The 270,060-nt window shown below is 36.7% G+C and overlaps 1 protein-coding gene across 1 annotated transcript; it reads left to right on the top strand.

The window, feature by feature from the left end:
* The first annotated feature begins 132,809 nt into the window (after window positions 1–132,809).
* On the top strand, window positions 132,810–247,995 carry LOC150092654 (uncharacterized). Its single transcript, XM_090414600.1, has 5 exons — window positions 132,810–132,879; window positions 159,760–160,282; window positions 187,950–188,043; window positions 200,541–200,660; window positions 245,180–247,995. Exons 2-5 carry the CDS (start codon window positions 159,766–159,768, stop codon window positions 245,436–245,438), a joined length of 990 nt encoding a protein of 329 aa, XP_090270726.1. The 5' UTR covers window positions 132,810–132,879; window positions 159,760–159,765; the 3' UTR covers window positions 245,439–247,995.
* The last annotated feature ends 22,065 nt before the right edge of the window (window positions 247,996–270,060 follow it).

Here is a 270,060-nt window from a genome sequence, read left to right as displayed (position 1 = left end):
TTGCCTGTTTTTGTCTTCTTCGTTTCAGTAACATCCATTATATCATCTTATAATTATCCAATTCTTCTACCAGTTCCATTTCTTTTCCATTGATGCTTCTTATTCGGAAGGTGCCAATTTTGATCTCCACTGGAGTTGAGTTGGGTTTGATACAGTAGCTGACTTTTTGCTGTTCATCTCTGTTCACTAAAAACAGGGAACTCCTTGGTTAAACCAAGCAATGCCCTGCCTGACATGAAATTTCATCATGTGGTACCGTAATTTTATTTTGGTTTACGTCAATAAGAATACAATTTGGATGACTAAATTCCAAATTGCCAGCTTATCCTCATTTGCTTATACAGGTAGAAACCTACTGACAGGTACACCATAAGAAAGTGAGGATCAGACATTAAGTATGAAGTATTGGTTCATACTTAATGGAGGTTCATAAAAGGAGGAATCATGCCAGTTATCCATCTAAGATCCTTAAACTGACCCCCATAGATAATCATTATACATAAATTTTAATTGTCTTCCAGCAATTACAATGATCTGATGTGTCTTGATCTCCACTGGAGTTGAGTTGGGTTTGATACAGTAGCTGACTTTTTGCTGTTCATCTCTGTTCACTAAAAACAGGGAACTCCTTGGTTAAACCAAGCAATGCCCTGCCTGACATGAAATTTCATCATGTGGTACCGTAATTTTATTTTGGTTTACGTCAATAAGAATACAATTTGGATGACTAAATTCCAAATTGCCAGCTTATCCTCATTTGCTTATACAGGTAGAAACCTACTGACAGGTACACCATAAGAAAGTGAGGATCAGACATTAAGTATGAAGTATTGGTTCATACTTAATGGAGGTTCATAAAAGGAGGAATCATGCCAGTTATCCATCTAAGATCCTTAAACTGACCCCCATAGATAATCATTATACATAAATTTTAATTGTCTTCCAGCAATTACAATGATCTGATGTGTCTTAAAGTCACATAAATTCACCTCTTCTATAACCCACTAATATTAGACACCATTCCACACATTTTCTATTTTTTAACAGTAAAATTAGCTTTTTATATTTGTTTGAGCTCTCTTCTTCATCTAGCCAAATGCAACAACTGCTCCTTATCATATATAGTGTATACTTTGAGTTGACTTAGACTTCAATTAAATCTTCTCTCCATCTCCTGTTAGATAAATTCATGAAATTATAACTAATTAATAGATTCTCATAACTATCACAATACAATTCCTCTTAACTCTTCTTTGACTATCCTTGATTTAATTGACATCAGTTAAAAATCTTGGAGAGCAAAGCTGACAGCAATAATCCAACAGTGACCTGATGGAAGATCATGTCGTGATTAATTCTATTTAAGTCTTGTCAATAATGATACCTCCAGAGATTTATTTAACGTACAAAAATATACAATGAATTTTGAACAGGAAGTAATTATCAACCTTCCAACAAAATAAAGATGAGTATCATACATTTTATAACATTGTAACTTTTTATTGTTTGCTGGTTCATGGACTGTTGTATTCTACTGGTAAGTACGTGCATGTCATAATGAATTAACGAAGACCACACACACCTGATGTAAAATCATCCCTTGTTTTTTTTTTTTGTTGTTGCACTGTAACAGATGTTTTATCATTTCAGCTGATTCTTGGAACACTCTTGAGAAAAATCTAATCTATGTGGAGCACTTATGCTTGTTGCCATAGTACTTGACTGGACTGAAAGCACATATAACTGAAACAAAACATCACTGCTCCACATAAATTACAGATTTTTCACAACAGCATTCAAAGAATCAACTGAAATGATGAAACATCTGCTACAATGCAACAAAAAACAAGGGATGATTTAAATCAGGTGTGTGTGGTCTTCACTAATTCATCATGACACAGACATAGTTACCAGTAGAATACAGCTGTCCACAAACAAGCAAACAATGTTACAAAGGGTGATCTGAAAAGTTCTTGGCCTAATAATAAAAAAAGAATTTATAATTTCAAAATTATTTTTATTTTCAACATAATCTCCCTTAAGACTTAAGACATTTATTCCAGCAATGCTCCAGTGCCATTATCCCATCCCTGTAGTGGTTCTCAGTAAGATCTGCAAAACACCCCTCTACAGCTGCAATCACCTCTTGGTTCGAAGAAAAACGCTGACCAGCGAGGAAGAGTTTTAGTTTTGGGAAGAGATAGAAGTCAGAGGGAGCCAAATCTGGGGAACAGGGTGGATGTTCAGACAGTTCATAGCGCAGATCCCTTAATTTTCCCATTGCCTCCCAACAAAGGTGCATTGTTCTGATGAAAGATGATTTCTTTCTTCTGCAAACCGGATCTTTTCTCACGAAGTTTTTTGTCTAGTCTGGTTAAAAGATCAGAATAATATTCACCAGTTATTGTTTTACCCTTTTCAAGATAATTAATAAACAAAATGCCTTTAGCATCCCAAAACACCGATGCCATGACCTTTCCTGCTGATGGAACCGACTTTGTCTTCTTTGGCACTGAACAACTGGCTTCTGTCCACTGTTTTCACTGATGTTTGGATTCTGGTGTGTAGTAGTGAATCCAAATCTCATCCATAGTAATAAATCAATGCACAAAATCAGTTTTATTCTTGTTAAAATGCTCCAAGCACTGTTCAGAGATTTTCATGTGAGGACATTTTTGATCTGTTGTGAACAAGCGCAGCACCCATATTGCGCAAAGCTTTTTCATTTGCAATTCTTCATGCAAAATATATCCTACACGTTCTTTTGATATGCCTATAGTCTCAGCAATTTCATGCACTTTGACTTGCCGGTCATCCAATACCATATTGTGCACTTCACAATGATTTCTGGTGTTGTTACACTTTGTGGATGTCCTTCACGTGGATCATTTTCAAGGCTGGTACGGCTACGTTTAAACTTGGCAGCCCATTTCTTAATTGTTGAAAACAAAGGGGAAGAGTGCCCATAAACGTTTATGAACTTCAAATGAATTTCTTTTGGTGTTAAACCTTCTTTTACAAAGAATTTTATAACCATATGATACTCATGTTGAAAGTTTATTTTTCACTTGGTTAAAGTATAATAAATTTAGTTTAATCCTTTATCCAAGTGTGAGCAAACAAAGTTTGTGCCTGAAAGTATCTTCAGGACTGGGTTAAGGTGGTACAACACCAGGGCAACTCGTTGCAAAGGTGGAGCAAGATACCAACCCTCCTATCTCAGTATCTCCTATAATGCAAAATGTGAGTGAAAAATAAACTTTCAACATATTTCTCTAAATCCAGAGTAAATTATTAAAAAAGGGTGGCACACCAATTGGCAATTCCTATAGGTGGAGATGACTTGCTAATGCTTCTGCCTGATATCTCCACTTGGGCCTGGCTCCCACTGAAGAGACCTCAATAAAGGTCGAAACTAGTCTGGGTAGTGGCCCTTCCCTTAATGCATAACATTGGACATATCCGCAAGGAGATGTGTTTTGCATTATAGGAGATACTGAGATAGGAGGGTTGGTATCTTGCTCCACCTTTGCAACGAGTTGCCCTGGTGTTGTACCACCTTAACCCAGTCCTGAAGATACTTTCAGGCGCAAACTTTGTTTGCTCACACTTGGATAAAGGATTAAACTAAATTTATCATATGATACTCAATTTTATCCATTTCAAGGGATACAGACAACACTTTTGCTTCAGACAGCTATATAAAACAAACTACTTGATAGAATGACTTGCAATTTCACATGGATGTTTATAACAGATGTACCAACTTAGAAAAAAAAATTGTGCCATTAGTGTTGCCATGTATGGTCGAGGTTGAAAACTTTTTATACCACCCACATATAGCAAAGGTGGGTTTTTCATTGTTACTCATGTTCAAATATATTTATTACGTATGTTAACTGTTAGTGTCTTTTTTTTTTGGTTTATTCAAATAATTATCATGATAACATGAAACAAATGATTTCCACGAAAACTAGTTTGAGAAATCAATAAAAATAGTTTCTTATTTCTACCTGATCTTAAATTGTGGAAAAATACCAAAAAAAAAATCCTAGAAAGGTCAAAAAACATTCAAAAAGAGTGCAAGAAGGACATCAATATTTGAGGCAGAAAAACCATGAGAAACCAGAATGTAGAAAGATTGCAAGAGCATTGACATCTGACATTAAGTGTGGTAGCATAAAAATTGCACCAACACCTCCATAGCATAGTCAGCATACACAAAGTCCTTTGTTTGATAGACCTGGGTTCAAATCCCATCTAGGATGCAAAGACCCTTTATCAGGGCTTTTCAACTGAAGGTAAGTTAGCTAGTCTTATATGAAGGTGGAGGGTTTTTCCTCCTGAAAACTCAGGTATTTCATCTGTCAAAACAGGCAAATCCCCAATAACTGCACTAGACTCTCATTCTAATTTAGAAATTGAGAAAATAAAACAATGTGGGAATTAGCAAGGAATCTCTCTCTACGACATGCTTAAGAAGAGGAGTAGAAAAGAATGTTGAAGACAAACATGGAGAGCTATAAGCTGGGTTCAAGCCAAGCAGATATTAGGCTCACATTTTTACTCACAATAAATAGGCAAAAGATTATGGGAATGTTATGAGGATCAGCATTTAAATTTTGGAGATTTGGAAAAGCCATATAATAAGGTGCAAAAACATAAGCTCTTCAAAAGACTAAAATTATACAGTGTAACAGAACATTATATAGAGCAATATATTTTTTCATCAATTTTCTGATATATCCCCAATAGGTGTTCAGGGTACTATGACAGCACTACACGATTAAGTTTAGTAGGGTTGTTTGATTAAGTCATGCAAAAATGAAGAAAACAATTTTTTTGGGACAAACATTTTTTATTTTTCAACATAGTCTCCTTTGAGGTCTATACACTTAGTACAACAATGCTCAAGTTTTTCGATCCTGTCCATATAGTATGATTTGTTCAACTCTTCAAAATAGGCAGTTTTTTGGCTATCATCTCATCGTTTGATGAAAATCTCTTTCCTGCCAGCCATTTTTTCATGTTTAGAAACAGAGAGTAGTCCGAGAGAGCCAAATTAGAAGAGTAGGAGAGATGCGAAAGGACTTTGTAGCATAAATCTAACAATTTTGTGGTCACAATTGCAGAAGAGTGAGCGGATGTGTTGTCGTGGTGAAAAAAGAATCTTCTTTTTCGCCAAGTGTGGTCATTTTTCCTTTATTTCATTATTTAAATGATGCAGCAAAGATGCATAATGCACTCTGGTAATTGTTTTGCCCTTTTCCAAGAAGTCTATGAAGATTATGCCACAAGCTTCCCAGAAGACAGCAGCCACTTTCTTTGGTGCAGATTCCCTGCTTGCAACACATTGTTTTGACTGTTTCTTGGTCTCAGGCTGGTAATGATGAATTCATGTTTTCATGTAACATTGAATTCATGCTACACAACAATGCACAAATTCCTCTGGATTCTGTTGAAACAGCTTCAAGCTGTCCTTGCAACAGTTCACACATTGACGCTTTGGATGCAGTGTGAGCAAACGTGGCACCCACCTTGCGGATAGTTTTCTCATATGTAAATATTCATATGAGACTGTGTACATAATATTTTATGTACACAGTCATTTGAGATGCCCACAGCCTTAGCAATTTCACGCACCTTCACTCTTCTATCATCCATCACCATATCATGAATTTTTTCAATAATTTCTGGAGTAGTGACCTCAACAGGGTGTCCAGAACATTCAGCATCACTTGTGCTCATATGGCCACTTTGAAAGTTACTAAACCACTTATAAACCGTTCTAATCTAAGGTGCAGACTCATCATAATGTTTATCAAGCTTAGCATTGGTTTTCTGAGCTGTTTTGCCTTTCAAAAAGTAATGTTTAATCACTACACAAAATTCTTTTTCATTCATTTTTCACAAATCACGATACTTGATCGATTCAAATGAACGTCAAACACAGAGTAATAGATCTATCTGACTGAAACTTAGTGTGTGATCCTCCAACAGTTGCCAGCAACTAAAAATAACCTCGATATGTACTGGTGCTGTCATCTCTTTGACTTTGCACAGATTTATCGAACAGTCCCCGTACATTATTATTAATCTACTATCCACACTTTCCTCCAAATTAGTCTATTACTTGTAAGCACTCCAATATTGTCATATCTAACATTTCGTTCTTCTAAGGTAGTTCTGACTGAATCAATCCACTTACTCTTCCTCTGGGTCTCTTTCCTGCTAAACAATGGCAGGAAAGAGATCCAGAGGAAGTTGCTAACCTTTTCTTGCCCATTCTATTTAAGTGGCTATGCCACCTTTGATTAGCTCCGTTGACACATTCTTGAATGCTAATAAAGTCTAGTTCCTTTCTAATATCTTCATTTTTAATATGATTCTGCCATTGATTCATTCCTTTAATTTTCCTCAGAATTCGTATATATGTGGTCTCTAGTTTTTGATCAAATGCTTTATTTCTAACCCAACTCTCATTATCAATAATTTTAAATTGGTTTGAATATACCGCTAATTTGGTGTTTTGGCTAATTTCTCTCTTATTCCGTATAAATTTATTCAGCTGGCTATCCACCATACCAGCTTTGCTTATTCTGTTGTCTATTTCCAGATTTAACCTGCCATCTTCACTAAAAACTGTGCCTAAATAGGTGAAATATTTTACTTGTTCTATATGATCTTCATTCAGAATGCAGCTGAAGTTTTCTATGTTCCTGCCTATTTTCATAGTTTTGGTCTTTTTTATGGCTGATTTTCATTCAAAATTTGTTACAGCTGTTATTCAACTTAGCAAGTCCTGGAGACTTGCACTAGATGTTGTATAGGAGTACAACATCATCTGCATAAAGCAAAGAGCTAAGATTGACATCTCCAATTTTAAAATCAGGCCTAATGCAACTTTCTTTCATAATGTGATCCATATAGATGATGAATAAGAGTGGAGATAATGTGCAACCTTGTCTTACCCCTGATTTTACATCACCTCCTAGATGAGTCTTTGACTCCATGAGGTCTTGTTTAATAATAATAATAATAATAATAAACTATCTTCCTGTATTTCCTTCAATGCAGTGCAGCTATAGCAGGGCAGAAATTTCCCAAAACAAGTTCTAGAAAACGAGGTGTGAGGTATATAATGACTTTCATTCAGATGCACTACATTTTATTTTATCCTTTTTTTAAAAAAAATTAGGTGACTTATGTATTATGCAATCTTAAAAAAAATGGAAAAATTCGGATAATTACAACTATTTCATTTCTTTTTCCCCCATTTATTTCAATGTAATATAGTTTATTTTAACATACGTGAAATTTAATTTATTGTTATAATTAAATCACTTGTCTTTGCTTCCATAAAAAGAATAAAAATTTATTTGAATATATCAGAAGTTTTGAGGCAGTAAGGTGTCAGGTGGAGGTGAACAGGATGAAATATTTAGTTGGGTGTTGCTGGTAACATGGGGGGTAATGAGAAGCAAATGTATAGGTAAAATAGGCTAGCAAGAAATGAGTGATCACTGTGGGTGACTTATAATATAGACTGGAATCAAGAGACTGCATCTGGAGGCAAAGAAAATGAGACAATGACCTTAGACAGTATGTAACAGAGGGCACACAAGGATCAAAGGTATTGGATTTGATCATCTCATCAAATATTATAAATGGAGTGTCAAATCTTCCAGCAGTTGGTGAGAGTCACCATGAGGTGATCAAATGCAGGGTGACAGTCATTGGAGGACGTCTGTTAGAAAAAGATAAATGTGGAATTATAAGACTGGTAATTAAGAAAAGCTCAGGAAACAGCTTGCAGCAATAAATTGGAAAGAGGAACTGGAAGGAAAGGATATCAATGCTGCTTGGGCACTACTTAAGAACTATTTGGTGGAGGCAATATCAGAATGTATTTCAAAGGTCAAGAGGGTAAATAGAGCAGGTGTAAAATGGATGAATCAAGAGATAAGGTATGCAATCTGGAAAAAGAAGATATAATGGAAGAAGCACAGGAGAAGTGGTTATAACAACCAGTTGCATGAGAAGTACAAAGAGCAGGCAAAGAAGGTGACTTGCTTATTAAGGTTAGCAAAAGTGCAGTATGAGAGCAGTTAGGTAATGCTAAAAAAATCATAGGAAATTTTTTCGATATGAGACCAGTAGAAGAAAGAATGATTATGGAAGGGCAGCACTGATTTGTCAAAATGGAGGAATGATGACCTCTGCAGAGGATAGTTGAAGCATTTAATGGGCAATTTATAAAGATATTTCATTCTTGTGAATGTGACATCATGCAGAACTTGAATGGAGTGGGGGAGGAGGAGGAACTATTAGTAAGTCAGCGAGAGGTATATGAGGAATTGAATAAACTTGATGTAAATTAGGATGCAGGACTTCATGCTATTTCACCACATATTTTGAGGGAATTATTAATTATATGAAGAGCCAACGGCTTCAATTCGGCGACATAAACTTATTTAAGTTAAGGGATATTACATCCCATATTGTTTCATAGCCGAATAAGAAACTCAAAAGAGTTTCATACCGAATATAGTAAATATATAAAGTTCAGCGAGTCCAAGTGTAAGCAAATACCTGGATAGTGTTTGGAAGCCTTTAGGGAGTGTAACACTGAGGCAACTCATGGTAAGGATGGAGCAAGTTCCGATCACTATTCTTGATATTTCCCCATAATGTGAAAACCAGCTCCTAGGAGCTGTATTACTGTTCTACATTATGAGTGAGAGAAGGTCACTACCCAGACCGGTTTCAACCTTCATTGAGGTCTCATCAGTGAGTAGGTAGACCTAGAAATACCAAGTTTGTAGCAAACAGAACTTACATATACCCTACTATGAGAATTGCCAAGAAGGTGTCCTAATAAATTATTAATTATATGAAGAGCCAAAGGCTTCAATCCAGCGATATAAACTTATTTCAGTTAAGGGATATTACATCCCATATTGTTTCATAGCCGAATAAGAAACTCAAAAGAGTTTCATGCCGAATATAGTAAATATATAAAGTTCAGCGAGTCCAAGTGTAAGCAAATACCTGGATAGTGTTTGGAAGCCTTTAGGGAGTGTAACACTGAGGCACCTCATGGTAAGGGTGGAGCAAGTTCCGATCACTATTCTCTCACTCATAATGTAGAACAGTAATACAGCTCCTAGGAGCTGGTTTTCACAGTATGGGGAAATATCAAGAATAGTGATCGGAACTTGCTCCACCCTTACCATGAGTTGCCACAGTGTTGCACTCCCTAAAGGGTCAGTAGTAACACTATCCAGGTGTTTGCTTACGCTTGGACTCGCCGAGCTTTATATATTTACTATATTCGGCATGAAACTCTTTTGAGTTTCTTTTGAGGGAATGTTTCAGAGAATTAACAACAGCTTTTATGTATCTTTTTAACATGAGTCTTGCACTGGCCCAAGTTCCAAAGGAGTGGAGAGAGGATAAAACTGTTCTGATTCATAAGGGAGATGATAAAATTAGGGCTTTGAATTATAGGCCAGTCTGTTTATCTGGAGTCGTGGTTAAAGTGTTAGAGAGATTAGTCAGGACCAAGATTCAGAAATGGATTGACAACAGAAAAATACCCTTTGATGGTTAGCAAAGATTAGTTCAAGTAAGACTGTGTTTTAGCAATCTGCTTACTTTTTATAATAAAATGACAAATGTATTAGATAAGTGTGTTGCCTACACAGTGGTATATTTAGATTTTTCAAAGGGCTTTGATAAATTGCCACATAATAATTAAATTAGAATCAATGGGGCTGAATATATAGGTATTAGTGAGGTGTCTATGTAGGGGTGATATCGCAGAAGAGGAAAGTTACGAGTGGTGTACCCTAAGGGTCTGTTTTGGGTCTATTGCTGTTTAATTTGTATGTAAATGATATTGGGAGAGGGTCTGAATGGTGACATGCAGTTATTTGCATATGATGTGAAGTTGGGGAGAACTATCAGGAGTAGAGCAGATGATGTGGCTCTGCAAGAGAACTTGAATAAATTGGCTGAATGGGTAAATGAGTGGGGATATTAATTCAATGTTGCAAAGTGTAAAATTTTGAAATTTGAGAAGCAGAGATGGGATGTAGAGTACACAATCAGTGGAAATATCTTGGATGAGGTACAGGAGATGAGAAATCTGGGAGTGATTGTGGACAAGGACCCAAAATTTCAGGGACATGTTGCTAAAATTGTGAGGCCAGCACAGCAGATAATGGGAATTATGCAGAGGGCAATGACTTGTAGAAGTAAGGATGTTATGGTTCCCTTGTAAAAGACCTTGATCAGGTGACACATGGATTACTGTGCACAGATTTGGTTACCTGGTTTCAGAAAGATGAAGATGAATTAGAAAAAGTCCAGAGACAATTGTGGTTTCTAAGGTGGTTTCTGGTCTCTGGAATGTTGAGTATGAACACAAACTGAGAAAATGCAATTTGCAGAAATTGGTGGATAGGAGGAGGAGGAGGAGAGGGGATATGATTGAGACATGTAAGATCTTAAAAGGTTATTATCAGATTAACATCGAGGATGTTTTGAATAGAATGGGTGAAGATAGGGAGACAACAAGAGATCATGCCTAGAAGATGTATAAAGAGAGTGTGAGCAAGAGGGTGAGGAGCAGGTTTTTTGCATGGAGAGTGGTGAGTGATTGGAATGCATTGCCCGAGAGTGTGGTGAGCACAGAGAAGTGAACATATTTAAGGCATGGTATATAAACTGTGTGTGTGTGTAACAGTGGGACCTCCTGGGATGAGTCTTTTGACTCCATGGAGGTTTTATAATAATAATATCATTTTATAAAATGTGATTGTTATTAAAACAGTCTGTAACATTAGTTTATGTTATAATGTATGTATCAGTAAACTTTGGCAGCATTTTGTAATGACAACAGAGTCAACATGGAGTTGACAGCTTTCAAGCTCAAGAATTGCACTACATTTTGTTCAGCAGTATCAAGAAACTCAATCTATTAACATAAAATAATGATAAAGTATAATATAACTGCATTTCTTACCTCACAGTTTATTATTATTATTATTATTATTATTTGACACCTCCAGGGAGTAAAGGACTCATCGAGGGAGGGCACCTGCTCTACCACTCTGTTTCCACTGCTCAATCCACCAACTGACAGCAACTACACCAACGCCATCTACAGCCAACCACCACCACTAGTATTTCCACAGACACTAACAAACATCCATGCCCATAGCGGGATTCGAACCTGCAGCCTTTTGGCTGGAGAGCGGATACCCTAACCGCTTGGCCAGCCAGGCCAGCAAAAAAAATATTATTTGACACCTCCAGGGAGTCCAAGGACTCATCAAGGGAGGGCACCTACACCACAACTTCGTCTCCACCATTCAATCACCAACTGACTGCAAGTACATCAATGCCATCTACCACCGGCCACCACTGGTATTTCCACAGACAATCACAAACATCAATGCTCACGGCGGTATTCGAACCTACAGCCTTTGGGCTGGAGAGTGGATATGCTATCCACTCGGCCAACCAGGCCAGCATTATTTTGCACATTGTTTTGTCCTACTATATGCAATGAGTGCTGATAAGTTTTAGACCAATAAGTTTTAATCAGTAATTTTAAATGAATATGTGCATGCATGCACAGCTAAGCAAATGCTATTGTTTGGATTGTTATGGAGATAGGAAAGAGAGTATGGGTTTCTTTTAAAGAGAAGAGAGTTAAAAGTTGAGGGAACAGAATCAAAGATATAGATTTATCTGAAAGTAAATTCTTTTAAATGGTGTAAGATCGCCAGAAAATAAAAATCTAAATGAAGGTCTCTAATCATTCTTTTTTTTTTTTTAAAAAAAAAAGGATAAACAGCAGCTCATGTTTTAATGGAGCAATTCCAGTACTAGTTCTGGTCTAGTGTTTGTTTATTTAACCCTGTGTTTGTTCCTGTCAACAGATGAAACTGAAGAGAGACCAGTTTGTTTCAAGTAAAAAAAAAACTGTTTTCTTCTAAACAGTATTCTTCGTGATAGTGTGTGTGTTACAAAATACTGAAGACAAGACAAGAACTATATTCAAACAAAAGAAAAGAAATCAGTTAGCAATGAAAGGACTGCTTAGAGAACTGTAAAGCCATGGTTTAAGTATTTTCACTCCATGGATAATTTTTCTGAAGTAGAGTAATTTTTCTGATATCTTTTTACGCTGAAGTCTACTGGGGTAGAACAAGATTCTTTAATTGGAAAGAACGTAGCCTTTGAATAAGTGAGATGGCTGTTATTTTGGAAATTGAATGATTGATTATATTGGAAGGCCCAGTTGTTAAATTCTAGATATGATTAACAAAAGGATTTGTTTCTTTGCTTTGTTGTTATGGGGGGGGGGGTGGGGGGGGGGGGGGGTGGGGGGGGGGGGGGGTGGGGGGGGGGGGGGGTGGGGGGGGGGGGGGGTGGGGGGGGGGGGGGGTGGGGGGGGGGGGGGGTGGGGGGGGGGGGGGGTGGGGGGGGGGGGGGGTGGGGGGGGGGGGGGGTGGGGGGGGGGGGGGGTGGGGGGGGGGGGGGGTGGGGGGGGGGGGGGGTGGGGGGGGGGGGGGGTGGGGGGGGGGGGGGGTGGGGGGGGGGGGGGGTGGGGGGGGGGGGGGGTGGGGGGGGGGGGGGGTGGGGGGGGGGGGGGGTGGGGGGGGGGGGGGGTGGGGGGGGGGGGGGGTGGGGGGGGGGGGGGGTGGGGGGGGGGGGGGGTGGGGGGGGGGGGGGGTGGGGGGGGGGGGGGGTGGGGGGGGGGGGGGGTGGGGGGGGGGGGGGGTGGGGGGGGGGGGGGGTGGGGGGGGGGGGGGGTGGGGGGGGGGGGGGGTGGGGGGGGGGGGGGGTGGGGGGGATGTCCACCAGACTCTGCAAGTCGAGAACTGACCAATGTTTTTGACCTAATGTCCAATCTTACCTTTCCATGATGCATCCTGTTAGTAGGCCACAGACACTGAATGAGTGAGGATTGGCTGGTGATATGGGACTTAAGCCACTAGATATCAAGCATAAGAAGATCATCACTGTAAGAGGTGCAGCAGGATAATGTTATTTATTGTGTGACTGTATTGTTTAGTTTTAGAATGAGGTTGCAATGTGATAGTTGCAATTAGCATATGCAGTGTGTGGATAAATTTTTAGATCAGTGTATTATTTTAAATTCTTTGTTCCTTATGTAGCACTGTGGGACAAAATGGCAGTGAGAGAAAGACCCTTACAATGTGAAAGACAAAATAAATGGCATAAAATTTTTGAGAACGGTATGGCTCTGTGAATGACATATGTATGAGTGGGTAAATATTGTGGATATTTATGTGGAGATGTTGAATAGAAGAGATGACCATGTGTAGGTATTTAGGAAGTTTATTTAGCGTTGATATAGCTCTGTTTATGTCGGCTAGGGAACCGCGTGTAGCTGTAATTTTCTCCCGAAGTAATGCCTGGCTAGCGCGGTTGTAAATACGGAGAGCTTTCTGTGAGATGAAGCGGTGTTTAAATTTAACACAGTTCGGGATGACATGATTATCCCGGCAGCGTTTTAGGAATGCCAGACGGTTAAGTTGTCTGGATAATTTCAGCTTCAGTTTGCCGTAATGGCGGGCCTTGCGTGCGAAGAGATCTCCGTGGATGATCATTATTATTGTTGAGAGGCTTATATGCTGGTTAAACATGATAACTAATATTTAAGGAATTGACTGCGTATACTAGAAATATAGATTAAATAAACTTTAATATATACTTTCCGATATTTAGGCGAACGTCACATTGCCATCTTCTTGGGAACTTACTACAAAGACACGTGCACACAAGTACTAATAACAGCAAATGAGACTGAAGCTAGGAAGCTAGCGGTTTCCTAAAGTCCTGATGGTGCCCCCAGAGCTATATCAATGCTAGAAAATGAGCTTTCACTTACGCTGAATCACGAGCTTTGGTCGGTCCTACATGACGTCTCGTGTACGGCAGCTAAAAAAGAATTTGAACGAGTACGAAGCCGACATATCAACAAGTTTGATAAATTAACAAAGAACTCGGCGTCCAAACCTAAACAACAAACCAACACTGTTGTTAACCTATCTTCAGCTACCTTAAAGCCAGAAGCACTCCATGCTCTGTCAGGTGGTCACAACTTCACCATTGCTCCTAGGAAATTACCGGCCGAGGAATTAATGATTCAAACTGAACGCGGGATTCACCAACTTCCAAATCACATCGCCAACGACATTAGATTGGATGTAGCCTGTGTTCTCAATAAAGCAAAACCTCCAAAATCCAACATATCCATTAGTGAATACAAGGCACTACAAGAATTGAAGAGAAACAAAAAAATAGTGATCACCAAAGCGGATAAGGGGAACGCCACTGTGGTACTCAATCTTAAAGACTACGCAGGTAAGCTCAAGGCTTTATTATTAGATCGTTCCACTTACCTCCCCATTGATTACAATCCCACCAACTCACAAATTAGAAAACTCCATAGGCTCCTTAAGAAGGTCACTTCTTGGCCTGTAAAGATTACCAACAGACTAAAACCCTATAACTCTAGACCCCCCCCCCCCCCGCATATATGGGCTCCCAAAAATACACAAAGAAAATGTGCCATTACGTCCCATAGTGGATGGCATTGATTCCCCCACTTACAAACTAGCCAAGCATTTAGCCAAAGTGCTCTCACACTATACTGGCATTTCACCATCACACATAAAAAACTCAGCCCACTTCAAAGCCAGCATAGAAAACCTTACACTCCAACATAATGACATAATGGTCAGTTTTGATGTCTCCTCCCTATTCACGAATGTCCCCCTCAAAGAAACCTTAGAGCTAATCCAAGCTAAATTTCCTCCCGATATCTCAGCCCTATTTCAGTTTACAATGAACTCGGGCTATTTCGTTTGGCAGGAAAAATTCTACAAACAGATAGAGGGGACAGCCATGGGTTCACCACTTTCCCCACCCTTGGCCAACCTCTTCATGGAGATGTTTGAAGAGAAAGCCTTAAACTCAGCCCCACAAAAACCTACCATATGGCTTTGCTACGTTGATGATGTTTTCGCTATTTGGCCACATGGCCCGGATTCACTCCTCTCCTTCCTAACACACTTAAACAACCAACACCCTAGAATCAAATTCACCCTGGAAAAAGAGGAAAACAATAACCTCCCCTTCCTAGACACACTAGTCACCCGCCAACCTGATGGAACCTTGGTTTTCTCAGTTTATAGAAAACCCACCCATACAGGCAGATACATCCACCAACAATCCCCCCCCCCTTACAACAATATGGAGTTATTAAAACATTATTCAACAGGGCAAAAATAATCTGTTCTAATGATCACGCCCTAACCACTGAACTAAATCACATCCGTGACACTTTCTCAGCCAACGCTACCCCCTCCAAAAAATCCAAAAAATACTTAACCCAGTTATCCACAACCCACCACCCCCTCCCCTTCACAAAAAAGATTACTCTAAATCCATCACTATTCCCTACATCAGAGGCACCTCGGAAAAAATCAATAAAATCTTAAAAAACATGACTTGACCACTTGTTACAGACCATATAGAAAACTGGCATCCCTTATCCGCTCCACCAAAGACCAACCACTTCCCCTAGACCTACCTGGTGTATACCAGGTCCCTTGCAGCTGTAAACTGTCCTACTTTGGCCAAACAGGCAGGACAGCAAATATCAGAATCTCAGAACACAACGATTACATCCGATTTCACCAGTACAGCCACTCTGGGCTTGCAGACCACGCTCTGGATACTCGCCACAGAATAAAATGGAAGAAAGCCACAGTAATACACCGCAGCAAGTTCAAGTATGAAAGACTATTCATGGAATCAGCCTCTGCCCTTAGGAACATGCCAAACCTCAACAAATTTGGATGCATGAAACTGCCCCAAATTTGGGAAACTTTTATCAGAAGAACTTCAGCCCAAAGGCCAAGAACTACCAATATAGCCCGCCAGGGGGCACCATCAGGACTTTAGGAAAACGCTAGCTTCAGTCTCATTTGCTGTTATTAGTACTTGTGTGCACGTGTCTTTGTAGTAAGCTCCCAAGAAGATGGCAACGTGACGTTCACCGAAATATCGGAAAGTATATATTAAAGTTTATTTAATCTACATTTCTAGTATATGCTGTCAATTCCTTAAATATTAGTTATCATGTTTAACCAGCGTATAAGCCTCTCAACAAGAAGAAGAAGAACAGAAGAGCAAGGATAAAGATATCGAAGGAATGCTTATGAGTGGGAAAATGAGTAGTATGATTAAGAAGAATAAGAGAAGGTGCAACATAGTAAGAGAAACAGAAGCAGCTAGAATGAACAGGGGAACACAACATGAGATAGGTCAATGCTTGAAAAGGAAATAAACACATGAGTAGACAAGAAAGAAATGGGATAATCTGAGATGTGTGTATGTGTGTCGACATTTGGGTCTGAAAAGGGTTCTGAATGGGTAACAAAAAAAAGGAGAAATGGCTGAGGGAGAGCATGCAGGAGTCACATCTCAGAAGTGGAATCAGTAGAATTTGTTATACACCCAGAAATGAACTGAATGTTCACAGTTGACTATCTGAAATAAAGAAAATTAAATTAAATTGTCCTATTGAGTTGATTTCACCCAAAAATTGCTGAAATAAATAATACATGGTTCAATGAGAAAAACATCCTGGCAAGAATATAGATGGATGGGTATGATGTTTTTCATGAAGACAGGAAAAGCAAAAAAAGAAACGTTAAGTGCTGTTGATGATAGAAAATGAGATGTGACACTGCAAGGTGAAATAATGGTAGTGGTTCTGAGCAAATATGATGTAAGGTAGAGGTGGATAGAAGAGAATAGAATATTTAAATGGATGTTGCTACAGACCTGGAATTGTAAAAGGCAGTTGCAATGAAATGCATAAGCAAATTAGACAGGCAAATAGGGAAAATGTGATCATTATTGGAAGATTTTCATTATGGTAATTTGGTAATTATAGATTGAGATGATGAGATAAGATCTAAAAAAGTAAAGAAAATTAATCTCTTGGGTTTTTGAGGGATGGTATCCTTAGGCAGTATGTAAAAGAGAGGATACAAGAATCAGATGTGATCATCACATCAGAGGATGACATTATAAATGAGGTGTCGAATCTCCCTCCAGTTGGTGGGAGTGGCTATGAAGTGATTACTTAAGTAATTGCTTCATGGTCACTGGGATGAATAAATGCACCTGGTGACAGACATGACTTGCAAGACCCCCAGAAGATGGTTATCTAGCTTGGTCTGATGTGGACAATATATATGACATAAGGGGAAAGCCTTTCAAAATCCTTGTTGTTGAAAGAGTCACTTATGAAGCTATAAAAAATTTTAAAGACTGGATCATGGAATGTCTGGTAATTAGTTTACGGAATTAACAACGCAAATGAAGTATATTAATTAAAGGTAACTTTAATGAATCACTTCTATATTTCGGCAATGTCACATTGCCGAAATACATCCGGTTTCACCAGTACAGCCGCTCTGGGCTGGCAGACCATGCCTTAGATACCCACCATAAAATTCGTTGGAAAAAAAACAAAAATAATTCATCGCAGCAAGTTTAAATACGAAAGATTATTCAAAGAATCTTCAGCAGCTCTAAAAAACGTTCCTAACCTCAACAAATTTGGATGCATGAAACTACCCCAAATTTGGGAGACTTACATTATGAGAACTTCAGCCCAACAGCCAAGACTACCAAATTCGCCCGCAAGAGGGCACCATCAGGACTTTAGGAACAATATTAGTTTCTTGCTTTCTTCCTCATTTGCTTTGTGTTAGTGCTTGCGTGCACATACCATATCTTTATGTTCCTGAAGATGGCAATGTGACGTTGCCGAAATATAGAAGTGATTCATTAAAGTTACCTTTAATTAATATACTTCATTTGCGTTGTTAATTCCGTAAACTAATTACCAGTTATGTCTAACCAACGTATAAGCCTTGCTACTAGAATCATGGAATGTCACAGCACTATACCAGGTAGGAAAAACTAGGCAAGTAACAAATGAAATGGACAATTAAAAGTTAGACATTTCAGGCATCAGTGAACTCGAATGGACTGGTTTGGTAAACTTATAACTAAAGACAACAAAGGTAATATTGTACTCCGAATCAGAGGAGAAGCATGAAAATGGAGTTGCTCTGATACTGAATCCAAAAGTAACCAAAAGCCTGATGGAATGGTAACCAGTAAACGAGAGAATTAAAAAGCCAGATTCAATTCCAAATTTATCAAACTTTCTGTTGTGCAGGTTTAAGCACCTACTAATGATGCAGATGAAGAAATAAAAGAATGCTTTTATGAACAATTCCAAAAGGTAATAAAGTCTATTCCAAAACACAATATGATAATACTCATTGGCAATCTTAATGCAAAAGTGGGTAAAAGGTCATGTGCAGAAGAAAACTCCTTAAGTTTCAAGACTTGTGGAGACCGAAACAAAAATAGCATGATGTTTGTATCTTTTTGTGAAATGAACAACTTTGTCAGAGGAGGAAGTAAATTTAAGCATAAAGAAATACATAAATTGATTTGGACCTCGCGAGACAGCAAGAAACCAAATTGACAATGTTGCTATCAATAGCAAATTCGTAAGATCCATGCTTGATGTGAGAGTCAAACATGGTGCAGATGTTGGTTTGACCACGTCTTGTTAGTGATGAAGTTGAAATTAAAACTTCAAGTGTATTAAGAAAGAAAAAAAGTTCAAGAACTGTATTTGATATTGAAAAAATAAAAATTAAAGAAACAAGAGAAAAGTTTGCTTTGGAGATAAAGAACAGATATAATATATTAGACATAGAGGAAAATGAAGATGTAACAGCAGAAAATGACAAAGTAGAAGAATATTGGAAAAACCTCAGGAATACCTACAATGAAGTTGCTGAAGATGTAATTGGTAAATGAAGAAAAAGGAAAAATAAAGAATGGTTAACTGCAGAACCTTGGAAGATCATTGAAGAGAGAAAAAAAGATTAAATCATTAATGAACAGTACAAATTCAGAACGATTATATAAAATAATGCTTTTATGAATGCATATGAATGCACCCAGAGATTGTCGGAATAAGTGAGACATGAACCAAAGAAAGATGAATGACAGTAAAAGTGAGAAGAATGATAGCGAAAGTTGGACGCATGTTAGTCCGAAAGTAGTGAAACAAAGAAAGATATGTGAGAGTGAAAGTGAGAAGAATGATAGTGAAATTTGGACGTGTGTTGGACCGAAAGTACGGAAACAAAGAAGGATGAATGAGAGGGAAAGTGAGAAGAGGGGGTCGAGAGTTAGAAAGTTAGAAAGATTTAATGATAGAGAGAATGTGTCGCAAGGTTCGGAAGGTGAATTGGATTGGATGAAGCAAGAAATGAAATGGATGCTGAATGAAATTAAGAGAATTCAGGTCAAAACTATTAAAATAAATCATGATGGCATGAAAGAGTTAACAAAAGATGAGCGAGTGGCGTTGTATGGCGACTTCATTATTAAAGGCGTGCTAGAGGATAAAATGCACAAGGTTTTCCAGGTGGTAAAATGAGTAGAGTGATTGAGGCATTGAATACGAGGTGGGAACGAGCAAAAGAGTTGATTGTATTAATTGGTACAAATGATTTGAGAGAGAACAAAGAGCATGTCAAAATGAATGTCAGGAGACTGCTAGGAAAGATAAAGGAGAATAGTGTGACAGGAAGGGTAGTCAGTGTGTTGCCTAGGTATGATTGTGGTGAAATGAGGCGGAGAGCAAGGATTATGAATGATATTCTGGCTGAAATGTGTGAGGAGATGGGAGTACAGTTTGTTAATGTGTGGAATGAGTTTGAGAGACAAAGTGAGCTGTATGGGAGCGATGGACTGCATTTGAGTGGTTATGGTGTGAGTCGCTTGGAGAGACTGCTGCTGGAAAGTGGAGAAGTGAATAGAGAGAATGAATCAGATCGAGAGGGGAGTGAAGGGCAGGAAGAGCAGGAGAGTAAGATAGGAGAAATTGAAGAAGTGGAAATGAATGGGGAAGTGAGTGGTATGAGTATAGAAAATGAGAGAATGGGTGTGCAAGAGGAGCAGGGAAACGGGGAGGCTCAGGATGGACAGGGATACCAGCATGAGAAAGGTGGATGCTCCGAGAGGAGGTGAGAGCATGTGCAGGCAGGAAAGTAATGGGATGATCAGGAATCAAAAGGAAACAGATGGAATTGCAAAGGGTTCTAAAATGAAGAAGCAGAAAGGGAAATGGCCCCAGTCCAGCATGGAGAGATCACATCGAGTGAGTGGTATCAGTGGAACTAGCTGTAGATCCAGAAATGAGTTGTTGTGTTTGTATACCAATGCTAGAAATATAAGAAACAAGGCGGATGAAATGGTTGCACTAATTGTGCCTGTGCACCCAGAGATTGTCGGAATAAGTGAGACATAGTTAGATGAGGATGACATCCTGACAGGAATAGAAATGGAAAGGCATGATGTGTTTCGTGAGGATAGAAGGGGTAAAAAGGGAGGGGGAGTGCTATTGATGATAGAGAAAGAGTTATGTCCATACAAGGTAGAGATGCAAGAGGGAAATGGGGCAAGTGGTTTTGAGGCAGTATGGTGTGAGATAGAGGTGAATAGAATCAAATACTTGGTGGGATATAGACCTGGAAATGTGGATGGTGGTGATATTGAAATGTATAGTCAAATAAGCCAAGCAAATAAGAAAAGGGTGATCATTATGGGTGATTTTAATTATGGCAATATAGACTGGAATGAAGAGATAGCAACTGGAAGTAAAGAAAATGGGTTTCTTGAATTTTTGAGGGATAACTACCTCAGACAGTATGTAACAGAGGGCACAAGAGGATTAAGGGTCTTGGATTTGGTCATCTCATCGGAGGATGTAATTATCGATGAGGTATCAAATCATCTACCAATTGGTGAAAGTGACCATGAGGTGATTACTTGGGTGGTTGCCAGCAGTGCAAGGACCCCTGTGAAAAAAGGGTATATGTGGAACTACAAGGGGGGTGATTATGAAGAGCTCAGGAGACAGCTTGCGGGTGTAGCATGGAATGAGGAGTTAGCTGGAAAAGAGATCAATGCAGCTTGGGGGATTTTCAAAAAATATTTAGTAGATGCAATGTCTAAATGTATACCATGGGTGAAAAGGTTAAATAAGGTAGGTGTGAGATGGATGAATAAAGAGATTAAGCATGCAATACAGAGAAAAAGGGCATTGTGGAGGCAGCATAAGAGAAGTGGAAGTAACCAATTTCATGAGGTCTACAAAGACCAGGCAAGGAGGGTGACTTGGTTGGTGAGAGTAGCTAAAGAGAGGTATGAGCAGCAGTTAGCTAATGAAGCTAAAAAGAATCCTAGGGAGTTCATTCGCTATGTAGCCAGCAAAAGAAAGAATGATTATGGAAGGATGACATTGATTGGAGGAAATGGTATAAACACAGCTGTTGCAGAATGTGTGGTGGAGATACTTAATGAGCTGTTCATAAAGATCTTTCAATCTTGTGAATGTGACTTCATGGAGAGATTAAGAGCAGTTGATGATGGGGAGGAGAGACTGTCTGTAAGTGAGCAAGGAGTGTTTGGGGAGTTGAGTAAACTAGATGTAAATAAGGCTGTGGGACTTGATAATATATCACCGCGTATTCTGAAGGAATGTGCCAGAGAGTTGACACCTGCCTTGACATATTTTTTTAATACGAGTCTTGCACTCGGTCAAGTACCTAAAGAGTGGAAGGAGGGCAAGATTGTGCCACTTCAAAAAGGAGGTGATCGAACTCAAGCATCAAACTATAGGCCTATCTGTGTGTCAGGTGTTGTGGTTAAGTTGTTGGAGAAGCTTGTGAGAACTAGGATCCAGAGTTGAGTTGACAACAATGGTATAATCTTTGATGGACAGCATGGATTTGCTAAAGGGAGGTCGTGTTTTAGTAATCTACTTACTTATTAGAATAAAGTGACTGCTTCCTTGGACAGAGGAGAAGGATACACAGTAATATACTTGGATTTCACAAAAGCTTTTGATAGAGTACCTCATGATAAGTTGACAGTCAAACTAGAGCAGATAGGGTTGGATATTAGATTAGTGCATTGGATTGGAGACTGGCTATCTGATAGGTATCAACAAGTTGTGTATGGGGGTGTAATATCCAGGAAAAGGAAAGTCACTAGTGGAGTGCCTCAGGGATCTGTTTTAGGGCCATTACTATTTAACTTGTATATTAATGATATTGGCAAAGATTTCGATGGAGATATTCAGTTGTTTGCAGATGATGCAAAGTTGGGACAAACCATAAAGAGTAGTGAAGATGTTGTGGCCTTACAAGAAGACTTGAATAAATTGAGTGATTGGGCAAGCAAATGGGGATGTGAGTTCAATGTTGCAAAATGTAAGGTTTTAAAATTTGGAAAACAAAGATGGGATGCAGAATTTATGCTTGGTGAGAATATATTGTTGGAAGTAGAGGAAATAAGAGATCTGGGGGTGATAGTGGATAAGGATCTAAAATTTAGGGGACACATCGCCAAAATTGTGAAGACAACACAAAGACTTCTGGGAATGATGCGGAAGACATTGACGAGTAGAAGTAGGGAGATTCTTGTTCCATTGTATAAGTCTTTGATTAGGCCACACATGGACTATTGTGCCCAGATTTGGTCACCTGGTTTTCAGAAGGATGAAGAGATGTTGGAAAGGGTCCAAAGGCGACTGACTAAGGAAATTTCTGACCTCTGGAATGTCGAGTATGAGGAAAGATTGAAAAGATGTAATTTGCAGAGTCTAGTGGAGATATGATAGAGACCTACCAGTTGGTAAGGGATTGTCATAGGATCAATGGTGGAGAAGTTCTACAGAGAATAGTGGGAGATCAGGGGAGAACCAGAGGTCATCCCTGGAAACTGTATAAAGAGGATGTGAGTAGGGGAGTGAGAGGCAGGTTTTTTTCGTGCAGTTTTGAGTGATTGGAATGCCTTGCCTGAAAGTGTGGTGTTTGCAAGGAGTTTGAATGTGTTTAAGACGCGGTATGATGAGATGTGTGTGAGATAAAAGGACCTCCTTGATGAGTCTTTGACTCCATGAGGTCTTGTTTAATAATAATAATAATATAGCAGTTGTTATAATGAACTAAATCAAAGTATAAAGAACAGCAAGAGCCGACAAAAGAAAATATATTGATGAATTAGCAAAAGAAGCACAACATACTGCAGAAAATGGACAAATTAGACAACTTTATCAGATTATAAAATGAATCAGTGGTAGACGATTGACTTCGAAATCGAAGCAAGGTAGAGAGAATATTTTGATGAAACCTTGAATGAAGGTAGATACAGGGTCTCAAATGAGTGCAAAATATTACAACTAATGTAATACCCACTTTAGACATTTCCAAAGATGAGATGTCGTTGAGCAAAGTCAAAGATGCCCTGAGGGCAGTAAAGTGTAACAAAGCATGTGGAAATGATAATATCGATGACAAAAGGTTAAAAGTTGATCTTAACAAACTACTACTACCAAATTATAAAGGTTATATAAATTAAATATGGAAGCATAAAAAATTCCTCAACAATGGAAAGAAGCAGTAATTACAAAAATCCCCCCCCCCCCCCAAAAAAATAGGAGATTTGAACAAGCACGAAAATTGAAGAGGTATTAAGTTTGCTTTCAATTCCTGCAAAAGTTTTTACAAAAATTTTAATTAATAGATTAAAAAAGGAAATCGAAGATTTATTAAGAAAAGAACATGAAGGTTTCCAAACTGATTGGAATCATCCAACAAATATTCACTCTTAAAAATATAATCGAACAATGTATAGAATTTCAAGTCTCACTTTACCTAAACTTCATTGATTTTAGTAAAGCATTTGACTCAGTAGATAAAAACTTTGGAAAATACTAGAAGAATATGGAATACCTTATAAATTTCTCAACATTATCAAGAATATTACTATTATTATTATTATTACCCCAAGACCTCATGGAGTCAAAGACTCATCTGGGAGGTCCTTTTATCACATACACATCTCATCATACCATGTCTTAAACACACTCAAACTCCTTACAGATGCCACAAAGAGTTTGAGTGCGTCTTGAGTGGAAGTACATGGAAATCTTACAGACTTTTTTATCATTGAAACTGGAGTTAGGCAGGGTTGTGTTCTATCTGGTCTGTTATTTATAATTTTGATTGACTGGATTAAGAAAACGTCAATTAATCACCAAAAAAAAGGAATGTGTCGGGACTTTACATCCACACTGAAAGTCCTTCATTTTGCTGACATAGTGCTCCTGTCCTCCAAGTTAAATGACCTAAGCTAAAAATTAACGACTTTACTAGTTATGTAGAAACTGTGCTTCTTCATATAAACAAGAAGGAAAACAAAGTCATGCAAATAAATGAAAAATCAAATAAAGAAATTAAATTAAAAAATTAAACAATTGAAGATGTTGATACTTTTACATACCTTAGATCAATAATAAATAAATAAGGTGGCACTTAAGAAGATGTTTTACAAAGAATTGATGAAGCACAAAATTGTTTCAAGTCATTAAATAAATTATGGAAAACATCAAATATTACCATTAAAGTAAAAATTAATATCTATAAATCTATTGTGTAAGCAGTATTGCTATATGACTCTGTAACTTAGAAATTTATCAAGGCACAAAGTAATAAATTGGACATTTTCAAAATAAGAAGAATTTTAAAAATCTTTTAGCCAAATACAATCACTAACCATCATCATCATCATCAAATTCCTGCCATGTACCCTCAAGGGGGTGTACAGGATATGATAGTACCACATGAAAAAATTACATCATTACTAACTTCCTATCTATAATTTTCATCCAAATCAGTCTGTTCTTTGTCAAGACTCCAACATTATCAGATCTTATATTTCTATCGTCTAAGGCACTTTGTACCATATCAATCCACCTATATCTTGGTCCTCCTCTGGGTTGTTTTCCTGCCAACTTGGCAAAGAACACTTGTTTTGCTAATCTTTCCTCTCCCATTCTATTTAAGGGACCATACAACCTGAGATTAGCTCTGCTAACGCATTCCTGGATGCTGACAATGTCAAGTTCTCTCCTAATATCCTCGTTTTTAATATGATATTGCCATTGATGATATCTGTTCATGCCTCTAATCTTTCTCAGGACTCTCATATATGTGGTCTCTAGTCTTTGGTCAAGTGTTTTACTTCTGACCCAGATCTCAGATCCATAAGTTAAAACTGGTTTGAACACTGTCTTGTATATAGCAAATTTAGTGTTCCGACTAATTTCTCTCTTATTCCATATGAATTTATTCAATTGACTTCCTACCATACCAGCTTTGTTTATTCTGTTGTCTATTTCCATATTTAATTTACCATCTTCACTAAAAATCGTGCCTAAATAGTTGAAATGTTTTACTTGTTCCACAGGTTCTCCATTCACAACACAGATGACATTTTCAATGATTCTGCTTATTTTCATTGTCTTCATCTTTTTATTGATGACCTTCACACCATATCTATTAAAACAGTTATTCGATTTAGTCAGAGAATCTTGTAGACTTGTAGCGGATTTATTTAGAAGTATAACATCGTCCGCATAAAGCAAAGTGCTGACATTAACATATTCAATTCTGATATCATGTTTAATACCACTTTCCTTCATAACGTGATCCATATAGATAATGAATAACAGAGGGGATAATGTACATCCTTGTCTCACATCAGATTTAACATTAAACCATCTTCCTGTACTTTCTTCAATTCTAACTGCTGACTTACAACTCAAATAAAGACTAAGTATTGCTTGATATAATGCCCCATTGACACCATATAACTGTAGCGTATTGAATAGCTTCTCTCTTGGCACCTTGTCATATGCCCTTTTCCAAATCAACAAAACTCAAATAGAGATCTTTGTTATATTCCAATGATTTCTCCACTATTTGTCGTAAAGTGAAGATCTGATCCTGACAGCCTCTATTTGGCGGGAATCCAACTTGTTCTTCACCCAGCTTTTCTTCCACAATTCTTCTCAATCATTTCTCGAGTATACTTGCATAGATCTTGCCAGGAACACTTAGTAGGGAAATACCTCTGTAATTCTCACATTCAGTTTTATTTCCCGTTTTATATATGGGTACTATGAGAGCTCTACTCCAATCATCGGGAATTCGTCACTCTGTCAGACTTTCTGAACAATGCAGTGTAGCCACTGTAAGACTTTTATACCACCATACTTCAGCATTTCTCGTTGAATATCATCTACTCCTGCTGCCTTTCCACATTTTAAGCCTTTGATGGCTTTTTCTACTTCAAGTATGGATATGTATTCCTGACTGCATACCTGGTCAGTGTTTTTTACTACTATGCTATTATAACTGCTTGTTTCACTTAGCAGTTTTTCAAAGTAATTACTCCATACTTCAAGGATATCTTTTCCTTCCGTTTTCATGTCACCTTTATCATCTCTAACTCCTTTTACAGCACTCTTTCCTCCATTCTTAAGCTTCTTCAACCTCCAGAATATTTTGCCACCTTCTTGATATTTATTTTCTATATTCTTGCCAAAGTCCTCCCATGACTTTTGTTTAGTTAGTTTTAAACAGTGTTTAGCATTCTTGCATTTGTCTCTGTATTCTCTAAGAGCACAAGCTGACTTATTTGCCAGGAACTTTTGATATGCTTTCTTCTTTTCCTTCACTGCCTGTTTAACTTCCTGTGTCCACCATGGAGTTCTAATTTTTCTATCCTTGCACACAACTTCACCACATGCCTCTCTAGCTGAATCAATCAGGGCTAGAATTCTTCAAGGCTTGCCACTGAATCTCCAAGGTTTGATTCCTGTTCTCAAACTCTTTCATTTTTTCTTCAATAATATTTGTGTATTTTAGTCTACAGTTCACATCTGAGAGCTGCTCAACTTTTATTTGCTTTAAAACTTTCTTACATGTTATTCTTTTCAATATGAAATTCAATTTTATCCTGCTCAAGACTAAATAGTGATCACTTCCAATTTCAAATCCTCTGTACACTCTGGTGCCCTGGACCAGGGAGAAAATATCACTATCAACAATAACATAGTCAATGAGACTTTTCTTATTCCTTGCCTCTTCTCTCCATGTGAATTTGTGCACATTTTTATGTTGGAACATGGTGTTAGTAATAACCAGTCCATGTCCTGAGCAGAAATCCAATAGGTATTTGCCATTATTATTAACTTTGCTCTTTTCTCCAAATTTTCCCAAAATATTTTTGTATGTCTCACAATCATTTCCTACTCTGCTATTTAGATCCCCAACAAGGACCAACTTTTCCTTTTTCATTCTGTCAGTTGCTTTTTCTAAAGCATCAAAAAATTCCTCCACTTCTACCTTAGTAGAACCTTCTGTGGGACCATACGCACAAATAAGTCTCATTGTCCAGTTCCCTATTCTCATATTTGCCCACATTACTCTACTTGAGACTGCCTGTCATTCAAGACGATTAGCCTCGTATTTTGTATTGAATACTATTGCTACTCCTTCTTTTCCTTGATTGTCATTGCCTGGCTCAGAAAGATCTCATCAGTTTTTGTCTTTTTTGTTTCAGTCACCCCTATTATGTCGATCTGGTACTTATCTAATTCCTCAGCTAGCTCCATTTCTTTGCCATTCAGGCTTCTTATGTTGATAGTACCAATCTTTAACTCTGGTGATGTTGAGTTGGGATGTGTTTTCAGATTTGTTCCAGTAGCTGACTTTTCGCTGTTCGCCCTGGTTTCCTGGCAAAAACAATGGGGGCCTTGTTTAACCGGGCAACGCCCCAGCCGGCATGAAATTTTGTGATGTTGTACGATCATTTTTTATTTTGGTTTAACCAATAAGAATACAATTTGGTTGGCTAAGTCCCAAATTGCCAGCCTATCCTTATTCATTCAGTATCCAAGTAGATACCCAACAGGGTACACCACGAGAAGGTGAGGATTGGACATTAGGTCAGAAGCCCTGGTCGGTTCTCCAAATTCCTTTAAAGGCTATGTGGAGGTCTCCTCTCAGTTATACAGCTTTGACCCTTAAGCACCAATCACTAACCATTAATTTTTAAAGAAAACATTTTCCAAGTCGATGAAGAGATTCAGCTAAGAAGATGGAAATGGACTGGACATGTTCTTCACATGGGGATAAACTTTGGCCGGTCTGGTTGACCGAGTAGTTAGCGTAGCCGCTCTCCAACCAAAAGGCTGCAGGTTCGAATCCCACCATGGGCATGGTTGTGATTGTCTATGAAAATAGTAATGGTTGTCGACAATAGGTGGCGATGGTGTAGATGATGATGATGGTAGTTGCAGTTTGTTGTAGTTGGTGGAATGAGTGGTGGAGACAAAGAGTTGTAGACAGTAGGTGCCCTCACTTGATGAGTCTTTGGACTCCCTGGAGGTGTTACATAATAATAATAATAATAACAATAATAATAAAACTGAATTGGACTCCAGAAGGAAGACGCTCTAGAGGTTGCCCAAAATTAACTTGCAGAAGAATGATGGAATTCAAAATCAAGGAAGCAGGATGGGCAGAAGCAAGAGCAGCTGTGAGAGACAGATGGAAAACCAGCATTGTAGCCTTATGTTATTATTATTATTATTATTATTCAGGCCTCCATGGAGTCAAAAGACTCATTGCGGGTGGTCCTTCCTAGGATACACAAAGTCTATCAAGACTTATCGTGGGAGGTCCCTCCTAGGAAACATAAAGTCTATCATACCACTTCTTAAACTCATTGACTGTTCTCACTCTCACCACTCTATCAGACAATGCATTCCACCGTTCAACCACCCTCCATGCAAAGAAACCACTACTCACCCTCTTGCTCACAGCTTCAGTTCGTAACTTCCAGAGATGACCCCTTGTCATCACTCCTTTCTGCTGTTCAACCAAACGAAAGAACTCCCCAGTGTCAACCCTGTAACCACCTCTCAATGTGCCAGTAGGCACTGAAAGATTCGATAATGATCTTCTTCTCCTGTCATGAATCTAGTGTAAATGAATTTAAGGGAAGGTATGATAGCTGGGTTGGGTAATTTACAGCCTCCCTTGATGAGTCCTTGACTCCCTGGAGGTCTAAGATAATTTTTTTTTTTTTTTTATTGTTCTTTCAAATATTTACATATGTACAATGATCATCTATTTAGTATATTATTTTACATGGTTCAGCACTTTGTGCTACATATAATGAGATTTAAATTGTAATGATGATAACAGTTTTTTTTTATATAACAATCATAATAATAATTTACAATTATATTGTTCAGAGTTACATAAGTTGTATAATATTACATGTTGTGGTTTACTATTTTTTTTCCAAGTTTGAAAAGGTGTGATTATACAACAGTATTTACACATATGCAATCTGAATATTATGTGTCCTTATTTTCACAAACATACGGTATAAACTCATGATTTACTTTTAAGATAATTTTTTTTTTTACATTGCATACATTTGTTACAGTTATTATATACATTACATACATTTGTTACAATTATTATATACATTACATTCATTTGTTTACATATGATACATTACTTTACATTTGTTTACATGTGATATTTACATTACGTACATTGGTTTACATATAATACATACATTGGTTTTCTTGTGATACATACATTACATGCATTTCATTACATATGATACATCTTGGATGAGAACTAATTTTTTTTCCTTTCATCCTCGAAGCTTAAATGTAAGCTTAATCTTTGATGGACAGCATGGATTTGCTAAAAGGAGGTGGTGTTTTAGTAATCTACTTACTTATTACAATAAAGTGACTGCTTCCTTGGACAGAGGAGAAGGATACACAGTAATATACTTGGATTTCGCAAAAGCTTTTGATAGAGTACCTCATGATAAGTTGACAGTCAAACTAGAGCAGATGGGGTTGGATATTAGATTAGTGCATTGGATTGGAGACTGGCTATCTGATAGGTATCAAAAAGTTGTGTATGGGGGTGCAATATCCAGGAAAAGGAAAGTCACTAGTGGAGTGCCTCAGGGATCTGTTTTAGGGCAATTACTATTTAACTTGTATGTTAATGATATTGGCGAAGATTTCGATGGAGATATTCAGTTGTTTGCAGATGATGCAAAGTTGGGACAAACCATAAAGAGTAGTGAAGATGTTGTGTCCTTGCAAGAAGACTTGAATAAATTGAGTGATTGGGCAAGCAAATGGGGATGTGAGTTCAATGTTGCAAAATGTAAGGTTTTAAAATTTGGAAATCAAAGATGGGATGCAGAATTTATGCTTGGTGAGAATATATTGTTGGAAGTAGAGGAAATAAGAGATCTGGGGGTGATAGTGGATAAGGATCTAAAATTTAGGGGACACATCGCCAAAATTGTGAAGACAACACAAACACTTCTGGGAATGATTCGGAAGACATTGACGTGTAGAAGTAGGGAGATTCTTTTTCCATTGTATAAGGCTTTGATTAGGCCACACATGGACTATTGTGCCCAGATTTGGTCATCTGGTTTTCAGAAGGATGAAGAGATGTTGGAAAGGGTCCAAAGGAGACTGACTAAGGTAGTTTCTGACCTCTGGAATGTCGAGTATGAGGAAAGATTGAAAAGATGTAATTTGCAGAGTCTAGTGGAGATATGATAGAGACCTACAAGTTGGTAAGGGGTTGTTATAGGATCAGTGGTGGAGAAGTTCTACAGAGAATAGTGGGAGATCAGGGGAGAACCAGAGGTCATCCCTGAAAACTGTATAAAGAGGGTGTGAGTAGGGGAGTGAGAGGCAGGTTTTTTTCGTGCAGAGTTGTGAATGATTAGAATGCCTTGCCTGAGAGTGTGGTGTCTGCAAGGAGTTTGAATGTGTTTAAGACGCGGTATGATGAGATGTGTGTGAGATAAAAGGACCTCCTAGATGAGTCTTTGACTCCATGAGGTCTTGTTTAATAATAATAATAATAATAATCTGGGCCAGATGGCCTGTTTCAGTCTCAATACCCAACGTTTCATTTATCTGCCTCTGTTTCTATAACCTCCAATGATGAATCTCTGACTCCATAGTAGTCAGATGTTAATAATAATTATTTGATTCACTTTGGAGAATTTGTTAATTTTATCAGAAATGTCTAAATCTTGATTGCAACTTAACTTATAACCTAAATAATTACAATTTTGACTCATTAAATTATTTTATTCTCTATTACTATTTTAGTTTGGATGGGCATTTTTTCTTCAAATGCCATAATTTTTACTTTTTTCTTGAAAGATTGGCAATATTATATTGTTTTATTATTAAATTAAGTTTATATACAGCTTTTTTTTAATATCCTCAGTTGTTCCAAATATCACTTGGTTGTCTGCAAAGAGTATCTAAGATGAAATTATTTCATATATGAATTCCTTATTAAGTTCAGTTTATATACAGCTTGGTTGTCAGCAAAGAGTAAGGCATCTGAGATGAAATTATTTTCTATGTGAATTCCTTCTTTGTTGGTTAACCAACATTCTTTATTTCATTCACATAGAGTATATTCCAAATGCTATTGTAGAAAAGGGACACTCTTGTCTAATTGCCTATTACTTCCAATGTTTTGAGTTATCTTCTTCTTTTTGTGCTTATTGTTTTCTCATATCGACTGTAGAGTGGTTTTAATAAATTTACAGGCATGTGATTTTTTAGTATATCAAAGAGTTTATATCTGATTATCTTGTCAAAAGCTTTTTTATGATCTATGAATGCTAGATGAGTTTCTAAGTTAACTTTTTTTCTTTTCTCAATTAGTAGTTTGAAGCTGAATATAGGATCATGCAGGATTTTCCTTTTCTAAAATCATTCTTTTTTTCAATTATAATTTTTTCTAGTATAGGGTTGATTCTGTTCTTCAGTATTTTAGTATATAACTTATAACCTGTGTTTAATAAACTTATTCCTATGTAGTTGTCAATTACTCTTGATTCCTTTTTTAAAGATGGGAATCAAAGTTGTATTGGTTATTTGGTCAGTGGTATTCTTCCAGTGTTAAATTGTATACCTGTTTGTTAAAGTAAGAAATCGTTGGTGAAATTTATTTCCTATATAAATTTATAAGTTCTACTAGGATTTATCTTCTCTGGGTGATTTTCCAGTTTTTGATTCTCTTAATGCTTCATTTAATTCTTCTGATGTAATGTTATTTGGGAGATTATTTTCAGTTACATTTACTAAAATTCTTTTAATTCTGACTGCTGATTCCTTTCCAGAGTTTATAATAATAATCTATCCACTGTTGGTCATATCTCTCTCTCTCTCTCCAATATCTGTTGTTTCTTTCTAAAAGAACTTCACTGCTTTATAGATTTTGGGGTGCAGTTTATATATTTCTATTAAGGTAATTGATACACTTGGATAAAGAATGAAACTGAGAATATAATTTCTGGGCATCTCTAATTTATCATATAATCAAGTGAAAAAACTTTCAAAGAGTTTATATCTGATTATCTTGTTAAAAAAGCTTTTTTATGATCTATGAATGCTAGATGAGTTTCTTCAGTATTATTGTCACACCTTATTATTATTTTAATAATAAGGTGTGACACCTTTTGACTACTTTTACATGGAAATATAACTTCTGCATTACTTCAACATTGGTTTGGTATCACTTCTGGGTCTGGCTCCCACTGATGACATCTCATATTTTGGCAAGATAAGTTTAATTTTGGTTTTCTTTCCTTTGTTTTTCACTTTGATTTTATTTTACTATGGTTTACATCTCACTAGCACTGGTATTTTTAAAAGCAAATATTAAGATTACTGGTAGTGCAGTTAATATCTGATTACTTTTGATGGTATCACAGCCATTGGTTCTATATCACGGTTTATTAAATTTTCAGTCTTACAACTGAAAGTTTTTTTTCTCTTAATCAAATGCAGAGGTTTTAGACTCCCCCCTCCCAAGATAATGGTACCAATTCTTTCAAGGGTGCAAATTCTAGGAATTGAAATTCCAGGATGTGAAGAAGTGAGACAGGTGACTAAGATTTTAAAAGAGATAGTCGGGGCTAGTAAGATTTATTCTTCCATGCCATACGGTGGGGGGGAATATTTACCTGTGTTAAAGATGTGGAAACAGGGGAATTAGAGGGTTTTACATTTGAAGGTAGCACAGTAATTCCTGTAATGGTGGGAAGTCAAGTTAAAACAGTAAACATCGAAAGATTTTCAATGGAATATATAGAGAACAGTAATGATCTTACACAGACATTCTCAAAATGGGATAAAATCAGTAACATACAAAAAAGTGGTGTATCAGGTGAAGATCCAAACTCATTTTCTGGTGAGATTGCCTTCACAATGGATATGAAGAAGCCTGTACCAAATTTTGTCAACATCGGTACAACCCGAGTTGTGATAAACTATCCCAGAGTACAGAGGCAGTGTCTGCATTGTGGTTCATAAAATCACTTGAGTGTCAACTGCCTTGAAGCTAAATATTTCAACTACATGGAGATTGGACATATCACTAATCAGTGTCTCAAACCATGAAATATCACTAATCAGCGTCTCAAATCAAAAATGTAAAAGTTCTGAACACCATGTTAACATCTGTCCTTTCAGAACTTTCACTGAAAGAGTGGAAGCACACACTGGTAGAGCCAATTAGAACAGTGTATATGTATATATATATATATATATATATATATATATATATATATATATATATATATCAGAGGGGCATAAAAAAGAGTTCCCCAATCTTTCAATTCAGTCTAGTAAAGATGGCGTCCAACAAGAAACGTACATCAGTGGCACGCAGGTCTTCTACTTCTACACGAAAGGCTGGCTCAGCGTTAGATTTTTCGTAATGGATGCGTTGCGGAAACTGCTACATGTATGCGCCAAAGAATGTGAAGGATCTGTGGTCGGTCTGGCTAAATGAGAAGAACGAAAATGTCGATGTATGTGAGAAGTGTCGGGATAGGCTGGAGCGTTTAGGAATGGAAGCTGACATTGTGACCGTAGCAGAACTTCGGCGGGAGTTTATGAAAATGAAAAATTACTTTCATCTTCTTCATGAGGAAGTGCTTGGTAAGGAGATACTGGAAGTTAAAGCTGATTTTAATGTGTTAAACAGAGAAATTAGGACTATAGAGGTTACTTTAGCTGAAGTAACTAGAACAGGATTACATATGGGCGAGTCTTTGGTGAATGATGCAGTAATAAATAGTAGGGAGTGATTGGGAGTCAACAAAATAAAGCCACAAGTGGCCTAGAAGAAACGAGATGTCGTGAGAGTGGGGGGGGGGGAGTAAGTATTAGAGCATTGAGTAATGAAGCTGGGGGAGTCATGCTGGATAGCGTAGAGAATGAGTCCATGAGTGTGGACTTGAATGAAGTTAAGAGTGGTAAGATATATGGTGATTCTATGATTAAGGGTATGGAGAGTGGTATGCATGAGGAGTGCTTGGCTGGTGGGACAACAGAAAGAGTGGCTTTAGCAATAAAGAGAGGGCATGAAGCAGACAAGATGATAGTTATGGTAGGTATGAATGACCTGAGAGGTAGTATAAATCGGGTAGGGAAAGATTTAAGAACATTATTAGATATTGTGAAGAGGAAAAGTGTCAATGGGAGGATAGTGTGTGTGCTGCCTCGTTTTGACAATTATGAGTTAAGTAGACGAGCAATGATAATGAATGATATGATTGCAAAAATGTGCAAAAAAAAGGTCTGGAATTTGTTGATGTTTGGAGTGTATTTGAAAGAAAAAGGCAGTTGTATGCTAGAGATGGACTGCATCTTAACATGGAAGGACATAAGCGATTGAAGAAGTTACTGTTTTCTGAACAAGTTGAAGTTATTGGCCAGGGAAACTAATATTGAAAAGGTTGAGTGTAAGAGAAAGAAACTTTAGCACTGATTGTATATTTATCGATCCTTATATGTAGAATAAATTGCAGAAGAGAGGGGATAAAAATCGGCACGGGACTACGGAAGTTAGTGACTTATATATCAGTTCTAAAGCCGGTACAAGATCTAGAGGGAATCTGCAATTTTTGTATACCAATGCTAGAAGCATTCGAAATAAGAGAGAAGAATTTTTGGCATTAGTCAGTGCAATCTCAACAAAAGTTGTAGGTATTAGTGAAACTTGGCTGTCGGCAGAAGATGTGGTCACTGGAATTGAATGTGATGGGTACAGTATTTTCAGGGAGGATAGAGAAGATAGAACAGGGGGAGGAGTACTATTGATGATAGCTGATGTGTTGCAGCCAAAGAAAGTAGTATATCAAGATGATAGATATGTGAATAAGAGTTCATTTGAGGCAGTCTGGTGAGAAATAGTGACCAATGCAACCAAATATACATTGGATGCTGCTATAGGCCAGGAAGTACAGGTGGAGATATTGAATTCATGCATCAGCAAATTAGTGCAATGAGTGAAGGCTTAGTGATTATTATGGGGGATTTTAATTATGGTGATATCAATTGGAAGGAGGAAATATCCGTAGCAAAAAGGAAAATGAATTCATACATCTTCTACGAGATAATTACTTGAAACAGAACATAACTGAAGAGGCACATGGTGTAAGAGTGTTAGACCTGGTTATTGGTTCAGAGGTTATATGCATAAGTAAGGTGTCCTTGTTACCTCCAATTGGTGAAAGCGATCATGTGGTATTGACTTGGGAGGTTGCAAAATCTGTGGATTTTTCTGTTAAGAAGGGGTATATACGGAACTACAGGTTAGGCAATTATAACAAGCTAGCTTCGGAGTGAGCTTGCAGCCATCCCATGGCAGAACATATTGCAAGGGAAAGATGTTAGCAGTGCATGGGATAAAATCAGCGGGTATCTGAGGAAAGCAATATCAGATTGTGTCCCCATGGTCAGGAGGTCAAACAAGGCAGGCGTTAAATGGATGAGCAGTAGTATCAAGCTTGATCTACAAAAAAAGAAAAGGTTATGGAGAATTTACAAGGAGAAAGGTGACCAGTACACCTATGAGCAGTACAAGGCTCAAGCTTGGAAGGTTACCAGCATAGTAAGAAAAGCGAAATCAGATTATGAGAAGACCTTAGCCAAAGAGATCAAGGGTAATCCCAAAGAGTTCTTCCGCTGTGGCAAGTAAGAGGAAGAATGACTTCGGAAGGATAACTTTAGTGGGTGCCGATGGTAGTGAGGTGACAAAATCAGATGTAATAGTCGAGTTACTGAGTGATCACTTTTCAAAAGTCTATCACCCAAGTCAGGATATCTCTATACCTGTAGCAATACCTAATGTGAGAATTGAAGCTAAAGAATCAGAGGTATTAAATATATTGCAAAATTTAAATGCAAACACTGCTGTAGGCTTAGATGGAATATCAGCTCGAGTGTTGCGTGAATGTGGAAATGAATTGTCAATCCCTCTTACTTGGATATTTAATTTAAGTTTGAACTCTGGTATGGTCCCTAGGGAGTGGAAGTTAGGCAAAGTGGTTCCTTTGCATATGGGTGGTTATAAAACTGCGGTAGTTAATTACAGACCTATCACCATCTCAGGAGTAGTGGTAAAAGTATTGGAAAAGTTGGTTAAAGACAAAATTCAAGAATGGGTGGATCAGGATATGATACTCTATAGAGGCCAACATGGTTTTGCTAAAGGTAGATCCTGCCTTAGCAATCTATTAACTATTCATAATAGAATAACATCTGAGTTGGACAAAGGAGCAGGCTACACAGTGGTACTTCTGGATTTTGCTAAGGCTTTTGACAGGATACCCCATAGAACATTACGCAAATTGGAGCAGATGGGAATGGATATTAAATTGGTGATATGGATAGGAGAATGGCTCAGGGAGAGATACCATAAGGTGGTGTATGGAGGAGCCGAGTCCAGAATGAGGCAGGTGACCAGTGGTGTGCCTCAGGGCTCTGTGCTTGGGCCAATGTTGTTTAATTTGTATATAAATGATATAGGAAATTGCTTAAAGTGAGATATTCAGTTGTTTGCTGATGATGCAAAGTTGTGTAATGCAATAAAAAATCAAGCTGATGTTGAAAGTTTACAGGATGATTTAAATAAGCTGGTAAAATGGGTAAAAGATAATGGATGTCAGTTCAATGTGGAAAAGTGTAAAGTCATGCATTTTGGGATTAAAAGATTACCAGCTGTGTACTACATTGATGGAAAGGTACTCCAAGAGATTGATGAGGCTAGGGACTTAATGGTGTTGGTAGATAGGGAGATGGAGTTCAGAGGACACATTGCTAAGGTGTCCAAGATTGCACATAGGATTACTTGGTTGTTGAGGAACACACTGACATCCAGAGATAAAGAAGTTATTATTCCCCTTTATAAAGCATTGATACTTCCACATTTGGATTACTGTGCTCAGGTCTGGTCACCTGGATTCCTTGGAGATGAGGAGGCTGTGGAGAGGGTTCAGAGAAGAGTGACCAAGTTGGTGAGTGATATAAAAAATGCCCCCTACATTAATAGATTGAGAGCTTGTGGATTGCAGAGATTGGTTGATAGGCAAAGAAGAGGGGATATGATAGAAACATTTAAATTACTGAAAGGTTTTTATAGGATTGATGGAGGGGAAATGTTTCAGCTGTGTGATAGTGATGGAAGAACAAGAGGTCATCTCTGGAAATTAAATAAGAGTGTGGTTAACAAAGGTGTCAGAACAAGGTTTTTTGCCTGGAGGGTGGTGATCAAGTGGAATTCATTGCCTGACTTAGTTGTGAGCTCTTCGTCTGTAAATGAATTCAAGAAGAGATATGACAGATATTGTTTTGCTAGTTTGGGTCTCCCACGATGAGTCTACTGACTCCATGGAGATACTGATAATAATAATAATAATAAAAAAGATGGTGCTTTTAAACAAACTATACTTGGTAAAATCACAAAAAGTGCATGACTAATTCAGCCAGAAATTAGCCCTAAAATTTCACAACTGCAGGAGCCACTTTTCCAGCCAAATATGGATGGAACATCAGTTGAAATTACCAATAATGAACCTAGTATAACAACTGAATAGATACAATATGATCTTCTCTGGTTTCTTCTTGTAGAACAAACAGAAAAGCAAGTAAGCAATTGAAATAACTTAATATGCAGACAAGATCATCAAAAAAATAAAAGAATTATTAAAAGAAGATTTGAGCATAAACCAAAAAAATTAAAAGATGTGTTAAAAAATGAACTAAATCTAAATGAAGCAGAAATAATAAAAAAATGAAAAGTTGGAGAAAGTTGCAGATCGTCAAATGAAGAATTCAAGCTCAGAGTTTATGACTATGAAGAACCATCTCATGCTAATAAAGGGAAAGCAAGAGATGCAATTAAAGAAAAAATAATAAAGTTTACGGATTCAAAGTTTTCTCAGTATGATTATCATCTACATGAGAAAAAAATAACTAACTTCCAAATCAAGAATGATAAGCATGAAATTGAAATGATTGAAAGCAACGTAAAAAACAGTTTTTGCTGACCTGGTTGGTCGAGCAGTTAGTGTATTCCCTCTCCAGCCAAAAGGTTGCAGGTTCAAATTCCACCATGGGCATGGATGTTTATGATTGTCTGTGGAAATACTAGTGGTAGTGGCAGGCAGTAGATGGCATTGGTGTAGTTGCAGTTAGTGGATTGAATGATGGAAACAGAGAGCTGTACAGTATGTCCTCCCTCGATGAGTCTTTGGACTCTTTGGGGGTGCCACATAATAATAATAATAATAAAATAAAAAACTGGAAAACACTTTAAAAAAAGCAGGCTATACAACTGCTCCTTCACGGATGGAAGACCTCATCAGGTTCATCCAAAATCTAGAAGTTCAAAACTTACCAGTGGCACTTCACTAACCATATCATCTTTCTGTATTGCCACATTAAATGTACGAGGATTCCACAGTCAAGGTAAACAAGAAGCTATACGGAAATTTACGCTATACCATATCAGGTTTTTGTTTCTCCACAAAACATGCTTCTGCTGATATAAAGATATAAAAACTTTAACAGATAGATATCAACTTCTTCCTAATTGGAGCTTTGGAAGATTTGACAGGGTTGGAGTAGGAGTTCTTGTTCTTGTCCCTCTCCTTGTGTCATTCTATAATATCCAAAGGGATGCAGAAGGAAGAATCTTGACAATAGACTGGCAATACTGTGGATGTGTAATAAGGTTTATAAATGATTATGCTCCATCCAATAGAACAGCTAGATGAAAATGCTTCTAGGAATTGCAGTCATATTTATATGGAGCCCACTACATTATACCAGCTGGAGATTGAAATTGTATTGAAAACCCCACATTAGACAAAATAGGAGGACATCCCAGGAGTGGAAAAGTGAGATAATATTATTATTATTAATATTTGAAAGAGGTGGTAATGTATCCTTTATTGATGATAGGAAAGAAGACAGTTCTGAGCTAGTTCGAAGGAAGCATATAGACTGCATTTATGAAGAATCTTTGTTATTTGTTCCGAGGTTCCTTTAAGGTAGGGTTTTGAAATTCTTTTCACACCAAACTGTAGTCTGTTAGAAGGATGATCTTTTTCTTCTTCTCCCTTCTATATAGAAGGATGATAATTATCGATGATTTTTTGAATAGCAGTTTTGTTGTATCTGCTTTGGCTAAATGTTTGGTTAATTCTTGTTTAGCCAAAGTGCTCACATACTATACTGGCAATCACACAATCACACATAAAAAACTCAGCCCACTTCAAAGCCAGTATAGAAAACCTCTCACTCCAACACACTGACAGTTTTGACATCGCCTCCCTATTCACAAATGTCCCACTCAAGGATACCTTAGCCTCATCCAAGCCAAATTTCTTCCCACTATCTCAGCCCTATTTCAGTTCACAAAGAACTCAGGCTATTTTGTTTCGCAAGGAAAATTTAACAAACAGATGGAGGGGACAGCCATGGGTTCGCCACTCTCCCTACCCCTGACCAACTTCTTTATAGAGACTTTTGAAGAAAAAGCCTTAAACTCAGCCCCACAAAAACCCACTGTGTGGCAATGCTATGTTGATGATGTGTTCACCAGTGGCGACTTGTGGCTTAAAATCGTGGGGGGAGGGGGTGCTGCAACTTTCGAAATATACATACACACTGTAAATACAGTGTATACATGTTTGGATAAAATATCAAAATTATAGTAAAACTTAAAAAAAAATTAAACATGAAAAAATATTGTTTATTATCGATAAAATTATACAGTTTGGTATAATTGAAAATTACTTAAAAATAAAATATATTCTTCTTGTTTTGTTTCATGAAAAAATATTGTTCATTATCGATAAAATTATACACAGGGCCGGCAGAAGTGTGCATGCAGGCGGGGGCATCGCCACCAGCGAGCGGTTCGTAAGTTAATTTTTAAGAAACAAAATTTTTATTATAAAAACAAAAATTTCTTAGAATGATCAATAATCTTGGAAACGTGATGGGAAAGTAAAATTAATGCAATCTGCCCTCTATGATATCAGTTAGGAGAAATTTATGATGCACTTTTTGAAATTTTAAATAATGAAAATTTTAATAAAGAAACTCAGCATGAAGCACAAACATTATGTGCTAAAATAAAGGACTACAAATTTATTTGCTCTCTTATAACTTGGCATGATTTACATAACAGAATAAACCCTGTGAGTAAAATGCTTCAAGACAAAAATATGAACATTACACTTGCTTTAGAATCTATTGAAAATTTAAAAAAACTTTAATAATAAAATCGATACAAGAGTATCGATCAGATACAAATTTTTAAGTTCTAAAAACGGCAAAATAACTGAGTGAAGAGGTGGATGGAGAACAAGAATTTAAAACTGGTACGGAAGTTTGATGATGAAAGAAGACACCATAATTTGACTACGAGCATCATGATGAAACGCCACAATCGCCAAAAGATAAATTTAGTGAATGTGTTTTATACACTTATAGACGTTGCAATGTGTTCGTTAATAAAACGTTTTGAACAACTAAAAACATATTATGATAATTTCAATTTCTTGTATAGATTATTACAAATTAATAACGAAGATTTACGAAAAAATTTTGACGATTTAGAGAGTCTCTTGAAGGATTGTGACAATAAAGACGTAAATACATTAGAACTATATGATGAGTTATGTGCTTTCTGGGATATTTTTCGGAAGGATAATTTAAATATTCAAAAGCCCTTTCGATATTCTTAATTTTATTGTGTCCAACAATTTATCTTTCCCTAACTTTTCAATTGCTTTAAGATTACTATTAACCTTACCTGTTAGTGTAGCGAGCGGTGAACGTTCCCTTTCCAAGTTGAAATTGATTAAAACCTACTTAAGAACAAGTATGTAACAAAAAAGGCTTGTTAGTTTGGCGTTAATAGCTATTGAAAATGTGCAGAATTAGATGTTAAGACCATTATTTCTAATTTTGTGAATATGAAATCAAAAACCTTGAAATTTTAATAAAAACATTTGAAGTATATTTATGTAATTTAATTTATTTTCTGTTATTCTGTAAGATGTCATTTTTTGAATACTTATATTAAATGTTCTAATTATTTCTGAATTCTTATCTATTTTGAGTTTCTTTTATTTTTCTAAAAGATAGTTCCACTTATAAAAATTATTAAAAAAATTTTACAAGTTATTAAGAATTTAGTAACTTGTAAAATGCAAGAATTTTTTAAACTTTAGTTCAAATAAATTTTAACTTTAATTAAAATTCATTTTAAATTTGTTAGCGATTCGGGTCAGTGAGAAGGCTATAATCCCTATATTATTATATTCAACAATTAAAGTGAAGTGGCTTTATCAAAATTTGCTTTAACTTTTGAGAATTTTTTGAATATTCTGGTTTTTAATGATTATCCAGCCTAGTCAACACCCCCGGTTCGTTACATTTAGCGAACCAACGTGTGGCTGTTCCGTCAAAATTTATTTAAGAAATTTTAAATAATTAAAATTTTTATTATCATAAAAGAATCACACTCTCCTGGATCGTGCGGGCGCCAAAGACCTTAGCACCAGCTCTGATTATACAGTTTAGTATAATTCAAAATTACTTAAAAATAAAATCCATTCTTTTTGCTTTGTTTCGAGCAAAAAGGTCAATAACTTTTTCCTTGATGTTTGTGTGATTGTTGAAGAATTTTTTCTCCTTTGATATCATCGGAAATGCATTTAACCTATCCTGATTCACAGTGCTCCTCAGAAATATTTTTATTCTCTTTAATGTTGAAAAACAGTGTTCAGGCTCTGATGTAGCCATAGGAATTGTCAAGAGAATTTTTATCAATACAGTAATTTCACTAAGAACACAATCTAAATTATTTTCTGCTATAAATTTTAACTTCAGTGGTCAATTTTATTTCTTCTGTAGACAATTTATTCTTAAAATTAGCTAATTTATCCTTCTTAAATAATTTAGCAGCTACTAAATGTTTAGTGAAAGAATACCTTTCCTCCATATCAACACATATGCAGTCACATACTTCTTTTATAATATAAGAGAAGTTTATAAATATATAAAACACATTTACAAAAGAATATTATATTTTAATTTGCCAAATATTTCAGTCTGAAATTAACAGACTATCTTCAGTGGCTACATAGGAACAGTTTTTTAAAAAGGTGGAATACCAACAATTGATTATTAAAGAAGAACGAGCTGTGTGATGTTATATCACTATGTATTAAAGAGAGGAAAACATTTTTTTAATCAGAATAATGATTAAATTAAAGATATTAATTCAAAAATTCATATAATAATCTTAATTTATAAATAACATTAGACTAATGTAAGAATTAAAGTCTTAATTTAAATATATATATATATATACTAATGTGTTATCCTGATTAAACTTTGCCATATTTTTGATAAAGATATACAGTCATTTCGATTCAAGTTAGGGCATTGAAGGTGCCTTGGCACTTTCTTTAAATAAACATTCGAATTTATAGCAACATCTGTGTAGGAGGCGAGTCTTGGACCAGAGGTTGTTGTGGCTTGTCTTTATTCCGTGCTGAGCCAATCCAGACTTATCAGATTTGTTGTGCTGAATGTATGATTGATGTTCCTGAATTCTTTTTTCTATAGAGCATACCGTTTTTCCAAAGTAGGACAGATTGCGGTTACAAGGAATTTGATACACACTAGGCAGAGACATAGTTGAGTGTTTATCTTCAGAAGAGGGGAAATAGGTGGATATTTGGTTAATAGATATATAAGTGACTGTTAAATCATATTTCTCCAGAATTCTTGAAATTGGTTCTGAAATCCTGGAAATATAAGGAATTGGAACTCGACGTACTGAATCTGTGTTGTTTTGGATTGGCTTGTAAGAATCGAACAGATGTTGTGTACTCTTTTCAGAGAAGTATAATGAAAAATTTATGTTCTGTGTGGAGCTTTTTCATCAGATAATGCCTCATGTTGAAGTAATTTACAATCAAATGCAATCTCGTGAAATTGATGTATTCAAAGTACATGAATATATAGCAAATTTTAAAACTGCTATTTTGGCAATAAGAAATTCAAAGTACTGCCTGGTGTGCATCAAATTCCTTGTAACTGCAATCTGTCCTACTTTGGACAAACGGGATGCTCTATAGAAAAAAGAATTCAGGAATCAATCATACATTCAGCACAACAAATCTGATAAGTCTGGATTGGCTCAGCACAGAATAGAGACAAGCCACAACATCCTCTGGTCCAAAACTTGCCTCCTACACAGATGTTGCTATAAATTCGAATGTTTATTTAAAGAAAGTGCCAAGGCCTTACTTCAATGCCCTAACTTGAATCGAAATGACTGTATATCTTTATCAAAAATATGGGAAAGTTTAATCAGGATAACACATTAATATATATATTTAAATTAAGACTTTAATTCTTACATTAGTCTAATGTTATTTATAAATTAAGATTATATAAATTTTTGAATTAATATCTTTAATTTAATCATTACTCTGATAAAAAAAAATGTTTTCCTCTCTTTAATACATAGCGATATAACATCACGTCGCTCGTTCTACTTTTGAATGATCAATTGTTGGTATGCCACCTTGTTTAAAAAACTGTTCCTATGTAGCCACTGAAGATAGTCTGTTATTTTCAGACTGAAATATTTGGCAAATTAAAAAATATAATATTCTTGTGTAAACGTGTCTATATATTATAATCTTAATGTCACAAGTTTCTCTAAAGAATCACATACTTCCTTTGATTCAGCAGTGAGCGTCTTTGAAATATTCTCACAGTACTTTGAATTTCTTATTGCCAAGATAGCAGTTTTAAAATTTGCTATGTATTCATGTACTTTGAATATATCAATTTCACGAGATTGCATTTGATTGTAAATTGCTTCAACATGAGGCATTATCTGATGAAAAAGCTCCAACCAGAACATAATCTGCATTTGCATATTCATAATCGGCAGTTTGATCTGCATTTGATGTTGACTGAATTTCAGCAAGGCAGCTTTTTAACGGTTGCAAATTTTCATAAACTTTGTTCACAGTGCATATGTTAAAGTTCTTGTAGTAGATGGGTGTGGAATGGCGGCGTTTATATGCTTATGAAGAATTGTTAGACATTGTGGTGATCTCGAGAAAAATGTTCATATAGCCATAATTGGAAGAAAAAATTCTTGAGTTCTGCATAACACTTGCTGCATTTTTCATTATAAGATTCAGTTGGTGAGCATAACAATGAGTGAAATGTGCTTTATTATAAAATTCTTTAACTTTTGCTTGAACGCCCCCTTTTTTACTCTTCATGGCATATGCACCATCAAATGTCTGAGCTTTTAGTTTTTGTCTATTACCTTGAAGGATAATATCTAACTGCTCAAGAATACATTTGGATAAGCCATCTGCAGTTTGATTCTCTGAAATAAAGAATCCCTAAAAGCATTCAAATATTTCTTCATTCAATAAGTACCAAAAAACAATAACCTCATCTGAGAGTGTTCTGAAACATCCATTGTGTCATCAGCAATGACAGCTATAAATGAAGCTTCTTCAATATCCTTATTTACTTCATTTTGATATATTTGAAAAATACAATCGAGTATCTCATTCTGAATAGTCTTAGAAACACCTTTAAAGACTGTACTGGGTTCTAAATGATTTAATAAATCTGGATCTAATTTAGATGCAAAATTCACTAATTAGATCAGGATTTGCCGAATCATCTTTTTTGTCATGTTCATGTAAAGGAATTTCAAAATTTCCACAAAATAACATAGTCAATTATCTTGGATAAAATTTCATGGTTTTAGTAACCTTTTTGTTACGCTCATTAATTGAAATTCTGTAGGCCTCACTAAGGTTTTGTTTAATATCTACAGTTCCTAAAAACGACAAAGAAACTGCATTTTCAATATGTTTTTTTGACGGTGGATGTTAGCAGATCTCCTAGTTTGGCCATAATATGATAAGCTGGAGGAATAAGGAACTTTGTAAACACTTGGAACAGTGTGTGGGGGAATTGGATCTTTAGGAGAGCTGTAAAGGAGAAGCCAGCTTCAAATATCATCTCTGCACCAGCTTGACAGCGGTGCAGAGATTATATTTCTTTAATGTTCCTTTATTTTTTCTGAAGTGTGACATTTATCCTTCAGCTATATAAATGGGATTTTTTTTTTTCTCCCAGAAATTTGGGTTCCTTCATCCTACAAAATGGGAAAATTAATCAAAACAACACATGCAACTAGAGCCTTAATCACATTGAGCATTTTTCACAAAAAAAAAAAAAATCCAAATGTGATAAGTTATTTTAATGATTTTTAGGAATAATTGTCCTTATCCAGCCTGTGCTATATAGTTTATGCTTTAATCCAGTCTGCAAAGCCAAACAAGTTTGACATCTCTGAGCTGCATAGCAGATTAGCTGTTGATTGCGAATGGCGGAATCCGTACTGGTGGTTGCTAATTATTTGGTGGGCCTCTAAGCCGTGGAGGAGTTCGCTACAATGCCTTTCTCCAGTATTTTGGAGAGAACAAAGGTGATGGCAATTGGTTGGTAGTTTGATGGTAAAGTTTTATTGCCCTTTTTTTTGGAAAAGGATGGATATGAGATTGCTTCCATTCATTGGGAAGTACCAGATATGTATAATAAATTAGAGTGATGCAGGATGAGGGTTAGCTCTGAATCAATGTTAGTTACGAGTATTTGCTAGTTTTCTGATTTTTTTTTTTTTTTTTTTTTTTTGTCTAAAAAGTATAGGAGGCATACAGTATTTGGTTTCCAGTATAGAAAGGTATTTCCCTTGGTCAGCTATGCAGGAGTTCAAGAAAAAGTCAGGAGGTAAGTTTTATTTCTGGGTGAAGTAATAGTGGTACCATCAGGATAAAAGAGAGATGGAAGTGCATGTGAGCAGAAGTTGTGCCCAATGGCCTTAGCAAGAGATCAGAAGGCATGGCTTCCATTTGGACAGGAGGCAACATATTTAAGAAAATATGTTGCCTCCTTGCCTTCATACCCTGTCTATGCTTTAGTATAGACAGGGTATGAAGTTGAAATTCCATGATGTGAGCCACATGCATTAAGCTGAATATTTTTTCTTTGACTGCTTTAATACATTTTCAGTTGAACCAGGGATTGGAAAGCAGAGGAGGTTTATGGGTTGAATAAGAGATGAAGACCTTCACACAAGTGAGAATAATTTCTGTGACTCATTCACAAAACGTTTTAGGGTGAGATGAGTGGAAGCAATAGTCAGACCAGGAAAAGGAGAAGTAGAAATTCTGGAGGCCATCCCAATTAGCTCCTTTTAGTGCCAGAGGATGCAAGTGGTTGGAGCACGGTTGACTTGTGCCAGATAGTGTGCTGAGTTACAAGAGAGGTAACCTCTCTGGAGGGAGAACTAGTCAAAATGAAATCCAGAGTATTTGGAAAGCGAAGAGTGTTTTCAGCTATTCAAGTATGTAGATGTACGATTTATGTTAGGTCATTACTTATAGGAAAAACCTTTTGTTGGTGGTTTTGGAGTAGGAGAAGGTAGCCCATGAAGATGACCTCACTATTCGGGTAGCTGGATTGTAGGTGGTAGGTTTCATGGAAAGGAATGTGAAGAGATATATGTGGTTTTCAGTGTTTGGAGACTGGTAAATGCTACAAATGAATGTTACTAAATGGGGCAAGGAAATGTTGATTAGCCATCTTCAGTAGGATATGTCAGATGTCACAAAGGTACAAGTGCCACTTGTGAAAATAATTAGGAAGTATGTAGTTTGGGCAGTGCAGGTGGGCAGTTGCAAAAGGTGGTTGCGATCTGGGTTTCTGTCAGGAATAAGATGTCTGGTCTGGATGACTGCAAATGTTGGTGAACATCATTTATGTTAATGCCAGAGATGTTAGTAAAGTGGATGTGAAAGTGCATTTTTAGTGAAGAGATTCTGGCATAGTTTATGTTGATTTCTTGCGATGTGATGGAATAAGTTTATGAAAGAGATCTGCGTTTGTCACACAGTTATTGTTTGTGAGTCTATAAGTTTGATTAAATGGAAAGATAAATAGCGGGAACATGCAGTGAGAGAGATAATCTTGGACATGACACAAGTACAGAGAGGAACCAATCTCCGTGTCATGACGTGACATCACACTTTTGGAACTTCTTTAGGAGTCGATGTGAACTTATTATCAATAACTTTAACCCAAAGAAGCCACGAGTGCATTAAGTCAGGGACACAATTTTGTCGTTACTCCTAAAGAAGTTCCAAAAGCCAATAGAATGGCGTCCATTGAACGTGGGATATATACAACCTGCCTCCAGCAATAGCCAATAATATTCAGTTAGACGTGGCCAACATCCTAATCCATTCTAAGCCTCCCAAAAATAATATTCCACATAAAGAAATCATGGCTCTAAAAGAGCTACGCAATAATATCCACATTACCATAACCAAATCAGACAAAGGAAATGCAACTGTAGTGATGGATATAACAGAATATGAAAGCAAAATGCATGCACTTCTCCACGACCAGTCAACATATCAAATTATAGATCAAGATCCAACCAACTCACAAAAGAATAAGGTGTGCAAAGTTATTGAACAGTCACTTCCTGGCCAAAAGAAACAATAAAACAAACTCAAACAAACGCAAAGTTTTCTAAAGAGTATTTTAGAAAACCACACCTTAAAACGTTCAGACCTTAATGGTGAGTTTTTGATATCACCTCATTATTCGCGAATGTACCATTAACTGAAACTCTTAACTTACTAAATTCACATTTCCCCCTGATATATTTCAGCTATTTAAATTCACAGTGCAGGCGGTTTAATTTACACCGAATGGGAAAATATACATACAAACAATTAGATGGGAGAGTTATGTGATCCCACCCCCTTTCTCCCCTCTTAGCTAACAAACTTCTACATAGAACATCTGGAAAAATAAGCTATCAACACAGCCACTCTCAAACCTAGTCTATGGCTATGCTATGTTGATGATGTGTTTGCTTTGGCCACATTGAATACATTTTTAGTGCAACTAAATAGCCAGCACCCTAAAATCCACTTTACAATGGAACTAGAAGCCAATGACTTTCTCAATGGCTCTGTCCTTCCTGGAACACACGATTCACACGTCTTCCAGAAGGTTCCTTATCATTCTCGGTTTATAGAAAACCCACACATACAAGGAGATATTTACACAAAAAATCACACCATCACCCTTCTCAACAATATGGTATCTTAAAAAAACACTCATAGAGCTAGAGCAATTTGTTCCAAAAACACTGCTCTCACTACTTAACTTTCTCACCTGCATCACACCTTCCTGCACAATGGTTATAATTCCCATAAGATAGATAAAATACTAAATGCTCCCTAAAAATTCCCCCCACAATCTACCACAGAAGACTACAACAAAACTATCACCATCCCATACATTATTAAAGGTACATCTGAAAAGATGTGCCTTTAATATTCTATTAAGCACCGTATTTAAACCTTATGTGAAATTGGCAACTCTCATCTGTTCACCTAAGGACAGATTCTCTCCTTTATCACATCCAGGAGTCCATGAAATGCCCTGTTCATGTCACCGAGCCTACTACGGACAGACAGGAAGAACTGTGGAATTCTGCCTCAGTGAAAACCAAAAATATATCCGGCACTTTCGCTATGGCACGTCGGGTCTGGCAGACCATGCTTTGGACACTCCTGCACACAGGATCAATTGGAAAAAAACAAAAGTACTGCATAGAAGATTTTGCAAGTCAGAGAGGTTGTTTCTAGAATCAACAGAAGCCTTGAAACATACTCCAAACCCCAACAAGTATGACAGTATAAATCGACCAAAGATTTGGGAGACAGTCATCCTAAGACAAATTAACATCTGCTTTTTTTTTTTTTTAAACTTAGATGGCTGCTAATTAGGACTTTAGTCTTTGTGTTGCATGCTACTCTTCTTCTTCTACAGCTTCTCCCACTTAAGTGGGGTCACTGTTTGTTATGAGTCTCCTCCACACGTTCCTGTCTTGGGCTGTCACCACATCCAAGTTCTTCATCTTCAAGTCCTCTTCTACCAGCTCCCTCCATCTCTTCTTTGGCCGCCCACGCTTCCGCCTTCCTTGCACATCCATCTGCATGACCCTTCTTCCCACATATTCGTCCTCCCTCCTCATCACATGACCAAACCATCTCGACCTTGCCTCCTGTATTTTCGCTCCTAAGTTCGTAACTTTCACTGTTCCCCTGACATAGTCATTTCTCAGATTTAGAAGTGGTAACAACAGCTCACAAATTGACTACATTTTGACTAGAAGAAAACATCTTAAGGTTGTGACAAATTGTAAAGTAATTCCAACAGATCAAGTAGCACAACAACACTGACTGCTGTGCGCATACTTTAAAATAAGATCGAAGATAAGAACTTCTGGTTGTCATGGGATGAAGACAATTAAGTGGTTTCGCTTAAAAGAGGAGAGTGTGAGGAATCGTTTTAGGGAGAGAGTGTTAGAGAGGATTTCGGATGGACTGGAAAGTGTACAAGATTGGTGGAAACATAATTTAAAAGTAATCCTGAGCTGTGCAATCGAGGTGCTTGGTGAGACATCTGGAAAGATTAGAGAGCAGAAGGAGGGTTGGTGGTGGAATAATGATGTACAAGTGGCAGTGACAGCTAAGACGAAGGCAAAGCAGAAGTGGGATGAGTCAAGAGTGGAAGAGGACAGAGAGGTGTACAAAGAGAGAAAGCAAGAAGCCATGAGAGTTGTGGCACAGGCGAAGGCCATGGCATATCAAGATCTGTATGATCAATTAGAAACAAAGGAAGGACAGAGAAAAATTTACCAACTAGCGAAATGTAGAAATAAAGCAGCTAAGGACATCTTACATGTGAGGCAGATCAAAGATGCTGAAGGAAGAGTATTATGGAGGGATGTGGACATAAGAAACAGATGGAAAATATACTTTGAGGGACTTTTGAATGAGGAAAATGCCAGGACTCACAGAGGAGATGGGCAGCCTTCTGAGGGGATGGTGCAGAACATCAGTAGAATGGAAGTGATGGAGGCCATGAAGAGGATGAAGAATGGAAGAGCAGTAGGCCCCGACAGAATTCCAGTGGAGGCATGGAAGGCACTGGGGGAAGAGGGAATTGACCTGCTGTGGGACCTGTTCACGAAAGTTTGCCAACAGGAAAATATACCCGAGGAATGGAGGGAGAGTACTCTTGTTCCCATTTACAAGGGTAAAGGGGATGCACAAGACTGTAAAAATTACAGAGGAATAAAATTGATGTCCCACACAATGAAGATCCTAGAAATGGTTCTTGATGGTAGATTGAGGGAGGAGGTGGAGATTGCAAAGGAACAATTTGGCTTCATGCCTGGTAGATCAACAACAGATGCTATCTTTGGGTTACGACAGATGATGGAAAAATATCGAGAGAAACAAAGGGAGCTACATCTGGTATTTATTGATCTGGAGAAAGCATACGATAGAGTGCCAAGGCAAGAAGTCTGGAGGTGTCTGAGGGAGAAGAAGGTGCCGGAGAAATATGTCAGGTTGGTGCGGGAAATGTACAGAAATGTGAAGACAAGTGTTCGGACCTATTTGGGACAGACAGAAAGTTTTCAAGTAACAGTTGGCTTACATCAAGGGTCAGCATTAAGTCCGTTTCTGTTTAATATTGTGATGGAGGTGGTAACAGAGGAGGTGAGAGAAGATGCACCTTGGACAATGTTATATGCAGATGACATCTTGCTGTGTGTAGATTTAAGAGAAGAAGCGGAAACTAAACTGGAAAGATGGAGAAAAGTACTGGAAGAGAGAGGTATGAGACTGAGCAGAAGTAAGACAGAGTATATGTGTTGCGCAGTGGGCGGTGGCCAGGAGACAGATCTGGAGCTGGAAGGAAATGTCATCAGGAAGGTGAGAGACTTTAGATACTTAGGTTCAACAGTGGAAGAAGATGAAGGAGCTGAGAAGGAAGTGGGATGCAGGATACAAGCGGGTTGGAGGAACTGGAGGGATATGGCTGGAGTGTTATGCAATAAGAGGGTGCCGATCAATCTGAAAGGCAAAATTTATAGGACAGTAGTGAGGCCAGCTATGACATATGCTATAGAAACTGTGGCCCTGAGGAAAAATAACATCAGCAGGATGGAAGTAGCAGAGATGAGAATGCTTAGGTGGATGTGCGGTGTAACCAGAAAGGATCTACAATTACTGATACTAGTCCCACTGTTATGCTGGATATAATACCAGCGAAATATTAGCATTTAAGTTAATAGTTATTTTCTTATCAATGTGTTTGCATCTATACCGTTAAAATCCAATCAACATCTGATAAGCCAGGCTGTGATATTTCATCTAGTGTCTAGTTGCCATTTCCTCCAACTAAGATGGTATCCCTTTGTAATAGCAATACTTGCTGGTTTCGCCAGAGCATCTTTTGTGGAAACAGGCCAGACTGCAAGGAGGTAGGGTTGATAATAAGGAGAGATTGTATATTGTGCATCCCTACATACCTATTAGTGGCTCCACAAACAAACAATTGGATTTTGATTTATTAACTTTTATCAACTTATTACTTTAAAGTAATAAGCTGCATAACCTTCAGAATGAGTTGCTTTACTATCGTATACTACTTAAGACTTCAAATGTACATAGACAGCTAACTCTCACTATAATCATCAGAAGTCCAAACCAAAGGACTTCCATAGCCACATATTCTTTCTTTAAAAAAAAAAGATTCACTAGAGAAAACTATTATCATTTCGTGACACCTGAAAGGAGTCCAAAGACTCATCGAAGGAATCTTTGGTTGTCATTAGCTATGGGAAAGGTACAAGGAATGGAAGGAAGGTAAGTTAGTGGCATTGTATAAAGGCTGGAGCAGGTCCAAACCAAAGGGCCTCCATAGCCACACATGCTATCTTATAAAAAAAAAGATTTACTAGAGAAAACTATTATCATTTCGTGACACCTCCAAGGAGTCAGACTCTTTGAGGGAGGGCACCTATTCTACAGCTCTCAATCTCCACCACTTCCATCTCTATCATCTACACCAAAGCCATCTACTGCCCACTGCCACATTTTTTTGTTTGTTTGTTTGTTTGTTTTTTTGTCTGTAACCCACTTGGTATTTATTATGCAGATATCTTCATGAAGTCAAAAGACTCATCACGGGAGATCCACAATAACAATTATTCACATAACATCACGAGAGGAAGTGCTATAGAAAGATCTTGAGAATAAGCTGGATACAGAAAGTGAACAATGAGGAAATCTACAGACCAATACAACCAAAAGAAAACCTGATCCAGAAAATAATCAATAGAATTGAATGAGAGAAAATTAAAAACGTTGCTGTTTGGAATGATTGAAGGAAAGAACAAAAGAGGAAGACCAAACAGAGAATGGGGCAATGATATCGTCAAATGGTGCAGAAACTCTATACACAGATTGAGTCATCTTGCACAAAACTGAATGCAATGGAAGATCATATCAAGAGGGCAGCAGACACCTATGGGCTTTGGACCCATGGTTGTTGATGATGATCATCATCATACCTCTACTTAAACTCATTCAGTGTCAGGATGGCATCCACAACTTAAAATGGTTATCCCTAGTTCTTTCTACTTATATTGAAAAATTTTGTGTGTTAATCTTAGTTATGGTGTGAGGTAGAGATGGGCAACAGGGTATTTAGTGAGGGTGTTGCTACAAGCCAAGGAGTACAGACGGTGGGGAGCAGGACATGCTTAGGCAGTTGAGCTTAGCAAGTGTAAGAAGAATGATTGTTATGGGAGATTTTAACTACAGCAGTATAAGTTGAGAAGAGAAAAATGCATGCAGTAATAAGGGAATGGAATTTCTAGAATTCTTGAGGGACAAATGTCTTAAGCAACATGTAATAGAGGGAACAAGGGGTTCAAGGGTTTTTGAATTTGGTCATAGCATCAGAAGAGCTGATGATAACTCAGATAACATCTCTCCTCCCAGTTGGAGAGCATGACCATGTGGTTTTGGCTTGGATGATGAAGAGACATGCAGGAGTATCAAAAGAAATGGAACGTATGTGGAATTATAAAGCAGGTGATTATAATAACCTCAGATATCAACTTGGGGCAGTTCCATGGAGGGAGGAATTGGAAGGCTGGGATATCATTAATGCTTGGGAAATAGTGAAGGAATATTTGTTAGCTGCAGTAGTAAGCTGTATTCCATGAGTGAAGAAGAGACACAATTTGTATGTAAAGTGGATAACAATATCAAACAGGAACTGCAGGTAAAAAAAGGTTATGGAAGAGAGATAAGGAGAGGGGGTGGAGAGCAGATGCAAGAGTCTTATAAGACTCAGACCAGAGGAGTGACTAATATGGTAAGGAAGGCAAAACTGGAATATGAGAAGAGATTGGCACTAAAATCCAAAGAAAATCCTAGGGAATTTTTTAGCTATGTGGCCAGTAGGAGGAGAAATGATTGTGGAAGAATGACATTGTGGCCAAACAGAGGACATAGTGGAGTTGTTCAATGAACACTTTATTGGAGTATGTCATCGTGGAGAAGTAAGTTTTAATACTAGAGGGACAGGGCATTTTCGAGGTTTACATGTGCAAGAGGAGTGTGTTCCAAATACTGAGCTCTGGATATCAGTAAAGCTATGGGACTGGATGGAATTTCACTACGGGTTTTGAGCGAATGTGCTAAAGAACTGACAGCTCCACTGACCTGGCTTTTCAATGAAATTCTGGCTATGGGAAAGGTACGAAGGAATGGAAGGAAGGTGCCATTGTATAAGGGCTGCAGCAGACTGGATATGTCTAATTATAGACCAGTTTGTTTTTCATCATTAGTTAAAATCTTGGAGAAATTAGTGAGGGACTATATATATAGCGTTAGACAGATGAGGGTAATATTATCTGTGAGAGTCAACATGGATTGTTAAGGACATTCTTGCTTTAGTAATAAGATTGCCTTTTATAATAAAGTGACAATGGCAGTTGATGAGGGAAAGACATATATACTGCCATTTTTCTGGATTTTGCAAAGCCATTCGATAGGGTAGGTCCGCGCGGTTAGCCTAGTGGCTTTGCGCTTCGCAACCATATGCCTGGGGAAGGAGTGTCCTAGGTTCGATTCCCGTCAGAGACGTGAGGAGCTGAAGGATCTTCCTCAGCCATAGCCAAGTTAGCCGGTCTTGGGCGCGGGCAGCAGGGTTTTTTCCGCCAGTTTATCTGGTGTTTTTCATCCCGCAAGCAGGCAAACCGGCCCTTGAACACACAGGGATACAGCCAAGAATACCTTGAGGCATAGGAGTGACCATTCTATCCTCGTATTTCGGTTACGAAATCCAAGCATGCTTGGAAGGTTGTGGGCCTTAAAGGCCTGTTAAAGCCATTGGGATAGATAGATAGATTCGATAGGGTACCACATGATAAGCTGATATTTAAGTTGCAGCACATGTGTTTGGATATCAGGATTGACTGTCTGATAGGTATCAGAGAGTTTTGTATGGTGTGGTAATATCAAGGAGACAGAAGTTTATAAGTGGTGTTCCACAGGGCTCAGTACTGGGACCTGTATTGTTTAACCTTTACATCTCAATGTCATTTTCAATGGATTGCAGGAGGATATTCAGTTGTTTGCAGATGATGTGAAGCTAGGAAAGGTTATTAGTAATAGTGCAGATGTGGCAGCCCTGCAAGAGGAAAGAGGATTTGAATAAACTAGACAGATGGGTAAATGAATGGGGTTGTCGGTTTAATGCAGCATAATGTCAAGTCTTGAAGTTTGGGATCCATTGATGGAAGGCTGCACTTACTTGATTGGAGGAGCTGTACTGGAGAAAGCAGGGGAGACAAGAGATCTGAGGGTGATGATTGATAGAAAACTGAAATTCAGGGAGCATATTGCAAAGGTGGTGAAGGTAACCCAAAGGATTGCTGCAATACTGAGAAGGATGCTGACCTGCAGAGATAAGAGTTATCATTTCAGTTGTATAAGACCCTGATCAGACCACACTTAGATTAGTCTTTGTTCTCAAATTTGGTGCCCAGTATTTGAAGGAAATAAATTAAATGTGGAAGGGGTACAGAGGCAGATAACAAAGATGGTTTCAGGACTGTACAATGTTAGTTATGAGGATCGGCTGAGGGAATGTGAGCTACAGGGTTTGGTGAATAGAAAGAGGAGGTGCGATGACAAGGGGGCTATCCCTGGAAGTTACGAAAGGACGCTGTGAGAAAGAGTATGAGGAGTGGTTTCTTTGCATGGAGGGTGGTTGAACTGTGGAATGTTTTGCCTGATAGTGGCAAGAGCAAGAATGGTCAATGAGTGAAATGATACTTTGTTTCCTAAGAAGGACCTCCCATGATGAGTCTTTTGATTCCATGAAGGCCTGAATAATAAAAATCTTATAGAATCCCCTTTTGTTCATGAGTGATAAATCCCTAGCATTGTCAATTTCCTGCAATCCAGTATTATTAATATAGTATACAGCATATAATCGTGCCATACTGACATTATGCAACATCAAATTGATGACTATCATCCTTTACCTACATTGCAATTTATTTAAATTATTTTGTAGGATGTCAACATCATCTTTATTAACTCCTTAATGTACCAATTAAAAATCAGAAAGTGGTCATATTTCTGCCAATTTTTTGGGCAAGAGTGATTTGCTGAATTTGTGCAAATGCAAACGAAAAATAGCGATACACGTCATTGGCAACTTTTCTCAGCTGAAAGGAAATAGGCACAAGATTGTCTAGTGTCTATATTCGGTTGTATTTATATGTGAAACCAAAATTCAAAATCAATTTTGGTGCAATAAACAAAAGACGTGTCACAGACGTCTTTGTATGTTAAGGGGTTAACTACTGCCCTGCCTAGTTTTGCATAATCAGCAAACAACTTTATATCCCCCTCCCTTAAGTCATTCCCTATATCATAAAATACAAACTGAACAGTATCAGCCTCCATTACAAAGCCTTGAGGCACTCCATTAGTTGCCCTCATTCCTCGGGATTCTGCTCCACCATATCCTACTCACTAGTGTCTATCAGCCATCCCTTCCCCCATCCATTCCCACTTGCTTCTACTTATGCAATAGTTTCTGTGTAGTATGTTAAATGTATTTACAAACTCCAACAGCATCATGGTGTACTTGTGTAACTTATCAAATTTTGGAATCACTATTATAAAATGTAAATTATTTAGGCACAACCTACCCTTTAAAAGAATCATGCTATTCTCTATAGATTAATCTTATTTCTGTCTATCCATTCCTGAATTCTATCTGGAACTCGGGGGTTTGGCACCGTAGGTTGGAACGCTCCCTTTTGAGTCTTCAAAATTCGAGTCATCAGAATTCAAGGAGAACTGGCCTACCAGTCCAGAACATTTGGGCACTGTAGACACCAGGGGGGGGGGGCATAGCCCCCCTAGTAAGAATATAATTTTTTGTCAAATATAACATACATTGTTACCAAGTGGAAAAACTTGCCGCAAACTCTTGACTGTTGATAGTAGTATAATTTTTAGTTGCTGAAGTAATATTCCGATTCGATAAAGCATAGACATGCCAAGAAATTATATTCTTGTTTAATGCTTTATCCAAATGCAAGCAAATAGTTTGCATGTGAATTACCTTCATGACTAGGTTACTCGCATATAGAGGTTGTTTACGTCACATCAGTTAATTGCCTTCGCATCCCATAATGCAAAGCACACTTCCTTTTAGATGTGTATACTGCTATGCATTATGGGGGGTGTCATTGCCCAGACCAATTTCAACCTTTATTGAGATCTTCACGGTGGGAACTAGACTAAGGAAGAAACTGTAATTAAATCAATATATATATATATCATACATATATCATTATAAAGTTCTAATGCAGTTTTAAATGTTCATAACTTCCATTCTATGCATGATAAAATCAATCTGTAAAAAACATTAGAAATGGAATTTAGAGTAGTTTAGTATGTACTAAGAGTAATTCATCTATTTGATTGTAGTTTAGCAAAAAAAAAAATTTTTTTTTGGCAGAATTAGGATTGACCAAATAACTTCAATAGAAGAAAAAATAAATGTGTGCTGTGGTTGACTGGATGAATAACTTTAATGAACAGGTTCCGTCAATGATAAACCACAATTTGGAAAGCAATGTGTAAGTGAGGAAAGTGTATACTGATCTCTTGGCAACCGCATTCATCAATCACTCTTTAGACCAGGGGTCGGCAACCAACAACCCACGCATGCATTTTTAGTGGCCCATAAAAGGTTAACCATACTTACATGGCACATGGCCCATATGCCAAATTATTTAAATAACACAATTTATAATAAGAATAATAAATTAAAAATAATTTTATACCTACACTTCATGATATTGCCGTGCAAATAGTCACGAGTCAACCGTGCGAGTCATTATGTGTGGGGATAACGAGACATCTTCATCCAAAGAAACCGAGATTTCGACGCACTTTTTCAGTCGCGTTCCCTGGTCCGTATTTTAATATAATTCAATAACATCAACTATTATTTTCGGAGGATATATATTTCTTAAAAATAATTTCAAAAAACACATAAAATTGCAGATGATGAAAGAAGGTTTAATGGTGAATGGAACAGCAAGCACTTCTTTATTGAAAATGAGGATAATCCCCTTTGTCTTATTTATCATAAAACTGTTGTTGTTTTAAAAGAATATAATATCAGGCATGATTATGAGAATATCGTACTTTATCTCGTAATCTCAAACTTTAAATATTTCTGTGTTTTTTAAGATATAAAAAATTGATAACTTAAAAAGTATTTTTTTTCACTCACTATTTTCTCTTAATTAAACGCTTGCAGCCCAATTATTAAAAATAAAAGTTGAATGTGGCCCGTGAGTCTGAAAAGGTTGCTGACTCCTGCTTTAGACAATCTCCAGACCAGGATAATTAATATGATTCAGGGTATTACTGAAAATCAACTGCAAAATATATTTGTAGATCTTCAGAATCATATCACAGTTTATATATGTAATGATAGGGAATATGTTAAGAATTAATAATCCCAAAAATAAATGTATGTAAAACTGATGTAATAATTTTTTCACTTACTCCTGTTTTCAGATTGATTTTATCGTGCACAGAATAAAAGTTATGAAACTTTAAAATTGTATAAGAACTTTATAACTTCATTGAAGTTCTTATGCAATTTTAAATTTTCATAACTTTTATTCTGTACATGATAAAATCAATCTGAAAACAGGAGTAAGTGAAAGAATTATTACAGTTTTACATACACTACTTGTATATTTTTCATATATAAGTAGAAGACTCGTCAATAAGATTCTCTTCTCTAACATACCACAAAGACAACGTGATGTCACCCAATATAACACCACTATAGCTATTCCATACGTTGGTACCATTTCCAAAAAACTGACTCTCCTCCTAAAACCACACAATATTAGAGTGACCTTCAAGCCAGTTGAAACTATTCAGAAATTTCTAAGATCACCGAAAGACTTCCATCCTTTCTACAAGAATGCTGGAGTTTACAATATCCCTTGTTCCTATGGGCTTAGTTACATTGGTCAGACGTCTAGAAGCTTCGAAATGACACAAAGGGAACACATCGGTTATGTAAGAAATAACAGACAAGATATATCTGGCCTTTCTTCACACTTCTCTACAACCAACCACATTATTGAATGGAATAAAAGTTATATGCCTTATATAGAAGAAAACTACCATTCCAGAATCTTCAAAGAAGCAGCTACAGTCGCCTGTTCCACAAAAAAACCTCAATAGGAATCAAGGTTTAATCCTACCTGATATATGGAAGACCTTAATCAGATCACTAAACACACATGAAATGTACTTCAGCACCAACTACAAAATGTTTTTCAACAAGTAAATCATGTATCCATGACAAGTGTATTGTTTCACGCTAAGTACTATTTTGTTATTGAATTAGAATTGTCAGTTAACGTCTAGCTTCTAATTTACTTTGCCTACCTTATTTGTACCCTGAAGATGCCGACAGCAATAGCCAGCAAAACTAGTTGGCTATTAAATAGTTTATTAACACTTGACCAATGCTTTAAAATAAGAGTTGGTTATTCATTAATCTCTGTGGTCAAGAATTATAACAATTTCAAATATGAACAGAATCGATGAGATTACAAAACAGAAGGTATGCCATCTTGAACTTTTAAAATGTAAAAAGGCTAAGTGTTTAAATCAACTCACTTTCTTAAAAAGATATCGAGAAAACAACATTATCCCCAAATTTCTGCATCTCAGACAACTTTTTAATTCTAGACAAGCTAAACGTATTTATCATAAAACATCACTCTCCCTTCTACAATGTATCACCATATTTTTTAAATATTCTGAATCAGAGATAGTTGTAGAAAGCTTTTTTTTTCCCACTCTGAATCATATCACAGTTTATATATGTAATGATTTTGATAGACAAGAAGTTATATTCTTGTTTGAATCATATGCCCAATTAGGACTCCAGAAATATAACTTAAATCTACTGGCCAGACAAAAAGTTTACTCACCCAAGGTATCAATCTACTTTATATAAGTATTGTTATAGGTGATGTTTAAAACAAAAAGTTACGCTGCCAAAACAAAGTAATATATTCTTTAATTCTCACTATAGATTACACATAATTATGCAGAAATACTTTAAGGTGGGTTTTAAAACTCAGTTTGTGTTTTCTTTCATTTATTATTCACCATGAAGGGTGAATTTATATAAATTATTCATGAAAAATAAATTAACAGAGAAGACAAATAATGAAATTCAAGAAAACAACGTATGTAGCACTTGATGTGGAGCCAGACTCACTTTTCGCAATGCACCCAGCCACATGATACTGTCAATGACTTTCCTTCACAAGATCAATCATGTAAGTTGTGTAACGTGTCCTCCCACACAGAGTCCTTGGACTTCTTGGAGGTGTCACATAGATAATAATAGTATAATAGCATATTAATATATTTACTAAAATAAAGAGCCAAAAGGCTTCATTCAGTTTGGCGATGCAAAATTATATAAGTCAAGTGGATATTAGATCGAGCATTATTTCAAAGCAAACATAGAAACTATAAAAGTTTAGTTAAAATAAGTTGACTAGAGGGCTTACGGGAATACACTCAGTGGCATTTATGAGTTGCCTTATTGCCCTACGCAGTGCCTATGTCTTCTAAGTAGACCGCACACAACTTGTGAATGCCAGTGGGTGTATTACTGTAAGCTCTGGTCAACTTATTTTAATGAAACTTTCATATTTCTACATTCGGCTTTGAAATAATGCTGGATCTAATTATCCACTTGACTTATATAATTTAGCATATTTATATATATATATTTTTTAAATATTCGTATTTAATAAATTTATTCAGTGTGGCAAACAAATAGTTTTTTCATTTAAATCTTAATGAAACCTCACTGTGATTACATCAATTACAATATATGAAACCAAGGACCATTATCTATATGGTTATTACCTTATTTATTAATTAAAGTTATTACTGTGGACTTACGTGTTGTTTTTAATAATTATACTATGCCACAGGTCCCTCTAAAAATAAAAATTATCTATATAGATCATTATCGAAAATATGTTATCTATATGGATCGTTATCTACATGGATCACATTATGAAGGAAAGTGGTATTAAACCTGATATCAAAATTGGAGATGTTAACCTCAGCTCTCTGCTTTATGTGGATGATGTTATACTTCTAAATAAATCTGTTACAAGTCTGCAAGATTCCCTGACTAAATTGAATAACTGTTGTAATAGATATGGTATGAAGGTCAGCATTAAAAAGGCAATGAAAATAGGCAGAAACATTGAAAATATCAACTGCATTGTGAATGGAGAACCTCTAGAACAAGTAAAACATTTCAACTACTTAGGCACGATTTTTAGTGAAGATGGTAAATTATATATGGAAATAGACAACAGAATCTACAAAGCTGGTATGGTAGGAAGTGAACCGAATAAATTTATATGGAATAAAGAAATTAGCCAAAACACTAAATTAGCTGTATAATACCTGTACAAGACGGTGTTCAACCCAATTTTAACTTATGGATCTGAGAGCTAGGTCAGAAGCAAAACACTTGACCAAAGACTAGAGACTGCAGATATGAGAGTCCTGAGAAAGATTAGGGGCATGAACAGATGGCTTCAATGGCAATATCATATTAAAAACGAGGATATTAGGAAAGAATTTGACATTGTCAGCATCCAGGAATGTGTTAGCAGAACTAATCTGAGGTGGTGGTATGGTCACTTAAATAGAATGGGAGAGGAAAGATTAGCAAAACAAGTGTTCTTGGCTAGGTTGGCAGGAAAAAGACCCAGAGGAAGACCAAGATTATAGGTGGACTGATAGTAAAAAGTGCCTTAGAAATATAAGATCTGATAAGTCTTGACAGGTAACAGACTGATTTGGAGGAAAATTGTAGATAGGAAGTTAGTAATGATGTAAATTTTTCATGTAGTACTATCATATCCTGTACACCCCCTGAGAGTATATACCAGGAATTTGATGATGAAACCAAAGACTGGAAGAAACAAACAATTTTACTGAATGTCTTGTATGAGAAGACATTGTTCATCAATTATGGCAAAGGAAATACTCATGGTGATTGCTACATCTACATTATATTACAGTAAAAGTAATGTGTAAGAAGCTCTCAGCAGTAAACATAAAATCTGTGGTCATCTTATACAGCAAGTATAGCACAAAATAAATTCTGATAAGTGATTTTGGGAACTGCCTTATATGCTAGCATATACATCGTTACTAATCACAGAAAGAAGACTTGATCTTAATGCATTGACCATTAGTAGAGTAGAAAATTTGTTAATTAACTGTTTTTCTATGGTAGTAGGTCTCATCTATAACAATATTTCTTCATGAATTCTATAATAGCTAAGTTAACTATATCAGCATGCTTTAAGAAAGCATAATGGCCACCACCTTCGAAGTCCAATACCTTTAAGTATTCCTTGTCAATACCTAAAATAAAATAACGAATTATTTTAATAATATTAAAGTTGAAACTTATTAAGTATTATTAAGTCAAGTCACTCATTGATACCTTCATTATTAATGCAGTTCTGCCATTGAATACTATCTATTTATTACTAATTTTCATCATGACTAATCAGTGACATGCAGTCTTTTTCTTATTTCTATCATAGCTCTCAAATCGACAAGTTAAAACTGGTTGAAATAATATGATATTATCCTGTTGGAACAATATGATGTTATGGTGTTCTAATTTCCCCCTTTTCTCATAAATCGATTCAGATAGATGTCCACTACAAATAGAAAGAGCCTTACATCTTCTGTTTACCCTAACTAAAACGTGTTACTCATTCTATAAGTCAATTTCCTTGCTATCTGATGAGTTTTTGAGATAATTTTCTTGCAAAATATTTTTAAAGTGTCTGGTAACAACACCCAAGATAGAGACAACATATGTAAGTGGTCAAAACTAGTATGTTGTCTACATATTTTGATGAATTGTATTTTTGAGGAACTGTCTTTCGATTAATTGCTTTTTGATTAACTGTTTTCAATAAATTGTCTTTCAGTATTGTTTTCAACAAATTTCTTGCACACTGATTTTACATCAAACTATCTTCCTTTCTTGTAGATAAGCTTATAAGATAAGTCAAGTCATTCATTGATACCTTCATTATTAATGCAGTTGTTCAATGAACTGTTTTCAATAAACTGTCTTTCAGTATTGTTTTTAGTGAATTTCCTGCAAACTGATTTTACATCAAACTATCTTCCTTTCTTGTAGATAAACTTATACGTTGGTTATACATAGCTTTTAACTTTTCAGGAAATGGAAACATATACTAGAATATTAATTAAAATCTCTAATCAATACCTTTCTATATTTTGGCAATGTTATATTGCTGCCTTCAGGGATCACAAAACAATGATATGTGCACACAGCCACTCACACTAAGCAAATGAGGCTGAAGAAAAGCAACAGAAGTCAGTCCAAGAGTTCTAAAGGTAACCCCTAGCAGGCTAAATTGGGTTGTCTTTGCCATTGGGCTGATGAATCCTAGAATGTACGTTTCTCAAATTTGGGGCAGTCTCATTCATCCAAATTTATTGAGGTTTGAGAAGTTTTTCAGAGCTGAGGCTGATTCAAGGAACAATCTTTCGTACTTGTACTTGCTGCAGTGTAATAAAGTGGCCTTCTTCCAGCATATTCTGCGACGGGTATCCAATGCATGGCCAGCAAGATCTGAGTGGCTGTATTGGTGAAACTGGATGTAGTCCTTGTCAGATGTCCTGATACTGGCTGTCCTGCCTGTTTTGCTGTAGTACAAGGGTGGTCTGAAAATTTCTCGGCCTCAACCATAGATGGCAACACTATCGGCACGATTTTTTTTTTTTTCCCTAAGTTGGTACATCTGTCATAAACATCCATGTGAAATTGCAAGTCATTCTATCACGTAGTTTGTTTTATATAGCTATCTGAAGCAAAAGTGTTGTCTGTATCCCTTGAAATGGATAAAATTGAGTATCGTGCAGCTATAAAATTCTTTGTAAAAGGAAAATCTCTGAACAGTGCTTGGAGCATTCTAACAAGAATAAAACTGATTTTGTGCATCAATTTATTACTATGAATGAAGCCTGGATTCACCATTACACACCAAAATCCAAACAGCAGTCAAAAAAGTGGACAGAAGCCTGTTGTTCTGTGCCAAAGAAGAAAGTCAGCAAAAGAAATTCATTTGAAGTTCATAAAAGTTTATAGACACTCTTCACCTTCATTTTCAACAATTAAGAAATGTGCTGCCTAATTCAAATGTGGCCGTACCAGCCTTGAAGATGATCCATGTGAAGGACATCCATAAAGTGTAACAACACCAGAAATCATTGATCAAGTGCACAATATGGTATTGGATGACCAGCGAGTCAATGTGCATGAAATTGCTGAGGCTATTGGCATTTCAAAAGAACGTGTAGGATATATTTTGCATGAAGAATTGCAGATATATTTTGCATGAAGAATTGCAAATAAAAAAGCTATGTGCATGATGGGTGCCAAGTTTGCTTACAGCAGATCAAAAACGTACACACATGAAAATCTCTGAACAGTGCTTCGTGCATTTTAACAAGAATAAAACTGGTTTTGTGTGTCGATTTATTACTATGGATGAGACATGGATTCACCATTACACACCAGAATCCAAACAGTAGATAGAAGCTGGTTGTTCTGCACCAAAGAAGAAACTCGGTTCCATCAGCAGAAAAGGTCATGGCATCAGTGTTTTGGGATGCATTTTGTTTATTAATTATCCTGAAAAGGGTAAAACAATAACCAGGGAATATTATTATAATCTTTTAACCAGATTAGATGAAAAAATTTGTGAAAAAAGATCTGGTTTGCAGAAGAAAAAAATCATCTTTCATCAGGACAATGCACCTGCACACAAAGGTGGTTTGGCAATGGGAAAATTAAGGGATCTGAACTATGAATTGTTGGAACATCCGCCCTGGTCAGCTTTTTTTTTTCTTCCTCGCTGGTCAGTGTTTTTCTTTGAATCAAGAAGTGATTGCAGCTGTAGAGGGGTATTTTGCAGATCTTGCTGAGAACCACTATAGGAATGGGATAATGGTGCTGGAGCATTGCTGGAATAAATGTATTAGCCTTAAGAGAGAATATGTTGAAAAATAAAAATAATTTTGAAATGATAAATTCGTTTTTTCATTGTTAGGCCAAGAACTTTTTAGACCACCCTCGTCAGACAGTTTGCAACTGCAAGAGACCAGGTATACTCCAGGTAGGTCTAGGGGAAGTGGCTGGTTTTTGGTGGAGCAGATAAGAGATGCCGATTTCTTATGTGGTTTCTGAATTCTCATAAAGTGAAAATTTGATTTTGTCAACTTCTATTTAGCCTGAACTCAACTTGTTCTTCTCCAAACTTCTCTTCCACAATTTTTCTCAATGCTTTTCATGTCTGTTTGCATAAATCTTACCTAGAACACGTAGTAAAGACATTTTTTTATAATTCTCGCAGATAATTTTATTCCTCTTTTTTTTTTTTTTTTTTTTACAGATGGGAATTATGCTCTACTGAAATTCAATCTCCTCATCCCCTTTGAATTATGCAGTGTAGCCACTGCAAAACTTTTATACTTCCATATTTATGATTTATGATTGAATATCATCTATTCCAATTTCCCTTTTCTAGCCCAAATACTGATATGTACTCCCACTCACATTTCTCTTGAAACATTTCCTCTACTACTGTTCTGTCACTGCTTGTTTCGACTAACAGTATTTCAAAGTAATTATTCAAGACATCTAGGATATCCATATCCTCCATTTTCATGGCACCTTTATCATAATATGATTACTTTTATAGTACTCTTTCCCCATTTCTAAGGTTTTTCAATAGCCTCCAGAAATATTTTGCCACCTTTCTGATATTTACTTATATATTCTTACCAAAGTCTTCACACGACTTTTGTTTAGCTACTTTTACACATAGCTTAGGTCTCTTACGTTTTTCTATTATTTTAGAGCATCTGCCAACTTATTTGCTAGAAACTTTCAGTATGCCCTTTTCTTGTTCAGACTGTTTCTTAAACATCTTGTCCACCATAGTTTTCTTATTTTTCTATCCTTGCAGACAACTTCACCAAATACTTCCCTAGGTGAGTCAATCAATGTTTTCTTCAGGGCTTGCCACAGAGACTCCAAGGTTTGATTCTTGTTTTCGAACTATTTCATTTTTTATTCAATAATGTTTGTAAACTTGAGTCTGCAGTTTACCTGTAAAAGCGGCTCAACTTTTATTCTTGTTAAAACTTTCTTAGATACCATTCATTTTAATGTGATATTCATTTTTATCCTACTTAGAACTAAGTGATGGTCACTTTCAATTTCAATCCTCTGTATGCCTTATATTTTGAACCAGTGTGAATATATTACTATCGACAATGATCTAATCAATGAGGCTTTTCTTCTTTCATCTTCTCTCTCTCTACATGAACTCATGCACATCTTTATGTTGGAACATTGTGTTAATAATTACTCGTCTATAGCCTGAGCAGAAATCCAGAAGATACTTACCATTATTATTAGCTGTGCCTTTCTGTATAACTGAGAGGAGACCTCCACATAGCCTTTAAAGGAATACGGAGAACCGACCAGGGCTTCTGACCTAATGTCCAATCCTCACCTTCTCGTGGTGTACCCTGTTGGGTATCTACTTTGATACTGAACGAACGACGATGGGCTGGCAATTTGGGATTTAGCTGAACAAATTGTATTCTTATTGGTTAAACCAAAATAAAAAATGATGGTACAACATGACAAAATTTCATGCCAGCTGGGGCATCGCCCGGTTAAACAAAGCCCCCATTGTTTTTGCCAGGGAACCAGGGCAAACAGCGAAAAATCAGCTACTGGAACAAATCTGAAAACAAACCCCAACTCAACATCACCAGAGTTAAAGATCGGTACTATCAACGTAAGAAGCCTGAATGGCAAAGAAATGCAGCTAGCTGAGGAATCAGATAAGTACCAGATTGACATAATAGGGGTGACTGAAACAAAAAAGACCAAAACTGGTGAGATCTTTCTGAGCAATAAATACAAAATGTTATATTCAGGCAATGACAATCGAGCAAAAGAAGGAGTAGCCTTAGTATTCAACACTAAATATGAGGCTAATCTTCTTGAATGGCAGTCAGTCTGTAGTAGAGTAATCACAGTAGAGTAATGTGGGCAAATATGAGAATGGGGAACTGGACAATGAGACTTATTTGTGCCTATGGTCCCACAGAAGGTTCTACTAAGGTAGAAGTGGAGGAATTTTTTGAAGCTTTAGAAAAAGCAACTGACACAATGAAAAAGGAAAAGTTGGTCCTTGTTGGGGATCTAAATGGCAGAGTAGGAAATGATTGTGAGACATGCAAAAATATTTTGGGAAAATTTGGAGAAAAGAGCAAAGCTAATAATAATGGCAAATATCTGTTGGATTTCTGCTCAGGACATGGACTGGTTATTACTAACACCATGTTCCAACATAAAAATGTGCACAAATTCACATGGAGAGAAGAGGCAAGGAATAAGAAAAGTCTCATTAACTATGTTATTGTTGATAGTGATGTTTTCTCTCTGGTGCAGGACACCAGAGTGTACAGAGGATTTGAAATTGGAAGTGATCACTATTTAGTCTTGAGCAGGATAAAATTGAATTTCATATTGAAAAGAATAACATGTAAGAAAGTTTTAAAGCGAATAAAAGTTGAGCAGCTCTCAGATGTGAACTGTAGACTAAAATACAGAAAGATTATTGAAAAGAAAATTAAAAAGTTTGAGAACAGGAATCAAACCTTGGAGATTCAGTGGCAAACTCTGAAGAAAACATTGATTGATTCTGCAGAGAGGCTGTGGTGATGTTGTGTGCAAGGATAAAAAAATCAGAACTCCCTGGTGAACACAGGAAGTTAAAGAGGCAGTGAAGGAAAAGAAGAAAGCATATCAAAAGTTCCTGGCAAATAAGTCAGCTTTTACTCTTACAGAATACAGAGACAAATGTAAGAAAGCTAAACAGTGTGTAAAACTAGCTAAACAAAAGTCATGGGAGTACTTTGGCAAGAAGGTGGCAAAATATTCTGGAGGTTGTTGAAGAAGCTTAGGAATAGAGGAAAGATTGCTGTAAAAGGAGTTAAAGATGATAAAGGTGACATGAAAACAGGAGACAAAGATATCCTTGAAGTATGGAGTAATTACTTTGAAAAACTGCTAAATGAAACAAGCAGTGATGACAGCACAGTGATAAAAAACACTGACCAGGCATGAGGTCAGGAATACATATCCATGCTTAAAGTAGAAAAAGCCATCAAAGATTTGAAATGTGGAAAGGCAGCAGGATTAGATGATATTCGACCAGAAATGCTGAAGTATGGTGGTATAAATGTCTTACAGTGGCTGAACTGCATAGTTCAGAAAGCCTGGACAGAGGGACGAATTCCCGATGATTGGAGTAGCGCTCTCATAGTACCCATATACAAAAAGGGAAATAAAACTGAATGTGAGAATTACAGCGGTATTTCCCTACTGAGTGTTCCTAGCAAGATCTATGCAAGTATACTTGAGAAACGGTTGAGAAGAATTGTGGAAGAAAAGCTTGGTGAAGAACAAGCTGGATTCAGGCCAAATAGAGGCTGTCAGGATCAGATCTTCACTTTACGACAAATAGTCGAGAAAGCATGGGAACATAACAAACATCTGTATTTAAGTTTTATCGATTTGGAAAAGGCATATGACAAGGTGCCAAGAGAGAAGCTATTCAATACGCTGCAGTTATATGGTGTCAATGGGGCATTATATCAAGCAATACTTAGTCTTTATTTGAGTTGTAAGTCAGCAGTTAGAATTGAAGGAAGTACAGGAAGATGGTTTAATGTTAAATCTGGTGTGAGACAAGGATGTACATTATCTCCTCTGTTATTCATTATCTATATAGATTACATTATGAAGGAAAGTTGCATTAAACCTGATATCAAAATTGGAGATGTTAATGTCAGCTCTTTGCTTTATGTGGATGATGTTATACTTCTAAATAAATCTGCTACAAGTCTGCAAGATTCTCTGACTAAATTCAATTGCTGTTGTAATAGATATGGTATGAAGGTCAGCAATAAAAAGACAAAGACAATGAAAATAGGCAGAATCATTGAAAATGTCAACTGTGTTGTGAATGGAGAACCTGTGGAACAAGTAAAACATTTCAGCTATTTAGGCACAATTTTTACTGAAGATGGTAAATTAAATATAGAAATAGACAACAGAATCAGCAAAGCTGGTATGGTGGGAAGTCAACTGAATAAATTCATATGGAATAAGAGAGAAATTAGTCGGAACACTAAATTAGCTGTATACAAGACAGTGTTCAAACCAGTTTTAACTTATAGATCTGAGAGCTGGGTCAGAAGTAAAACACTTCACCAAAGACTAGAGACCACAGATATGAGAGTCCTGAGAACGATTATAGGCGTGAACAGATGGCATCAATGGCAATATCATATTAAAAATGAGGATATTAGGAAAGAACTTGACATTGTCAGCATCCAGGAATGCGTTAGCAGAGCTAATCTCAGGTGGTATGGTCACTTAAATAGAACGGGAGAGGAAAGATTAGCAAAACAAGTGTTCTCTGCCAGGTTGGCAGGAAAACGACCCAGAGGAAGACCAAGATATAGGTGGTTTGATACAGTACAAAGTGCCTTAGACGATAGAAATATAAGATCTGATAATGTTGGAGTCTTGACAAGTAACAGACTGATTTGGAGGAAAATTGTAGATAGGAAGTTAGTAATGATGTAATTTTTTTCATGTAGTACTTTCATATCCTGTACACCCCTTGAGGGTACATGGCAGGAATTTGATGATGATGATGATGTGCCTTTTCCTCAAAATTTTCCCAAAACGTTCCTATATTATTATAATTCCGGCTATTTTGCCTGCTTCATATATGCCTGGTAGGATTCATTACCTATATTCATTACCCGTTCCTATATGCCTGGTAGGATTCATGACCTGTTCTGTTTACATTTCTAACAAGGACCACTTTTTCCATTTTCTTTGTCAGCTGTTCTGCTCTAATGACCTGAAATATTCTTCCACTTCTTTCTTAGAGGGAACAGTCTGTAGGACTATAGGCACAAATATTTTTCATTGTCCATTTTTCCCATTTCGAAGTTTGCCCACATAACTACTTGAAACTGCCTTCCAATCAACAAGTTTATCTTCATGTTTGGTGTGGAATGCTATTGCTACTCCTTCATTTCTTGATTGTTACTGGGTGAATATAATCTTCTATACATATTATTTAGTAAGAGCTCACCTGTTTTTATATCTTTGTTGTCTCAGTAATGCCATTTATTTCTGCATGGTACTTTTCCATTCTGCAAGTTTGATTTCCTTTCCATTAATATTCCTTATATTGATTGTTCCTGTCTCAGTGCTTCTGATGCTAGATTTATTTATTTGTTTTGTTCTAGATGAGTCAGTTTGTTCCAGTAGCTGACTTTTCACTTTATGCCCTGATTTCCTAATGAAAACAGCAGAGGAGTGGGGTCTTGTTTAACCAGGAAATGCCCCAGCTGGCATGAAATCTCAGAATATTGTACAATTTGATTGGCTAATTTCCTAATTGCCAGTCCATCCTTGTGCCTTCAATACTCAGTGGATACCTATTAATGAGGTGCATTGGTGGGGGGGGGGGGGGGTGGGGGGGGGGGGGGGTGGGGGGGGGGGGGGGTGGGGGGGGGGGGGGGTGGGGGGGGGGGGGGGTGGGGGGGGGGGGGGGTGGGGGGGGGGGGGGGTGGGGGGGGGGGGGGGTGGGGGGGGGGGGGGGTGGGGGGGGGGGGGGGTGGGGGGGGGGGGGGGTGGGGGGGGGGGGGGGTGGGGGGGGGGGGGGGTGGGGGGGGGGGGGGGTGGGGGGGGGGGGGGGTGGGGGGGGGGGGGGGTGGGGGGGGGGGGGGGTGGGGGGGGGGGGGGGTGGGGGGGGGGGGGGGTGGGGGGGGGGGGGGGTGGGGGGGGGGGGGGGTGGGGGGGGGGGGGGGTGGGGGGGGGGGGGGGTGGGGGGGGGGGGGGGTGGGGGGGGGGGGGGGTGGGGGGGGGGGGGGGTGGGGGGGGGGGGGGGTGGGGGGGGGGGGGGGTGGGGGGGGGGGGGGGTGGGGGGGGGGGGGGGTGGGGGGGGGGGGGGGTGCCAGGATTCTTATATAATCTTGATGTTCTTGTATTCTAATTATAACAGAATGGCCAGTCTGTCCAAGATTACCCCACAATCTTAATCTTGATTGAACAGATTGTATGCCTACCTGTAAGCCTTGGGAAGTCATCATCATCATCATGCATATCAAGGATTTAGGCCTAGCATGGCCTGTTCCAGCCTTAGAAGTCATCGTTGAATCATTTAAGAGGACATTCGGTTTTCTTTTTCCTAATGGCTTGTACTTTAAGGCTTGTTTTGGTAATCTTTCTGTTTTCATTCTTTGAATGTGTTCCATCCATTTGTTTATATTTTTTAATTTTTTCTATTACTGGTTCTTGGTTTAATTCTTTCATAATTTCTTCGTTTCTTTTGTGATCAAATACGGTATACTTTGCAGTTTTTCTCATCACCTTCATTTCTGCTGTTGTTAATCTTTGTTTGTCCTTTTGTTTTATTGTCCAGATTTCGCCTCCATATATATTAAGACTGGTAGGGCTAATGTATTGTATACTTTTAGCCTGGTTTGTTTTTGAACTAGGCTTGGTTTAAATATAGAGTTAATTACTCCTGTTATTTTTAAATATTTTGCAATTTTTACGTTTATATCTTTTTCATTTTCACATGTGATCATACATCTTAGGTAGTTAAATGAATTCACCTGTTCTAAGATCTTATCTATTACTATTTTAGTTCTTGCTGGATCTTATCCTTTAAAGGTCATAGTTTTTGATTTTTCTTTTGATATTATCATAACATAATCTTTGGATATCTCATTTAGATCTAAAATAGCTTTCTGTAAGTTATCTTCAGAATTTGTAATTATTATTTGGTCGTCGGCAAAGAGGAGAGTGTTTAAGTTAACTGTAGGAGAAAGTTTAATTCCTTGATGTAAATTTTTATTCCATTTTATTATTATTTCCCTGTCGGACCCCTTGGTTTATCTCTCTCATATATGATAGCTCATGATTTAATCTTATTTGTATTTGATCATTTTCATATATACTTGTGATAGCTTTTAGGATATTATTTGGTATTTGTCTTTCTTTTAATATGTTAAATAATATGTTTCTTTTAACTTTGTCAAATGCTTTTTCAAAGTTAATAAATGCAATATGTGTTTTTAAATTGTATTCTCTTCTTTTCTCTATTATTAATTTTAGGCAAAAGGTCGGGTCTATACATGATCGTCCTTTTCTAAATCTGCGTGGATAGGCTTATGTGTTCGTCAGACATGCTGTAATAGGTTTCACGGTATAATAAGAACACAGATGGTTAAGAAAATAACTATTTATTAACTTAAAAGCTATTATTTTGCTGGTATTATATCCAGCATCTTCAGAGCACACAACACAAAGTTTGTTACAAAGGCAAGACAACCACAATCCGGTTAACAGTGGGGCTAGAAAAAGTGCAACACAAAACTAAAGTCCTAATATGGCACCATCTACGTAAAAAAAAAAAAAAAAATCAAAGATTTGAAATAGTAGTCCTAGATAGTCTTAAAAAGTTTGAAAAGTATAAATTAAAAAATAAAAGTAATAAATATTAATTTGGTCTTAGGATGACTGTCTCCCAAATCTTTGTCTCCCACATCCAGGTGTCTATGAAGTACCCTGTTCTTGCCATCAAGCCTACTATGGACAGACAGGAAGAAATGTGGACATCCGCCTCAGTGAACACAAAAAATATATCTGACACTTTTGCTATAGTAAATCGGGTCTGGCAGACCATGCTTTGGATACCCCCTGCACACAGGATCAATTGGAAAGAAACAAAAGTTTCTACAAGTCAGAGAGGTTATTCCTGGAATCAACAGAAGCCTTAAAACATACTCCAAACCTTAACAAGTATGGCTGTATAAATCTACCAAAGATTTGGGAGACAGTCATCCTAAGACCAAATTAATATTTATTACTTTTATTTTTTAATTTATACTTTTCAAACTTTTTAAGACTATCATTTGGACTACTATTTCAAAACTTTGAATTTTTTTTTTTTTAACCTAGATGGCGCCATATTAGGACTTTAGTCTTGTGTTGCATGCTGTAATCACTTTTACTAGTCCCACTGTTACACCGGATTGTGGTTGTCTTGCCTTTGTAAGAAACTTTGTGCTGTGTGCTCTGAAGATGCTGGATATAATACCAGCGAAATATTAGCTTTTAAGTTAATAAATAATTATTTTCTTAACCATCTGTGTTCTTATTATACCGTGAAACCTATTACAACTTTTCTAAATCCATTCTGTACATCTAGAATAAAGTTTTCGGAATATTTCATTTGTTTGTTATTTAAGATTCTGCTATATATTTTGTAACAGGAATTTAGTATACTGATACCTCTATAGTTTTTAGGGTCATCTCTGTTACCTTTTTTAAAGATAGGAATCACAATTGCTTTTTTCCATTCTATTAGAGGTAGAATGGAAAAAAGTTCTAAAATAATGAGTCTTTCTTTGGATCTTGTTCCTGCATATTTATATAGTTCTGAATATAGCTTATCTTCTCCAGGTGATTTTCCGTTTCTTGTTTCTTTCAGGCTGATTTCTAGTTCTTTAGTTATTTCCTTTTCATTTTCGTTAATTGTTTGCCATTTGTCTTTTTTAAAATATTTGTCTGTCCCCAGTTCTGTGTAGTAATTTAGAAATTATTCTAATTTCAATTCAGTGTTTAATTTTATGTTTTTTTTGGTATCTGCATTTAAGTGTTTCAAAATCTTATATACATTGGGATTATTTTATATAAATCATGTTCTAAATTAGAAACAAATTTATTCCATGATTCTCTGTCTTTTTCTGATTTCTCTTTTAGCTATGGCTCTTATTCTTTTATATCCTATTACATCTAATTTTTTACTGCTTAACCATTTGTGATAGGCTTCTTTTTTCTTTTTGATTATTTCTTTGATTGTATCATCCCAGATCTTCAGTTTTTTTCTTTTATTGAAGTTTTTGGTCTTTCCTAAGCTTTCATTTGCTGCTGTATTTAGTATCCTTTTTATATTAAGCTATTCTATTTCTATTTCTTCATTTTGTTTTATTTTATCTAGATATTGGTTAATTCTTTGTTCACATAGCCATTGTACATTTATGTCATTCATTAGTCTAGTTTTATAAAGAAATGTTTCAATTTTTCTTTCTGTTCTTGTTACTTGTAGCCATTTAGGTGGTAATCTTAATTTTATTTTAACAAGGAAATGGTCACTGCTTATTTCATATCCTCTGTGAACTCTAACATCTAGAGAAAATTTTGATGTCTTTTCATTTAATATGAAGTAATCTAATATTGATTTCCATCCTCTTGCTGCCCAAGTATATTTATGTATGTCTTTATGTTTATAGAAGGAATTCATTATTTTTAAGTTATTATAAACTACAATGTCAATCAATTTTTTACCATTCCTGTTTAGAGTATGTTCTCCATGTATTCCTATATTATTATTAATTTTCGTGTTTCCAATTCTTGCATTTAAGTCTCCTGCTAAAATTATGTAATCATTTTTATTTATTTTATTATATATGTTTTGTAGCTGATTATAAAAATCAATATTATCATGTTCTCTTCCTTCTTCTGGGGCATATAAACCAATTATTGTTAAATAGCCTCTATCTATTTTTATTCTAGCTTCTATTATTCTTTCATTCCATAATTTATAATGTTTTAACTGTTTTGAAAGGGAGTTATGAATCCAAATCATGACTCCTGCTTGTGCTCTTTGGTCTCTATCGACTCCACTGTATATCACATTAAAATTTTCGGTTCTCATAGTTCCTTTTAATTTCTTTTTTGTTTCAGGGATTACTGCTATTTTAAAGTTTCTTTCATTTAATAACTGGTCTAATTCTATTTCTTTATATGCTATTTTTATTCCTCTTACATTCCAGTTTGCTATGTGTATTATATTTTGTCGTTTCCATTTTTGTTTTACCTTTTGCATTCCAGGGTCGTTTCCCATAGATTCAATCCAATTATCTTTTTTTCTGTCAGCTTACAAGTAGGATTATGTTCTCCATGTCAGGGAACTAGCATGGCGATGGAATAGTTCAGTGGTAGGGCTGCTACCTTAAGGCTTCTGAACTAGCCTTCTTCCGAATTTAAACCCATAGGAGGAATGGAATAGGGTATATTGAAGGGGAAAGAGTAGATTATAGAAGAATTATCGTAAGGTTTATAGAGAGGGCATAGTTGTAAGGCCAGAAATGAAAAGACCCCATGGCCCTCGAGTACTCTAATAGCATAAGGGTCATAAAATAAGAAGACTTGGGTGATAAGGCCTTATAGGAAAGATTAAAGTAAGTGGATCTTCCTCAAAGTAGAAGACGGAGAGGATAGATTCAGCTAGGGGTCCATGGGAGTGCCGCTTCCCTTACAATCAAGATGATTGCCCCTTATGGTGATTTTATTAATTGTTTATTTTATTTATTTAATTATACAACTATACTTACTTCTCTGGAACTCTAATAGTGTTTCCTCCTACTGCAACATAGCTGCAACAGAAACATGTGGAAGTATAGTCATTCTGTGTGTGACTTGTTCTTTTTCATAATTTAAATGTTGTAGCTAGTTCCTTTACCATCTTCCTGAATGAAGCTCATGACACATTGAGCGAAATATATCATCATCATCAAATTCCTGACATTTACCTTCAAGGGGTATACAGGATATGATAGTACTACATGAAAAATTTACATCATTACTAACTTCCTACCTACAATTTTCTGCCAAATCAATCTGTTACCTTTCAAAGCTACAACACTATCAGATCTTATATTTATATATCTATCTTCTAAGGCACTTTTTACCATATCAATCCACCTATATCTTGGTCTTCCTCTGGGTTTTTTTCCTGCCAACCTGGCAGAGAACACTTGTTGGGCTAATCTTTCCTCACCCATTCTGTTTAAGTAACCATACCACCTGAGATTAGCTCTGCTAACACATTCCTGGATGCTAATGATGTCAAGTTCTTTCCTAATATCCTCGTTTTTAATATGATATTGCCATTGATGCCATCTGTTCTTGCCCCTAATCTTTCTTTGGAATCTCATATCTGTGGTCTCTAGTCTTTGGTCAAGTGTTTTACTTCTGACCCAGCTCTAAGATCCATAACTGTCTTGTATACAACTAATTTAGTATTTTGACTAATTTCTCTCTTATTCCATATAAATTTATTCAGTTGACTTCCTACCATACCAGCTTTGTTGATTCTATTGTCTATCTCCATATTTAATTTACAATCTTCACTAAAAATCGTGCCTAAGTAGCTGAAATGTTTTACTTGTTCTATATGTTCTCCATTCACAATGCAGCTGTATTTTCAATGCTTCTACCTTTCATTTTCATTATCTTTGTCATGTTATTGCTGACCTTCATACCATAGCTATCACAACAGTTATTCATTTTAGTCAGGGAATCTTGCAGACATGTAGCCGATTTATTTAGAAGTATAACATCGTCCACATAAAGCAAAGAGCTGACATTAACATATTCAATTTTGTTATCATGTTTAATACCACTTTCCTTCATAATGTGATCCATATAGATAATGAATAACAAAGGGGATAATGTCACCAAATTTAGCATTAAACCACCTTCCTGTATTTCCTTCAATTCTAACTACTGACTTACAATTCAAATAAAGACTAAGTATTGCTTGATATAATGATCCACTGACACCATACAACTGCAGCATTTTGAATAGCTTCTGTCTTGTCATATGCCTTTTCCAGAGCTACAAAACTTAAATACAGATCTATGTTATATTCCCATGCTTTCTCGACTATTTGTCGTAAAGTGAAGATCTGATCCTGACAGCCTCTATTTGGCCTGAATCCAGCTTGTTCCTCACCAAACTTCTCTTCCACAATCCTTCTCAACCATTTCTCAAGTATACTGGCATAAATCTTACCAGGAACACTCAGTAGAGAAATACCTCTGTAATTCTCACAATCAGTTTTATTTCCCTTTTTATATATGGGTACTATGAGCTCTACTCCAATCATCTGGAATTCGTCCTTCTGTCCAGGCCCTCTGAACTATGCAGTGTAGCCACCGTAAAACTTTTATACCTCCATACTTGAGCATTTCTGGTCTAATATCATCGACTCCAGCTGCCTTTCCACATTTCAGACTTTTGATGGCTTTTTCTATTTCAAGCATGGATGTGTATTCCTGATTGCATGCCTGGTCAATGTTTTTTTTATCACTGTGCTGTCATCACTGCTTGTTTCATTTAGCAATTTTTCGAAGTAATTACTCCATACTTCAAGGTTATCTTTTTCTCTAGTTTTCATATCACCTTTATTATCTCTAATTCATTTTACAGTACTCTTTCCTCCATTTCTGAGCAACAACCTCCAGAATATCTTGCCACCTTCTTGATATTTATTTTCTATGTTCTTACCAAAGTCTTCCCATGACTTTTGTTTAGCTAGGTTTCACAGTGTTTAGCTTTCTTACATTTGTCTCTCTATTCTCTAAGAGCACAAGCTGACTTATTTGCCAGGAACTTTTGATATACTTTCTTCTTTTCCTTCACTGCCTCTTTAACTTTCTGTATCCACCAGGGAGTTCTGAATTTTCTATCTTTGCAGACAACCTCACCACATGCCTCTTTGGCAGAATCAATCAATGTTTTCTTCAGAGCTTGCTGCTGAATATCCATGGTTTGATTCCTGTTCTCAAACTCTCATTTTTTCTTGAATAATGTTTGTATATTTTAGTCTACAGTTCACATCTGAGAGCTGCTCAACTTTTATTCATTTCAAAACTTTCTTACATGTTCTTCTTTTCAATATGAAATTCAATTTTATCCTGCTTAAGACTAAATGGTGATCACTTCCAATTTCAAATCCTCTGTAGACTCCAGTGTCCTGCACCCGAGCAGAAACATCACTGTCAACAATAATATAGGCAATGACATTTTTCTTATTCCTTGCCTCTTCTCTCTATGTGAATTTGTGCACATTTTTATGTTGGAACATAGTGTTAGTAATAACCAGTCCATGTCCTGAGCAGAAATCCAACAGGTATTTGCCATTATTATCAGCTTTGCTCTTTTCTCCAAATTTTCCCAAAATATTTTTGTGTGTCTGACAATCATTTCCTACTCTGCTATTTAGATCCCCAACAAGGACCAACGTTTCATTTTTCATTGTGTCAGTTGCTTTTTCTAAAGCCTCAAAAAATTCCTCCTCTTCTACCTTAGGAGAACCTTCTATGGGACCATAGGCACAAATAAGTCTCATTGTCCAGTTCCCCATTCTGATATTTCCTCACATCATGAAAGCAAAATATATAGGAATAAGAAATTCTATTTAGTCTTCTCTTGCATATGTGAAGATGTTATTTAAAATATATTAATTCATCTGCAGCTACCTCTATCCCTGATCACTTTTTTTAAGAATAAATTAACATGTATTTATTATTTAGAAGTATTTCACATGTCCAGGGCTGCAGTCTGGGCTCCTGATGATAAATATGCTACGAGGACTCATATTAACATTTTGCAACTCATTATCAACGGTACTCAAAGAAAAATGGATGAACTTAATACACGCTTTACTAAAACAATATCCATATAGCTTGTCTACAAGAAACAAAATTAAACAAAAATCTGAACTTCAGCATCAAAGGATACACAGTTCCTAGGAAGGATAGAGAGGAAAGAGCAGGTTGCGGGCTTGCTATCCTTTTGAAAACCCCAGAAATCAAATTCAAAGAAATCACCCTAAATCAATATTTAAATAATAACAGTTCGACAGAGCTCAAGCTGTTGAAATACATCTACCAAACCATCCTGATAATGCAAATATTGATACAGACATCATTGAAAAGCTAAGTGAATCTCCAACTGATGCAACCATTATACTTGCTGACCTAAATGCAAAAAGCCCAATGTGGGGCTTCCCTGATTTAGAACATAAAGGTCAACAATTGGAAGACCTCTTTACAGATTTGCAACTCACAACAATTAACAATGGACAGAGCACCTATCTCTCTAAAACTACTATGGGAACTGAATCTGCTATTGACATCACAGCTATTAATTATAGTATTGCATCAAGTGTACAATGGAAAATTTTGGGAAATGCCATCAGTGACCACAGATCCATAATAACAATGCTAAATTTCAAGATTGATCAAGAACAGCAAATCAAAAGGACAAGGAACTTCAGAAAAGCTGACTGGACAAGGTTTACTCAAACCTTGGAGAGCCTCTGTCAAGATGAACCTGTCTCTGGAAACCTTCACAGAAAATTATAAATCCTTACTTCACACATCTGTGAAGCTGCCAAAGCAATAATACCAAGAGGGAAGTGGAAAAATACCTGGATACCATACTGGAAAGATCACAATATTGATTCAATGATTACAGAAAGAGACAATATCAATGAACATTCAGAATTAATAAAACTGATGAATACAGAAAGAAATTATTGGAGATAATACACAAAATAGAGCAGGAAATTTGGAAGTGCAAACAAGAGAAATGGGCAGAGCTTTGCAATAGCTTGGATCCAAGAAAAGACAGCCAACACTGGAACATTATTAGAATCCTAGACAACAATATCAAAATAGAGAACCAACAGAAAACAAACTTCATCATAAATGCTGGGAAACAAGCTATTACAGATCAAGAAATTGCAAACACACTGGCAAAAACCTATTCAAACAACTCCAAACTTCAGTATAACAGAGAGAGGACAAGACCCTCAATAAACTTACAAGTAAAATACTAAAACAAGCAAGAACATACCAAACTAATGACATCTTCTCCAAAGAAAATACACTAAGTGAACTAAATTCATAAATCGAGAAAACTGCACCTAATAAATCTCTTGGTAATGATCTTATCTTTGGTCATATGGTCAAACACCTTAGCAAAAATGCCAAAAACAACTTCTGGACATTCTCAATACCTGTTGCCGAACAGGCAAACTTCCAAAAGAATGGAAAAAATCAGTTATTGTACCTATCCTGAAACCTGACAGAAATGCTGCAGAATGTCAAAGTTATAGACCTATCGCATTAACTAGCATACTTTGTAAAATTACTGAAAGCATCATACACTCCGTACTTATCCACTAGCTGACAAAAAATAAGAAAATCAACTACTACCAAACTGCCTATAGAACCTGTCATTCGACAACAGATCAATTATTCCACTTCTGCCAAACAAAAATAGACTAATTTCAGGAAAAAACAACAAAAAAGACAACTGCCATATGACTGCTGCTTTCGATTGTGTTTGGATCAAAAAATTAACACAAACAGTATATGATATTGGAATTAAAGGAAACACTTTAATCTGGATTGCTGATTTCATTAGAGGAAGAAAGATCAAAGTCAGAATCAATGCAGCAATATCAAAAGAGTGGAGAACCTGGGCTGGTGTTTCCCAGGGCTCAGTACTTGGTCCCTTACTATTCCTTCTATATGTCAATAACATGCATCCCTACCTTACAGAAGACACAAAAGTAACTTGTATGCAGATGATATAGCTATCTGGCACACTAGTGCTAAAATCAAAGAATCAGAGGAGATTCTAAACAAATCCATGAGAGGATTAGAAAAATTGTCAGATGAACTTAAACTCAAAATCAACCCAGACAAAACAAAACTAAGCACCTTTAGTATGGACAGGAAAAATAGATATTCCGACAATCCCAAAGTCGTGATCAACAACAAGCTAATTGAAAAAGTCACAAATCCAAAATACTGTGGTATAACTCCTGATCAAGCATAATACCATGGCACTTTGCACATCACATCTCTAACACTTCCAACAGAGCTCTAAAAAAATTAAATATACTTAAAAGGCTTTGTGGAACAAATTGGGGTGAAAAGCCAAAAATCCTCAAAACTACTTACACTACACTAATAAGGCCAATAATGGAATATGCAGCACCTATCTGGTCACCTTTGGCCTCATCGGTAAAGAAAAAATTAGACAAAATACAAGCAAAAGCATCCATGATTATCATTGGTGCAGTCTCATTCAATAACAACATCAGAACCCAACAATAATGTGGGCTTGACCTTCTGGAGAACAGACGAAAATTTGCTACCATAAAATTCATAAATAATATCGGAATCTACCAAAGCGATCATATCTCCCTAAAAATATGAACATTGGAACCAAAAATGCAGACTTGACATATCTTCAACTTTAAAATATGATGACGCTATCAGGAAAGAAATAGGTCTTGATCAGCTAAATGCCCACATAAACAAAAAATCTCTATTTTCCAGTCCTTTACCTTCAAATAGCTCCATAAATCTAAACCTTACCATACTCTATACAAAAAAAAAGAACCAAAAGAAATGCTCAAAGAAAAAGGCCTAAATACTATCAACCTTTTTACATTCTCCAAACAGGTTATTTGGTATACTGATTGATCGTCAGACACCAATATGATTAATGGAGGTGCTGGTGTTCTCCTTCTACTCCCGAAAGGTGTAAAACTTTCAATAAAAGTTGGATCTGGGAGAATCGCTTCCAATTTTACCAGTGAACTCTATGCAATAAATAAAGCACTAGAAGCCTACTTAAAACTATCATCATCTCAACAATCTGAAGGAATTATAATTTACAGTGACTCAAGATCAGCTATGGAGGCAATCAAAAATGGCAGTACCAAGCTCACACAAGACATTCATAAACTCTTAAATCAACTAAAGTGTTTAGGAAAAACTTGCATTTTACAATGGATTCCTGCTCATAGGCATTGATTACAATGAAGTAGCTGATAAATTACCAGAGAACTCAACCAAGAAACTCACATGATAACTCTTGCTGATGCCAATGCACTAGCAAAAGCTAAACTAATTCCACTGAAATCGGTGATACAACATCAAATTTCCGAAATCAGTGCTGACAGAAAGACCTCCACCACGATAGCAAAACTACGAACAGGACATTATAGAGGAATGAAGATCGATACAGATGATACGAGAACATATAGAAACTGCAACAACTGCCCTAATACTGAACTGAGACCCACTTACATCTTTACCTGTCCAGCAATTACAGCAGCCTTGCAAGAATCATCATCATCAAATTCCTGCCATGTACCCACAAGGGGTGTACAGGATATGATAGTACTACATGAAAAAATTATATCATTACTAACTTCCTATCTACAATTTTCCTCCAAATCAGTCTGTTACTTGTCAAGACTCCAACATTCTCAGATCTTATATTTCTATCGTCTAAGGCACTTTGTACCATATCAATCCACCTATATCTTGGTCTTCCTCTGGGTCGTTTTGCTGCCAACCTGGCAGAGAACACTTGTTTTGCTAGTCTTTCTTCGCCCATTCTGTTTAAGTGACCATACCACTTGAGATTAGCTCTACTAACGCATTCCTGGATGCTGACAATGTCAAGATCTTTCATAATATCCTCGTTTTGAATATGATATTGCCATTGATGCCATCTGTTCACAACTATAATCTTTCTCAGGACTCTCATATCTGCAGTCTCTAGTCTTTGGTCAAGTGATTTACTTCTGACCCAGCTCTCAGATCCATAAGTTAACACTGGTTTGAACACTCTCTTGTATACAGCTAATTTAGTGTTCCGACTAATTTCTCTCTTATTCCATATGAATTTATTCAGTTGACTTCCCACCATACCAGCTTTGCTGATTCTGTTGTCTATTTCTATATTTAATTTACCATCTTCAGTAAAAAGCGTGCCTAAGTAGCTGAAATGTTTTACTTGTTCCACAGGCTCTCCATTCACAACACAGTTGACATTTTCAATGATTCTGCCTATTTTCATTGTCTTTGTCTTTTTATTGCTGACGTTCATACCATATCTATTACAACAGCTATTCAATTTAGTCAGAGAATCTTGCAGACTTGTAGCAGATTTATTTAGAAGTATAACATCATCTGCATAAAGCAAAGAGCTGACATTAACATCTCCAATTTGCAAAAAATAGATCCTAATCCTAAACAACAGCTCTATACAAACAAAATCATCGACATAGCCAAAGGAGCACATGGAAACATCTACGACTCTTCAAAAGACAGGACAACAACAACTTCTCATTTCAAATATATTCTAATATACCAAACCAATCCAAAGATATCACTATCAATAAGAATTTTATTTCTTGTGTGTTATCTTCATAATCTACTCATAGTCCACATTTGTCAATAGAACAGGGATCCTGAATTATCTAATTCTTTCATCCATAATAATAAACGTACTGCAGGTTTAAAATGTTCATGACTCACAAAATAATAATAATAATTTGTGCACATCTTTAGGATATAAGATGGTATTAGCAATGGACAGACTATTGTTGTGTCCTGAATAAACTAAGAAAGAAGATTTAACATGAATTATTCAGGAACAACTTTATTTAAATATAGGCAGAGAATGTGGTGTGTTGGCTATATACTGGAAAGGTAAATTTTTGTATATAACACTAAATTAGGAGTAAGAAATTGTATAACAAATGAAAGAAAATTGTAAGACCTAACCTGTTGTACATAAGGGTCAGATAAAGAAATTAATTAAAGTGTTAAATTTAATTAAGAACCTCATTTCATGTGTTATAAGGTAGCAAAACCTGCAAGCCAGAGTCCAAGGGTCACCTTTTGACTGTCCAGTGTTACGTATACCGGGGGGAAAGAAGTTATGAGAAAGAGAAACCAGAGTGCTTTCCAAGAAAAACACAACAAGTGCACGTGCGATGTAATAGAGGGAGCTGGATGCCGTGATGTAAACCCACGTGACCGCGTTGGCAGGCATCGCGATAGCCGAGAAGAGAAAGAAAACAAAAGGGTCAAGCAAACCCCCACTCGAGGCTTTTTGGTTCTGGTTTCCTGATCGCTTGGACGTTGGTCCAGTCCGTACCTACGGAGAAGTTCCAGATGGTCGTGGGAGGTATGAGGCATCTGTCGTAGCGTACCAAGTAGGGCTATCTATTTCCTTGGAATAGGATAGCTGTGTTATGTCGTGCGATGGAAGAACCAAGTAGATGCCGTCCCTTCTGGCTAAGCTCCTGAGCCATATCGTCCTTCCCACGGAGAATCCGGCCATACAGTTTGTAGTAGGTGACTAGACGGATAGCAGATTGAGGAGTAGCCTTGATGTTCTAGACAAGGCAGAAGAAAGCATCGAGTGTCATACCAGGGACGGTAATGTAGACTCTTGTGGTATATTTTTCATTTGAGAAATTGTGTGCTTTCTAGAGAACAATTTTGTGTAGTGGGCTTATTTCATGGAACTTTAAGATACTGTCTACAACTTGGCATAGGCCCATTTTGTTTGAGAACTGTCTGCCTAGAAATTACTTGAGATATTACTTGAGAATGATTCAGATTACTTAGTAGTAATGCTTACTTGTATAATTTCTTTTATTAATAAATATGTTTCTTAATACCTGCCTGATCTGCTTTAGTATATGAATTCAAACAGCCACTCATAAAATTACTATCGAACTTAACGGGAAGAACCCACGGGTATGATTAAACAAAGCGGACTATGACTGCATGTAAGAATTTAGTGAACAGAGATTAGATTTTATTATAGTTTAATTATTGTGTATCATTCTGAGAGAACCATCCTGGATAAGAGTCACATCTATCCTCAGCATTGGCTGGCGCAGTTAAAAAAAATAAATTTGTCATTGCTTATCGGGTGGACAGTCTCAGATGATATGTTAATCGTCACATCCCATACAAGGACAAAGCCCTAAACAATAAGTAACTTACATGTGGTTAAGCTATAGAGAGGCCAAAGAACTGCTTGTTTAAAAAGGGGAGAGATTTAAGTAAAAGAAACGAAATAAGTATAGAATAAAGTTTAAAAGGAAAGATAGACAAGAATAAAAGATTAAATAAAATAAGAATTAAGGATAAAAAAAATAAATTAGAAGAAGAAGTTATATAATATGTGGTGCAGTTGATGGGATATATTTAGCAAGAGATATAACAAAAAACGATATAACACCATGTCCTGAACAAAAATCCAGTATGTACCTTATTAACTTGTCTTTTTTACCCACATTTTTGCAGAATATTTCTATAGGCTTCCAATTTATTTATTATACTGCTATTTAGAATTCCAACAAGAATGAGATTTGTCTTTATTTTTTTTTTCAGCAGAAGAATTCTTCCAAATTATTTTCATCCCACTAACATAGTTAATGCAGACATATCTCTCCAGTTCTTCTGCCAGGTCTACTACTTTTCCCATTAATGCTTACCTTTAAGATGTCTGTCTCTTCAATAGTTGATTTTGAGGTTTCTTTTCATTGTAAGTTGACACAGTATTCGACACTAAACAGAAGGATAAACTTCTTGAATAGCTTGTTTTTCAGATAGGATTATGGGTGGTGCAAATTTAAAAATGGAAAATTTGAAAGTGGGATTTATTTCTACCTTTAGTCTCAATGAACATGCTAGTATTGAAGAAGTGAAGGAATTCTTTGAATCATTGGAGATGATTGCTGAAAAAAAAAGTAAATATGATTCTTGTTGGAGTTCTAAAAAGCAGTATAATAAATAAATTGGAAGCCTATAGAAATATTCTGCAAAAATGCGAGTAAAAAAAGACAAGATAATAAGGTATATATTGGATTTTTGTTCAGGACATGGTCTGTCCATTGCTAATACCATCTTTCATCCTAAAGATGTGCATAAATTATTATTATTATTTTGTGAGTCATGAACATTTTAAACCTGTAGTACATTATTATTATGGATGAAAGAATTAGATAATTCAGGATCCCTGTTCTATTGACAAAATCTGGACTATGAGTAGATTATGAAGATAACACACAAGAAATAAAATTCTTATCGATCAGGTTATTATTGTTGATAGTGTTGTCTTTGGATTGGTATAAGAATTGATATAAGAATATATTTGAAATGAGAAGTAATCACCATTTACTTTTCAGCAGAATGAAAATATCACATTAAAAGAAAAAACGTGAACCAAAGTTTTAAAAAAGAATTACAGTCAAGTAGTTCTTAAAATGAGAATTTCTGAACTTTTATACTCTCCCTCCCCATATTTATTTATTTGAGTTTACAGTTTGCATGGGATCTAAACCTTGGGGGCAAATTCTGAAGAAAACATTTGTTGACTCAGTCAGTGAAACACTACTGCATGGTAAAGTTGTCTGCAAAGATAGAAGAATTAGAACTTTGTGGTAAGAAAAGAAAAAAGTGTATAAAAATTCCTAGTTGTTAAATCAGAATATGCCCTTGGAAAATATAAATAAAAATGAAAGAAAGCTCAGTTATGTTAAAAAAAAAAAAAAAAATAAAAATAAAAAATAGCTGAACAAAAGTCAGGAAAAGTATGGAAGATAAATATGAACATGATATTGTTTTGAAAGGTTACCAAGAAAGCTTAGAAATGGCAAAAAAAACAAAGTTTGCACATGAAGTAACTTCATGACTGGGCAACTCGTATAAAAAGAGTTGCCCGTGGAAAAACTTTTAACATTAATATTCTGAATGTCTATAGTAATTGATGGTTTTTCAGTGAAGCAACCAGAAACAGAACTTGATAGAAAATGTCCAAGGGGAATGCAGTCATGATATATTTCAGTATAGGAGATGATGGAAGGAAATAAATAAAATAAAGTGCAGAAAGCAGGATGGTAGATTTTGTTTGATGAAAATTCTTGAAATGTGCTAGTATAAAATTTAATCAATAGTTAAACTATAAGAGCCTAAACAAGACTAGTAAGAAGGTTGCATTCCAAATAATTAAAGTAGACTTCTCATAGGCCCATCTATAAAAAAGTCAGAATTACAGAGAAATTTCTCTCCTAAATATTCAGTATAAAATTTATATAAATATACTTGAGAAGTAGCTTTTTTCTTTAAGGCAAATAGTTGAGAAATAATGAAATATAAGAAGGATATGTACTTTAGTTTTGTAGACCTCAAAAAAAAGACATTGTGATATTGAAGAGTGTTAACTACAGATGACAAGAACAAGGTAAACACCAGGCAAGGATAGGGCTGATAATGTATCTTTGATGGCAGGCTACTCTGAAGGTGGTATACAAATTATATCTGTGAAATGTCCTTGCTGTTTGTTCAGATGTTCTTTTAAGATAGGATACAGTGATCTTTTAACATGATTGCGGTCTGGAACACAGATGATAATTATGATATATTTTCTGTATCAATTAAGTAATAGAGTTGGGGGGGGGGGTGGGGGGGGGGGGGGGTGGGGGGGGGGGGGGGTGGGGGGGGGGGGGGGTGGGGGGGGGGGGGGGTGGGGGGGGGGGGGGGTGGGGGGGGGGGGGGGTGGGGGGGGGGGGGGGTGGGGGGGGGGGGGGGTGGGGGGGGGGGGGGGTGGGGGGGGGGGGGGGTGGGGGGGGGGGGGGGTGGGGGGGGGGGGGGGTGGGGGGGGGGGGGGGTGGGGGGGGGGGGGGGTGGGGGGGGGGGGGGGTGGGGGGGGGGGGGGGTGGGGGGGGGGGGGGGTGGGGGGGGGGGGGGGTGGGGGGGGGGGGGGGTGGGGGGGGGGGGGGGTGGGGGGGGGGGGGGGTGGGGGGGGGGGGGGGTGGGGGGGGGGGGGGGTGGGGGGGGGGGGGGGTGGGGGGGGGGGGGGGTGGGGGGGGGGGGGGGTGGGGGGGGGGGGGGGTGGGGGGGGGGGGGGGTGGGGGGGGGGGGGGGTGGGGGGGGGGGGGGGTGGGGGGGACAATGTTCCAACATAAAGATGTGCATGAGTTCATGTAGAGAGAGAGAAGATGAAAGAAGAAAAGCCTCATTGATTAGATCATTGTCGATAGTAATATATTCACATTGGTTCAAAATATAAGGTATACAGAGGATTGAAATTGAAAGTGACCATCACTTAGTTCTAAGTAGGATAAAAATGAATATCACATTAAAATGAATGGTATCTAAGAAAGTTTTAACAAGAATAAAAGTTGAGCAGCTTTTACAGGTAAACTGCAGACTCAAGTGTACAAACATTATCGAATAAAAAATGAAATAGTTCGAAAACAAGAATCAAACCTTGGAGTCTCAGTGGCAAGCCCTGAAGAAAACATTGATTGACTCACCTAGGGAAGTATTTGGTGAAGTTGTCTGCAAGGATAAAAAAATAAGAAAACTATGGTGGACACAAGATGTTTAAGAAACAGTCTGAACAAGAAAAGGGCATACTGAAAGTTTTATGCAAATAAGTTGGCAGATGCTCTAAAATAATAGAAAAACGTAAGAGACCTAAGCTATGTGTAAAAGTAGCTAAACAAAATTCTTGTGAAGACTTTGGTAAGAATATAGAAGTAAATATCAGAAAGGTGGCAAAATATTTCTGGAGGCTATTGAAAAACCTTAGAAATGGGGAAAGAGTACTATAAAAGTAATCATATTATGATAAAGGTGCCATGAAAATGGAGGATATGGATATCCTAGATGTCTTGAGTAATTACTTTGAAATACTATTAGTCGAAACAAGCAGTGACAGAACAGTAGTAGAGGAAATTTTTCAAGAGAAATGTGAGTGGGAGTACGTATCAGTATTTGGGGTAGAAAAGGGAAATTGGAATAGATGATATTCAATCAGAAATCTTAAATATGGAGGTATAAAAGTTTTGCAGTGGCTACACTGCATAATTCAAAGGGGATGAGAAGATTGAATTTCAGTAGAGTTCACATAATTCCCATCTGTAAAAAAAAAGAGGAATAAAATTATCTACAAGAATTATAAAAAAATGTCTTTACTACGTGTTCTAGGTAAGATTTATGCAAGCAGACATGAAAAGCATTGAGAAAAATTGTGGAAGAGAAGTTTGGAGAAGAACAAGTTGAGTTCAGGCTAAATAGAAGTTGACAAGATCAAATTTTCACTTTATGAGAATTCAAAAACCACATAAGAAATCGGCATCTCTTATCTGCTCCACCAAAAACCAGCCACTTCCCCTAGACCTACCTGGAGTATACCTGGTCTCTTGCAGTTGCAAACTGTCCGACGAGGGTGGTCTAAAAAGTTCTTGGCCTAACAATGAAAAAACGAATTTATCATTTCAGAATTATTTTTATTTTTCAACATATTCTCTCTTAAGGCTAATACATTTATTCCAGCAATGCTCCAGCACCATTATCTCATTCCTGTAGTGGTTCTCAGCAAGATCTGCAAAATACCCCTCTACAGCTGCAATCACTTCTTGATTCAAAGAAAAACACTGACCAGTGAGGAAGAAAAAAAACGCTGACCAGGCGGATGTTCCAAAAATTCATAGTTCAGATCCCTTAATTTTCCCATTGCCAAACCACCTTTGTGTGCATGTGCATTGTCCTGATGAAAGATGGTTTTTTTCTTCTGCAAACCAGATCTATTTTCACAAATTTTTTCGTCTAGTCTGGTTGAAAGATTATAATAATATTCCCTGGTTATTGTTTTACCCTTTTCAAGATAATTAATAAACAAAATGCCTTTAGCATCCCAAAACACTGATGCCATGACCTTTCCTGCTGATGGAACCGACTTTCTTCTTTGGCGCAGAACAACCAGCTTCTATCTACTGTTTGGATTCTGCTGTGTAATGGTGAATCCAAGTCTCATCCATAATAATAAATCGACACACAAAATCAGTTTTATTCTTGTTAAAATGCTCCAAGCACTGTTCAGAGATTTTCATGTGTGTGCGTTTTTGATCTGCTGTAAGCAAACTTGGCACCCATCATGCGCATAGCTTTTTTATTTGCAATTCTTCATGCAAAATATATCCTACACGTTCTTTTGAAATGCCAATAGCCTCAGCAATTTCATGCACATTGACTCGCTGGTCATCCAATACCATATTGTGCACTTGATCAATGATTTCTGGTGTTGTTACACTTTATGATGAAAATTAGGAATAAATAGATAGTATTTAATGGCAGAACTGCATTAATAATGAAGGTATCAATGAGTGACTTGATTTAATAATACTTAATAAGTTTCAACTTTAATATTATTAAAATAATTCATTATTTTATTTTAGGTATTGACAAGGAATACTTAAAGGTATTGGACTTCAAAGGTGGTGGCCATTATGCTTTCTTAAAGCATGCTGATATAGTTAACTTAGCTATTATAGAATTCATGAAGAAATATTGTTATAGATGAGACCTACTACCATAGAAAAACAGTTAATTAACAAATTTTCTACTCTACTAATGGTCAATGCATTAAGATCACGTCTTCTTTCTGTGATTAGTAACGATGTATATGCTAGCATATAAGGCAGTTCCCAAAATCACTTATCAGAATTTATTTTGTGCTATACTTGCTGTATAAGATGACCACAGATTTTATATTTACTGCTGAGAGCTTCTTACACATTACTTTTACTGTAATATAATGTAGATGTAGCAACCACCATGAGTATTTCCTTTGCCATAATTGATGAACAATGTCTTCTCATACAAGACATTCAGTAAAATTGTTTGTTTCTTCCAGTCTTTGGTTTCATCATCAAATTCCTGGTATATACTCTCAGGGGGTGTACAGGATATGATAGTACTACATGAAAAATTTACATCATTACTAACTTCCTATCTACAATTTTCCTCCAAATCAGTCTGTTACCTGTCAAGACTTATCAGAGCTTATATTTCTAAGGCACTTTTTACTATCAGTCCACCTATAATCTTGGTCTTCCTCTGGGTCTTTTTCCTGCCAACCTAGCCAAGAACACTTGTTTTGCTAATCTTTCCTCTCCCATTCTATTTAAGTGACCATACCACCACCTCAGATTAGTTCTGCTAACACATTCCTGGATGTTGACAATGTCAAATTCTTTCCTAATATCCTCGTTTTTAATATGATATTGCCATTGAAGCCATCTGTTCATGCCCCTAATCTTTCTCAGGACTCTCATATCTGCAGTCTTTGGTCAAGTGTTTTGCTTCTGACCTAGCTCTCGGATCCATAAGTTAAAATTGGGTTGAACACCGTCTTGTACAGGTATTATACAGCTAATTTAGTGTTTTGGCTAATTTCTCTCTTATTCCATATAAATTTATTCGGTTCACTTCCTACCATACCAGCTTTGTAGATTCTGTTGTCTATTTCCATATATAATTTACCATCTTCACTAAAAATCATGCCTAAGTAGTTGAAATGTTTTACTTGTTCTAGAGGTTCTCCATTCACAATGAAGTTGATATTTTCAATGTTTCTGCCTATTTTCATTGCCTTTTTAATGCTGACCTTCATACCATATCTATTACAACAGTTATTCAATTTAGTCAGGGAATCTTGCAGACTTGTAACAGATTTATTTAGAAGTATAACATCATCCACATAAAGCAGAGAGCTGAGGTTAACATCTCCAATTTTGATATCAGGTTTAATACCACTTTCCTTCATAATGTGATCCATGTAGATAATGGTCCATATAGATAACATATTTTCGATAATGATCCATGTAGATAACATATTTTCAATAATGATCCATATAGATAATTTTTATTTTTAGAGGGACCTGTGGCATAGTATAATTATTAAAAACAACACGTAAGTCCACAGTAATAACTTTAATTAATAAATAAGGTAATAACCATATAGATAATGGTCCTTGGTTTCATATATTGTAATTGATGTAATCACCAGGGATATTGTAAACTCCAGCATACTTGTAGAAAGGATGGAAGTCTTTCGGTGATCTTAGAAATTTCTGAATAATTTCGACTAGCTTGAAGGTCACTCTAATATTGTGTGGTTTTAGGAGGAGAGTCAGTTTTTTGGAAATGGCACCAACGTATGGAATAGCTATGGTGGTGATATATTGGGTGACATCATGTTGTCTTTGTGGTATGTTAGAGAAGAGAATCTTATTGACGAGTCTTCTACTTATGTATGAAAAATATACAAGTAGTGTATAAATGTATGTAAAACTGTTATAATTCTTTCACTTACTCCTGTTTTCAGATTGATTTTATCATGTACAGAATAAAAGTTTCATAACTTTTATTCTGTGCATGATAAAATCAATCTGAAAACAGGAGTAAGTGAAAAAATTATTACATCAGTTTTACATACATTTATTTTTGGGATTATTAATTCTTAACATATTCCCTATCATTACATATATAAACTGTGATATGATTCTGAAGATCTACAAATATATTTTGCAGTTGATTTTCAGTAATACCCTGAATCATATTAATTATCCTGGTCTGGAGATTGTCTAAAGCAGGGGTCAGCAACCTTTTCAGACTCACGGGCCACATTCAACTTTTATTTTTAATAATCGGGTTGCAAGCGTTTAATTAAGAGAAAATAGTGAGTGAAAAAAAATACTTTTTAAGTTATCAATTTTTTATATCTTAAAAAACACAGAAATATTTAAAGTTTGAGATTACGAGATAAAGTACGATATTCTCATAATCATGCCTGATATTATATTCTTTTAAAACAACAACAGTTTTATGATAAATAAGACAAAGGGGATTATCCTCATTTTCAATAAAGAAGTGCTTGCTGTTCCATTCATCATTAAACCTTCTTTCTTCATCTGCAATTTTATGTATTTTTTGAAATTATTTTTAAGAAATATATATCCTCCGAAAATAATAGTTGATGTTATTGAATTATATTAAAATACGGACCAGGGAACGTGACTGAAAAAGTGCGTCGAAATCTCGGGTTTCGTTGGATGAAGATGCCTCGTTATCTCCACACATAATGACTCACACAGTTGACTCGTGCCAATTTGCACGGCAATATTACAAAGTATAGGTATAAAATTATTTTTAATTTATTATTCATATTATAAATTGTGTTATTTAAATAATTTGGCATATGGGCCACGTGCCATCTAAGTATGGTTAACCTTTTATGGGCCACTAAAAATGCATGCGTGGGTTGTTGGTTGCCGACCCCTGGTCTAAAGAGTGAGGTCTTGTTGAATAAATTTAAGATGTACCCATTGAAAAAAAATTCCACTGAGCTCAAATCTGATGAATGTGGTTACCAAGAGATCAGTACACACTTTCCTCACTTACACTTTGCTTTCCAAATTGTGGTTTATTATTGACGGAACCTGTTCATTAAAGTTATTCATCCAGTCAACCACAGCACACATTTATTTTTTCTTCTATTGAAGTTATTTGGTCAATCCTAATTCTGCCAAAAAAAAAAATTTTTTTTTTTGCTAAACTACAATCAAATAGATGAATTACTCTTAGTACATACTAAACTACTCTAAATTCCATTTCTGATGTTTTTTACAGATTGATTTTATCATGCATAGAATGGAAATTATAAACATTTAAAACTGCATTAGAACTTTATGATGATATATGTATGATATATATATATATTGATTTAATTACAGTTTCTTCCTTGGTTAATTCCCACCGTGAAGACCTCAATAAAGGTTGAAACTGGTCTGGGCAATGACACCCCCCCCCCATAACGCATAGCAGTATGCACATCTAAAAGGAAGTGTGCTTTGCATTATGGGATGTGAAGGCAATTAACTGATGTGACGTAAACAACCTCTATATGCGAGTAACCTGGTCATGAAGGTAATTCACATGCAAACTATTTGCTTGCATTTGGATAAAGCATTAAACAAGAATATAATTTCTTGGCATGTCTATGCTTTATCGAATCGGAATATTACTTCAGCAACTAAAAATTATACTACTATCAACAGTCAAGAGTTTGCGGCAAGTTTTTCCACTTGGTAACAATGTATGTTATATTTGACAAAAAATTATATTCTTACTAGGGGGGCTATGCCCCCCCCCTGGTGTCTACAGTGCCCAAATGTTCTGGACTGGTAGGCCAGTTCTCCTTGAATTCTGATGACTCGAATTTTGAAGACTCAAAAGGGAGCGTTCCAACCTACGGTGCCAAACCCCCCGAGTTCCAGATAGAATTCAGGAATGGATAGACAGAAATAAGATTAATCTATGGAGGATAGCATGATTCTTTTAAAGGGTAGGTTGTGCCTAAATAATTTACATTTTATAATAGTGATTCCAAAATTTGATAAGTTACACAAGTACACCATGATGCTGTTGGAGTTTGTAAATACATTTAACATACTACACAGAAACTATTGCATAAGTTGAAGCAAGTGGGAATGGATGGGGGAAGGGATGGCTGATAGACACCAGTGAGTAGTATATGGTGGAGCAGAATCCAGAGGAATGAGGGCAACTAATGGAGTGCCTCAAGGCTTTGTAATGGAGGCTGATACTGTTCAGTTTGTATTTTATGATATAGGGAATAACTTAAGGGGGGGGGAGATATAAAGTTGTTTGCTGATTAGGCAAAACTAGGCAGGGCAGTAGTTAACCCCTTAACATACAAAGACGTCTGTGACATGTCTTTTGCTTATTGCACCAAAATTGATTTTGAATTTTGGTTTCACATATAAATACAACCGAATATAGACGCTAGACAATCTTGTGCCTATTTCCTTTCAGCTGAGAAAAGTTGCCAATGACGTGTATCGCTATTTTTCGTTTGCGTTTGCACAAATTCAGCAAATCGCCCTCACCTAAAAAATTGGCAGAAAAATGACCACTTTCTGATTTTTAATTGGTACATTAAGGGGTTAATAAAGGTGATGTTGACATCCTACAAAATAATTTAAATAAATTGCAATGTAGGTGAAGGATAATAGTCATCAATTTGATGTTGCATAATGTCAGTATGGCACAATTATATAAACTGTGTACTATATTAATAGTACTGAATTGCAGGAAATTGACAAGGCTAGGGTTTTATCACTCATGAACAAAAGGGGATTCTATAAGATTTTTATTATTCAGGCCTTCATGGAATCAAAAGACTCATCATGGGAGGTCCTTCCTAGGAAACAAAGTATCGTACCACTCATTGATCATTCTTGCTCTTGCCACTCTATCAGGCAAAACATTCCGCAGTTCAACCACCCTCCATGCAAAGAAATTACTCCTCATCCTCTTTCTCACAGCGTACTTTCGTAACTTCCAGGGATAGCCCCCTTGTCATCGCACCTTCCTGCTGTTCCACCAAGTGAAAGAACTCCCCAATGTTCACCCTGTAACTGACTCTCAACAGTTTAAAAGTCTCGATCATGTAACCTCTCCTCTTTCTATTCACCGAACTCTGCAGCTCGCATTCCATCAGCCGATCCTCATAACTAACATTGTACAGTCCTGAAACCATCTTTGTTATCTGCCTCTGTACCCCTTCCACAGTTAATTTATTTCCTTCAAATACTGGGCACCAAATTTGAAAACAGTAGTCTAAGTGTGGTCTGATCAGGGTCTTATACAACTGAATGATAACTCTTATCTCTGCAGGTCAGCATCCTTCTCAGTATTGCAGCAATCCTTTGGGTTACCTTCACCACCTTTGCAATATGCTCCCTGAATTTCAGTTTTCTATCAATCATCACCCTCAGATCTCTTGTCTCCCCTGCTTTCTCCAGTACAGCTCCTCCAATCAAGTAAGTGCAGCCTCCCATCAATGGATCCCAAACTTCAAGACTTGACATTATGCTGCATTAAACCGACAACCCCATTCATTTACCCATCTGTCTAGTTTATTCAAATCCTCTTTCCTCTTGCAGGGCTGCCACATCTGCACTATTACTAATAACCTTTCCTAGCTTCACGACATCTGCAAACAACTGAATATCCTCCTGCAATCCATTGACAATGACATTGAGATGTAAAGGTTAAACAATACAGGTCCCAGTACTGAGCCCTGTGGAACACCACTTATATACTTCTGCCTCCTTGATATTGCCACACCATACAAAACTCTCTGATACCTATCAGACAGCCAATCCTGATATCCAAACACATGTGCTGCAACTTAAATATCAGCTTATCATGTGGTACCCTATCGAATGGCTTTGCAAAATCCAGAAAAATGGCAGTATATATGTCTTTCCCTGATCAACTGCCATTGTCACTTTATTATAAAAGGCAATCATATTACTAAAGCAAGAACATCCTTAACAATCCATGTTGACTCTCACAGATAATATTACCCTCATCTGTCCAACGCTATATATGTAGTCCCTCACTAATTTCTCCAAGATTTTAACTAATAATGATAAACAAACTGGCCTATAATTAGACATATCCAGTCTGCTGCAGCCTTTATACAATGGCACCTTCCTTCCATTCCTTCGCACCTTTCCCATAGCCAGAATTTCATTGAAAAGCCAGGTCAGCGGAGCTGTCAGTTCTTTAGCACATTCGCTCAAAACCTGTAGTGAAATTCCATCCAGTCCCATAGCTTTACTGATATCCAGAGCTCAGTATTTGGAACACACTCCTCTTGCACATGTAAACCTCGAAAATGCCCTGTCCCTCTAGTATTAAAACTTACTTCTCCACGATGAAATACTCCAATAAAGTGTTCATTGAACAACTCCACTATGTCCTCTGTTTGGCCCACAATGTTATTCTTCCACAATCATTTCTCCTCCTACTGGCCACATAGCTAAAAAATTCCCTACGATTTTCTTTGGATTTTAGTGCCAATCTCTTCTCATATTCCAGTTTTGCCTTCTTAACCATATTAGTCACTCTTCTGGACTGAGTCTTATAAGACTCATGCATCTGCTCTCCACCCCCTCTCCTTATCTCTCTTCAATAACCTCTTTTTCACCTGCAGTTCCTGTTTGATATTGTTATCCACTTTACATCCAAATTGTGTTCTCATCTTCACTCATGGAATACAGCTTACTATTGCTGCTAACAAATATTCCTTCACAATTTCCCAAGCACTAATGATATCCCAGCCTTCCAATTCCTCCCTCCATGGAACTGCCCCAAGTTGATATCTGACGTTATTATAATCACCTGCCTTATAATTCCACATACGTTCCATTTCTTTTGATACTCCTGCATGTCTATTCATCTTCCAAGCCAAAACCACATGGTCATGCTCTCCAACTGGGAGGAGAGATGTTATCTGAGTTATCATCAGCTCCTCTGATGCTATGACCAAATCCAAAAACCCTTGAACCCCTTGTTCCCTCTATTACATGTTGCCTAAGACATTTGTCCCTCAAGAATTCTAGAAATTCCATTCCCTTATTACTGCATGCATTTTTCTCCTCTCAACTTATACTGCTGTAGTTAAAATCTCCCATAACAATTATTCTTCTTACACTTGCCAAGCTCAACTGCCTAAGTATGTCCTGCTCTCCACCCTCTGTACTCCTTGGCTTGTAGCAACACCCCCACTAAATATCCTGTTGCCCATCTCTACTTCACACCATAACTAAGATTAACATGCAAAACTTTTCAATATGACAAGTAGAAAGAACTAGGGATAACCATTTTAAGTTGCGGATGCCATCCTGACACTGAATGAGTTTAAGTAGAGGTATGGTGATCATCATCAACAACCATAGGTCCAAAGCCCATAGGTGTCTGCTGCCATCTTGATATGATTCTTCCATTGCATTCTGTTTTGTGCAAGATGACTCAATCTGTGTATAGAGTTTCTGCACCATTTGACGATGTCATTGCCCCATTCTCTGTTTGGTCTTACTCTTTTGTTCTTTCCTTCAATCATTCCAAACAGCAACGTATTTAATTTTCTCTCATTCATTTTATGCATATGGCCAAATAAATGTAGTCTCCTTTTGATTATTTTCTGGATCAGGTTTTCTTTTGGTTGTATTGGTCTGTAGATTTCCTCATTGTTCACGTTCTGTATCCAGCTTATTCTCAAGATCTTTCTATAGCACTTCATCTCGTGATGTTATGTGAATAATTGTTATTGTGGATCTCCCGTGATGAGTCTTCTGACTTCATGAAGATACCTGCATAATAAATACCAAGTGAGTTACAGGCAAAAAAAAAAAAAAACAACAACGTGGTAGCAGTGGGAAGTACATGACATTGGTGTAGCTGATAGAGATGGAAGTGGTGGAGATCGAGAGCTGTAGAATAGGTGCCCTCCCTCAAAGAGTCTGACTCCTTGGAGGTGTGATGAAATGATAATAGTTTTCTCTAGTGAATCTTTTTTTTTTTAAGATAGAATGTGTAGCTATGGAGGCCCTTTGGTTTGGACCCGCTACAGCCTTTATACAATGCCACTATCTTACCTTCCTTCCATTCCTTGTACCTTTCCCATAGCCATTGACAATCAAAGATTCCCTCGATGAGTCTTTGGACTCCTTGGAGGTGTCACGAAATGATAATAGTTTTCTCTAGTGAATCTTTTTTTTAAAGATAGCATATGTGGCTATGGAAGTCCTTTGGTTTGGACTTCTGATGATTATAGTGAGAGTTAACTCTCTATGGACATTTGAAGTCTTAAGTAGTATACGATAGCAAAGCAACTCATTCTGAAGGTTATGCAGCTTATTACTTTAAAGTCATAAGTTGATAAAAGTCAATAAATCAAAATCCAATGGTTTGTTTGTGGAGCCACTAATAGGTATGTAGGGATGCACAATATACAGTCTCTCCTTATTGTCAACCCTACCTTCTTGCAGTCTGGCCTGTTTCCACAAAAGATGCTCTGGCAAAACCAGCAAGTATTGCCAATACAAAGAGATACCATCTTAGTTGGAGGAAATGGCAACTAGACACTAGGTGAAATATCACAGCCTGGCTTATCAGATGTTGATTGGATTTTAACGGTATAGATGCAAACACACATTGATAAGAAAATAACTATTAATTTAAATGCTAATATTTCGCTGGTATGATATCCAGCATAACAGTGGGACTAGTATGAGTAATTGTAGCATGCAACACAAAGATTAAGTCCTAATTAGCCACCATCTAAGTTAAAAAAAAAAAAAAAAGCAGATATTAATTTGGTCTTGGGATGACTGTCTCCCAAATCTTTGGTCGATTTATACTGCCATACTTGTTGAGGTTTGGAGTATGTTTCAAGGCTTCTGTTGATTCCAGGAACAACCTCTCTGACTTGCAAAATCTTCTGTGCAGTACTTTTGTTTTTTTCCAATTGATCCTGTGTGCAGGAGTATCCAAAGCATGGTGTGCCAGACCCGACGTGCCATAGCGAAAGTGCTGGATATATTTTTTGTTTTCACTGAGGCGGAAAACTCCACAGTTCTTCCTGTCTGTCCATAGTAGGCTCGGAGACATGAACAGGGCATTTCATGGACTCTTGGATGTGATAAAGGAGAGAATCTGTCCTTAGGTGAACAGATGAGAGTTGTCAATTTCACATAAGGTTTAAATACAGTGCATAATACAATATTAAAGGCACATCTTTTCAGATGTACCTTTAATAATGTATGGGATGGTGATAGTTTTGTTGTAGTCTTCTGTGGTAGATTGTGGGGGGGAATTTTTGGGGAGCATTTAGTATTTTATCTATCTTATGGGAATTATAACTATTGGGCAGGAAGGTGTGATGCAGGTGAGAAAGTTCAGTAGTGAGAGCAGTGTTTTTGGAACAAATTGCTCTAACTCTATGGGTGTTTTTTAAGATACCATATTGTTGAGAAGGGTGATGGTGTGATTTTTTGTTTAAATATCTCCCTGTATGTGTGGGTTTTCTATAAACCGAGAATGATAAGGAACCTTCTGGAAGATGTGTGATTAGTGTGTTCCAGGAAGGAGAGAGTCATTGAGAAAGTCATTGGCTTCTAGTTCCATTGTAAAGTGGATTTTAGGGTGCTGGCTATTTAGATGCACTAAAAATGTATTCAATGTGGCCAAAGCAAACACATCATCAACATAGCATAGCCATAGACTAGGTTTGAGAGTGGCTGTGTTGATAGCTTACTTTTCCAGATGTTCTATGTAGAAGTTAGTTAGCTAAGAGGGGAGAAAGGGGGAGAGCCCATAACTCTCCCATCTAATTGATTGTATGTATATTTTCCCTTTCTGTGTAAATTAAACCGCCTGCACTGTGAATTTAAATAGCTGAAATATATCGGAAAAATGTGAATTTAGTAAGGTAAGAGTTTCAGTTAATGGTACATTCGTGAATAATGAGGTGATATTAAAGACTCACCATTAAGGTCTGAACGTTTTAAGGTCTGAATTTCTAAAATACTCTTTAGGTGGGTAGAATTTTTAACGAAAGAGGGAGAATTGTTTGTGCAAGTGGCTAGTAGTTTGGCTAAATATTTAGCAAATTTATATGTTGGACTGTTTATTCTCTCTACAATAGGGCATAAAGGTGTACCTTGTTTGTAAATTTTTGGAGCTCCATATATCCTGGGTGTTTTAACGTGGAGGGGATTGAGTTTGTTTTATTATTTCTTTTGGCCAGGAAGTGACTGTTCAATAACTTGCACACCTTATTCTTTTGTGAGTTGGTTGGATCTTGATCTATAATTTGATATGTTGACTGGTCTAGGAGAAGTGCATGCATTTTGCTTTCATATTCTGTTATATCCGTCACTACAGTTGTGTTTCCTTTGTCTGATTTGGTTATGGTAATGTGAATATTATTGCGTAGCTCTTTTAGAGCCATGATTTCTTTATGTGGGATATTATTTTTGGGAGGCTTAGAATGGATTAGGATGTTGGCCACGTTTAACCGAATATTATTGGTTATTGCTGTAGGCAGGTCGTATATCCCACATTCAACGGACGCCATTGTTTTGGCTTTTGGAACTTCTTTAGGAGTAACGACAAAATTGTGTCCCTGACTTAACGCACTCGTGGCTTCTTTGGGTTAAGGTTATCGATGATAAGTTCACATCGACTCCTAAAGAAGTTCCAAAACTGCAATGTCACGTCATGACACGGAGATTGGTTCGTCTCTGTACTTGTGTCATGTCCAAGAGTATCTCTCTCACTGCATGTTCCCGCTATTTATCCTTCCATTTAATCAAACTTATAGACTCACAAACAATAACTGTGTGACAAACGCAGATCTCTTTCATGAACTTATTCCATCAAAAAGTCACATCACAAGAAATCAACATACAAACTATGCCAGAATCTCTTCACTAAAAATGCACTTTCACATCCACTTTACTAACATCTGTGGCATTAACATAAATGATGTTCACCAACACTTGCAGTCATCCAGACCAGACATCTTATTCCTGACAGAAACCCAGATCGCAACCACCTTTACAACTGCCCACCTACACTGCCCAAACTATATGCCTCCTAATTATTTCCACAAGTGGCACTTGTACCTTTGTGACATCTGACATAGCCTGCTGAAGAATGGCTAATGAACATTTCCTTGCCCCATTTAGTAACATTCATTTGTAGCATTCACCAGTCTCCAAACACTGAAAACCACTCATATTTCTTCACATTTCTTTCCATGAAACTCTACCACCTACAATCCAGCTACCTGAATAGCGAGGTCATCTTCCTGGGCTACCTCAACATTCACTTGTCCAGCTGGTTCCCCTTCTTCAAAACCACCAACAAAAGTTTTTTCCTATAAGTAATGACCTAACATAAATCGTACATCTACATACTGGAATAGCTGATAACACTCTTCGCTTTCCAAATACTCTGGATCTCGTTTTGACTAGTTCTCCCTCCAGAGAGGTTACCTCTCTTGTAACTCAGCCCACTATCTGGCACAAGTCAACCCTGCTCCAACGACTCACATCCTCTGGCACTAAAAGAAGCTAATTGGAATGGCCTCCAGAATTTCTACTTCTCCTTTTCTTGGTCTGACTATTGCTTCCACTCATCTCACCCTAAAACGTTTTGTGAATGAGTCACAGAAATTATTCTCACTGGTGTGAAGGTCTTCATCTCTTATTCAACCCATAATCCTCCTCTGCTTTCCACTCCCTGGCTCAACTGAAAATGTATTAAAGCAGTCAAAGAAAAAATATTCAGCTTAATGCATGTGGCTCACATCTAGAATTTCAACTTCATACCCTGTCTATACTAGAGCATGCAATATATTTTCTTAAATATGTTGCATACTTTACAAATATGTTGCCTCCTGTCCAAATAGAAGCCATGCTTTCTGATCTCTTCCTAAGGCCATTGGGCACAACTTCTGCTCACATGCACTTCCATCTCTGTTTTATCCTGATGTTATCACTATTACTTCACCCAGAAATAAAACTTATCTCCTGACTTTTTCTTGAACTCCTGCATAGCTGACCAAGGGAAATCACCTCCTATACTGGAAACCAAATACTGTATGCCTCCTATACTTTTTAGACAAAAAAAAAAAAAAAAATCAGAAAACTAGCAAATACTCTTAACTAACATTGATTCAGAGCTAACCCTCATCCTGCATCATCTCTAATTTATTATACATATCTGGTACTTCCCAATGAATGGAAGCAATCTCATATCCATCCTTTAACAAAAAAAAGGGCAATAAAACTTTACCATCAAACTACCAACCAATTGCCATCACCTTTGATCTCTCCAAAATACTGGAGAAAGGCATTGTAGCGAACTCCTCCACAGCTTAGAGGCCCACCAAATAATTAGCAACCACCAGTATGGATTCCGCCATTCGCGATCTACAGCTAATCTCCTATGCAGCTCAGAGGTGTCAGCCTTGTTTGGCTTTGCAGACTGGATTAAAGCATAAACTATATCGCATAGGCTGGATAAGGACAATTATTCCTAAAAATCATTAAAATAACTTATCCGTTTTGGATTTTTTTTTTTTTTTGTGAAAAATGCTCAAAAGGCTCTAGTTGCATGTGTTCTTTTGATTAATTATCCCATTTTTTAGGATGAAGGAACCCAAATTTCTGGGAGAAAAAAAAAAATCCCGTTTATATAGCTGAAGGATAAATGTCACACTTCAGAAAAAATAAAGGAACATTAAAGAAATATAATCTCTGCACCGCTTTCAAGCTGGTGCAGAGATTATATTTGAAACTGGCTTCCCCTTTACAGCTCTCCTAAAGATCCAATTCCACCACACACCTGTTCCAGGTGTTTACAAAGTTCCTTATTCCTCCAGCTTATCATATTATGGCCAAACTAGATCTGCTAACATCCACCTAGATGAACACAAAAAATTGATCTGCTGCGACACTATTGGTCAGTCAGGTCTAGCTGACTATGCCTTGGATACCTTGGCCAGATGGAATAAAAGTATTATTCTTCATCAAAGTGAAAACAAACCTGACAGACTTTTTAAAATCAGCTTAAAAATAATAAATATGGGTTTGTTAAACTTCTCAAGATTTCTTCTTCTTTTCAGCCATTTTTGGTCCACTGCTGGATGAAGGCCTTCTCCAGTTCTTTCCACCTTTCTCTGTTCTTGGCAATGGTTGACCAACCTTTCCCAACAAAATTTGGCAGTTCTTCACTCCACCTTCTTTTAGAACGTCCTCGGCCTCGTTTCCCTTCTTTTGCAATCCAGTTCGTTAGTATGGTGGTCCATCACTCATCTTCTCTTCTGGATAGATGTCTGGCCCATTTCCATTTTAGTCACTTATGGAGAAAAATGATGTCAGTGATATGAGTCTGGCTTCTTATCCAGGTGTTTCGCTTCTTATCTTTTAATGTGATGCCTAGCATCAACCTTTCCATTTTCCTTTGAGTTGTTAGTTTATTTGCTAGTGCTTTTGCTAGCGACCAAGTTACACAACCATATATGAAGACTGGAAGTGTACACTGGTTAAATGTCTTCCTTTTTAAACAGAGTGGGACATCATTGTTTTGAAAAACCTTTTCAATTTTCTGGATGCATCCCAGGCAAGTTGAACTCTCCTATTTATTTCCTTTTGGAGTCCACAGTTTAGATCAATGAGATCACCTAAATATATATGTGAAGACTCTTTCCAAGAAACTGTTTTCTATTATTATGTTTTTTGGTGTTACAAAATGATTAAACATGATTTTAGTTTTTTCTCTGTTTATTTTTAGACTGACTTTTCTGCTTTCATAATATAGGTCTTCTATCATTATATTGAAGTCTTCTGGAGTGTTTCCAAAAATTATGATATCATGTGTTAAGTTTCTGTTATTAATTTTTATATCAAGGTTTGTCCAGTTTATATTAATAAATATTCCTTGAAGGACTGCTGTAAAGATTCTGGGTGATAGAGAGTCTTCTTGTCAACCATCTTTTTCAATTGATATTTTATTGCTACTTGTGTGAAGTTGGATTGTTGGGATTGTTGCTGTTACAGTGTGCTGTATTTTCTGGAGGAGGTCCATATATTCTCCAGGAACTCCCTGATTCTGGAGTGCTTTGATTATTGCATTAGTTTTGATGTAATCAAATTCTTTTTCATAATCAATAAAGGCTAAATAGAGAGGCAATTGGTTTTCCTATGCTTTTTCTATTATTTGTTTTACTGCATGAAATATGATCAATTGTGTTAAAGCCTTTACGGAATCCTGCATGTTCTACTGGTTGATTGAGTCTAGAAGAGGGGTTAACCTTTTTGTTATTACTTTTGTGAGAATTTTGTAGAGATTGGAGCGAATACTAATTGGTCTATAGTTCTTGACTTCTTCTTTGTCCCCTTTTTTAAATAACAGTATCAGAGTAGCATTTTTCCAGTTTTCTGGTATCTTCCTCTTCTAGGCATAGATTTAGTAGGTTTGTGACATGGTGAATTATACTGTTTCCTCCCCATTTAATTAATTCTATGTGAATTAGGTCTTCACCAGGACATTTTCCATTTTTCATTTGTTTTAATGCTTGTTTTATTTCATCTGAAGTGAATGGGGATGAATTCTATATGTGATGGAGAAGAGTTATTTATATTTGATTCATCTATTGAAGGATCACTATAGAGTTCTTTATAAAATTCTTCTAGCCTGCTCAGGTTTTGTTCTTGGTTCCTTATTATAGTTCCATTCTTATCTTTTATTGCAGTTATTTGACTTTTGCCAACTTATAAATGTTTTCTTCGTATCTTCATATTTTTATTGCTTTCAATTGTTTCTTTTAATTTTTTAGTGTTATAAGATCTTATTTCATTTCTTATCTTTTTTCCTTATTGTGTTTTGCATAGTCCGTATTCTATTTTAGAAGTTAAGATAGTTCATATTTCATCTCTCTTTTTTAGTAGTTGTAAAGTTTCCTCTGAAAGTTTATGGAGTTTTTTTTTTTTGTTGTTGTTGTTTGTTGCTTTTGAATTCGTTGACTGCTGAGATTATTGCTTCCGTTAGGTTTCTGCTTATTTTATTTATGTCTTCTTCTTCAAATATATTTTAAGTCTAGTTGTTGATTGAGTTTTTTCTTCATAATCCTTGTTTTCAATAGGTTTTAAGTCAAAACTCTTGATTTTTTCTTGTTTAGCCATTTTATTCTTTCCAATTTGGGGTTTATTTTAAATTTGGCTCTCACCAGTCGGTGGTCACTTCCTGTTTTTACTGATTTAGTACTGAGGTATCTTGAACTATTTCTTTATTATAAAAATAATGTATTCATAATGTAAAGTTTGTTACCGATAGAGAATTCTGTAAGAGCCATTGCTGAGTTGCTGCTTGTACCATATACATATGGTCCTATTGTGTCTATTTGGTGAATGGGATGACCTACTTTGGCTTTAAAATCGCCCATTACGATAGTAATGTTTTGATTGCTATTTCTTTTTTTTTTTGTCTAGAGTGTGCTGCAGTGAGTCATAAAATGCTGCTATCTCTTCATCAGTGTGGGATGAGGTGCCAGCATATATTTGGACGATTCTGATTTTAATTTTGGAGTTTATTTTAACTGTGATTTCTATTATTCTTTCATCTGTATAATTAAATTCTTCTATAATGTGTGCAGTTGTTTTCTTAATTAGAAATACAACTCCGTATTATCCTTTAGGTTTCCCATAATAGTATAAATAGTCTTCATTTTTTAGTTTTATTAAATGTTCATCTTGCCTGCAAACTTCACTTAAACCTATGATGTCCCATTTAATGTTTTAGTTCTTGCTGTGAGATGGTAAGGTCTTCCTCTTCTTTATGTGTTCGACAATTAAATGTTCTTATATAGAGGAAAAGAGGATTGTATTGATTACTGTTATATTTACGAATTCTTTGGGCTATTCCAGTATTGCTTATCATTTGGGAAAGCTTCCCCACTGCATCGTGCTCTTGTCTCCATAAATGGTTTCGATCAGAGTAGTCATATAGTTGGGGAAATTTAGTCACATCCAGTGTTTGCCCATTCTGGCCATAGGCTTTATGGCCTTTTTTTCTTCTTCTTGGCATTGTATTGGAGGGGTTGTGGCGTAATCTCCCACGCTGGCCACATAACGTCTTGGGAGTTGCATTTTATAGCTTTCTGCCACCCAGTGGCGTAGTTAGAGCTTTTGCCGCCCCTCTCAATACACACGAAAAATATTACAAAAAGTCAAAACAAAGTAGGGAAAGAAATTAAAACACTATGTTTATGTTTATTTTAGTTGTAAGTATAGTTGTTGAAAACTAATTATTAATTAAGCAATAAAATTACTAAGTTAACATGAATAGAAGAATCGTTGAAAAATTAAATTGTGTCTCAGGCGAAAAGTGCCGCCCGGGGTGTACCTCCCCTTCTGCACCCCCCCCCCAGCTACGCCACTGCTGCCACCTCTTTGCTCAGTATCAACTTTGCCTTGGCTCATTACGACACCATGTTTCCTGGGTGGATCCATGTGGAGGCATGATACTAAGACTTCCTGGGTATAGCCCTCCGGACTTCACCAAATATTGGCACTGTCATCTATATCAGTTCCATCAGGGTTTTTGACCGGGTTGTAGGTTGCTAGCCCACCACGGAAATCCATCCCAGGCTTAACTGTGCTCAACATGCTACAAGCATGACTGATGGCTAGTCAGCCAAGATCCTGGTAGGAGAACACAGCTAATCTTCCTCGGAGGATTTTGCCCAACAGCTAAAACTAGCCCATAGTGGATGTCGCTCATAGGACTTTAGGCTATAGATAGGTCTAATTTCTTCCACTTATTGTTTTGTGTGTTATTACAATTTGAATACTGTATTCCTGAAAACGTCTCTGCGACAGAAACGAAATATTGGAATGATTAAACCTGCTGTTTATTTCTCTTTATGCTGTATTTATTCCAATAAATTTTTCACTATGAGTGTAAACCAGCATTAAGCTCAAATAACTAACATGTTTGCTAATTCTGCATGGAGATGATAATTGCATGCAAATCTAAAACAGTATACTAAGTGAAAGCCATGTTGATTTAGGGAACTGAATCAGCTAACCTTCCTCAAAATATGTAAGGATACTGGAATTATACCTGTCTGTGTCAAGTTTAAAATAAAATTTCATTCGCCTAAAGTTCTCCACATCTACAGATGTGCTGGCTTTGCTTTGTGAGCAAATCACTACCACTGTTGCTAAATTACCTACCATTAACGTAGCCATTAGCTGTTTCAAAGCTGAACTCTCTTCTGTTCTCAACCCAGAACTTTGGAGTATTCTCTTTGATATTTCTGATAAATCTGCCTGAAACGAATTACAGAAAATAAAGGATAAACATTAAAATATATATATATATATATATATATATATATATATATATATATATATATATATATATATATATATATATATATAGTAATCTTCGCAGTTCCTTCTTCTTGGCTGCAGATTTAACCTCTAGAAGGCGTCACTAACCTTTTGTCAAAAACAGTTAGGGGTGTCTTTAACGAGAATAAATACAAAAATATATCGGTGATATTGCTGCTGAAAGGTGAAAAAAGATGGCGGCTCGTGTATTAGTGTTTGCTGTCGTGTATTTTTGATGATGATTTATGAATCGGTTTGCTATGTTTTTAGCGATTTATAGTTATGCTTATGCATTAGTGATAGTAGTTAATTGCTCGCTACCATAAACAGTTACTTTATTTTCCATTGTGCTTTATCCAAGGAAGTCATTTGTAATTACTAGCGCGATTCACTTTTTAGATGCTGCAGTCTTTTTAGATGCTGCAAAGGCTTTTGATAAGGTGTGGCACCAAGGTCTTCTCTACAAGCTTATCGCATTCAATATACCTATTCAGCTAGTTAAAATAATTCATTCTTACCTCAGAGACAGATACATGCAAGTCAAAATAAATGAAACTGTATCAACCAGACGCAAGGTTCTGGCAGGAGTACCGCATTGCTCACTCTTGGCCCCCTTGCTGTTTTCTATCTATATTGCTGATATCCCTCAAAACCCAAGCTCAACAATCACTGCATTATATGCTGATGACACTGCATTATTAGCCAGATCTCTCAGCCCAAAACTGGCTATCAAGGGACTCCAAAGCAGCATTCACACACTGGAAAGATGGCTAATGGACTGGAGAATTCAAGCCAATCCACAGAAGAGCTCAGCCATACTGTTCACCAGAAAAAAGCCTCAAATCAAGGAAGATATACATTTACTAGGTGTTAAAGTCCCATGGCAGAATACAGTTAAATATCTTGGAGTAATTCTGGATAAAAAACTACAATTCACCAACCATATAGAACACATAAGTTCAAAGGCGTCTAAAGCAATAGCGCAGCTCTACCCTATGATCAACAGAAAAAGTAAATTAGATACTCAGAACAAACTGCTCATATACAAGATGGTAATACGCCCAGTCATAACTTATGCATCTCCTGCGTGGAGTCACACTTCGAAGGGAAATATTTAGAAGCTGCAGAGATTGCAAAACAAATGTCTGAGAATGAGTTTAGATGCTCAATGGTTTATCAGAAACTCCCAAATTCACATTCCCTACATCACAACTCTTCTTCATGACCTAGCTTAAAAGTTCTTCAATAAGACGATTAATCATCCGAACCCACTGATCAAACAAGCATCAGACTACAACGAAGCAGATTTCTACAAATACAAGAGACCCAAGTCAATTCTATGCTCGGCTGAAAACAGTTAATCTCGCTGCCCTTTCAGGGCAAGCTTAAAGCTCAATAATTTTCCACCCCAAAGAACTTTCTTTTTCAGATGAAGGGGAATATGAAAAGCATTTATGCTTCACCCATCAAATCAGTACCGTTATGCGTTATGCGATATTGCTGCTCGGTTGTTGAGCACTGCACACCTAGCATAGTATACCCTGAATATTCGCCACTGATATATATATATATATTATATATATATATATATATAGAGAGAGAGAGATATTATTATATATTATGTAATGTATACATTGACCGTAACATATATACAATTAAAGAAAAAGTAGCAAAGTTTTCTGATAATAGAGCTGCTCCTGTGTTCCAACTTAAGGATAAAATTAACTTCTAATTAAAATTTTATTTATATGTTAAAAGAGTATTAAAAAAAGGCATAACCTTTTTGAAGGAAGTTTCCAAATTATCTGGCTCTTAGTTCATGTATAAAATTAATGTGCTATAAACTAATGTACCATGTATATAATTAACAGTAAAAAAGATATAAAACATATATAGTTTTAAATTTTAATGAAAGTTTCATGCTGTATCAGTGCTGTGCGGTAAGCACTATAGGCGGAAAGATGAACCAAGAGTAGAAGTTGAAAAAGGAAGACAAGAAATTTGAAGATGATATATACAGGGTGTTCGGGATAAATTTGACATATTTATAATTAATTATATTTTTCCGTAAGTTACATGTATTAACACACACTTCTCTTCATTTAAAAGTTTGGACCCTTCTTCATTCATATACAAGATGTCAGAAAGGATGGATAGCTGGAACCCACCTGAATCATGGAAGAGAATAACTTGTATCATGATGATTCGTGCCCGCCATCAAAATAAGGATATTACGACTGCTGCCCAATGCTCCCTGAATACAGTAAAAACAATCAGGCATGAACTAGAGACTTGCAATGGTGACTACGAGGATGTAGCAAGAAGAAAGATCCCTAGCAGACGATCTGATTGCGTTCGTACAGCAGAATTCCTCGCAAATCTGCAGGAACAGGTGTTGAAGAACCCTGGCATTGGAATTCGGGCTTTGTTCGTGGAGTTGCTAACTGTAGTCAAGCCCTGGATAACAAGGGTAGCTAATGGTAGGCCGTATGTATGGCAGCAGGATTCGGCCCCTTGCCACACCTCTGGGAAAAGTCAAAAATGGTTGTCTGAAAATTTCTACGACTTCACCAGTCCAAATGTTTGGCCTCCAAACTCCCCAGACCTTAACCCCATGGATTATTTTGTATGGGGCGCAGTTGAAAAAGACACCAATCGCACTTCCAGTAATACAAAAGCCCAGTTAATGGATAAAATTAAAACAGTTTTTGCGGCCCTTCCCAGGGAGACTGTAGCATCAGCTTGTTCGAGGTTCCGAAGCAGAATTGAAGCTGTGATCGATGCTAATGGTGGTTATTTTGAGTAAATCTTGTTGATAGTATTGTAATTAACTCTGCCTGTAATGTTTTTTTGTCAATTCATTAAATTTAATAGATACAAAGAAGATTTTCTTTTTCCTTACGAAACTGTCAAATTTATCCCGAACACCCTGTATATATATATGTATATTATTATTATGAGTCGCACACACAAGGTGATATTGATGTTCATGCCACAGCACGTTCATGCCATGTGTGGGCAGTTGAATGGATATTGACTAGCAGCTGAATGTATTTTATATGCTTACAAGAAAATGGAGGAAGAACAGAGGCCAGTGTGTGTGAGAGAAGACAGACGTTATTTTTGTGCTTTTGCGACAAATAAAATTACAAAATGGTAATTATTTTTAATTTTTAGATTAAAAAAAATAGTACCTAATAAATAGCGGTATCTGCTAATAAATTTATAAATGCATTTAATTCATTTCCTTCTCCCTTCATTAAAAAGTATAAACTAAACCTTATGAATCCAGATTTGAATGTGGCTCAAAGTACGAAATAGTGGCTGAGCATTTATTTTAAGGCACAGTTTTTAGAACTGGAAAAATAGTTTAGAGACAAGGGGATTTTCTAGTGGTATTACTGTATTTATAATCATTATTTTTGTATTCAGTTACCAGACTTCACGGTCAAAGAGTACGAGAACTTTTAACAACACAATCAAATCTTTGACTGGCAGATGTCTCCAATTCGGGATTTATTCAAATACTAAGAATTGACTAGATATTATCTTAAAATGTGAGATTCCGTCATAGTGTCGTTTTCTGGATTTGAGATGGTGTTATATCTGTGAGACTTATTTTTTCTATTTATTTCATATATTCGCTTAGTATTGCTCCAAAGATTCTCCTTAGTTCATTCGGTTACGACGGTGTCCTTTGCATCTCCACAACCTATAATGATGGAAAAGGCATCGTCGAAGGTTCATTGCATTAGACGAATCCCATCTATGATACAATGAAATTTTAGTATCTCATCTGAAGGTGAATTAGCTGGACACTTAGAGTTTGAAGGATTTTTTCTCCCAGAAACTTTTTTTTAAGATATCCCGCAATATATGAAAACTATCTCCAAGAAAATACGTAAAATACAGGAGACTATAATAAGGATTAAACAACCTATTCTATCGGATCCGATTCGAAAGTCTGAGTGGTATGGAGTGCTGTCTACCCCTAAGATAAAGAAGGGAGGGAGAAAGAGAGAAATGCTCCCATGACATGGAACTGTTGCTGCTGTTTTTTCCAAATTCGTTGAATTTCAATCCTCATATTTTTTCAAATTTGATACAATTTTTATTCTCTGTTGTCCCCTGGCATTATCATGTCAATAAATCAGACATGTTGATGTTGTTCAACTGCAGTGCTGTCTGGCATATTTTCCGAATGTCTGCCAGTCTGAAAACTCATAACATCTTCAAATGTTCAATACTCCAAACCCCCCCCCCCCTTTTTTTTTTCAATTAAATTATATGTAAGAGGTTTTGCAAGCCGGGAAATAACATTTCCTGCACAAGTTCCATCGTGTAGTTTTTTTCAACCCAGATCATGCGTACATCTTTTGTCTGTATGAGAAATCTTGTTGGATTACTTATTACAAGAACTAATCATATGGTATATTATTTCTTCCTTCCAAGTGGAAGCAAGGAATGAATCATTGTCATTAATTTTCGTGTTTTTTTTTATCAACTGCGTCTTAATCGGCTTGCTTCCAGTCAATTATCCCTACTGTGTGTCGGATTAAAGAGATGACCCATATATGGATATTGCTGTTACCATGTTGCTTCTGCTGAGTTTGAAATTCAGAACTTTTCTTATTCTTTTCAGATATTCAGATCCTGTTTCACTGTGACTTTTGAATAAAATGAGATCATCTTCAAGAATTTCTAGTTATTTGTAGGATTCATTCTGTAACATGATTTTAATTCTCCTTCCATCTGCTAATTTCATTCTTTGCTGCCTGTTATTTGGACTCGAAAACCATAGAGGTATTGCACATTCATCACGTCAAATGCCATTCAAATATCTACACTGAAAATCCTGAGTGTATTAAGATGTCACTCGATTTTTCTAAATGATTTTGCATATAGGTTCTGATCAAACAGGCAAGCCGGAAAAAATTTGATATTTTTTCCGGCTTGCCTGTGATGGTTCTAATTCGAAGCAAGTTTTCTTTAGAACTAATGTTAGAGGAATCAGTGTTATTTGGAACTGCTTCGATGTTTTCTGTTGAACGACTTGTTGAAGGACGGGCAGAATCTATAAGATCACTAATTGATCCAGTTTCCTTGTTGATGAAGTTAAATCACTATACCGACCATATTTTGTACGAAAATTGCGAACTGTAGCTGCCAAACCTTCATTATTTTTAAAATATTGCTCAACAATGAAAATGCGTTGTTCTTTCGTGTAGCGCTCCATTTTTAATAACCCTGAACTGTCAGCTGTCACGCTGTCTTTTTTTTTTCTCGTTGGCAACACTTTACCGCACAAATTGCGCTAAATTTAAATCTTGCGTGAATTGTGGGACACCCTGTATAAGTTGATGGTCTTCTTAGTGTAAGAGAATCCATGCTATCACAAAGCTTCTAAAAGGCGCTTCTATTTCATGTTTCTTCGAATTTTTGCCGGTCCATGTGTTCATATGAAAAACATTTTCTGTGCAAGTTCCCAGTCTACATAAATATTACGTTTATGTAATGTTTCTCATATTAACATGACCTTTTTTTCGTCTAGCTGTAACTGCAAAATTGCTACTCTAATTTAATTCGCTAAAATCCTCCTAACTACAAAAATCCATCATCGTTTGAACGAATTCAAGTGACTGTATTGTCTGTGGACAGTAGACACTAAACAAATAGGCTCGACAACAGGGGTCTTCAACGTTTCAGACAGTGCGGGCAGCATTAAAAATTTCAATGAAGCCACCAAGCTATACTGCGGTATTTAGAATTGTAAGATGCTTTCCAGATTCACAAGGAACGCTGTGCATTTGATACTTTACATAAAATCCTATAAAAATAAACAAACTCAGCTTTGAAAGCGTAGATAGGGGTCGGGTTCATGATAAGTAAATACAATCAATACTTGAAAAAAGATAATTTAATGAAGAAAACATTCATTTTTTACAATGTCAATGGGCAATGTTTTTCCTTGACCAGCTTGTCGATGTTGGCATCAATGTTGGAAGTCGCTATGCGTAGAGTGTTTTCGAGATGTTGGTCAGTAATCTGAGTTATTGTCTTGGACTTCACATGCTTCATTATGGAGAAGAACTGCTCACATAAGTATGTGCTTCCTAACAAAGCGCACATCTTCAAAGCATGCCGGAGAAGGTTAGGGAATGCGTCCTCAGAAATGTAGTCTTTTTAAAATGCAAGCAAGGGCATATTGAATAATTTTTTTCTCAAAGAAGAGTTTTGGAGTTCAAGCAACTCCATTACTGAGCCTGGCATTTCGACAGCATTGACACTGAATGGCATTGAAAATAAATCTAAAAAAGACTTGCTTACGAAAATTACTAAATCTCTCTTCGAACTCACTTCGCAACACGGCTAATTTTTTAGCGCTTTCATCAAGAGACGAACATTTGGACTCAGCGAGAAGCTGAAAATGAGGTAAGTCTTTTTTTGCGAGTTGTACCTCCTAAAGTTTGAGTTTGGCCACAAAAGTTTTGATGAGATCAAACAGAGTGTGCAACAGTTGATCTCTGGATTTTAGCGTCGTATTTAGTTCATTCATATGCAACGAGATGTCGGTCACAAAGGCAAAGTCTGTCATTCACTTCGGATCGTTAAATTCCGCAATTGGATTACCTTCGGTTTGCATGAACTGCTGTATTTCGCTCCTTAAGTCAAAGACTCTTTTAAGAACCTTCCCTCTGCTCAAAGAACGCACATCACTATAATAAACCACATCGCCGTGATCCGCTTCGCACTCTTGGGTCAAAAACTCTTGGAATTGAAGATGATTCAATCATCTTGCCCTAATAATGTTGACGAAAGTCACAGTGCCTTTCATAACATTCTCAAATCCAATAGTTTTCGCGCACAAATTCTTCTGGTGGATTAAACAGTGGTAATAAACGAAATCTTTTCCTTCTAGTTCCGATTCTTTCCGTAGCAGCGCAACAAACCCTTCGTTCTTTTCCTCCATAGTAGGGGCACTATCAGTTACCACACCCTCGAGGTTTGTTACGCTGAGGTCGAAACGCTGGAGCGTTTTCTTGGCGGCTTCAAGAATATCAGTTCCTTTCGTCGTGCCCTTCATAAGTACGAGCGCTAGCAGTTCTTTTGTCACACTGAATTGTTGATCAATGCCACGGACAAAGATAGCCAGTTGTGCTGTATCCTTCGCATCTGTGCTCTCATCTAAAGCAAGTGAATATGACGTAAATTCGGACGACCGTTTTTTTAAAGTTCCTTCAATGTCATTGGTAAGTACTCCGACACGTCGTGCTACAGTTAACCCATAGAAACTCGGTTTTTTAAACTTCCTTATTATTTGGGCACAGACTATCCCCAGCAACGATGAGACGCTCTTTCACAAACTCGCCGTCTAAGAAGACTTTGATGTTGTAGCAATATTTTCAGCTATTACATAACTTACTTTGACGCACTCTTCGCTCTCTCTGGACTCTGCCTCTTAAACGTACCCCGCTGGCATTTTAAGTCTATTTGGAGACGGTTCGCTCACCTTCAAGGGCAGCCTCACGAAGCCGCCCTTGAAGGTGATCGAAATTGAACGCATGTTTTGCTCATAGTGTCGTTTTATATTGTATTCTGTTGATACTGACACTGACTCACGACAAATTAAACACACTGGTTTATCGTTGATTGGCACAAAAAAGTACAAATTGTTCCACTTTTCATTAAAAACCCGACAAAAATCACTTGATTTACGCTGTTTACTCGTAGACGCCATAGTGATGGAAGGTGAGCCCGAAAAATGATCCAAAATGGCTGTGTAATGGTTATTATCCACTGAATATGTCTCACACTAATGAAAAAAAGTCTGGCAATATGAAACCACAATAGGCTATGTCTGACACAACGAAACGAACCTGTGTGCGCTTATGCACGAATACCACACCGTTCACGACTGACTGACTGACTGTGGATGAGATCCTCTTGTATTTATATGAAAATAACGAAGTATCGAGAACCTTCGAGATATATCTGGAAGGCACTAGACAGCGGACTCGAACGAACTACTGCTTCAGCCATGGACCTGCGACGTTAGTACTAGTACTTAAGTACCGCTTCGCGCTGGTAGATGGCTGAAGAAGCATGTCTGTTTAATATTTATTTTATGTCCAGTATCAAATGCATAGCGTTCCTTGTGAATCTGGAAAGCATCTTACAATTATAAATACCGCAGTATAGCTTAGTGGTTCGCGGGCTTCATTGAATTTTTTTTTATTTAATCACGTTTTAATGTTAGGTAGTTATTGTTTTAAAATGGCCGGCGGGCCATGCGTTGAAGATCTCTGCTCTACAACTTACCTTGTCAGCGTCGGTTCACACACACACACACACACACACAGTGGAGGCTAAAAATAACTAACTAGAGTGTATTAAGTTGTAATAGGTGACAGTAATATTGGAATGGAAACATTGGTGAAATGACTAAATAAAGTAAGCGACAAGTATAATTTATCATATACAGTAATTCGTTTGTATATTACGTTCAAATATTATTGACTGTAAATTAGAAATTCTAAAAGCAAAAATTTTGTCTGTGCGGTTACAATCTTGTGTGCTCTCTTTTAGAGCAGTGTAAGCGGACATACGCTCAGCTTGGAGGAATCATCGCTTGTATTCAGTTCTGTCAAAAGCATTTTCTTGATCAAGAAAAAATTACTAAATAATCATTCTTCCACAATCATTTCTCCTCCTACTGGCCACATAGCTAAAAAGTTCCCTACGATTTTCTTTGGATTTTAGTGCCAATCTCTTCTCATATTCCAGTTTTGCCTTCCTTACCATATTAGTCACTCTTCTGGTCTGAGTCTTTAAGACTCATGCATCTGCTCTCCACCCCCTCTCCTTATCTCTCTTCCATAACCTCTTTTTCACCTGCAGTTCCTGTTTGATATTATTATCCACTTTACATCCAAATTGTGTCCTCATCTTCACTCTTGGAATACAGCTTACTATTGCTGCCAACAAATATTCCTTCACAATTTCCCAAGCACTAATGATATCCCAGCCTTCCAATTCCTCCCTCGATGGAACTGCCCCAAGTTGATATCTGAGGTTATTATAATCACCTGCCTTATAATTCCACATACGTTCCATTTCTTTTGATACTCCTGCATGTCTATTCATCATCCAAGCCAAAACCACATGGTCATGCTCTCCAACTGGGAGGAGAGATGTTATCTGAGTTATCATCAGCTCCTCTGATGCTATGACCAAATCCAAAAACCCTTGAACCCCTTGTTCCCTCTATTACATGTTGCCTAAGACATTTGTCCCTCAAGAATTCGAGAAATTGCATTCCCTTATTACTACATGCATTTTTCTCTTCTCAACTTATACTGCTGTAGTTAAAATCTCCCATAACAATCATTCTTCTTACACTTGCTAAGCTCAACTGCCAAAGCATGTCCTGCTCTCCACCCTCTGTACTCCTTGGCTTGTAGCAACACCCCACTAAATATCTTGTCTTGCCCCATCTCTACCTCACACCATAACTAAGATTAATATGCAAAATTTTTCAATATGACAAGTAGAAAGAACTAGGGATAACCATTTTAAGTTGTGGATGCCATCCTGACACTGAATGAGTTTAAGTAGAGGTATGGTGATCATCATCAACAACCATAGGTCCAAAGCCCATAGGTGTCTGCTGCCATCTTGATATGATTCTTCCATTGCATTCTGTTTTGTGCAAGATGACTCAATTTGTGTATAGAGTTTCTGCACCATTTGACGATGTCATCACCCCATTCTCTGTTTGGTCTTCCTCTTTTGTTCTTTCCTTTAATCATTCCAAACAGCAACGTATTTAATTTTCTCTCATTCATTTTACGCATATGGCCAAATAAATGTAGTCTCCTTTTGATTATTTTCTGGATCAGGTTTTCTTTTGGTTGTATTGGTCTATAGATTTCCTCATTGTTCACTTTCTGTATCCAGCTTATTCTCAAGATCTTTCTATAGCGCTTCCTCTCAAATGTCAATATCCTCCTTTCAGATTTTCAGAGGTATGATAGATGATGTTATGTGAATAATTGTTATTGTGGATCTCCCGTGATGAGTCTTCTGACTTCCTGAAGATACCTGCATAATAAATACCAAGTGGGTTACAGCAAAATAAAAAAAAAAAAAAACGTGGTAGCAGAGGGCAGTAGATGGCGTTGGTGTAGATGATAGAGATGGAAGTGGTGGAGATCGAGAGCGGTAGAATAGGTGCCCTCCCTCAAAGAGTCTGACTCCTTGGAGGTGTGACGAAATTATAATTGTTTTCTCTAGTGAATCTTTTTTTTTTTTAAGATAGCATGTGTGGCTATGGAAGCCCTTTGGTTTGGACCTGCTACAGCCTTTATACAATGCCACTATCTCACCTTCCTTCCATTCCCTGTACCTTTCCCATAGCCAGTGATAACCAAAGATTCCCTCGATGAGTCTTTGGACTCCTTGGCGGTGTCACGAAATGATAATAGTTTTCTCTAGTGAATATTTTTTTTAAAGATAGCATATGTGGCTACGGAAGTCCTTTGGTTTGGACTTCTGATGATTATAGTGAGAATTAACTATCTATGGACATTTGAAGTCTTAAGTAGTATACGATAGCAAAGCAACTCATAATTGATAAAAGTTAATAAATCAAAATCCAATTGTTTGTTTGTGGAGCCACTAATAGGTATGTAGTGATGCACAATGTACAGCCTCTCCCTGTTGCAACCCTACCTTCCTGCACTCTGGCCTGTTTCCACAAAAGATGCTCTGGTGAAACCAGCAAGTATTCCCATTACAAAGGGATACCATCTTAGTTGGTGGAAATGGCAACTAGACACTAGGTGAAAAATCACAGCCTGGCTTATCAGATGTTGATTGGATTTTAACGGTATAGATGCAAACACACATTGATAAGAAAATAACTATTAACGTAAAGGCTAATATTTCGCTAGTATTATATCCAGCATAACAGTGGGACTAGTATGAGTAATTGTAGCGTGCAACACAAAGACTAAAGTCCTAATTAGCCGCCATCTAAGTTAAAAAAAAAGCAGATATTAATTTGGTCTTAGGATGACCGTCTCCCAAATCTTTGGTCGATTTATACTGTCATACTTGTTGAGGTTTGGAGTATGTTTCAAGGCTTCTGTTGATTCCACCTCTCTGACTTTCAAAATCTTCTGTGTAGTACTTTTGTTTTTTTCCAACTGATCCTGTGTGCAGGAGTATCCAAAGCATGGTCTGCCAGACCCGACTTGCCACAGCGAAAGTGCCGGATATATTTTTTGTGTTCACTGAGGCAGATCTCCACAGTTCTTCCTGTCTGTCCATAGTAGGCTCAGTGACATGAACAGGGCATTTCATGGACTCCTGGATGTGATAAAGGAGAGAACCTAACCTTAGGTGAACGGATGAGAGTTGCCAATTTCACATAAGGTTTAAATACAGTGTGTAGTTGGTGTTTGTTAAGTACCCTAGATATCTTTTCAGATGTACCTTTAATAATGTATGGGATGTTGATAGTTTTGTTGTAGTCTTCTGTTGTAGATAGTGGGGGGGAATTTTTGGGGAGCATTTTATGTATCTTATGGGGATTATAACCATTGGGCAGGAAGGTGTGACGCAGGTGAGAAGTACAGTAGTGTCTTTGGAACAAATTGCTCTAGCTCTATGGGTTAGTTTTTTTAAGATTCCATATTGTTGAGAAGGGTGATGGTGTGATTTTTTGTATAAATATCTCCCTGTATGTGTGGGTTTTCTATAAACCGAGAATGATAAGGAACCTTCTGAAAGACGTGTGATTAGTGTGTTCCAGGAAGGGCAGACAGTCATTTGCTTCTAGTTCCATTGTGAAGTGGATTTTAGGGTGCTGGCTATTTAGATGCACTAAAAAAAATTGTGTTCAATGTGGCCAAAGCAAACACATCATCAACATTGCATAGCCATAGACTAGGTTTGAGAGTGGCTGTGTTGATAGCTTGCTTTTCCAGATGTTCTATATAGAAGTTAGTTAGCTAAGAGGGGAGAAGGGGGGGATCCCATAACTCTCCCATCTAATTGATTGTATGTATATTTTCCCTTTCTGTTTAAATGAAACCGCCTGCACTGTGAATTTAAATAGCTGAAATATATCGGAAAAATGTGAATTTAGTAAGTTAAGAGTTTCAGTTAATGGTACATTCGTGAATAATGAGGTGATATTGTTGGACTCTTTATTCTCTCTAAAATATGGCATAAAGGTGTACCTTGTTTGTGAATTTTTGAAACTCCATATATCCTGGGTGTTTTAACGTGGAGGCGGTTAAGTTTGTTTTATTGTTTCTTTTGGCCAGGAAGTGACTCTTCAATAACTTGCACACCTTATTCTTTTGTGAGTTAGTGGAATCTTATTCTATAATTTGATATGTTGACTGGCCTTGGAGAAGTGCATGCATTTTGCTTTCATATTCTGTTGTATCTGTCACAACAGTTGCGTTTCCTTTGTCTGATTTGGTTATGGTAATGTGAATATTATTGCGTAGCTCTTTTAGAGCCATTATTTCTTTATGTGGGATATTATTTTTGGGAGGCTTAGAATGGATTAGGATGTTGGCCACGTTTAACCGAATATTATTGGCTATTGCTATAGGCAAGTCGTATACCCCACGTTCAACGGACGCCATTGTTTTGGCTTTTGGAACTTCTTTAGGAGTAACGACAAAATTGTGTCCCTGACTTAACGCACTCGTGGCTTCTTTGGGTTAAGGTTATCGATGATAAGTTCACATCGACTCCTAAAGAAGTTCCAAAACTGTAATGTCACGTCATGACACGGAGATTGGTTCGTCTCTGTGCTTGTGTCATGTCCAAGAGTATCTCTCTCACTGCATGTTCCCGCTATTTATCCTTCCATTTAATCAAACTTATAGACTCACAAACAATAACTGTGTGACAAACGCAGATCTCTTTCATAAACTTATTCCATCAAAAAGTCACATCACAAGAAATCAACATGCAAACTATGCCAGAATCTCTTCACTAAAAATGCACTTTCACATCCACTTTACTAACATCTGTGGCATTAACATAAATGATGTTCACCAACACTTGCAGTCATCCAGACCAGACATCTTATTCCTGACAGAAACCCAGATCGCAGCCACCTTTACAACTGCCCACCTGCACTGCCCAAACTACATGCCTCCTAATTATTTTCACAAGTGGCACTTGTACCTTTGCGAAATATGACATAGCCTGCCAGAGAATGGCTAATCAACATTTCCTTGCCCCGTTTAGTAACATTCATTTGTAGCATTAACCAGTCTCCAAACACTGAAAACTTCTCATATCTCTTCCCATTCCTTTCCATGAAACTCTACCACCTACAATCCAGCTACTTGAGTAGTGAGGTCATCTTCCTGGGCTACCTCAATATCCGCAATTCCAGCTGGTTCCTCTACTCCACATCCACCAACCAAACGTCTTTGCTATAAATAATGACCTAACATAAATCGTACATCTACATTCTTGAATAGCGGATAACACTCTTCACTTTCCAAGTATCTGGATCTGGTTTTTACTAGTTCTCCGTCCAGAGAGGTTACCTCTCTTGTAACAGCCCACCATCTGGCACAAATGAACCTTGCTCCAACAATTCACATCCTCTGGCACTAAAAGGAGCTAATTGGGATGGCCTCCAGAATTTCTACTTCTCCTTTTCTTGGTCTGAACTATTGCTTCCACTCATGTCACCCTAAAACGTTTTGTGAATGAGTCACAGAAATTATTCTCACTGGTGTGAAGGTCTTCATCTCTTATTCAACCCATAATCCTCCTCTGCTTTCCAATCCCTGGCTCAACTGAAAATGGATTAAGGCAGTCAAAGAAAAAATATTCAGCTTAATGCATGTGGCTCACATCTAGAATTTCAACTTCATATCCTGTCTATACTAAAGCATGCAACATATTTTCTTAAATATGTACCCTCCTGTCTAAATGGAAGCCATGCCTCTGGTCTCTTGCTAAGGGCATTGGGCACAACTTCTGCTCACCTGCACTTCCATCTCTCTGTTATCCTGATGGTACCACTATTACTTCACCCAGAAATAAAACATACCTCTTGACTTTTTCTTGAACTCCTGCATAGCTGACCAATGGAAATCACCTCCTATACTGGAAACCAAATACCGTATGCCTCCTATACTTTTTAGACAAAAAAAAACAAAAACAGAATACTAGCAAATACTTGTAACTAACATTGATTCAAAGCTAACCCTCATCCTGCATCATCTCTAATTTATTATACATATATGGTACTTCCCAATGAATGGAAGCAATCTCATATCCATCCTTTTCCAAAAAAAAAAAAAAAAAAAAAAAGGGCAATAAAACTTTACCATCAAACTACAAACCAGTTGCCATCACCTTTGTTCTCTCCAAAATACTGGAGGAAGGCATTGTAGCGAACTGCTCCACTGCTTAGAGGCCCACCAAATAATTATCAACCACCGGTATGGATTCCGCCATTCGCGATGTACAGCTAATCTCCTACGTACCTCAGAGGTGTCAAACTTGTTTGGCTTTGCAGGCTGGATTAAAGCATAAACTATATCGCGCAGGCTCAATAAGAACAATTATTCCTAAAAATCATTATAGTAACTTATCCCATTTTGATTTTTTTGTGAAAAAATGCTCAATATGATTAAGGCTCTAGTTGCGTGTGTTGTTTTGATTGATTTTCCAATTTTGTGGGATAAAGGAATCCAAATTTCTGGGAGATAAAATATCCCGTTTATATAGCTGAAGGATAAATGTCACACTTCAGAAAAAAAAAAGGAACATTAAGGAAATATAATCTCTGCACCGCTTTCAAGCTGGTGCAGAGATTTTATTTGAAGCTGGCTTCCCTTTTCAGCTCTCCTAAAGATCCAATTCCCTCCCCCCACACACTGTTCCAGGTGTTTACAAAGTTCCTTATTCCTCCAGCTCATCATATTATGGTCGAACTAGGAGATCTGCTAACATCCACCTAGATGAACACAAAAAATTGATCTGCTGCCACGCTATTGGTCAGTCAGGTCTAGCTGACTATGCATTGGATACCTTGGTCAGATGGAATAAAAGTATTATTCTTCATCCCAGTGAATACAAACATGACAAACTTTAAAATTAGCTTAAAAATAATAAATATGGTTTTCTTAAACATTTCAAGATTTCTTCTTTTCAGCCATTTCCGGTCCACTGCTGGACGATGGCCTCCTCCAGTTCTTTCCACCTTTCTCTGTTCTTGGCAATGGTTGACCAATCTTTCCCAACAAAATTTGGCAGTTCTTCACTCCACCTTCTTTTAGAACGTCCTCGGCCTCGTTTCCCTTCTTTTGCAATCCAGTTCGTTCTGGCCCATTTCCATTTTAGTCACTTATGGAGAAGAATGATGTCAGTGATATGAGTCTGGCTTCTTATCCAGGTGTTTCGCTTCTTATCTTTTAATGTGATGCCTAGCATCAACCTTTCCATTTTTCTATGAATTGTTAGTTTATTTGCTAGTGCTTTTGCTAGCGACCATGTTACACAATCATATATGATGACTGGAAGTGTACACTAAATCTTCCTTTTTAAACAGAGTGGGACGTCATTGTTTTGAAAAACCTTTTCAGTTTTCTGGATGCACCCCAAGCAAGTTGAACTCTCCTATTTATTTCCTTTTGGAGTCCACAGTTTAGATCAATGAGATCGCCTAAATATGTATATGAAAACTCTTTCCAAGAAATTGTTTTCTATTATTATGTTTTTTGGTGTTACAAAATGATTAAGCATGATTTTAGTTTTTTCTCTGTTTATTTTTAGACCGACTTTTCTGCTTTCATAATATTAGTCTTCTATCATTATATTGAAGTCTTCTGGAGTGTTTCCAAAAATTATGATATCATGTGTTAAGTTTCTGTTATTAATTTTTATACCAAGGTTTGTCCCGTTTATATTAATAAATATTCCTTGAAGGACTGCTGTAAAGATTTTGGGTGATAGAGAGTCTCCTTTTCAGACACCTTTTTCAATTGATATTTTATTGCTACTTGTGTGAAGTTGGATTTTTGCTGGTACAGTGTGGTGTATTTTCTGGAGGAGGTCCATATATTCTCCAGGAACTCCCTGATTCTGGAGTGCTTTGATTATTGCATTAGTTTTGATGGAATCAAATTCTTCTTCATAATCAATAAAGACTAGAGGCCATTATTTGTTTTACTGCATGAAATATGATCAATTGTGTTAAAGCCTTTACGGAATCCTGCTTGTTCTACTGGTTGATTTGAGTCTAGAAGAGGGGTTAACCTTTTTGTTATTACTTTTGTGAGAATTTTGTAGAGATTGGAGCGAATACTAATTGGTCTATAGTTCTTGACTTCTTCTTTGTCCCCTTTTTTAAATAACAGTATCAGAGTAGCATTTTTCCAGTTTTCTGGTATCTTCCTCTTCTAGGCATAGATTTAGTAGGTTTGTGACATGGTGAATTATACTGTTTCCTCCCCATTTAATTAATTCTATGTGAATTAGGTCTTCACCAGGACATTTTCCATTTTTCATTTGTTTTAATGCTTGTTTTATTTCATCTGAAGTGAATGGGGATGAATTCTATATGTGATGGAGAAGAGATATTTATATTTGATTCATCTATTGAAGGATCACTATAGAGTTCTTTATAAAATTCTTCTAGCCTGCTCAGGATTTGTTCTTGGTTCCTTATTATAGTTCCATTCTTATCTTTTATTGCAGTTATTTGACTTTTGCCAACTGATAAATGTTTTCTTCGTATTTTCATTTTTTTATTGCTTTCAGTTGTTTCTTTTATTTTTTTTTAGTGTTATAAGATCTTATTTCATTTCTTATCTTTTTACCTTATTGTTTTGCATAGTCCTGCATATTCTATTTTAGAAATTAAGTTTTTGCCTTGTTTCATATTTCGTCTCTTTTTTAATAGTTGTAAAGTTTCCTCTGAAAGTTTATGGGTTATTTTTTGTTGTTGTTGTTGTTGTTGTTTGTTGCTTTTGAATTCGTTGACTGCTGAGATTATTGCTTCCGTTAGGTTTCTGCTTATTTTATTTATGTCTTCTTCTTCTTCAAATATATTTTAAGTCTAGTTGTTGATTGAGTTTTTCTTCGTAATCCTTCTTGTTTTTAACAAGTTTTAAGTCAAAACTTCTTGATTTTTTGTTGTTTAGTCATTTTATTCTTTCCAATTTAGGGTTTATTTTAAATTTGGCTCTCACCAGTCAGTGGTCACTTCCTGTTTTTACTTGATTTAGTACTGAGGTATCTTGAACTATTTCTTTATTATAAAAAAAAAATGTATTCATAATGTAAAGTTTGTTACCGATAGAGAATTCTGTAAGAGCCATTCCTGAGTTGCTGCTTGTACCATATACGTATGGTCCTATTGTGTCTATTTGATGAATGAGATGACCTGCTTTACTATCGTAATGGACGTTAAAATCGCCCATTACGATAGTAAAGTTTTGATTGCTATTTCTTTTTTTATTGTCTAGAGTGTGCTGCAGTGAGTCTTAAAATGCTGCTATCTCTTCATCAGTGTGGGATGAGGCGCCAGCATATATTTGGATGATTCTGATTTTAAATTTAGAGTTTATTTTAATTGTGATTTCTATTATTCTTTCATCTGTATAATTAAATTCTTCTATAAGGCGTGCAGTTATTTTCTTAATTAGAAATCCAACTCCATATTGTCCTTTAGGTTTCCCATAATAGTATAAATAATCTTCATTTTTTAATTTTATTAAATGTTCATTTGCCTGCGAACTTCACTTAAACCTATGATGTCCCATTTAATGTTTTAGTTCTTGCTGTAAGATGGTAAGGTCTTCCTCTTCATTAAGTGTTCGACAATTAAATGTTCCTATATAGAGGAAAAGAGAATTGTATTGATTACTGTTATATTTACGAATTCTTTGGGCTATTCCAGTATTGCTTATTATTTGGGAAAGCTTCCCCACTGCATCGTGATGGTTTCGATCAGTGTAGTCATATAGTTGGGGAAATTTAGTGACATCTAGTGTTTGCCCATTCTGGCCATAGGCTTTATGGCCTTTCTTTCTTTTTCTTGGTACTGTATTGGAGGGGTTGTGGCCTAATCTCCCACGCTGGCCACATAACGTCTTGGGAGATGCATTTTATAGCTTTCTGCCACCCAGTGGCGTAGCTAGAGCTTTTGACGCCCGGGGCGGTCCCTGACTTTGCCGCCCCTCTCAATACACACCAAAAATATTACAAAAAGTCAAAACGAAGTAGGGAAAGAAATTAAAACACTACATTTATGTTTATTTTAGTTGTAAGTATAGTTGTTGAAAACTAATTATTAATTAAGCAATAAAATTACTAAGTTAACATGAATAGAAGAATCGTCGAAAAATAAAATTGTGTCTCAGGCGAAATGTGCCGTCCGGGGCAGACCCCCCCTCCCCCAGCTACGCCACTGCTGCCACCTCTTTGCTCAGTATCAACTTTGCCTTGGCTCATTACGACACCATGTTTCCTGGATGGATCCATGTAATGGCATGATACTAAGACTTCCTGGGTATGGCCCTCCGGACTTCATCGAAATATTGGCACTGTCTTCTATATCAGTTCCATCAGGGTTTTTGACCGGGTTGTAGGTTGCTAGCCCACCACGGAAATCCATCTCAGGCTTAACTGTGCTCAACATGCTACAAGCATGACTGATGGCTAGTCAGCCAAGATCCTGGTAGGAGAACACAGCTAATCTTCCCCGGAGGATTTTGCCCAACAGCTAAAACTAGCCCATAGTTAATGTCACTCATAGGACTTTAGGCTATAGATAGGTCTAATTTCTTCCACTTATTGTTTTGTGTGTTATTACAATTTGAATACTGTATTCCTGAAAACGTCTCTGCGACAGAAACGAATAAAATATGAGTGTAAACCAGCACTAAGCTCAAATATCTAACATGTTTGCTAATTCTGCATGGAGATGATAATTGCATGCAAATCTAAAACAGTATACTAAGTGAAAGCCATGTTGATATAGGGAACTGAATCAGCTAACCTTCCTCAAAATATGTAAGGATACTGGAATTATACATATCTGTGTCAAGTTTAAAATAAAATTTCATTCGCCTAAAGTTCTCCACAGCTACAGATGTGCTGGCTTTGCTTTGTGAGCAAATCACTACCACTGTTGCTAAATTACCTACCATTAATGTAGCCATTAGCTGTTTCAAAGCTGAACTCTCTTCTGTTCTCAACCCAGAACTTTGGAGTATTCTCTTTGATATTTCTGATAAATCTGCCTGAAACGAATTACAGAAAATAAAGGATAAACATTAAAAAAAAAAAAATATATATATATATATATAGTAATCTTCGCAGTTCCTTCTTTTTGGCTGTTGATTTAACCTCTAGAAGGCGTCACTAACCTTTTGTCAAAAACAGTTAGGGGCGTTTTTAACGGGAATAAATACAAAAATATATCGGTGATATTGCTGGTCGGTTGTTGAGCACTGCACACTTAGCATAGTATACCCTGAATATTTGCCCCTGATATATATATATATATATATATATATATATATATATATATATATATATATATATATATATATATATATATATATATATATTATTGTATATTATGTAATGTATATAATACATACATTGACCGTAACAGATATACAATTAAAGAAAAAGTAGCAAAGTTTTGTGATAATAGAGCTGCTCCTGTGTTCCAACTTAAGGATAAAATTAACTTCTAATTAAATTTTTATTTATATGTTAAAAGTGTATTAAAAAAGGCATAACCTCGGTGTATATATATTTTTAAAGGAAGTGATCATACGGTTTTTGAAGTTATCGGTGTCATAACTTTCTTTTGAAGGAAATAATGACAACACCAGTAACCACACTCTCATCATGACATTTGTTTTTCATCCACTGACATCAAAAAATTATGTAATCACTTTCTTTTTTGAAGGAAGTGATGGCACGGTTTTTTTGTTGTTATGTTGAGAAATAAGAGCAAATGTAGAAATATATATCCAGTAACCTAAATTAGAGAGAGGAGTAGAACTAATAAGAAAGAAGATAATCAATTAAATGGACCATGGATTTCTAAAGTTAATTTCATTGAGACGGAATTTTATATTTTTGTCTCAATCAATTCTGCACGTAATATAGTGTCATTCCTTCAAAAATATATGCTTGAGTAAGTTTTAATACTCTATCGATATATACAAATTTTAATTCGTTAACTTAATTTTAGCCTTAGGTTAGAATACGGGAGCAGCTCTATTACCATAAAAGGTTTGCTATTTATTTATTTATTATTATGTTTTTATTAATTAGGTAAAATAGGAGCTACAAGAAGAAAATCATAAGAATTTATGTATATACATTTAATTTACATTAGTATTTATGGTGTAATTCAAAATCAGGAATTATTTTCAGCCTATTTTTGTACACAAATTAGCCATGGACGTTTATTCGCAGAAATTCCGAGTTAGTTTGCTTAATTATATTGATATCTAATATCGATCTTTGGTTTCTATAGTTTTCTCAACCTGTTATATCTTGTTTAAACATAACACTTTCGGTATAGATGTAAATATCTTTAGGTACTCGGTGAATTTCATTGCTCAAAATATTTTGAAAAAATTAATGATTGATCCTCTAGTATTGTCATTTTTCATCCTCTGACATCAAAAAAGTCATGTAATAATTTTGTTTTTGAAGGAAGTTTCCAAATTATCTGGCTCTTAGTTCATGTATAAAATTAATGTGCTATAAACTAATGTACCGTGTATATAATTAACAGTAAAAAAGATATAAAACATATGTAGTTTTAAATTTTAATGAAAGTTTCATGCTGTATCAGTGCTGTGCGGTAAGCACTATAGGCGGAAAGATGAACCAAGAGTAGGAGTTGAAAAAGGAAGACAAGAAATTTGAAGATGATATATATATATATATATATTATTATTATTATGAGTCTAACACACAAGGTGATATTGCTGTTCATGCTACAGCACGTTAATGCCATGTGTGGGCAGTTGAATGGGTATTGACTAGCAGCTGAATGTATTTTACATGCTTACAAGAAAATGGAGGAAGAACAGAGGCCAGTGTGTGTGAGAGAAGACAGACGTTATTTTTGTGCTTTTGCAACAAATAAAATTACAAAATGGTAATTATTTTTAATTTTTAGATTAAAAAAATAGTACCTAATAAATAGCGGTATCTGCTAATAAATTTATAAATGCATTTAATTCATTTCCTTCCCCCTTCATTAACAAGTATAAACTAAACCTTATGAATCCAGATTTGAATGTGGCTCAAAGTACGAAATAGTGGCTGATCATTTATTTTAAGGCACAGTTTTTAGAACTGGAAAAATAGTTTAGAGAGAAAGGGATTTTCAAGTAGTATTACGGTATTTATACTCATTATTTTTGTATTCAGTTACCAGACTTCACGGTCAAAGAGTACAAGAAACTTTTAACAACACAATCAAATCTTTGACTGGCAGATGTCTCCAATTCGGGATTTATTCAAATACCTAAGAATTGACTAGATATTATCTTAAAATGTGAGATTCCGTCATAGTGTCGTTTTCTGGATTTGAGATGGTGTTATATCTGTGAGACTTAGTTTTTCTATTTATTTCATATATTCGCTTAGTATTGCTCCAAGGATTCTCCTTAGTTCATTCGGTTACGACGGTGTCCTTTGCATCGTCACAACCTATAATGATGGAAAAGGCATCGTCGAAGGTTCATTGCATTAGATGATCTATGATCCAATGAAATTTTAGTATCTCATCTGAAGGTGAATTAGCTGGACACTTACACAGTTTGAAGGATTTTTCCTCCCAGAAACTTTTTTTTTAAGATATCCCGCGACATATGAAAACTATCTCTAAGAAAATACGCAATATACAGGAGACTATAATAAGGATTAACCAACCTGTTCTATCGGATCCGATTCGAAAGTCTGAGTGGTATGGAGTGCGGTCTACCCCTAAGATAAAGAAGAGAGAACGAGAAAGAGAGAAATGCTCCCATGACATGGAACTGTTGCTGCTGTTTTTTCCAAATTCGTTGAATTTCAATCCTCATATATATATATTTTCAAATTTGATACAATTTTTATTCTCTGTTGTCCCCTGGCATTATCATGTCAATAAATCAGACATGTTGATGTTGTTCAACTGCAGTGCTGTCTGGCATATTTTCCGAATGTCTGCCAGTCTGAAAACTCATAACATCTTCAAATTTTCAATACTCCACCTCCGCCCTTTTTTTCCAATTAAATTATATGTAAGAGGTTTTGCAAGCCGGGAAATAACATTTCCTGCACAAGTTCCAGCGTGTAGTTTTTGCAACCAGATCATGCGTACATCTTTTGTCTGTATGAGAAATCTTGCTGGATTACTTAATACAAGAACTAATCATATGGTATATTATTTCTTCCTTATCTCTGCACAGCTCGCATTTGCTCTCATTACGGATTATTCCTCCACAATCATTTTCACCTTTATTGCATTAATTTGTAATGCTATTATTGTTAATGGACATTTGTCCATTAACAATAATAGCAAATATCTAACCTATCTCTTTCTTAATCGTGCCTTGCCCAAGCTAACGTCAAGCGATTTTTAACTTTTTTTGCAATGTCCTTGAAATATTGACTTCAGTGCAGTGTTTTTTTGCCGTTTATTTTCCTTTATGCTGCGTTATTTGAATTTTAATCTACTGCATTCACTACTCTTTTTTTTTTTGCAAGCTTCCATTAGTATCTTTGCTGTGCTTACATTGAGCTAATCATTCAGCGCTAGCTTTTCTTATATTATTTCATTGACTTGTGAAAGCATCCTCTACTTTTCTTTAGTAGGATCTACATCACCAAGTGGAAGCAAGGAATGAATCATTGTCATTAATTTTCGTGTTTTTTTTTATCAACTGGGTCTTAATCGGCTTGCTTCCAGTCAATTATCCTTACTTGTGTCCGATTACAGAGATGACCCATATATGGATATTGCTGTTACCATGTTGCTTCTGCTGAGTTTGAAATTCAGAACTTTTCTTATTCTTTTCAGATATTCAGATCCTGTTTTACTGTGACTTCTGAATAAAATGCGTTAATCTTCAAGAATTTCTAGGTATTTATAGGATTTATTCTGTAACATGATTTTAATTCTCCTTCCATCTGCTAATTTGATTCTTTGCTGCCTATTATTTGGACTCGAAAACCATAGAGGTATTGCACATTTATCACGTCCAAATGCCATTCAAATATCTACACTGAAAATTCTGAGTGTATTAAGATGTGACTTGATTCTTCTAAATGATTTTTCACATAGGTTCTGCTCAAACAGGCAAGCTGGAAAAAATTGATATTTTTTCCGGCTTGCCTGTGATGTTTCTAATTCGAAGCACGTTTTCTTTAGATCTAATGTTAGAGGAATTAGTGTTAAGATGAACGATATAGATGAAAATGAATTGCTTGGAAAATTGCTCTCTTGATATTCACTGCACGTAGCTTGGCTACATTGTCAATTATTTGAGTTTTCCACCTGGTCATAACTGTTGCTAGTACTAGGATTATTCTCGAAAATTTTCCAGACGTTTTTTTAATCGAAATATTATGGAAAGGAGTTAAATGCTTGCTTAAAGTCAATAACGTATATTTGGCACTCCATACCAAATATCAGTTATTTTTTTCTTTTCGAGGTTTTCAAAATCATTTTGTCCATTAACAGTTGGTCATTTTTTCCCCTACGAACTTTTTACAGTGCTCATTTTGTTCAATAGCCTGAAACTGATGTTGCTATAGATGATGACTAATCAAACATTCTCTAAGGCTAGTGAATAATTTAAATTTTGTTGTCGGTAGGGCAAGTTATTCGACTGTTTAATCACTTGGAACAGTTTTTTTTTTTTTTAAGTTTGTTTTTGCAAACTAAGGTGAAGAGAACTGACACACTCCAGTTCTTTACTGTCTTTGGTTGGGTTGAGGCAAAGACAGTAAAGAACTGGCGTGTGTCATTATTATTCATCTGAGAAATTCTGGTGTTCTACCCGAGTGTTCTTCAATTGTTTCCAACACTTTTTATCGAGTTAGCATTTTTATTATGTTCTTTTATTATCCCAAATATGCCTCAAATACTTCATTGTTTCTTCTCCAACTCTGTCTGAGGATTTCTAATGAATAGCCTGAATGTTAGTATGTTAGTTAGTCTTGAACTAAATGTTTTGCCTATAACTCACTATTCTGCTTTCACAGACAATGATCTTTTTTTTGCCGTCGCAACAATTCTTTCTTTTAATTCTTCTGATACTTTGGTGATGGATTTTGTTTCAAGGTTGCGTTGCTTAATAAGACTGCTCTTTATCTTTTCCTACTTAAGTTACTTTCTTTTAAATTATTTAAATTACTAGCATTTGACGAATACTTATTATTATTATTTTATTACAGACGCATTTTCCACTTTGAGATTTGTCTTGATAATTCATCTTTTTTTTATTCATTTTTTATTTTATTCATCTTTTTTATTTTCATTCATTTTTTATTATTACTCTTTTTTTATTTTCATTCATTTTTTTATTTCTACTCTTTTTTTCCCCATTCATCTTTTTGTTGTCTATCAAAGTTGTTTTGTAATACTGTACAAAAAATCAGACGATATATAGTTACTTACATCGCCTGATTTGTTGTTCCAATTTCTGTAGAAAGTGATTCTACTGCCAAGTTTGTATTGCTTAATACTAAATCCTGTATTTGGTATTATTTCAGTGTGTATTTTTACAGACTATAATTTTATGAATGTTGAAATCATACTTTTGTGTTGTTGGTAGTGAACTCGTAAAATTAGGTGAACTTTCTAAGATAAAATCTCAAAGCGGAAAATGCGTCTGTAATAAAATAATAATAATTATAATAATAATAATAATAATAATAATAAGTATTCATCAAATGCTAGTAATTTAAATAATTTAAAAGAAATTATCTTAAGTAGGAAAAGATAAAGAGCAGTCTTATTAAGCAACTCAGCCTTGAAACAAAATCCATCACGAAAGGAACTTTCGTTTCCTCCAAATATGTAATCCTATTCTCATGCAATGACGTCATTTATTAAGTGTAAGATTCCGTGCCTTTGGATTGACTGAAGCAATTTCATTCTGTTTGTACTTTTAGTGAGTCATATTAGTTTCGCGTAATAGCGTTATATAATCCGAAAAAGAACTTCGTATTGAAAAGGTAGGTTTACGATGTTAATATTTTTACAGTACTACATTGAAAACCTTTCGGATTTTCATTTGTTTTTGATATATATATATATGTATATATATATATAACTCAAAAAGTCTGCTGTTCAGTTTTCTTTAGGCTCCACTTGAAGTTTTTCCTTGATTAAATGAGTGATGGATAATCCTTGTTTCTTGCGTGATTTAGGAGGAATCTGTAGATGATGGTTTTTGCAGTTATGAAGAGTGAGCTGCATAATCTGTGTCTGTTGCGGTCTGTGCAGAGTAAATGCCAATAATCCAGGGCATATCTGATCATATTTGTATTGGCAGGACAGATGAGATATGCGTGTTCCAGTGTTTCAGATACATTACACTAAGTTTAGAGATCTGAATCGATGAGAGTGAATCTGCGCAGCTTTACCGTCCAACTTCCAGTGGAAGTTGGACGGTAAATATGGTTGTGTTGTGGAGAGGTGAATGCAGGCAGGATGGCTGGATCCAGTGAAATCAGCGCGCATAAATTTTCCTGTAGCTGACGGGTATGAGAGAAAGAGGGATTGCCCAATGATGTGGGTTGCAAGGTAAGCATAGATATTTGTGAATTAATGGTGGGATTTGGATATATCGGACTGTTATGATTTTCGGATAGGCTTTTATGACTGTCTACTGATTTTGCTTTGTGATTTGTTATTTGCAGCGAATGGAGGGTTCCCACTTTAAATTTCTAGTTAGAAGATCCCCAATTGTTCTCATTTCTGCCCAATTTTAAATGGGAAGAAATGAGAATGTGCAGTTGTGAGGTCTAGGATGCGTCTCTTTGTGAACAGGGCTTATACGAGCACAGGTGGCAGCGATGATCCTTTTAACATGCGTGATACAGTTCTTGGCCTTTCCAGTGCTGGAGAATATCTCGAAAAAAAGCTTAACTGTTTTGAGAGGTATCGGTGCGTGGGCCATTCCGAGGAGTGTTGGACAGCTGGAGATCTGGTAGCTTTTGATGAATATACTCTAGAGTAGGTGTATCATCTGCAAGTTCTTGGGGAAAAAGATGATTCTAATAGAAGTGATATTGGTTTCAATTTAGACTAAACCCTGACCACGTACGTGGAGTGCATTGCAGTGCTGAGTAGAATTTCTGGTTTGCTTTGTTCCATAGGAAACATGTAATTGATAATTTAGTATCATGGAGGAAGTTTTCATGTTCTGTTAGAATTTTGAGTGTGCCAGAGAATGCTGGCTTCCATCTGGTTTATAAATATCACTTGTCCTCTGAGTTAGGAGGCTGCTTGTACGATTTTCCCAGAACTTTCTTGAAGTGGTTTTGCAGTTCTGTCCGTTTCAGTATATTATAGGTTTCGGTGTTGCCTAGGTACTCTCCTGGGTATTTTTGTCCTTGATCTGACCAGTTGTATTTAATTGGTGAGTCAGTTTGGAATTTCCAGTTCCCTCCATAGGCCATTACGTTTTCCTGTATTTGATTTTTCACCCAAGGTTTCATGCGTACATTTTATATGTTTTTTAAGCGAATGACTAATTTCTTCCTATTTTGTTATCGTAATTGTGACGTTATTAGCGTATGATGAGAGTGTGATATTCCAGCGAGGGCACAGGACTTCTCTGGATAATAGGCTGTTTGAAATTTAACTAGGAGGGATCCTTTAGCTAATGTGTACAATATTCCTGACCGAACATTCCTTGTTTTATCCGTTTTATAAGTAGGATAAGGTGTAAATGAGGTGTCTATACCTTCAAGGAGAACTGTGCTTCTTTGTATAAGTTGGTTGTCTGTTTAGTGTAAAGAGACATATCCATGCTATCTAAAAGCTTCTAAAAGGCGCTTGTATTTCATGTTTCTTCGAATTTTTTCCGGCCCATGTGCGCATATGAAAAACATTTTCTGCGCAAGTTTCCAGTCTCAGAATTAATGTGCACGTTTATGTAATTTTTAATCATATTAATATGGTCTTTTTACGTCTAGCTTTAACTATAAAATTGCGAGCGCTAAATTAATTCGCTTAAATCTTCCTAACTACAGAAATCCATTATCGTTTGAACGAATTCAAGTGTCTGTACTGTAGACACTAAACAAATAGCCTCGACAACAGGGTTCTTCAACCTTTCAGACAGTGCGGACAGCATTAAAAATTTCAATGAAGCCCCACTGGCCCCCAAGCTATACTGCGGTATTTAGAATTGTAAGATGCTTTCCAGATTCACAAGGATCGCTGTGCATTTGTAACTTTACATAAAACCTATAAAAATAAGCAAACTCAGCTTTAAGAGCGTAGATAGGGGTCGGGTTCATGATAAGTAAATACAATCAATACCTGAAAAAAGATAATTTAATGAAGAAAACATTCATTTTTTACAATGTCAATGGGCAACTTGGAATTGTTTTTCCTTGACCAGCTTGTCGATATTGGCATCAATGTCGGAAGTCGCTATGTGCAGAATGTTCTCGAGATGTTGGTCAGTAATCTGAGTTATTGTCTTAGACTTCACATGCTTCATTCTGGAGAAGAAATGCTCACATAAGTATGTGCTTCCTAACAAAGCGCACATCTTCAAAGCATGCCGGCGAAAGTTAGGGAATGCGTCATCAGAAATGTAGACTTTGTAAAATGCAAGCAAGGGCACGTTGAATAATTTTTTTCTCAAAGAAGAGTTGTTTTGGAGTTCAAGCAGCTCCATTTGTACTGAGTCTGGCATTTCGGCAGCATTGTCACTGAATGGCATTGAAAATAAATCTAAAGAAGACTTGGTTACGAAAATTACTAAATCTCTGTTACAACTCACTTCGCAACACGGCTAATTTTATAGCGCATTCATCAAGAGACGAACAGTTGGAATCAACGAGAAGCTGAAAATGAGTTAAGTCTTTTTTTGCAAGTTGTACCTCCTGAAGTTTGAGTTTGGCTACAAAAGCTTTGATGTGATCATACAGAGTGTGCACCAGTTGATCTCTGGACGTATTTAGGTCATTCATATGCAAAGAGATGTCGGTCACAAAGGCAAAGTCTGTCATTCACTTCAAATCGTTAAATTCCGCAATTGAATTCCCCATGGTTTTCATGAATTGCTGTATTTCGCTCCTTAAGTCGGAGACTCTTAAGAACCTTCCCTCTGCTCAAACAACGCACATCACTATAATAAACCACATCGCCCTGATCCGCTTCGCACTCTTAGGTCAAAAACGCTTGGAATTGACGATGATTCAATCATCTTGCCCTAATAATGTTGACGACAGTCACAGTGCCTTTCATAACATTCTCAAATCCAATAGTTTTCGCGAACAGATTCTTCTGGTGGATTAAACAGTGGTAATAAACGAAATCTTTTCCTTCTAGTTCTAGTTCTTTTCATAGCAGCGCAACAAACCTCTCGTTCATTTCCGCCATACCAGGGTCACCATCAGTTGCCACACCCTCGAGGTTGGTTAAGCTGAGGTCGAAACGCTGGAGAATTTTCTTGGCGGCTGCAAGAATATCAGTGCCTTTCGTCGTGCCCTTCATAGGTACGAACGCTAACATTTCTTTTGTTCACATTGAATTGTTGATCAATGCCACGGATAAAGATAGCCAGTTATGCTGTATCCTTCGCATCTGTGCTCTCATCTAAATCAAGTGAATATGACATAAATTCGGACGACCGTTTTTTTAAAGTTCCTTCGATGTCATTGGCAAGTTCTTCGACACTTTGTGCTACAGTTACCCTAGACAAAGTCGGTTTTCTAAATACTTCCTTATTATTTGGGCACAGACTATCCACAGCAACGATGAGACACTCTTTCACAAACTCGGCGTCCAAGAAGGCTTTGATTTTTGATCAATATTTTCAGCTATTACATAACTTACTTTGACGCACTCTTCGCTCCCTCTTGACTCTGCCTTTTAAACGTACCATGCTGGCATTTTAAGTCTATTTGGAGACGGTTCGCTGACACGACGAAACGAACCTGCGTGCGATTATACACGAATATCACACCGTTCACGACTGACTGACTGACTGTGGATGAGATCCTCTTGTATTTATATGAAAATAACGAAGTATCGAGAACCTTCGAGATGTATCTGGAAGGCACCAGACAGCGCACTCGAACGAACTGCTGCTTCAGCCATCCACCTGCGACGTTAGTACTAGTACTTAAGTATCGCTTGGCGCTGGTAGATGGCTAAATAAGCATGTCTGTTTAATATTTATTTTATGTCCAGTATCAAATGCACAGCGTTCCTTGTGAATCTGGAAAGCATCTTACAATTTTAAACACCGCAGTATAGCTTAGTGGTCTGCGGACATCATCGAATTTGTTTTTATTTAATGACGTTTTAAAATATTGACTTAGTGCAGTATTTTTTTTTTCAAACTTCCGGTCTTTTTGCGGTTTCTTTTTCCTTTATGCTGCGTTATTTGAATTTGAATCTACTGCATTCACTACTCTTTTTTTTTGCGAGCTTCCATTAGTATCTTTGCTGTGCTTACATTGATCTAATCATTCAGCTAGCTTTTCTTATATTATTTCATTGACTTGTGAAAGCATCCTCTACTTTTTTTCAGTAGGATCTACATCAGAATTTCTAGTTTGCTTTTTTCCATAGGAAACACGTAATTGATAATTTAGTATCATGGAGGAAGTTTTCATGTTCTGTTAGAATTTTGAGTGTGTCAGAGAATGCTGGCTTCCGTCTGGTTTATAAATATCGCTTGTCCTCTGAGTTAGGAGGCTGCTTGTACATTGTACGATTTTCCCCGAACTTTCTTGAAGTGGTTTTGTAGTTCTGTCCGTTTCAGTATATTATCGGTTTGGGTGTTGCCTAAGTAAACTCCTGGGTATTTTTGTCCTTGACCTGACCAGTTGTATTTAATTAGAGAGTCAGTTTGGGATTTCCAGTTCCCTCCATAGGCCATTACTTTTTCCTGTATTTTGCACCCAAGGTTTCATGCGTACATTTTGTATGTTTTTTACGCCAATGACTAATTTCGTCCTATTTTGTTATCGTAATTGTGACGTTATTAGCTTATGATGAGAGTGTGATATTCCAGCGAGGGCACAGGACTTGTCTGGATAATAGGCTGTTTGTAATTTTACTAGGAGGGATCCTTTAGCTAATATGTGCAATATTCCTGACCGAACAGTCCTTGTTTTATCCGTTTTATAAGTAGGGTAAGGTCCAAATAACGTGCCTATACCTTCAAGGAGAACTGTGTTTCTTTGTACTGTATAAGTTGATTGTCTGCTTAGTGTAAAGAGACATATCCATGCTATCACAAAGCTTCTAAAAGGTGCTTGTATTTCATGTTTCTTCGAATTTTTGCCGGCCCATGTGCGCATATGAAAAACATTTTCTGCGCAAGTTTCCAGTCTACATAAATATTGCGTTTATGTAATATTTCTCATATTAACATCACCTTTTTTTTTTTTCGTCTGGCTGTAACTGTAAAATTGCGAGCGCTAAATTAATTCGCTTAAATCCTCGTAACTACAAAAATCCATCATCGTTTGAACGAATTCAAGTGACTGTACTGTCTGTGGACAGTAGACACTAAACAAATAGCCTTTACAACAGGGGTCTTCAACTTTTCCGACAGTGCGGGCAGCATTAAAAATTTCAATGAAGCCACCAAGCTATACTGCGGTATTTAGAATTGTAAGATGCTTTCCAGATTCACAAGGAACGCTGTGCATTTGATACTTTACATAAAATCCTATAAAAATAAACAAACTCAGCTTTAAAAGCGTAGGTAGGGGTAGGGTTCATGATAAGTAAATACAATCAATACTTGAGAATAGATAATTTAATGAAGAAAACATTCATTTTTTATAATGTCAATGGGCAACTTGGCAATGTTTTTCCTTGACTAGCCTGTCGATGTTGGCATCAATGTTGGAAGTCGCTATGCGCAGCGTGTTTTCGAGATGTTGGTCAGTAATCTGAGTTATTGTCTTAGACCTCACATGCTTCATTCTGAAGAAGAAATGCTCGTATAAGTATGTGCTTCCTAACAAAGCGCACATCTTCAAAGCATGCCGGAGAAGGTTAGGGAATGCGTCCTCGGAAATGTATTTTTTGTAAAATGCAAGCAAGGGCACATTGAATAATTTTTTTCTCAAAGAAGAGTTGTTTTGGAGTTCAAGCAGCTCCATTTGTACTGAGCCTGGCATTTCGGCAGCATTGACACTGAATGTCATTGAAAATAAATCTAAAAAAGACTTGGTTACGAAAATTACTAAATCTCTCTTCGAACTCACTTCGCAACATGTCTAATTTTATAGCGCTTTCATCAAGAGACGAACAGTTGGACTCAGCGAGAAGCTGAAAATGGGGTAAGCTTTTTTTGCAAGTTGTTCCGCCTAAACTTTGCGTTTGGCCACAAAAGCTTTCATGTGATCATATCGAGTGTGCACCAGTTGATCTTTGGATTGTAGCTGCGTATTTAGGTCATTCATATGCAACGAGATGTCGGTGAGAAAAGCAAAGTCTGTCATTTACCTTTGTGACCTTCACTCTGCTCAAACAACGCACATCACTATAATAAACCACATCGCCGTGATCCGCTTCGCACTCTTGGGTCAAAAACGCTTGGAATTGACAATGATTCAATCCTTTTGCCCGATAATGTTGACGACAGTCACAATAACTTTTATGACATTCTCAAATCCAATAGTTTTCGCGCACAAATTCTTATGGTGGATTAAGCTGTGGTAATTAACGAAATCTTTTCCTTCTAGTTCCGGTTCTTTCCGTAGCAGCGCAACAAACCCTTCGTTCTTTTCCACCATAGTAGGGGCACTATCATTTACCACACCCTCGAATTTGGTTAAGCTGAAGTCGAAACGCTGGAGCGTTTTCTTGGCGGTTTCAAGAATATCAGTTCTTTTGTCACTTTGAATTGTTGATCAATGCCACGGACAAAGATAGCCAGTTATGCTGTATCCTTCGCATCTGTGCTCTCATCTAAAGCATGTGAATATGACGTAAATTCGGACGACCGTTTTTTTAAAGTTCCTTCGATATCATTGGCAAGTTCTTCGACACGTTGTGCTACAGTTACCCTAGACAAAGTCGGTTTTTTAAATACTTCCTTATTATTTGGGCACAGACTATCCCCAGCAACGATGAGACACTCTTTCACAAACTCGCCGTCCAAGAAGGCTTTGATTTTTTATCAATATTTTCAGCTATTACATAACTTACTTTGACGCACTCTTGGCTCTCTTGACACTGCCTTTTAAACGTACAATGCTGGCATTTTAAGTCTATTTGGAGACGGTTCGCTCACCTTCAAGGGCAGCCTCACGAAGCCGCCCTTGAAGGTGATCGAAATTGAACGCATGTTTTACTCATAGTGTCGTTTTATATTGAATTCTTTTGATACTGACACTGACTCACGACAAATTAAACACACTGGTTTATCGTCGATCGGCACAAAAAAGTACAAATTGTTCCACTTTTCATTAAAAACCCGACAAGAATCACTTGATTTACGGTTTTTACTCGTAGACGCCATAGTGATGGAAGGTGAGCCCAAAAAATGACCCAAAATGGCCGTGTAATGGTTATTATCCACTGAATATGTCTCACACTAATGAAAAAAGTCTGGCAATATAAAACCACAATAATCTGTGGCTGACATATAACTCATATAAAGTCTGGCAATATATAAAACCACAATAATCTATGGCTGACATGACGAAACGAACCTGCGTGCGCTTATACACGAATATTACATCGTTCACGACTGACTGACTGACTGTGGATGAGATCCTCTTGTATTTATATGAAAATAACGAAGTATCGAGAACCTTCGAGATGATGTATCTGGAAGGCACTAGACAGCGCACTCGAACGAACTGCTGCTTCAGCCATCTACCTGCGGCGTTAGTACTAGAACTTAAGTACCGCTTGGCGCTGGTAGATGGCTGAAGAAGCATGTGTATTTAATATTTATTTTATGTCAAATACCAAATGCACAGCGTTCCTTGTGAATCTGGAAAGCATCTTACAATTTTAAATACCGCAGTATAGCTTAGTGGTCTGCGGGCTTCATCGATTTTTTTTATTTAATATCGTTTTAATGCTAAGCAGTTATTTTTTCAAAATGGCTGGCGGGCCACGGCAAAAAGCTCCGCAGGCCATGCGTTGAAGATCCCTGCTATACAACTTACTTTGTCAGCGTCGGTTCACACACACACACACACACACACACACACACACACACACACACACACACACACACACACACACACACACACACACACACACACACACACACACACACACACACACACACACACACACACACACACACACACACACACACACACACACACACACACACACACACACACACAGTGCAGGCTAAAAATAACTAACTAGAGTGTATTAAGTTGGAATAGGTGAGAGTAATGTTGGACTGGAGACATTAGAGAAATGAGTAATTAAAGTAAGCGACAAGTATAATTTATCATATAATTCGTTTGTATAGTACGTTCAAAAATTATTGACTGTAAATTAGAAATTCTAAATGCAAAAAGTTTGTCTGTGCAGTTACAAGCTTGTGTGCTCTCTTTTAGAACAGTGTAAGCGGACATACGCACAGCTTGGAGGAATCATCGCTTGTATTCAGTTCTGTCAAAAGCATTTTGTTGATCAAGAAAAGATTAGTAATGGGGATAAAGTTCCTGATTAAGTGTAAGTTCTTGTGCATTGAGCACAAGAATAGATTTTGCTGTGGCCATTATCATCAGGCGGAGTTGGTTTCAGTCGGTTTGCTATATCATTTTGCAGTGAATAATGATTAGGGATATACTCTACTTGGAAAGAAGTCAACGGACACCATCGTGTGAGGAAAAAACAGCCACGGTATTCCTCTTAATAAGATGTAGGACTTTCGCTGCGATTACTGCAGCAATCTTACTGGACATACTTTCCACAAACTCACGATAGCAATTAATGTAAAATTTGGGTCATTCTTCCTGTAGGCATGTAATGAGGTCTTGGACTATTGTGGGAATGATGTCCTTTGACCTCACCCGACGCTCCAGTTTATCCCGCAATGTTCATTAGGATTGGGAACAGGGCTCTGTGGACGTCACTCAAGTCTGATAACGTTCACGTCCATAAACCACGCTGTTACGACAGCAGCTTTATGACACTGTGCATTACCTTACTGAAAGAGAAAGTCATTTCCGTAGAAACGCCACAAAGTAGGAAGTATTGCATTGTCCAGAATGTTCTTGATATCTCTCGGGGTTCAATGTTCGTGCCAGAAACAGAGGTACGAGGCCAATCCAGGAAAAACAGAACGATATCATCACACTGCAACCTCTGAATTTCATAATTAATGTTAGGCACTCTCGTAAGAGACGTTCACCCGTCTATCTGCTCGGTAGAGGGTGTAGCGTTATTCGTCGCTCGATACCACAGCTTTCCAAGCTTCCACGTCCCACCATACACGCTCTTTGCAGCATTGAAGACAACGCTGCAGGGTAATGTAGGGCTTGTATATTACGGTACTACCATGAAAATCCATGTCGTTCGTTTTTCAGTCGATGTCCGAAATTCCGAAATAATGGTATTCTTAAGCTAACACAAACATTTGGAAAAGATTACCAAGTCTGTACTCTGTTGACAAGTTCAACAGATCTAATGGTTTTAACTGCATTTACAAAATTTGCTTTATTTACTGAGGATAAAAGCTGCATTTCTTTTCCAAAATCATCATTAAATTCAGCAGGATATTGCTCTGATAACGATAAAGCTTTTCGCTTCACATCACTTTCGGACAAGGTGAGATATCTTCACAAGAAATTAAATTTTTTTGCCAACTGCTTACCAGCATTGAAGTGAACAGTTAATCTTGATATAACATTGTCTACCAAAACGCAAAACGCATTTTCTGAAGTAGGCCTCTTCTGGAGTATCATCTGCGTCATTCATTTCTTCCCAGTTAGCATCAGGTCGTCATGTTGCCTTGCCTTCTTGCGCCTAACTCCATCCCATTTACAGGAGAGTTTTATTTCTATATTTAGGTTTAACGCAACCAAGTTGGCTTTATTTCACATGCATTTCCAGTTGTTTCGAAGTTTTGTCAGCTCTGTGAGGAGAGTTTCTATGTTTGCTACTTCAACATCCAGTTTGGTACTTTAGCTTGGATGACCTTGTTGCAAATATCTTTGTCAGGTAATATTTTGTACCACATGGCTGATGTTATGATGAAAGTAAATAATATTATTCATTATACCTCTACATTTCCCAACACTTATGGCAATTTGGGATTCGGTTAAATCCCAAATTGCCAGCTCATCCTCGTTCATTCAGTATCCAGGTGTAGACCAGTTAAAGGTAAGGATTGGACATTATGTAAGAAGCCGCAGTCGATTCTCCTCTTTTCTTCAAAAAAAAAAAAAAGGCTAGTTAGAGATCTCTTTCCACTTATCCAGCTTTGACCCTTAAGCACACCAGATTTTCCAACTTTTATCATGCATTTAGGGTACTTGACATTTAATCCCTTATTATTACAGTGAAATAACTGTAAAGGAATTGCAACCTTCAGGCTACTTGGTTTAAACTTCTTAACTTGGAACTTTCTATATCAAAAATCTTTTTTTTTTTTTTCAATATTCTAACTTTTTTTTCCCCCTTGCCATTTTGTTTATTTTATTTGTTACCAAGAGATATAAACATGAATTTCAGTTTGGTAGCGTGAATGGAAAAATAGTTAAATCGTATCTATTTGAAATATGTGACATTAGATAAAAACCTTGAACTAAATATATTTATTACCGGAAATATTGCACAATTGCTGAAATATTTTGTATCAATGGAACAACATATTTTATTCAGATCCTTTGTGTATACCGGAAAGAAATGCTGAAATTATTTTCCAGCTACTTTCATTGCTTGCCTTTATAATAATAAAATTTCCATTAAAAAAGGGGGGGGGGGACAACAGAAAGGAGCAACATTTTATGCCCAACAAAATTTCTACCCAACTTGAAGCTTGTAAAATGCGTTAGTGTTAAATAATCTCCGTAATAGGCATTGTCGAAACATTTTTAAATTGATTATTGATCATCAATAATCTATTTGATTACATATTTATTGATTATCAATAATTTATTTATTGATTATCTTAATTAGCCAGTCATTTTAATGTTATCTAAGTTTGGTATGTTTCTTTCCTGTGAAGAGAAAAACAGTGTTTATTTACATTATACGGTATGGTGCAAAAAAAGTACTGAACTTCCACACCCCTACAGTACATGCGCTATGAGATATGTCGTTCGACTACATGCAAATTAATAGAAGAGTACGTGTAGAGTCTACGCCCATTACATTTAGCTGTAGTAATGGTGTGGATGTTAGAAGAAAAGACGTCTATTGTTGAGCATTATTTTCGTTCAAACGGAGTTGGTAGAAAAAATCATCCAAGCCTACGACATTTTTTGTTCGTCGTTTTCGTAAGCGTGCCCCAAGCAATAGTGTCGTCATTGCCTTGATCGAGAGGTTCCGATGTACTGGGAGTGTTTTGCCGCAATGCAAAGGGCATTCGGGGAAACCAGAAACTGTTAACACAAATGAGAATCACGGGGGTGTGCTGAAGCAAGTATTACAGTCTCCGAAACGCTGTCAATTCTGAATAGCGTTAAAACTTGAGATACAGAGGCGATCGCTACAAAGAATCCTTAAGGAGCTGGGTGCCTTTTCGTACATCATTCAGCATACACAGTAATTCCCATCAATTACGAGAATACTGTGCACGCGTGCTGGCCAATGCCTATGAAGATCTGTTCTTCCTCCATAATGTCTGGTTCTCGGACGAAGCTCATTTCCATGTAAGCGGTCAAGTAAACAGAAGAACCTACAAGTTTTTTGGTTTCTCGAGACCTGAATTTATCCAAGAGAAATCTCTTCACAGCGAGAAGGTCACCTTATGGTGTGTTGATTCCAACCATGGCATAATTGGATCACGGTTACACCACTCTCTTCATTGAAGAGGGGGGGGGGGGTGTAACCATGACCTTGAATAGCAAACGTTACATCTAGAATGTGTTGGTTCCGTTAATCCACGATTTGCATAGGATGTATCGTGAAAAAAACATCCCATTTCGTTCACAGGTATTTCGTCACACGTGATATGTGACGGTTGATCTGTCCTGTTGAACAGAGCAGTCGTCACACATCACGTGGTTCTAGAGCCTACTTACGAGTATTACAGCACTTCCCAGGGAAGCTTATTTCGAGTTTCACAGAATTCCTGTACCCTTCACGTTCTCCTGATCACACATCACTTGATGCCTTCGTTTAGGGTAAAATACATGAAATATCCAGCAGATGTCTCAGCCTTTGTTTCCAAGATGACAGGGAACCTTTGCTTGCGCTATGAAACCTGTCTTGAAAAACAAGGTGCCCATTTCGAGTACGAAATCTACCGTCGTGAGTGCTTTATTCAATCAAGATTCCACCGATAGTTGTGGACGTACCTATCATCATGTGTAAACATCTATTTCTTTGTTAATCCAAGCGTTAACTCCATAACGCATATCGTAGTTATTCAGTGCTTTTTTTTTGGGGGGGGGGGCGCCATACTGCACAAACAGTCATCGCACCCATCGTAACAAGATGTATGCCTTCTTTCGCTGCGATGACTGCAGCAATTCTACGGGCATACTTTCCACACGTGTACGATAGAGATCAATGAGAATTTTGGATTGTAGGCATGTAACAGTCCTGGACTGTTGTGGGACGGACGTTCCTTGACTTCACCTGACGCTTCAGTTCATTCACAGATGTTCAATAGAATTGAGATCACAGCTCTGTGGAGGCTAGTCAAGCGTGATGACTTTCATGGCCTCAAACTACGCAGTTACAGCAGCAGGCTTATGCATTGTCTTGTGGCAATGTTCGTGGCACCCCAAAAACAGAGGTCCGAGGCCAAACGAGGAAAAACAGGACCATACCGTCAAACCGCCATACTCTCTTTAGTTGACCCACAAGAGGCTTCGGCAATGAGACATCAAGTGTTATCTCTGAACTATTACAGGGTTTCTATGACATAAATGAGAGAAGAATTTGGGAATTTTTAGAAATGGCTTTGGATCCAAAACATAAATATAAATCCTTGTATCAACTTCTCAGAATACATCCTAGCCATAGCTAACCTAACACGAGTACGGGAATGCATAAACACGCACAAAGGTATTCAACAATTTATCACTTGATTAGAAATATTTTTAAAATCATCAAATTTTATTTTACAACTACATAGTGGTAGCTACCTTTGTCAGTCTTTACTGTCTGCTGTTTACTACACATACCGGCCACTGAGTTAGAAACCGTATATGTAAACGTGACTTCTTCTTCTTCTTCTGCAGCTTCTCCCACTTAAGTGGGGTCACTGTTGATAATGAGTCTCCTCCACACCTTCTTGTCTTGGGCTGTCACCACATCCAAGTTCTTCATCCTCAAGTCCTCTTCTACCAGCTCCCTTCATCTCTTCTTTGGCCGCCCACGCTTCCGCTTTCCTTGCACATCCATCTGAATGACCCTTCTTTCCACATATTCGTCCTCCCTCCTCATCACATGACCAAACCATCTCAACTTTGCCTCCTGTATCTTCGCTCCTAAGTTCGTAACTTTCACTGTCCCCTTCGCATAGTAATTTCTCAGACGATCCTTTCTGGTCACACCGCACATCCAGCTAAGCATTCTCATCTCTGCTACCTCCATCCTGCTGATGTTATTTTCCCTCAGGGCCACAGTTTCCGTAGCATACGTCATAACTGGTCTCACTACTGTCCTGTAGATTTTGCCTTTTAGATTGATCGGCACTCTCTTATCGCAAAGCACTCCAGCCATCTCTCTCCAGTTCCTCCAACCCGCTTGTATCATGCATCCCACTTCCTTCTCAGCTCCTCCATCTTCTTCCACTGTTGAACCTAAGTATCTAAAGTCTCTCACCTTCCTGATGACATTTCCTTCCAGCTCCAGATCTGTCTCCTGTCCGCCGCCCACTCTGCAGCACATATACTCTGTCTTACTTCTGCTCAGTCTCATACCTCTCTCTTCCAGTACTTTTCTCCATCTTTCCAGGTTAGTTCCCGCTTCTTCTCTTGAATCTGCACACAGCAAGATGTCATCTGCATACAACATTGTCCAAGGCGCATCTTCTTTCACCTCCTCTGTCACCACCTCCATCACAATATTAAACAGAAACGAACTTAATGCTGACCCTTGATGCAAGCCAACTGTTACTTGAAAACTTTCTGTCTGTCCCAGACAGGTCCGAAAACTTGTCTTCACATTTCTGTACATTTCCCGCACCAACCTGACATATTTCTTTGAAACCTTCTTCTCCCTCAGACACCTCCAGACTTCTTGCCTTGGCACTCTATCGTATGCTTTCTCCAGATCAATAAATGCCAGATGTAGCTCCCTTTGTTTCTCTCGATACGATATGTAAACGTGACTTACGCAGCTTATATGGGGCCATTATTGTTTATTTTTTATGTAAATAACACTGGAAAGGCTTTAAATAGTGATATGCAATTGTTTGCAGATCATGCAAAGTTGGAGAGAGTTATGAGAAGTAGAGCAGATGTAGCTTTGCAAGAGGACCTAAATAGACTGCCTGAATGATGGGGATGTCAGTTTAATGTTGCAAAGTGTAAGAGTTTAAAATTTAGGAAGCAAAGATGGGATGTAGAGTATAGGATTGGTGGGAATCTTTTAGAGAACACTGACATGTAAAAGTAAGGATATTTTGATTCCTGTACAAGATTACTGTGCACAGATTTGGTCGTCAGGTTTTCAAAAGGATAATGAGATGATGGAGAGGGTTTAGAGACAATTGACTGAGTTGGTTTCTGGTCTCTGAAATGTGGAATGTGAGGACAGATTGAGAGAATGCAAATTACAGAGTAAATTACAGAGTGAATAGAAGGAAGAAGGAAGACACGATCGAGACGTATAAGTTGATAAGGGGTAATTACCAGATTAGCGTGGATGAGATTTTTCATAGAATATCCGGAGACAGGGGGAACGAGAAGTCATCCCTAGAAGCTGTATAAGGTAGGTGCGAGCAAGGGGATGAGGAGTAGATTTTTTGCATGGATAACGGTAGGTGATTGAAATGCATTGCCTGAAAGTATGGTGAGTGCAGGGACAGTGAATGCATTTAAATTAAGGTATGATGAGCTCTGCATGTGAGAGGTGGGCCTCCCACGATTGGTTTCTTGACTTCGTGGAGGTCTGTTGATAATAACAACAATATGCAAAATACTTGGTCATGTGTCACCCCGTGTTCTAGGCAGCTACTTAAGAATGCTGCTGACTAGTAATCGCCATAGTGTTGTTGATCAGAATGGCGAAAACAAAGGACCTTTCGGAGTTCGATAAAAGGCTTATTGTGGATTCGGTATGGAATTTATAATTCCTTGTCAAATTCTTTGGGGCCTCCTACGTATTTAACCTAGATGAAAATGGTCTGTTCTGAAAGTGGATGTACCTACATATCCAGCGAAGAGAAGCCAGTGCTTGGGTTTAAAACCTCCAAAGATCTCCGCGCGTTGCTTTTGGCTAGCAGTGCTTCTTAGGATTACAAAATAAGATCTCAAAAAAAAAAAAAAAAAAAAAAAACTGAAGTCACTGAGAGGGATTCGTAATGGCAAGATTGCCTCTTATTTGAAGAGTGAATAAGAGGAACAGGATTACAAAAACAAAGCAAAACATATTTTCAGTGAATATTTTTCGGAGGAGTGTCGCACGATATACACTTTCTTGAAATTAAAGAACTATTTTAATAGTTAATATGTATGAAAAATAGGTGTATTTTCAATTAAATTAATCTCGAAAGATCGGAAACTCGCTCGTTTGGCAATGCATCTATTATAAGCTCCCGTTTTATGCATTTTCGGTATACCCATCGATTCTTGAGAACGCAATCCCGGCTCATAACGAGAATTACTTGTATTTTATTTAATATTCTATTGTGTCGATTATGTAATTTGCTAAAGATATTTTATATGCCCCCCCCCCCGGATTCGGTATGAAATTTATAATTCCATGCCGAATTCTTTGGGGCCTCCATAGCTGAGTTGATTTCGACGAAGCCGTTTGGCTGGAAAGACGTTCGAATCCCATCTATGGAACGAAGAACCATAATCAGGGATTTTTCAGTTATCCAGTCTCATACGAATCCCTTAAAACAGAGCAGGCTCGGTAAATACGCATATCTACAGACATAAAATGCTCGCTCTCAGGGGATGTTAGCAGAGGAGCTGCAACCGCTGGCTGCATTAATTGTCTTGAGATACAATTTTTTTAGTCTTTGCCGCCCTCCAAAATGGTCTGAGTTACTTAATGGGTTACCAAGGCTCTGATTGCAAAAGTGTATCTCCGTAAATGCTGGCCGAGTGGTTTGTGTATCCGCTCTCCAGCCAAAAGGCTGCGGGTTCGAATCCCGCTGTGGGTATGGATGTTTGTGATGGTCTGTGGAAAATCGTGGTGGTGGTGGTCGGCGGTAGATGGCGTTCGTGTGGTTGCAGTCAGTTGGTGGAGACAGAGTTGTAGAGCAGGTGCCCTCCCTGGAGGTATCAAATAATAATAATAAAAGACACGTTTTTTGGGGAGGGGGAGGGATGACCGGCAAAATAGTACTTGCTTACGGTTGCCATATACCCTAACATCAGCCTAGTCTGCCATTCAAAGATTCGATTAAGTTGTTAAGATGTGACTTTTACTCTTTAACTGTGAACTCTGTTAATTGAAATAAATTTAAGTATAATAAATATTAACAATAATAATATTTATTATTATTAAGGTTCGGATCGCCTCATAGTGAAAAGTATAGCTCTGTTGGATTTGCCCTTAGAATCGCTAACATACAAGGTCTGATTGGACATTGTATCGTTCACTCCTAATACAAATCCTTTTAATGCTTCTCCATGGAATTATTTTTACAGGCTAGTAGCTTATTTTTCCTTTTCTTGCTTCAGCTGTCATGTTCTATTTTATATTACTTTCCACTCTACCTTTGTCGGTAGATATAAAGCTGACTTCAAGGAAACCTTGTAAGTTTCAAGGACATGTTTTGTTGTTGGAATAATAAAATATATGGTGTCCTGCAATAGCATAGGAACGCTCTGGCATTGAAGCAGTTGCTAAGGATACCGGTGTCAGAAGAGCATCAATGGCAGAATATTTTACCAATTATCAAAATTGTTACATTAAAAATGGTGCGGAGCTAAGCTAGGGGATGCCACTTGAACAAGTCGCTAGGTCGATTGCAATTTCTGTATCATTAACATAGAGAACGGTCAGTTTGAAATTGTTGATTTTGTTAGAGAAAACGCACAGCGCAAAAACGTGTCGCTTGTTCTGCAGTATTCAGGATTTCAGAGATTAAATTTTTACAGGCTTTATTGACTGATTATCGTCTTAGGTATGGATACCGGAATTTAATACGACAAAAATTAGGTGAGTTTTTCTTCTACTTCCTTTTCAATTATTTTGTCTTTGTTTTTATATACTTTGATGTTTGCTTTTGAGATTTGTTATTTCCGGCTAAGGAAATAACAGTCTTTCAGCAGCAAAGGTTCCAAGAGAGTGTAAAGAAGGTAAAATTGATCACTTTGTTTTCAGAAAGATGAAGTTGTATTGGAAAAGGTGCAGAGACGATTGACTATGTAAGGATGAACTTAAAAAGTGCTGATGGTGTAGAGAACAAAACCAAATAGTTGAATTATTGAGTGAGCAATTTGCAGGATTTTACCACCTAAATGGTGACATTGCAATGCCAGATGTGACATTCACTGATAGGAGAACCGAGTTTGAAGAAATGGAGGTGCTTAAAATATTGCAGAACCTCTGTACGAACACAGCCATGGGATTAGATGGCATATCGGTCCATGTATTACGAGAATGTGCAAAGGAATTATCAGCTCCTCTGACCGAGCTGTTTAATTTAAGTCCCAGTAGTGGGAAGGTGCCAATAGAGTGGAAAGAGGACAGAATAGTCCCATAAAGTAGGCTCCAAGAAAGAAGTAGCAAACTATAAGTCAATTGCATCTCGGGAGTGGTGGTTAAGGTATTGGAGAAGTTGGCGAAAGACAGAATTCAGGACTTGATGGAAAGGAACATGATACTCTATAAGGGACAACGTGATTTTGTGAAGGATAGATCTTTCCCTAGTAATTTGCTTACTTTTTATAATAAAGTGACAATGAGTTGGATAATCGAAATGGCTACTGAGTGATACTGTAGGACTTTGTAATAACATTTGACAAAATTCCATACAGAATTCTATTGTATAAATTGGAGGAAATGGGGATAGATATAAATCTGGTCATTTGGTTTAGAGGGTGGCTGATGGACAGATATCAAAGAGTGGTTTATGAAGGAGTTGAGCTCAGGAAAAGGCAAGTGACCAGTGGTGTACCACAGGGCTCATAAAACCTGTGGTACGCCACTTAATTCGTATATCAAGTAATATAGGAGAAATATTTGTTTGTTGACGATTCTTAACTGTGAAAAGCAATGTTAAGTGAAATTGATGCACAGATCCTGCAGGAAGACTTAAACAGACTAGCTTTATGGGCAAAGGTAAATGGCTGCCCGTTTAATGTGGCGAAGTGTAAGCTGATGCACTCTGGGAAGAGATCAAACTGTAATACAGGAAACTGATGAGGTCCAGAATCTGGATATGACTGTGGACAAGGAGTTGAAGTTTAGAGAGCATATTGCGTAATCTGATGTGCCAAAACAGCACATCAGATTACGAAGAAGAACATACAAGCAAGGATGGGGAGATTATTGTTCATTTATATATAAGGCTAAAATAAGACAACATCTGGACTACCGCGCACAGATCTGGACTCCCGGATTCCGTGGTGATAAAGAAGTTCTGGAGATGATCCAGAGGTGAGTGACAAAGATTGTGGCAAGTATGTGAATGCTCCCTGTGAGAATAGATTGACGGTCTGTAGGCTTTAAAAATGAGTTGATAGAAGAAAATGAGGAGATATGATTGACGAGATTTTATGGGATTGACATTGAGGACTTTTTAAGTACATGGCAAGAAGGGAGAGAACAAGGGGTCTCCAGTGGAAGTTACATGAGAGTGTTGTTAGCAAGGTTGTTAGGACTATGTTTTTTGCTCAGAGGATGGAATGGGTTGTCAGAGGTGGTTGTGGGTGGTTCATCAGTGAATGAGTTTAAGGAGAAGTATGATAGGTATTGTGTGAATGATTGCTAGTGTGTGAATAAATGGATCTCCTGGGATGAGTCCTCTGACTCCATGGAGATACCTGAATAATAATAATAATAAATGTTAACTGAATTGCCATCTCGTATAACACATTCTCATTGGTATGGTTGCCACTTTTTTGTAATGTGATATGAACTGTCATGATAATATCTTATTTACTGTATTAAGGGAGTAAAATGATTGGTGCCGAATGTGCAGTTTCCCTAATTACATGAAACATATCGCACATTTGCGCGAAACTTAGAATAAAAATATACCAATTAAATTTTAGCTGTCATGAGCCATTTTACTTGCTTCCACCACTTACATATAGGAGTGACAGATTAATTGCTCTATATATTTTTATATAATTTACAATTGAATAAAAGTATATAAATTTTATTAAATAATAAATTATGTAGAAATATATATAGCACAATAGATATTAAAAAACAGAAGATGAATAAAAACATTAATGCTCCAGAAGCTTGTAAATCGATAAACTCAGCTGAACATATAATCACTGGGAATGTGAATGAATTTCCAATTCTATATCACAAACTTTTGTCTGAGAATATTTTACATTGCTTTACGAAACATACTAATGTAAGGAAGAAAAACAACACTACTTTTTATACAAAAAAAGTAGCTGCTTGAGGAATCGTGGCGCAGATGATGGGAAGTCCACTTTGTCTGGACATTCTTCAGTTCTTGATCTGTGGGATCAAGAACTGAAGAATGTTGGGTAGATTTAAAACTGGAAGAATGGAAGTACATTGAACTCTTCAATTGGAATAGGCATAAGTTCGATTCTCGTTTTGTCGTCCTAATTAGTCGAGTGGTTAGCATATCCTCTCTAACACCAGGATGTAGGTTCGAATCTGCATGGGCATGGATGATTGTGATTGTCTGTGAAAATACTGGTGGTGGTGGGGAGTAGATGGCGTTGGCGTACTTGTATATGCTGATGGTTGTTGCGGTTCGCTGTAGTTGGTGGATTGAGTGGTGGAGACGGAGAGGTAACCTCTCTCGATGAGTCCTTGGAGGTGTCACGTAATAATAATAATAATAATAATAATAATAATAATAATAATAAATTCCAAAGTTGGCATTTTTCTTGCAGGATCTTTTAAATTTTACGAAGTACAATAGCTAATTACATGCGACAATCAACTGTTGCGGACTAAAACAACTTTTGTTTTCACGAAGTTTCTAAAAGGTCTCCACACATTCTTCAGCTTTCTTCCAGGTTATATTTTGTCAGCTCATTTTTCTTCTTCACTCTCACTCTCCCCTAGTTTACTAGTCTTGGTTCATCACACACATTTGCGACTATTTCAATCAATTCCACACCAATCAGGTTTTATGAAGAAGAGGTGGCTTCATCATCTGCTGTCCAGGCTGTCAATCCATTCTTCAATTTATTTATACTTCAACATATTCCTTATTTCTGAAATTTTTACATCCTATCTTTCATATATTTCAGCAACTCTTCAGAATTTTCATCTTCTGATTTAAATGCGATGAACGAGGTCAGAGCTTGTCCCACGCATGTTTCGGCGTTGTCTGTGACAGGTTTTTACAATAAATTGTGCTGACATCATTAAAGTGTATTTGTTGAAAAAATTCTTTCACAAGATGTCTTATGTTCGCAAAGCCTTGTGAGAAAATATTTTTTGTATTAATGCCTAAGATTATTTCAGTGTCCAATTTCAATGATGAAATGTTTTTATAATATTCATAAAAGAAACATCTGCTACAAAAATAAAGAGTACTGCTATATTTTGTCTATGTGTTTTTGTTTTTGTTTTCTTTAAGAGTGTGAACTAACCAGTCAAGTTGGAAAGAATAATAGACTGTTCTGTTGAAGTAGTTAAATTATATTTTTTTATCTACCGATAAATGCCTGGCCATATTAATGTTTTTATTTAAATATCATTATATTATTATTTGAAAATCCGTTTTCGCTTATCTTAATACATTTCTTACAGTCAAAGTAAACTCTTTTCATATACAATTCAAAGGAATGAAAGGCAAGTTGCGTCAGCATTTGAAGTCCGAGCTGAGAATGAAATCTTTATTGGCAAATTAAAATGGAACACAATAAAGAACATTTACCTGCGACTGTTGAAGAGTTATTGCATAATTTAATTAATGACGATTTCTGATGCCTTCAAATTTCTATGTTATGTAGATAAATTCTATAATATAGTGATAGAATACACACAAGAATGAGCTCATCCTTTCGGACAATTTATTTTTGTTTCTTGAAAAAAAAAAAAAAGAAACACTAAATAAAACTGCAGAAGGTGAAAACGTCAGCACTAGCTTGACAACTATAAACCAGTGTCCACTTTAGCACAAATCGTTTTCCTTGAAATATGAAAACCATTGTGCAATTTATTTTGACACTGGCCTACGTCCATTACCTCAGTAGAAAGAGTTATCGTTTGAATTTGTTATGGAGCAACGAGAAAAATCGATTGCAAATTGAGAATAAATCAATGCTAAATATAAAAGTCTGTGTCAAAGGAATAAAGGGCAATGATTTTCATGGGTCTGTGTACAAAGAAAAACAAGGCCTCATGTTCTTTTGCAAGTGTATAAGGGACATAAGAAACACGCCACCTGCATCAGATACTATAGCAAAATTCCGAGAAATAGAAACTGCTATGACATCAAGTGAGACAAGCAACCAAATTTTGAGGTAATTGTTATGTATTTTTACTGGAAATATCAATTTATTATTATTTAAAATAATAATTATTTTTTTGTTTTATGTACTCTTTACCAAATTCACCGTCAAATTACCTATTACTATTTAATTAGCTGTTACAAATGCTCAACTACTTTACATTAAAATGCCGTTACAAGGTATACCTTTTAAAATAAAAAATTTAAAAAAATCAGCTAACGCCTTTTTATTCCCGTATAGGGAGTAGGCGAGGCCGTTTAGCCCTATTTAACTTTTGGAGACTGAGTGGGCAGTTCAGTCTCCACTGGCAGCCAGTCAGAGATAGCTGGCCCAAGGCTATCACTAATTAAGCGGCACACAGTGGGGAGAGACGGCTCAACAAGTGCCGCTATCTCGTGGTCCCTAACTCTAATGCATATTTAATGTCTGAACTTATGTGGGTTCTATGGTCGATTTTCTTGAGTTTACGGGACGAAAAACCTGAGTTTCTGGGAGAAAAAACAATAGTCAGTTATTATTATTATTTTTAATTTTTATAATCTGAGAGACCTCTAGGGAATCAAAGAGACTCATCAAGGGAGGCTATAAATCACCCAAACCAGCTATCAAACCTTCTCTTAAATTCATTTACACTAGATGCATTCACTACCCCTAAAGGCAAACTAATCTACTAACTCACTGCTCTGTGAAAGAAAAACCTAGCTCTTATCCCTTTTTTGACTTCACAGTCAAACTTAAATTCCATGGATGCCCCCGTGTTCTCTCCCTGCCTTCAATGTAACGAAAATTTTCATCAGCTGATGTCCTATAACACCCATTTAAATGTTTATAGACCTCTATCATATCACCTCTCTTTCTCCTATTAACCACAATCTGTAATCCATATACTTGCAATCTGTTTTCATAATCTAATTCCCATAATCCGGATATAATCTTTGTAACTCTTCTTTGCACCTTTCCACAGCTTCTTTATTCCATTGGAATCCTGGTGACTAAATCTGTGCACAGTAATCCAGGTGTGCTCTTATCAATGCCTTATAAAGAGGCAAAACGACTTCCATATCCTTACATGTCAAGGTTCGCTCAACATCTCAATTATCCTCTGAGATGTATTTGCAACTTTTGCTATATGACTTTTGTACTTCAAATTCCTATCTCCACCAATATACGCCAAGATCCCTAGCCTCCTCAGTTTCTTGTAGCATAACTCCGCTAACATAATATGCACTGGAAATCTCATCACGCAAAAGTGCATAATTTACTAACATTAAACTGATAGCCATTTTCGTTTGCCCAAATTTCCAGCATATCAAATTATTTTGTAAGTGCTGAATATTGGTAGCATTTCTAATTGCCCTGCCTATCTTGGCATCATCAGCAAACAATTGCACATCTGATGTTAGACTCTGCCTGAAGTCATTAATGTATAGATTGAACAATAATGGCCCAAGGACTGAACCATGAGGTACACTACCGGTCATCTTAAATCTGGCAGATTCACATCCACTGTATACCAGTTGTTGATATCTGTCTGTCAACGATCCCTTGATCCAAGTCAAGAGTTTATATTCCAACATTATCATAATATATCCATTCACTTTATCGCCCGTAGCATTGTTATAAAATGTGAGCCAATTGCTAAAACATGACCTTCCTCCGGAACAGACCAATATGGTCTACACCCGTAGTTAGTGTTATGATGATGATGACCTTCCTTTCGTAAACCTATGCTGTTCCCTGCATATTACAGCATGTTTGTCTACCCATTTCTGTATGCGAGTTCTCACCAACTTCTCGTTCACAGCTTCACACGAGTTCATAACTTTTCTAAAATCTTCACTACTACACCAATGATACCGATAGGTCGGTAGTTAGACACATCCTTGTACAATGGAACTATCATACATTCCTTCCATTCACGAGTATCATTCCTGAGCTGAGACTGAAGTTATACAAACATGTTAAAGATCTAGCCAATTCGGCTGAACATTCCTTTAGCAAACGTGCTGATATTCCATCAGTCCCTATAGACAAATTCTTAATCAGGATATACAGCAGCTCTTCAACCTCATTTTCATGCACCTCTAACTCTTTTCAATGTAGCAGTAGCAGTGCATCATGTTACATACTCCTGGTTGATATATTTTAGCAAAGTGAGCACTCATTAATTGAACAATCTCATTAGCTTTCGTCACTCGAGTACCATCTGCAGTCAATAAAGTTATTCTTTCACATTCATTCTTACTTTTGCTTGCAGCTTAACAATAAAATTCTTTTGGATTGCCTTTCGCTTGCATGCCTAATTTCTTTTCATACTCCGATTTAGCCTTCCACACAATGCTCGTTACTTTTCTGGCCTGAGCTTCATATATTTCATAACTCCTCTCACTCTTATGCTCATGATATTCTTTCCACATCATGTTCTTCTTGTGAATCTCTTGCTTAATAAGGTTTCACATCCATTTCACTCCCAAGCTGTTTATTCTTCGAAAACTAGGGATGCATTCAGATACCACCTCAGTTACTGAATAGAAAAGATTCTTATGCATTGCTGACATTTTTCCCATTCACTAACTAATACCATTGGACCAAAGATATTATTATCCTATGTTGATCACAATTTCCAGCTTTGTAGTTCTGCATGTAACCTGTTCTAATCGGAGCATCAATACAATTAGATACTTCCCAAGAAAGCATAACATGATCACTCTCACCAACTGGTGGTAAAATAGCCATATTCTTAACACAGAGAGACCCCTTTTGACGCTATGAGCAAATCCAATACTTTTTGACCCCGAGTTCCTTCTTTCACATGCTGCTTGAGAACGTTGTCTTGCAACAATTCAACAAATTCCTCTTCTTTCTTATCATGAGATATCTCTTCTACCCAATCAATGTTTGGAAAATTAAAGTCACTCATAATGATCACTTCTTTAGTACTCATAAGGCTAAATTGGCGCTGTATTTCTTCGTTCCCTGCAACTGAGCTGCCAAGTCTGCAGATATTTTTAGTCGTTAAAAATTATTCTTTTAAGGAAATTTCCAACTCACCTCGACAGATGATGTCCTTTTTTTATTTTAAAATTATATATATATATATATGAGTTCGATTCTCGACGTGATGAGAGAATCTTTATCTGGGCTTTTTCAATTTAATGTGAGTTAACGGATCTCACACGGCGGCAGCAGGGATTTTTTATTCCTCATACAAGCAAATCGCCCATGAGAACACACGCAATTTACAGACGAAATACACTGTTGGCAGTGGTGGCCAGTAGATGGCGGTGCGTGTTGATAGTAATGTGTGGTTGGATGTAGTTGTACAGTAGGATTAAGTAGGGGAGACGTGCATTGTTAGAAGTAGACTAGTGTGCTCTCCCACAAATCCTTGGATTCCCTAGAAGTGTTAAATAATAACAATAGCTTAACACTGAGAATTTGTACTTTTAATTACATTTAAATATATACTATCAAAATTCTTTTGTTTTGTCGCAACAGTACAGTTATTAGAGGTATAAAAACCAAATTTCCCAGTGTGTTTTATGTAATGTTTTTTTGGGGGATTTTGTTTACCATGTTTTGATAAATTTCCTGAGGTTTACTTGTGCAATATTTGTGATAAGACTAGACATATTATTAATATGCATAAAACTGTACTTTTTATTTCTGACCATCGTTTACTGATGATGTTAGAGTATAAAAAATCTGTAAACAGGAAAAAAAATGTAAATATAATAAAATTAATATACATACAGTATAAAAATCTTATACCCTTTTTAATTATATACTAAAATGAAACACATTTCCGAAATTAGGAAAGTGATGTTGTAGGCTTTGATGGATTAACAAGACTCATTGCAGAAGGTCCATCTACTCTTCAGTTGCCATTTTTTTTTTCTTTCAAAAACGACATTTCTTCCCCCGCTCATGAGACCTATACTTCGACATCTTGTTTTCTCATCATCACATACAGTATCTCTCTCCTACATTTATCTGATAGATACTGATTTACCAATGACATACCAATCATATTCTCTCTTAGTTGCTAAATAGTTGGACATCATGACATTTCAACTTCAGTTGAAAAGACTTGGAATTACATCTTGGATATGAGGAACTTTTATAATGACTTTTCTAATGAAGGAATTAGTTGACCACATATAGAAGTCACAGGATTTTTCTTCCCTGAAGTTTGGTTTTCCTCACCCCACAAACTAGAGAATACATGCATGTATTGTCTCTTACGTGCAATAACTCACTGGCCTCATAGCCTTAGTTGGTTTGGCTATGAGGCCAGTGAGTAATTCTAATAATAATTCTAATTCTAATAATAATCCTTAGTAATTCTAACCAACCAATCTAACTGTGGAGCGCTGCAAATCGCATATGTTCAGTTTTTCTTTATAACTAGCAGACATGAGACAATCTTCGTCACTTACTTCTGGAATTTCTCCAGTGTTTTCTTATTAACCAGTTAACTTAGTGGCCAGACCTACATGTAGTAATTGAGATGTGGTTGATGACTCTTATACAATGGTAATGTCACTTCGTTAACTCTGTTTTTTTTTTAAATTTTTTATAATGAGCTTATTAGTTACCTTATAATTCTCTGGGTGATTTTCACAAGTTTTATCTTATGTTCCCGAAACTTACAACTCCTGCCCAGTGTCATTCCCGCATCTACTTAATGCGACACAGTTCCAATAATCACTTCTGACCACAACACAGAATCTTAAACATAAAAATATTGAAATGATATATTCCAACTTATCTGTACATTGTAAAAGTCAATTCTAAAGTAAATAATGCATACTAAATGAGAAAATTCTTCCTTATGGGCAGTGATTGATCAGATTTTTAATATAAACTTACCTAAACAAAAATTGTGTAAGAAATATTTTTCTTTTATATTGATACCCATTGTACTGTTATTTTTCTCATTTGTAATAGGTTAAAATGATGAAAGGTTTCAAATTATTGTGGTGTATACAACAGTCAAAGCATTTTCCTGTAAGTACGTTATTTGACAACTCATGTCATCAGTTTGCATTCGGTAGGTGTTTATCGAGTCTCTGTAAAAGAACAAAAGAACTCAGTTCCCAAAATATATTGCTTAGCAATAATGGTGATGGTCATGCTGTTTTCTATGATAGTTTGAGCACTCACTCTGCACCTAAGAATTACAAAAACGCTGAAGAATTCTCATTTCCTGAAATGGAAGTAAAAATTCATATATGTGAAGAGCTGTACAGAAAATGGAAAAAAGAGAAAAGATTTCAGCACGTACCAGAGGGAGGATTGACATTTAATGTGAAATATGTGGATACTGGTGCAGTGTGCAGTGAACAAGAGAAGAATGAAGGACCAGTTATTGTTGCTCTTCATGGAGCTCCAGGATCATATAGAGACTTTGCAAATCTTATTTCCACATTCCATCAATACGGAGTAAGAGTAGCTGTACCAAACTTCCCAGGTATGGTAATTTGATCTTGTTTTCTTTTGATCTGTTATAACTGAGTAAATACCAATTCTGCAAAGCAACTAATTTTCATATCGTTTGGAATTTATTGTAAATACTGTAACATTGGAACTAATATATTCCCCACTAAAAATTTATTATAAGCACTTATTACTAGCAACAACAGCTTCAAGTTTTTCTGGTACCAAGTTATAACTTTAAGTTAATATGATTATATTCATTTAAGTTAATATATCGCAGAACTGCTTATTGTCATGTAAAACAGGACAATAAGCGTTTTGTGAAATGAAAACAGCTAAGTGAAATGAAAATAATCACAAATTAATATATTAATATAGGGGTCATGAGTGTGAATCATTGACTCACGTGTATTTATTTGAAAGTTGGTTGCAACGGAAGCCATGACACCTTTGTCTCACAACTTTACACAAATATGCTTCAACAATGAAAATGTGCACTAAAATAGCATATTTTCATATTAAATTCCCACCTTCTTGATGCACGTTATACCTTATCCTTTGCGCCAAATTGAACGTTCTGCCAACCAAAATGGGTTTGCTTTCATGCTCACGTGGTTCAATCTAATTGTATTTGAGTGAATCGCAATGATTTTATTGTTATTACAAGGTACCATGCCTCCAGGGAGCAAGGGACTCATTGAAGGAGGCCACATTTTTGTTTGTTTGTTTGTTTACCGTATCTTTCTAATTCTCGTTTGAGAAGGCTGTCTTGGTTTTAGTCGCGTTTGTCAGAAAACTAATAATGATACGTCAACATTGCATATTAATTTTTTTCAGTAGTGGTGTTGACCTGCGTAAGAAGATTAACGTGAGTGGTGAGACTGATGATTCTGTTAATTGAGATGAATATTCAAATGAGTTTGACTTATCATTTCCTAGTGAGAATGCAGGTGCGCCACAAGAAAACTCAATAATTTAACAATATGATCGGACAGTCAATGGCAGTATTTTGAACAAACATCCATGGCTTGAAATAACCGACAGCAACTATTGGAAGTAATATGCATGCATGCAAAAATAACAACAGTGTGTGGCGATTCAAACAGCACTATACGAGGGAGGTCTGGAAAGTTCTGATAAACACCTATAACAAAATGATATTAAAGCGACTGGTTATCGTGTGATTATATAATCGCAAGAAAAGAACTACTAAAGAAAGTAAGTAAGCATCAATACATAAGAAGTTGAATGAACATCACATTTCACTTGCTCATTATAAAGCTGAGCAAATCATAGAAGAAAGTAAGCTAAATAAATTGACAACAGTAGTTGATAAATGTCACGAAAAGCATTTAAAGTCTACAATCAGTGTTTTCAGTACAGTATACAGTTTGATAAAGTGTAACCGTCCAGTGTCAGGCATAACAAATAAATAATGCTACAAAACAAAAATGGCTTAAACCTTGGCATGCGCAAATTCACGGCGAACAGCAACGTTAATTGGCAAACACATTTTATCGTAGATGCTTTTTACCGTCGGCTACACCCTCTATCCAAAAAGAAACCGAACTTTTCGAAAATAGAAGAAACTAGTGGCGCCACCTATTGTATCTTTTTGTTGTCGAAAGCGGCAAACCTTAATTAGTGTTGTGTCAACTGTTTATGACATATGTTTCATTAGAAGGCGAGTTACAGTGCCAAGAGTGACACACAGTTTTGACGAACGGTCGGAAAATTAGTTGCCAACAAAGAGCTGAGATTGACTTTTGTGTTCGACTTGGTAAACGTTTTACTGAAACGCATCAAATGCTTCAAAAAGCATACGGTGATGATTTGAAGACAGAGTAAAAGATGAGTTATGAATTGGGGATTCCAAAAATCAATTGTGCACAACATTTTGACCGAGAGTTTGGGACTTCGTAAATTGAATTCGCGATTTGTTCCTCACAAGTTAACCGGCTACCAAAAAATGTATCGAATTGAACACTGCAAGGACCTCATTAAAACCGCTCGTAAGGAATCAAACTTCCTTGAAATGATCGTTCCTGGTTACGAAATGTGGTGTTTTGAGTCCGAAACAAAGCGCCAGAGTGCTGAGTGGAGACCACCAGAAGAGGAGTATCCGAAAAAAAAGCCGCTTCGAGAAGTGAAAGATGATTGTTTTTTTGTTTCTATGATTCCAAAGGGCATTATCCACAAAGAATTCGTTCCGCCTGGCCAAACGGTCAATGATGAGTTTTATCTCGAAGTTTTGAAGCGATTGATAGCGAGAATTCGTCGCATACGGCATGAATATCGTGATGACTGACAGTTCATCAAAACACACTGTCACTCTTCGCACCATAACCGGCTTCTAATGAAACAAATGTCATAAACAGTTGATACCGTTTCCACTTTTGTGTGGAAACTTTGTTGTCGAAAGCGGCAGCCTTCACTAATGAAGGTTGCCACTTTCGACAACAAAGAGATACAACAGGTGGCGCTATTAATTCCTTCTATTTAAAAAAAAAAGTTCGGTTTCTTTTTGGACAGAGGGTGTATTATTATTATTATGTGACACCTCTAGGGAGTCCAAAGATTCATTGAAGGAGAGTGTGCCAACAGCATCGAACGATCCCTTCCAACTACTAACCTTGTCAAACTTGCTTAACTTTTCTTCCCACCACCAGTCCTGTTCTCAAAAATATCCTCTGAATTAATCCTATAGAAACCCCTTCAGCAATTTAAATGTCTCAATCATATCTCCCCTTTTCCGCCTATCAACCAATTTCTGCAACCCACAAACCTTCAACCTGTTTTCATAAGGTTCATTCCATAGACCTGCTATCATCTTGTTCACTCGCCTCTGGATCCTCTCAACCTCCTCCCCATCAAGAAGAAACCTAGGTGACCAAATCTGAGCACAGAGTTCGGGATGGGGTCTTATCAAGGCGCGATACAGAGGAACAATAACTTGCTTATCTCTGCTCGTCAAAGTATTCTTCAGCATCCAAGTGATTTGATGAGCTGATTTAGCCACTTTTGTGATGTGTTCCCTAAACTTCAACTCCCTATCCACCAACACTCCCAAGTCCCTGGCCTCATCAATCTCCTGGAGCACAGTTCCACCAATGTGATATACTGTTGCTAATCTTTTCACCCCCAAAATGCATAACCTTACATTTTTCCACATTAAATTGACATCCATTCTCCTTAGCCCAGACCACCAATCTATCCAAATCATCCTGCAAAATTTTGACATCTTTTGCATTCACTATTGCCCTACCCAACTTAGCATCATCAGCGAACAAATGAACCATTCCTCTCAGATCCTTTCCTATATCATTAATGAACAAATTAAACAGCAGTGGTCCAAGAACAGAACTCTGCGGCACACCACTAGTCACAGGCCGTTTTTTGGACTCTACTCCTGAGTAAACTACTCTCTGGTATCTCTCCATCAACCACCCTCCTATCCATCTCACCAATCCTATATCCATTCCCATATATTGCAGTTTACGGATTAGACTTCCATGTGGTATCCTGTCAAAAGCCTTAGCCAGGTCCAGCAGTATCACTGTAAACCCATTACCCTTCTCCAGTTCAGCCGTCACTGTGTTATAAAACCAGAGCAAATTACTGAGGCATGATCTACCCTTCACAAAACCATGCTGTCTCGCATACAGTATCTCATTTTCATCAATCCATTCCTGTATTTTTTCCTTGACTACTTTCTCCAAGACCTTGATAACAACTCCTGATATGCTGATTGGTTGGTAATTTGCAACAGTAGTCTTGGATCCTCCTTTATGCAGTGGAACTATTTTCCCCTCTTTCCACCCCCTTCAGGACTAAACCAGACCCGAGACTCAGATTAAACAATAAAGTCAAGAGCACTGACAATTCTTTAGCCGCTTCACATAAGACCTGTGCTGATATACCATTCAATCCCACAGATGTATTCACATTAAGGTTCTGTAATAGACTATTCACCTCCACTTCATTCACCAGAATTCCCATATAAACTAATGGTTCCTTCATTCCTTCAATGTCACCACATGGATGATATATTCTTGCAAAGTGCTCACTCAGTAATTCCACTATATCGACTGATTCAGTTACCTTCCTACCATCGGCGTGCCTTAAAATCATTCTGTCGTGTGCAGTTTTTCTTTTACTAGCAGCATATTGAAAGAACTGTTTGAGATTCTCTTTAGCTTGCATGGCTAATTTCCTTTCATAATCCGTTTTTGCTTTTCTCACCACACTCGTTACCCTTCTGACCTGCACTTTATACCGTTCATATGCCTGCAGGTCACCTTTCTCCTTAAATTCCTTCCACAGTTGTTTCTTTTTTTGCAACTCAAGTTTAATGGTGTTATTCATCCATTTAACCTCTACTTGATTTACTATTTGGACTCTAGGTATACATTCAGCCATAACCTCCTGCAAATGATCTTTAACCACTTATCATGCACTATCAACATCCAGCCCTTGCAGTTTTACATGCTATGGCACTGAACCAAGCAATCTCCTAAGCTTGTCATACTGACCAGCACAGTAATTCCACATGTACCCTGTCTTAATCGAAAATTTCAGACATTTAGCCACCTCCCAGGTCAAGACCCTATGATCACTCTCACCAATAGGTGGCAACATGGTCATATTCATTACAGTGAAATTCTCAGATGCTATTACTAGGTCAAGCACTCTCGAACCCCTAGTATTTTCTATTACATGCTGTCTCAGCTAGTTATCCCTCAGTAATTGGATAAAATCCAGTTCCTTCCTCACATGTGTCCTCTCCTCCTTCCAATCAATGTTACCGTAGTTGAAATCCCCCATAATAATTACCCTCCTTGCACTCATTTTATGAATTTTCCTATGCATATTATCTCCACCATCTATTCCATCACCTGGTCTATAGCAGCACCCAACTGTACATTTTGTTCTGTTCGTCTCAATCTCACACCAAATAGCCTCAAATGAGCTCTTTTCACTATCCTGCAATACAACTTCTATTTTCTTTGGTTGCAGTTCATCAGCTATGATCAATAACACTCCTCACCCCATTTTATTCTCTCTGTCCCTCCTGAGCACACTATATCCTACACATTCAATCCCACTAACTATATCATCTTCTGTCAGCCATGTTTCACTAATGCCAATAACCTGTGGCCAGGAAGAGCCAACTAAGGCCAAAAATTCTTCCTTCTTGTTCCTAATATTCCTGGCATTAGTATACATGAAATGCAGAAGCCTGTTAGATCCACACCTATCTTGATGCCTTATACTAACTATCCCATTCTGATTTCTTGTCCTTCGTATTGGCTCGGGTACATTATAAGCATTATTACACTTAACTCCTTAATAGTTCAAGTTTCCCTGAATTTGCACATCCACTCTCACTTCACTCAGCAACACTTTTTCCAGTCTTCGCACACCAAATCCATTCAAATGTAAGCCATCCATCTTGTACAAATCCTTTCGCCCATCAAACTCACTCCACACATCAACAAACTCCACACTACACTGTCTGCATAATCTGCGCATAAAGTCATTTGCGATTATGGCCCTCCTTCTAAACTCTTCTCTGTCATACCATGGAAAAACAGGCTCACTATCCTAACTCTGTCACTCTTTTCTTTCGCTACCTCTAATAATTCCATCACGTCCTCTCTCATTTCAAATTTATCTCCTTTCAAATCATTTCGTTCCAATTGCTGGGGGGAATCTTATCCCCCTCTCCCATTTGACATTTATAGTTAAGGATTCTGGACACCCATTGGTCTAATTTATTTATGATTGAATTCTATACACTTCTTAAACAATATTCTCTTAAACAATAATAACAACAACATACAGAAAAAAAAAAAAAAACCCATATGCATTTGCAAGTGGATAAAGGAAAACTGTAGTAGTAATGGATGAAGATACAATGAGAGATAGATTGACCTCCTTTTACTGGATATGGCTACTTATCAAAAAATAAATTATAATCCTACCCGATCATAACATAATTAGATAACTGAATAAAATCCTTGATGAAGTGGTTGCTGGGATGATGATACACTGAAGAAACTATACACTTTTCTTTTGGAAGAGGGATTCTTCATTTTTATGGTCTGAAAATTCATGAAGAAGGCTGCCCTATGAGACTTATTGTGAAAAAAAAATGTTGAGTACATCGATCAATGTAGATTATTTATCAAGAATTCGCCACATTTTCTTGAGAAAAATCAATGATATTTCCATATAAATGTTGGATATTTTAATCAGCTTTGACATTGTTTTTCTCTGTTCACTAACAACTCCTTGACTTATAGAAATCATCATATTTATATGGAACACTTTGCATTCTATATGAAGATATTCAAATTTGTTTTACAATTAGGATAGTTTAGCTGGGAAAATAGGATCTATAAATGAAGTGAGTATACAGCTGCCGAGCATCCTCTGTCTCCACCATTGGCTGATTATTATCTAACACATCTAGAAGATACTTTATTTTCAATTTCATCTTCAACCCACTTTCTGGATCTGCTATGTTGATATATTTGCAATTTGGTGGCATTCTGAAAATGAACTTAACAACCTTAATACATCAAATCGACATCCTGTATTCATGTCTTTAGTTCACCATGGTTAAGATTTCTGGGAGTATCTAACTTACCTGCATGTCCTCTGGTATTTTGTAAACCCAGTACATATCAGAAATGTACGTTTACTGGCATATATACGACATATGCACATTATATATATATACAGGGTGTTCGGGATAAATTTGACAGTTTCGTAAGGAAAAAGAAAATCTTCTTTGTATCTATTAAATTTAATGAATTGACAAAAAAACATTACAGGCAGAGTTAATTACAATACTATCAACAAGATTTACTCAAAATAACCACCATTAGCATCGATCACAGCTTCAATTCTGCTTCGGAACCTCGAACAAGCTGATGCTACAGTCTCCCTGGGAAGGGCCGCAAAAACTGTTTTAATTTTATCCATTAACTGGGCTTTTGTATTACTGGAAGTGCGATTGGTGTCTTTTTCAACTGCGCCCCATACAAAATAATCCATGGGGTTAAGGTCTGGGGAGTTTGGAGGCCAAACATTTGGACTGGTGAAGTCGTAGAAATTTTCAGACAACCATTTTTGACTTTTCCCAGAGGTGTGGCAAGGGGCCGAATCCTGCTGCCATACATACGGCCTACCATTGGCTACCCTTGTTATCCAGGGCTTGACTACAGTTAGCAACTCCACGAACAAAGCCCGAATTCCAATGCCAGGGTTCTTCAACACCTGTTCCTGCAGATTTGCGAGGAATTCTGCTGTACAAACGCAATCAGATCGTCTGCTAGGGATCTTTCTTCTTGCTACATCCTCGTAGTCACCATTGCAAGTCTCTAGTTCATGCCTGATTGTTTTTACTGTATTCAGGGAGCATTGGGCAGCAGTCGTAATATCCTTATTTTGATGGCGGGCACGAATCATCATGATACAAGTTATTCTCTTCCATGATTCAGGTGGGTTCCAGCTATCCATCCTTTCTGACATCTTGTATATGAATGAAGAAGGGTCCAAACTTTTAAATGAAGAGAAGTGTGTGTTAATACATGTAACTTACGGAAAAATATAATTAATTATAAATATGTCAAATTTATCCCGAACACCCTGTATATATATAATGTATGCATGTATGTATGATATCCTATATCATTAATGAACAAATTAAACAGCAGTGGTCCAAGAACAGATCCTTGTGGCACACCACTAGTCACAGGCTGTCTTGTGGACTCTACTCCTGAATAAACCACTCTCTGATATCTCTCTGTCAACTATCCTCCTATCCATCTCACCAACCCTATATCCATCCCCATATGCTGCAATTTACTGATTAGAATTCCATGTGGTATCCTGTCAAAGGCCTTAGCAAGGTCCAGTAGAATCACTGTAAACCCATTACCCTTATCCAGTTCAGCTGTCACTGTGTTATAATACGTGAGCAAGTTACTGAGGCATGACCCACCCTTCACAAAACCATGCTGTCCCCGATACAGTATCCCATTTTCATCTATCCAATCTTGTATTTTCCTCCTGACTATTTTCTCCAAGACCTTGATAACGATATCATATCATATCATATCAGGAATCGTTATCATAAATATTATGCTGATTGGCCGGTAATTTTCAACAGCAGCCTTGGAACCACCTTTATGCAGCGAAACTATTTTCCCTTCTTTCCACCCCATTGGGACTGATCCAGACCCGAGGCTCAAATTAAACAAAATGGTCAAGGGCACTGACAATTCTTTAGCCACTTCACGTACAACACGAGCTGGTATACCATCCAATCCCACAGATGTATTGACATTGAGGATCTGTAATAGACTATTTACCTCTACTTCATTCATCTCAATTCCAGTATAAGCTGTTGGTTCTTCCATTCCTGCAATGTCACCACCTGGATGATATACTCTTGCAAAGTGCTCGCTCAGTAATTCCACTATATCGACTGATTCGGTTACCTCCCTACCCTCAGCATTTTTTAAAATCATTCTGCCATGAACATTTTTCCTTTAATCGCAACATATTGAAAAAACTGTTTGGGATTCTCTTTAGCCTGCATGGCTAATTTTCTTTTGTAGTCTGCTTTTGCTTTTCTTACCACCCTTGTTACCATCCTGGCCTGAGCTTTATACTCTTCCTGCACCTGCTGGTCACCTTTCTCCATAAATTCCCTCCACAATTGTTTCTTTTTTTGCAGCTCAAGCTTAATAGTGTTATTCATCCATTTAACCTCTACTTGATTTATTATTCGGACTTTTGGTATACAGTAAACCATTGCCTCCTGCAAACACTTCTTAACCACCTCCCATGCACTATCAACATCCAGCCGTTCCAGTTTTACATGCCATGGCACTGAGCTTAGCACACTCTAAGCTTGTCATACTTACCAGCCCAGTAATTCCACATGTACCCTCCCTTAATTGTAAATTCCACTCCTTTAGCCACCTCCCAAGTCATGACCTTATGATCATCCTCACCAATTGGTGGCAACATAGTCATGTTCGTTACAGCCACATTCTCAGATGCAATTACTAGGTCAAGCACTCTCTTCCCCCTAGTATTTTCCACTACATGCTGTCGCAGATAGTTGTCCCTTAATAACCGCATAAAATCCAATTCCTTCCTTCCATGTGCCCTCTCCTCTTTCCAGTCAATGTTACCATAATTAAAATCACCCATAATAATTACCCTCCTTCCACTCATTTTTTTCTATTTGCCTATGCATGTTATCCTCACCATCTATTCCATCACCTGCTCTATAGCAGCACCCAATTGTATATTTTGTTCTGCTAGACTCTATCTCACACCAAATAGTCTCAAATGTGCTCTTTTCTCTATCCTGCAGCACAACTTCTATACTCCTTAGCTGCAACTCATCAGCTATCATCAATAACACTCCTTCCCTCTTTTTATTCTCCTTGTCACTCCTGAACACGCTATATCCGTCGTATTCAATCCCACTAGCTTTATCGTCTTCTGTCAGCCATGTTTCACTAATACCAACAACCTGTGGCCTGGAAGTGCCAACCAAGGCCAAAAACTCTTATTCTTGTTCCTAATACTCCTGGCATTAGTGTACATGCATTGCAGAAGCCCATTAGTCCCATCCCTACTTTGATGCCTTATACTAACTATCCCATTCTGATCTGTTGTCCTTCGTACTTGCTCGGGTATATTATACTCATTCATACACTCAACTGCCTCCCTAAAGTCTGCATATCTACCCCCCCCCCTTAATAAATCTAGTTTCCCTGAGTCTGTACATCCACTTCCACTTTATTCATCAACACTTTTTCAAGTCTCCGTACACCAATTCCATTCAAACGTACCCCATCCATCTTATATAAATACTTTCGCCCATCAAATTCACTCCACACATCCACAAATTTCACACCAATCTCGATGCATAACCCACGCATAAAGTCATTGGCAATTATGGCCCTCCTTCTAAACACTTCGCTGTCATACCGCGGTAAGATACTCACCATCCTAACTCTCTCACTCTTCTCTTTTGCTACCGCAAGTAATTCCCTCACATCCTCTATCATTTCCATTTTGTCTTTCAAATCATTTTTTCCTGCCACGATTATCATCTCTTTCACCCTCTGTTTTTGCACTCGAATAGATTCGCTGACATTCTTTATGTTCACACCTGGCTGGTACTATTTCATCAAACTCTCAACTGTCACACCTCTTAATATCGAATCTCCATACAGCACTCGCTCCTTCATTTTATTTACGTTTACGAACATTCTATTATTTTTCGTAACAGACTTTCGCCGTTTATTAGTCTGTATATTCAGCACACATTTTTCCATATGCTTTAGTTGCCGCTTTGCTCTGTGTATCGCTCCGCTCAACTGAGCGATTTCACTACTTGCGTCTATCTCACCATTTTCATTATCAATTAAATCATCCATTCGTTCTATATTTCTACCTTCATTTACACTTTCAATGAAGTTCTCACACCTATCTGGTACTACCTCGCAATTCCTTATCACATCGCTAATTTCTATATTCTGGCTATCTTTAACGATCTCACTCTTGCCACCCAAAACATGCTTGAGATCCTCATTCTCCTTACACTTTCTGCACATACTAACTCCACTATCACCATCTAACCAGACTCTCACTGCTCTTCGCAAAGCATACATCTCACAGACAGCACATTGCAGAAACTCTTTTATATCAAAACTCTTAAACAAATATGGTGACCTGACCACCATTTTTTTTATTGGTGCCATATGTACGCTATCTTATCTTAAAAATAATAATTAAAATAAGACAGAAAACACACAAAAATCGCACAGACACACCAAAAAACAAAAAGCAAACAATATTATGTAAAATTCTAGTAAAATTGCCAATGATAACATAAAATACTACTAATCTTTTCAGGAGCTCTCGACAAGCCGATGATCATATCAGTGCAACACCTACCATGGATGATTTGGATAGATTGGAGGTGTGGGCTAAGGAGAATGGATGTCAATTTAATATGACAAAATGTAAGATTATACATTTTGGGGTGAAAAGATTAGCAGCAGTTTACTACATTGGTGGAACTGTACTCCGGGAAATTGATGTGGCACGAGATTTAGGAGTGTTGGTGGATAAGGAGTTGAAGTTTAGGGGGCACATTGCAAAAGTGGCCAAATCAGTTAATCAAATCACTTGGTTGCTGAAGAATACATTGACAAGCAGAGACAAGCAGGTTATTGTTCCTCTGTATTAAGCCTTGATAAGACCCCATCTCGACTACTGTGCCTAGATTTGGTCACCTAGGTTTCTTCTTGATGGGGAGGAGGTTGAGAGGATCCAGAGGCGAGTGACTAAGATGATAGCAAGTCTGTGGAATGAACCTTATGAGAACAGGTTGAGGATTTGTGGGTTGCAGAAATTGGTTGATAGGTGGAAAAGGGGTGATATGAATCAGACATTCAAATTACTGAAGGGATTCTATAAGATTAATTCAGAAGATATTTTTGAGAACAGGGCTGGTTGTGGGAGGACTAGGGGACATCCATGGAAACTGGACAAAAGTGTCGTTAGTAAGGGTGTTAGAGCTGGGTTCTTTACTTTTAGAGTGGTGAATGAGTGGAATGGGCTGCCAGAGTCTGTGGTGGATGCTGTGACAGTGAATGAGTTTAAGGCAAGGTATGATAGATACTGTGTAAATGTCAAATAGTTGTGATGGACATGATGTTTAGGGCCTCCCTCGATGAGTCTAAGGACTCCCTTGAGTTGCCCGTAATAATAATAATAATAATAATAATAATAATAATAATAATATATAGGGCTGGTTTTATCATTAGGCGAACCTAGACTATCGCCTAGCAGCGCCAAATTTTGCTAGATAGTTCGGGGAAAAATTACAACCTTCGAATAAATTAATAAAACCTTGATTATTAATAAAAAACTGAAATAAGCCAGGCCATCCTGGTGCTCGCTGATGATTATTTCTCGATTTCTTCCCTCCCCTGCTCTTTGTATACTTAACCTCGCATGCAGAGATTTTTCCTCCTGGCATCTGTCCCAAGATGAGCAGGGAAGTTCCAGGGTATTCCCTCAAACTAACAATCAGTGGTTGCGACTATCCGACTGTTCTCACTTCTTATCTTCATTCCCTATAGGCTAAATTCTGTTGATTTTTAGATTAAGCCCTGTTTTTGCAAGCTCTCTGAGGTATGAGAAGTTGGGGATTACGTAATTCATTTTCTCACAGAATCGTCTTGTTAATTCAGTTCAGTTTATTCTAAAGCGGTATAAGAATGTCGTGGGAATTTTCATAGAATTGCAGTTGCAGGGATTCTGATTGGTAGTATTTGTGAAATAAGACCTCTGATTGGTCTTTCTCTTACATCATCTCTTACATCTTACATCTAGGATTTACGACGAGAACTCAAAAAAAGGTCGAAACCGGTCTGAGTAGTGACCTTCTCCCATAATGTATAACAGCATACATCTCCTAGGAGATGTGTTTTACATTATGGGAAAATACTGAGGATAGTGATCAGGGCTTACTCCACCTTTATTACGAGTTGGCCCAGCATGTATCACCTGTTGTCTTAAGCTTGGACTCGCCGAACTTTATAGTTTTCTCTTTCTATATTCGGCATGAAACTCTTAGATAGATTTTCTATCTTTGAGTTTCTTATTCGGCTAAGAAATAATGTTGGATTCAATATCCACTTAATTTGAATAAGTTCATAATGATATTATTTTTATAAATATCCACATGTGTAGATGTATGTGTGCTTTTGTGAGTATGACAAAATATATACAAAAAATATATAGAGACAATGTATAGGGGCACCTAAATTTTCTTTGCCTAGGGGCATCAGATACTCTCGGACCGGCCGTGTATATATCAAATTTCCTCAGTCCTTAATTCATAGAGCACACAACATTTTCTTCTTCGTTCTTAAAACAAGAGCTCCTCACTATAAAAACTTGAATGGAATCAAATGACTACAATTCTTGTCACATTGGACAGATAATAGACTCCAACACTGAAGGATACTAGAATAGAATGCAGGATTCAAATCCCATACATTTCTAGCATTTCTGAACCTATAGGCAGAATCTGAAGGTTCATCTGATACCCACATATGTTCTTGTCAACAACATTCATAATCTCTTACTATATTGGGCTGAGGAGAATCGACCATGAGATCTGGTGATTAATACCCTTGGAGGGTAATGGATGGCATTGTTGAGTTCCAGGATAGCATTAAGCACAGTGACATGTGTAAGAAGAGCTCCTGATCGGGATAAGTTTTCTAGGAATAATTAAATATATATATATATATATGTAATTTTTTGAGTAAGAGAGGCTATAAACGTTGTGCGCTACCAGTTTTAATAGTGTGGGGGATTTTTTTTTGCCAAAACGTAATTACGAAATCGTTATTATTAGACTTAGTAACCTGCAAAAATGGCGGCGGCATTGTCATTCCACGACTTTAATTTAGATTTCAGTCGTTTCGTTAAATGTGAGGTCTGTTATATGTATTCTTTCGATTACATAAATGATTTGTGGATATTTGGTGAGGATGGAAGGAGGGTGTGTGTGAAGTGTGACCTGAACGAGGAATTGATGAATGCAAAAATGAAATTGATGATAAAAAGTGTTAGTAGCGAGATTGTAGCAGGAAAAATGGGTGCACGTTTGAAAGAGAAGGATGGTGAAAAAGAGAGGCGAAAAAATGTTAAAAAATCAGTAAAAAAGAAAAAGAGCGATTTGAAAACCGTAACGGATGTTAAAAGGGACGAAAGTGAGGTGAGAGTGGTGGAAGGAAACGAAATTGAGAGAACAAATGAAACTAGAAATGGCGTGATGCAGAAAGCTAAAGTGAAAAAAATTGAATGGATGGATGATAGCGAAAAAAGAATTAACAATAGCGAAAGTTTGATGCATGTTGGACTGAAAGAACAGAAACAAAGAAAGATGAGTGTGAAAATGGGAAGAATGATAGCGAAAATTGGACACATGTTGGACCGAAAGTATGGAAACAAAGAAGGATGAATGAGAGTGAAAGTGAGAAGAGGGTGTCAAGAGTTAGAAAGTTAGAAAGATTGAATGATAGAGAGAATGTGTCGTGAGATTCGGAAGTTGAATTGGATTGGATGAGGCAAGAAATGAAATGGATGCGGAATGAAATTAAGAAAATTCAGGTAAATACTATTAAAACAAATAATGATGGAATGAAGGAGTTAACGAAAGATGAGCGAGTGGCGTTGTATGGCGACTCCATCATTAAAGGTGTGCTGGAGGATAAAATGCACAAGGTATGTTTTCCAGGTGCTAAAATGAGTAGAGCGATTGAGGCATTGGATATGAGGCAGGAGCGAGCAAAAGAGTTAATAGTATTAATAGGTACAAATGATTTAAGAGAGGACAAAGAGTGTGTCCGAATGGAAATCAGGAGGCTGCTTAGAAGGATAAAAGAGAATAGTGTGACAGGAAGGGTAGTTAGCATGTTGCCTAGGTATGACTGTGGTGAAATGAGCCGGAGAGCAAGGATTATGAATGATATGCTTGCTGAAATGTGTGAGGAGACGGGAGTACAGTTTGTTAATATGTGGAATGAGTTTGAGGGATGAAGTGAGCTGTATGGGAACGATGGACTGCATTTGAGTGGTTATGGTGTGAGTTGCTTGGAGAGACTGCTGCTGGAAGGTAGAGAAGTGAATAGAGAGAATGAATCAGATCGAGTGGGAAGTGATGTGGGAGAGTAAGACAGGAGAGATTGAAGAGGTGGTTATGAATGGAGAAGTGGTATGAGTATAGAAAATGAGAGAATGGGTGTGCAAGAGGAGCAGGGAAACGGGGAGGCTGAGGGTGGACAGGGGTACACAGCATGAGAAAGGTGGATGCTCCAAGAGGAGGTGAGCATGTGTAGGCAGGAAAGGAATGGAATGACCAGGCATCAAGAGGAAACAGTTGGAATTGAAAAGGGTTTTAAAATGAAGAAGCAGAAAGGGAAATGGCCCCAGTCGAGCATGGAGAGATCACATTGAGTGAGTGGTAGTACCAGTGGAATGGAACTAGCTGTAGATCCAGAAATGAGCTGTTGTGTTTGTATACAAATGCTAGAAGTATAAGAAACAAGGCAGATGAAATGGTTGCACTAATTACATCTGTTCACCCAAAGATTGTCGGAATAAGTGAGACATGGTTGGAAGAGAATGACATCCTAACAGGAATAGAGATGGAAGGCTATGATGTGTTTCGTGAGGACAGAGGGGGTAAAAAGGGAGGGGGAGTGCCATTGATGATAGAGAAAGAGTTATGTCCATATAAAGTGGAGATGCAAGAGGGAAATAGTGTCAGTGGTTTTGAGGCAGTGTGGTGTGAGATAGAGGTAAATGGAATCAAATACTTGGTGGGGATATTGTTATAGACCAAGTAATGTGGATGGTGGTGATAATGAAATGTACAATCAAATTAGCCAAGTAAATAAGAAAAGGGTGATCATTATGGGTGATTTTAATTATGACAATATAGACTGGAATGATGAGATAGCAACTGGAAGTAAAGAAAATGAGTTTCTTGAGTTTTTGAGGGATAACTACCTCAGACAGTATGTAACAGAGGGCACACGAGGATTGAGGGTCTTGGATTTAGTCATCTTATCAGAGGATGTAATTGTAAATGAGGTGTCAAATCATCCACCAATTGGTGAGAGTGACCATGAGGTGATTACCTGGGTGGTTGCCAGCAGTGCGAGGACCCCCTGTGAGAAAAGGGTATATGTGGAACTACAAGGGGGGGGTGATTATGAAGAGCTCAGGAGACAGCTTGAGGGTGTATCGTGGAATGAGGAGTTAGCTGGAAAAGAGATCAATGCAGCTTGGGGGGGAGGGATTTTCAAAAACTGTTTAGTAGATGCAATGTCTAAATGTATTCCAAGGGTGAGAAGGTTAAATAAGGTGGGTGTGAGATGGATGAATAAAGAGATTAAGCATGTGATAGAGAGAAAAGGGCAGTATAAGAGAAGTGGAAATAACCAATTCCATGAGGTCTACAAAGACCAAGCAAGGAGGGTGACTTGGTTAGTGAGGGTAGCTAATGAGAGGTATGAACAGCAGTTGGCTAATGAAGCCAAAAATAATCCTAAGGAATTCTTTCGATATGTAGCCAGCAAAAGAAAGAATAATTATAGAAGGATGACATTGATTGGAGAAAATGGTATAAAGACAGCTGATGCAGAATGTGTGGTGGAGATACTTAATGAGCAGTTCATAAAGATCTTTCAATCTTGTGAATGTGACTTCATGGAGGGATTGAGAGCAGTTGATGATGGGGAGGAAAGACTGACTGTAGGTGAGCAAGAGGTGTATGGGGAGTTGAGTAAACTAGATGTTAATAAGGCTGTGGGACTTGATAATATATCACCACGTATTCTGAAAGAATGTGCCAGGGAGTTGACGCCTGCCTTGACATATTTTTTTAATATGAGTCTTGCACTCGGTAAAGTTCCTAAGGAATGGAAGGAGGGCAAGCTTGTGCCACTTCATAAAGGAGGTGATTGAACTCAAGCATCAAACTATAGGCCTATCTGTGTGCAGGTGTTGTGGTTAAGTTGTTGGAGAAGCTTGTGAGAACTAGGATCCAGAATTGGGTTGATAACAATGGTATTATCTTTGATGGACAGCATGGATTTGCTGAAGGGAGGTCATGTTTTAGTAATCTACTTACTTATTACAATAAAGTGACTGCTTCCTTGGACAGAGGAAAAGGATACACAGTAATATACTTGGATTTCGCACAGGCTTTTGATAGAGTACTTCATGATAGGTTGACAGTCAAACTAGAGCAGATGGGGTTGGATATTAGATTGGTGCATTGGATTGGAGACTGGTTATCTGATAGGTATCACCAAGTTGTGTATGGGGGAGCGATATCCAGGAAAAGGAAAGTCACTAGTGGAGTGCCTCAGGTGTCTGTTTTAGGTCCATTACTGTTTAACTTGTATATTAATGATATAGGTGAAGATTTGGATGGAGATATTCAGTTGTTTGCAGATGATGCAAAGTTGGGACGAACCATGAAGTATAGTGAAGATGTTGTGGCCTTACAGGAAGACGTGAATAGATTGAGTGATTGGGCACAGAAATGGGGATGTAAGTTCAATGTTGCAAAATGTAAGATTTTAAAATTTGGAAAACAAAGATGGGATGCAGAATTTATGCTTGGTGAGAATATATTGTTGGAGCTAGAGGAAATAAGAGATCTGGGGGTGATAGTGGATAAGGATCTAAAATTTAGGGTACACATCGCCAAAATTGTGAAGACAACAAAAAGGCTTCTGGGAATGATGCGGAGGAAATTGAAGTGTAGAAGTAGGGAGATTCTTGTTCTTGTTGTATAAGGCTTTGATTAGACCACACATGGACTATTGTGCCCAGATTTGGTCACTGAGTTTTCAGAAGGATGAAGAGATGTTGGAAAGGGTTCAAAGGAGACTGGCTAAGGTAGTTTCTGACCTCTGGAATGTCGAGTATGAGGAAAGATTGAGAAGATGTAATTTGCAGAGTCTGGTGGAGAGAAGGAAGAGGGGAGATATGATAGAGCTCTACAAGTTGATAAGGGGTGTTATAGGATCAATGCTGGAGAAGTTTTACAGAGAATAGTGGGAGATCAGGGGAGAACCAGTAATAATAATAATAATAATAATAATTGAGAAAACATACCTTTGTCCCTGCCTCTAACAGAGCTTTATCTTAGTCCTCATGTAATCTAACATACTTGGGTGTTCTGAAAATTTCTCGGCTCCAACCATAGATGGCAGCACTATTAGCACAATTTTTTTTTCTAAGTTGGTTCATCTATCATAAGCATCCATGCAAAATTGCAAGTCATTCTATCAAGTAGTTTGCTTTATACAGCTGTCTGAAGCAAAAGTGTTGTCTGATCCGTTGAAATGGATAAAATTGAGTTTTTGCGGTTATAAAATTCTTTGTAAAAGAAGGTTTAACACCAAAAGAAATTCATTCAAAGTTCATAAAAGTTTATGGGCACTCTTGTTCTTTATTTTCGACAATTAAGAAATGGTCTGCCGAGTTTAAACATGGTCGTACTAGCCTTGAAGTTGATCCATGTGAAGGATGTCCAAAAAGTGTAACAACACCCGAAATCATTGATCAAGTGGATGACCGGCGAGTCAAAGTGCATGAAATTGCTGAGACTATAGGCATTTTAAAAGAACGTGTAGGATATATTTAGCATGAAGAATTGCAAATGAAAAGGCTTTGCGTAAGATGGATGTCACACGTGCTCACAGAAGATCAAAAAAGCACTCACACGAAAATCTCTGAACAGTGCTTGGAGCGTTTTAACAGGAATAAAACTGATTTTATGTGTCAATTTATTACTATGCATGAGACTTGGATCCATTACACACCAGAATCCAAACAGCAGTCAAAACAGTGGACAGAAGCCAGTTGTTCAGCGCTAAAGACAAAGTCAGTTCCATTCATCAGGAAAGGTCATGGCATCGCTGTTTTGGGATGCTGAAGGAATTTTGTTTATTAATTATCTTGAAAATGGTAAAACAATAACCCAGGATTATTATGATCTCTTAACCACACCTGACGAAAAGATTCGTGAGAAAAGACCCGGTTTGCAGAAGAAAAAAATCATCTTTCATCAGGACAATGCCTGCCCACAAAAGTGTTTTGGCAATGGGAAAATTAAGGAATCTGCACTATGAATTGTTGGAACATCCATCCTATTCCCCAGATTTGGCTCCCTCTCACTTATATCTTTCCAAAACTAAAACTCTTCCTTGCTGGTCAGTGTTGTTATGTCCCTATCTTACGATTTTGTTTGTCTTACAAATTGCCTTCGTCTATATTCTTCTAACTTCTACTTTCAAGACATCACCAAAATTCCTACTAATATCTGAGTTATTGTTCCCGTAGTATCCCTAGAATTTGTATTTTAATTGCGCCCTTTGGGATATTTAGTTTAAGATATTTTATACATAAACAGAGAAAAGGAACTCAAATATCTGAAAGTGTAACTATTGCAGTCGTGACACTATTTCTTGTTACTCAACATTAATTCCTTAAACTTCCCGTTTCTTAACATTAATTCCCCGCGTGATTAGGCTCGAATGTTTCTAAGCGGTGCATTGGATTAGCAATATCAGACAACTTTTTTATCATTAAACAAAAGGTTTATTATTTCTCTAAACATGGTACATATCAAAATACTCAACTAAATTACTTACACACTAAAATTAGCTTAATACAAGTAGTTGGGCTATGATTCGTCAAAAGTTACTACGATCATGCCGCCACAAAATTTCATACAAAACATGAATTCACTTAACATGGACAAATTAGATTACCACACACTATTAGATTGTTCAACTTCAAGTACACTGACAAAATCATTAACTACTCTAGCACATACTTATGACAATTCCGATTTTCTACACATCACACTAGGCATTCAAATTCCTCAGGCTGCTTGATTACTCAATTCACACTAATCAAACTCAATATTAACAAAACCATTTACTTCATTAACACACAACTATGTCATTAACTCTCCTTTTACAATATAGTAGGCGCTCAAGATTCTTAGGACAATTAATTATTCACAAATTATCAACACTAGCTAGCTTACTTTTAACACTCTCTGTCAAATTCTAAAGTCCTATTATAATTTCTCCCTAATCACTTTAACAGTTCCGTATTATGACAATGGTACCTATCACATACAACTTCTAGTTAACATAAGACAAAATTCACAATACCTTTCTTTAGCTTCACTTACGGGCCTTTACCTTGTACTGAACGAACTTGCTTGCATAACTTCTTGCAATTCAGGGCTATATAAACATCTGCGCCGTCGGCTGTACTATCCAAAACGAGGACATCGATATTTTCACAGCTTCCTATGACCCTATGGTATATTTCGCTTTCTACATAGGAATAAGGGAATAGCTTTCCCGCTCACCTTCGATTCCTTGTTGTGGCATGAGGATATAAGCCATATCTGTCCACTCAGGAACACCGTGAAATCCACTAGAAAACCAAACTAAAACCACCGCGACTATCCAAACGTTTCTTCTCCTCTGGCAAAAGGCAAAAAGGCCTAAAGCCTCCTTGACTATGTAAACGTTTTCTCCCAAAAGCCACAAGCCTACTCTCTTCTCTGAGCCTCGAGGGGGGTTACCAACCCTTTTATAGCTGCTGCACTAACGGCGCCCTTTCTTACTTCTTTCTCCCGCCTCCTACTTGTTTTTCGTCTGTCTACCAATTGAGTAGCATTTTGCCGCCATACGTCATTTTGATCGGCAACTCGTAACGAAGTTTCTATCCGGGTATAGGCCCACCCTAAGCGATATTCTGTTATTTCTCTTGTTAGCCTCTATCTTAACCCCTTTCAAATACCTTTCTCAGAATTCTACTTAATGCTTAATCTGTAGCCTCTCACATAGCATATTTCATGACTCATTCTTTTCTACTTATGTACTTAACTCTTTCATTCTTAATCGCATTACAACATTAATTCTTAGATAGCCACTTATTTAATACAAATTCCTTGTTTAGTCATAATACATGTTAATACATTCTTTTCTTTTGCTATTTTAACTAAACAATAGACATTTACATTTTACTCAATTTATACTGGATGCAAGAATATTTTATTCATTAAATTATTCCTTTTATGCAGGAGTTTTTATTTATGTTATTTATTTTTCATGTTACACCATGATAACTGAGAATATTATATTCTCAAGATATCAGGTGTAACAAAGGTCCCCCCTTTAAACAAAAAAATTTCTTTAAGAGAAATTTCTTTTTCCTTTGAGGTGTACCTCTTCCCCCTTTTTCTTTCTTTTACTTTCCTCCTGACTATAATAATTTACAAGTCTTGTACAATCAGTGAGTATGCGTGCAGCCTTCATAGCAAGAGGTAAATCACAAACTAACCACTCACTTATAGTCCTTCTAAGTTTAAATATGAAACATAAGAAATCTGCATAAATAAACTGCCTCTTAGATTGTACATTTTCTTCTTTTCTCCTATTTACGTTCCACCTTGAGTATTTAAAGAAACCTTTCAAATCTCTAGACCTTTCAAATCTCTCTATTAAGTTAACATCGATCTTTTCCTGACTACTTTCCTCTAATTTCTTTTCCCCTACACTTTGATCATCTATTACTTTTACGTTCGTTATGAGGTGAGTCTCCATCTGGCTGTTGTCTTTGGATGTTGAAGTTAATGAAAAATCAGTATGACTATCAATGCCTTCTTCATTATCCTTCTTAGACTGTACACTCTGTACTACGTTAGTCTCATCCTTCATCCTGTCTTGATGTGATTCTCTAAACTTCCTTACCTTATTGTTTCTCTCTTTACCTGACCGCTTTCTTCCGGTTAGGAACATTTCATTACGAGAGAAGTCGCATGAGAAATTATGCTTCTCTAGAAATCCCATTCCTAAAATTATTTGTGAGCTTGGGCGAGATGTCCTTGGGAGGACCAACAATTCCTGCCAAACACACATATTAAACTCAGGTAAGTACAATTTCACTCTAACCTTCTTATTTACGTAAACACTAGAGGTCGCAATCCCCAATAATCTGATCGGTTTCTTTAATCTAGAAATGCCTCGCCATCCATGGGATTTTATTCTTTGAAAACAATGATCCGATATGATAGAAGCCTGTGAACCCGTATCTAGCAATACATCACAATGCAAACCTTGTATCTTACCCTTAATTATCATATCCGTCTTTCTTTGTTCGTGATTTCTCTGCCTATCTACATAATTACGAGGAGTTTTCCCAAACTTCGACTCATATCTATTATTATTCATGGGGGATCTCCTATTTCTAAAACAGAAACGAGCAAAGTGCCCTATTTCGTTACAATTGAAGCATCTAGGAGGCTCCCTTCTGTCTCTAGGCTCATTAGCTCTTTCTTGATTCTGGAAAATAACTGTTTCTTGTTGAGGTACAATTTCAGATAATCTCTGCATAACTGAGTCTACTCTATCTAGAGGGGTCTTTGCAGGCGCTCAACTACTTCTCTAACCAACTTAATTGTTTCCTCAGTTTTGCTACAATTTGGCTCTGGGGTTCTGACAGATAATGTTCCTAATTGTTTCATTACCTCATCTAACCTATCCATAAGGGGCTTGTGGAGTATCTCGATCTCTTGCTTTACAATATCTCTTATCTTATCTGAATCAATACTAGACTCTGTCAAATTGTTTATCTCTTGCCCATTATCCTTTTCTCGTCTCACTCTTGTCCTTGATTTGTCTCTCTCTTTCTTACTCTCTTTACTATGTCTCTGCTCTCTTTCAAATACCTTCTTCTCTTCAATCACATTCACTGACGCCTGAACATGTGCGGGACGAAGGTCTCCGAGCAATTGTTCGCATTCCTTTACAGCATCGTAACATTCTCTTAAATTAGATAGAGTCTTATCGAATGCTGTTTCTTTCAACTCAGGTCTGACTCCCTGCCTGAATTGTTGGAAAATAGCCCAGTCCAAGTGAGGTTTTTCTTCACTATTGACACTTAGGGTACCAGCTGTCGTCAGTAACCTGTTATGGAACTCAGCCACACTTTCCTTTTCTTCCTGAGAACACCTCTGGAGCTTCCATAAGTTAGGTCCCAAGCTTCCTAGTTTTGAGAACTCAGAAATTAGGACTGACTTAAATCGGGAGTAATCCAGGGTTTCCTTAAGAATAGGGGAAGAATACAGGAAAGCTTTAGCCTTTCCCACCAGTTTACTTCTGCGTAGGACTAGCAACTGAAAATCAGTCCATCCTCCAACTTTTCTAAGCTCTTCTATATAACTAAAAAAATTTAGAACGTCATCTGTTTCTTCACCCGAAAATTGTGGGAACACTTGCTGTGGATTAATATACCTAAAAAATTCGCTGTTATCCATGTTTAAACTACTGGAGGGTTCAGTCATACTTGCATCCAATTTACACTAGTCAATTCTCAAAATTTCTCAACAAAACTTAACTTAATTTGTACCTCTTAGTTTTCTGATCTGCTACCAAAACCAACTTATTGTAAATAGCTTATATTTTAGATTTTTTTAGCTAAAATACATCCTGTCGACTGTGCCATTTGTTATGTCCCTATCTTACGATTTTGTTTGTCTTACAAATTGCCTTCGTCTATATTCTTCTAACTTCTACTTTCAAGACATCACCAAAATTCCTACTAATATCTGAGTTATTGTTCCCGTAGTATCCCTAGAATTTGTATTTTAATTGCGCCCTTTGGGATATTTAGTTTAAGATATTTTATACATAAACAGAGAAAAGGAACTCAAATATCTGAAAGTGTAACTATTGCAGTCGTGACACTATTTCTTGTTACTCAACATTAATTCCTTAAACTTCCCGTTTCTTAACATTAATTCCCCGCGTGATTAGGCTCGAATGTTTCTAAGCGGTGCATTGGATTAGCAATATCAGACAACTTTTTTATCATTAAACAAAAGGTTTATTATTTCTCTAAACATGGTACATATCAAAATACTCAACTAAATTACTTACACACTAAAATTAGCTTAATACAAGTAGTTGGGCTATGATTCGTCAAAAGTTACTACGATCATGCCGCCACAAAATTTCATACAAAACATGAATTCACTTAACATGGACAAATTAGATTACCACACACTATTAGATTGTTCAACTTCAAGTACACTGACAAAATCATTAACTACTCTAGCACATACTTATGACAATTCCGATTTTCTACACATCACACTAGGCATTCAAATTCCTCAGGCTGCTTGATTACTCAATTCACACTAATCAAACTCAATATTAACAAAACCATTTACTTCATTAACACACAACTATGTCATTAACTCTCCTTTTACAATATAGTAGGCGCTCAAGATTCTTAGGACAATTAATTATTCACAAATTATCAACACTAGCTAGCTTACTTTTAACACTCTCTGTCAAATTCTAAAGTCCTATTATAATTTCTCCCTAATCACTTTAACAGTTCCGTATTATGACAATGGTACCTATCACATACAACTTCTAGTTAACATAAGACAAAATTCACAATACCTTTCTTTAGCTTCACTTACGGGCCTTTACCTTGTACTGAACGAACTTGCTTGCATAACTTCTTGCAATTCAGGGCTATATAAACATCTGCGCCGTCGGCTGTACTATCCAAAACGAGGACATCGATATTTTCACAGCTTCCTATGACTCTATGGTATATTTCGCTTTCTACATAGGAATACGGGAATAGCTTTCCCGCTCACCTTCGATTCCTTGTTGTGGCATGAGGATATAAGCCATATCTGTCCACTCAGGAACACCGTGAAATCCACTAGAAAACCAAACTAAAACCACCGCGACTATCCAAACGTTTCTTCTCCTCTGGCAAAAGGCAAAAAGGTCTAAAGCCTCCTTGACTATCTAAACGTTTTCTCCCAAAAGCCACAAGCCTACTCTCTTCTCTGAGCCTCGAGGGGGGGTTACCAACCCTTTTATAGCTGCTGCACTAACGGCGCCCTTTCTTACTTCTTTCTCCCGCCTCCTACTTGTTTTTCGTCTGTCTACCAATTGAGTAGCATTTTGCCGCCATACGTCATTTTGATCGGCAACTCGTAACGAAGTTTCTATCCGGGTATAGGCCCTAAGCGATATTCCATTATTTCTCTTGTTAGCCTCTATCTTAACCCCTTTCAAATACCTTTCTCAGAATTCTACTTAATGCTTAATCTGTAGCCTCTCTCATAGCATATTCCATGAGTCATTCTTTTCTACTTATGTACTTAACTCTTTCATTCTTAATCGCATTACAACATTAATTCTTAGATAGCCACTTATTTAATACGAATTCCTTGTTTAGTCATAATACCTGTTAATACATTCTTTTCTTTTGCTATTTTAACTAAACAATAGACCTTGACATTTTACTCAATTTATACTGGATGCAAGAATATTTTATTCATTAAATTATTCCTTTTATGCAGGAGTTTTTATTTATGTTATTTATTTTTCATGTTACACCATGATAACTGAGAATATTATATTCTCAAGATATCAGGTGTAACAGTGTTTTTCTTTAAATCAAGAGGTGATTGCAGCTGTAGACGGGTATTTTACAGATCTTACTGAGAACCACTACAGGGATGCTGGAGTATCGCTGGAATAAATGTATTAGTCTTAAGGGAGATTATGTTGAAAAAAAAAAATTTTGAAATTATAAATTCATTTTTTCATTGTTAGGCCAAGAACTTTTCAGATCACCCTTGTATACCTCTTTGTTAAGTAACAGTCAGTCTCTCCTAGTTCCCTTTCACTGCTTTCAAACTCTGCATGATGTCACTTCTGCAAGAATGAAATAATTATATCATGTGTAACAGTTATCCTTTTATTATTTTGTTCAGCCAGTGTTATTCTTTTTTCTGCTGACTCAGAAGAATTCCTTTTTTTTTTTTTTTTTTTCATCTTGCATCTACCTTATTTAACCTTCTGACACTCAGAATACATTTAGACATTGCTTTTACTAGATAATTCTTGAATATCACTCAAGTAGCATTGATCTCCTTTCTACCCAAATCATTTTATGTGACAGCTGCAAGCTGTCTCCTGAACTTTTCATAATTATCAGCCATGAAATAATATATGTAGTTCCACATATATTTTTTCTTGCAGAAGTTCTCATGTGGCTCAACCACCCTGATAATGATTTCACAATCACACTCACACCAGAGGGAGATATGACACCTCATTTATAATGATATCATCTGATGAGATGATCAAATTTATGATCCTTGATCATTTTGTATCCTCTGTTACATACTGCCTCAGGTAGTTGTCCCTCAAAAACTTGAGAAATTAATTTTCTTTATTACCAGATGTTATCTTGTGATCCCAGTCTAATTTTCATAATTAAAATTCCTTTTTCCAATTTGTTTGGCTAATTTACTTATACATTTAATGGTCACTACCCTTCACATTACTAGGTTTACAGCAACATTTGATTAAGTATTTCATTCTGTTCACCTCTGTCTCATACCATACTGTCTCACCACTTCCACTATTTCCTCCTTGTTTTCTCGACCTTCACTCCTTTTCTATTATCAACAGCACTCTATCTCCTGTTTTACTTTTCTGTCTTCATAAAAAAATATCATACCCTTCCATCTGTATTCCTTTCAGGATGACATTCACATCTCACTTATTCCAGCAATTTTTGGGTGAACAGACCAAATCATTGCAAAGGTTTTGTTCCCCTTGGTTCTGATACTTCCAGCATTCTTATACAAATACAACAGTTCATTTCTGGATCTATAACAAGTTTGACTGATATCACTTATTAGATGTGACTTCTCCATGCTTTCCTTGAGCCAATCATCTTTCTCATTACCCATCTCACTATCCCTCTTCAAACCTGACTGTCCCCTACCCCCTTTCCCCAAATCTCAAGCTATCCCTTTCCTTTCTTATTAACTCACACTTTTCCTGTCCATCCTGAGGTCTCCCCTGTTTCCCTGTCTGTCGTGCATACTTACTCGCTCTCATTCTCTACACTCATGCTAGCCACTTTTCCATTCATAAACATCACTTCAATCCCTCCATCTGTAATCTTTTCTCCATTGCTTCTAACCCTCTCACATTGCATTCTCTGAACTCGTTACTCTCCCTTCCAGCAGCAACCTCTCCAAATGATATACCAAAACCATTCAAATGGTCCATGACTTATACAATTCCATTCGTCCTTCAAACTTGCCCCACACATTCACAAATGACACTCCTTTTTCTTCGAACATTTCTGCTAACATATCATTCACAATCCTTGCTCTCTGCCTCATCTCACCACTGTCATATCTGGAGGCAACTTACTGATTACCTTTCTTATCACACTATTATCTTTTACTTTTCTCAATAACTTCTGATATTCAGCTTTACATTCTTCTTTTTCCCAGTCAAGTCATTAGTTCATACTACTATTAACTGTTTTGCTTTCTTATTCATATCCATTGTCTCAATCAGTCTATTCATTCTTCTCCCAGAAAACGAAACTTGTGCATCTTGTTCCACATACCTCTAATAATCAAATTCCCATACAATGCGACTCACAAATCTTTTGTTAACACTTTCATTCAGACATCATTTATTTCAGTCTTCCACACATATCTACAATTGTTTTCATTTGTAGATATGTGTGGTTTCATTTGTATATATTTTCATTTCACTCTACATCTGCTTCATCTCTTGTCTCAACTTCTTGAACTCAACTTTCAAATCTTATGTCATTTTTTTGCTATCATTATCTTTCACTATTTTCTTGTCAATTGCACATGCTCTTATTCCATCAGTCCCTGCATGTTATCATACTACTACTTGCACTCACTGTCATTTTTCACTGTCAGTGATTTTTTTTTTCATTTTCATTCTCACACACTTTCTTATGATGAGTTGCATTGTTTCCTTTGCCACCCATTTCACATGCTTTCTCTACACCATTTTACTTAGGCTGCCATGTTATCTACTCTGATTCCAACAAGCCTTGTGATCAATCAATATATTTTCTGGCAAATAAATAAACAAAAAATAAAATAAAATGATGAAAAATGTCTTTTATTGTGCTCCTAATTGATTAATGTTTTACAGATTTCCCAGTCTATAAACCAGGTGTATTTCGTTACTCCTCTTTGGAAAGAGTAGAATATATAAAAGAATTTCTGAAGAAAATAAATATTCAAAAGTAGGTATAGTAGTTAAATCTTCAAATTTTCATATTTTTAAAATTCAAATAAATTTCTGCAACTTTTTTAAAAATCAATAGTTTGATTAAAAAAAATGAAGTCTTAGTAAAGTGGTTTGAACATAACTAACATTTCCCTGACAAGATCCCAGTGGAGGCATGGAAGGCACTGGGGGAAAGAGGTAATTGACCTGCTGTGGGATCTGTTCATAAAAGTTTGCCAACAGGAAAATATAAGCGAGGAGTGGAGGGAAAGTACTCTTATCCCTATCTACAAGGGTAAAGGGGATGCACAATACTATAAGAATTATAGTGGAATAAAGTTGATGTCCCACACATTGAAAATCCTAGAAAGGGTTCTTGATGGAAGACTGAGACAGGAGATGGCGATTGCAAAGGAGTAATTTGGCTTCATGCCTGGTCCAGTGATGACAGATGCTATCTTTGAGTTACAGCAAAAAAAGTTTCGAGAGAAACAATGAGAGCTACATCTAGTGTTTATTGATCTGAAGAAAGCGTACGATACAGTGACAAGGCAAGAAGTCTGGAGGGAGAAGACGGTACCAGAGAAGTATGTCAGGTTGGTGCAGGAGATGTACAGAAATGTGAAGACAGGAGTTCAGATCTGCCTGGGAGAGACAGAAAGTTTTCAAGTGACAGTTGGTTTGCATCAGGTGTCAGCATTAAGTCTGTTCCTATTTAATATTGTGATGGAGGTGGTGACGGAGGAGGTGAGAGAAGCCTTGGACAATGTTGTATGCAGATGACATTTTGCTGTGTGCAGAATCAAGAGAAGAAGCGGCAGCTAAACTGGAATGATGGAGGAAAGTACTGGAAGAGAGAAGTATGAGACTGATTAGAAGACAGAGTATATGTGTTGCAAATTGGATGGCAACCAAGAGATGGAACTGCAAGGAAATGTCATCAGGAAGGTTAGAGACTTTAGATATGTAGTTCAACAGTGAAAGAGGATGGAGAGGCTGAGAAGGAAGTGGGATACAGGATACAAGCTGGATGGAGGAACTGGAGAGAGATGGCTGGAGTGCTTGCAATAAGATGGTGCCGATCAATCTGAAAGGCAAAATCTACAGGACTGTAGTGAGACCAGCTATGACGTATGCTATGGAAACGTGGCCCTGACAAAAAATAACATCAGCAGGATGCAAGAAGTGGAGATGAGAATGCTTAGGTGGATGTATGGTATGACCAGAAAGGATTTTCTGAGAAATGACTATGTAAGGGGAACGGTGAAAGTTACGAACTTAAGAGTGAAGATGCAGGAGGCAAGGTTGAGATGGTTTGGTCATGTGATGAGGAGGGAGGACGAGTATGTGGGAAGAAAGGTCATGCAGATGAATGGGCAGCCAAAGAAGAGATGGAGGGGAGCTGGTTGAGGAGGACTTGAGGATGAAGAACTTGGATGTGGTTACAGCCCAAGACAGGAGGATGTTGAGGAGGCTCACTAAAAATAACGACCCTACTTAAGTGGCATAAGCTGCAGAAGAAGAAGAAGAAGAGCATTGCTACTACAGAATTCTTTCCTGACTGAAATGAGTTAACCCTGTTATTATTAACATTATTTCTTGGGCATATCCATAGGTAAACACTCATTGTGGACAACCCATAACTACAGTAATCCCTCGATTAGTGAGTCACTTTTTTTGGATACCCAAATTCGATTAGTGCGCTTCTAAAATTCGATTAGTGTGCCTATATACATCTTAAAAATAAATGTCACAGATTTTAAACATTTTTGATCTATACATTTTTTATGGCTGACTATTTTAAAAAATCACTCACCAGGATGAAATAAATTAGTTACCGATTTGAAACATTTTACAAAGTTATTTTTTAATGGCATACTACACTATTTCCATGTACACTATGTTTCAAATTTACCAAAATTTATGTCGTCTGGTTTACATAGCATTTTGCTGATCATATCTCATGCAATTGTTTTCCGTACTTTTTTATTTTAAATTATTTTCCTAACCTTTAATCATGAGTAAAAGAATTAGTGAGCAAAAAACAGAAATGTGAAAATGATTCGAAAAGTAATCTGATTGGAAGAAAAATTTGAAATAATAAAGAAAAATGAACAAGGTGAATCCAGAGCAAAGATAGGACAAGAACACAAAAAATGGGTGAATCAACTGCTGAATACAAAGAGAAAGGTAAGGCTGCTTCAAGTTCATCATGCATGCACTCGAAATTACAGTATTATCATGATTGAATTAGAGAGACTTCTTTTTACATGGATCGAAGATTGTAACCAAAAACGGATCCCGCTAAACACTGGTGTTATTAAATCAAAAGCATTGTCTCTTTGTTACCTGGAAAGAAAGGGCTATCAGTGATGGAAAAGAAGAAGAATTCCACGTTAGTGCTGGGTGATTTGAGCGTTTCAAAAAGAGAAATAGCCTACATAATGTTCTAATCACAGGCAAAGCTGCAATTGCAGATAAGGAGATATCCAGAGATTTTGAAGAAAATTGTGTAAGAAGGGGACTATTGTGATCAACAAATATTTAATGTCGATGAAACTGGCCTTTTTTTTTGGAAGCAAATGCCTTCCAAGACTTTTCTAGCCAAATCAGAGAAATCTCAGCCTGGTTATAAAGTCGCAAAGTCGAAGGAAATTACTGCTAGCAATATGCGAGCCGTTTGGAAGCACATTCTTCCACATTGTGCAAATGATTTTAGAGTCTTTTCAAATGAATCTAGGTTAATTAAATCTCATTCTAAGAAGTTGAATGATTCCTACCTGCTAAATTTAAATGCACAGTGGACAGATCCTGAAGAATTTGAATAAAATTTGATTATATAGAGAAACCTGTGGAGAATTCGTGACTATAATTAACACACGTGAACCACGGTAGTAGGTTTTTTATTACGTAAATATTTCGTCCTAAGATACCTAGGACGAAATATTTATGTAATGAAAAACCTACTACAGTCATACCCCGACTTACGCGAATCCGGAGTTACGTGGTTTCTTATATGTACGTATTCCCGTCCCGCTTCACACCTCACCACTAGTCGTATCTTTCAGGTGCCGGTCACATTCGCCAGTGTCGCACATGCTGTGAACAAGCACTGATGTGTTTCGTGCGGTCTCCATTCATACACGATTTTTATAGTCTACAAACCTTGCGATTGTTCTTGATAAAAATTTTATCACATAAAAAATAATAATGTTGTCCAAAAGAAGCAAGTCCGATTCTTCTACAGCTAGCAAGAAAAGGAAAACATTGAATTTGGAAACAAAACTCAACATTATTAAGGATTTTGAAGGCGGAATGAAAATTTGTGAGCTAGCAAAGAAGTTCGATCTAGAGAAATCCACAGTAAGAACAATCATAAAAGAAAGGTTTACAGATTTTGGAGGACATAAATTCTAACGAGGAATGAATTATAGCCACAAGGCAAGGAATAAAAAAATCATTAACTTGCTATGAAGAAATTTTGCTTGACAATAAAAATACATTATGCCATCAGACGAATCTATTAGATTTTATGAAACCATCGACATCGAAATAACTTTCTTTTTTTTATGTACGAAAAACTACAATTATGATTATATTTCTTAAAAAATATAGGTGTTTTTGTAAACCTTTGGTCCCAATTGTATGTTTGTATATATCAATTACATGGAAAATTATACCCCGAGTTATGCGAATTCGACTGACGCGCTTTTTGTTGGTCCCACCTACCACGTAACTTCAGGGTTTTACTACACTGTGGTTAACGTGTGTTAATATGAATAAAATTTAATCACTGGCAACTCCAAAGAGGTTTCACAGAAACAATTTGAAAATATTTTTCGTACAATCGAAGTTTTTAAGCAGCGATGCTTAGCAACTGACCCTGGTGAAGAGAGAACCAGTAAAATTTGCAGAAGAGGCAATAGGGCCATACCAGTTGTATGAAAAAAAGAAAACAGAATGCCCGCCGAACTACGTTAGCTCAATTCTCTGTTAAGTAGCAGAATAATAAATTTATATTATGAATATGTTTTATTGTCTTCCGGCTTCATGGTTTTCCTTTAACTAGGCCCTGAGACATACCCTAATTCTTTTATAAAAAAACTTAAGGGTCAAAAAAGAATCTGAGAAATGAATTATACATTTTTCCATAGGTTACTGTATTCGATTAGTGCGTTTTCGATTAATGCACCTGTTTTAAAGAGCGCATTAATCAAGGGATTGCTGTATGGTTTACACAATACCTAAAAGTGTGAACTTTTCCTTCAATTCATTCACTGACAAAGCACTCACAACTGCCTCTAGCAACTCATTATTATATACAATCTGCAACAAAAAACAATCTAGTCCTAAAACCTTTTCTTACCACAGTCTTATACAATTTCCAGAGATGATGACTTCTCTCTCTCTCTTCTTGCCATGCACTGCAATCCTTCAGTGTTAATCCTATACAACCTATTTAATAACTTTTATGCTTGTATCATATCTCCTCTTCTTTCCCTATGAGCTAGTTTTTTGAAGACTACAGAGTGCAATCTGTTCTCGCAGAGATCATTCCATAGACTTGCTAAGATCTTGGTCACTTCTTCTGTATCATCGTCATCACTTCTTCATTTGTATAGAATCCTGGCAACCATATATTCATTTTTCCTTTAGTGTAACACTAAAGGAAAGGATTCTGGCAACCATATCTCATTAAAGCCTTATAACATGAGATGAGGGAAAGGCATATACTGCAATTTTCTTAGACTTAGCAAAGGCATTTGAAAGGGTGCCACATGATAAGCTGATATTTAAGTTGCAACACATGGGTCTGGATGTCAGATTGGTCAACTGGATTCAGGATCAGCTGTCTGATAGGTATCAGAGAGTTGTATATGGTGGAGCAGTTTCAAGGAGACAGAAAGTTACAAGTGGGTCCCACAGGGCTCAGTACCTATATTGAGACCTATATTGTTTAATCTTTATATCAATGACATTGCCAGTGGATTGCAAGGGAATATTCAGTTGTTCGGATGATGCGAAGCTGGGAAGGATTATTAGTAATAGTGCAGATGTGGCAGCCCTGCAAGAGGATTTGAATAAGCTAGATAGATGGGCAAATGAATGGGGGTTTCAGTTTAATGCAGCAAAATGTAAGGTCTTGAGGTTTGGGAAACATCGATGGGATGCTGCATACTATATGGGAGGAGTTATACTGGAGGAAGTTGGGGAGACAAGAGATCTGGGGTTGATGATTGATAGAAACCTGAAGTTTAGAGGACATATTGCAAAGGTGGTGAAGGTAACACAGAGGATTGCTGCAATTATGAGAAGGACACTGACCTGCAGAGATAAGAGGGTTATCATTCTGTTGTATAAGTCTCTGATCAGACCACACTTGGATTATTGTTCTCAGATTTGGTCCCCAGGATTTGAAGGGGATAAATTAACTGCGGAAAAGATACAAAGACGGATGACAAAGATGGCCTCAGTACTGTACAAGGATAGTTATGAGAATCGGCTGAGGGAATGTGGACTGCAGAGTTTGGCAGATAGGAGAAGGAAAGGTGATATGATTGAGACTTTTAAACTGTTGAGAGGTGGTTACAGGGTTGACACTGGGGAGTTCTTTCACTTGGTTGAACAGCGGGAAGGAGTGATGACAAGAGGCCATCCCTGGAAGTTACGAAAGGAAACTGTGAGCAAGAGAGTGAGGAGTGGTTTCTTTGCATGGAGGGTGGTTGAGCCGTGGAATGCATTGCCTGATAGAGTGGTGATGGCGAGAATGGTCAATGAGTTTAAAGAGTGGTATGATAGACTTTGTGTTTCTTAGGGGGAACCTCCCCTCGATGAGTCTTGACAGACTTTATGTTCTTAGGAAGGACCTCCCACGATGAGTCTTTTGACTCCATGGAGGCCTGAATAATAATAATAATAATAATAATAATAATAATATCCACTTCACCAACATCTATGGTATATTTCTTATATAGAGAAACCTGTGGAGTATTCATAACTATAAATTCACAAGTTTTTTAATAATATGTAAATATTTTGTCTTAAGTATCATAAGACATCATCAGTACAGTTATTAAACAATAGGAATTACATTAAAAAAAACACATTAGTGTGCATGCTTACATTGGAATCCCTCTATGTATACAGTAGTATTTAGTCCTTAAACATGCTACTGTATACATAGGATTCCAATGTAAGCATGCACACTAATGTGTTTTTTTTTATGTAATTCCTATTGTTGTTTAATAACTGTACTGATGATACTAAGTTGAAATATTTACATATTATTAAAATGTTAATTACTGTGGCATATGTTATAGTTAGCACAGATGTGCTATTTTGGAGACAGAATCCCAAATCTCCATTTATCTGACCCAATATCATTAATGTATGATTAAACAACAAGGGTTCAGTTTCCAAACACAGACTCCTGTGACACATTAGTAACTTTCCTCTTTGGAGATACTGCATCCTCATACACAACTTGCTGATACCTATTCAACTCACTAATCTAGAATCCAATCCCATCTGCTCCAATTTTGTTACTTGTGTGGAAGTCTAGCCTTCACATAATCTCAGTATACTTATATATGCATCTCCTTTGTCCAAATACATTTGTTGCCCTCTTATAGTACATAAGTAAATTGGGAAAATGACTTCCCCTTAACAAATCCGTGCTGACAGTCACAGAGAATACTGCTGTATCAACCCACTTCTGTATCCTAGCTTTCACAAATATCTCCAACACCTTAACTACAACTACAGATAGGCCTATAATTTGGAGCCTTATCACCACATTTGTAAGTGGAACAATTTTATTTTACTTCAACTCCTTTGGGATTGGTGCTGTTGCAAGACTCCTGTTATACTAGTAAGCCATGGCTGCCTCTCTAACTCCCTGGAACATTCCATTATGACACATAGTGATATGTCATCAAGTCCTGTTGCATTATTGACATCAGGCTTACAGAACTCTTCATATCTCTCTCTCTCTCTCTCTCTCTCTCTCTCTGTCACCAGTAAGCTATCTTTTTCCATTTCCTCTGCACTTGAGCTTCTTGTGATTTCACTCTGACGATGAAATACCCTAATGAATTGATCACTGAATACCTCAATCTTGCTCTCTACTCTAGTTTCCAATTTATCATTTTCATCCATTAACATGCTTTTGTCATAATAATTGTTTGTTTTCTACTTGCCACATATCAAAAACTCCCTAAGATTTTTCTTGGCCTGATTTGCTAATTTCTGCACACACTGCATTTTTGATGTCCTTACCAAAAAATGTCACCTTCCAGGCCTGCTCTTTATATGCTTAATGCAACTGATTATTACCATTATTCATCATGTGCTGCTTCTACAGTGTCTTCTTTTCCCACATTTCATGCTTAATTGCTTTATTCATCCATTTGGCACCTACTTTATTTAGCCTTTTGATCTTTGGAATACATTCATATGTTGATGCTATTAAACATCTCTTTGTTTGTTTCCAAGCAGCATTTATCTCCAGCACAGAATGAGGAGTTAAGTAGTATAGCGTCAAGCTGTCTTCTTGTATGTAGTTTCACATAGATCCTTTCCTCACAAAAGTCTTCATATGGCTGTGCACCACTGAGGTAATCACTTTCCGATCACTCTCAGTACCCTGAAGTAGGAAATATGACACCCTACTTACAGTTACATCTTTCTTTTTATTTTCTTGTTGTCAGATAAATATTTCAGGCCTTAATGAATTATGAATGTATTATTAAAATCTTCTGTCCATACTGTTGAAATAAAAACAATTGATGGATGAAAATTTTGAATTTGTGGGATAGTAGCTGCCTAGAAGCAGTAGTCACTTTCAACACAACAATTACTTCCCTCAGTATTGACTACTACTAATATAATAAAAAAAACTACAATTTCCAATTAAGACATGCATTTTGTCTTTATTATAGTATGTTTTCAGTTAATCTACCCTATATATATAAAATTATAAGCCTTTTTATGTCATGTTTGTATGTCAGGTTTTTTGAAACGTTTTGAAACTCAGGGGCTACCCTGAATGTCGAGTCTTCAAAATTCGAGTCATCAGAATTCAAGGAGAACTGGCCTACCAGTCCAGAACATGGGGGTGGGACACCATAGGTGCCAGGTGAGGTATAGCTCCCCTAGTATATATATATATATATGAAATGTCTGTCTGGGTAGTGGAACTCATAAAGAAGATGCTGGTCTCATTTGAGAATAACATCTTTTTATTATAGTTGTTCTCAGGGCCAGCGGAAGCGGGCATGCAGAGCATGCATTCATGCGGGCACTGCTACAAAGGGAGTGCCACCACCAGGGCATGGTTTATAAGTTCATTTTTAAGAAACAAAATTTTAATCATAAAAACAAAAAATTCTTAGAATGATCAATACTAAAATAAATAAGGCTGGATACACCGAATAAAATTAAAAAAAATTGTATATTGCCACCTCTTTGATCGCCCAGCTGTTTTATAATTTTGCAGCAAGAGCAGGCTAAACACAACATTCTGCTTGCCTGCAGAATGTTGTGTCTACTGCAGTCTATCTAAAGTGAAACGGTGAACAGTTTTTATGCGCAGAATCGAATTTTCGTACAAAACATTTGTTGCTCGTTAGCCACTCATATGGTACGCATCTCAGTAGGCTACTGACAGCAGCACAGTGCAGACTATTCTTTTGTCTCTGTGTCGTGTTGTGTAATAATTTCTTGTGGGTATAAAATAGAAATGGAATCAAAAATTAAAAAAATTATCCAGTGCACAAAATCGTAAGCATCATGCTGTGAAAGAAGCAGTTATTATGAAACAAACTGGGGCTCTTAATAAATTTATTAAAATATTAAAATATTCTGATGCAGATTGTAACCAACTCGATACATCAGAAATCAGAGTTGAAGAACCATGCATATCATCCAGTTTTCATGAAAGTACTATTGCAATTATTGAACAAGATAACAAGATGCATTATTTAAGTGAAAAACAGTCAGGAGAACATTTAGTTGTAGTTGACCATGAAACTAACACATTTTTAGTCTCTGTGAATTTAGAAGATCCAGGTGAATTGGGAAATTTTGATGAAAAATTATGAGTTGTTTTAATTGAAATGGGGCCTGTTCAAAAGAAAAATATAATATATCCTAGAGATACATATAGTCGTAAATTTGGCGCCACGTATTATAATAGAAAAATGGAAAACAGGGAGCTCATGCCAAGAACATGACTCATTTATTCCGAAACTTTAAATTCTGTTTTTTGCTTTTGTTGCAAACTTTTCGCAGATTCTGAATCAAGTAGTCTTGCAGAAGGTTATAATGATTGGAGAAATGTAAGTACAACTTTGCATAGACATGAGACTAGTTTACCTCACATGAAAAATTTCTTAAAATGGAAGAACATGATAAAAATTAAAAAAAAACTACTATTGATTGCCAGACTCAAAGCATGTATGAAATGGAAAACAAACATTGGACAAGTGTTTTAGAATGCTTGATTGAATTATAAAATTCCTCGGTAGCCAAAATTTAGCTTTTTGTGAATCATCTGATAAATTATATGAAAGTAATAATGGCAATTTTTTAAAATTAGTTGAACTGTTTGCGAAGTTTGATCCCATTATGGAAAATTATGTTGAAAAGGCCCTATAACAAAACAATAGAGTACACTATTTGAGTAAAAACAGTCAAAATGAAATATTGGAAACTTTAAGTAACAATCAGGAATACAATTTTATTATCAATTCGAAAATCTAAATATTATTCCATAATTTTAGACTGCACCTGATGCAAGTAAAACAGAACAAAGTACCATTATTATTCGCTTTGTTTCCTGTGACAATAGAATTGTCAAGATCAGGAAAAACCTTTCAGGTTTTGCAGATAATATATCAGATTCCACAGGACGTGGTTTATGTGCAACAATAATGGAACAACTGGAAAAATGGAACATTCCCATTGAAGACATGCGAGATCAAGGGTATGACAATGGGGCAAATATGAAAGGGAAAAAATATGGACTCCAAAATTTGCTATTGAACAAAAATCCTCAAGTTTTTTACGTGCCATGTGCTGCTCATACTCTAAATTTAATCATTAACGATGCAGCCAAAGTGAATGCAGATACAATTAGTTGCTTTGCAATTATTCAAGAAATATACAATTTCTTTTCATTCTCTTACAAACGTTGGGCAATCCTTTTAAAGTTCGTAAAAAAATTAACATTGAAACAGCCATCAGCAACGCGATTGGAAAGTAAAATTTATGCAATCCGCCCTCTACGATATCAGTTAGGAGAAAGTTATGATGCACTTTTTGAAATTTTAAATAATGAAAATTGTAATAAAGAAATTCAGCATGAAGCACAAACATTATGTGCTAAAATAAAGGACTACAAATTTATTTTTTGCTCTCTTATAACTTTGAATGATTTACTTAACAGAATTAACCCTGTGATTAAAATGCTTCAAGACAAAAATGTGAACATTATGCTTGCTTTAGAATCTATCGAAAACTTAAAAATATTCTTAAAAGAGTATCGATCAGATACAAATTTTAAAGAAGTTCTAAAAACAGCAAAAGAACTGAGTGAAGAGGTAGATGGAGAACAAGAATTTAAAACTGGTACAGGAGTTCGACGAGGAAAGAAAGCACGACAATTTGACTACGAACATCATGACGACACGCCACAATCGCCAGAAGATAAATTTAGAGTAAATGTGTTTTATACACTTCTAGGTGTTGCAATGTGTTCGTTAATAGAACGTTTTGAACAACTAAAAACATATTATGATAATTTCAATTTCTGGTATAGATGACTACAAATTAATAACGAAGATTTACAAAAAAATTGTGACGATTTAGAGATTCTCTTGAAGGATGGCGACAATAAAGACGTAAATGCAATAGAACTATATGACGAGTTATGTGCTTTCTGGGATATTTTTCGGAAGGATAATATATTCAATATAATACAATATAAATATTCAAAACCCTTTCGAAATTCATAATTTTATCGTGTCCAATAATATATCTTTCCCTAACTTTTGAATTGCTTTAAGAATACTGTACTGTTAACCTTACCTGTTAGTGTAGCGAGTGATGAACGTTCCTTTTCCAAGTTGAAATTGATTAAAACCTACTTAAGAACAAGCATGCCACAAAAAAAGGCTTGTTAGTTTTCTGTTAATAGCTATTGAAAATGATATATGTGTGGAATGAGACGTTAAGACCATTATTTCTAATTTTGTGAATATGAAATCAAAAATCCTAAAATTTAAAAAAAATTTCAAGTATATTTATGTAATTTAATTTATTTTCTGTTATTCTGTAAAGATGTTATTTTTTGAATACTTATATTAAATGTTCTAATTATTTCTGAATTATTTTCTTATTTTCTCATCTATCTTGAGTTTCTTTTATTTTCCTAAAAGATAGTTCCACTTATAAAAAATTATTAAAAAATTTTTACAAGTTACTAAGAATTTAGTAACTTGTAAAATGCAAGAATTTTTTAAACTCTAGTTCAAATTAATTTTAACTTTAATTAAAATTCATTTTAATTTTGTTAGCGATTCGGGTCGTTGAGAAGGCTATAATTCCTGTATCATTATATTCAACGATTAAAGTGAAGTGGCTTGATCAAAATTTGCTTTAACTTTTGAGAATTTTTTGAATATTTGGGTTTTTAATGATTATCCTGCCTAGTCAACACCCCCGGTTCATTACATTTAGCGAACCAACATGTGGGTGTTCTGTCAAAATTTATTTAAGAAATTTCAAATAATTTAAATTTTTATTATTGTAAAAGAACCACACATGCCCGGATCGTTACAGGGGCACTTAGAAAGAAATTGTATGTGGGCGGCAAAGACCCTAGCGCTGGTTCTGGTTGTTCTGTATGTAAATAACTTTTGATGAGGGTTGGCTTTTCTCCTAAGCAATACAAGCTATCCTAATCACTTCAGTTTTTCATTTTGGTCTTAGTACAGTATTTTGCAACTGATTTCTAATGACTTCAATATTTTCTAATGACTGATTCACATCGGCTAATTGAAATGTTTACCTGATGTACACCAAGCAAGAGGCCTTTATATTTGCTATATATATGTTGTCACTGTTGTGCAGTTGGTAGTGACATACCTTTTCAATTGAAAGACATGTGTTCAGATCCAATTTAGAATGGATCTAAACAAAATGCTGAAAAGACACATGCATTTGTGTCTTTTCAGCAGAAAGTGATTCAGCAGGTCTCATAGAGATTAATCGTTTTAATCTTGTGAACTTAGAGGTTTCCCTTCTTGAAAACAGACAAAGTTGGCTAATAAATATGTGCATCAACAGCCATAGCAAACTATGGAGATATGATTAATCACTTTGTCATTATTACCAAAATTAGGTTTATAAGGAGCAGAATTACTTAGCCGTTGATCTAGCATTAGGAAGTGTGTGTGATATTTTATATTTTAATTTTTTTAATTTTTATTTATTTATTTCTCTTTTTTACAGAATAGACACTCTTATTATCCATAGCAGTTCATTGTATTCTGGACTATTGTTATGTATGGAGGATGATCTTCCTGAAGTAAGATCACTATTGATCTTTAATCCGGTCTATTTTAGTGTAAAGTAAGTTTGATTATTACCAATCATGAATTTTCCATAGTAACAGATGGAAAGAGTATTAGGAATAATTCCAAATGATTGATTATATAAAATTAGAATTTTATTTACTTTTTTCAGTGTGTTTTGCTGAAATCGAAGAAAAATTTTATATAGTAAGAGTTGATTGCCTCATAGACTCTGTACGAGAAAGGAAAACATGTTATACCAATAATTTACTATTTTATCAAACTCACAACAAAAACATTAAAGTGCTAAAAACAAATACAGTACTGCTTGCATGGACAGAGGCAGTTTCAATTCACAAGATTTCTTTATGTATTAATACAAGTCACTTTAGTGTCAAACTGCATAACTGAAAAGGGGGGGAACTAAAATAGCCTGTAAGGTATGAAGAGGAATGGCTTGAAATTTAGATCCAGTATCCAATCTTCACCTTGCCACAAGTTTCACTGTATAGTGAAAGTCAACTATATATGTCAGCAGTCCTACCTAATTATTCAAATAATTCCTCTACTTTTTCTTTAACTGGTATTTTCAGTGGGACCATGAGCTCAAATAAGTCATTTTGTGAATGTTCATGTCACTCTGTTTGAAATTGCCTTTTATTCAAGAAGTTTATCTTCATGTTTAGTGTTGAATATACTATAGCTTACTCCTATTCCTGATGAGGGTTTTGTGAATAAATCAACTTGTAGTTATTACTTAAAAGTATTTACCATGTTTTATTGTTATCTCAGTAACATCAACAATGCATAGTATCTGTCCAGTTCCTCTGCCAGCTCTATTGCTGCACTGATGCTTCATATTTTGAAAGTATCTACCCTCAGCTTTGTTGATTATGAGGTTATTCCACTAGTTGATCCATGCGGTTAGCCTGGTGGCAATGCGCTTTGCAACCATATTCCTGCGGAAGGAGTGTCCTAGATTCGATTCCCATCAGCGACATGAGGAGCTTAAGGATCTTCCTCAGCCATAGCCAAGTCAGCTGGTCTTGGGCATGGACAGCAGGGTTTTCCCCAGTTTATCATGGGGTTTTTCCTCCTGCAAAGCAGGCAAACCGGTCCCGTGAACACATGCTTCGACAGTCATGGGATACTACCAGGAATAAGGAACAACCAACCTATTCCTTAGTTACAGAAGCTTACCCGGTAAAATGTGTAGGCCTGTGCGAAAGCGTAACATACGATACAACAATCCACTAGTTGACATTGATAGGGAGAAGTTAGAGTAGCCATAGTAAACCTGATTTTATTGGAGTTCTAAATGGCAGTGTAAATAATGAATTGCAAGCCTGTAGAAATATTCTGGGAAAATTTTGAAAATATAGAGATAATAATAAGTCATCATCAGTATCTCTAATAGGCATTTTAGTGCTCCCAACCTTCCAAGTATCCTTGGATTTTGTAACCATAACTCCAGTATAAGGTGGTTAGCCCCTATACCTATAAGTATTCTTTGTCTGTAAATTTGCATGTGTGTGTGTTCTACTGGGCAAATTCCTAGTTGCAGGATGAAAAACTTGTTTTTATTATTATTATTATTATTCAGGCCTCCATGGAGTCAAAAGACTCGTTGTGGGAGGTACTTAATAAGAAACAAGTCTATCAAGACTCATCGAGGGGAGGTCTCCCCCCCCCCTAAGAAACACAAAGTCTATCATACTACTTCTTAGATTCATTGACCATTCTCGCTATCACCACTCCATCAGGCAATGCATTCCATGGTTCAACCACCCTCCATGCAAAGAAACCACTCCTCACCCTCTTGCTCACAGTTTCCTTTCGTAACTTCCAGGGATGTTCTCTGTTCATCACTCCTTCCTGCTGTTCAACCAAGCGAAAGAACTCCCCAGTGTCAACCCTGTAACCACCTCTCAACAGTTTAAAAGTCTCAATCATATCACCTCTCCTTCTTCTATCTACCAAACTCTGCAGTCCACATTCCCTCAGCCGATCCTCATAACTATCATTGTACAGTCCTGAAACCATCTTTGTTACCCTTTCCACAGTTAATTTATCCCCTTCAAATCCTGGGAACCAAATCTGAGAACAATAGTCCAAGTGTGGTCTGATCAGGGACTTATACAATGGAATGATAACTGTTTTATCTCTGCAGGTCAGTCTCCTTTCATAATTGCAGCAATCCTCTGTGTTACCTTCACCACCTTTGCAATATGTCCTCTAAATTTCAGGTTTCTATCAATCATCAACCCCAGATCTTTTGTCTCCCCTACTTCCTCCAGTATAACTCCTCCCATAAAGTATGCAGTGTCCCATCGATGTGTCCCAAACCTCAAGACCTTACATTTTGCTGCATTAAACTGAAACCCCCATTCATTTGCCCATCTATCTAGCTTATTAAAATCCTCTTGCAGGGCTGCCACATCTGCACTATTACTAATAATCCTTCCCAGCTTCGCATCATCTGCAAACAACTGAATGTTCCCTTGCAATCCACTGACAATATCATTGTTATAAAGGTTAAACAATATAGGTCCCAGTACTGAGCCCTGTGGGACCCTACTTGTAACCCTCTGCTTCCTTGAAACTGCCCTACCATACACAACTCTCTGATACCTATTGGACAGCCAATCCTGAATCCAGTTGATGAATCTGATATCCAGACCCATGTGCTGCAACTTAAAGATCAGCTTATCATGTGGCACCCTGTCAAATGCCTTCGCTAAGTCTAAGAAAATGGCAGTATATGCCTTTCTCTCATTTAATGCTCTTGTAACTTTATCATAAAAGATCACCTTTCTCGCAGCCAGACTTTCATTGAAAAGCCAGGTCAAAGGCACTGTCAGTTCCCTAGCACATTCTCTCAAAACTCGTGGTGAAATACCATCCAGTCTCACAGCTTTACTGACATCCAGAGTACTCAGTATTTGAAACACACTGAGTACTCTGGATGTCAGAGTACTCAGTATTTGAAACACACTCTCCTCCTTTACCTCTCAACCTCGAACCTGCCCTATCCCTCTAGCATTAAAACTGACTCCTCCAGGATGAAATACTCCAATAAAGTGTTCATTGAACAATTCTACTATGTCTTCTGCATCAGTCACTCTATTCCTATTTTTATCCCACAATATCATTCTTCAACAGTAATTTCTCCTCCTACTGGCCACACATCTAAAAAATTCCCTAGGATTTTTTTTGGATCTTAGGGCTAATCTCCTCTCATATTCCAGTTTCGTCTTCTTTACCATACTAGTCACTCTTCTGGCCTGTGTCTTATACTCTTCATGCATCTTCTCTTCACCTGTCTCCTTATATCTCTTTCATGCAATTCCTGTTTAATATTGTTTGTCATCCACTTTATTCCAAATTGTGTCCTCTTGTTCACTCGTGGTATACAACTTACCATTGCTGCTAACAAATATTCTTTCATAATTTCCCACGCACTAATGATATCCCAGCCTTCCAATTCCTCCCTTCATGAAACTTCCCCAAGTTGATGTCTTAGACTATTATAATCACCTGCCTTATAATTCCACATGCATTCCTGTCTCTTTGATACTCCTGCATGTCTATTCATTTTCCAAGTCAAAACCATATGGTCACTCTCTCCAACTGGTGGGAGAGATGTCATCTCGGTTTTTATCATCTCTTCTGATGCTATAACCAAATCCGAAACTCTTGAACCTCTTGTTCCCTCTATTACATGTTGCCTAAGACATTTGTCCCTCAAGAATTCTAGAAATTCCATTCCCTTATTGCTACATGCATCTTCCTCTCCCCAGTTTATACTACTGTAGTTAAAATCTCCCATAACAATCATTCTTCTTGCACTTGCCAAACTCAACTTTCTAAACATTTCCTGGTCCCCACCCTCTGTACTCCTGGGTCTGTAGTAACACCCTACTAAATATCCTATCTTGCCCACCTCTACCTCACACTATATGCTTTCAAAATCATTAGTGTCACTGCCTTCCAAAGTCTCCACTCTTAGAGGACATAGGTCGTCACTCATCATAAGCAGTACTCCACCACCATGCTTTCCCTTCCTCCTGCAACCTTTGTGTGACACTGGCTAACTCAACTTCATTTAAAAAGCCTTGATAAAGTTTCTTCAATAATAATAAGTACCTATTGAATATTTGTTCAGAATGACTATTCATTGCTTATATTATTTTTCAACCTAAAAAGGTGTGAAAATAATTTTTTTTATTGTAAATCACAAAAGGCTTTAAACTAATACTATATTAGTAGCACAGATAAGATAAGGATTAAATAATTCAGCATTCCTGTTCTAAAGACCAAATGTGTGCAACAAGTGCGTATGAAGAGAGCATACAAGAAATAAGAAAATTCTTATTAATTAGGTTATTGTTGATAGTAATATCTTCAGATTGGTTTGGAATATAAGAATAAACAGGGAATTTGAAATAAGCAATCACTAATTATTTTTCAGCAGGATGGAAATGAGTATCACACTGAAAGGAAAAATATGAACAGAATTTCGAAAAAGAATCAAAATCAAGTAGTTTTCAAAATGTGAACTTTAAACTCAAATATACAAATAGTACTGAATAAATAAGTGAGGACATTTGAACTGAGATCCAAACCTTAGAAAGGTGAAATGTGAAGAAAACATTCATTGACTCAGCCATAACTATACCACGCAATGAAGGTGTCTGCAAGAATGGAAAAATCAGAACTTTTTAGTTAATAATAATAGTAAATACCTGTACCTGCTAGATTTATGCTCAGGACATGAACTAGTTATTACTATCACCTTGTTCCAACATAAAGATGTGCACAAATTCACATGGAGAGAATATGCAAGAAATAAGAAAAATCTCATTGACTATGTTATTATTGTTGACTATAATGTTTTGCTACTAGTTCAGGACACAAGAGTATTATTAAGAGGATTTGAAATTATGATTACAATTTAGAGTTGAGCAGGATAAATTTGAATTTCACAATGAAAAGAAGGGTGTTTAAAAAACTTTTGAAACAAATCAATATTGAACAGCTATCAGAGATGAACTATAGACTCAAATACATAAACATTATTCAAAAAAAAAAAAAAAGAAAGAGTTTGAAAACAAGAACAAAACTCAGCGATTCAATGGCAAATCCTGAAAACATTGATTGTTTCAGCCAGAGAAGCATGTGGTGAAGTAATCTGTAAGGATAAAAACATCAGAACCCCATGGTGGACTTGAGGCAGTCAAGGAAAAGAAAAAAAAAACATTTCCTACCAAGTAAGTCAGTTTGCTCTTAGAGAATACGGAGAGAAATATAAGAAAGTTAAACACTGTGCAAAACTAGCAAAACAAAAGTAATGGAAAGACTTTGGGAAGAACATAGAAAATAAATATAAGGAAGGTGGCAAAATATTCTGAAGGGTATTTCAGAAATGGAGGAAAGAGTGCTGTAAAAGGAATCAAATGATAAATGATATTCTAGATGCCTGGAGTTATTAGAGAGATTGCCAGATGAAACAAGCAGTAACTCAGCATGGTGGTAGAAAACATTCAGAAGGAATTCAATCAGGGATATATATACAGGGTGTTCGGGATAAATTTGATATATTTATAATTAATTATATTTTTCCGTAAGTTACATGTATTAACACACACTTCTCTTCATTTAAAAGTTTGGACCCTTCTTCATTCATATACAAGATGTCAGAAAGGATGGATAGCTGGAACCCACCTGAATCATGGAAGAGAATAACTTGTATCATGATGATTCGTGCCCGCCATCAAAATAAGGATATTACGACTGCTGCCCAATGCTCCCTGAATACAGTAAAAACAATCAGGCATGAACTAGAGACTTGCAATGGTGACTACGAGGATGTAGCAAGAAGAAAGATCCCTAGCAGACGATCTGATTGCGTTTGTACAGCAGAATTCCTCGCAAATCTGCAGGAACAGGTGTTGAAGAACCCTGGCATTGGAATTCGGGCTTTGTTCGTGGAGTTGCTAACTGTAGTCAAGCCCTGGATAACAAGGGTAGCCAATGGTAGGCCGTATGTATGGCAGCAGGATTCGGCCCCTTGCCACACCTGTGGGAAAAGTCAAAAATGGTTGTCTGAAAATTTCTACGACTTCACCAGTCCAAATGTTTGGCCTCCAAACTCCCCAGACCTTAACCCCATGGATTATTTTGTATGGGGCGCAGTTGAAAAAGACACCAATCGCACTTCCAGTAATACAAAAGCCCAGTTAATGGATAAAATTAAAACAGTTTTTGCGGCCCTTCCCAGGGAGACTGTAGCATCAGCTTGTTCGAGGTTCCGAAGCAGAATTGAAGCTGTGATCGATGCTAATGGTGGTTATTTTGAGTAAATCTTGTTGATAGTATTGTAATTAACTCTGCCTGTAATGTTTTTTTGTCAATTCATTAAATTTAATAGATACAAAGAAGATTTTCTTTTTCCTTACGAAACTGTCAAATTTATCTCGAACACCCTGTATATATCAGTACTTGAAGTAGAAAAGGCTATCAAAAACCTGAAATATAGAAAGGCAGCTGGAATAGATAATGTATGACCAGAAATGCTTAAATATGGAGGTAAAGTTTTACAGTGACTACACTGCATAATTCAGAAGGCTTGGTCAGTGGGTCGAATTCCATAGGATTGGAGAAAAGTACTTATAATACCCATCTGTAAAAAGGGAAATAAAACTGAATGTGAGAATTACAGAGGAATTTCTCTACTGATTATTCCCAGTAAGATTTATGCCAGTATAAGAAAAGTCTAAGAAAAATTGTGGAGAGGGTAGCTTGGAGAAGAAAGTTAGGAAAAGGCCAAATAGTGGCTGTCAGGATCAGATTTTCACTTTAAGATAAGTATCACAGTTGAGAAATCATGGGAATATAACAAGAATTTGTATTTAAATTTGTGTAGATTTGGAAAAGCACATGACAAGGTGCCATGAGGAAAGTTGTTCAAAATGCTTCAGTTATACAGTGTAAATGGGACATTATATCAAGCAATACTTTGTCTATATTTGAATTGTATATCAGCAGTTGGAATTGAAGGAGGTACAGAAAGATGGCTTAATGTTAAATCAAGAATAAGATAGGGGTTTACATGTTTACATTATCTCTGCTCTTATTCATCATCTATATGGATCACATTATGAAGAAAAGTGGTATTAAACCTTATATTAAAATTGGAAATATTAATCTCAGCTTGTTACTTTATGCAGATGGGAATATATATTCCCATATATTTATATATTTATTACATATATATTTAGAAGTATTCCCATCTGAGAAATTAGTTAAGGACTGTATACAACATTGGGCACATGAGGGTAATGTTATCTGTGAGAGTCAACATGGATTTGTGAGGGGTGCTCTTGTTTTAGTAATATGCTAGCCTTTTATAATAAAGTTTCAAGAGCAGTAGATAAGGAAAAGAGCAGTAGATACTGCCATTTTCTTGGATTTAGCAAAGGCATTTGACAGGGTGCCACATGATAAGCTAATATTGAAGTTGCAGCACATGGGTTTGGATGTTGGGTTGGTCAACTGGATTCAGGATTGGCTGTCCAATAGGTATCAGAGAGTTGTGTATGGTGGAGCAGTTTCAAGGAGGCATAGGGTTACAAATGGGGTCCCACAGGGCTCAGTACTGGGACCTATATTGTTTAACCTTTATATCAATGATATTTCAGTGGATTGCAGGGGGATATTCAGTTGTTTGTGGATGATATGAAGCTGGGAAGGGTTATTAGTAATAGTGCAGATGTGGAAATACTGCAAGAGGATTTGAATAAGCTAGACAGATGGGCAAATGAATGGGAGGTATCGGTTTAATGCAGCAAATTGTAAGGTCTTGAGGTTTGGGACACATCGATGGGATGCTGCGTACTCTATTGGAGGAGCTATACTGGAGAAAGTAGGGGAGACAAGAGATCTGGGGTTTATGATTGATAGAAACCTGAAATTCAGGGGACATATTGCAAAGGTGGTGAAGGTAACACAGATTGATTGCTGCAATAATGAGAAGGAAGCTGACCTGCAGAGATAAAAGAGTTATCATTCCGTTGTATAAGACCCTGATCAGACCACACTTAGACTATTGTTCTCAGATTTGATCCCCAGGATTTGAAGGGGATAAATTAACTGTGGAAAGGGTACAAAGGCAGAAACAAAGACAGTTTCAGAACTGTACAATGTTAGTTATGAGGATCGGCTGAGGGAATGTGGACTGCAGAGTTTGGTGGATAGAAGAAGGAGAGGTGATATGATTGAGACTTTTAAACTGCTGAGAGGTGGTTACAGGGTTGACACTGAGGAGTTCTTTCGCTTGGTTAGCAGGAAGGAGTGATGACAAGGGGCCATCCCTGGAAGTTACAAAAGGAAACTGTGAGCAAGAGGGTGAGGAGTGGTTTCTTTGCATGGAGGGTGGTTGAACCGTGGAATGCATTGCCTGATAGAGTGGTGAGAGCGAGAACAGTCAATGAGTTTAAGGAGTGGTATGATAGACTTTTGTGTTTCCTAGGAGGGACCTCCCACGAGTCTTGATAGAATTGTGTTTCCTAGGAAGGATCTCCTGCTATGAGTCTTTTGACTCCTTGTAGCCCTAAATAATAATAATAATAAATAAATCCAGTAGAAATGTTCAAGAGACCCTGATTGAATTGAAAAATTGCTGCAACTTGGTATGAAAGTCAGCATGACAAAGACAATGGAAATAAGCAGAAACATTGACTATATCCTGAATGGAGAAACCATAGAACAAGTAAAACATTTCAACTATTTATTCAATTTTTAATGAAGATGGAAAATTAAATTTGGAAATAGAAGCAGAATAAGAAAGCTTGTATGGCAGGAAGTTGAATAAATTTATATGAAATAAGAGAGAAATTAGTGAAAATACAAAACTAGCTGTATACAAGACCTTGTTCAAACCAATTTTAACTTATGGATCTGAAAGTAGATTTAGAAATAAAATATTTGATCAGAGATTGGAGACCTCTGATATGAGAGTTCTGGGAAAGATTAGTGGAGTGAATAGATGGCAGTATGATATTATAAAACGAGGGTATTTGGAAAGAACTTGAAATTGCTAGCATTCAGGAATGTGTTAACAGAATTAATAGATGATATGACCACTTAAACAGAATGGGAGAGAAAATTTTAGCAAATCAAGTGTTCTTTGCCAGGATGGTAGGGAAAAGATCCAGAGTAAGAACAAGATCTAGGTGGATTGATAAAGTAAAAAATTCCTTAGAATGCAGAGATATAAGCTTTGATAATATTGGACTGTTGACAGATCACAGGTTAATTTGGAGGAAAATTGTCAATAGGAAGTTAGCAATGACATAACTTTTTCATGTAGTACTATCCTAATGTGTGTGCGCGAAATGCAGGCAATGGGAGGAAATAAATGTAATAGATATATCAATAACTGACCTAGTCGCTCCAGGAACAGGAAATGAATATCGGAAGACGAGTAGTGTGATAGGAGAGAATGAAGAAAAATATATGAATGAGAAAATAATAGTCGATAGTGTGGAAGGTGTGAGTGACTGTGAAAGTTTCGGAGATGGTTTTGTTTGGGAGAGTGAATTTCGATTTAGAATGACTGACTTGCAGAGGGAGATAGATGGGCTGAAAGAGGAGGTGGAATGTCTTGTGAATAAGATGAGGACAATGGAAGAGATAAATGCAAGGCGAATAATAGTAGGAGAGAGGGAGAGTTTTGGGAAGGATAGGAGAGCATTTTGGGAACGATAGAAGAGGAGAGAATGGAAACAGTAGGAGAGAGAGAGGTATGGGAATGCTAGAAGAGGAGTAAATAGGAGCATGGAATGAGAGAGATGTATGGGAATGATAAAAGAGGGGAGAATGGGAATAGTAGAAGAGAGGGAATGAGAGAGAGAGTTATGGGAATAACACAAGAGGAGAGAATAGGATAAGTAGAAGAGAGGGAATGAGAGAGAGTTATGGGAGTCATGGAGGAGGAGAGAATGTAAACAGTAGGAGAGAGGGAATGGTGAGAGGTGTAATGTATGGTGACTCAATGATCCATGGTGTGCAAGATAGGATGCGTGAGGAGTGTTTGCCTGGAGGAACAATAGAGAATGTGTCTATGGCAATTAAGAGGGATGAAAGGATGGATGAGATGATTGTGATGGTGGGTACGAATGACTTGGGAGGCAGTGTAAATCGGGTGGCAAGAGATCTGAGATTCTAACTTGAAGTTGTGCAAAAGAAAATGCAGAGAGGGAAGATTGTGTGTGTGTGTTGCCCAGGTATGATAGTGACGAGCTGAGCAGAAGAGCAGCAATACTGAATCACATAATAGCCAGAATGTGTGAGAAGAGAGGGTTGGAATATGTGGATGCTTGGAGGTCATTTGAAGACAGAAGGGAACAGCATGCCAGAGACTGCTTGCATTTGAATGAGGAAGGATGAAGGCATCTGGAAAGATTGTTGTTTTCTGAACAAGTCAGTGTATCAATGCAGGGAAACTAGAATTCCCAGGTTGATGGTAGCAGGGATGGCCTCTTGTGGGAATGAGTGCTTGGGGGAAGGGGGACGATGTCAGGAAACATTGAGCCCAGGGGGTCGGGAGGGGACAATGATAGGTATAGAAGCAATGACATTTTTATGCTCTATACTAATGCCAGGAGTATCCGAAATAAAGGAAATGAATTGGTGGTGCTAACAGCATCAACTTGGCCAAAGATTATTGGGATCTCTGAGACGTGGTTGACGGAGGGTGATATAATAACTGGAATTGAAGTGGCAGGGTACAGCATTTTTCGGCAGGATAGGAAAGGAAAACGTGGTGGTTGAGTACTTCTTATGATAAGTGATGACTTATGTCCTCTTAGAGTAGAGGCTTTGGAAGGCAGTGACACAAATGGTTTTGAAAGCATATGGTGTGAGGTAGAAGTGGCCAAGACAGGATATTTATTGGGGTGTTGCTATAAACCAGGGAGCACAGAGAGTGGGGACCAGGAGATGTTTAGGCAGTTGAGCTTGGCAAGTACAAGAAGAATGATTGAACTACTGATGACACACAAACAGGCCTATAATTAGACACTTCCAGTCTGCTATGCCCTTATGCAGCGGCACTATCTTACCTTCCTTCCATTCCCTGGGTAGTTTTCCTTCAGCCAGATTTTTATTGAAATGCCAGGTCAACGGAGCTGTCAGTTCTTTAGCACATTCTCTCAAAACCCGTGGTGAAATACCATTTAATCCAACAGCTTTATTGGTATTCAGAGTACTCAGTATTTGGAACACACTCTCCTCTTGCGCCTCTAAACCCTGATCTTGCCCTATCCCTCTAGTATTAAAACCTCCTCCAGGATGAAATACTCCAATAAAGTGCTCATTGAACAACTCCACTATGTCCTCTGCATCAGTCATTCTATTCCCATTTTTATCCCACAATGTCATTCTTCTACAATCGTTTCTCCACCTACTGTCCACATAGCTAAAAAATTCCCTAGGATTTTCTTTAGATCTTAGAGCCAATCTTTCCTCATATTCCAGTTTTGCCTTCCTCACCATTCTGGTCACCCTGCTGGCCTGCGTCTTATATTCTTCGTGTATCTGCCCTCCATAATCTCTTTTTCAACTGCAGTTCCCGTTTGATATCGTTTGTCAGCCACTTTACACCAAATTGTGTCCGCTTCTTCACCCGTGGAATACAGCTTACTATTGCTGCTAACAAATATTCTTTCACAATTTCCCAAGCACTAATGATATCCTGGCCTTCCAATTCTGCTCTCCATGGAACTTCCCCTAATTGATACCTAACATTACTATAATCACCCGCCTTATAATTCCACATACGTTCCCTTTTCTTTGATACAGCAGTATAAGCTGGGAAGAGGAAAATGCAAGTAGAAGAAGGGGATAGAATTTCTGGAATTCTTGAGGGACAAATGTCTTCGGCAGCATGTGATGGAGGTAATAAGAGGTTCAAGAGATTTGGATTTGGTCATAGCATCAGAAGAGCTGATAATAAGTGAGATGACATCTCTCCCACCAGTTGGAGAGAGTGACCATATGGTTTTGACTTGGAAGATGAACAGCCATGCAGGTGTATCAAAGAAAAGGGAACATATGTGGAATTATAAGGCAGGTGATTATAGTAATCTTAGGTATCAATTAGAGGCAGTTCCATGGAGAGCAGAATTGGAAGGCCAGGCTATTATTAGTGCTTGGGAAATTGTGAAAGAATATATGTTAGCAGCAATAGTAAGCTGTATTCTACGGGTGAAGAAGCGTTTATCCTTCTAATATTTCAAACTTACGAATTAATCTACATTTATGAATATGTAGATTAATTCGTAATGTGCTCGAATGAGATGTGCTCATCTTGCCGAGGATAGCGAAATACGAGAAATTAACTCAAAAGTCTTGATTTAGACTATTTTGTAGAGTACTTTCAAGTTCCAGAAATTGAGCATTATTTAAATAAAAATGTTTCTTCATTTCATGTATTTTTTTTACTAATAATGCCTTGCTTGCTTTTTCATAAACCTTTCATGAAGAATGTGACTGGATGGTTTTTTAATTTTCACAAAATTAGGAATATCAGCAGTACGACAACATTTAAGGAACACAAGTTTATTATTCAGATTCACTTTCTTCAAATGTAGCTTACAATATATTCTTACAGATTTCCAATGTTCCTCGCCATAGAAGTTCGTAATTAATAGTGTTAGTGGAACATGTGCACTGGACATATTAAAGTACGTTTCACAGCTTACTCCTGTAACAAAAATTATACAGTCATTTTACTAAAAAAAAAAATTGTAAAAATTATACTATTTTTACATGGCATATTAGTTGTTCAAACAAATAGAAGGAACTGCAGTTCTTGTAGATAAGCTTATACTTTGGTAACACATGACTATTGAATTATTCAGGAAATTACAACGTATACTAGAATATTAATTAAAAGAAACTTTAACTAATACTTCCTATATTTTGGCAATGTCATATCGCCATCTTCATGGGAACATAAAACTATGATACATGTACGCAGGCACTAACAACGAGCAAATGAGGCAGAAGAGAGAAACTAACATTGTTCCTAGAGTCCTAAAGGTGCCCACTAGCTGGCTATATTGGGTTATCTTGGCTGTTGGGCTGATGTTCTCATGATGCAAGCTTTCAAAATTTGGGGCAGTCTCATGTACCTAAATTTATTGAGGTTTGGAAAGTTTTTGAGAGCTGAGTCTGATTCCATGAATAATCTTTCATATTTAAGTTTGCTGCAGTGTAGTAAAGTGGCTTTCTTCCAGTGTATCCTATGGCAGGTATCTAGAGCATGGTCAGCAAGCCCAGAATGGCTGTATTCAGAGCTAGCGCTAGGGTCTTTGAGGCCCACATGCAATTTCCATCTCAGCGCCCCTGTAACGATCCGGGAGTGTGTGGTTCTTTTACGATAATAAAAATTGAAATTATTTGCAATTTCTTAAATACATTTTGACAGAACAGCCACACGTTGGTTCGCTAAATGTAACAAACCACGGGTGTTGACTAGGCAGGATAATCGTTAAAAACTCGAATATTCAAAAAATTCTCAAAAGTTAAAGCAAATTTTGATAAAGCTACTTCTTTAATCGTTGAATATAATGATACAGGGAATATAGTCTTCTAACCGACCCGAATTGCTAACAAAATTAAAATGAATTTTAATTAAAGTTAAAATTTATTTGAACTGAAGTTTAAAAAATTCTTGCATTTTACAAGTTACTAAATTCTTAATAACTTGTAATAATTTTTATAAGTGGAACTATCTTTTAGAAAAATAAAAGAAACTCAAGATAGATGAAAAAATAAGAAAAGAATTCAGAAATAATTAGAACATTTAATATAAGTATTCAAAAAATGACATCTTTACAGAATAACAGAAAATAAATTAAATTACATAAAGATACTTCAAATTTTTTTGTTAAAATTTTAAGGTTTTTGATTTCATATTCACAAAATTAGAAATAATGGACTTAACGTCTAATTCCACACATATCTCATTTTCAATAGCTATTAATGCCAAACTAACAAGCCTTTTTTGTGGCATACTTGTTCTTAAGTCGGTTTTAATCAATTTCGACTTGGAAAAGGAATGTTCACTGCTCGCTACACTAACAGTTAAGGTTAATTGTATTCTTAAAACAATTGAAAAGTTAGGGAAAGATAAATTATTGGATACAATAAAATTAAGAATATCGAAAGGGGTTTTGAATATTTAAATTATCCTTCCGAAATATATTTCAGAATGCACATAACTCGTCATATAGTTGTTGCATTTACATCTTTATTGTCGCAGTCCTTCAAGAGAATCTCTAAATCGTCACAAATTTTTCATAAATCTTCGTTATTAGTTTGTAGTAATCTATACAAGAAATTGAAATTATCATAATATGTTTTCAGTTGTTCAAAAGTTGTTCTATTAACAAACACATTACAACGTCTAGAAGTGTATAAAACACATTCACTCTAAATTTATCTTCTGGCGATTGTGGCGTTTCGTCATTATGCTCGTAGTCAAATTGTCGTGTCTTCTTTCGTTGTTGAACTTCCTTACCAGTTTTAAATTCTTGTTCTCCATCCACCTCTTCACTCAGTTCTTTTGCCGTTTTTAGAACTTCTTTAAAATTTGTATCTGATCGATACTCTTGTAAGAATATTTTTAAGTTTTCGATAGATTCTAAAGCAAGCATAATGTTCATATTTTTGTCTTAAAGCATTTTACTCACAGGGTTAATTCTGTTAAGTAAATCATTCAAAGTTATAAGAGAGCAAAAAATAAATTTGTAGTCCTTTATTTTAGCACATAATGTTTGTGCTTCATGCTGAATTTCTTTATTACAATTTTCATTATTTAAAATTTCAAAAAGTGCATCATATCTTTCTCCTAACTGATATCGTAGAGGGCGGATTGCATAAATTTTACTTTCCAATCGCGTTGCTGATGGCTGTTTCAATGTTAATTTTTTTTACGAACTTTAAAAGGATTGCCCAACGTTTGTAAGAGAATGAAAAGAATTGTATATTTCTTGAATAATTGCAAAGAAACTAATTGTATCTGCATTCACTTTATTCGCTTTGGCTGCATCGTTAATGATTAAATTTAAAGCATGAGCAGCACATGGCACATAAAAAGCTCGAGGATTTTTGTTCAAAATCAAATTTTGGAGCTCATATTTGCCCCATTGTCATACCCTTGACCTCGAATGTCTTCAATGGGAATGTTCCATTTTTCCAGTTGTTCCATTATTGTTGCACATAAACCACGTCCTGTGGAATCTGATATATCTGCAAAACCTAAAATGTTTTCCCTGATCTTGACAATTCCATTGTCACAGGAAACAAAGCGAATAATAATGGCCATTTGTTCTGTTTTATTTGCATCAGGTGTGCAGTCTAAAATTATGGAATAATATTTAGATTTTCAAATTGATAATAAAATTGTATCCCTGATTGTGTTACTTAAAGTTTCCAATATTTCATTTTGACTGTCTTTACTCAAATAGTGTACTCTATTGTTTCGTTGTAGTGCCCTTTCAACATGATTTTCCATAACAGGATCAAACTTCGCAAACAGTTCGACTAATTTTAAAAAATTGCCGTTATTTCTTTCATATAATTTATCAGATGATCCGTGAAAAGCTAAATTTCGGCTCCAAGGAATTTTATGATTTCAATCAAGCATTCTAAAACACTCGTCCAGTGTTTCTTTTCCATTTCATACATACTTTGAGTCTGAAAATCAATAGTAGTTTTGTTTTTTAAATTTTTATCAAGGTCCTTCCATTTTAAGAAATTTTTCATGAGTTAAACTGGTCTCATGAATCACCCACTGGTCTTCTACAAGACTCAGTGAGTGATTCATTTGATTCAGTAGGTGCGACAAGTTTGCAACAAAAGCAAAAAAAAGAATTTAAAGTTTCGGAATAAATGAGCCATGTTCTTGTCACGAGCTCCCGTTTTTCATTTTTCTATTATAATACATGTCGCCAAATTTACGACCATATGTATCTCTGGGATATATTATATTTTTATTTTGAACAGGCCTTATTACAATTAAAACAACTCGTAATTTTTCATCAATATTTCCCCGTTCACCTGGATCTTCTAAATTCACAGAGACTAACAATGTGTTAGTTTCGTGGTCAACTACAACTAAATCTTGTTGTAGTTTACTAAATCTTAACTATATTTCACTTAAATCATGTTCAATTATCTTGTTCAATAGTTGCAATAGTACCTTCATGCAAACTGGATGATGTGCACGGTTCTTCAACTCTGATTTCTGATGTATCGAGTTGGTTACCATCTGAATGAGAATATTTTAATATTTTAACAAATTTATTAAGAGCCCCAGTTTGTTTCATAATATTTGCTTCTTTCGCAGCATAAAGCTTATGATTTTGTAGACCGGATAACTTTTTTCTAATTTTTGATTCCATTTGTATTTTATACGCACAAGAAATTATTACACAACACGACACAAAGACGAAATAATAGTCTGCACTGCGCTACTGTCAATAGCCTACTGAGATGCATATCATATGACTGGCTAACTAGGAACAAATGTTTTGTACCAAAATTCGTTTCTGCACATAAAAACTGTTCACCGTTTCACTTTAGATAGACTGCAGTAGACACAACATTCTGCAAGCAAACATTAAGCTGTCTAGCTGCAAAATTGTAAACAGCCGGCTGATCAAAGGGGCGGTAATATACATTTTTTTCAATTTTTATTCGGTGTATACGGCCTCATTTATTTTAATATTGATCATTCTAAGAATTTTTTTGTTTTTATGATAAAAATTTTGTTTCTTAAAAATTAACTTATGAACTGTTCCCTGACAGCAGCGCCCCCATCGTAGTGGTGCCCGCATGCACCGCATGCCCCCCTTCCACCGGCTCTGGTTGTATTGATGAAACTGGATATAGTCTGTGTTCTGATATCCTGACATTAGCTGTCCTGCCTGTTTGGCCATAATAGGACAGTTTACAGCTGCAAGGGACCTGGTATACTCCAGGTAGGTCTAGGGGAAGTGGCTGGTCTTTGGTGGAGCAGATAACGGATACCAATTTATTATATGGTTTGTAACAGGAAATCAGGTCATTTTTTTTAAGATTTTGGTTAACTTTTCAGAAGTGCTCCGGATATAGGGAATGGTGATAGATTTATTGTAATCTTTGTTACGAAGGGGGGTAACTGGTTTTAATATTTTTTGGGGGGTTGTAGCCATTGGCTAAGAACGTGTTAAGGATGTGGTTTAGTTCAGTTGTTAGGGCATTGTCATCGAAACAGATTAATTTTGCCCAGTTATATAGGGTTTTTATAACCCCATATTGTTGTGAGGGGGGGGGAGAGTGAGATTGTTGGTGAATGTATCGGGTTGGCTTTCTGTAAACCAAGGTGAACTGGATTCTGGGGTGTTGGTTGTTTAAGTGTGTTAAGAAGGTGTGGAGTGTATCTGAGCCATGCGGCCAAATAGTGAACATCAGGTGCAGCTCGTGCATAGGCACTGCTGAACTGCAGCACCCCCAATTATTCTTGATATATAAATATATTTATTAATTTATATTTGCTTGTAATATTTAATTTTATCATCCACAATCTTATAGAATTCTCTTATTTTGTATAAAAAATAATAAAAATCCATCTTGTAGCAATTAGGAGGGTGAAGGATACTAGCAGCACTGTGTTTACCACAGTGTCAGTTTGCTACGCACGCAAGCATATGCACGTCATAGTGAGATGCGAGCTATTAAGGTAATGCTGCACTGTCTGTTGTACAGTTCCATTGTTGTTTATATGTAGTTTGCACCAGTAGTAGAGTGTTCGTAGTGCTTATCGTGTTTACTCCATCTCTTTAAATATTTGGACATTACAATTAAAGACATAACATTTGTTATAGTTTTTATTTTAGAACATTATTGGGATTTTTGACAATTATGACCTCAGAAATGCAACCTCAAGAAATAAGTTCTGTGACTGTAAGTGAACTACAAAAACTTAAATTTTCACAGTTGACTCTCGCTGAGAAAGTTTCTATTAAAATAAGAGGCCATCCTTTACCCGATATTCAAATATCTCAGCAATGAATAAGCAATGATAAGAAGTTTTAATACAGAGTGGTATAAAAAGAAAAGTTGGCTATGTGATTGTGAAGTGAAAAATGCACTATTTTGTTTTCCGTGTTTGTTGTTTGGAGGTGATACGAAATGGACTAAGGATGATTTTTAAATATAAATAAAATGAAAGAAAAAAATGAAAATCATGAAACATCAAAAAAATATTGAAAATGCAGTTTCTTTGTCACTTTTAGGAACTGTAGATATTAATCAAAAACTTAGTGAGGCCTATAGAATTTCAATTAATGAGCATAACGAAAAGGTTGCTAAAACCATGACATTTTATCCAAGATAATTGACTGTATGTTATTTTGCAGAAATTTTGAAATTCCTTTACATGAACATGACGAAAAAGATGATTCGGCAAATCCAAGTCTATTTAGGGATTTAATGAATTTTGCATCTAAATTAGATCCAGATTTATTAAATCATTTAGAAACCAATACAGTCTTTAAAGCTGTTTCTAAGACTATTCAGAATGAGATACTCAATTGTCTTTTTCAAATATATCAAAATGAAGTAAATAAGGATATTGAAGAAGCTTCATTTATAGCTGTCGTGGCTGATGACACAACGGATGTTTCAGAACACTCAGATGGTTATTGTTTTTCGGTTCTTATTGAATGAAGAAATATTTGAACGCTTTTGGGGATTCTTTATTTCAGAGAATCAAACTGCAGATGGCTTATCCAAATGTATTCTAGAGCAGTTAGATATTATCCTTCAAGGTAATAGACAAAAACTAATAGCTCAGACATTTGATGGTGCAAATGTCATGAAGGGTAAAAAAGGGGCGTTCAAGCAAAAGTTAAAGAATTTTATAATAAAGCACATTTCACTCATTGTTATGCTCACCAACTGAATCTTATAATGAAAAATGCAGCAAGTGTTACGCAGAACTCAAGAATTTTTTCCTCCAATGTTATGGCTATATGAACATTTTTCTCGAGATCACCACAATGTGTAACAATTCTTCATAAGCATATAAAGCCGCCATTCCGCACCCATCTACTACAAGAACTTTAACATATGCACTGTGAACAAAGTTTATGAAAATTTGCAACCGTTAAAAAGCTGCCTTGCTGAAATTCAGTCAACATCAAATGCAGATCAAACTATTTCAGAAGCCACAGGAATTTCACACTATCTAAATAATGAAAAATTTATGTTCTGGTTGGAGCTTTTTCATCAGATAATGCCTCATGTTGAAGTAATTTACAATCAAATGCAATCTTGTGAAATTAATGTATTCAAAGTACATGAATAAGTAGTAGCAAATTTTAAAACTGTTATTTTGGCAATAAGAAATTCAAAGTACTGTGAGAATCCTTCAAAGACGCTCACTGCTGAATCAAAGGAAGTATGTGATTCTTTAGAGAAACTTGTGACATTAAGATTATAATATATAGACACGTTTACACAAGAATATTATATTTTAATTTGCCAAATATTTCAGTCTGAAAATAACAGACTATCTTCAGTGGCTACATAGGAACAGTTTTTTAAACAAGGTGGTATACCAACAATTGATCATTCAAAAGCAGAACGACCCACGTGATGTTATATCGCTAAGTATTAAAGAGAGGAAAACATTTTTTTTATCAGAGTAATGATTAAATTAAAGATATTAATTCAAAAATTCATATAATAATCTTAATTTATAAATAACATTAGACTAATGTAAGAATTAAAGTCTTAATTTAAATATATATATTAATGTGTTATCCTGATTAAACTTTCCTATATTTTTGATAAAGATATACAGTCATTTTGATTCAAGTTAGGGCGTTGAAGTAAGGCCTCGGCACTTTCTTTAATAAACATTCGAATTTACAGCGACATCTGTTTACGAGGCAAGTCTTGGACCAGAGGATGTTGTGGCTTGTCTCTATTCCATGCTGAGCCAATCCAGACTTATCGGATTTGTTGTGCTGAATGTATGATTGATGTTCCTAATTTCTTTTTTCTGTAGAGCATCCTGTTTGTCCAGAGTAGGACAGATTGCAGTTACAAGAGTGTGGTACTGTTACGATAATAAAAATTTTAATTATTTGAAATTTCTTAAATAAATTTTGACAGAACAGCCACACATTGGTTTGCTAAATGTAACGAACCGGGGTTGTTGGCTAGGCAGGATAATCGTTAAAAACCAGAATATTCAAAAAATTCTCAAAAGTTAAAGCAAATTTTGATCAAGCCACTTCACTTTAATCGTTGAATATAATGATAGAGGAATTATAGACTTCTCACCGACCCCAATCACTAACAAAATTAAAATGAATTTTAATTAAAGTTAAAATTTATTTGAACTAAAGTTTAAAAAATTTTTGCATTTCACAAGTTACTAAATTCTTAGTAACTTGTAAAATTGTTACTAAATTCTTAGTAACTTGTAAAAATTTTTTATTAATTTTTATAAGTGGAACTATCTTTTAGAAAAATAAAAGAAACTCAAAATAGATGAGAAAATAAGAAAAGAATTCAGAAATAATTAGAACATTTAATATAAGTATTCAAAAAATGACATCTTTACAGAATAACAGAAAATAAATTAAATTACATAAATATACTTGAAATTTTTTTTATTAAAATTTCAAGGTTTTTGATTTCATATTCACAAAATTAGAAATAATGGTCTTAATGTTTAATTCCACACATATATCATTTTCAATAGCTATTAACACCAAACTAACAAGCCTTTTTTGTGACATACTTGTTCTTAAGTAGGTTTTAATCATGATTTAGTAGGTGCGACAAGTTTGCAATAAAAGCAAAAAACAGAATTTAAAGTTTCGTAATAAATGAGCCATGTTCTTGGCACAAGCTTCCGTTTTCCATTTTCCTATTATAATACATGTCACCAAATTTACGACCATATGTATCTCTGGGATATATTATATTTTTCTTTTGAACAGGCTCCATTTCAATTAAAACAGCTCGTAATTTTTCATCAATGTTTCCCCATTCACCTGGATCTTCTAAATTTATAGAGACTAGCAATGTGTTAGTTTCGTGGTCAACTACAACTAAATCTTGTTTTAGTTGACTAAATCCTAATTATTTTTCACTTCAATTATGTTCAATTATCTTGTGCAATAGTTGCAGTAGTAGTTTCTTGAACACTGGATGATGTGCACGGTTCTTAAACTCTGATTTCTGATGTATCGAGTTGGTTAGAATCTGCATCAGAATATTTTAATATTTTAACAAATTTATTAAGAGCCCTAGTTTGTTTCTTAATATCTGCTTCTTTCGCAGCATGATGCTTACGATTTTGTGCACCGAATAACTTTTTTTAAAATTTTTGATTCTATTTCTATTTTATACCCACAAGAAATTATTACACAACACGACACAGAGACGAAATAATAGTCTGCACTGCGCTACTGTCAGTAGCCTACTGAGATGCGTACCAATATGACTGGTTAACTAGCAACAAATGTTTTGTACGAAAATTTGTTTCTGCGCATAAAAACTGTTCATCGTTTCACTTTAGATAGATTGCAGTAGACGCAACATTCTTCAGGCAAGAATTTAGCCTGTTCTAGCTGCAAATTGTAAACAGCCAGCTGATCAAAGAGGTGGCAATATACATTTTTTTAAAATTTTTATTCGGTGTATTCGGCCTTATTTATTTTAATAATCATTCTAAGAATTATTTTGTTTTTATGATAAAAATTTTGTTTCTTAAAAATTAACTTATGAACCGCTCCCTGGTAGCGGTGCCCCCATTGTAGCGGTGGCTACAATGGGGGCACCGCATGCACCGCATGCTCTGCATGCCCACTTCCGCCGGCCCTGTGTATAATTTTATCATTAATAAACAGTATTTTTTCATGAAACAAAACAAGAAGAATGTTTTATTTTTAAGTAATTTTGAATTATACCAAACTGTATAATTTTATCGATAATAAACAATATATTTTTTCATGCTTAATTTTTTAAAAATTTTTTACCATAATTTTGATATTTTATCCAGACACGTATACACTGTACTTATAATGTGAATGTATATTTTGAAAGTTGCACCCCCCCCCGACGATTTCAAGCCACGAGTCACCACTGATGAACACATCATCAATGTAGCATTGCCAGACAGCGGGTTTTTGTGGGACTGAGTTTAAGGCTTTTTCTTCAAAAGTCTCAATAAAGAAGTTGGTCAGGGGTAGGGAGAGTGGTGAACCCATGGCTGTCCCCTCCATCTGTTTGTAAAATTTTCGTTGCCAAACAAAATAGCCTGAATTCATTGTGAACTGAAATAAGCTGAGATGGTGGGAAGAAATTTGGCTTGGATGAGTCTAAGGTATCCTTGAGTAGGACATTTGTGAATAGGGAGGAGACGTCAAAACTGTCAATGTGTTGGAGTGAGAGGTTTTCTATACTGGCTTTGAAGTGGGCTGAGTTTTTTATGTGTGATGGTGTGATTGCCAGTATAGTATGTGAGTTCTTTGGCTAAACAAGAATTAGCCAAACATTTAGCCAAAGCGGATACAACAAAACTGCTATTCAAAAAATCATCGATAATTATCATCCTTCTATATAGAATGGAGAAGAAGAAGATCACCCTTCTAACAGACTACAGTTTGATGTGAAAAGAATTTCAAAACCCTACCTTAAAGGAACCTCGGAACAAATAAAGATTCTTCATAAATGCAGTCTATATGCTTCCTTCGAACTAGCTCAGAACTGTCTTCTTTCCTATCATCAATAAAGGATACATTACCACCTCTTTCAAATATTAATAATAATAATATTATCTCACTTTTTCACTCCTGGGATGTCCTCCTATTTTGTCTAATGTGGCGTTTTCAATACAATTTCAATCTCCAGCTGGTATAATGTAGTGGGCTCCATATAAACATGACTGCAATTCCTAGAAGAATTTTCATCTAGCTGTTCCATTGGATGGAGCATAATCATTTATAAACCTTATTACACATCCACAGTATTGACAGTCTATTGTCAAGATTCTTCCTTCTGCATCCCTTTGGATATTACAGAATGACACAAGGAGGGGGACAAGAACAAGGACTCCTACTCCAGCCCTGTCAAATCTTCCAAAGCTCCAATTAGGAAGAAGTTGATATCTATCTGTTAAAGTTTTTATATCTTTATATCAGCAGAAGCATGTTTTGTGGAGAAACAAAAACCTGATATGGTATAGCGTAAATTTCCGTATAGCTTCTTGTTTAACTTGACTGTGGAATCCTCGTACATTTAATGTGGCAATACAGAAAGATGATATGGTTAGTGAAGTGCCACTGGTAAGTCTCGAACTTTTAGATTTTGGATGAACCTGATGAGGTCTTCCATCCGTGAAGGAGCAGCTGCGTAGCCTGCTTCTTTTAAAGTGTTTTCCAGTTTTTTATTTTATTATTATTATTATTATGTGGCACCCCCAAGGAGTCCAAAGACTCATCGAGGCAGGACATACTGTGCAACTCTTTGTTTCCATCATTCAATCCACCAACTACAACTAACTGCAACTACACCAATGCCATCTACTGCCTACCACTACCACTAGTATTTCCACAGACAATCATAAACATCCATGCCCATGGTGGGATTTGAACCTGCAACCTTTTGGCTGGAGAGGGGTAGGTACACTAACTGCTCGGCCAACCAGGTCAGCAAAATCTGTTTTTTACTGTTGCTTTCAATCATTTCAATTTCATGCCTATCATTCTTGATTTGGAAGCTAGTTATTTTTTTCTCATGTAGATGATAATCATACTGAGAAAACTTTGAATCCGTAAACTTTATTATTTTTTCTTTAATTGCATCTCTTGCTTTCCCTTTATTAGCATGAGATGGTTCTTCATAGTCATAAACTCTGAGCTTGAATTCTTCATTTGACGATCTGCAACCTTCTCCAACTTTTCATTTTTTTATTATTTCTTCTTCATTTAGATTTAGTTCATTTTTTAACACAGCTTTTAATTTTTTTGGTTTATGCTCAATTCTTTTTTTAATAATTCTTTTATATTTTTGATGATCTTGTCTGCATATTAAGTTATTTCAATTGCTTACTTGCTTTTCTGTTTGTTCTACAAGAAGAAACCAGAGAAGATCATATTGTATCTATTCAGTTGTTATACTAGGTTCATTATTGGTAATTTCAACTGATGTTCCATCCATATTTGGCTGGAAAAGTGGCTCCTGCAGTTGTGAAATTTTAGGGCTAATTTCTGGCTGAATTGGTCATGCACTTTTTGTGATTTTACCAAGTATAGTTTGTTTAAAAGCACCATCTTTACTAGACTGAATTGAAAGATCGGGGAACTCTTCTTTATGCCCCTCTGATATATATACACTGTTCTAATTGGCTCTACCAGTGTGTGTGCTTCCATTCTTTCAGTGAAAGTTCTGAAAGGACAGATGTTAACATGGTGTTCAGAACTTTTACATTTCTGACGTGGTTTGAGACACTGATTAGTGATATATCCAATCTCCATGTAGTTGAAACATTTAGCTCAAGTGATTTTATGTGGTTCATAAAATTACTTGAGTGTCAACTTTGCTTCAAGGCAGTTGACACTCAAGTGATTTTATGAACCACAATGCAGACACTGCCTCTGTACTCTGGGATAGTTTATCATAACTCGAGTTGTACCGATGTTGACAAAATTTGGTACAGGCTTCTTCATATCCATTGTGAAGGTGACCACACCAGAAAATGAGTTTGGATCTTCACCTGATATACCATTTTTTTGTATGTTACTGATTTTACCCCATTTTGAGAATGTCTGTGTAAGATCATTACTGTTTTCTATATATTCCATTGAAAATCTTTTGATGTTTACTGTTTTAACTTGGCTTCCCACCATTACAGGAATTACTGTGCTACCTTCAAATGTAAAACCCTCTAATTCCCCTGTTTCCACATCTTTAACAGAGGTAAATATTTCCCCCCACCGTACAGCATGGAAGAATAAATCTTACTAGCCCCGACTATCTCTTTTAAAACCTTAGTCACCTGTCTCACTTCTTCACATCCTGGAATTTCAATTCCTAGAGTTTGCACCCTTGAAAGAATTGGTACCATTATCTCGGGAGGAGGGGGTCTAAAACCTCTGCATTTGATTAAGAGAAAAAAAACTTTCAGTTGTAAGACTGAAAATTTAATAAACCGTGATATAGAAACAATGGCTGTGATACCATCAAAAGTAATCCCATAAAGCAGATATTAACTGCACTACCGGTAATCTTAATATTTGCTTTTAAAAATACCAGTGCTAGTGAGATTGAACCCATAGTAAAATAAAATTAAAGTGAAAAACAAAGGAAAGAAAACCAAAATTAAACTTATCTTGCCAAAATATGAGATGTCATCAGTGGGAGCCAGACCCAGAAGTGATACCAAACCAATGTTGAAGTAATGCAGAAGTCATATTTCCATGTAAAAGAAGTCAAAAGGTGTCACACCTATTATTAAAATAATAATAAGGTGTGACAATAATACTGAAGAAACTTATCTAGCATTCATAGATCATAAAAAAGCTTTTGACAAGATAATCAGATATAAACTCTTTGAAAGTTTTTTCACTTGGTTATATGATAAATTAGAGATGCCAAGAAATTATATTCTCAGTTTCATTCTTTATCCAAGTATATCAGTTACCTTAGTAGAAATATATAAACTGCATCCCAAAATCTATAAAGCAGTGAAGTTCTTTCAGAAAGAAAAAACAGATATTGGAGAGAGAGAGATGACCAACAGTGGATAGATTATTATTATAAACTCTGGAAAGGAATCAACAGTCAGAATTAAAAGAATTTTAGTAAATGTAACTGAAAATAATCTCCCAAATAACATTACATCAGAAGAATTAAATGAAGAATTAAGAGAATCGAAAACTGGAAAATCACCGAGAGAAGATAAATCCTAGTAGAACTTATAAATTTATGTAGGAAATAAATTTCACCAACGATTTCTTACTTTAACAAACAGGTATACAATTTAACACTGGAAGAATACCATTGACCAAATACCCAATACAACTTTGATTCCCATCTTCAAAAAAGGAATTAAGTGTAATTGACAACTACATAGGAATAAGTTTATTAAACACAGGTTATAAGATATATACTAAAATACAGAAGAACAGAATCAACCCTATACTAGAAAAAATTTGCTGTTTTAAGGATACTTGTGACATAAGAGTGAATGATATATGCACGTAACCACAAGAAAGATATTTATTTAACCAAATATTTTGGTCTGGAAATAGCAGACCATCCTCAGTGGTATTACAAGAACAGTTTAAAAAAATACAAGCTAGAATACTAACAATAGATCATTAAAAATAGAACACGCCGCATGATGTTATATCACTAAGTATGAAACGGAATATTTTGAAGTAGAGACATGATTGGGAAAAAAAAAAATAATAATAATAAAATAAAATTAATTAATTAATTAATTAATGAGTAATCTTGATTAGACTTTCCCAGATTTTTGATATAGATATACAGTCATTACGATTCAGGTTGGGACGATGGAGCAAAGCCTCCACGCTTTCCTTGAACAAACGTTCAAACCTATAACGGGATCTATGTAAGAGGCAAGTCCTGGACCAAAAGATGCTGTGGTCAGTTTCAATCCCGTGTTGAGCCAATCCAGACTTTTCAGGTTTGTTGTGAAGAATGGAGGATTGATGTTATTGGATTCTTTTTTCAAGAGAACATCCAGTCTGTCCAAAATAGGAGAGATCACGGTTGCACAGAATTTGATAAACTCCAGGAAGAGATAAAGTTGAGTGTTTGTCTTTAGGAGAAGGAAAATGAGAAGACAATTTGTTAATAGGTGAATGCATAGTTGTTAAATCATATTTCTTTAAAATTCTTGCGATAGGTTCTGAAATACCAGAGATATAAGGAATAGGCACTCGACGTATTGAAACTTTGTTGTTTTGTGGAGTATTATAAGAATTGAGAAGACGTTGAGTACTTTTTTCAGAAAAGCCATTGAGTTTCATGTGTTGTTGGATAGTAGAAAGTTCTTTCTGTAGATAATCAAAAGTAGAACAATTAGGTTTGGCTCTTCTGATGAAGCATTTTATAATTCCTGTTTTTTGACATGGATGGTGGGCTGATTCTTTAAGAATATAACGACCTGTGAATGTTGGTTTCCTGTATACTGTAGTTGTAAGAATATTTGAAGGTGACTGGATGAGGAGAACATCTAAAACTGATAACTGTTTGTTTTTTTCTAATTCCATAGTAAACTTTATGCGATGATGCAAGGAATTAATACTGTTTAAAAAAGAAGGTAAAGCGTTTTTGCTGTGAGGCCAAATAGTAAATATGTCATCTATATATCTTACCCAAAAAGATGGTTGAGGGAAAATAGATGAGAAGAGGACTTTTTCTAAATGTTCTAAATAAAAGTTGGCTATAGCCGGAGAAAGAGGCCTTCCCATGGCCGTAACTTCTACTTGCCTGTAAAATTTATTTTGACATATGAAATATCCGGAATGTATTATGAAATCGAATAGTTTTATAATGTCTTGAGGAAAGATGTCAGCAAGTAATTTTAAAGTTTCCTTGAGAGGTACATTGGTATATAAAGATTCTATATCAAAGCTAACCATAAAATCTGTAGGTTGTAATGAGACACTTATTAATTTTTCTAAGAAATCTGAGGAGTTTTTTAAAAAGAATTAGAGTTGCCAATGTAAGATTTCAATAATTTAGCTAGATATTTGGCTATATGGTAAGTAGGAGAATCAATACAATCTACTATTGGAAAAAGAGGATAGTCAATCTTATGGATTTTTGGAAGGCCATAAAATCTAGGAGGTCTTGCAAAATGAGTTTTAAGTCTTTCAATTGTGTCTTTATCTAAACTGATGACTTCATCTAAGAGAGAATTTAATTTCTTTAGTTGTCTGTTGGTTGGATTATAATCAGTTTCTTGATGTGTGGAGCGATCTCGAAGCAAAAGAGAAAGTTTTCTTCTGTAATTTGCTGAGTCCATAACTACTGTTGCTTTTCCCTTGTCAGCTTTAGTGATAATGAGGTGATTATTTTTTCTCAAGAACTGTAAAAATTTCATTTCAGAAGGAGATATGTTAGAGATGCCGATATAAGGTAAAGCGTTTTTGCTGTAAGTCCTTGAAAAAAAATAATCACCTCATTATCACTAAAGCTGACAAGGAACGGCCATGGGAAGTCCTCTTTCTCCGGCTTTAGCCAACTTTTATTTAGAACATTTAGAAAAAGTCTTCTCATCTATTTTCCCTCAACCATCTTTTTGGGTAAGATATATAGATGACATCTTTACTATTTGGCCTCACAGCAAAAACGCTTTACCTTCTTTTTTAAACAGTATTAATTCCTTGCATCATCGCATAAAGTTTACTATGGAGTTAGAAGAAAACGTCTAAAAAAGAAAACCAGTTATCTTTTTTAGACGTTCTCCTCATCCAGTCACCTTCAAATATTCTTACAACTACAGTATACAGGAAACCAACATTCACAGGTCATTATATTCTTAAAGAATCAGCCCATCATCCATGTCAAAAGAAGGAATTATAAAATGCCTCATCAGAAGAGCCAAAACTAATTGTTCTACTTTTGATTATCTACAGAAAGAACTTTCTACTATCCAACAACACATGAAACTCAATGGCTTTTCTGAAAAAAGTACTCAACGTCTTCTCAATTCTTATAATACTCCACAAAACAACAAAGTTTCAATACGTCGAGTGCCTATTCCTTATATCTCTGGTATTTCAGAACCTATCGCAAGAATTTTAAAGAAATATGATTTAACAACTATGTATTCACCTATTAACAAATTGTCTTCTCATTTTCCTTCTCCTAAAGACAAACACTCAACTTTATCTCTTCCTGGAGTTTATCAAATTCCGTGCAACCGTGATCTCTCCTATTTTGGACAGACTGGATGTTCTCTTGAAAAAAGAATCCAAGAATATCAATCATCCATTCTTCACAACAAACCTGAAAAGTCTGGATTGGCTCAACATGGGATTGAAACTGACCACAGCATCTTTTGGTCCAGGACTCACCTCTTACATAAATCCTGTTATAGGTTTGAACGTTTGTTCAAGGAAAGCGTGGAGGCTTTGCTCCATCGTCCCAACCTGAATCGTAATGACTGTATATCTATATCAAAAATCTGGGAAAGTCTAATCAAGATTACTCATTAATTAATTAATTAATTAATTTTATTTATTATTATTATTTTTTTTATTTTTATTTATTTTTATTTTTTTTTTCCAATCATGTCTCTACTTCAAAATATTCCGTTTCATACTTAGTGATATAACATCACACAGCGTGTTCTATTTTTAACGATCTATTGTTAGTATTCTAGCTTGTATTTTTTTAAACTGTTCTTGTAATACCACTGAGGATGGTCTGCTATTTCCAGACTGAAATATTTGGTTAAATAAATATCTTTCTTGTGGTTACGTGCATATATCATTAGAAAAAATTATAATTGAAAAACAGAATGATTTTAGAGAAGGAAAATCCTGCATGGATCCTATATTCAGCTTCAAACTACTAATTGAGAAAAGAAGAAAATTTAACTTAGAAACTCATCTAGCATTCATAGATCATAAAAAAGCTTTTGACAAGATAATCAGACATAAACTCTTTGATATACTAAAAAATCACATGCCTATAAATTTATTAAAACCACTCTACAGTGTATATGAGAAAACAATAAGCACAAAAAGAAGAAGATAACTCAAAACATTGGAAGTAATAGGCAATTAGACAATGTCCCTTTTCTCCAATAGCATTTGGAATATACTCTATATGAATGAAATAAAGAATGATGGTTAACCAACAAAGAAGAAATTCATATAGAAAATAATTTCATCTCAGATGCCTTACTCTTTGCTGACAACCAAGCTGTGTATAAACTACAAAAAGCTCTATATAAACTGAACTTAATAATAAGGAATTCATATATGAAATAATTTCATCTTAGATACTCTTTGCAGACAACCAAGTGATATTTGGAACAACTGAGGATACTAAAAAAAAGCTGTATATAAACTTAATTTAATAATAAAACAATATAATATTGTCAATCTTTCAAGAAAAAAGTAAAAATTATGGCTTTCGAAGGAAAAATGCCCATCCAAACTAAAATAGTAATAGAGAATAAAATAATTTAATGAGTCAAAATTTTAATTATTTAGGCTATAAATTAAGTTGTAATCAAGATTCAGACATTTCCGACAAAATTAACAAATTCTCCAAAGTGAATCGAATAATTATTATTAACATCTGTTTTCTATGGAGTCAGAGATTCATCATAGGAGGTTATAGAAACAGAGGCACATAAATGAAACGTTGGGTGTTGAGACCGAAACAGCCATCTGGCCCAGATTATTATTATTATTATTATATGAGACCTCCAGGGAGTCAAGGACTCATCGAGGGAGGCTGTAAATTACCCAACCCAGCTATCATACCTTCCCTTCAATTCATTTACACTAGATGCACTCACTAGTGTAAATTAATTCATGATTCATTTACACTAGATTCATGACAAGAGAAGAAGATCATTATCAAATCTTTCAGTGCCTACTGGCACATTGAGAGGTGGTTACTGGGTTGACACTGGGGAGTTCTTTCGCTTGGTTGAACAGCAGAAAGGAGTAATGACAAGGGGCCATCTCTGGAAGTTACAAAAGGAAGCTGTGAGCAAGAGGGTGAGGAGTGGTTTCTTTGATTGGAGGGTGGTTGAATGGTATAATGCATTGTCTGATAGAGTGGTGAGAGTGAGAACAGTCAATGAGTTTAAGAAATGGTATGATAGGCTTTGTGTATCCCAGGAAGGACCTCCCGCAATGAGTCTTTTGACTCCATGGAGGCCTGAATAATAATAATAATAATAATAACATAAGGCTACAATGCTGGTTTTCCATCTGTCTCTCACAGCTGCTCTTGCTTCTGCCCATCTTGCTTCCTTGATTTTGGATTCCATCATTCTTCTCCAAGTTAATTTTGGGCAACCTCTAGAGCATCTTCCTTCTGGAGTCCAACTCAGTGTTATTATTATTATTATTACTATGTAACACCTCCAGGGAGTCCAAAGACTCATCAAGGGAGGGCACCTACTGTTTACAACTCTTTGTCTCCACCACTCATTCCACCAATTACAACAAACTACAACTACCATCATCATCATCTACACCATAGCCACCTATTGTCCACAACCATTACTATTTTCACAGACAATCACAACCATGCCCATGGCGGGATTCGAACCTTTTGGTTGGAGAGCGGCTATGCTAACTACTCGGCCAACCAGACCGGCCAGAGTTTATCCCCATGTGAAGAACATGTCCAGTCCATTTCCATCTTTTTAGCTGAATCTCTTCATCGACTTGGAGAAAGTTTTCTTTAAAAGTTAATGGTTAGTGATTGTATTTGGCTAGAAGATTTTTAAAATTCTTCTTATTTTGAAAATGTCCAATTTATTACTTTGTGCCTTGATAAGTTTCTATGTTACAGAGTCATATAGCAATACTGCTTGCACAATAGATTTATAGATATTAATTTTCACTTTAACGGTAATATTTGATGTTTTCCATAATTTATTTAATGACGTGAAGCAATTTTGTGCTTCAGCAATTCTTTGTAAAACATCTTCTTAAGTGCCGCCTTGTTTATTTATTATTGATCTAAGGTATGTAAAAGTATCAACATCTTCAGTTGTTTAATTTTTTTTTAAATTTAATTTCTTTATTTGATTTTTCATTTATTTGCATGACCTTGGTTTCCTTCTTTTTTATATGAAGAACCACAGTTTCTACATAGCTAGCAAAGTCATCAGTTTTTAGCTTTAAGTCATTTAACTTGGAGGACAGGAGCACTATGTCAGCAAAATCAAGGACTTTCAGTGTGGATGTAAAGTCCTGACATATTCTTCTCTTTTGGTGATTAATTGACGTTTTCATAATCCAGTCAATCAAAATTATAAATAATAGACCAGATAGAACACAACCCTGCCTAACTCCAGTTTCAATGATAAAGAAGTCTGTAAGTTTTCCATGTACTTCCACTCAAGACACACTCAAACTCCTTGTGGCGTCTGCAAGGAGTTTGAGTGTGTTTAAGACATGGTATGATGAGATGTGTGTGTATGATAAAAGGACCTCCCAGATGAGTCTTTGACTCCATGAGGTCTTGGGGTAATAATAATAATAATAATATTCTTGATAATGTTGAGAAATTTATAAGGTATTCCATATTCTTCTAGTATTTTGCAAAGTTTCTATCTACTGAGTCAAATGCTTTACTAAAATCAATGAAGTTTAGGTAAAGTGAGACTTGAAATTCTATACATTGTTCTATTATATTTTTAAGAGTGAATATTTGTTGGATGATTCCAACCAGTTTGGAAACCTTCATGTTCTTTTCTTAATAAATTTTCGATTTCCTTTTTTAATCTATTAATTAAAATTTTTGTAAAATCTTTTGCAGGAATTGAAAGCAAACTTAATACCTCTCCAATTTTCGTGCTTGTTCAAATCTCCTTTTTTTGGGATTTTTATAATTACTGCTTCTTTCCATTGTTGAGGAATTTTTTATGCTTCCATATTTAATTTATATAACCTTTATAATTTGGTAGTAGTAGTTGTGTTAAGATCAACTTTTAACCTTTTGGCATCGATATTATCATTTCCACATGCTTTGTTAGACTTTAGTGCCCTCAGGGCATCTTTGACTTTGCTCAACGAAATCTCATCTTTGGAAATGTCCAAAGTGGGTATTACATTAGTTGTAATATTTTGCACCCATTTGAGACCCTGTATCTACCTTCATTCAAGGTTTCATCAAAATATTCTCTCTACCTTGCTTCGATTTTGAAGTCAATCATCAGTAACTTTCCTTGTTTGTCTCTAATGAAGGGGGGGGGGGTTGCTTTTTTGTTACCACTGATTCATTTTATAATCTGATGAAGTTGTCTAATTTGTCCATTTTCGGCAGTATTTGTGCTTCTTTTGGTAATTCATCAATATATTTTCCTTTGTCGGCTCTTGCAGCTCTCTTTATACTTTGATTTAGTTCATTATAACAATTGCTATATACTTTATATAATCCTTCTGAATTTGTACTGTTCATTAATGATTTAATCTTTTTTTCTCTCTTCAATGATCTTCCAAGTTTCTGCAGTTAACCATTCTTTATTTTTCCTTTTTCTTCATTTACTAATTACATCTTCAGCAACTTCATTGTAGGTATTCCTGAAGTTTTTCCGATATTCTTCTACCTTGTCATTTTCTGCTGTTACATCACATGATAAGCTGATATTTAAGTTGCATCACATGGGTCTGGATGTCAGATTGGTCAACTGGATTCAGGATTGGCTGTCTGATAAGTATCAGAGAGTTGTGTATGGTGGAGCAGTTTCAAGGAGGCAGGGGGTTACAAGTGGGGTCCCACAGGGCTCAGTACTAGGACCTATATTGTTTAACCTTTATATCAATGACATTGCCAGTGGACTGCAAGGGGATATTCAGTTGTTTGCAGATGATGCGAAGCTGGGAAGGATTATTAGTAATAGTGCAGATGTGGTAGCCCTGCAAGAGGATTTGAATAAGCTAGATAGATGGGCAAATGAATGGGGGTTTCAGTTTAATGCAGCAAAATGTAAGGTCTTGAGGTTTGGGAAACATCGATGGGACTGTATACTCTATGGGAGGAGTTATACTGGAGGAAGTAGGGGAGACAAGAGATCTGGGGTTGATGATTGATAGAAACCAGAAGTTTAGGGGACATATTGCAAAGGTGGTGAAGGTAACACAGGATTGCTGCAATTATGAGAAGGACACTGACCTGCAGAGATAAGAGGGTTATCATTCCGTTGTATAAGTCTCTGATCAGACTACACTTAGACTATTGTTCTCAGATTTGGTCCCCAGGATTTGAAGGGGATAAATTAACTGTGGAAAGGATACAAAGACGGATGACAAAGATGGTTTCAGGACTGTACAAGCATAGTTATGAGGATCGGCTGAGGGAATGTGGACTGCAGAGTTTGGTGGATAGAAGAAGGAGAGGTGATATGATTGAGACTTTTAAACTGTTGAGAGGTGGTTACAGGGTTGACACTGGGGAGTTGTTTCACTTGGTTGAACAGCAGGAAGGAGCGATTACAAGAGTCCATCCCTGGAAGCTACGAAAGGAAACTGTGAGCAAGAGAGTGAGGAGTGGTTTCTTTGTGTGGAGGGTGGTTGAACCGTGGAATGCATTGCCTGATAGAGTGGTGAGAGCGAGAACGGTCAATGAGTTTAAAGAGTGGTATGACAGACTTTGTGTTTCTTAAGTGGGACCTCCCCTCGATGAATCTTGACAGACTTTATGTTCTTAGGAAGGACCTCCCACGATGAGTCTTTTGACTCCATGGAGGCCTGAATAATAATAATAATACTACTACTAATAATAATAATAATAATAATAATATTGTATCTGTTCTTTATCTCCAAAGCAAACTTTTCTTTTGTTTCTTTAATTTTTAATTTTTCAATATCAAATACAATTCTTGAACTTTTTTTCTTTCTTAATACAACAGAAGTTTTAATTTCAACTTCATCACTAATAAGAAGTGGTCAAACCAACATCTGCACCATGTTTGACTCTCACATGAAGCATGGATCTTATGAATTTGCTATTGATAGCAACATGATCAATTTGGTTTCTTGCTGTCTGGCGAGGTCCAAGTCAATTTATGTATTTCTTTATGCTTAAATTTACTTCCTCCTCTGACAAAGTTGTTCATTTCACAAAAAGATACAAACATCATGCTATTTTTGTTTCGGTCTCCACAAGTCTTGAAACCTAAGGAGTTTTCTTCTGCCCTTTGCACACACCCTTCTTCCATCCACCCTGTACATCCACAAATCATTTATGTAATCGAAAGAACACATATAACACACCTCGCACTTAACGAAATGACTGAAGTCTAAATTAAATTCATGGAGTGGCAAAGCTGCCGCCATGTTATTTCCTCTGCCGGTTACTTCTCTAAGGTCTAAGGATTCGAAATTGGAAGTGATCACTATTTAGTCTTGAGCAGGATAAAATTGAATTTCATATTGAAAAGAATAACGTAAGAAAGTTTTAAAGTAAATAAAAGTTGAGCAGCTCTCAGATGTGAACTGTAGACTAAAACACACAAAGATTATTGAAGAAAAGATAAAAGAGTACCCACTTTTGCATTAAGATTGCCAATGAGTATTATCATATTGTGTTTTGGAATAGACTTTATTACCTTTTGCAATTGTTCATAAAAGCATTCTTTTATTTCTTCATCAGCATCATTAGTAGGTGCTTAAACCTGCACAACAGAAAGTTTGATAAATTTGGAATTGAATCTGGCTTTATAATTCTCTCGTTTACTGGTTACCATTCCATCAGGCTTTTGGTTACTTTTGGATTCAGTATTAGAGCAACTCCATTTTCATGCTTCTTCTCTGATTCGTAGTACAATATTACCTTTGTTGTCTTTAGTTATAAGTTTACCAAACCAGTCCATTCGAGTTCACTGATGCCTGAAATGTCTAACTTTTAATTGTCCATTTCATTTGTTACTTGCCTAGTTTTTCCTACCTGGTATAGTGCTCTGACATTCCATGATCCAATCTTTAAAATTTTTTATAGCTTCATAAGTGACTCTTTCAACAACAAGGATTTTGAAAGGCTTTCCCCTTATGTCATATATATTATCCACATCAGACCAAGCTAGATAACCATCTTCTGGGGGTTTTGCAAGTCATGTCTGTCACCAGGTGCATTTATTCATCCCAGTGACCATGAAGCAATTACTTAAGTAATCACTTCATAGCCACTCCCACCAACTGGATGGAGATTTGACACCTCATTTATAATGTCATCCTCTGATGTGATGATCATATCTGATTCTTGTATCCTCTCTGTTACATACTGCCTAAGGATACCATCCCTAAAAAACCCAAGAGATTAATTTTCTTTACTTTTTTAGATGCTATCTCATCATCATCTCAATCTATAATTACCAAATTACCATAATGAAAATCTTCCAATAATGATCACATTTTCCCTATTTGCCTGTCTAATTTGCTTATGCATTTCATTGCAACTGTCTTTTACATTTCCAGGTCTGTAGCAACATCCATTTAAATATTCTATTCTCTTCTATCCACCTCTACCTTACATCATATTTGCTCAGAACCACTACCATTATTTCACCTTGCAGTGTCACATCTCATTTTCTATCATCAACAGCACTTAACGTTTCTTTTTTTGCCTTTCCTGTCTTCATGAAAAACATCGTACCCATCCATCTATATTCTTGCCAGGATGTTGTTCTCATTGAACCATGTATTATTTATTTCAGCAATTTTTGGGTGAAATCAACTCAATAGGACAATTTAATTTAATTTTCTTTATTTCAGATAGTCAACTGTGAACATTCAGTTCATTTCTGGGTGTATAACAAATTCTACTGATTCCACTTCTGAGATGTGACTCCTGCATGCCATTTCTCCTTTTTTTTGTTACCCATTCAGAACCCTTTTCAGACCCAAATGTCGACACACATACACACATCTCAGATTATCCCATTTCTTTCTTGTCTACTCATGTGTTTATTTCCTTTTCAAGCATTGACCTATCTCATGTTGTGTTCCCCTGTTCATTCTAGCTGTCTCTGCTTCTCTTACTATGTTGCACCTTCTCTTATTCTTCTTAATCATACTACTCATTTTCCCACCCATAAGCATTCCTTCGATATCTTTATCCTTGCTCTTCTGTTCTTCCATATTGCTTCTTATTTTCTCAGATCCATTCTCTGTAGTCATTATTCTCCATTCTGGCAGCAGCCTCTACAGATGACACACCAAAAACATTCAAATGCAGTTTATTACTCTTGTACAGTTCTGTTTGTCTCTCAAAGTCATCCCTCACATTCATAAATGCACTCTTTCTCTTCACACATTTCCAATAACATATCATTTATGATTTTGTACTAGGGCCACTATTTAATTTGCATATTAATGATATAGGGAAAGATTTAAGGGAGAGGGTATTCAATTGTTTACTGATGATGAAAAACTGGGGAGGGCAATAATTGATAGAGGTGATGTAGATCTGCTGTAGGATGAGTTAAATAAATTGACATTTTGGGCAAAGGATAATGATTATCAATTCAGCTAAAAAAAAAATCAGCTAACGCCTTTTTTATTCCCGTATACGGGGAGTAGGCGAGGCCATTTAGCCCTATCTAACTTTTGGAGACTGAGTGGGCAGTTCAATCTCCACTGGTACCAATCAGAGATAGATGGCCCAAGGCTATCACTAATTAAGCGGTACACAGTGAAGAGAGACGGCTCAAATGTGCCGCCATCTTGTGGTCCCTAACCCTAACACAATATATTTAATGTCTGAAATAATGTGGGTTCTACGGTCGATTTTCTTGAGTTTACGGGACGAAAAACCCGAGTTTCCAGGAGTAAAAACATGCTTGCCCGTGCCAGAGATCGACTAACTCGGGAACCGGTCGAAAAAAGGCTTAGAAAAATTTCCTCTAGTCGCTGACTAGACTCGAAACCAAGAACCTGTGTGGTGTGGTTATTCACCACACCATGCAGGTTAAAAAGATTACATACTGTGTATCACATTGATGATGCTGGGGACTTGGGGTAATGGTGGAGAAGGAGGTTAAGTTTAGAGGGCATATTACTAAAGTCAGCAAATTAGCTCAAAGGATTGCTTGGATGTTGAAAAACATGCTAACTAAAGATAAGGAGGTTATTTCCTTCTTTATAAGGCTAAGATTTGGCTGCATTTTGACTATTCTGCACAGATTTGGTCACTGGGGTTTCTCTTGGATCAGGAAGTGGTGGAGAGGATTCAGAGATAAGTGACTAATCTGGTGACAGATCTGTGGAATGTTTCCTCTGAGGATAGGTTGAAGATGTGTGTGGATTTGCAAAGTTTAGTTGATAAGAGACAAGGGGACATGATAGATACTTTTAAGTTGTTGAAGAGGTTCTATAAGATCAAAATAAAGAAAATTTTTCAATACATGATAAATAGAGATCTAGAGGTCACCCTGGATGTTGTGTAAGACCATGGTTAGTAAGGTAAGGGTGTATGGACTAGAATTTTTTATTTGGAGAGTAGTGAGTGAATGGAATGGATTGCCAAAATTAGTTGTGAGTGCCCTGATGGTAAATGAGTTTAAAGAGAGGTATGATAGATATTGTATTTATAAAGGCTAGTATGGGTCTCCTGCAATGACTCTTCCAACTTCATGGCGATACCCTTATAATAATAATTTATTTATTTATTTCATATGGGGTTCCCCCTGTGCCTCCCCTGTTCCTTAGGATGGGTGGAGCCCTCCTAATGAGGGATTAAGTATGTATTTTATGACTGTAGATCAGTGTGTGTGTGTGTGTGTGTGTGTTCATGGGGCCAGTTTGCCTGTTCTGAGGGACAAAAAACCGAGTTCCCAGGTGAAAAAAACCTCTACTTCTGTACGAGACCGGCTAACTCACCTTTAGTCGAAAGAGACTAGATAATGGTTTCTCACGTCATGAACAGGAATCAAACCCAGGTATTTCTGACCGAAGGGCTTTGTCTATACTGACTGAGCTATGGAGGCTCATAATAATAATAATAATAATAATAATCATCATCATCTTTACTCTCTACATCTACTCATCATTGTTATATCTGGCAGCATGATGACTACCTTTCCTACCACTGTTATGTTTTATTCTCCTCAACAACTGCCTGATATTCATTCTTATATTTTTCTTGTTTTTCAACCAAGCAATCTGTTCCTACTACTACTACAACTACCATCTCTTTTGCATGCTTACTCCTTATATCCAGTGGTCAATCCCTCTACCCATTCTTCCTTCAGGAAAAGAAACCTTGTGCATCCTCTCTCATTCACCACACATCTAATAATCAAACCTCCATACACAGTACTCATGAGTCACTTCTTTCATTTCAGCCTTCTTCACTCTTCCATATATATCTACAATTTTCCTCATTTCACTCCTCACGTGCTTCATCTCTTGTCTCATTCTCACCGACTCTGCTTTCAAATCTTTCATTACTTTTTTTGCTATCAGTTACACATGCTTTTCATTGTCAGCCCTGCCCATTATCTTACTGTTATTTGCTGTCAGTCTCACTTTTTTCTTTGACATCAGTTTGGCAACTTTCTTAACACTTGCACACCCCTTCTTATAATCATTCATTTAATTTACTATGCCATGTTCCCCTGATTCAAACATGGTCCATCAACACGTTACACTTCCTAAATACCTACACATGGTCATCTCTTCTATTCAACATCTCCACATAAATATCCACAATATTTACCCACTCATACATATGTCATTCACAGAGCCATACCGTTCTCAAAAATTCCATGCCATTTATTTTGTCTTTCACATTGTAAGGATCTTTCTCTCACTGCCATTTTGTCCCACAGTGCTACATAAGGAACAAAGAATTTAAAATAATACACTGGTCTAAAAATTTATCCACACACTGCATATGCTAATTGCAACTATCACATTGCAACCTCATTCTAAAACTAAACAATACAGTCACACAATAAATAACATTATCCTGCTGCACCTCTTACAGTGATGATCTTCTTATGCTTGATATCTAGTGGCTTAAGTCCCATATCACCAGCCAATCCTCACTCATTCACTGTCTGTGGCCTACTAACAGGATGCATCATGGAAAGGTAAGATTGGACATTAGGTCAAAAACATTGGTCAGTTCTCCACTTGCAGAGTCTGGTGGACAGGAGGAAGAGGGGAGATATGATAGAGACCTACCAGTTGGTAAGGGATTGTCATAGGATCAATGGTGGAGAAGTTCTACAGAGAATAGTGGGAGATCAGGGGAGAACCAGAGGTCATCCCTGGAAACTGTATAAAGAGGGTGTGAGTAGGGGAGTGAGAGGCAGGTTTTTTTTGTGCAGAGTTGTGAATGATTGGAATGCCTTGCCTGAGAGTGTGGTGTCTGCAAGGAGTTTGAGTGTGTTTAAGACACAGTATGATGAGATATGTGTGTGTGATAAAAGGACCTCCCAGATGAGTCTTTGACTCCATGAGGTCTTGGGGTAATAATAATAATAATAATAATAATAATATATTGAAGTATCCTTCCAGTTTAGCTTTCACCTTTAAGTAAAGCTTAGTGAGTTGCAGGCAAATTATCAACAAGCCGAAAACAAGTTTTGAAAAGCTTGCCGTAATTCAGTGTTCCAACAATATTAGCATTTACTAGTCTCCGCGTTGCTCTAAGCACCTTCTCTTTGAACTTTGTCACCAATGCAGGAATGCCTTATGGCTCCATTCTGTCAGCTACCCTCTTTCTTCTGCACAAAGACTATCTATTCTCAATCACTACTAATCCTATTCACAGCTTTCTTGATGATAGTACACTCCATTCATCCTGCTCAGACATCCCAAGCTTTAAGATCATCTACAACCAATTCCCTAAACACTGATCTCCATATCATCCTTCAGTGGGTCGCAGATAACCTGATCATCTTCAATGCCACCAAAATGCAATCCTACCGTTTTCTCACAAAAGATATCTCATTTCATCTTCCCTTATCCACTGTAATACACAAATCATTAAACAGGATCTGATATCTCTCCTTGGACTTACTGACTTCCAGCCTCTCCTGGTATAAGCACATAACATCGATAGTTTCCTCACCCTCTAAAATACTAGACATTCTTTTTCGCTCAAGAAGATATTTTACACCAACTCAGCTACTAATCCTATACAAATCACACATTCTTAAAATACTGTTCACAAGCCTGAGGTGATGTACCCACCTAAAATCTTTTAAGAAATTCTCAATGATGTTAAGATGAGAGCAGTTCAGCTCCTAGATGACCCTGCCATCACAGATTCACTTCAACTTCTGTCTCACATATGTTTCAGCACCATCCTTCTACAGGTACCTTTGTGATGATGTGTTCCAGTCCACTGCTTCGGTGAATAGGGAAACATCATTCCTCCTCTTTTTTGGGCCTGTTAAAACAAGAGCTTCAGCTAACCAATATTCCTTTTTAGTGCAATTGCAAACACACTGAACCTGCTCTCTTCCTGATTTATTCCATCTACTTCTATCCTCTGGGACAGTGTTCCTCATAAAGTGTTTCCCACCAACCACAACCTCCACCTCTTCACAAAAAAATTTGTTAGATTTCTTCTTTCTCAATCCTTGCCCCTACATATAGCACAGATGTATATTTATAGGTTCTTGTACCTCTCGTGTGGGGTTAAAAAAAATTTGCTCTCAGCAAAACATATATCTTATTTTTTATGCCACTTAAAAGAAAAGGAATCCTATTTCATCTCTGTATTAATTGTCATATTTTTAGACAAAATGAAATTTCTTATGTTGCAATAACTTGAACTTCTGATGATATATGAGGGTGGTCTGAAAACTTCTCGGCCTAGCAATGAAAAAACAAATTTATAATTTCAAAATTATTTTTATTTTTCAACATAATCTCCCTTAAGACTAATAAATTTATTCCAGCGATGCTCCAGCACCATTATCCCATCACTGTAGTGGTTCTCAGTAAGATTTGCAAAATACCCCTCTTCAGCTGCAATCACCTCTTGGTTCGAAGAAAAATGTTGACCAGCAAGGAAGATTTTTAGTTTTGGGAAGAGACAGAAGTCAGAGGGAGCCAAATCTGGGGAATAGGGTGGATATTTCAACAATTCATTGTGCAGATCCCTTAATTTTCCCATTGCCAAAACACCTTTGTGGGCAAGTGCATTGTCTTGATGAAAGATGATTTTTTTCCTTCTGCAAACCGGATCTTTTCTCACGAATTTTTTTGTCTAGTCTGGTTAAAAGATTGGAATAATATTCCCCTGTTATTGTTTTACCCTTTTCAAGATAATTAATAAACAAAATGCCTTTAGGATCCCAAAACAGCGATTCCATGACTTAGGTGCTGAAGAACCAGCTTCTGTCCCCTGTTTTGACTTCTGATTAGATTCTGGTGTGTAATGGTGAATCCAAGTCTCATCGTTAGTAATAAATCGATGCACAAAATCAGTTTTATTCTTGTTAAACTGCTCCAAGCACTGTTCGGAGATTTTCATGCGAGTGCATTTTTTGATCTTCTGTGAGCAAGCGTGGCACCCATCTTCCGCAAGGCTTTTTCATTTGCAATTTTTCGTTCAAAATATATCCTACATGTTCTTTTGAAATGCCTGTAGTCTCTGCAGTTTCGAGCACTTTGACTCGCTGGTCATTCAGTACATATTGTGCACTTGATCAATGATTTCTGGTGTTGTTACACTTTTTGGATATCCTTCATGTGGATCATCTTCAAGGGTGGTATGACCACGTTAAACTCGGCAGCCCATTTCTTAATTGTCGAAAATTATTATTATTATTATGTGACACCTCCAGGGAGTCCAAAGACTCATCGAGGGAGTGTGTGCCAACAGCATCGAACGATTGATTCCCTTCCAACTACTAACCGCTCTCAAACTTGTTTAACTTTTTACGTGAGCCATTAGTAGCATAGGCTCTACCAATCGACCAATCTTTGGAAGGAGAAGAGTGGCCATAAACTTTTTATGAACTTTGAATGAATTTTTTTTGGTATTAAACCTTCTTTTACAAAGAATTTTATAACTGCACGATACTCAATTTTATCCATTTCAAGGGATACAGACAACACTTTTGCGTCAGACAGCTATATAAAACAAACTGCTTGATAGAATGACTTGCAATTTCACATGGATGCTTATGACAGATGTACCAACTTAGAAAAAAAAATCGTGCATCTGCGGTCAAGAATTTTTCAGACCACCCACTTATTTAGTGCAAAGTACCTTTATTATTATTATTATTATTCGTGACACCTCCAAGGAGTCCGAAGGCTCATCGCAGGAGGACACCTATTGTACAACTCTCTGTCTTCACCACTACACCGAACTTCTACTACCAATCACCAACATCAGCACCATCTACTGGCCACTACTACCACCACAGCTAGTATTTTTTGTCTGTAAATTGCGTGTGTTCTGAAGGGCCAATTTGTCTACATGCGGGATGAAAAACCCGAGTTTCCAGGAGAAAAAAACCCCACTACATCCGTATGAGATCGGCTAACTCACCTTCGATTGAAAAACGTCCATATATAAAGATTCCTCTCATCACGACGAGAATCGAACGTAGGCCTTTTCCCAGTTGAAGGATGCAACATACTGTTGTTCTTCCAATTGCGCTATGGAGGCTTTATAAGGGTTTATTTAATTGAAGAAAACTTAATCTCATTTAGAGATAGTAGGATTTTTTTTCCTCCCAGAAACTTTTTTTTTTTTTTTTTTTAATTACAAAACAGGTAAACTGGCCATAGAAACAAATGCAATTAAATACTGGCCTCACTGCCTTATTTGCTCCTGTTATTATTTTAAACAACAAATAATTATGTATGCATTTTAGAGAAAAACAACCTATTCTCTTTCTTCCCTTCTTTCTTTTTCTTTAGATGTTGCTCTGGAACTTTACTTAGAATACCCATCCTGGTATTTTAAGTAAAAATTCCACCCATCCATAGAATGGTTTTCTCACACCTTGGGATGGTTTCTGTAAAAGCTCCATAACAACTTTTAACTGTTGTTGAAAAACAATTAGGTTGATTAATGATGCCTATAAGTCTGCAGGTAGAACTGTAATGTTGATTGAGAGATGTGTTTAGTATTTAGGCATTCCCATTGAATTTCTTCTGCATCATTAAAAGGATTACTTTTCTGTTTTATTATCTAATATGCAATTGGAGGGTTTTTTTTTAATTTTTTTAATGAAAAAACTGCAAAAGGGCTTGATCAAATGAATAGGGAGAATGGATGAACTTTACTACATTTTTTAAAAAAAATTTTACCACATGATTTTCTATTTCTGCCATCTTTTACAAATGATAAATCTTCTAACAAACCATCTTTAATTTTTTTTGTCATTCTTAAATTCAAGTTGTGCTCATGGCCTCATAGTTATGTGAATATCTTAATATTTCTCAAATTCTGCATTTTTTTTTTTTACTTGCTTTCATCTAAAATTTCATACAGATTCTTTTCTTAATAACTCATCATTAATGCATGTAAGAACAACTTTATAAAAATTTTGCAGTGATCAATTATTGCATCCGTCATGTAACAATAACAGTCTTTTCCAGTTTTCAACTACTCACAATGGGCTTGAATTACTTATGTAAAACAGGTAACACATAGTAAGTTCCTGAAAGTTGGTAAGTGCCTCATATATAAATTTACAATTTGTTTCTAGTTTTTGATATATTTTTGTATAAATTATAAATATGTAATATTGAAAACAGTTTTGAGCATTCCTGAATAATCATATTCATACTACAGGAATATGCATATCTGGTATCCAATGTTTGAGAACTTGGCATGGGTTAGTGAATATCAATATCCAACTGGTTATGCATATCTGAAGGAAAATGGATTGCAGCTGGCGAAATTGGTAACAATGCCATTTAGACTGGATGATATTAATAATATATTACTCACTTCTACTACCTTGGCTTATTCAGAATATTGGAAAGTAAGTAGTAATATATCATTAATTTTTCGTTTTGTACTTAATATTTATCCAAAATATTGTTCATAATATGGATCACAAGTTTTTTGCTTACCTTTCCTCTTGACTTGTCTTTAAATGATCATATTTGGTCTGGTTGGCCAAGTGGAAAGTGGATAATATTTTAGCTCTCCAACTTGCAGTCTTTTCCAATCTAGCTATGGGCATGAATGTTTTAGGTAGAAGATAAATATTATTGCCCAGTGGCAGATGAATGTCCTTATTGGAAGCCAAATGGCTTGAAAAAGTTCCATTTTTGATTTCTCAAGAAGGATTTTCAAATTGTTTAAAAAAAAACTAAAAAAAAAAAAACTTTAACCCACCCATGGTACTAATTAGTGCTATAAGTTTACAACCATTCATGGATAGTAGTAACATTAATAAAATTATAAAAAAACAGCTTCAAATTAGCTCTTCCCACCCATTCTTAAATGCTTAAATAATGTCAAGTTTCTTTCTGATACAGGTGAACTTCTACTTATAAACTTTCAAGATAAGAACAACTGTTATTTATGAACATTGTACAGACTAACAAATTGCAACTCCTAATTCATTTGAACACAGAATCCTCCACTTACAAATCTTTTATGGTGTGTGAAGTTCACAGATATTTTATGATTCATAATGGGAAATATTCACCCTGTTAATTCTTTCTCTTTTCTGTGCCCATATATCAAATATTCTTCAGTTGAACATTTTATTCCACATGTTAATGTTGTGTGAGTCTATATATTATTATTTACAACATCTGACCTCCATGGAGTCAGAGACTCGTCATGGGAGGTACACACTATCACACACAAAGCTCATCCAACATGCCATAAGCTGATTCAATGTTTTATATTCACAATACCACACTCTGGCAATGCATTCTACTCAACAAAAACTCTCTTTGCAAAGAACCTGCTCATCATGCCTCTGCTCACACCCTCCTTATACAGTTTCCAGGGATGGCCTCTTGTTCTACTCCCCTCTCCCATCCAATGAAAAATCTCCTCCATGTCAAGCCTGATAAGAATCCCTTATTAACTTATGTCTCAATCATATTTCCCCTCCTCCTCCTCCTATTCATGAGGATTTGCTGCAAGGAGGATGAGTGCTCATCTGATAGAAAAGGATGGTGTAAAAGAGAAGTGAAAAAAAAAGTTAAAAATTTTTGAAAAAAGAAAGTGAGCAATCTGAGAAACTTAACAGTCGATGGTCAGAAAGATGAAAGTGATGCAAATGTAGCAAAAGTTAAAAAACAAACTGCAGTTAAAGATAAGGTGACATGCGGCATTGACTGCGAACAGCATGTATGATGCAAAGTTTGAAAATTCAAAATAATGAATGAGAGAAGAAGAGAGCAAAAGTGTGACACAGGGTTCAAAAGTTCGAAATTTTAAAAGAATAAATGAAAACGAAAGTGCGACACAGAGTTCGAAATTTTGAAAGAATGAATGACAACGAAAATGTGTTGCAAGATTCGAAAGTTGAGTTGGTTAAGATGAAGCAAGAGATGAAATGGATGCAGAAAAGAGAATTCGAGATATGTATGGAAGAGTAAAAATGATGAAAACAAATAATGTTGGCATAAAAAAGGTAACAAAAGACCTGCAAGTGGGATTGTATGGTGATTCAATTATTAAAGGTGTGCTGGATGAGAGGATGCATAAAGTATATTTTACTGGAGGTAGAATGGGTAGAATGATTGTGGCATTAGATATGAGAAGTAAGCGATCAAAAAAGTTGGTAGTTGTAATAGGTACAAATGACCTTACTGCAAACAAAGAACACATTAGATTGGATATCAGGAAGTTCTTGAGATGGATAAAAGAGAATAGTGTAATAGGAAAGGTAGTGTGTTGGCTAGGTATGACAGTGGTGAGAACAGTTTGAAGGATGAAGTGAACTATATAGGCGTGATGAACTGAATTTGAGTGGTTTTGGTGTGAGTCGCTTGGAGAGATTGCTGCTGGAAGGTAGAGAAGTGAGTGCAGAGAATGAATCTGATCAAGTGGGAAGCGATGTGGGAGAATGAGAGAGTTAAGACAGGAGAAATTGAAGAGGTGATTGTGAATGAAGAAGTGAGTAGCATGAGTATAGAGAATGAGAGAACAGGTGTGCAAGACAGACAGGAAAACAGGGAGGCTTAGAGTGGACTGAGGAACACAATGTGAGAAAGGTAGATGCTCCAAGAGGATATGAATGCATGTGTACACAAAAAGGGAAGGGGACCTGGGATCAAGGGAAAACAGTTAGATCTGAAGAGGGTTCTAAGATGAATATGGAGAAAAAGAAATGGCTCGAGTTAAGCATGGAGTAGTCACAGGAAATAAGTGGTGTCAGTGAAACTAGCTATAGATCCAGGAATAAGCAGTTAACATGTTCATTGCCAATCACGCGATATCGCGCGATGCGAGTTCTCACCAGACGGCCGATCACGCGTTATCGCGTTGACGTCGCTAACTAAATAAAAAAATAAAAAAAATTTGGCCACCACACGAAATTCCAATTTTCAGCTTGGCAATGAAAGTGTTAATAAGCATTTCATAAGGGCCTTTCATTCTCGTGAATGTGACTTATTGGAGAGAGATTGAGAGCAGTTGATAATTTCTTTCTAAGTAATCTTGGATGGCATATCAGGATTCAGTTGCCGGCTGGCGCAGTCTTTAAATAATACAAATTTGTCGGCAAAAGAATTAACTGATAATTAAATAATACAAAAGTTAATAATAACAGATACAGATAGTTTAAGCAATAAAAGATAAGCCATAAGACAACAAAAGACGAAGATACAACAACGCACTCACTCTTCTGGAATTTTGACTACAAAATTGTTCGATTCACGCTACGAAATCCTTTCGCATCTCTTCTACTCTCCTAATTTGGCTCTCTCGGACTACTATCTGTTTCTAAACATGAAAAAATGGCTTACAAGAAAGAGATTTTCATCAAATGATGAGGTGATTGCCAAAACAACAGCCTATTTTGAAGAGTTGGACAAATCATACTATACGGATGGGATCAAAAAACTCAAGCATTGTTGGACTAAGTGTATAGACCTCAAAGGAGACTATGTTGAAAAATAAAAAATGTTTCTCCCAAAAAAAATTGTTTTCTTCATTTTTGCATGGACTTATCAAACAACCCTCGTAGTATACTTAGATTTCGCAAAGGCTTTTGATAGATTACTGCACGATTAGTTGATAGTCAAACTATTGCAGATGGGGTTGGATATTAGATTAGTCCATTGAATCAGAGAGACTGGCTATCTGATAGGTATCATCAGCATGATGTGTATGGGGGAGCAATATCCAGGAAGAGGAAAGTCACTAATGTTGTGCCTCAGGGGTCGCTTTTTAGGACCATACAAGGACTTGAATAAATTGAGTGAATGGGCATGGAATTGGGGATGTGAGTTCATTGTTGCAAAATGTAAGGTTTTAAAATTTGGGAGAAAAAAAAAGTTGGAATGTAGTATTTATGCTTGGTGGGGATATATTGTTGGAGGTGGAGGAAATAAGAGATCTTCAGGTGATAGTGGATAAGGATCTGAAATTTAGGGGACACATTGCCAAAATTGTGAGGACAACACAAATACTTCTGGGAACGATGCAGAGGACACTGACTTGCTGAAATAAGGAGATTATTGTTCTGTTTTATAAGGCTTGGATTAGGCTACACATGGACTACTGTGCACAGATTTGGTCACCTGGTTTTCAAAAGGACAAAGAGATGTTGGAAAGGTCAACTGACTAAGGTAGTTTCTGACCTCTGGAATTTTGAATATGAGGAAAGGTTGAGAAGATGCAATTTACAGTCTGGTGGATAGGAGGAAGTGGGATAATATGATAGAGACCTAGAAGTTACTAAGGAGTTGTTATAGGATCAGTGTTGGAGAATTTTTACAGAAAACAGTAGGAGATCAGTGGATTACCAGAGGTCATCCCCAGAAGCATTATAAGGAGGGTGTGAGCAGAGGAGTGAGAAGAAGGTTTTTTGCATGCAGTGTTGTGAATGATTTTTTTCTTTTTGCATTCAACAGTTTTGCTTAAAATTGGTCTCATAGTCGATTCACCCATTTTTGTGTTCTTGTCCTATCTTTGCTTTGGACTTGCTTTGTTCATTTTTCTTTATTATTTCAAGTTTTTCTTTCAGTGAGATTAATTTTTGAATCATTTTCACACTTCCACTTTTTTGCTCACTAATTCTTTTACTCATGATGAAGGTTGGGAAAACTCTTTAAAATAAAAAAGTAAAGAAAACAATTGCAAAGGAGGCACAAGATATGATCATCAAAATGCTATGTAATTAGCAGATGATTAGCATAAATTTTGGTGGTAAATTTGAAACATAGTGTACATGGAAATAGTAGTATACCATTAAAAATTAATAACTTTATAAAATGTTTAAATCAGTAACTAAATTATTTCATCCTGGTGAGTGATTTTTTAAAATAGTTATCCATAAAAGTGTATAGATAGAAAAATTTTTTAAATCTATAACATTTATTTTTGAGATGTATATAGGCACATTAATTGAATTTGGGTATAAAAAAAAATGATAAACTAATCGGAGGTGCATTAATCGATGGATTGCTGTAATTCACCTTCTATCATCCATAGCATCCTCCCCCACCTCCTCCCTTGTCCTTTCTATCCTCATGGAAAACATCATACCTTTACAGTTCTGTTGCCATCAGAATATCATTCTTACCATGTTTCACTTATTCCAACAATTTTTGGGTGAGTAAACTCCATCAATGAAACCATTTCATCTCTCTTATTTCTAATACTCCCGGGATTTGTAAATAAACACCGCAATTCACTTTAAGATCTATAACTTGGTGCTGCCCATGCCACTTGTAGGTTGTGATTTCCCCACATCTGACCATTCTCAATTGTCTTTATCACCACTTAGCCCATCTATCTCTTCAGACTCAGCTATATCCCATATATCTCAGGCCATCCCATTTCCATACAGACTATCCTATAGGATAGTCTGTATGGAACTACTAATTCCAACATCCTCTCTCCTTATAGTGTCTCCCTGTCCAACTTGCATTCTTGTTCTGTCATTATCACTCACAGTACTATTATTCTTATTTAAAGTAACTTCATTCTCACCATTTCCACTCTCCTGATCTCTTGCTTCACTTCTTATTTTCATCTTACTTCTTTTGCTCTCTTGTCTGCATCATTTGTTCCTCCTTGCAGTGATTACTGTTCTGTTTTTTTAATACCCTTGACACTACATTGACACGCTAACCATTATTCACACAATAACTATCATACTTCTCCTTAAACTTATTCACAGACAAAGCACTCGCAACCACCTCTGGTAATGCATTCCAGACATTCGCTACCTTCCAAGCAAAAAATCTAGTCCTAACACCCTTGTGAACCACACTCTAACACAATTTCCAGAGATGACCTCTCATTCTCTACCTTCCTGCACTATACAGAAAAAAAAGTCATCAGTATCAATCCTATAAAACCCCTTTTATAACTTCATGTTTCTATCATATTTCCTCTCTTATGCCTATCAGGTAATTCATCAAATAACCATGTAATATTTGATGTGCTGTTTTGGCCACCTTTGCAATATGCCCTCTAAACTTCAGTTCTCTGTCCACAATAACCCTCCAAATCCCTTGGCTTTGTCAACGTCTTACAGTTCAATTCCATTAATATAGTACACAGTATCTGATCTAACCTTCTGATGTGCATCACCTTACACTTACCCATGTTAAACTGGCAACTTTAACTTTACCCATACTGCCAGCATATTTAAGTCATTCTACAAGATGTCTACATCACGTTTATTGACTATTGCTCTTCCCATTTTTGCATTAGCAAACAAGTGTGGACTGCAGAGTTTGGTGGATAGAAGAAGGAGAGATGATATGATTGAGACTTTTAAACTGTTGAGAGGTGGTTACAATGTTGACACTGGGGAGTTCTTTCACTTGATTGAACAGTGGGAAGGAGTGATTACAAGAGGCCATCCCTGGAAGTTACGAAAGGAAACTGTGAGCAAGAGGGTGAGGAGTGGTTTCTTTGCGTGGAGGGTGGTTGAACCGTGGAATGCATTGCCTGATGGAGGGGTGAGAGCGAGAATGGTCAATGAGTTTAAGGAGTGGTATGATAGACTTTGTGTTTCTTAAAGGGGACCTCCCCACGATGAATCTTGACAGACTTTATGTTCTTAGGAAGGACCTCCCACATCGAGTCTTTTGACTCCATGGAGGCCTGAATAATAATAATAATAATAATAATTATTATTATTATTATTATTATTTCCAATATCATTACTGTACAAATTAAACAACAGAGGACCAAATACTGAGTCCTGAGATACACCGCTAATCACCTGGCTTCTCCCACCAGTTTCCGATCCATTCTCATTTGCTTCAATTTATGCAACAGAGTTCTATGTCAAATCTTGTCAAATGCCTTTGCAAAGTCCAGCAGTATCACCCAGTAAGGATTTCCTTTATCGAACTCCACTGTTACTTTATTATAGAAAGTTAGTACGTTACTAAGGCAAGACCTTAGTAACTTACCACCCAGTCATGAATTCTAATTTAAACTGAAATTATTATAGTCTGACCAAGTGAAAAATAAATTTTAACATCTTTCTCTAAATCCAGAGTAATTTAATAAAAAGGTGGCACACCGTTTGGCAGCTCCTATAGGAGGAGATGACCCTGCTAATACTTCTGCCTTGGTATCTCCACTTGGGCCTGGCTCCCACTGAAGAGACCTCAATAAAGGTCGAAACTAGTCTGGGTAGTGGCCCTTCCCTTAATGCATAATGCAAAACACATATCTGCAAGGAGATGTGTTTTGCATTATGGGAGATACTGAGATAGGAGTGTTGGTAGCTTGCTCCACCTTTGCAAGGAGTCGCCTGGTGTTGTACCACTTTACCCCAGACCTGAAGATACTTTCAGATGCAAACTTTGTTTGCACACACTTGGATAAAGGATTAAACTAAAATTATTATACTAATTTTTATCAATTTCTCCAAAACCTTTAGTTCTTTAAAAATAAGCTGTCGACGAGAGGACTGTTTTCAGATTGAACTCCTTCATGAGACTTTTAAGGATCATTCCCTTATACAATAATGTGACATCAACTAGACTTTCATTAGCAAGTAAATTATCATAAGCATCTAATATATTAGATTTATGATTGCACCCTTTTAAGTCTCAATGTGGAAAAAAAAAGTGAACATAGTAATTGTAAAAGTGAAAGTGGCAAAAAAAAAACAGACAAACAAAAAAAAAGTCAATTGATTTCATTAGCAACTAAAAAGGCAATAATTAAGCATTCTGAAAATGGCATATTGCTTAATTCAACTATTTTTTAATAATTTCAGTCATTTTAAGTTGCAGAGTTTTAAATGACAAACAAAAAAAATGTGATTATACTTGCATTGTAATCTATCTTCAGTCTATAGTTATTTCTAAAAAATGAAATATCGTTGTTGAAGAAATGAAACACTGTTTAACAATATAAAAGCTCAATGCATGGTTTTTCTACACAATAAAGGCATGATCTGCTATAAACAAATGCATGAAAAAGTAAAAACACATAAAAAACATGAAAAAATTCTTTTCAAATTATTTATTTTTACAATAAACTCTGAATAAATTACTTATTCTTGAATTATGTATTTTTACTATCTTTGTGTTAAGATGAAAAGCCAAACAGCTATATTTTCTGGCGAAGTTAATTAAATTAAGTGGATAAAAAATTTTAACAAATTTAAGTTTATCTTATGAAAAAAAAAAAAAAATTCAGGATAAAAATGTATTTCAATGAACTCATTATGTTTGTAAGTTGGGATTTGTCTGTATTTATATATGTATATATCTTTATTATTCTTATTATTCATGACACCTCCAAGGAGTCCAAAGACTCATCGTGCGAAGACACCTATTGTACAACCGGCCCTGCCACTACACTGAACCTCTACTACCAATCATCAACATCAGTGCCATCTACTGGCCACTACCACCACCACGACTAGTATTTTTTTTGTCTGTAAATTGCGTGTATTCTGAAGGGCCAATTTGTCTGTATGTAGACGAAAAACCCAAGTTTCCAGGAGAAAAAACCCTGCTACCTCCTAATTTTTCTCAAAACTTTTCACTTCTCAAAATTCATATTTATGATCTTCTAGTCTTCAACCTATAATGTCTATTCTTTAATTAACTGTTTTATTTCTAACCCATCTTTGAGATCCATAAATTAAAAATGATTTGAGTACTCAGTTCTCTACTGCTAGTTTGACATTTGGCTAATTCCTTTGTTATTCTATATAATATTATTCAGCTAGCAACCTGCCATGCCAGCTTTGCTTATTACATTCATACCTCGATTAATGAAGAGGATGAGTTCCACGAAATTACTTTGTTTAGTGAAACTTTGTTCTCAGAGGTAAAAATACCATGGCCATAATTGGGATGCATTCGTATGTAAAGAAAATGAAAGACTTTTTTGTTGAAAAAAGAGAAGCTTTATTAAATAAAAAGTCAATATTACACACCTAACAAAGATAAAATCACATTTTAAAATACGAATTCTAAAGTTGACTGTTTATGCTTTTTTTCTCTTTCATTTAACAATTGCCTATACTGATTTATTGCATTTAACACTGACACTTAACAATAACACTACGTGGGTTTGTTGAGAACTCCTGATAAGATAAGTGTTATTTTAAGTTATCATTGACAATTTTGCTTGAATATTACGTAGTTTTGTTTGCTTTTCGTATCTTAGTGTGTCTGTTTGTGTATTTTGGTGTTGTTTCAATTATTAATTCTATGAGATACGATAGCACATGGTGCCGATAAGAAGAAAAATGGCGACTAGTAATAATGGTTTGCCATTTTTGTTCAATAATGGTAACATAAGGGAGATTATTCAGTGTACTATCTGCAAAATGTATGCGTTGCGGAGAGCGGTTGGAGTATGGTTAGATGATGATAGTGGAGTGAATGTGTGCAGAAAATGTAAGGAAAAATGAGGAATTAAAGTGTGTTTCAGGTCGTGAGTGTGATATTTTTGTCAAATTTCAGAATGTAGAAAATAACGATATGATAAGAAATTGCGAGGTTATACCAGAGAACTGTGAGGGCTTGAATGTAGAAAGTGTGAATGAAGGCATTAATACAGAGCAAATTAATGGTTTAACAGAAATAAAAAAGATGAGATAGATGCAATGAGTGAGATCACGCCATTGAGTGGAGCGATACATAGAGCAAAGCAAAGCGGCAGCTGGAGCGTATGCACAAATGTCTACTGAGTGTACCAGCCAATAAAAAAAATATGATAGGAAAAATCAGAGTATGATTGTGAACGTAAACAAAATGAAGGAGCGAGTGCTGTATGGAGATTCGTTAGTACGAGGTGTGATAGTAGAGAATTTTACAAAATCGTACCAACCTGGTGTGATTAAGGACATAAGTGAGCGTATTAGGGAGCAAAAGCTAAGAGTGAAAGAAATGATAGTTGTGGCAGGTATGAATGATTTGAAAGGAAATAAAATGGAAATGATAGAGGACTTGAATGAATTGTTTGAGGTAGCAAAAGAAAAGAGTGAGAGAGATAGGATGATTAGTCTTTTTACGCGGTATGACAGTGAAGAGTTCAGAAGGAGGGCCATAACTGCAAACAACTTTATGCGTGGGTTATGCATGACGAGTGGTGTGGAATTTGTGGATATGTGGAGTGAGTTCGATGGGCGAAAGGATCTATATAAGATGGATGGTTTGCATTTGAATGGATTCAGTGTAAGGAGACTTGAAAAAGTGTTGTCGAATGAAGTGGATGTGCAGAATAAGGGAAACTAGATTTATTAAGGGGAGGGAGAAGTAGATATGCAGACCTTAGGGAGGCAGTTGAGAGTATGAATGAGTATAATATGCCCGAGCGAATAAGGACAACAAATCAGAATGGGATAGTTAGTATAAGGCATCAAGGTAGGAATGGGCCAACGGAGGTCTGCAATTCATGTATACTAATGCTAGGAATATGAGAACAAGAAGGAAGAATTTTTGACCTTGGTTGGCACTTCCAGACCACAGGTTATTGGCATTAGTGAGACATGGCTGACTGAAGATGATATAGCTAGTGGGATTGAATGTGATGGGTATAGTGTGTTCAGGAATCACAAGGAGAATAAAATGGGAGGAGGAGTATTGTTGATGATAGCTGATGAGCTGCAGCAAAGGAGAATAGAAATTGAATTGCAGGATAGAGAAAAGAGCCCATTTGAGGCAATTTGGTGTGACATTGAATCTAGCAGAACAAAATACACAATTGGGTGCTGCTGTAGATCAGGTGATGGAAAAGATGGTGGAGATAGTATGCATACGCAAATTGAAGAAGTGACTGCAAGGAGGGTAATTATTATGGGAAATTTCAACTATGATAGCATTGATTGGAGGGAGGAGAGGACGCATGGGAGGAAGGAATTGGATTTTATGTGGTTATTAAAGGATTACGATCTGCGACAGCATGTAATGAAAAAAATTTCTAGTGGTCAGAGAGTGCTTCACCTAGTAATTGCATCTGAGGATCTGACTGTAACGAATATGACCACGTTGCCACCAGTTGGTGAGAGTGATCATAGTCTTAACTTGGGAGGTGGCTAAAGGTGTGGAATTTACAATTAAGACAGGGAACATGTGGAATTATCGGGCTGGTAAGTATCACAAGCTGAGGAGTTTGATTGGTTCAGTGCCATGGCATGTAAAACTGCAAGGACTGGATGTTGATAGTGCATGAGAGGCAGTTAAGGAGAGTTAGCAGGAGGCAATTGCTGACTGTATACCTAGAGGCCGAATAATAAAGCAAGTAGGGGTTACATGGATGAATAACACCATTAAGCTTGAGCTGCAAAAAAAGAAACAACTATGGAGGGAATTTAAGGAGAAAGGTGACTGGCAGGCACATGAACGGTATAAAGCGCAGGCCAGAAGGGTAACAAGTGTGGTAAGAAAAGCAAAAGTGGATTATGAAAGAACATTAGCTATGCAGGCTAAAGAGAATCCCAAACAGTTTTTTCAAAACGTTGCAAGTAAAAGAAAAAATGTATATGGCAGAATAATTTTAAAGAATGCTGATGGTAGGGAGGTAACCGAATCAGTTGATATAGCAGAATTACTGAGTGAGCACTTTGCAAAAGTATATCATCCTGGTGGTGACATTGCAGAAATGGAAGAACCAACAGCTTATACAGGAATTGTGGTGAATGAAGTGGAAGAATAGTCTATTACAAAACCTCAATGTCAATTCATCTGCGGGATTGAATGGTATACCAGCTTGTGTCATACGAGAAGCGGCTAAAGAATTGTCAGTGCCTTTGACCATTTTGTTTAATTTGAGTCTCAGATCTGGGTTAGTCCCAAGGGGGTGGAAAGAGGAGAAAATAGTTTCACTGCATAAAGGAGGTTCCAAGACTGCTGTTGAAAATTACCGGCGGCCAATCATAGCAGGAATTGTTGTCAAGGTCTTGGAGAAAATAGTGAAGAAAAAATTACAGGATTGGATAGATGAAAATGGGATACTGTATGGGGGACAACATGGTTTTGTGAAGGGTAGATCATGCCTCAGTAATTTGCTCATGTTTTATAACACAGTGACCTCTGAACTGGATAAGGGTAATGGGTTTACAGTGATTCTACTGGACCTTGCTAAAACCTTTGACAGGATACCACATGAAATTCTAATCAATAAACTGGAGCAGACGGGGATGGATATAGGGTTGGTGAGATGGATCGGAGGGTGATTGATGGAGAGATATCGGAGAGTGGTTTATTCAGTAGAGTCCAAAAGACGACCTGTGACTAGTGGTGTGCCGCAGGGTTCTGTTCTTGGACCACTACTTTTCAATTTGTTCATTAATGATATAGGAAAGGATCTGAAAGGAAGTGCTCACTTGTTTGCTGATGATGCAAAGTTGGGTAGAGCAATAGTGAGTGCACAAGATGTCAAAATTTTGCAAGATGATTTGGATAGTTTGAAAGACTGGGCTAAGGAAAATGGATGTCAATTTAATGTGGCAAAGTGTAAGGTTATGCATTATGGGGTGAAAAGATTAGCAGCAGTATATCGCATTGGTGGAACCGTACTCTAGGAGATTGATGAGGCTAGGGATTTGGTTGTGTTGGTGGATAGGGAGTTGAAGTTTAGTGGGCACATTGCAAAAGTGGCTAAATCAGCTCATCAAATCACTTGGTTGCTGAAAAATACTTTAACAAGCAGAGACAAACAGGTTATTGTTCCTCTGTATTGAGCCTTGATAAGACCCCATCTAGACTGCTGTGCCTAGATATGGGCCCTAGGGTTTCTTCTCGATGGGGAGGAGGTGGAGATGATTCAGAGACAAGTGACCAAGATAATAGCAAGACTATGGAATGAACCTTACGAGAACTGGTTGAAGATTTGTGGGCTGCAGAAATTGGTTGATAGGCGAAAAAGGGGTGATATGATTGAGACATTCAAATTACTGAAGGGTTTCTATAAGATTAATTCAGAAGATATTTTTGAGAATAGGACCGGTAGTGGGAGGACTAGGGCCATCCATGGAAGCTTGGTAAGAGTGTGGTTAGCAAGGGTGTTAGAGCTAGGTTTTTTACTTGGAGAGTGGTAAATGAGTGGAATAAGCTGCCAGAATCTGTTGTAGGTGCCATGACTGTAAATGAGTTCAAGGTGAAGTATGATAGATACTGTGTGAATGTCGAATAGTTGTTCTTGACGTGATGTTGGGCCTCCCTCGATGAGTCTAAGGACTCCTTGGAGCTGCCCGTAATAATGATAATAATAATAACACTTCTTCCTAAATTAGGATCATTTTCACTAAAAAAATTTAAAATGTCTTCAATTTCATTCAAGACTTTTTTAAATCTTTGGTTGCTAATGCATTTTCGGTAGGAACTTCTTTAATTTCATCTTCATTTTCTTTGGCTTTGTTGCTAACAAGTTTTTCTAAATCTTCCACTAAAAAAACCATCATCTTTTTATTATTATTATTATTATTAAACTCTTGAACCTCTTGTTCCCTCTATTACGTGTTGCCTAAGACATTTGTCCCTCAAGAATTCTAGAAATTCCTTCTCCTTATTACTACATGCATTTTCCTCTTCCCAGCTTATACTGCTGTAGTTAAAATCTCCCATAGCAATCATTCTTCTTGCACTTGCCAAGCTCAACTGCCTAAACATCTCTTGCTCCCCACCCTCTGTGCTTCCTGGTTTATAGCAACACCCCACTAAATATCCTGCCTTGGCCACTTCTTCCTCACACCATATGCTTTCAAAACCATTAGTGTCACTGCTTTCTAAAGCCTCCACCTTCCCCTTTCTCCAAGCACCCATTCCCACAAGAGGCCACCCCTGCTACCATCCGCCCTGGGAATTATAGTTTCCCTGCATTGACACACTCCATCATTCAGAAAACAGCAATCTCTCCAGATGCCTACGTCTTTCCTCATTCAAATGCAAGCGGTCTCTCGCATACAGTTCCCCTCTGTCCTCAAACGCCCTCCAAGCATCCACATATTCCAGTCCTCTCTTCTGACACATTCTGGCTATTATTCTATTGAGTATTACTGCTCTTGCTCAACTCGTCACTATCATAACTGGGTAGCACACACACAATCTTTCCTCTCTGTGTTTTCTTTTGCACAACCTCAAGCAAGAATCTCAGATTTCTCGCTGCCCGATTTATATTGCCTCTCAAATCATTCGTGCTCACCATCACAATCATTTCATCCATCCTTTCACCCCTCTTAATTGCCATATCAATTTTTCTGTCATCCCTCCAGGCAAACACACTTCTGGCATCCTATCTTGCACACCTGAGATCATCAAGTCTCCATACATCACACCTCTAACCATTCTGTTCCTTGATTGCTCACCTGCATCCCTCACTCTCTCTCCTCTAACCCTTTCTTTCTGTGATCCTCTACTTACCTGCTGTCCTGGCATCAGTCTATCCCTGGTTCCAGCACTCCTTCGCATTTCTTCTCTCTGACTATTTCCATTCTCCCCACCTCTATCATTCCCATAACTCTCTCACACTCCCTCTCTTCTAATGTTCTATTCTTACCTCTTCTAGCATTCCCATATCTCTCTCTCCCACTGTTTCTATACACTCCTCTTCTATCATTCCCAAATCTCTCTCTCTCATTCCCTCATCATCTTCTGCATTTAATAAATTTCTTACATCCTCTTCGTCGACATTTTTGAAACCTATTGATTGAGCCATCTGGAGAACTTCATTTCTGATTTCTTGAATGTTATTTTTTTCTTCTAGTACAACTTCTGGCCATAATTTGTGCCAACCTCCATTTGAGCATTTCTGAGTGACTTCTTTCCAAGAGCTATTAATGTTTTCAATTGCATCTTTAATGGTGTAGTTTTTCCAAAAAGTTTTAATTGACATTTGCTCTTTATCTTCTACTTCAATTAAATTGCTTGATGTACCATGCAGATAATAAGCTTTAAATGTTGCTATTACTCCCTGATCCATTGGTTGAATCAGGGAAGTTGTGTTTGCTGGAAGAAAGACAACTTGACAGGAATACATGTGGCTAACATACTATTAAAATCAATAGGATGTCCGGAGTGTTGTCCAACAGCAAAAGAGCTTTTTTTTTCAAATTTATTCAAATTTTATTCAAAAATGGTTAACAAACTAATCAGTAAATAACTCCTTGGTAATCCACGCGTTTCTATTAGCTTTCTGTATTACAGGTAAATTCATTTTTATGTTACCATTTAACACCCTTGGATTTTCCGAATGGCATACTAATAACAATTTTAATTTCAAATCACCAGAGGCATTTGATCTGGGTTCAAATATCAGCAGCTGATTTTTGAACCCAGCTGCTGAATAGTAGCTGTTTCCAGAACAAACTGCTTTTGTCAACATTGACGAAATAATTGAACATGAAAAAATGTTCATGTTCAATTATTTCCTTTAGTTTTTCTGGAAACTCATTTGCAGCTTCTCCTGATAACTTTACACTATGAATTCTGGCCTGTATTTTAAATTTCTCAAACCAACCATGAGAAGCCTCAAAATTTTCTGCAATTTGTTCAGTTTGTTTAGATTTCAAGTGATTAAACAAAAATAATGCTTTTTCTTGCATCACCATTTGAGTTAAAGGCATATGGCGTTGTGTGATATCATCTATCCACAAACCTAACATTTTCTCCATTTTTTCTAAAATTGGACTCCTTAAGCGAGTTAATTTTGCTGCTGTAAACATCTGTACAATTCTGAGCAGACTGTTTTATTTTTTCTGATTGACTAAGTATGGCTGTTAAAGTTGACTGCACTAATCCTAAAGAATGTGCCACATCGGATTTTCTTTCATCCCTTTCAATACATTGTGTGATGTTTCATTTAGTTTCTAAAGAAATTGCTTTTCTTTTCCTTGATTCTGACATTTTAACTAAATATTAATATTTACAAAATCTACAATAATGCTATCAGAGAACATACATCATTTATTGCAATGCACCACACTGAAACACACCCTAGTCAGTGTATGCAATGACTAAATTATGCGGATGATGCATGAAACTGTTAAAACAGACACACCCACAGCTTGGGAGCACGTGACAAGTTGTCGTCGTCCCCAATCAGGTGATTGCCGGGTGTTGACTTTAAAATTTTAATTTTTTTACGTAAAATAGGACTTGAAATTGCAGACTTCGTTATATCAAGGCTTCAGAGGTAACCGAGTTATTACTATATGTGATAATATAAGAAGCAAATTAAATATGCTACAAATTTACAGAGTTGTCAAATATATAACCCAAGGGTATGAATGGCACCAACACTCTGGCGCAGTTTTCCTGGACATCACTCAGGCATTTGATAGAGTGTGGTATCACGGACTAATTTTTAAACTACACGAAGTTGGTATTCCATTACCACTAGTTCTACTTATCAAAATCATATCTAAATAACAGAAAATTTTAAATAAAACTCAACGGTATCAGATCCACAGAGAGGAGAATGAATCACGGCCGGAGTCCCTCAAGGCTCTCTGCTATCTCCCCTACTCTTCTCCATATACATGGCAGATCTCCCCAAACTGTCTCCCGCTATCATTGCTCTATATGCCAATGACACAGTCATTATAGCCAGATCCCTCCATCCACACCTGGCCACAATCAAGCTGCAGAGAGCAGTCAATGAATTGGAGGATTGGTACACCAAGTGGTGTATCGCAATTAATCCAAACAAAAGCTCTGCAGTACTTTTCACCAGACGTAAATCAGAACCGAATAAAAGCATACAAATGTTTGGTAAAATCATCCCTTGGCGTAATTCTACCAAATATCTGGGAGTTCATCTTGATAGACGTCTAAACTTCAAGTCATATATGGATAGTGTCGCCACTAAGGCAAGTCAGATGATAGCACAGCTATATCCACTTTTGAATAGGAACAGCTTCCTAAGCATAAGCAACAAAATCCTCCTTTTCAAATTGGTAATCAGACCGCAACTAACTTACGCCTCTCCAACCTGGGGTCACACGATTAAAAGCAACATCAACAGACTTCAGATAATACAGAATAAATGCCTAAGAATGGCATTTAATGCCCCATGGTTCATCAGAAACATCCAATTACATCAAGAAGCCAATCTTCCATATATTAAGACCTACATGACAGGCATTGCGGAGAAATTCTTCACAATCACGGATAATCACCCAAATCAGCTAGTTTGATAGGCAGCAGACTACAAGCTCTCAGATTGTTTCAAACATAAAAAAACCGAACTCCTCCATCGCAAGAGAAAGCTGATACAGCCTCAATGCTCACAATGAGCAGGTAAATTACCCACAATAATCTCATCACCCACAATCTAAAATCCAGATGAAGGGATAAAGAGTCAAGGACTCAGTCCATCAACCAATTAAGTTCAAAGTTCAAAGATGACATCTCCTTCATAGTGGTGAATATGGCTATGTACGTTACAGCCATGGCTCATACAGATATAAAAAGGAAGCACGTCTATCTATCTTCATAGATAGACAGACGTCCAGAACAAAATGATATTAAAGCAACTGATATAATGGGGGGGGGTGGGGGGGGGGGGGGGTGGGGGGGGGGGGGGGTGGGGGGGGGGGGGGGTGGGGGGGGGGGGGGGTGGGGGGGGGGGGGGGTGGGGGGGGGGGGGGGTGGGGGGGGGGGGGGGTGGGGGGGGGGGGGGGTGGGGGGGGGGGGGGGTGGGGGGGGGGGGGGGTGGGGGGGGGGGGGGGTGGGGGGGGGGGGGGGTGGGGGGGGGGGGGGGTGGGGGGGGGGGGGGGTGGGGGGGGGGGGGGGTGGGGGGGGGGGGGGGTGGGGGGGGGGGGGGGTGGGGGGGGGGGGGGGTGGGGGGGGGGGGGGGTGGGGGGGGGGGGGGGTGGGGGGGGGGGGGGGTGGGGGGGGGGGGGGGTGGGGGGGGGGGGGGGTGGGGGGGGGGGGGGGTGGGGGGGGGGGGGGGTGGGGGGGGGGGGGGGTGGGGGGGGGGGGGGGTGGGGGGGGGGGGGGGTGGGGGGGGGGGGGGGTGGGGGGGGGGGGGGGTGGGGGGGGGATTCATATTCAATTAGAGAATTTTAATCTCTGACTAAAACAGCTGAAAGAATGAAATAATTGAAATTGAAATAATTGAAATAATTAATGTTTATATTTTTTACATGTGGATATGGATAGGAATTTAGAGAAAATAACTAATTTCAAGGTTTTAATTACCCCCCCCCCCCACTTTTTTTTTAAGAAATTCTGCTTGTTGGTTAAAATCTTATAGCTCCTTTCCCAGAGACAATTAATAGTGAACCACGTTTCTTATTTTTTATTAATTTGTTATTTCTTAGTACTGTTATTCGTTATTTTCATGTCGATTTTTTAATTTCTTTTACAACATTTGCTTTGCTGGTTTTTTAGCACTAGTTTTGGTTACTTGTTGCTCAATATTTTTAGGATATAATAATTAGCTATACTTTATATCCCTAATACGGTAGTACAGGTTAATCTAGTGAATTTGGTAATCATAGAAGTTCACAACCCTATTTAAGTGACGCAGATTTATTGGACAACGCATACACTTCTTTTATTTGAATAATTATTATTTTAGAGGGAAGGCTTACTATAGCTTACCTTTTCAAGTTTTGTGGGAGTGTTTTTAAATTAACCAGTTTTTTGGAGTCAATCATGCAAGGTCCATATATAACATCAGCTTTGACTAAACGTGAGAAAGATCGTATCGAATCTAAATTCCGATATTAGCATGTCATGCAATTTGTTACCTTTCAATGAGAATAGCGCAACTTACTAAAATTGGGGCTCATTTTAGGTTTGGAAACTAATCCATTTCGAAAATCGGACTCTTTCCTTTCAAACGGCTGGTTCTTTAACATGGTAGCCTATGGGAGACCGCAGCGGACGCATTAATGCGTGAACGGGTACCTCGTCTTCGTTCGCTACAGGAAATGACGTCACCGGAAGGGGAATGAAGGACACGACTACTTCAGATATCTTATTACCAGGGATGCAATGGGCCTTTATTTATTTTTCGGAAACAAAAATCACAAGAGCGGCAAGCTTTTTTCACCCTGACCGCGTATGGTGACATATACAGTAAAAACAAACAAATTTTGAAAAATGATACATTTATTGTCAATAGTAACCATTACGTATTCTGAATACTGCAAACAAGTGAAATACAATACATCACTAATTACATGCCTTACATTTTACATAAAATCTAACAACTAAATTTCAACTTCCGCGCCTCCTGAGGGGTGAAAGCGCTGCTTTCTACGATTCATGGCCAGTCAACATCTAAAACAACAGTTTTCAAAATTCGATATCGTTATAAAAACCGTCAAAATGCCGAAAACTGTTCGTGGTTCTTTTATAGTCCGGAAGTAATGCATTGTCTGATATTAAATTTTTGAAATTTCCAGGGGAAAGTATGTTTACTGCACTAAGACTGTTCTAAGATCTCTTGGAGCATTAATTTGTACGTATGAACATTTTTTGAAATAGCAGCTTTGATGAGGTGTCCAAAGAGTATATTGCACGATGTTACAGTGATATCATTAATGTGTTTAAAACATTCGTAGCTGTTTTTAATCGTAAATTTGGAATATTTAAGAATGATTTTATTAAATTTATATTCATTCTTATTCTTCTTCTTCTTATTATTATTATTCCTGACACCTCCGAGGAGTCCGAAGACTCATCGCGGGAGGACACCTACAACTGTCTCAACCACTATACCGAACCTCTACTACGAATCATCTCCATCTACTGCCCAACTCCACCACTTATGTTCACTGCACAACCATAGATGCCGTATGGTCACTCCGATGCTCGGTGATGTACCACACCGGACCTCGGCATATAATCCTGTTATATGCTTTTCTGGAGGCTTCTACTCACTGAAGATCAATCACTTTACACACCATCCATCTCATGAACGGTCTACCCCTGCCTCTTTTTCCATGAACTTTACCTTCTATTACTGTTCAGAGAAGTCCTCCTTCCATCCTTTCAATGTGCCTAAAATATTTTAACTTTCTTCTGTCAATATCCTTAATGAACCTTAAAGGTCTACTGATCTATTCTAACACCTATTTATTTCTATGCCTTTCAATATATATATATATATATATATATTCTCAACAGGCTTCTGTAACACCACATCTCAAAAGTAGCTATTCTTTTCTTATATGACTTCTTTAGGTTCTAAGTCTCAAATCCATAAGTTGCTGTTGGAAAAACAACTGCATCCAAAATCCTCAATTTTGTTCCCATGGGATCCACCTTTCCAGATTTTAGACAAGTGTCTGACTGTTGTTTTAGTCATTCCTAATCCTCTTCTGACGTCTTCTGAATTCTTCACATTAATAATGGATCCCAGGTATGCAAACTTGTTGACTTCATCAATTCTTTCTCCATTTAGGTATACTTGTTTATCAAGAGCTTCCCTGTTTGTATTTCCTTTGAGAACCATAATCTCTTTCTCGCTAGGATTGAGTTGAAGCCCTCTATTATTACTGATCTTGTTAACTTTATCAAGAATTTGTCCTAGTTCTTACTTGTCATTACAGAGGAGTATGGTATCATCAGAATACCTCAGATTACTGATCAATCTACCACCTATCCTAATTCCTGTCTTAAGCTTATCCAATGCTTCATGTGTGATGTCCTCTGCATATATACTAAACAAGAGAAGGTAAACAGCATTGCCTAACTACTTTTCCACTTCAAGCCAATCAGTCAACCCAACACTTGTTCTTACCATGACCTCTTGCTCCCTGTACAAATTAGCTATCAACTTCACAGTGTGTTAAGGAAAATCCATTCTTGTCATTGCTTCCCACATTTTCACATGCTGAACACAGTAAAATGTTTTAGAGTAGTCATTTAACTTCACTCCAAAATTTTATTAAATGCTACACAAATTTAGATAAAATAAGCTATTTGTATTTGTTCAAAATTACTGGGCCTTTGTGGGTAGTCGAGCTTGTATCTTTTTAATTCCCCAAAGGGAATAGACCATGTCATTTAGTCCTAACTAACTTTGGAAGACAATTAGGCAGATAGCCTCTACCCTTAATGAAATGCATAATACATGGGCTATGATTATCAACGATATTAATTGGCAACCAGAGATGAGAGTACGGCAAAAGAAATTGCCTCCATTTCTTGATCCCTAACCTAGAGTATATATTATTATCAGAAATAGTGTGGGATTTACGCTCAATTTTCTTGAGTTTATGGGGGAAGAACTCCACTTGTTCATGCCATAACACTGGAAACGTCGAAAAAAGAAAAAGGAAAAAATGTTCCTTTAGTCGAAACTAGAATTGAACTTAGAAACTTTCTTCATGGACCTTAATGTTTTGAATGCAATGCCATTTCTGCAAGGTTACACAAAACTATTATGTATCCTTATTGATATAAAATTGTGAGCAGATGACAATAGCAAGAAGTGATTACTTGTTGGAATATTTATCTATTTTATCTTGCATGGGTGAGTTGATATAAAAGTTGTTTCGATTTCTTTCACAATACTGAAGAAACACAGAAAGACAGCATCACCTTGTTTGCCTCACTTCATCCGATGCCGTTTATAATTAGTAATAGTCATTGGCCAGCTATCTTTCACTGGCTACTGGTGGAGATTGAATTACACCCTCAATCTCAGAAAGGTACATATACCCGCATAACGCATGATAGTACTGTTGCAAAAAGTGAAGCTTAACTCTTTTTATATTCCCCGTTGTCTCACACAAAGAAACCATTGCTAGAAAAAATTTATCAGCATTTAGCTCAACCTGTGAGGGCTTAGGGATCCAGCGATATCATTGGAAAGTAGAATGGCATTAGGTCTTTGATAGGAATAATCTATGAGCATTTAGCGTGTCCTGTGGGGGGTGATGGTTTAAATGATTTCATTGAAAAGTAAAATGGCTTTAGGCCTTCTGTGCTTATAGAGATCATATTCGTTATAACCTGCAACTTGTTTTATCAGCTGATTAGGATGTGTAGCCGATTTTGCAAAGAACTTTACTACTAGAGAGGAAGGAATGTAGAGATATACGGAATATTGGTATCACGGTAAATCTCTTCGTTTCTGATGAACCATGGAGCGTGTAATATCATTCGCAAGTATTTGTTTTGTACTCGTAAGTTTAGCATGTTAACTTTTGCGATATCGTTCCACGTTCAGGAGGCACTGGTAATTATAGGACCAGTCACCATCTGGTAGACTTTGTTCCTTATGTTTAATTTGCTGTGTCGATTAATCAAGGAATAGAGTTGAGTGGTAGTTTTGAATACTTTCACACAGATACCTGATATGGTTAAAGCACAATCTTTTGTCTAGTAACCCGAGGTAATTAGTTTCTTTTTGCCATGGGATTTTGGTACCAAACAGAATAATGTCCCCTTTGGGAGATGCTAGGCTTCTAGTAAAGAGTATGGCTATGCTTTTTTGAGGACTTCCAGTCTACAGTCTGAGAACCATTTTTCTAGTATCAAAATACTATCTTGAAGTTTTTCGGTTATAAGCCAAGGACGGAGTGATCTAGCTAATATTGCTATGTCATCTGCATATAAAGCTATGATGGACGTCGAAGGGTTCTGTGGGATATCTGCCATGTAGATGGCAAATAATAGTGGGGACAGTAAGGATCTTGTGGAACTCCAGCCAAAATTCTATGTTGGGTAGAGCTTGGTCCATTAATTTTGACCTTCATTTTTCTGTTCGTAAGGTATGATTTGATAAAAGGATCATATTCTTTGATGTTAACAGCGATATGTTTATAAAGCAAATCATAGTGCCAAATTGTCAAAAGCCATTGCAATGTCAAGGAATACGACACCAGTGTGTTGCTTCTAATTGTGTCCCATAGGAATGTACTCAATTAAACGATGAATTTGTTAGGTGGTTCTATTATTTCGACGAAAGCCGAATTGTCTACTGATTGTCTGCATACAATAGGTATCTGCTGATTCTTATAGTCTAGGGAGAATAATTTTTCGGCAATTTTCCTAGATTTGATAACAGGTTGATGGGGCAATAATTTTGAGGTAAATGAGAATCTTGCCCTGGCTTGTATACTGGAATAATGTCAGCAATTTTTTAAGAGTGAGAGAAATATTATATTCTAAGGACTGCATTCATGATGTTGACAAGATACACCATAGCTTTGCAAAGCAGCAATTTGATAACATCTTTTTGTGATTCTATCAGGACTTGCAGTTTTTTTTATTGTTGATATACTTGATGATGTTAACAATTTCTACTGATGAAGTAGGAATAACCAGATATGAATTTTTTTTAGGTTGTTTTATTGTGCGTTTAACATGGCGATGCACCTTATAAATTTGACTGATGTTTAAATTTTCGTATGTAGGGCTGCACTGTTTATCCAGATTACATACAATAACTTCTGCTTTTTCAGCATCAGTGCGTGTGTGCTAAACCCTGATCTGATTTGATAGGAGGGAGAGATTTGTATTTGTTTCTGATATTTTTTTAAGAATTTCTAGATGAAATGATCTACAGGATAAAAAGATGACAATTTATTTTTCAATTGCTGGTTTCTGTGATTTTTGAGAGCTTCTCTTACTGAACTGTTCAATTTGTTGAGGAATATTTTTATCTTGTAGAGCAGTGCTTCCCAAACTTCTGGATGTCAGGGCTCCCTTTGCAAAAATTAAAATATTTCACAGCTCCCCCTCGAAAAAAAATGGTAATAGAGAGATATATTATTATAATATTTATTGTATTTATATTCAATACAAAACATACACAGCGAATATTGCAAAAATCAAATGCATATATTACATTTTTTGCCTCTCACCGTTTGGTTCTGAAGACGATGCGAGCTGTTCTGGTAAAATATGAAATACTGTCCTTTTTTTTGAGTCTTTTTCTGCTTCTTCTGATTGTTCGCGGGAATTTTTTTTATTTTTTATCAGCCACTTATCCATCTCAGGGTTAAATTTTTTAACGTAGAATAGATCAAATAATATCACCACTTACCGATACCGGCACACCACAGACTGATAACATGAAATTAGTGAATATTACCTGAATAAGGGAATCCCCAGACCAGGAACATTTTTCTCTTTTGTGACTCTTCTCCCTTTACGGTAATTAAGCCTAACGCGAAACAGACAGCAAAGGCAGGTTATTAAAACGTGCATATGATTGGTGTGGTATTAACGAAAGTTCGCGCAACCGAAAGATAAAAGCATAGCTGACAATTAAGGTGAAATGCTAACTCTCTTCAACCGAATTCCATATGTGAAACTGCCATAACATTCATTATATATATATACATTACTTAGTTTTAACACTTTTACGAATTTTAACACGTTCGGTTGAATTTTATTGCTGCCTTGGGAAATTGAACTCACACATCTAATTAATAACAATAGTTTTTAGTTAGTTACTGTGTTTGCCCATGCAACATATGGTTGTGTTTCAGTCTATACAGCATAGGTTCTGTATGAGGGGACATGTGATTCATTAATGAGTGTGTTTTTATCCCAGTTGTCTCTAATTGCACTATTTGTTGAGAAATATATTACACAGACTGCTCATACCTTATTCACTGGCATAATAAAAGTACTTGTTTTTATTGCCTCTGCAGTATAGTGGCTGTTATGGAGGGTGTGTTGTTTACCACTGCAAGTGAGTTACTATCTCCCCACATGAACTTGTTTAAGCTTTTTTTCATCTGTGAAGTATATGCGAAACTTTTATTGATAACAGAAAACTAGCTCGAATGACAGTGATAATATAAAACTAGTTTTGATATGTATATAAAGTCAATATCAACAGTCCCTGATTATGAACGCAGCATGATGAAAGGGACAGGAAGATTTGGAGCTTCCCTGGAGAGCATTCGAAGTAAATACAATTAACCACTGCTTTGAAATGAAACATATGAATAAGCAATATTAACTAATATTCATCAGGAAGCAAAATTTGTGAACCAACACCAATGGGTGAATTTTTCCATTAAAATATAAAATATAACAAAAAAGAAATAATAAATAATAAGTTAAATACGTTTCTTTTAAAATAAAAAAAAATCTACTCAGTCTTAAAACATTTTAAATTTGTTTTCA

The sequence above is a fragment of the Typopeltis vanoorti genome, chromosome 25, assembly GCF_054136105.1.
Source record: "Typopeltis vanoorti isolate ZY-2024b chromosome 25, IOZ_Tvanoo_1.0, whole genome shotgun sequence".
Classification (NCBI taxonomy): domain Eukaryota; kingdom Metazoa; phylum Arthropoda; class Arachnida; order Uropygi; family Thelyphonidae; genus Typopeltis; species Typopeltis vanoorti.
Note: the sequence above shows the minus strand (reverse complement) of the source record. Positions and strands in the feature narration are given on the sequence as shown.

Excerpts from the sequence above, each read along its gene's own strand:
- LOC150092654 (XM_090414600.1), top strand. The coding sequence starts at position 159,766 with ATGATGAAAGGTTTCAAATTATTGTGGTGTATACAACAGTCAAAGCAT. Across the intron at positions 188,044-200,540 it reads AAGAAAATAAATATTCAAAA|AATAGACACTCTTATTATCC; the intron begins GTAGGTATAGTA and ends TCTTTTTTACAG. Across the intron at positions 200,661-245,179 it reads CCGGTCTATTTTAGTGTAAA|GAATATGCATATCTGGTATC; the intron begins GTAAGTTTGATT and ends TTCATACTACAG.